The 280775-nt window shown below is 49.6% G+C and overlaps 7 protein-coding genes, 1 non-coding gene and 1 pseudogene across 27 annotated transcripts in view; 5 read left to right on the forward strand and 4 right to left on the reverse strand.

Moving 5' to 3' along the window:
• Positions 1–21016: 21016 nt before the first annotated feature.
• Positions 21017–37045, forward strand: ETV3 (ETS variant transcription factor 3). Of its 2 annotated transcripts, none has more exons than XM_037499701.2 (5): positions 21017–21293; positions 23207–23265; positions 23875–24112; positions 25354–25469; positions 32179–37045. In XM_037499701.2, the coding sequence occupies exons 2-5, from the start codon at positions 23220–23222 to the stop codon at positions 33315–33317; spliced, it is 1539 nt and encodes a 512-aa protein (XP_037355598.1). In that variant the 5' UTR covers positions 21017–21293; positions 23207–23219; the 3' UTR covers positions 33318–37045. The 2 variants fall into 2 exon arrangements, with proteins under 2 accessions (XP_037355598.1, XP_037355599.1); XM_037499702.2 differs by having other exon boundaries at positions 21145–21293; positions 23210–23265.
• Positions 37046–56230: 19185 nt separating this feature from the next.
• On the forward strand, positions 56231–61300 carry ETV3L (ETS variant transcription factor 3 like). Its single transcript, XM_037500567.1, has 5 exons — positions 56231–56291; positions 56378–56615; positions 56865–57054; positions 57373–57490; positions 60828–61300. Exons 1-5 carry the CDS (start codon positions 56231–56233, stop codon positions 61298–61300), a joined length of 1080 nt encoding a protein of 359 aa, XP_037356464.1.
• Positions 61301–98193: 36893 nt separating this feature from the next.
• On the forward strand, positions 98194–98303 carry LOC119237410 (U6 spliceosomal RNA). Its single transcript, XR_005123335.1, has one exon. It is a non-coding gene; the product is annotated as a U6 spliceosomal RNA (small nuclear RNA).
• Positions 98304–100519: 2216 nt separating this feature from the next.
• On the forward strand, positions 100520–201825 carry ARHGEF11 (Rho guanine nucleotide exchange factor 11). Of its 9 annotated transcripts, none has more exons than XM_054691434.1 (41): positions 100520–100651; positions 156031–156119; positions 157033–157131; positions 160880–160929; positions 161717–161774; positions 162805–162977; positions 163724–163795; positions 169101–169220; positions 170937–170982; positions 171499–171575; positions 172611–172748; positions 175484–175558; positions 175734–175835; positions 176900–176998; positions 178076–178118; positions 178986–179082; positions 179239–179361; positions 181718–181741; positions 182791–182935; positions 183202–183301; positions 184048–184077; positions 187151–187277; positions 190142–190321; positions 190414–190461; positions 190672–190859; positions 191171–191317; positions 191582–191661; positions 191762–191887; positions 192433–192550; positions 193412–193590; positions 194139–194214; positions 194542–194709; positions 195422–195512; positions 196201–196320; positions 196684–196745; positions 197376–197591; positions 197895–198242; positions 199163–199258; positions 199963–200213; positions 200457–200646; positions 200758–201825. In XM_054691434.1, exons 1-41 carry the CDS (start codon positions 100602–100604, stop codon positions 200814–200816), a joined length of 4680 nt encoding a protein of 1559 aa, XP_054547409.1. In that variant the 5' UTR covers positions 100520–100601; the 3' UTR covers positions 200817–201825. The 9 variants fall into 9 exon arrangements, with proteins under 9 accessions (XP_054547409.1, XP_054547410.1, XP_054547415.1 ...); XM_054691435.1 differs by having other exon boundaries at positions 183205–183301; XM_054691436.1 differs by lacking the exon at positions 100520–100651 and adding an exon at positions 101447–102691.
• LOC119237312 (U6 spliceosomal RNA) lies at positions 132600–132698 on the reverse strand (annotated as a pseudogene).
• On the reverse strand, positions 201779–216129 carry LRRC71 (leucine rich repeat containing 71). Of its 9 annotated transcripts, none has more exons than XM_054691444.1 (16): positions 216042–216129; positions 210457–210606; positions 210001–210126; positions 209847–209922; positions 209589–209666; positions 207883–207951; positions 207501–207660; positions 207336–207419; positions 207167–207256; positions 206493–206642; positions 206235–206328; positions 205729–205817; positions 204569–204610; positions 204381–204492; positions 203863–203984; positions 201779–203621 (listed from the first exon to the last, which is right to left on the reverse strand). In XM_054691444.1, exons 1-16 carry the CDS (start codon positions 216046–216048, stop codon positions 203502–203504), a joined length of 1569 nt encoding a protein of 522 aa, XP_054547419.1. In that variant the 5' UTR covers positions 216049–216129; the 3' UTR covers positions 201779–203501. The 9 variants fall into 9 exon arrangements, 8 of the variants coding, with proteins under 8 accessions (XP_054547419.1, XP_037355740.1, XP_037355743.1 ...); XM_037499843.2 differs by having other exon boundaries at positions 204569–204607; positions 215889–216129; XM_037499846.2 differs by having other exon boundaries at positions 201779–202389; positions 215889–216129.
• Positions 216130–216903: 774 nt separating this feature from the next.
• On the reverse strand, positions 216904–237199 carry PEAR1 (platelet endothelial aggregation receptor 1). 2 transcript variants are annotated; one of them, XM_037498779.2, is made up of 24 exons: positions 237126–237199; positions 229854–229968; positions 228130–228239; positions 227297–227401; positions 226836–226936; positions 225959–226051; positions 225469–225712; positions 224645–224762; positions 224322–224458; positions 224021–224233; positions 223570–223744; positions 223331–223451; positions 222493–222656; positions 222289–222391; positions 222012–222158; positions 221640–221765; positions 220304–220432; positions 220067–220195; positions 219671–219883; positions 219368–219456; positions 219119–219254; positions 218896–218970; positions 218560–218808; positions 216904–218139 (listed from the first exon to the last, which is right to left on the reverse strand). In XM_037498779.2, exons 3-24 carry the CDS (start codon positions 228228–228230, stop codon positions 217988–217990), a joined length of 3120 nt encoding a protein of 1039 aa, XP_037354676.1. In that variant the 5' UTR covers positions 228231–228239; positions 229854–229968; positions 237126–237199; the 3' UTR covers positions 216904–217987. The 2 variants fall into 2 exon arrangements, with proteins under 2 accessions (XP_037354676.1, XP_037354678.1); XM_037498781.2 differs by lacking the exon at positions 237126–237199 and having other exon boundaries at positions 229854–230429.
• An 11082-nt stretch (positions 237200–248281) lies between these two features.
• Positions 248282–265348, reverse strand: NTRK1 (neurotrophic receptor tyrosine kinase 1). Of its 2 annotated transcripts, XM_037500088.1 has the most exons (17): positions 265019–265298; positions 261964–262035; positions 261613–261684; positions 260124–260192; positions 259384–259529; positions 259016–259158; positions 256730–256862; positions 255146–255472; positions 254696–254713; positions 254473–254528; positions 254099–254201; positions 253465–253611; positions 253046–253176; positions 252677–252849; positions 250366–250606; positions 249871–250029; positions 248282–248667 (listed from the first exon to the last, which is right to left on the reverse strand). In XM_037500088.1, exons 1-17 carry the CDS (start codon positions 265228–265230, stop codon positions 248482–248484), a joined length of 2388 nt encoding a protein of 795 aa, XP_037355985.1. In that variant the 5' UTR covers positions 265231–265298; the 3' UTR covers positions 248282–248481. The 2 variants fall into 2 exon arrangements, with proteins under 2 accessions (XP_037355985.1, XP_037355986.1); XM_037500089.1 differs by lacking the exon at positions 254696–254713 and having other exon boundaries at positions 265019–265348.
• Positions 265349–267389: 2041 nt separating this feature from the next.
• Positions 267390–280775, forward strand: part of INSRR (insulin receptor related receptor) — a 15535-nt gene continuing 2149 nt past the window's right edge. Inside the window, exons 1-17 of the mRNA XM_037500087.1 lie at positions 267390–267474; positions 270752–271303; positions 272855–273158; positions 273250–273392; positions 273616–273760; positions 274631–274848; positions 275119–275245; positions 277261–277499; positions 277887–278054; positions 278146–278341; positions 278493–278534; positions 278611–278831; positions 279049–279185; positions 279269–279431; positions 279642–279747; positions 280393–280445; positions 280610–280775. The exon at positions 280610–280775 is cut by the window's right edge and continues 64 nt beyond it. Of these exons, the coding sequence (XP_037355984.1) occupies positions 267390–267474; positions 270752–271303; positions 272855–273158; positions 273250–273392; positions 273616–273760; positions 274631–274848; positions 275119–275245; positions 277261–277499; positions 277887–278054; positions 278146–278341; positions 278493–278534; positions 278611–278831; positions 279049–279185; positions 279269–279431; positions 279642–279747; positions 280393–280445; positions 280610–280775 (3065 nt within the window). The remainder of the gene's footprint in view (positions 267475–270751; positions 271304–272854; positions 273159–273249; positions 273393–273615; positions 273761–274630; positions 274849–275118; positions 275246–277260; positions 277500–277886; positions 278055–278145; positions 278342–278492; positions 278535–278610; positions 278832–279048; positions 279186–279268; positions 279432–279641; positions 279748–280392; positions 280446–280609) is intronic.

A 280775-nucleotide genomic window follows, 5' to 3' on the forward strand; every position in this document is an offset into this window, starting at 1 on the left:
ATGAGAGAGAGAGAAGTGCCTAGTCTGAGTGAAATGCAGCATGTTGGAGACTCTACAGGGATTGGGGAGACCATGCGGAGGCCAGGGAGGCCATGGCTGCCATGCTTAGTTGAGCTTCACCTCCTAAGTGGCATTTTCCAAAGCAAGTGATGATTCAGAAGACTAAGGTAACAGGAGCTCAGTAGGGCTTTTGCTTAAAAGGAAAAGGAGAATAAATATGTTGTAAAATACCAGCTTAAAGAATTGAAACTGATGGGCCTCCCTGGTGGCACAAGGTGTTACACACAGCACTATGAAGCTATCCGCAGCCTCTGCAGCACAAGTTTGAGTTCGATCCCCTGCCAGGGAGCTACCCACATAGTGCAGCAATGTCTCACCTGCTGCTCCCCTCAGCAGTATATTTCAGTCAGTCTGCCTGTTCTGCTCCCCACTCTGCCTCTGGTGAATCCTCTCACCCCCCACACTTCTGGCCTGTACCCCAGTTCTTGTATGCATAAATAAATCTTTACCAAAAAAAAAAAAAATTGAAGCTGTTGTTCTCACCAGAGTGGGGACTGTGAACATCTGAGATCGAGATCCATAGTAATTCCCAAATTCATCAGCCCTTGGCATCCCTCTCCCCTTTCCCAAAACTGATATTCCAGGGATCACACTGAGAACTGCTGATGTATTGAAGTGGGTCTGCTGTGTGGATACAGAGGGTGACAGGAGCTGAGCTATGCTGTGTGCCCCCTGCACCCTCACTTCATCCTGCTCTCCCCACCTGGGAGCACCTCTCCTGAAGCCCTCTCCTGGTGACAGGAGTACATCGCAGTGGGCCTATGTCAGTCTGCTCAGGATGCCACACCCGAGTGCCATGGATTGGGTGTCTGAAGCAGCAGGACTTTATTTCTCTGTTCAGGACACAGGCAAGCCCAACATCAAGGTGTGCTGACAGTTCCTGTGGAGAACTCCCGTTCTAGCTGCCAGGTGCCACCTCGCTGAGTCCTCACTGGCAGAGACAGAGGCCCTGTGACTCTTCTTAGAATGGCCCTATAATCCCTCCATGAGGACCTCACCCTCATGACCTCATTCAAATTACCTCCAAATGCCCCCTACAATCAATTTGGGGAGTTCCACATAAGAAATTTGGGGAGCAATTCACTCCATAACACCCTGTCTGCTCTCAACCAGACCTGATTCAAGGTGCGCTCACTCCTCCCACAAAGAGATCATGAGCTCCTACTGTGTGCAGCCACTGCTCCAGGGGCTTAAGAAACATTTTTTTCCACTATGGAAACTCTTTAATGGTGGTGTCTGTAACATGTGATGTCACAGGGAGAAGAGCAGGTGTGCACGGTGAGACAGAATGACCAGGACGTGTTGGGAGAGGTCTCCTCCTCCTCAGCCTCCTCCAACTCAGCCTCCTCCTCTGTGGTTAGGGTACTGCTACTTCCCAGAGGCCAATTCCTTCCTGCTCCAGCATCAGTGAGTTCCATGTCTCCATGCCCTCCCCCTTGCACCCATGCAAGAGGGCCTTGCAGGGAACATGGCCAGGAGCTGCTCCAAGCTGCACTTGACCAGCTCCTGGGTGGCGGTGCTAGTGCCCAGGCGGTGGTGGCAGTCTTCAGCTGTCCTCCTATTGTTGTGAATCCTCCCCACAAAATAGCTTCTCTTCTTGTGTGGGACGTCAGGCATCAGCTCCTCCACCTCCTTCCTGGGCATGGTCCCTGAACACAGCCACCAGGCGGGTAGCAGCCATGGCCCGGCTTGCAGGCAGCCATCACACACAGTCCTGGCCTCCAACCCCTGCTGGGTGAGCTCGTGCGCTGTGGACGAGCTGGCACTGCTGGCTGCGGTGGCTGGTCAGCGGGGCGAAAGGGGCACAAAGAAGTGCATGCGCAGGGAGGGCGCCACGTTGACCTCCAGCCTCACCAAGCTGGCCGGGGACGTGGGGGCAGGTGGCCAACACCCCGCGGCTCAGGTCCGCGTAAAAGGGTGTGGTCAGCGTGGTAGAGACGTAGGGTGTGGAAGTAGACGTCATGGAGGGCCTCATTGTCGGTGCAGTAGGTCTCTTCTGTGTTTCCACGAGGAGAAGGGGGCGTGGGAGGGCCACCCACCATATGTGACTGCTTGGGCGAGGGCACCATGCTGAAGGTGCTCACAAGGCGGTGACGGTGCTTCTCCCGGGCCCCTGACAAAAAGGTCCCATCCCGGACCCCTGCGCCCCCAGGGAGTGGGCCACCTTGGAAGCCCCACAGACAGTAGCTCCTCTCAGCCTCCTTCCTCCCCACGTCCAGCACAGAGTCCAGCGGCTCGGCACCCTCCGCGTAGCGCTGCTGAGGTTGCTCCCAGCACCTGACGAAGGTGTGCGGCCTTTGATGTGAGAGGAAGATGTGCGGCCTTTGCGGCCGAGCGCAGGAATCCACGTGCGCGGCTCCAAGTCCTCAAGAAGAGCGCGGGGCACCTACTGGTCACTGGTGCCCTCCATGTGACACACGCTGATCCGCTCCCACTGCAGCTCGCTCTCCCGGTGGTAAGGCAGGGTCAGCCCATGCTCTTCGGCCCATGCTCTTCGCTCTTCCAGTACTTGGCGCGGACCTGGTTGCCGCACTGCGGGGCCTGCAGGAGCACGAAGTGGCAGCAGCTGCAAAGCAGCGCTCAGAGCGCCTTAGGATACATTCTTTTTTTCTTTTTTTAAAGATTTGTTTATTTATTTATACAAGCACTGGGTACAGTCAGAGAAGCGCGGGAGGGTGAGAGAATTCACCAGCGCCAGAGCGGGGAGCAGAACAGGCAGAAGGACCGAAGTACACTGCTGAGGGGAGCAGCGGGTGAGACAGGAGAGGTCTGCGCGCCATGTGGGTATCTCCCTGGGGGCGGGGAATCGAACCTGCACTGCAGAGGCTGCGGACAGCTTCACAGCGCTGTGCTCAATCCGCTGTGCCATCAAGGAGGAGGTCCAGGATACATTCTTAAGAGACTTTCACAAAAATCCCTCTCTCGTCATTCCATTTATCGGAGATAATACAGCACTCCACTACTCAATAATCACAATAAATAGGGAACTTTAAAGTACATTAGCAGGTGATCAAGGTTCTGGGGAGAGAGCTCAACCCCAGGCCCTGGGGGTGATTTCAATTGGACATCAGGTGGCCAGAGCAGGCTTCAGCAAGGAGACTTTGGAGAAAAGACTGGAAGGAGGTGAGGGGGTGACGGAGTAGACACCTGGGGAGTCGCTTTCCTGGCAGAGGGGAAAGCTGGGCAATGGCCATCAGGCAGGATATTTCTGGGGTGTCCCAGGAGCAGGCGCCAGTGTGGCTGAGCAGGTGTGAGCACAGGCCAGAGGGAAGGTGGTTCTGGGGTCAGGGATGTGACGGGAGCCTGTCAGGTCCATCGTGACCTAGAATCACGGCGCCAGAGACAGAAGGGGCCTCAGAGCCTGGTGATAACCCAGCACTTGCTGGACAGATGCGCCCATCAATTGTGGATAGAGTAGGAGGCACAGGAATAGAACCTGGCTCCTGGACAGTCTTTCTCAGTCCAGCTCTTACCAGAGCGGCCCTTTCCGGGGCCCTGTGCGGGGCTGCAGCCTCCACCCTCCGCAGACACCGCCCACGTGGCAGCGGCGCGCTGGAGCCCGACCGCAGGTGGCCGCCGCGGCAGCACGTTCCGCCGGGGGGCGCCAGCGTCGCGCGCAGCTTCTCCCTCGTCCCTGGAAACTCCCGTTCCGGGCTGAGTAAAACCCGCCCCCATCCCACCCTTACCGCAGCCCTTTCAGCGGTTCCTTCCACCTGCACTCGCCCCTTTGTCTTTTTCTCTCTTCCCTCCGCCCTGGGCTGTGGGGTGGGAGAACCCAACTCCTAGAAGAGCTCTGAAAAGGAGACCCCCACCTGGGTTGCAGGGGGTGGGGGGCGGAGAGGAAGGATGCTGAGGGCCAGGTGCTGTGGGTGTGGAATGTGCACAGTCACAGTGTTGTCTACTGGGCTCCCTGGGGCCATCTCTTGCTCTTTCCCTGTTGTGTTTGCTGCTGAGGGGTCTCCAGGGGCTCATTTGGAGCCGGGGAACAGGGCCCGAGGGTGCAGAGTGCAGATCACTGGAGGGGGAGGCAGTGACTGGAAGACCTTTACAGCCAGATCTGTGGAGAGGAGGCTGTTAGCCCACAGGCCCCTTCACAGGGCTTCTCACATCCAACAATGACATCCCAGAGAGGGAAACTGAGGCATGAGAGCAAAAGACTTCTAAGTACCCGCCTCTCCTGCCCCTAATCCTGGATGTCCCAGGATGGAATTCAAAAAGAAAATGCCCACACTCATTTGCAAACATTGGGGTTCCCGGAGGGCTGGGGAGACTGGTGCTGACACAGACCCCTTATCAACCCTGGGGACATACAACACCCTCCAGCACACACACCAGCTGGGAGAGGAGACAGTCCAGGGTGCCCCCACCCCTCCTGGCAGGCTGAGGGACTGGAACTCAGGACTGGTGAGGTTGGGGTGGACACACCTCTCTCACCCACTGCCCCCAGGACCCACCTTTCTCCCCACGGCCCCTCCCCTGGACCTTGCTCTCTAGCATCTGAGGCCTGAACCCCCAAACCCGAGAGAGAGGTCAAGAGAGTCCCCAGCTGACCAGGAAAACAGGCTCCTCCCTGAACTTTGGTCTTGCTAAGTAGTTGGCCTGAGGCCAAGAATAAGGTTTCCCTTCTCAGGGCTGACTTCCTGCTGGCTGCAGGTGGAGGAATCCCAATGCTAAGCTGCCCCTGCCCCCAGAGACTCACAGTCCACCAGGCAGGGCATGGAGCTCTTTGCCCTCCTGAAAACAGGGGGTGAAAGGTCAGAGGATGCCTGAGGACATGGCTGGGGGAAGAGGCACAAATATAAGACTAGAGCAGACCAGGGAGGAGGGTCTGGGGTGTGAGAGAGGGACTGGGGAGATACCAGAAGATGAGGCAAGGGCCAGAGCCCCATAGGGAGACAGAGGAGCCCTCCTTCACCCCTTTACCTCCTGGGCATCCATCAGGTTTTATCACTTTCAGCCAGCTCAGTGGAGAGGGGGTTAGAGGCAAGAGGAGGGAGAAGACAGGGGGAAATTAGAGGGAAAGGGCTGGGGGAAGGGAAGTGAATGGGGAGAGACCACTCAGGTCAACTGGGGAGAGAAGGCCAGGCCCTGACAAAAAGGACTCTTGATTGTTCTGTCAAGACCAGGTTGGTCACTGTCTGCTCAGCAAGAAGGGATCTCAGTGGGCTGAGATGGGGGCCTGACAAGGCACTGTCCCCCACACACTGGGAGCCAGTGGTCCTCCTCCTCACAGCCTGCTGGGGAGGGAAGCTGGAGGATGGTGGGAGTGAGGGGTGTCCACATGGTAGAAAGCAAAGCCCCCACAGGGAGAGAGGAAGGCAGCTGAGCATGGAACAGCACTGGGTGCTAGAACAGTTATTCTTGTCCTGTTTCCCTAGAGATCTTGTTTGGGGCTCCCTCACAACAGCTGTGATGTATTCTTCTCCTCCAGCTCTCCCCAGAAATGGATTAGGGGACCATGCCCGGAATCCCAGCCAAGGACAAGAAGCCCATCTCCCTGCAGTAAGCAGCACCTCCGTCCCATCCCACATTCTCTCTCCCTCCTTTGCAACTCACAGCCCTTCCTAACCAAAGCCAAGTCTCCTCCTCCAGGAAGCTCTCCTAGACTGACCTGGCAACCCATTTGCTCCAGGGCTCCTCAATCTTATCCTCACTGCAATGACCAGACAGTCTTTTCTTTTCTGGGCACTGATAGATGGCTGTGTAAGTGTGCGAGGATTGTGGTTTCCTGGGTGTGTCTCAGATCTCTCCCGCTGGGCGCAAACCCAGGGCAGGGATCTTGACGTCAGGGAGGGGGTGGGGGAACTGCCAGCCCATTTTTCACAGCACGAAATTCTAATTAACCGCCCCCCCACCCCGGTCTCCATCACAACCTGCCCAAACTCCCACCTGTGCATCTCCCCTGCCCCACTTCTCAGACACCAACCAGCAGCTGCCCACCCTCCTGTTCTCTGCTGTACTCCCACCTTCACAGCTCGGCCAGACCCCAGTCACAGAGCCGTCTTTCCCCTGACCCCCAGACACTGGCTTATGCCAAGTCCAGTCTTTCTAGGCTCTGACCCCCATCACCTGGTGTCCTTCCACATCAACAGCCTCTGCTCGGTGTCAGAGGCACTTCACAGAGGAGAGTAAGATGGGCCTGGTCCACAAGGGAGTTGCAGACAGTCAGCACGGAGCTTCGAGCTTTGGAGCAGAGACAGGAATCTCACTCAGGCAGGAGGAAGGCCTCTGGACCGTCTCTGTTTCCCTTCCCAGAGGGATGAAATTCTAGCTCACCAGTGACTGCTGGGTGACCTTGGGCAAGTTTTTCAAACTCTGAGCTTCATTTCCTCAACAACATTAGAGTGATAAAAAATCTTGCCAGATTTGGGAGGATTATCCAGAATAATAGCTAACATATATCATCACTCTTTAGGTACCAAGCCCTGGCCTAGGTATGTAATATATATTGTGTTATTTTATCCTTGCAGCTTCCCCACAAACACACAAGGTAGGTGACATTATCCTCTCAATTTTCAGATGAAGAAATTGAGGCTGGGGAGGCTGAGTACATTGTCCAGGCTAACCCAACTAACCAGGACGGAGCCAGGATTCTGCACAAGACAGTGTTCCATAATCCAGCCCACTCGCCATTTGCTTTATCTTCAAAATAATTGTAACTTTTTTTTTGAGCTCTACCCTGAGTCAGGCTCAATGTTGATTGTTTCACTTGCATTTAATCCTTAGAACAACCTTGAATAGCAGATATTATCATATTGTGAGAAAACTAAGTCTCAAAATGTTAAGAAAGGCCCGAGGTCACAGAGCAAGTTCCCTGAGAAGCCAGCCTTAAAGCTGCTCTCTGTCAGACAGCAGTTTTCTCTTCTGCCCGGCACCCCTGTGGCTCTGAGTTACCAGGCCACCTCCCTCTACACCACCCCTGAATTGCTCCCTCTCATGTTGGGTCCCAGTCCACTATTCAGGCCCCACTCAAAAGCCACCCTCTCAGGAAGCCCTCAAGCTCTTCAGTGGAGCCCACCCTGGGCTCAGAGCACATGGTAGCCTTGATTTTGGCCCTTGTCATATTTAATTGACAATGCAGTTATATATTATTTGGCATTGTCTTCTAATTATTTAATGCTTAGAAATCTTCTACCCCCATTAGGTGCAAAAATTCCTTGAGGGCAAGAAACTTGACTTTCCTTGCACTTCCTCTGTCTCCTCCCCTCATTACTTAGCAAAGTGCTAGGCACACAGCAAGGGCTCCTTAAATAAACAAGGACTTCAAGGGCATTGAAGAGCCAGGAATTCCTAGATTGTTAGTCACCTCTGTATCTAATTATATGGATACCTAACTCCACCATGGGCTAGCTGGCTAGAAGTGGCATAATCCTCACCTGGAGACACCTTCCCCCAGGGTTTCTGGGATCTGGGGTCATTTGAAGACAGATCAGCCACAGGGCAACTTTACCTTCCCTTCCATACTGCAGTGCCATTTTCTTGTCCCTCCCTCCCTGTCCTCCGTGAATGAGAAAACCGAGAGGGGTCCTTTTGGGGCAGTAGGGCATAGATAGCACTTAGGTCCAGTGTGCCTGACCCTCCTATGTCCCTGTGGTGGCCACGCAATCAGGCCTGGTTTCACAGATGGACATTCCCTATGGTGGCGGGAGCGCAGGGCCCCACACTCAGATGGACCCTAAGCCTGCTGTCACCCTCTTGGAATTCTTCATTTTTTAGCAAAAGATCCATGTTTTCATTTTGCACTGGGCCCCACAAAGAAGTCCTGCAAGAAGTCCTGCAAGCGATCCCTTCCAAGAGCCAGAGCCCATACAATAAAAGTGAAAATGGTCCAGGGTCCAATGGCCTGGACTCCTTCCCGGCTCCGCACTCACTCTCCGCACTCGGGAGTGACAAGGATTCACGGGGCGAGCTGCCAAACCTGTCAGCTGGCTCCAGCTCTGACTCACAGCCCCACAGTTTCCTCATCTATAAAGTACAGGTTCCCCTTCGTGTTTCCAGAAAGGTCACATGAGGAAACGCACGTAAAGCGCTCCCACAATGCCCAGGACCTAGCAAGCACTCAACAAACAGCAGCTATTATGATGCTGGGGGGTTCCTGCTAAGCAAGAGAGGGAGACCTGAGTAGGGAGGTATAGATGGAACTGGGGGAGCTGCAGGTTTGGCCTTGGTACAGGACATCTCATACTAGGGTTCAGAGATCAGAGAAAGCACTCCTGAGAATCCAGGCCTCCCTCCATTACAAATTGCCCTTCCTTTCCCCCACTTTGCTAATCATGCCCCTCCCTCCTCCGCAGCCTCTGCTGCTGCTCTATCTCCAGCAACTTTCTTATCACGTCTAGAACACGAGCATAGCTCCTTGGGCTTCTGAAACTGCACAACACATTTGTGCCCATACATTTGCACTCACCCCTCCTTCCCGAGTCATGCCTACCACCTCCCCCAAGAGGCCTCCTCTGGCTGGGGGCCTCTGTCTCTCCCTCTTGCCTTGATTTCAGGAACAACATGGCCTTGCAGTTGCTCAGAACTTGCTTAGTCATGGCTCCCTGCCTGCCCACCCACCTGGAGGAAACAGATGTGAGATCCCCTCCTAGAGGTAGAGACCTGTGGACAGACACCTGATCCCTTTGAAATTCTCCCCTCTGCTTCAGAATTCCTCTTTCTGAGCTCGTGAGTGCTGCATCAAGACAAGCCCTCCCCCGACCCTGCCCCACTCTGTGTTTAGTTTCTTTTTTTTTTTTCTTTCTTTTTTTATAGAGGCATGTTTTATTTGTTTGTTTGTTTTGCTTATACATGCACTGGGTATAGTCAGAAGCGCGGGAGGGTGAGAGAATTCACCAGAGCCAGAGCGGGGAGCAGAGCAGGCAGAAGGACCGAAGTACACTGCTGAGGGGAGCAGCGGGCGGCAGGAGAGGTCTGCGCGCCATGTGGGACCCTCCTCCGGTGGCCGGGGAGCAGCCGGGGATCGAACCAGCGCCGCAGAGGCCGCGGGCAGCTTCGCAACCCAGCGTTCAACCGCCGCGCCACCGGGGCGGCCCTCTGTGTTTAGTTTCTAACTTGTCAGACAGTGGGACACACCTCCCTTCCACCTTTTCCAACTCATGGAAGGTAACACTGGGGAGGAAGACTGAGCCTGAGAATGAGGAATCCAGAGAACTGCATGGTGATCATTATTTAAATGTGCCTCTGTCCTCAGCAAGGAGATACCAACACCTGGAAATAGAGCCCAGGAGATTATTTGAATTCCAGCTCCAAAACTGACAGGTTGGGAGCACTGAGCAAGGAACTTTCCCTTGACTCCTGTTCCTGATTTGACGTTCCAAGTGTTGGTTCCATGTCCCAGGCTGTGTCCGTGGCTGGCCCCTCCAGATCTCGAGCTGAGCTTTTATTGTCCACTTAGAAGTGACAGAAAATAGAGCTGCCAAGCAAGCTGTCAAGTTCTGAAACTGTTTTTGCAATGCTCTCCCCAGTTCTCTCATGCTAATCAAGGACCCCTTAGATGGCAAGGAAGGAGAGGCGGAAACTCAGGAGCCCTAAATCCTTAAAGAAGGGAATGCAAGTAATCTTGGTGTTAAAAGTTATGGTCAAGGGGGTCTCCCTGGTGGCACAAGGGGTTAAGTGTCGGCACTATGAAGCTATCCACAGCCACTGCAGCGTGAGTTCAATCCCCAGCCAGGGAGCTACCCACACACCCTAGCAGACTTCTCCCGTCTGGCCCCCTGCTCCCCACAACAGTATTTCAGTCAATCCACCTGTTCTGCTCCCCACTCTGTCTCTAGTAAATCCTCTCATCCCTCCCCCCTGCACCTCTGGCCTACACCCCAGCTCTTGTATGCATAAATAAATAAATCTTTTTAAAAAAAGAATTTATGGTCAAGGTTTTTGTCTTAATTTATGTCAGGGTGTATAAGTCAGTGGTGAGGATAAATCTGGACATGACATCATAGAAAACTGGTTACAAGAGAGATAAAACGGAACTAACTAAGCAGGAAGAGTGAAACTGAACAGTTACTTTGGCAGTCTAAAAGCACCGTAGTTATACCTCACTTAACTGGAAGTCAGGCCCTGACAGCCTCAGTTCTGTGGAATGCAGCACCAAATCCAGAAGTGAAAAGGCCTGTTAGCACTTAAAATAGCTGACACAAATCTCTTGAAGCGAAACCAAATCCTTAGGCACCCACATAGAGCCATACTGAGCTACACTGGACAAATTATTGAGAGGTGGACCTCTGATCCTGGCCCATGGCCCTTGGAGGACAAGATGGCGGGGGTGGGGGTGGCTTTTGGAGAGGGGGAGGAGTATTGAGGGCAGGGAAGCGGCCAAAAACCTAACAGCAAAAGATAAGGAGTTCAGAAGCAGATGGGGCCTTGTGGCGTATGTGTCTTCACTTTAGACAAAGGATCATAATGTCTCACTGTCCTGCTGGTGTGTATCAAGGCTGTTTGCACACATTGTCTCATGGCATCCCTACAGCCACCCTGCAAAGTAGGCAGCCAAGGAGAAAGCAAACACTCAGAGAGGATTAGTGACACCCGGGTTTGCACAGATCAGCAAGTACAGGAGCTGGAGTGGCCCCAGACCTGAGGTGTCTACCGCAGGACCCTTTGCTCCACACTGGGACACCTCCTTTTTCATAATGATGACCATGAGTCAAGAGAAGTTTAGTGCACATCTAGTAAGCTCTGTTCAAGAATACAGGAAAGTAGGTGGTACATTTTTTTAACTGCTCGTTAAAAAACAATTAAAATAGACAAAGTCTGGCATTTAGGATAAAGTTCAGCTTTCCATTGCCAGCTACATCGTAAACAATAGTCACTCTCCTTTCTGCCTGACTGGCATACAGTGCCATCACATTGATATGCAACGTCATACAAGTGTCCCCAGCCTCCTGCCATCAGGTCTGCCTCTCCAATCCATTGGATATCTGCATTCTGTTCCCTCTTCTCTCTACTGAAGGCTCAAAGAAAACTCTGGATAGGACCCTGCCTCTAGATCCCTCCCCTCAAACTATCTTCCCCTCACATCTTTCTGACTAAGAGAAAGAGCAGTCATAGCTCTTTGCAGAATCAAGTCCTCAGGTCCGACCCCTGGAGCCCGTTCCCACCCCAGCACCACCTCCTTGGACTCCCGCAGCATGGAAGGCTTGCAGCTTCCATTTCTCCCACATGTCTGGTGTCTTCTGCCCTCGTTATGACCCTCCCTTGCTGAAATGACCTTTGCCAACCATTTACTTGATTAATTTCTGCATGTCTTTCGAGCCCCACGTTCATTAAACAAGACTCCTCTTCTTAGTGTCCTTGCAACACCCCATCTCTGCACCTCTGTGCTTGCACATGCCAGCTAGGATATTTGTGGTTTTCACAGCAGAACCCCCACAGCAGCTTAAACAGTAGGGACTTATTGTCTATTTACAAGAAATTTGAAAGTAGATGATCCAGAGTTGGCTCGGTGAAGTTAGGGTTGTAAGTTAGCATCCCATTCTCTGGACCCTGCATAAGAGGACTGCAGCAGCCCCAAACTCATATGCCAACATCCCAAATCAGGGATGCTGTATTAGCTTCCAGGGTGCTGTAATAACATACCACAGTCTGGGTGGCTTGGACAACAGGGTTTTATTTTCTCTAAATCCAAGTTTTTGACAGAAGTGGGGAGGTACCTTTCTACTGAGGCCTCTCTCCTCAGATAAGATGGCATCTCCTCCCTGTGTCGTCATGTAGTCTTCCCCTCTGTGTGTCTGTGTCCAGATTTCTTGGTCTTTATAAGAATATCAGGACTATTGGATTAGGGTCCACTCTAATGACCTCATGTTTATTCAATCACATCATTATTATTCATTATCTCCAATAGTCACATTCTGAGGACTGAGAATTAGGACTTGAACATATGAATTTGGTGGGGGGTGGGGGATACAATTGATCCCACAGCAAGAGATGAGGTGATAGGGGTTCATCTCTAGGAATCTCTCTGTTCTGGTGAAAAGTCTTTCCCAGAGTCCTTCCAGTACACTGGGCGAGCAGGGTTTGGTAATGTGCCTTTTCCCTACTTACAAGAGAGGCTAGGGATGCATTTCACTTTAACAATTGGAAAAGGGCTTTCTGCCAGCCAGAAAAAAGTGCCAGGAATGATGATTGGGTAAGTTAGCGAACTGCCTGTTAGACTGTGTTCCCACATGGTGCCACAGTTGTCTGCCTCTGTGTCTGCCTCTCCCATTAGATTCTCAGTACATTGAAACAGGTACCAATGCTTCAGCTATCTGTGTGCCCTTGGTGATTAAGGCAGTGCTGGCTTATAGTAGTTGCTCAGCCAACATCTACTGAAGGAATGAACGCATTGAGTTTAATGAACTGGATGAACCTGTTTATGTTCTATTTGATTACAACATTAAACTCTCTGTCCATATGTTTGCCTTGCACAGCCTGTGGTTCACACCTTTAAATAATTGTAGGGAGTACTGCTACTGGAACTGTTCTTACAGGCAGAGAAGACCAAAATTCCATGAGTATTTGTCTCATCAAAGTCTGGCCTGGTATAACTTCTGATGATGAATCCTGGAACGAATAGCGGATGGATGAACAAATAAAATACTAAAAACGCTTTGAAAATATATAAATTTCAGGAGTTACCATGCTTTCTAGAAAAATATCTTCTAGAACTGGACATTCACTCTGGTCTGTTGGTTCTTGCAAAGGCGGTATATTACCAGATGTTTAGTTCACCTGTTCCTCTTCTAGTTGAGTTTGAGGAAGGATGGCCCCGTTGAACTTGGCTAATAGATCCATCAAGCTCAGAGCAATTTCAGCTGAGAACTAAAGGTATACCATCAGACTGAGCATTTCAAATAGCATTTGACTCCTGTGGGGTCACAGGAAGTATGTCACAAGTCGCCACCAAACACTGCTGGATTCTAGCGTGTCACAAAACCCCACATGTCTGACCTTCCACGTTCTACAGAATAGGGAAGAACCAAGTGCTTAACGAGTGAGTGGTATTCGTTGTAGGGATAAGTGACTGATTTGGTGGTGGTTCCACAAAACCTGGCTACCCCCAATGGTAGTGAGACTCTTATGATTTCCACCGTAGTCCTACTTCCTTCTCCACAATGAGGTGAGAGTACTTGGGCAGTTAAGGTGTGAATCACATGGAGTTAAATGAGCAGGGGAAGCAAAAAAAAGTTAAAGTTGCCACAAGTAACTGGGTTCCCAGAGGCAGTGTATTTTGGCACCAGGAGACAAACTGTGTAAGCGAGAGCTGAGTCTCCTCTCGCCCTATTTCAGACTCAAGGGACCCACACCTCCTTCACACAGTTCAAGTAATGAGGTTCAATTAAAACGTTCAGGTTCAATTAGTGTTTCAGGACTCCAAGGGCAGTCTCAGGGCAAAATATTTTCCACAAGGAACTTAAGAGAAACTAGCCCTGTTCTGGACCAGATCGGCATGCAGGGGCAGGAGAGGGCTTGGTTTGCAACAGCGTCTGCATAATGCAGAAGCTGGACAAGATGGCACTTGTGCGTGTTTGTGCTTCTGCAGCGCCTGTTCTCTGTGCCCCAGTAGAAGGAGGTGTGGGTGCTTTCAATCCAAGGGTTGAGTTTTTCTTCTTTCCTTAGGTAAAGTATAAGCAACCCAGATTTTTGCTGCAAAATCAAGGTCTGTTATAATGATGTGGGGTTTTTTTTTTAATTGTAATAGTGAGCCTGATCTTAATGCATTATTGCGAGCACATTAGCCAAGTCCATTACAATAATCTATTGTTGAGAGAAATATATCCTGGCAATACATGTATCTAGAAGTCCCGCCTTCTGAACTTACGCCAAAATGTGATAGATTCCCAGTTGCTTGTGATGTCCAACTACTGTACGTGAACTCCCACTCTTCTCACCTGCTGCCAACGTAATGACTGGCTTTACTTTGATGTTCTCTGCTTTCCACTGTGGCTTTAAACAGAGTCTCAAGAACTAAGCACTCTGCCATTTGCACATACAGTTAGCACGAATCCATTACCTGCAACTCAGCTAACTGGCATCCCACAAATCAAAAGGACCATTGAGGAGACGTTGGAAGATCCTGCAATGACTTCTGAGCCATTTAAAATAACATAACCTTGGGGCTTGGGGTTAGTTTTGTTTTTGGTTTTGGTTTTGTCTTTTTGGTAACAACAGAAATTTACCCTCATGCAGTTCTGGAGTCCCGAAATGTGAAGCCCAGCTGCCAGCAGGGTTGGTTCTTTCTGGAGGCTCTGAGGAGATTTGCCCCTGCCTCTACCTGGCCTCTGGTGGTTGCTGATAATCCTGATATTCCTTGGTTTGTAGATGCCTCACTCCAGGCTCTGCCTCCACCATCACACGCTCCCCCTACCCCATTGGGTGTCAGCTCTGGGTCAAAGATCAGTCATTTATCTTCACTGTCTCCTTAGCCCATCTGCAATGCAGCATAATTAACTGTCAAGAGAATGGGCTCTAGTGCAGACCCTTCAGTTCAAACCCAGATCTTTTGTTTATTATGTGACCTTAGGCAAATCATTTCACTGCTCAAAGTTTCTTTATGTTTGCTTCTTTAATTTGGGTCTCATCCATGAGACTACAGACTTCATTAGATCAGGGGTTAAATCTTTTTTCAGTTTATTTATTATATATTCAATACTGGATTACCAGTTTATTATAAAAAGATATAACTCAGGATCATCCAGATAGAAGAAATTCACAGGGCAAGTTTGGGAGAGGGGTACAGAGTTTCCATGCCCTCTCCAGGCATACCATTCTCCCCAAATCTCCACCTGACACTAACCTAGAAGTTCCTCATGGTGTTTTAGTGTTTTCTGCAGGGTTGTTTTTGTTTATTTGTTTTTCTTTTTTGTTGTTGTTGTTGTTTTTAAGATTTTTGTTTTATTTATTCAAGAACCGGGGTACAGGCCAGATGCGCAGGAAGGTGAGAGGATTCACCAGAGACAGAGAGGGGAACAGAACAGGCAGACTGATGAAATACACTGGTGAGGGGAGCAGCGGGCGAGTCAGGAGAGATCTGCTGCACCATGTGGGTTGCTCCCTGGCTGGCGGGGAATGAACCAGCGCTGAAGAGGGTGCGGACAGCTTCGCAGCGCTGCACTCAACGTCCTGCACCACCAGGGAGGCCCTGTTTATTTGTTTTTTAATGCTTGCTTTAAGTACAGTCTCTATCAATAAATTGTGCAATACTACAGTCAAATAAATCAAGCTAGAATGAATGCAGGTCACAGCCCACCAAAAAAAAAAAATTGTAAGAAATCATCCAGTTAAAAACTGGCACACAGGTTTAACAACTGCTTAGCAGATGGGCCTCCCTGGTGGCGCAGGGGTTAAAGACACATGGCTATCAAGCTGTCACCTGCCACTGCAGCATGAGTTCCATCCCCAGCCAGGGAGCTAACCCACCTGGCTCAGCAGACCTCTTCTGTCTGCTCCCCTCAGCAGTGTATTTCAGTAGATCCGTCTGTTCTGCTCCCCACTCTCTCTGGTGAATCCTCTCACACACACACCCACACACACTTCTGGCCTACGCCCCCGTTCTTGTGTACATAAATAATTAAATTTTTTTAAAAACTGCTTAGCAGAAGAGACCTAGACTAAGAGTATGTGCTAAGGTCTGACTCTCAACTCAGCAGTGTACTATGGTCTTTGAAACAATCTGCCTATCCAAGGCCATCTTGAAATATAGAGGGAGAATCCAAATCAAGAAAGAGACAGTTTCACTCCACACTCTGCTCATTAGACCAGCACTGTGGAGGACTGGGTTTGGTTATGGAAGGCACATTTGAAGAGAAAAGCAACGAAGGATGTTTCTTCCAACAACTTCTTACAGAAGGCACAGTACCTGTTTTCGAATAGCTGATATTGTCACATGGAAGATATATAAAATTTAATCTGCAGAGCCCCAATGCCCAGAACCAGGAGTCATGGGCCAATGTGTCAGCAGAAAACATTTCGGCTCCATATAAGGAAGAACTTTCTACAATTTAGGCTGATCTAGATATTGAACTTAGGATAAAATCAGGAGGGGCAAGAAAAGGCTTTAGAGTATGGTGATTTCTACTCTTTGCCTGGTGAGAGGTACTTTAGTATTTTGTTTTATTATTGTTCTTCAACTGATAAGCATATTTTCATAAACTCTTTAGTAGATGTGATATATTTTACAATGAAAATAGCGAGGCTGACTAGATGTTAGGCAAAGCAGTGTCACGGTGAGAGCTCAAGGAGAGACCAGTGGAACTTGGATGATCTGTGACAATCATTCCATCGCTAAGATTTTACAAGTCCAAAAATAGATGGGGGGGGGGCCTCCCTGGTGGCACAGCGGTTGAGCACTGGGTTGCAAAACTGCCCGCAGCCTCTGCAGTGCCAGTTCGATCCCCAGCCACCAGGTGAGGGTCCCACATGGCACGCAGAACTCTCCTGCCGCCCACTGCTCCCCTCAGCAGTGTACTTCGGTCCTTCTGCCTGTTCTGCTCCCCGCTCTGGCTCTGGTGAATTCTCTCACCCTCCTGCGCTTCTGACTGTACCCAGTGCTTGTATAAATAAATAAATAAATCTTTAAAAAAGATGGGGGATGATTAAAGGAAAGCCTTTGTAAAATGTTCGCAAGCTGATTGCCTTTGAATTAATTGGATTCAAGGCTTCGCTTCATTGTTCACTACAGCCATTACTGGTATTTGTTACACTATGATCCCCACATCTCTGTTACAATGAGTATTACTTTTATTGGCCATTATATAATGAGAATTACATAGACCCAGTCTCTGCCCTCACAGGATGACAAATGATGCTGACAGTCATAGAGGGAATGCAGAGAGAGTCTGATCTGAATGTTGAATAGAGAAGACAGCAAAATTGTCTATGTGGCCAACAAGTCAAGTTTCAGGTGTTATGAAAGTGGGCCTTAGGAAACACATCCTAAATAGGTAAGACAGGGAGAAACTAGCCCTCTGGGTCAATTAACTCCAGCAGGCTTCCTGGAAGAAGTAAGCCCTCGGAAATAGGAAAATTCAAATCAAACATTTAGTTAGGGGAACCTTTCCCTAGACTGGGGGTGGGGGCGGTCAGTGGGCCAGAAAATAACTTCAGTTGCCATTTCCTCCTGTTAATCCTGTTCTCTCATTCCGTTTCTTCGTGATCTCCTGTTCGCTGTACTGATTTCAGATGGGGGAACCAAGACTGAAAAAAGGGAAATGAGAGGAAGGGGTATTTGTTGACTGTGATGGACGTGGAATTGGGGAGAGTCCTTGAGTCCCCAAGTCACTGTTAAATAAACAGCCAGGCTCTCTGCTCCTTCTGGCTGAGATGTGACTTTGGGCAAACTTACTTCTGCTTTGGACACACTTAACCTTTAATCTGGGGATCCCCACTCATGTTACTGACATTAACTCCTCTATCCTTACAACAACCTTGGGTAGGTGGGAAAAATAAACCAAAACACAAAATTTTATGATGGTACTTGACCCTAATGTGGTAAAATCCAAATAAGAGTAAGTCAAGGTTTATTCTCTTATGACAATTTATCTTCACTTAATTGAAAGGGAAACTGAGTCACAAAGAGTGGAAATAACTCAGTTTCATAGATACTTTTCAACTTTTGACTTCATCAATATAATGTTCTAATGTTAGTACTTTTCTGTCTGGAACTTCTTATCATGGTCGTTATAAAATGATGGGGAGGGCCTCCCTGGTGGGACAAGGGGTTGAGTGATAGCACTGTGGGGCTGCCCATAGACACTGCAGCGCAAGCGTGATCCTTGCCGGGGAACTGGCCCACATGGTGCAATGGACCTCTCCTGTCTTGCCCTCTGCTCCCCTCAGCAGTGTATTTCAGTAGATCTTCCTATTCTGCTCCCACTCTGTCTCTGGTGAGTCCTCTCTCACACACATACACCCACATCTGACCTGTGCCCAGTTCTTGTATGCATAAATAAATTTTTTTAAAGATTTATTTATTTATACAAGAACCAGGTACAGGCCAGATGCGCAGGAGGGTGAGAGGATTCACCAGAGACAGAGCAGGGAACAGAACAGGCAGATTGACAAAAGACACTGCTGAGGGGAGCAGCAGGCACAACAGGAGAGGTCTGCCTGCCATGTGGGACCCCTGCCAGCCAGCCAGGATCCAACCGCGCTGACAATGCTGACACTCTACTGCCTGCATCACCAGGGGAGAACCTGCATAAATAAATCTTGAGAGAGAGAGAGAGAGAGAGAGAGAGAGGGGGGGGGAATGAGGCACAGCGATTGAAATGGATTGCTTCAAGTTAGGCTTCATAATATGGTACCTAGATGAAAAACCCAAGAACCCTAATTCTCAAGGCAAAATTATTTTTCCATCAGATTTCTACCCAAGTTTCAAACCTTAAATCCACTCAAAGTTTGTGAACTTAGATGATAGCAGCTGTAAAGCTTGAGTTCTTAATACCAAGAATGGTGTAGGGGTTGAGTAGAAAGAAGGCTAATCACAATCCTTAACCCTTGAGGATTTCATGGTTTACTAACACCCCAAGCCACTGCTACAGTCCATCCTCATCAAAGACACCAATAGTGTCCTTTTCTGCAGATGAGGAGGCCAGAGCTCAGAGACATCAGCACCGTGTCAGAGTACCCAGCTACTCAGAACTGCAACTGAAACGTGGGTCTCCTAAATCCAAGTTCAGTGAGAACACATTTTGGGGAAAAGAAGCTACCTGCTTCTTACTGGAGATTTAGAGGAGGCCAAGGGAAGAGAGAAGAAGCCCATCTGGGCAGCGCATCAGCCCATATGTTAGCAGAGAAGGAAACTATCATCATTAGGCATTTCAAATGATGACACAGAATGGCTCTGGGCACTTTGGGATCTGCCGACGGGGCTCTAACCTCTGAGGGCCTGCAATCTAAGACAAACACACTAAGAAGAACAAATATGCACGTGACATACAAATGGCATCTACTCCACCAGATTATATCATATACATGGCCAGGTAAATCTGGGATGTGGAGAACCTGAGTACACAAATGAGAATGGGAGCAGTACAGAAGAGCAAACTGGGAAAGAAACACACACAAGCCAGGAAGGGGTTTTTTTTTAAAGAAAAAGAAGTTTTAAGAATTCTTTCTTTTCTGGTTTTTTTTTTTTTTTTCTTAATTCAATCAGCGGTGGATATCTGTTTTGTATTGAGAGTTTGATTTAGAACAGAAACTTATTCTAGGTATATAGGACCATTACAAAGGTTATATATCAATTTAGACATATTAGATATATAAGTGGGAAGGGGGCAGAGGCCAGTGACCATGGACAAAGAGGGTTTTGAGCAAGTGGAAATTCAAGAGCGATTATAACCTCCTAGAGTGTGTCGTAGTGTTTCCACCCCCTGTACTTTCAGAAAATTCATGCTCTCCATATGTCAGGAACAAGAAGCATTTCCCAGTTCTGAAAGCTCATCTGCAGCAGATGAAGAAGGTAGCAGCGTCTTGGTTAAGCACACAGTGGTTGGGGACCGAGGCAAGAAGTCCCTAGCCATCCCAATCTCCCCAGGTTCCACCACCACAGGAGAGTGGCTAGAGCCCAGTGTACAAACCTCATTTATCCAGACCCATTAGTTGTTAGGGAATTTCCAGATCACTTTATCAAACCCAAATTCACCTTCTGAGTTTCAGACCAGTGATTAGATTCTTAGAGTTTGGCTGGCATATACACGTTTCTTACTCTATCAATTTAGACTCAAGCCAGGTAGAGACTTGTTTATCTCTGTTAATTGTGTTTACTCAAGTCATCCTTTGTGACCCTAATTAGTCAAGGAAGCAGCACCAGAGAACTAGGAGGCTGGAGTGAATAAGAATATGCAGAAAGAGTTCCTATATTTCTGAATGCTTTCTGATTCTCTGTGGAACACAGGGTCCTTGGAGGTAAAGTGCTGGCTGGAAACATGGGGATCTGAGCCATGAGCCAAACGTTAGCAATTTCAGAGTCTCAGAAGAAGCTGTTCATTCCTGATCACCTTGGTTTCTGAGTTGACACAATTATTAAGATTTGCATGGGCAGTGTGAGAATTTGAGAATTTTTGTGATGACTTTCACAATAATTATTTTTGCCAACTTGTTCACCTGCTATATTTACAATGTGTCATTCTCTGGTATAACCACTCCACATATATTAACAAAATCCAAAACCAGTAGCCAACTTTTCTAATAACTAATGGTGATGTTTCCATGTTCTTTGTGGCACTTTGGATATACAGGTGTTATTGGAAGGTGGGAAGTCTTTTACTCCCTTATCTCAAATTGTTCAATTCGCCTTCAGCTCCATCTCTCTTGTTCACTTCGCTCTCACTCTATTCTAATTTACTAAACCTTTACTGAGTCCCTCCCTCCCCTTTTTCTGCCTCTAGAATTAAACTATTGATAAGTCTGAGCACGAGACACATGGGGCTGGGGATGGAGATAAAAGTCAACTGCTTGAGATCCTCTCCCAATAATGAGCCTTAAAGAGAACAAAAATGCTTTGGACAAGATACTTGTAACTGCTTCAACGGGAACAAAAGGCAGACGTGAAAGAAGATGTATGTGAATGGCAGGGAGAAGACTTGCAAGCTGCTGATCCAGACAAATAAAGACCACAAGCAGGGAGCCGCGCGCCTCCGCATTAGGCTGCAGAGCGCGCTTCGTGGGTTCTCGCAGAGGACCCGAGAGGTCCTTTCTTAGAGAGACCTCGAAGCCTGCGGATCCGCTTCCATGGGTCGCAGGCCCGTCTCGGAGGAAAGGGGGTTCCTCTCGGGGCGGGGGGGAGCTTTTCCCGGCGCCTGGGCCCTGCCTGCCGGTCTGCGCGGTCTCCTCACGCCACCGGGGAACTCCCGGGGCCGCGCCCCGGAGCGCCCCCCAGAAGCCCGCCGACCCCCGGCCCGCGACCGTGCGCCGCCGCCCGCCGCCAGCGACGTGACGTGCCCCGCAGCGTGACGCACACGGCGCGCAGGGCGGAGGCGCGGGCCGCGCGGCGGGAGGAGCGCGCGCCGGGGGCGGGGTGCGGGCGGAAGTCGGCGTCTGCGGAAAGGAGAAAGGAGAGGGAGACGCGGCTGGGCGCGGCGGCGAGGCTGGGAGCCCCGCAGGAGGGCGCCGCCTCCTCCCCCGCCCTCTGTGCCGAGGATGGAAGTGACGAAAGCAGCCGCGGAGGTCACTTCCTGCTGGGGTGGATGAGGAGGAGCCGGAGACGCCGCGGAGGAGACCGGACCGAAGACCGACCGTGCCGGGGAGAGGTGAGTCCCGACCTGGCCGCCGCCGCCGGACCCCTCCGGGCCGGCCCCCCGGGCCGCGGCGGGGATGGCATCCCTGGGCTCGGGGCCGACCCCCGGGCCACGCACCGCCGGCCGGCCTCACCCGGCGCGGGGGGCGGGGAAGGAGGGGGCTCGGAGTCGGAGGGGCGACGGGGACCTGGCGGCGTTCGAGCGGTGGCTCCGCGGAGCCCCGAGACCACGGATGTGGGAGGCCCAAGCGGGAGGCAAGTGGAAAGGAGGCCTTGGGTCTGCGGAAGCCGGACTGGGAGCTGAGCGGGGCTCCGCAGCGCCATACTCTGCACGCCTCGCTCCTCGGGGGATGTTCGAGGAAGGGCGAGCGCTCTGGTGGGGTTTGCGGAGTTGAGATGAGTGTCCCTACTTGGTAAAATGTCCTCGGAGTGAGTTTTGAAAGGCACGTAGAGGCGCCTCCAGGTACCAGGGAGGGGGAGCCTTACGGGGGAAATCGGGAGCCTGGGATGTCAGGAGACAGTTTTCTTGATCGTCATTGTTGCAGCGAGGTTTGGACCCCAGAGTCTTGGCGGTTGAAGGGCATTCGTGTGGCAGGATAAAGGCCCGACATCTCCAGGACAATCTAGGAGTTAGAGTCCAGAGCAGCTTCCTGCAGCGGCTGGGGAAATTAGTGTTTTTCCTCCCTCATTGTCACGGAGATGGGAGCAGTCTGGAGAGGAAGCTCCTGCCTCAGCTCTGGGGCCTTGTTATTGTGTATCTTGTGTATATGATTATGTGTCTGTGTTTGTTTTCTCCTTCCTTTGGGATATTTATCTCATCCTTATTCCCTGGTAGTTTTATAGACTAAAACTTGCTTCTTAATGTGTGTGGTGAGAAAAATACAAAGGATCCAAAGGAATCAGGTGAAATTTCCAAGATTAGGAATTTTCCCCACCCCACCCTAGAGCCTCTGAGGCATCTACATTCTCTCAAGACTCCTGCTAATGTGGGTGCTGAGGGCCTGTCACCCACCCTAGGGAGCTTGAAGGTAGATCTGACCTCTCCTGCCTGCATTTCCCTCTGGCGGTTTCTCCCTTCCCTCCTTTTTAACTAAAGGATTGACTGACACAAAGCTACTTGCTGCTAGGAACAGGAAATGTATTGAGGAATTTAAATCTGGATGGAATGAATTCAGATCGCAGCAAGAATCCCTGCACTTACTGGACAGAAGCCTCTCAGAAATGCCTGCTTTTCTTTCCCCCTTTCCTATTAAAAGGATAAAATATAAACTTTTTCCTCAGAAACTTTTGAGAGTATATATTTCTTGCATAGGATGACTGTACATATGATATGTGTTTACTTCCTGTATCCCAGGGTATTTTTCAAGAAGGAGGGAGCCGTTTCTAACTGGGAGGAGTTTTATTTCTCCCATCTCACATAATTCAGTAAAATAAATCAAAATCAGATGTTCATTTTTGAGTGGCAATGAGATGGATTTGGATTTTTTTTTTTTTTTTTTCACTCTTTAAACTGGTGCATCTGGGTGAACTCAGGCTTGTGTATCTTGGCATCCAGGCCTATCTAGTAATAGAAGACAAACTGTTTGACTTGTTTTGGCTGCCTTTTTGGACCTGTTTCACTGTACCCTTTTTTACATTTGAAGGACTGGTCAGGAGGAAGAAAGCAAATATTAAGATAGTGTTTACACTTTGTGGCTTAAAGTCAGGTGAGCGATAATTACGGCCTTTGAAGCTGATGACCTGAGGACCATCATTTGATGACTTGGGGATTAACAGTTTAGAGGTGACATGCTTGAAAGAAAGAGGGTTACATAAGGAGGTATAGATAGGGAAAAGGAAGTTTGGGGAAAGGCTGTGCCAGACACCTTGGGAGGATAATAAGTTAAATAGCACTTTAAAATAATTGATGTGGCTTGTGTCTCTCAGCAGGACGGTGAAAATGAAAGCAGGCTGTAGCATCGTGGAAAAGCCAGAGGGAGGTGGAGGTGAGCAGACATTAAATCAACTCTGATATACCTGGAATGTCCCTCGCTGGTTCCTTTTCTCTGCAGCTGGGCTCTGCCTACTCCACAGATGCCAGGCCACACCTGATACTTCTTAACGGGTAGATGGATACTGCTAGGATAGTTGAGGGCTTGTTTTCTGTGGATGTGTGTTTAACATGTCTGGTCACCGCTCCCTCATCCCAAGTGTTGTCTCTTTCCTGCTAGAGACACAGTTCCAGCTTTTCAGCCGTGTTTTCCTAAAACATTAGTCTATCTTTCCTGTTTTTTTCCTTTGGAACTTTCATGCCTTCATAGAAAGGAGACCTGAGATGTATAAAGGAGTAAGAGATTAGGATGTATAAAGGAGTAAGAGATTAGGAAATCTGGGTACTACTGCCCAACTCTCAGATTTAATGATTGTCAAAAGGAGAGGTAACTTCGCCATGCTTTCCTCTCCCTGCTCTGGTGAGCCCCAACCCTGACTGAAAGGGTGTTTGTGGCATGTTTGCATAGCACTAGAGATCCTGAGCACTGGAATGTGAAGTTGAGATACTGGTATGTATGTATCTAGCCCCTGACTATCTCAATCTTGCCCTTTTCACATTAAAGGGTATCAGTTTCCTGACTGGGCCTATAAAACAGAGTCCTCCCCCGGCTCCCGGCAGATCCAGCTGTGGCACTTCATCCTAGAGCTGCTGCAGAAGGAAGAGTTCCGCCATGTCATCGCCTGGCAGCAGGGAGAGTACGGGGAATTTGTCATCAAGGATCCAGATGAGGTGGCCCGCCTCTGGGGCCGCAGGAAGTGCAAACCACAGATGAATTATGACAAGTTAAGCCGGGCCCTCAGGTAAGGGAAAGAATTCCCAAATCCATGGTGTTAACAGATTAGCAGGAGACTAAGCAGTTTGGTGACTATTAGATAAAAAGGATATCAGGTGATAAGAGGCTACACTACCTAAGTGAATAATGTGTAACATTGATGTGGGAGTAGAAGAGCTGTTGAATCTGAGTAGCACAGGCACAGGAGGAGAAAAGGCATATCTTTGGTTATATGTAGGAGGGAATTCCAACGCGGTTGGCACTGGATCCTGACAGACAGCCGATTCTGCTCAGTAGTGGGCGGTAGTGTATGGTGAAACATGGATTGGAGCTCATTTATAATCCAGAGGATTAGTTTAGACTTCCCTGTTGGAAATCTTAGAATTTCTCTCTTTAGGCTCTCCTGGAAGAAACTAGGAAAAGTGAAGCAAGCACACAGGACAAGAGTTCACTGAATGGTACTCACCTAACTCTTTTGGGCTCAACTGTCAGTTCATAGGTTACTGCAACACATCTAAAGATTGATTGCTTTAAGTTTTCTCAGGTTCTCTTTTCCCCTTGTCAGTCTTTACATTTCATAACCCTTTATCCTTCAGAGGGCCAGAAGGCAGTTTATAACCTCTGTTACTGAATAGATACAAGGATAAAGGTTCTGGGTACATTGAAGTCCCCCTGCTTTTCTTCTTTCTTTGTGAAGGTAAAATCTGTGCCACAGTTTTGCTGAGTCTCTCAGCCCTCTTGAGAGTGAAGCAAACCAAGCTCGCTACTGTTTTCCAAATCAGGGTATACCATTGTTTGACCTGCCACCATAAAAACAGCTCTACATTCCTTTGTCTATGCCTTGAATTAAGGCCTCGACACTAATAACCTGACATGGTTACAAGTCTCCTCTCAGGAGACTTGTCTTTCCCCACCTGGTTAAGGCAGAAAAGAGAAACTGTGCAGTTAGTGGCATACAGTGAAACAGGAAGGAAATAGACTGTAGAACTGAAATTGTAGAAAGATGGAGAAGAGTGGCTGGGTCTGGGATAGGTGTTCATTATCTTAAAATGAGATTTTTTTAATAAAACTCTAGCCAAGGACCGGAAAATTGAATGGGAAAAGTACACGCTTAGGTTCCCAGCCCTAACCTGAGGGCAAGGCTGCAAAAGAATGATTGTGATGTTTGTAATACTTAGACCAAGAATTGTTCATCTTAGTGGTTACATAAGTGTATCAAAAACTGTCAGTATCTAGAAAGTAAATTGATAGGCATTTCTGTTTCTACAGATACTACTACAACAAGAGGATCCTTCATAAAACAAAAGGGAAAAGATTTACTTATAAATTTAACTTCAACAAGCTGGTGATGCCCAACTACCCATTCATCAACATTCGCTCAAGTGGTAAGATGCAAACTCAACTTGGGGAAGAATTTTGAAAAGGAAATTTGAAAAAGAATTTTAAAGACTCAAGTGTAAGACCTGGCATGTATAAGAGGGTTTTAGAAACCCTAATGTACCATGATCTTTTGTATTGCCTTGGTATTCTGGAAAGTTTTCCTGCTCGTCTCACACAGGGAGCAATAGGTTCTGCAGCATCAAGAGAGATTGTGTTTGGTTTGTTTGATTGGTTCTCTTTTCACAGATTATTGTGATCTCACTAGCCTCTTCAGGAGTCATGTTCCTTAGGTTTGTGTTGATTTTCAGTCTTTCAGGACTCTGTTTTTAACACCCTGCCCAGTGGCTCTGTCATAGACTGAGAACCTGTTTCTACAAACACTTCCGATTTTCTATGAAACTACCAAGCTGTCCCTTATCAAGTGAATATCATCAAAACCACAGCATCCTTGATCACAGAAGGGGAGGTTCATTTGTTAACAGTGAAAAGCAGTGTCTTTGATCTTCACTAACAACTTTGAGAACAAGGCTCTGGGGTTACTTGACCTTCTCTTAAGTGCAGCAGGGCTTCCCCTCTGGGTGCTCAGACTAACAGCTTTCCATCACAGCTCCTCACAGACATTCTATGTCTGTCTGAGGCAGAAGGCAGTCACTTACAAGGTTTAGTTTTTTGTTGTTTTGTTTTGGGGTTTGTTTTTCTTTCTTTGTGTGTGTGTGTGTGTGTGTGTGTATGTAAGATGCAAATCATCTCCCTCCCCAAGGAAATAGATTATATTGAACTAATTTCTGACCAGTCCCATCAATACACAATCTTTTGTAGCATTGTGTGTTAAGACAAAGAAATTTGTGATTCTGCAGCATTACAACTTCTCAGAGTAAAGTTGGAAGAACCTGAAAAATTAGAGCGGGGGTGTGGCTGAGAGAATGTAATGCTGAGATCCACTGCAGATGTGTAATTACTACACAACAAGTCAGGGCGGTTTTAGCCTACACTGCTATCGTTACTGTTCCATCTCTCCTTCTGAAGCCACTCCCTCCTATCCCTGGGGCATGCATTTAAAAAAAAAAAAAAGTGGTGTTGGAATGTATCTCTCTAATTACAGCCTGTTTTCTTTCCGTGTGCCTGAGGGAGAGAGGCATTAGGAAATCAAACCTGTTCTAGCCACTGGAATCCCATTTCCTCTATTTTTCACTCTTGCCCCCACCCTGTGCACCTAGAAAAATTGGGATTAGATGGGTACCCCCACAGTTTTGAAGAATGCGTTGGGGTTGCCTACCATTCCCCCACTCTTGTTCCCTTTTGACCTATTTGGTTTATTGAAACCCCAAACAACCAGCCACTTGGTAGTCAGGAATTGGGGCATCCATCAGCCCTAGAAATTGATATACTTTTCCAGGATGACAGAAATCTGGACCCTCACTTTGAAAACACTGGCCTGGAACAGTAGTGACCTAGCACAACATCTGCCTGAAGGCAGTTGAAACAACAGTGATCGTTAACTAAACTCCAGATCCTAATCAAGAAGTGATAGGAGAAGCAAAATAGCACTCACTTTTCTTTTAGGCATAATACTTAGTTGCTTATTATATCCTAGGTATCTTACACACAACTCAAAAAAGCTGGAGTCATTAATTCATAGAGAACACATTACCCAGATAGATTAGATGTTTCAGGTTTACTTTCTGGGTTATAAAGGACTGAAACTTATTGAATATCCACTTAATGGAGTTACTTTTGTTTAATGTTTTTGTGAATTGTCTCAGTTCTCCCAGTTCAATAAAGTGTATGTTTAAATATCCACATTTTATAAATAATAAAATTAAGGATAACAGCAAAGTCAAAGATTGGTCAGAGTGGATTGAATACAGTTATCTGTTGAGCAAGTTTCTCAAGAAGCAGTTCCTAAGAGACTGAGGTGCTGAAGTATAGGTCTTATTTCATACATTGTGCCTTTTTCCTCTGCATTGGTATTCATTCATTTGTTCAACAGATAATGTATTAAGCCCTGAAGACCAAAAAAGAAAAAAAGTGATGGGCGTGTTCTGTCTCTCTAGGAACTTAAATTTAGCAGGAGTGATAAGACATTTGAGGTTTATTACAATTCAGAATGCATTGTGGAACATAATAAACACTCTTAAGTAGTACTCTGTAGATTTAGATTCTGGAAGCCAGATAACTCATGTCTAAGATGGTGGGTTGATAGTTTAGCTATTTTGATGTGTGTGTCTTTAAAAATTGAGGTAATGCATGCTGGTTGTAATGTAGCCATAAAATACAAACGTTTATAAAGTAAAGCAAACATTCTCTTTTCCCTTCCCCACAAGCCTGAACAGTTCAGGGTAGATTATTTAAAATTTATGTAGTGTTGAAAGTACTAATACATGCAGAATCTCGTTTTTGTCATTAAAAGGACCCTATAAAATACATTGTTAAATGTATTTTAACATAGTGCTTGAATAAGAAACACTGGAAAGATAAGAATATACTAGTAAAAATGGTTACCTGTCAGGGTGGGGCCAAGAATAGGTTTGAAACCTCTCTATCCCTCCCGACACTGTTGCAATTTTTTTGTATTTATCCTTTGGAAAACTTCATATCGACAGAAAAATTAGAAAAAAGAGAACAGTGAACACCCGTATATTCTCTGTTTAGATTCAGTAATCATTAACGTTATTGTCATGTTTGCTTTATCTTTATATATATAATTGTAAATAAGATACAGACATGACGACATTTCACCCCGGTGCATGTCAGCCAGCATGTATGTCCCAGGTACAAGGACAGTCTCCATAACCACAGTAACATGACCACACCCAGGAAGTTTGACAGTACTCTAGTACAGTTATCTAACATATAGTCAATATTAACTGTTTCAGTTTTCATAACATGAATCCTGTCTTATCCATTTTACAAATAAGGAAATTGAGGCACAGAAAGGTGAATTATCCAGGGTCCCACAAATAAGAAGTGGAAGGCTGGGCCTCCCCTGCTGGCGCAGCGGTTGAGTGCTGGGCTGCGAGGCTGCCCACAGCCTCTGCAGCGCCGGTTCGTTCCCCGGCCACCGGCAAGAGCCCCACAAAAAAAAAAAAAAGTGGAAGGCCAACATATGAACATAGGAAAGGCCTTTTATTTCCATCTTACCAGAGGAGGGGGTCAAAGATTAACTGCTTACTTCACCAAACTATAAGGTGCCAAAACTAAGATTCAGACCCAAATCTTCTAGCCCTGGGTTTCTTGGTGACTCCATAAAGGTAGTCTTCTTCCCAAGCAGTATTATTCAGACTTATTTTAAGCAGAAACTTATTTTTTCAAACAAAATCTTTTTTTTTTTTTTTTTTTTTTAGATTTATTTATTTATTTATACAAGCACTGGGTACAGTCAGAAGCGCGGGAGGGTGAGAGAATTTACCAGAGCCAGAGCGGGGAGCAGAGCAGGCAGAAGGACCAAAGTACACTGCTGAGGGGAGCAGCAGGCGGCAGGAGAGGTCTGCGCGCCATGTGGGGCCCTCCTCCAGTGGCCAGGGAGCAGCCAGGGATCAAACCGGCGCTGCAGAGGCTGCGGGCAGCTTCGCAACCCAGCACTCAACCACTGCACCACCAGGGAGGCCCCTCAAACAAAATCTTGATATGCCATTTCAACATATTACATATAAATTGGGGCTGCTGCAGCTAATTAGAGTAGAGACTGCTGCCTGTTCACCAGTGCTCTTAGATTTGTCCTCCTTTGCTAGTCTAAATGCATTTGGAAAAATACTATCATATTTCCTTCTCATAGCTTTATAGTGTGTCTTTAGCATGTGTAAAGAATGAGATAACCTCCAGTTTAAAAAAGAAAAAAAAAAACTAAACAATTTAGGGGACTGGACCGTCTCTTCTCGCCCCACTCCACCTCCTTATACTTAGTCCTTGAGAACACATAGAAGTGGTTGTTTGCTTTTGAGCTTATATGCTCTTACTACAAAATCAAGATTCAAAAGAGGAAAACTTTAGCCTCTGTTAATAGGCCTGTAGAAGAAATAGTTTTGGCTTGGCACCCTCTTGACTGTACTCAAAATATATACAAAGTCATCCATCTGTTTTACCTAAATCAGTGGTTTTAAGGGGTAAGATGAGCAGGAGGAGAGCTAGGGAGGTGCTGCAGAACAGTTTTCTGTGGTCATCACTTCCAGGATTGCTGCTCTGGCACCACGTCACTCAGTCCTCTATGCCTGGAGAGCTGCAGTTCTGTCCACTCTGGACTTGATGTCTGAGAAAGTCTGGTGGGAGCGGTACCTACCCACACCAGATCTTTTGCACCTTTTGTGTTTCTTCTCCAAGATCTTCATACTTTCACTCACTAGGTTTTCTTGTTTTTTCCTTCTCCTTTCTCTCTTCTCAAGAGTATAAAGAGCCCTCTGACTTCATCAGTGATAGAAGCCACTCATACCTCCCAGAAGCCCAGAGCCTCTGAAGTCTCAGATGCAGACCTTTCTTATGTTCTATGTAACAGAGTATCTTTGGGGAGCTTTGAGAATTTGTGAACCCCTGAAGTTGACATGTTTAGTCCAGTGTTGGTTTCTGCTTAGAGCTTCAAATGTCAGCAAGTGAACTTGAGAGAGTGGTAGGTCCTGGGTTTTCTCCCAGCTTCCTCCATGCTTAAAAAGCATTGAAAGCATTGTTAGAAGATTATAGATGTAAAGAGATTGAAAAATATGTGTATAGAAAAATACTCTGAAGGGGCCTCCCTTCAGGTGCAAGGGATTAAGCACAGCACTATGAAGCTATCTGCAGCCTCTGCAGCACGAGTTCAATTCCTTGCCAGGGAGCTGAACACATGGCACAGCAGACCTCTCCTGTCTCGCCCGCTGCTCCCCCCAACAGTGTATTTCAGTACATCATTTGTTCTGCTTCCCACTGTCTCTGGTAAATCCTCTCACCCTCCCCACATCTCTGGCTTACACTCCAGCTCTTGCATGCTTAAATAAAGTAAATCTTTTAAAAAATAGAAAAGAAAAATACTCTGAAATAGTGATTATATTTTAGAAAATGACAAAAGCTATTACACATAAGAACTTGCCTTAATAGGGCCTCCCTGGTGGCACAGGGGTTAAAGTCTCAGCACTGTCAAACTATCACCAGCCACTGAAACATGAGTTCAATCCCCGGCTAGGGAGCTAATCCCACACTGCGCAGCAGACCTCTCCTGACTCACCCACGCGCCCCTCAGCAGTGTATTTCAGTTACTCTGCCTGTTCTGCTCCCCACTCTGTCTCTGGTGATCCTTTCACTCCCCCATACCTCTGGACTACACCCCAGCTCTTGTATGTATAATAAATAACTCTTTTTTTTTAAAAAAAAAAGGACTTGCCCTAACAAACATGGCTTTTTAAAAAAATCTTAAAATATGATCTTGGGCCTCCCCGGTGGCACAGCGGTTGAGCGCTGGGTTGCGAAGCTGCCCAAAACCTCTGCAGCGCCGGTTCATTCCCCGGCCGCCAATGAGGGTCCCACATGGCGCGTAGACCTCTCCTGCTGCCCGCTGCTTCTCTCAGTGGTGTACTTCGTCAATCTGCCTTTTGCTCTCCCCTCTGGCTCTGGTGAATTCTCTCACCCTCCCGTGCTTCTGACTGTACCCAGTGCTTATATAAATAAATAAATAAATCTTTAAAAAAAAATGTAGCCCTAAACTTGAAAAAAAAAAATACATGATCTTGTTCATTTCCATATATGTGAAGTACAGGGTCTTTGGGCTCTTAATGAAATTCATTACAAACATGTCATTTCCAGTTCTGTTTGCTTTGGGGGTTGCTTTGCTTTATAGATGTGGCCAAAATTATGAAAGAAAAGACTCTCTGCAAAGTTAAGAATTGAAATAGGCGATCTATCACAGAATTTAGAGTTGTAGAGGGAAAGACTCTTAGTGCCCCTTCACTCACTGAATTAATAATACTTACTGAACACTCACCAACTTTAAGCCCTGAACTAGAAACCTAGTTGTGAACAATTGGTACTCCCTGCCCTCTTGGAATTGATGTTTTAGAATTTTGATAAACAAGTAAACGGTATTTCAGATCGGAAGAAGTATTGTGGGGCCTCCCTGGTGGCGCACGGGGTTAAGACGCATCCTGTGAAGCCATCCACAGCCTCTGCAGCACAAGTTTGGTCCCCCGGCCAGCCAGGGAGCAACCCACATGGTGCAGCAGACCTTTCCTGACTCACCCACTGCTCCCCTCAGCAGTGTACTTGGTCAATCTGCCTGTTCTGTACCCCACTCTGTTTCTGGTGAATCTTCTCACCCCCCACATCACTGGCCTATACCCTAGCTCTTGTATGCATAAATAAAATAAATCTTTTTAAAAAAGAAGTATTGTGTTGGGCCTCCCCTGGTGGCGCAGTGGTTGAGCGCTGGGTTGGGAGGCTGCCTGCAGCCTCTGCAGCACCAGTTCGATCCCCAGCCACCGGCGAGGGTCCCACAAAAAAAAAAAAAAAAAAAAAAAAAAAAAAAAAAAAGAAGTATTGTGAAGACAAGGGGAGTGAGGGGCTAGAGAAAGACAGCACCTTCCTCAGGTAGAGGAAGCGGAACTGTAATTACAAAGACTCAGAGCTTTTGATTCCTCAACTATGGGAATGTTTGTTTCCTGTTGCTCCTAAATATCTTGTCCTCATTTACATAAAAGTGCTGCTAATGACTTGAGCAGACCTCTAAAGTGGCCTCTGTCTTTTTCTCCATCTCAGGTGTGGTTCCCCAGAGTGCGCCACCAGTGCCAACCGCCTCTTCCCGTTTCCATTTTCCACCTCTGGACACCCATTCTCCAACTGGTGATGTGCAGCCAGGCCGGTTCTCTGCTGCCTCCCTGACTGCTTCTGGCCAGGAGTCAAGTAATGGTGCTGACAGAAAAACGGAGCTTTCAGAGCTGGAGGAAGGCTCGGCCGCTGACTGGCGCCGCAATGTGGATCTCATGTCCTCCCGGAATGCTGTTGGTGGTGGAGGGATTGGCCATCAGAAGCGCAAACCTGACATAATGCTCCCTCTGTTCACTCGGCCAGGGATGTACCCTGACCCCCACAGTCCCTTTGCTGTCTCGCCAATCCCTGGCCGAGGAGGGGTCCTTAATGTCCCCATTTCACCAGCCCTCTCCCTGACTCCCACCATCTTCTCCTATAGCCCATCACCAGGCCTGAGCCCCTTCACCAGCAGCAGTTGCTTCTCTTTCAACCCTGAGGAAATGAAACACTACCTTCATTCTCAAGCCTGCTCTGTGTTCAACTACCATCTGAGTCCCCGGACATTTCCCCGGTATCCAGGGCTTATGGTCCCACCACTGCAGTGCCAAATGCACCCTGAGGAGTCGGCCCAGTTCTCTATCAAGTTGCAGCCCCCGCCAGTTGGACGGAAAAATCGAGAGAGGATAGAGAGCAGTGAGGAGTCTTCACCTGTCACTGTCCCCACCATGGCTCCTGGCCCCCCAAGAATTAAGGTGGAACCAGCCCCTGAAAAGGATCCCGAGAGTCTTGGGCAGTTGACACAAGAGAAGGAGGCACACTCCCAGGAAGAGGGCACTGTGCCGAGCAGGACCGTAGAAGAGGGAAAAGGCACCGTCTTTGCCCGCCCAGCTGCACCACCTGCCTGGTCCTCAGTGCCCACTAGCACCCCAAGTGAAGAACCTCTAGAGGTGACTGAAGACAATGAGGACAGACCTGGCAGAGAACCCAACGCACCTGAGAAGAAGGAAGATGCCCTGATGCCCCCCAAGCTTCGGTTGAAGCGGCGCTGGAATGACAACCCTGAAGCCCAAGAGCTGAGTAAGAATGGCAAGTTCCTCTGGAGCGGGCCCGGACCCCGGGGCCTGGCCACAGCAGCTGCGGATGCCTAGAACTGGAAGTGGATTGGGAGCTGTTTATACTATAATCAAATACATACATGTATTTATGTAGCAAGATTTCGGGCTGGGGGGTGGGGGGACGGGCATTATTAGACTGGTTTGATCATTCTAGGGGAATAGACTTGTATTTTTTATGTTTGGGGATGGGATGGGGTATCTTCAGTTGTACATTAGGTGGGATATGAACACACTTTTCCTGGTGAGTAGGACATGGAAAGGGTATTGAACTGCGAGGAGAAAGAGCCTCTGTTTCCTGAGGCTTATACTTTCTGACAAACTCCCAAAGGGCCAAAAGACTGTTTGGTCCCGTGATAGTTCAGGTTCCAGACTTCTTTCTTTTCTATTGTATTTATATATGGAAAGCCATTAATGAATTTATTTTGCTCTGAGAGATACACATGAAGGGGAAAAGACATGGTTGGGAGGTTGAACAGTGAAAGGCCATTAATAACTAAGTATTTTGTATGAAATGTTTATTATTATTTCAGGGGAGGAAAAAGATAATTTCAGTCTTACTGGGGGAGGGGGGAATGTCCAGATGTTGTTTTTTCCTTTGTTGTTTGGCATTTTTTCTTTTCCTTTAAAAAAAAAAGATGTTTTCAGGAAACATAAAGTGGACTGCCAGTCAGAGTGGGTCTGCCAGGGCGCGGGAGCTTCGCTTCACTGCGTGGTTGAGACAGGATTCCCTGCTCTGAATTTCTTGGACTTTTTACCTACTTCACTTATTCAGAAGCCATGAGGAGTTGTAAACTCTTGTTCAGGGAAGAAAGAAGAGGCAGGACAAAGTAACCCAATGCCTTTAAAAACAAAAAATGACCTTCATTCTTACCTTTCCATTGTGGGTTTGGGGAGCCAAACCAAAGTGTGACTGAGCAAGTTCACCGAGAGGCATGACAATATTGAAGATGTCTTTCCATTGTGTCTGGTTCTCTCTCGCCATTTTCTTAAGTCAAGCCTTAACAATGAACATACTGGTAACACGATACGGGTCTGTCAACATAAACCTGTAAAAGGGCACGGACAGCTTTTCAGATCATCCAGGAATGTGGAAACATGGTCAAATTTCACTTCGGCATCCATCGTTCCCTTTGAATGTTATGGGGATGGGTAGCAGAAAGGCAGGACTGTGGGAGTGAAGGGCAGATGATGCCTGGAAATACAGAAGGTAACTGGGGGTCCAAGCGGATGTTGGTTGAGACTGAAGAGAGAAGTGGGCAGAAGACACAGAAGACAGCCAGATGCCAAAGGCCTGGTGTGCCTGGAAGAGTTAGTGTGTGTCCTGTTGTGGTTTTGTCATTCTTGCCATTCCCATTTCCCTCGCTTCTTCAAATTCTCATAATTAGTTGACCCTCCTACTTGAGACTCCAGTTTACTGACAGTGAGGAATTGTCTCTTTGTGGGGAATTTCCTTCCACCAGTTTCAAAGGAAGGAGAAAGTGTTGATCTTAAATGAAGCAAGAGGGACCTGGACTAGGAGCAGAGAGAAAGAAGCCACAGCCAGCTCTGTGGGGGAGGAGGGTACAAGTATAACTGTAGTGTACAGAAATTACTGTGGCTCAGATCCACCTAGCAGCAGGGCAGCAGGGAGAAAAGAATTAACTTTATACCTGATCAGGGCAAGGAGTTGGGCACATGGATGTGCTCTGGGGATTGGAGAAAATTCTGGCTCTACCTTAGCCCAAATGAAATCTATATACTAAGAAGCATTTGAGGGTTGTGTCTAATGGTGGGGGTGGGCTGGTATTTCTTTTTTAAACTGGAGTACATGCATGAGAAAGGGTCTCAGGAAAGCTCAGAGCAGGTGAGTGAGTTACTACATGGTCTGGGGTGATGAGTTCGCCGTGCTGTTTTTTGGCAAGTGTGTTCCCCTTGTTTGATTCAGATCCCATGAGTGATTTGTCTTTCCCTGGGAAAGGGATTGGGAGAGTGGTCCCTCGCAACTCAGGCTTTGGTCCAGCTGCCTTTGGTTGGTTGTGTGTTTGTCACTTTCTCTGCACCTTGACTTACCTCTAATGAGAACGCAAGCCCAGGCAGGTGGTGGAGGGATCCCTGCTTGGCATTGCCCAATCTAACCAGGGAGGCTGGCTAGCCACCCTCTGTCCACTGGAGGTGGGCGCCAGTAGGTGTCGGTATGATCTCAGGAATAGAAACACGAGGCCTTTTAAGTAAAAGGGAGAAAAATCCATGATGCATACCTGTAAACTCCTAGAACCCAAGTGCCAGAATTCCTAGATGCTGCTTCTGTTTGAGCAAAAAGTCACTGCTTTTACACTTGAAAAAACACTCGAAAAAATGTTCAGCTCCATGAAAAATGTTTTTTCTCTTTAAGAGATTGGTGTTTAGTCATTTCCCTTGATTGCCATCCCACCAGTAAATTTTCACTGCTCACTGGGCTTGAGGGGAGGATCCTTACACAGAGCCGAACTTGGACTTAACTCAGGAAGTGAATCTGGAGCTATAGAGGTCTTTGATATTTCCTGGAGTGCAGGGGTTGAAGGTAATTTCTTCACCCCATCCCAATGCTGGAGTTATATAAATTGTGATGCAGGGATTTGTGGGTCAGAGCCAGGCCTTCTCTTCCATGAGCATCTGATCATTGTCCAGCAGGTTGAAGGGGTTTGGGGGCAAAACCGGCCCTTTTTCTCCCCCAGTTTTCCAAATTTTGCTGTGCCAAATGTTTAAAACTTTGCAAATACTAATCTTGAAATTTCTTTAATCAAGAACTTGTTCGTGCAGTTTGTTTTTTAGACTTTAAAAAGTAGTTGAGACCTCTTGGGGGCATCCAGCCTTGCTGAGCTCACTCTTTTTTTTAATAATGCCTAGGAGTGGAATAAAAACATTTCACCAAATCCCTTCAGCCCCTGTTTTCAAGCTGCACTGCATTAGCCCAACTTGTCAACTAATACAGAGAATTACTGCTCCCTGGTCCTACTTGGGCCAAGACACTCTTTGAAGCATTAAAAAATAAAGTATCACTTCTTATCAAGCGGGTAAGGTCAGTTGGCTGTTTGTCCCTTGTTTTTTATTTATTCCATAATTATGTTTGTGCTTTTTGTTTGGTAAGCAGTAACACCATACATTTTAAATTTGTTTAAAAGAAAAAGAACTTTGATCCAAACTTTTTAAGAACTGTTCCATTTCTAGTAGTTGTGGGGTGGGGGCAGGGAAGAGAAGTTATCAGTTAATTTGTTTTGAAATATTTAGGCATTTGAGTTATGAATTGTGATGCAGGGATCTGTGAGTGAGACATTCACATGTGAAAGATGACTTCGCTAGTTATCCGCTTAAGCAGAATAAAGTGTGTATATGTACATAAAATGTAAGTAATCTGAACTCCATTGTGCAGTGCCTTTTAGATGTTCCGCTTTCTATAAAGTCTTCAAATTTTTGCATATATATTATATATATATGATGTAATGTTATAGAAATATATGTATAATATACATATTTTTTCCAGGGGTATCTGATAGCTCTGTATTTTGTTATGGAAGTTGAAAGAAAAAAGTATTTTACCTCAGAAATTAAAGTTAAATAAAAAAATACTTTTAAGTAACATTCACTAAGTGTTGGTTCTGTGGTTGACACGCTGAGCCAGAGTGGTTATGCCAGAGAACTTGCCAAACCCTACTACTCGCACCAATCCCACTCTTTACCCATGTTGCAAGGTATCAACTGAAGAGGTGGGGGGCATCTCTCTTAACACTTGGGAAGCTTGTTGGTGTCCTTGGGTCAGTGACTACTTCTAGGTAAAGGACAACTGGAACCAGGGACACAAGTGGGGAAATGTCTGCCTCAGTTGTTTTGGGATTCTTGAGAGTACATGGCAAAGGCAGACACAGTAGGCCAGCACTTAGAATTTCATTTTATATGAAATGTCCAGAGTGCAAATCCACAGAGAACAGATAAGTGGAGGTTGTGGAATGTGAGTGCTAATGGTCTTGTGGTGGGTGGGGGGCGGGGTCAATGAAAATGTCCTTTGATTGGTGGTAGTTGTACAATAAATACAATAAAAACCACTGAATCACAATCACTAATGTGAACATCTCAAAAGGTGGTTTTGTGGGTGTTTTGTTTTTAAGTATTGGTGAGCCAGTACTAAGGAAACCTCGTATTTCCAAGAAAAGGGCAAGAGCCCAGTGACGGTAGGACACATCTGTGGAGATGTTGAGTATCAGGGACTGCACCCGAAGGAAAATGGTGCCAGGTGGAGTCATCTCATTTTACCCTTGGGAGATAGACCAAGTGACCTAAAGTTCCCAACATTTGCAGAATCATAGCCAGGTGTTAAATTTGACTTTGTATTTAGTCATGAGTTCCAAAAGGCTGAAACTGAGAAGCTGGGGCAAACTAGGATGGAGTATGAAGGGTCTTGAGAATGCCTGAATGGTTTACCTTTTGTTCGGCTAGCAGTGACCACCCCCAATATGTTATAAGAGAATCTGGGCTAGGCTACTGAGGAGCATGAAGGCCATAGCCCTGAAAAACTAGCCTGTGCAGTTAATTGCTCAAGATGAGCATTAATTCTTTTAGGTAGGAACAAGTAAAAGTGACAGAGGCTAAGTGGTTGCTCCCTGAAACTACCTAAGTCAAGCTGGGGATGAGCTGAGACACAGACCTTCCCACCAGAGAGCCTCCTGCTTTTTTCCCTTCCTCAGTGCTGCTTCTGAAAGAAAAGGAGACAGCTAGAAAGGATACAGTTTTGAGAGCAGACCCGAAGGTGCCTGGCTCTGTCATCCTGTTAACCATTTAATGCATAAGATTAGATGGCAATAATTCACATTCTGAACAAAGAGGAATGGTGGGGGTGGGGTGGGAGTAAGGAAAGTGATGGGCCCCCAGGGTGAAAAGGGGGGCAGGGAAAGAGGGACAGAGGATGAAGAGAAAGGGTCACAGCTCTTCAAGGGAGTGAATGGGGCATAAAGCACTCAGTGGCTCCGCACTATCTCCCTGTTACAGTCCTTAGTTTAGCTTAGGAGGCCCTTCATAATCTGGTCCTTATTTACCCTTCTAACTTCATCCTTTTTTCCCCTTTTTTTCCTTAACCACACACGGGAGCCTGCATACTCTTCCACCTCCACAAAGCCTAAACTGCAGCCAGAACAGTTAGTGCAGAGATGTCACCAGGTGCCAGGCATAGTTACAGGCTATGGCCAATCCCTAAATTCTCATGAGACCTTCTGAGGTCAGTGCCCATTTTATTGAGGAGAACACTGAGTCACAGAGATGTTAACTTGTATGACTAGGGCTCAGGCCCCAATACCTGTGTTCTTAGCCTCTTTGCCAGCTCACTCAGTCATGCTGGACCCCAGGTCTGGTGGGCCTCACAGCCCAGAACATCCTTTACCTGGTCACTTATACCATATGCTTCAGAATTCAACTCAGATGTCTTTGCCTCCAGGGGCCTTTCCTGGGCTCTGCTTTGTGCTCTGTTGCAGCCCACCTTTCCCTCTGAACAACCCTTCCACAGGTCGCACTGCTCTGCTGGCCTGGCTCCTCAGGATGTCCTGAAGCCAAGGGCTGGCACTGAGTTCGATTCATCTTTCCCCAGGCCCTAGCACATTGCCTGGAGCTTGAGGATGCTTGATAAGTGTTTGTTGGATAAACGAATAAGAAGTCTAAAAAGGAGCTCGACTGGCCAGCAGATACAAGTTTGGAATGAGGACAGTCAAAGGGCTAGGACAGGGCCTCCCTGGTGGCTTAGGTGTGGAGTCTCAGTGCTATCACCTCAACAGCCTACCCAGGGAGCTAACGCACACTGTGCAGGAGACCTCTCCTGCCTCGCCCACTGCTCCCCTCAGCAGTGTATTTCAGTAGATCTTTCTTTTTTTTTTTTTTTAATAGAAGCATGTTTATTTATTTGTTTGTTTGTTTTTGTTTTTGTTTTTTGTTTATACATGCACTGGGTACAGTCAGAAGCGCGGGAGGGTGAGAGAATTCACCAGAGCCAGAGCGGGGAGCAGAGCAGGCAGAAGGACCGAAGTACACTGCTGAGGGGAGCAACGGGCGGCAGGAGAGGTCTGCGCGTCATGTGGGCCCTCCTCTGGTGGCCGGGGAGCAGCCAGGGATCGAACCGGCGCCACAGAGGTCGCCGGCAGCTTCGCAACCCAGCGCTCAACCGCTGAGCCACCGGGGAGGCCCACAGTAGATCTTTCTTAAAGATTGTATTTTTGCATAGAAGAGCTGGGCTGCCGGCCAGAGGTGCGGGGGCTGAGAGGATTCACCAGAGACAGAGTGGGGAACAAAACAGGCAGAATGACTGAAATATACTGCTGAGGGGAGTAGAGGGGGAGACAGGAGAGGTCTGCTGCGCCAGGTGGGTAGCTCCCTGGCTGGTATCTAACTCGTGGTGTAGTGGCTGCAGATAGCTTCCTAGTGCTGAAATTTAACCCCTTGCACCACCAGGGAGGTCCCAAAAATAAAATCTTTATTAAAAAAAAAAAAAAAGGGACAGGGCAGGGCAGCACTCCAGTGGACACAGGCCCAGAGAAGGGCTGCTGCTGAGGGGGTGGGGCCTGCGGCCCCTCTTCCAACACTGCCTCTCCCCTTCTCCAGGACACCATCCCAAAATGAGCTCTCCGGTGGCATGTTCAGATTCCTGCCCTTCTCTCTGCAACTGGACATCCTCCCTCCTGCCTTCAAACCTGCCTCCTCTCAGGGGACACATGGGACATATTTGCTTGGTAATTTTCTACTCCGAGGAGCCAGACACATTAGTTCTAGCTTTACTCACCCATCCCTGGTTGGTCCTACCAGAAACAAACAAACAAAAAAAAGGTGGGAATAAGGCAGCTGAAAACCCCCAAGAAGGCCTGCTGTCCCTGACATCCCCATCATGGTGCCCATTCTCTATGGAACTTTGCACCTTCACATCACTCTTCTATGGGTCCCTCTCAAGTGGAGACTCTCTCCCCTATTTAACAGATGAGAAAAGCAAGGATCAGAGGGGATAACCAGCCTAGTGGTTCAAGCGACTGCTTTTCCCACTCATCCATTGCCTCGGATCTCTGAGGCAAGGGTGAAGGCACTTCTTTCCCCCACCCCCTAAGAAACAGACACAGAACTGGGGGCAGTGGTGGTGATCCAACCTTAGTATTTCTCTGGGTGTTAGACCTTGTGTCCCAGTCTGGAGTGTGCACAGGGGGCTAGCCCCTGCAGCAGGCCGGGGGAGGGGGCACTTACCTCTGGTCCAACAGACTCTTGGAGTAGGGGACTGACCAAGGCTGGATGAATATCAAAAATAAAAGCCTTCCGGGACACAAATGAGCCCAGTCCTAACTCACAGAGCAGTTGGCAGTTTGAAGCAGGAGAAACCCATGGTCTCCAACCCCTTGTCTCCAGAATCTGGGGGTCTGGTCTAACCAGACAGTGGAGAGGGTACAGCCCATGCAATGGGCTGATTCAGAAATGAGAGCCTGGGGCCAAGAAGCAGCGGTAGTCCTCTCCCCAGGCACTGCTCCTGTCTCAGTGGTCAGCGCTGGCTCCACGCTAACTCTAACCTGAAGACTGGTCTAGATCAAAGTCTTCAACCTTGGTCCAGGTTAAGGGCCATGGGGAAGCAGTCTCTGGCCTCTCCTCCGGAGTCCTGCAGGGACCTCACCAGGGGGGGGAGGTAAGGAGGGAAAAGAGGAAGCAACCCTCTCTCCAGGTCAGTCTTGAGACCACGGTGCTGATTACAGAGTGTCATTAAGACTTCCTTCTGTTTTCTCCCCAGATTCTTCAAAAAGCAACATAAGCAGGCACGAGAGTGGGGAACCAGCCATAATCTGGGTTTTTGATATTTAAGGGTTTCTTTGTATGGCTTTTGCCCTCTTGGCAACTAACTGGAAGAAAGAAAAGGGGAAATTGTGGTATGTGGCAGTGGTCTAGCTTCAGAAAATCTGTCTTCGAAATGTCACAGGTAAAGGAAGTTATTTTTATTCTCCTGTTCCTGGCCCTGCTGGGAAAAAAAAGTTTATCTGGTTTATCTGCACATATTGAAATTTTGGTCTTCTGCGGAATGGACAAGCCCTCCTACCTCCATGTTGAAAATAACATTTATACCCTCTTGTCACTTAACTTGCCTTGAGCCACAAAATTACTTACTTGATCCACAAAATTGCCCTCTGTGGAAGGGGCCGTTATTATCCTCATTCTGAGGATGAAGTGAAGTGAATCATCCAAGGTCAACATAATTGGAAGAACCAGGACTCACCCAGAGAGTCTCACTTCGGGCCATTGGGACAGTCACTCACAAAACACACACACACACACACACACACACACACACACGGCTGTGCCAAGACACTGGGGAGGTCCCTGCTGTCTGGGGACTCATAGTTACAGTGGAGGAAACAAGAAACATGATGAACTGAAATATAAGGCCCACAGCGAGGTGACAAGTCACTCATTTATGTGTCTGACATTTCCTGAGTGCCTGTTGCAGTGCCTGGCTCTGTTCTGGCATTTCAGTCACAGTCCGTGTCAGCCAGTGTGGGTAGGGGTGGGGGCCCTGCTCCAGTGCCTTCCCCACAAAGACACACCCTTTCCTTTACCCCCACCCAGGACGCTGTAACTTTCCTGGGCGCCACAGATGGCTCAGTCCTGTGTTTGGGCAGGCAGGAATCTAGGTGTTCCCACGATACTGGGGGATTCCCACTCTCCCTCAGCCCTTGCTGAAAAATAACAGCATCCCAAGACCCCCTTCTAAACAAGTCTGTTTCCTGATGCACAAGTACCCTGACAGAGGAGGCACCCACACTGCCCGCTTTGGGCCAGCAGAAACCAGGCTTCTTCCCAACTCCTTGGGTGTCCAGCTCAGCCAGCACCCAGATGGACACCCACAGATAGGGTAGTGTGGGTGTATGACCAGGAACAGTGAGACGGGTAGCGAGCCCTCTCCCTTCCAGCGGTTGAGGAAACCTACTTCTTGTCCTTAGAGAGCTTCAATCTGACGGGGGAACTGCATCCCCACCTGCCCCAGGCACACTTGTGGGCAGCTGGCCCTCCAGGCTGTAGCCCCTATAAGGGGGAAGGGAGACAGAGGTGGGAAAAGATGGGAAAAGAGGGGGAGACATCACCTTAGAAGGACTGTTGAGAAGGAAATCAAGGCAAAGGAAGGAGAGAGGAGGTGGAGAGGGAGGGCTATGGAGGGGTGGCACTCAGGCTGGGGGCTGGGAGGGGCAGGGACTGATACTTTGAGGGGAACCAGTGTGCAGAGGCGAAAGGCAGATTTAGGATGAATTCCCTGGATTGGGGTGGGGGGGAGGGTGAAGAAATTGAGAGGGGCAGTAGGAGTGGGCAAGGGAGTGGGACTCAGGAGGGAGCAGCCCACCCCACCCCCCCAACCTCCTGCCCATAGTATTGATCTGCTAGATTACTCAATTTCACCCGTATTGATCAGGTAATTGCTTTATCTCGGGTCTCATTTGAGCTCTGCATTCTCCTGGCTTCCCCTTCTCTCTCCCTCTTGTTTTTTTCCCCATCAGCCTGACACAGAGCTCCTTAACACAGAATACACACACACACACACACACACACACACACACACACACGTCCACCTACCCCCGGGTTGGTGTTTGGAGTCGGGGCAGGAGTGAGTGGAGGGCAGGAAGACCTGTCTCACCTGGAAACCCCTGAGTTCCCTGCCAGGAAATCTTTCCCAGCTCCGGACAGTAAAAAGGTCTGCCCATCCCAGACATTTTTCTCAGGGGTCCATGAGAGCCAGGGGAAATAGAATTCTGCCTCTTCTTACCCTCCCATCCAGCCCTTCCAAAGCTCAAGACCTGGAGTCCCCCAACTCCTCAGCCAAGCTTCCAGATCTTCCTTCAGAGTCGGCCCCCATCTCTCTTGCTGCTCTTTCAGGGCCTGAAGCTGTGTGTCCTCCCATGCCCCCTCTGTACCCTGCTTGTGCCCCCTTTCTCACAACCTTGCCTTCCTTGCTGTTCTCAGAGAGCCCTGGCCCCCTTCCTGTCCTGGCTTAAGTAGCTCACCCACCTCCCTCTGAGGAAGGGGATCTAGCTCTCCTCAGGGAGTCTACAGACTGGGGGACCCCCAGGAAATCTCTGGTCTGAGGGAGAAAATAAGTCCCCTGGGGAACCCCTAATTTGAGAAGTAAAGCTCCTGGCTTCCTGAAGCCCCTATTCTTAGGGAGGAGGCCAACCCTATCTGAAGACCAGACAAGACCCACACAGAATAGACAAGGCCAGGCCCAGAGGGAGAAAAGACTGTAGCATCCTGACAAGATTCAGTTCCTCGCCATCTTCCAGAGCTCAAGCCTGGAGGGGACAGCAGACACTGAAATTGTTATTTGCAAACAGAACCACGCCCCAACCTGGATGTGGGGTCTGTGGGACCAAGGGACATGCACACCTGAGGCCATGCCCCTCCTTCCTTCCAGTGCACACATAGGCCCCTGGGCCCTTGAGCTCCCGTCCAAATGACCAAGTGGCCTCCAGGCTACACGGCCCCTGCCAGGCAGGGTGCAGCCGCTGAACAGGCATGGGAGTATCTCTGCGCCTGCGCACAGATAGTATTGGGCGGGTCTGCGAGCAGGTGCTTAGCCCTGGAGTTCTGCATTCCAAACTACTGGAAACTCAGTTGGTGAGACAGATAAAAGCCTGTGTGACCTCCAAAGGCAGCTTAAACCTTCGTGTTTATCAGCATAACCCCCTCAAACACCCGGAAGGTGTCAAAGGCCAGCATCAGGGCGCGTGGAACGCCCTGCATGAAGACAAAGCAGTGGGTGGGCTATGGCCAGGCAGAAAGCCAGCAACACAGCCTCTGGTCTGACCTTCAGAGATTTCTGTAGGACAAGGTTTGCTGGTTGGTGCTCGCCTATGAGGAGCATCCTTCACCGGGCACAGAAGAGGAAGGGAGCAAAGGATGTGGTTCAGAGGACCAGTTAAAGGGACCCCATCCCCTGCAGGGCAGTGAGGGAGCTAGCAGTAAATTAGAGCAGGAACGAAGCTATGAATTTAATCAAAAAAGTTTCCTGGGAGATGATGTGTCCACACTGCAAGGGGACTGGGAAGTTCTTGGTGCATAGGATGGATCGGGCTCAGACCCTCTCTGCAGAGCTTAGAGATCTACAACATTATAAACCAGCTCTCTCCCTCCTGCAGCACCCCCACCCCAGCTTCCACTCCATCCATGCCCACCACTCACAGCCAGGGAGGCCCCTCTGAACCCTCCAAGGACAGGAGCCCACCAAGCCGAGAGGGGCAGACTCAAAGCAGGGCACACTCTCAGAGCGGCATGCACTCCTCCCTACCCAGCTAGGAGCCAGAGGGCGCGGCAGGGTTGTGCGAGGGCCCAATCTGGGCACATCCTACCAGCCAAAAGCAGACAAGCCTCACCTCTCCCTGCCATATCTCCACTGGAGCCCAGCACAACTCAGCTCTAGAATTTTCCAGAGCAGAGGACAATCTGTTCTTTCCCTCCTATCTTAGCTTCTGTGCCCTGGGGGAAGTTCCTCCTTTAGTCTAACCGGCATTCCTCCTACAGTTCCCAATCTTTTATTTCCCCCTGTAGTTCCTCTTTCATTCAAATGCCTCCACCTTCCCAGCTCCTCCCTGAACTCTCCATCTACCCTTCCCTCATTGTCCTTCCCGGACACCTACACTGCCATCACATTGGCCTCCTGGTGTCTGAGTCTGGAAGAAACATGGGCAACTGTCCTGGGACCGCCAATTTCAGACTGAAAGTCCCGTATCTAGGAAAACCTCTCATTCCAGGGACAGTGGAGCAGGCACCCACCTGGCAGGTAGGATATGTCCTGCGGTGTTGCTCTAGAGACCAGGCTGAGGTAGGGCTGTGATGCAAATGCAGCAGTATTTTCCCACAAGTTCAGAGACACATATTTGCAGACACCCATAAAGAGTTTCCAAAACAAAGCACAGCCCACACACCCAGAGCCAGACACCCATAGAAACATGGGCACACACTCAGACTCACGCACCCTCAGATTCAAACGCATGCAAACCCAGGCTGACATACCCACGTTCTGTGGTGGGTATGCATGAATAGAGAAAGGCACACACAGCACACCAGCAAAACACGCAGGAAACACGAAGCCCCAGACACACACCAACTGATAGACACACAGACACATTCAGACACCCACACGGAACCACACATGAGACTCAGGAGCACAAAGACTCCTTCACCTGTGCCCACAGGCTGAGCAGATGCACACATTCCAGAGCATTTCCCTGTTCTGCCTTGGGAGTGCCCACAGCGATCGGGAGGTGGGCCCAGCTCCTCCTCACCCCCCAGGGAAAGTGAGTCCAGGCCTCAGGTCTGACTACAGGCCCTGGACCTCACAACTAGATACCATGAGCCCCCAGCCTGGGATGACTCTTCCTGACTTGGGGGTCCCTAAACCAGTCCTAGTGCCAGGACTGGGGACAAGTCTGCGAACAGCCTCTCTGCGGCAGGGGTCAGGCGTGGGAAGCCCTCGCTCCCTCTCTTGGGGTTGGCCGGCGGGGGTGGAGAAGTGTGAGTGAAATGGGTTTATTATTGGGAGTCTGTTGCCTCGATTGGTATCGATCCCCGCATGTCACCTTCCATTGCCACTAATGGGACATGAAGAGTCTCCACAGACACCACAGCCACCAGCTCCACAGGCGCACACAGCCTCCCCTCCCCCAGGCCCAGAGGCTGTGTTCCTGGGCTGCCCGCCCTGCGCCCCCTCCACCCCCAGCCTCTCCTCTTCCCTGGGACTCCTCCTCCCCCTTCTCTCCCTCTGTCTCCACCTGCTTTGTCTCAAGTCTGACTTCTTCCTCTTCCAAAAGCTTACCCTGCAGCTCCTTCCCTTCCCTTTCCCCTTTATGGCAACTTGGGGACTTTACCCATCTATTCTTTCCTCTCCTCCCTCCCCTTCCCTTTTCCCCCACCCTCTGAATCCAGTGTCAGCCACCTCCACTCCCTTCTGTCCCTCTGATGGGGCCACATCGGGCCCCACTCCATCTCGGGAAGCTGATGGGGGATTGGAAAGAATGAGCGGGTAGGATTGACCCCTTTTTCCAAGAGCTGGAAAGGAGTGAGTGTCCGGGGACGTTCACCATTCTTCACAATTAGACTGGCCGGACAGACCCTCCTGGGATTAGCCGAGTCTTCCCGCCTTCACTTGGCTGGCTAGCTCGACCACCCAGGCCAGGTCCATGGAGGACGGAGGGAGAGGAGCTTTCTCATCTCCTCATCCTTTTGCTGGGAGAAAGACTGACACCGCCTCTTCATCTCCACCCACAGGCTGTGCAGCTCCCAGAGAAGCCCTCCCAGGTTCTGATCCCGTCCCTGGCCCAGTCCTGCCCATTTCACGTCAGCTGGTTGCAGAGGCACATGTGAGGCTGTGGGGACCCATTCAGGGTGGTGTGGTCTTGATGCAAAGTAGGTCAAGACAGTGTCGACAGACTCAGAATTTAGCTTCTCCTACTGCTTACTCAAGTATGAAAAAAAAGTCACTAACTAGAACAGGAAAACTCTACTTGAGGCTCCAGTGGTGCATTCTTTGGCTTGCCACTGTGAGAGCGCCAGGGGGGCTGTGCGCAGTCTGTACCTGGAACCTCGGGGGCAGCAGCGGGGACAGTGGGGGCAGGGCTCTTCCCAACCCTCCCAGAACCCCAGGCCTGGGCCGGAAGCTCCAGCCTCAAAAGCTGCCTTCTGTTCCTACCCTGCCCCACTAGCCCCAGACCCCATTATCACATCAGAGTATCAGGGGATTTAGGAGGCTGGCTCAGAACAGGCACCATTAATGGAGATGAACCCAGAAATTTTTAAGGTAACTTTAAATATGTTTTAAGGTAACTTTAAATATGTTGAGGCTGCCTGTTGAGAGTTGGGTAGGCCAGCTGTGGCATGCCAGTTGATGACGAACGTTTTGTTTATTCACTCAGCAATCATTGGTAGAGCAGCTCCAGAGTCCAGGCACTGTGCCAGGCACCAGGATACACACAGGTCTGCATAAGAAAAAGGGAACGGGGCCTCGCTGGTGGTGCAAGGGGTTAAGCACAGCACCATGAAGCTATCCGCAGCCTCTGCAGCACGAGTTCGATCCCCAGCCAGGGAGATACCCACATGGCACAACAGACCTCTCCTGTCTCGCCCTCTGCTCCCCTCAGCAGTGTATTTCAGTCAATCTGCCTGTTCTGTTTCCCACTCTCTCTCTGGTGAATCCTCTCATCCTTCCCACACACACACACACACACACCTCTGACCTGTACCCCAGTTCTTGTATGCATAAATAAATAAATCTTTAAAAAAAAAAAAGAAAAAGAAAAAGGAAATCCATTTGGCTGGATTTAATCAGGGACCCCTCGCCCACGAGCACTAGGCCATTTGCCTGTGTCATAGAGGAGAACAGGAAGCCCTTGATGTCACCCAGAGGCCAACATCTGTGCCAAATTCATGGCTTCCTAATCCCAGGCCCAACCTTCTCTAGCAGGGCCAGCGACCCAAGTGTGCAGAATGAGTGTGGGGGTGGGGGTTGTCGCTATTGTGATCAGGTTTACAGAAATCTGAGAGGAAGTGGGTAGGGACAATATGTGGAGCTACAGAAAAGAAAAGGTGAAAACCCTAATCGTCTCAGAGGCAGCTACTCCAGTTCTCACAAGGACTGGAAGTCAGCCACAGGAGGGACTTTCCTGGGAGCTGGGATGATGGCAGGAAGTGGGAAAGCAGAAGAGCTTTGGGCCTCTTCTCACGAAGCCTTTCTAATGTTGCCCTCCCAAGAGAGCTCCTGGAGGCAGGAGGTGTCTGAGGCCCCCCTGGAGTCCAGGTCCTCACCTGGATCCTGCCTTTCCACTTCAACCTGCACCTTGAATGAAACCTTCATGCAGGGGGAGAGGAGCAGTTCTTTCTCCCTGGAGTCCTCCCTGGCTTTGCATCCTCCTGCTCCGAGCTCAGAGGGCCCTGAATCCTTACATGAAGGAGATGGGTGGGGTAAAGGTATACAAGGGGCAGACCCAGCTCTCCAGGTGAGAAAATAACCTGGGAGAAACACCAGGGAGGCTGTGTCCTGGCGCTGACCTCAGACTTCCTCACCATGTCCCTCTGTCCTCTATGGAGATCCAATTTGCTTCACCTTTGCTAATATTCCCTCTCTCTCCCTGCATGCACTCCTGGGAGCAGGGTCCTGGGCCTTCCCTCCCTCTGTAGGCCCTTTCTCTCTGTCCTCAGTGGGCCTGGAGCTCTGTGCTCCCTGCCTCCCCCACAAGGATCCTCTCCCCGTGGCCCAGGGTCCTGTCTCTTTCATCAATCAGCCTCTCTCCCTCACCTTTCCATCATGTTAGCTTCGGTTGATTTAACCAGAAAACAACCCCCAGAATTTAATTCCATGGACCTCCATTCCCATCTATATCAGCTCAGGGACGGTAGAGGCTGTGTAATGAGGGGGCGGTGAGGGGTGGGGAACTTGGCCTCCCACAGTCAGGGAAAAAAAGAGAAAATCATATTGATTCCACAATGACAGCCATCAATCTTTTCCTCCCGACAAGGGACCAGGGAGATAGGACTCAGGCCCAGCCAGCTCCAGGGCACTTGACTCCCAGGACTTTAAAGAGGAGGCTCTGCTCTTGGACAGCTGCCCTCTTCCAGTTTCTCCTGCGGAGCCGCTCCTGAGGCCGGTCACCTAAATCCTCACCCCCCTCCCTAGTGTATTCTGGATCCTACTCCCTTTATCTTGTTCCTACTATTTCCTTTGTGGGGTTTCTGATGCCAATGCAGTTACTCTCCTCTGTCTGGCTTATATCTTAGTTGGAAGTTCTTCTTGCTGTCTAACTTCTGGTTGTATGGATAAAGAAAAGGAAAAATCATTTTCTAGAACTCTACTTAGACAGAGACATAGTACGTGCTTGAAAATCCTTAAAGAAAGGTGCTTGGGGAAACTATTAGTGTCATTTTAATACTTGAGACCAAGAGGGAAGGTTATAAAATGGGAGTGATTCAGCACCAGTACGGAAGCGGGCGGGGAGGCTGGAACTGAGGGACAAAGAGGGAGTGAGGTGGTGTTCAGAGTCAGAGGTTGCAACTAGGGGTCCCTCTCCAGAACTGGCCTCCAGAAAGACTGACTTACAGAGGGAAGGTAGACGGCCAGAAGGACTTCCCAGCAGTGTCCCTTTTTCTAGAACTGAAGAAAAGGCAGCCCTCTCACCTGTTTTTCTGTTGGTCAAATGCCTTAGGAGCCATCTGCCCCAGAGATAGGCGCTGGATGCAAAGTACCCAGGGAGAGATGCTCCCCCCACCTTCACCCTCACCCCCTCAGGGGGGGGCACACAGAGGGGGTGCAGGGCCGTGGTGCCACTGGCCCCCAAACAGTTAATGCTATTGTCTGAAAACCACATCGGCTCCCCTGGGAGCTTGGAGATCCTGCTCTCATTTTAAGTAACCCTAACTCAGCGTGTGATGAGCGAGGGGTCGCTGGGAGAGGAGCTCGCCAGAGGGAGCCGCTGGACAGAGCTGGAGCCCAACCGCCTGCTGCATGGAGGTAAGGGGCTCTGGTGGCAGGTCTGCCGCTGGAGCTGGCCCCTACCCCAACCCAGCTGTGGAGCCAGCAGTGGGGCAACTGGGAAGAGGAAAGTCAGGATATCTAGCACCGGGGGGAGATGGAGCTCAAGGGCCATGCTGAGAGGTGGCAGGCTCTTCTGTCTAGCTGTGGGCAGTCAGGGCAGAGGGAGGTGGAAACTCAGAGACACCAAAGGGCAGAATGGAAGCAAACTCTTCTCCCCAGGTCGGGTATTTCTGGGGTCAGAGTGGGCTTAGAGAGCAGGCAGGGTTCCTGGGTTAATGGGGTGGGGGCCGGCTCAGGGGGCTGAATGAATAAGATCTCCACCACCCCCTGCCCTGGGGTCTGCACACACAGGGGTCTGCATCTCAGCCAGACCACCGCTGCCACCTGAGTGGCTGAGGGCGGAGGGTAGTGGGTGAGCACTGACCCTGAGGCATGGGCTCTGAGCCTGGGAGCGGGAAAGGGCAGGGACGGGCAGAGGGCCCCCAGGGACGGGAGAGTGCGCTTGCTGCCATCTGAGCAGGTTGGGGTGAATTGAATGGAAACTTGTGATGGAGTGAAGGGGTTCTGCCCTTCTCACTCCTGAAATTCTTCCCAAAGAACCAGGTCCAGAAGTCTGAAGTCTGAGACCTTCAGTGTCCATGTGCCAGTGGGGTAGATGTAGGCTATATCGAGCTGGAGAGGCCGAGAGGGGCTCCTGGGGCAGGGAGATGTCCTGTTCCTCTCCCAGCCTCCTCCCCAATGAAGACAGGAGGAGGTTCATGCTCTAAGTCCCTTTCTAGCCCTGTTGGTGGGGGCGGGTGGCAATAGGGAAAGGGGCTGGAGCAGTGGATGGAGCCCCAGGATGGGATTGAGGGCTTAGCGGAAGTGGAAGTTAGGGTTCATGTTAAGATTAGGGTTGAGGGTAAGGCTGGATGTGGACACGAGGATTGAGTCAGAAGGCGTCAGAGGCCCTCTGTGGGTGAGAGTCCCGAGGATCCTGCCTGCGGGCCCCCGGCATTCCCAGTCTGGTTACTCAGCTGCTGCAGCCTGCCAGCTCACCCCAGCTCAGCATTCAGCCAGGAGCTTTCACTTCCTCTGGCCATTAAGTGCCTCAGCCACCTCAGCGCCTGCTGGAGGGGATTTCTAGTCCCTGGGTGCCGGACCAAGGGGAGGATGGGGGTGTCCAGGCAAGGGGATCCCCTGGGGCACAGCTGATGGGAATGAGATGAAAGGAGCCCATGCTGAGGTTATCAGTCAGGGAAGGAGCAAGGGAAGCCGGAGGGCCCTGGTTAGGAAGCCGGAGAGACTGAGGGGCAAGGAAACCAACCAACCAGGGTAAGGGTGGCGGGGAGGCCTGGGTTCAGTTTCCAGTTCTGCAGCATGGGTGAGGAATTCAGGAAGATGAGACAGAAACCGAGTAAGAAAATAGAAGGTGACAATGAGAGACAGTGAGAGAGACAGCAACCGAGGGCTTCTTGGGAAGGGAGGCAGGGACCTCGCTTGGAGAAGGGAAAGGGGCTTAGGGGAGGCCAGATAGACACCTGTGATTTATAGATATGAGATACAAAGACAGAAATGGAAACTGAGAATTGAAAGGATGGACAATGCAGAGAAAAGAAAGTGAATAGTGGGGGGAAATAAGATTAAGATGAGGGTTGGGCCAGGCAGTAGAAAGAAAGAAAGAAGAATTAGGCTGGGAGGGAAGAGGAGAGAAACTGTAATAAAGGACGAATAAGTTGGAGATTAAAAGATCAAACTTAGTGAAACAGAGACCAGGAAAGGCCAGGCAGAGCGAGGGTCTCCTGACCCCCCCAGGTCCTACCTCCTGGTCCCTGGGTCTCTGAGGAGTATGTGACTTCCCAGTGACTTTCTGACAGGTCTGGGGGTAGAGCAGGGGAGTGTCTGGATTTGGATTTCTACTCCACTGAGCTGCACAAGCCTTTTAAATCCCAAGGCCCCCCAGGGACCCCGTGGGGGGGATGGGAGGGTTGGGATGTGGGAGTGTATTCAAAGGGCGGGGACTAGGGGGGTTGGGCAGAGAACTGAGACCTAGCAATGGGTGCGTTGGGGCAGTAAGTGGGGGGCTGGGCTGGGACTGGGGAGGCGGAAGAAAGGTGTGACTCAGGGGAGGGTGGAGAGGGGAGTGCCTGTCCCGGTAGATGGGCCAGGGCCTGAGGGGCTGAGGCTGTTGGAGGAAAGTGGTGTACAGCCAATAGAGTCCCCACCACGGAAGCATTAAGAAGGGGTACTCTGCCCCAGACATGGGCTCTTTGGCAGGAGGGATGACATGCCTTCAGGGTCTCAGTGAGGAAAGGACATTTACCCTTGTCCCCCCACCCCCAAAAATCCCCCAGAGGTGATTGGCTTTGCCCTTCCCTGGCCATAGCCGGCTTGCTCTCCTACTTAAGCAGCTTTAGCTAATAGCGTTAGGGGAGGTCGCAGGACTCACCGCTCTCCACTTGTGGCTGAAATCAAGGCAAGTGACCAGAGGCTTCCTAATCAGATCTGCCTGTGTGGTGGAGGGGCGGGGGCTGCACAGCGCTAATAGACGTGAACTAGCACCCTCCTTCCAGCCCCACCCCGCCGCAACCTTCTGTGTCTCCACTGTCGTCCCGGACTGGTTTCTCAATTCCAACCTTTCAGTCCCTCCGGCCACCTCTAGACCTCACTTGTGTCCACGCTGCTGATTTCTCTGATTCACTCCTTCTTGCTGAGCCCTGCCCTGTCTCTTTCGCTTGCTTTTGTTTCTATAAACAGTCCCAGTTTCCCCACTGAGCCACCGCCAAGCAGTCTTGCTGTCTGCAGTCCACCAGATTATTGGGTCGTTCCGCTCAGAAGGCCAGTCACATAGCACCTTCCCTTCTTCTCTACTTTGCGTAACTGTAATGGTTGGTTTTAAACTCCCCCACTTTATATGTATGTGATTCTGGAAGTGTCCCTATCATCTGTTCTCTGGCTTCCTGGGTCCTCCGCTGATAATTTTTCTGGCAAAAGCTCACACCGTGGATTAGACTGGAGCCCCTACTTCAGAACCTGGGGCCTCCCGCCAGCCTCGTCTCTTGGCTCCAGAGTTTCATCCTCAACTTTCCTACCCTGATTGACTGATTACAGCTCAGAGCCTGCAGTCAGACAGACCTGTTCCCAGCCGGCTTCGCCACTTGACTGGGATCTTATGCAAGTCTTTTAATCTTTTGAGCCTCAATTTCCTGGGTTTGCAAAATGGAGATGGTAACCACCTCAAATGGTTATTATGAAGACTCAGTGAAGTAACATGGAAAAAAATAAGCTGAATCCATTGTTGGTAGACGATGGGGACCCATTTCTTATTAAATAAACTCTGAAGAAAGGCAGAATCTGCTTTGGACATTGCTTTGGCTCCAAGTCCAAGCTTCAGGCTTACTCCTTATTGGTTCTCTCGATTGCTCTTATTAAATAATGACCTAAACCCTACATGTGTTATAAGGAACACTTATACTGGCCAAGGTGATTCATCATACTATTGGTAATCAGAATGACAGTGAGGATGACAATGATAATCGCTTGCTGCTATATCCCTTTAAGAAGGAAAAAGTATATAAGAGAGTCGCTCTGATCATTCAAGATTGGGTTATGATCCTTTTTGATTTATGGTTCTCAATACTCGTTCTCTTGGGTCACTGCACAGATCCTGGTTTGGGGGCTGTGCGGAGCTGTTAGCGCTGCCACAAGACTTTATAATACAAAAGGGGGGAAAGGGTTGGGGCTGGGGTTTGAAGGGACACAGGGAAACTACTACTCCCCCACCCCCACATCCCGGGCCCCAGCCCGGGGAGCATCACCACCAACGTGTAGGTTTAAATGCAACTCAGAGACTTAGGGCTAAACAGCAAGAGCAGTTCTTGAACATGAAGGTAGAATTAGAATCCAAGCCTCTCGGAGTGTTCCCCAGGGTCAGATTGGGGCTCACACAGAAAAGGAAGGCCTTGAGGGGAAATGATTAGCCTTTCAGGCAGCAAGGATTTCCACTTCCAGATCCGGTGGGGAGCTCCTCAGGAACCGAGGACCCACAAGAGATGCTCACAAATATAGGAGACACCAGGGAGAGACTGCAGCATCCGGGTTAACCTGGCCGACTCATGCCACTTCGGCTTTTTATTAGGGTTTTTTCCCCTTGGATGCCAGGGGAAACAATGTGGGTAGGTTACTAGGTGGCCCTTGAATTTAGGGTTTGCATTTTTAGTGCTGTATAACCTTAGACAAGTTACTCAACCCCTCTGAGCTGCATCTGGTCTGATGCTTGAATGAAGTTTCGGAGATGTCAGTTGCTCAGCATAGTACAGAGCACCCTGTGTGCTGGGGGGCAGGGGCGCAACCAGACCCTAAATCTACCATCCAGGTCTCAAGTCTTCCAGTCTGGCAAAAAAACCCACAAAACACCTTCAGTCCACACAGGCCCCGGCACCCATCACAGTAATTCTGCCTTCTTTCTCCAAAAGGAATAGTGTCTCACAGCAGCACCCTGTTTTCCCGCACACCTCCCTCAGGTGAGATGGAAGAGATCCCCCTGGGTGTGGAGGTTACACGAAGGAGAAACTTCCAATGACCAGGGTAGGAAAAGAGGGTGGGGGAAGAGGGGGGCACCTTCTTCAGAAAAAGACCCCAGAAAGTCAGTGATCAGTTAGAGACAGAGGGACAGGAGGCGAACCGACTCCCAGAGGCAGGGTGGTCAGGGCCCTCTCTGCCACGCCTCCCTTCATTTCCAGAGATGCTCTCTGCCCGGGTCAGACAGGTTCCCCCAGGAGCACTTGCCCCAGTGGGTTGTTGGTTTGTCAGTTAATCTTCCTGGAAAGGGAGAGCAAGAGACCCCATGACCTCTTGGGATGGGGTGGAGAGTAGCGGGGTTCACAACCTGCGGTGTCTGGGATTCCTTGACTTTTTAACACCCACAGTTCTTTCTGCTGTATCCCTGGGTTCTGGCCACTCCAAGTCCAGTCCAAGGACCAGCAGAGCGGCAGCATCAAGGAACTTGCTAGAAGTTCAGAATCTCTGCTTCCACTGGAGCAACAGAACCAGAATCTGCACTTTAAAGAGTATGTCAGAGCTGAGACACACTGCCATATGTGGCTTTCCAGAAGTCCTAAGGCTGCACCAGCTGTGAGGGGCACTCGGAGCAAGAGTCACCAGCTAAACTCCATGTGTCACATGACTTTCGCTCTCTCAGCCCCCAGTCAAACCCTCACCTGCTCTTCAAGCCCCACAGCCTATTAGGTTCCACTGAGACTAGAGGACCCCAACTTTATCAGAGATGGAAACCAGAACCCACCCAGCTCATGTGAGCTGGCCCCCTGTTTATTAGTGGTCCTGATATTTGGGGAACTCCCTGGCACCCACCACCCCCAGGAGCAGGCCCTGCAGCCTGAGTCGCCATGGCAGCCCCTCCATCCCTACCCAGTCCTTCTGCCTATAGCTTCATCCTCCATGAGCGATGGTGGAAACAAGTCTCTTACATCACCCTCTACCCCATCTAGAAGACTGTGGGACCTATTCAGCTTCTCTCTTCCCTTTGCCTGTGTCAGGCAAATTTCTCTCAATGGAGTGCATTCCCCAATCTCTTCCCCTTCTCCTCTCCCCTCCCCTGCTGAACTGAGAACCAGCAAGATTTCCCTCCAGGCCTGTCAGCAACAGAGCAAGTCTTTGCAGAGCCTGTGTGAGCACCCGGCCAGGGTGGGCTCCAGGGTCAGCAGTGAGCAAGAGCCCAGGGCTCCTGACCCCCCACAGCGACGCTCTGAGGGACAGACAAGCAAGCAAGGAGTAATGACAAGTTCGTTTGCTTTCACCGAATCTGTCCACAGTCATGTCTGGGGCCCTGCTGACCCACTCTGGGCACTCTGTTAGGCACTCTGGGCTCCTGGGTGAAAAATGCAGAATCTCTGCTCTTCTCAAGTGTAAAATTGTCCTGTGCCCTAAAGAGGTGTGGGTGTGAGCACCTGCCAATTCCTCCTTGTCATGGTTTAGAAAAAGCCGATGATTAATTACATTTTCTCTTGTTTTCTCTTGGGAAAAACACCAATCCCATTAAGCCCTGAGAAGGGAGCTCATTCTCTGTCTAAATCCCCCAGCAGGGGCAGGATAGAGGACCCCGTCACATTTGTCCCCATCTCTAGAAGTGGCTCGTCCCCAGCCCCAGTCCTGACTCAGCCCTTGGCCAGCAGCGGTCGGTCCCCGGAGGAAGCTGGGCCCTGCCTTGGGAGCAGGGGGGGACTTCCTGCCTCAGACCTCATTCCCGTTCCGCAGTCTCCCTTTTCTCCCTTCATGCCTTCCCTTTTCTTTGTTCCTTGCTTCTTTGCCTCCCTCTTCCCTCTCTTTTTCACCTCCCTCTCCCCTGCCTTTTTTCCCTTCCTCCTAAGTGGTGGCCATTTCTCCCAGAGGCCTAGACACAGCCCTGGCTCCCCCAGAGTGGAACATGCACTGCGGCTGCTTGTCCGAGGGCATCCCTCCCATCGCCAGCAGCTCCTGGATCTCAGGTGAGCCCCTGCAGGCCTCCTGCCCACGCACCTGCTAAGCAGTGCCAGCAAAGCAGTGCCACACTCACACTCCCTCTCCAACCCAGGCTTGGCCTTCCCTGACTGGGCCTACAAAGCCGAGTCCTCGCCCGGCTCCCGGCAGATCCAGCTGTGGCACTTCATCCTAGAGCTGCTGCAGAAGGAGGAGTTCCGCCATGTCATCGCCTGGCAGCAGGGAGAGTACGGGGAATTTGTCATCAAGGATCCAGATGAGGTGGCCCGCCTCTGGGGCCGCAGGAAGTGCAAACCACAGATGAATTATGACAAGCTGAGCCGGGCCCTCAGGTGAGAGGAGGCAGCCAAGGTGGCCAGAGAGGGCAGAGTTCAAAGGCAAGGGCTGTGGTTTCTGATGCCCGATCCAATTCCCGCCCCTCCACGCCTTGGGAAATGCTCCCACATGTGGTAAGAAGCCTAGTGGTTCCACAGAAATGGCTCGGGTTCGTCTGGCTGGCCTGCGAGGCAGGTGTGGGTGGGACTCTCACTCCGTTCCCTGCCCATGGGGCCAACTCTCTGTTCTCAACCTGGGGTCTCCAGATATTACTACAACAAGAGGATTCTGCACAAGACCAAAGGCAAAAGGTTCACTTACAAGTTCAACTTCAGCAAGCTCATCGTCGTCAACTATCCTCTGTGGGAGGTGCGGGCACCGCCCTCCCCCCACTTGCTGCTCGGCACCCCTGCCCTGTTCCGGCCAGCCCTGGTACCTGTGGGAGCACAGAGTGAGGTAGGCAAAAAGGCAGCCCCGCCCCTCCATCTCCAGGAGCATCAGCCTCCAATGTTCTTGTCCCCCTGCATCCTAGCCCCCCCCTCCACCGCCGGTGTCCCTGGGGCAGGAAGGAGGTGTTGATCCGAATAACCCCTGAGTGTTTAATGATCCCACTCTGAGAAGAGACCTCCTTCTGTGCTAGGTACCATCCTTCCATGATCTAACCACCATTCCGAGCACATTTCGTTGTTTAACCACTGGTTACTGAAAGCTGTATGCAGTACACAGCACACGCCGGGGAGCCTGTCCCCCACACCTGCTTCTCCTTGCCCACAGCTCCTGCACAGCATGCTGTTCACCCACCAGGCCCTGGTGGAGCAGTGGTCGGCACAGCGGCCCCAAGGACCCCCTGAGATCTCTGGAGAGAAGAAAGGGAGCAGCAGCAGTGTCCACCGTGCGTGCTTGGGATGAGGGAGGGCCCGGGGAGTCTCAAACAGAGGAGGGAGAACCCTCCTGGCTGAGCACAGGGGTGAGGGTGCCTCAGACAAGGGACAATACGAGTCATTCATTCGCTCAACAAACATTTATTGGGCACCAGCTATTTATTAGGTGTGGGGGCTCCAAGATGAAAAATGGCCCTCAAGATGTTCAGAAACTAGTGGGGAACAGAGCTGGGAAGACAGTCAGTGAACACTACTAAGATTTGGGGAGACGCCAGTCCTCAGGGGAGCGCCTGCTGGAGAAGGTTGTCCTGAGCAGGAGAGCAGTGGAGGAAGTTGCCCAGGCTGAGGGAGCAGTGTTAGTAAAACACGACCTGGAGAACTGCCAGCCGCTCCCCACAGTCAGAGCAAGGAAGGGTGAGAGATGAGGTTGGCAAGACAAACAGGTGTTTGCCTCAGAAGCCATGCTAAGGGGTTGGACTGTACTGAACCGAACGGGCAGGAGGGCCCAGGCAGGAGAGGCATGCTCAGACTTATTTTACAAAGTTGCCTTGGTGTGTATAGAGAATGTGGGTTGGAGGAGGTATAAGACCAGTGTTGGGAGATTTTCTAAGATAATCCAGGCAGAAGAAGATGGGACCATAATCAAGGCTAGGGCCATGGAAGAGGAGGCTCAACTGAAGACAGACAGGGGAGATAAAGTCTACTCACTCTCTCACTCACCCACTCACTCATTTCTTCTTTCAACAGCTGTGTGATCACCTCCTATTTCATATCCAGGCACTGTCCTAGAGCTGGGGGTGCCAGTGTGAGCAAGACTCCTTCATGGAGCTGGTGGGCAAGGGAAGGGATGCAGACATTCAGTTAATAATCCTATAAATAGGTCCTCCCTGGTGGCCTAGGGGTTAAGTCTCAGTGATAATCACCACTGCAGCACGAGTTCAATCCCCGCCAGGGAGCTGACCCACATGGCACTGCAGACCTCTCCTGTCCCACCTGCTGCTCCCCTCAGCAGTGTATTTCAGTTGATCCACCTGTTCTGCTCCCCACTCTGTCTATGGTGAATGAATACTCTCACCCCCGCACCTCTGGCCTAAACCCCAGTTCTTATATGCATAAATAAATAAAAATAAATCTTTAAAAAAAATCCTACAAATAAATATGTGGCAATAGCTGCGCTAACTGCTGAGCAGCTCAGGGTGCAGAAAGCAGCCTGGGAGACTTCCTTGACAGTGACATTTGAGCTGAGACCCAAAATATGAAGAGAGGTCAGCTGGGTTCAAAGATAAGGAGGAGAGCATGGCAAGCAGAGAGAACTGCATGTACAAAGGCCCTGAGACAGGCAAGTGCAACAGGAGGAAAGCCAATGTGGCAATACATGGCTTACGGACTGAGAAGGTGCACAGCCCAGTTGTTATAGGACTAAAAGCTGGGAAAGGACAAAATCAGATTTTCTGTGAAAAAGATCACAGAAATACTTGACAAACCCAGGTTCTGATGCAGACACCCAAGGCTATCCTCCAGGCAACTTCATGGAATAAGGGACCCTAAGCCATAGGCTAGACCCCATGCAGCCTGCGGCTCCCGTCCCCCCACTCAGTGAATGAAAAGTGCCTGACTCTGGGCCCAAGAATTGCAGGGAGGGCAACCAAGCCTAGGAGTAGGAGACCAGGGCCTGCTGGGACTCGCGGCCACCAGACTGGCAACCTGGAGCTAAACAGCACCTGAACAAGCCCTCCTGTTCTTCCACCACCACTCACCCGACAGCTCTGGGAATGCCTTGGGCTCAGAGCTGCTCCTTTTGGGAAGCTATGAGAAAAAGTGTTTCTGGGGGAGCCCCAGCTTCAAGTGCTCTTTGGCCCCTCCCTTCAGGAGCACATGCACTCCCCCAAGTCCCTCCCGGGGCTTTGCTTGGGCTCCACAGGCCATCAAGGAGGTTTAGGTCACCGGAAGGCCTGTCCCACTTCTGGCTGGAATTCCAGAGACTGTGCCAACCTCACCTCCACTGTCACTCAGGGCATTTGGTGCCAAGAGAGGAAGCTGCTTCTGGGCGAAAGGGTGGCCTGGCCTGAGAGCCAGAGGCAGGAAGAGCAGGCCAGGGCTGCGAGGGTGGGAGAGGGGCAGGAGGACTCTTGGCCATCTCCTCCATATGCCCAGCCAGCTGCAGTCTCCAGGAGTGACACAGCCCTGACCACAGGACCCCCGGGGACACAACCTTCCTTGGGAGGGAGGGGGCGGCAACAGTCTTCTTCATAGCATGCAAGGACCAAGGGAAAGGCTGTGACCCAAGAGAGGGTATACTCTTCAGGGTTCTCCATGCTTTTCCATGGAGAAATCATTTTTACTACTTTCCCTTCAGGGGGAATATTTCTGAAGATGTGGCTTTAGAAATTTTGCTCCTATCCAATAAATCAGGTGTATTAAGTCATAATTTGTTTTGCCAGTTTCATTAGCTATCATTCCCCCTATGTGACCCCATTTGGATGCTTGTTCTTTTCATTAAGTGATGTGGGCTTGCTAAGAAAAATGTGCACTTGGAGTTAGGCTTTTTGAAATATGGAAAGTGGCATAAAGTTCTGTATAATCACCCCCCCAGAGACCCCTGGCTGGGAGCCCTGATTGTAGTGTCCTGGTGGGGTGGGAGGAGGAGGCTGATTAGGCAGGACTGGAAGGAAGGCGGGCTTCCCGAAGAGTTTGGGTGAGAGACAGAAGGGAGGGGATGGACAGCTGGGGCTCACCCTCCATGGGGAAGGGGACAAGGGCTGGGGCCCACCCACATGCCCTGGGCCTCCCAGTTCTGCAGGTCCTGATTACCTGTGATGTCATATGGTCTCAGTAAGGAGAGGGGATTTTACAGAGGAAGAAACTAAGGCCTGAGACGCTAAATGACTAGCCCAAGGTCATACAAGCAGTTCTTTACCCAGCTGCAACTTGAGTTCTTTGCTGTAGGGACCAGGAGAGGAAAGAATATATTCATTGAGTTGCAGCAAAGAATATCTTTATTCAGTCAGCACATTTTTATTGAGCACTTACTATGCACCAGGCTGGACTGTATCGCAGGAGACTAAGACACACAACTCCTGCCATGGAGTTGGGGGCACAGACATTAGTAACACACATGAGCACCTGATTTTGAGTACAGATCCCAGAGGAAAGGCATCACCAAGGGCTCCCACCCAGGCTGGGAAGTACTGGGAGGCTCCCCCAGGAGGTGACATTTACTGGGGACCTGAATCCCAGCAGGGGAGAGAAAGCTTCCAGGAAGAGGAAGAAGAAATGGCAAGTGGAGGAAGAAGGGGGGCACCAGGGAACAGAGGCACTCTCTGATCCTCTTCCTCTTTCTCTCTCTAGGACTTGACACCACCCCAGCCCCATGCCGCTTTGATTGTCATTTGAGGAGCCCCCAAGACAAGTTGCCCAGCTTTGCCTCCTTCACCCCTCCCCTGCCACCTCCTCTTCCCTCTGACTGGACCCACCTCTCCAGGCCCTTCATGCCCCCGCTCCCCACAGAGGGTCATTTCTTAGGGCCCTCCAAGCCAGATCCCTTATTCCCAGGACCTGGGTGCTCCCCAGGGCCCTGGCATTTTCCAGGGCTTCCTCTGTTGGCTGGGCTGGGACAGGGGGCTGTCGAGAGGCTCCAGCTCCTGACCTTCAGGTCTGAGGGGCTGGAAGAAGAGCCAAACCCCACAATGGAGGCAAAGGAGTACCTGGGTCCTGGGAAAGGCTTCTCTCCAGAAACCCATGGACCCAAATCAGGGGAGGAGAGCCCTGTGTCCCCCAGTCTGGAGAACTTCAAAACAGTATGGCCTCTGGATCCTCCCTAACAGGGGAAGAAGATGTGAATGGTGGGAAGGGGTGGTCCCTCAAATGCCATCTCTCTGCTTGTCTATCTCCCTCTGGCTCCATACCTGCCCTCCCCCCCCCACCCCCCACTGGAAGCAAGTTTAAATTGCAGGAGGATTTGAAGGGAGATAGACCCTAGGGTTTGGGGGCATTGCAGAGAAGGCAAGGTGTGGGAATGGGGAAATCTGAGGCCTGTACCCATTGCCCCCAGTTGCTAATCAGATTAGGGAGACATTCTTAATCTCAACTGTTCTTGAGAGAGAAGAGAATAGGGCTTCCATCATTTGAAGAACCCCACACCTGCTCACATGAGGGGAACGAAGAGTCTAGAAGGGGAGGCAGGAGCTGTGTGGCCCCCTGAGTCTCAGGCAACTCCTTTCTCTCTGGACCCTGCGTCCCTCCTCCAGACTAAGGTCCCAGTTTCTCTCCTGCCTCTCCGTGTTCTTCCCGCCCATTTCTCTGAGTTTCGTGACCCTGGGAACTGGTGTCCTCTGCAGTCATTTCCTTCTCCATGTTCCCAAAACCCAAGCCAGTGGGCAGGAGGGATAATCCCTGAGCTTGTCCCACCCTACATGGACCATGAATAAAATGCACTTGGCAAACAGGTTTCTGTCAGCTGACTGCCTTCTGCTTGGTCCTGCTGCCCTCCCATTTGGCCTGAAGCCAAACACCACCCAAGATTCCCCCAGGAAAATTCGAGAGGGGGATGGGCGGGTGGCCAGGGGTCTGAGGCAGAAGTGGAAATCAAGCCAGCCCACCTTTCCCACTGCTCTGGCCTCCCAGAGAAAACCGGAAGACACTGTGGCCAAGTGGGAAAACAGCCTTGAGGAAAGAACCAGCAGGGTCTTGACAGAAAGACCGGCATATCCCTCCCTGACCTCTAAGCAGAATTCTCAGGGGCTGGGGGTGAATAAGGGCATTGGCAGGGCCCCCTCTTTCTTTGTCCCCAGGACCTAAGAATGACAAAGCTGACTTGAAGCACTGGGTGGCTGGGGGAGTGGGATGACTTGAGAGAAAGAGGGTCTTTGCCCAACTTAGGAAATGCCAACAGAGAAGGCTCCAGACACCAGAGTGACTGAACCACACTGCTCTGCTCTCCCTGGGCCATGAGTTTCAGGCCTACACTTTGTCTCCACTGCCTTTCTAGGACATAGAGGAAGAACTAAGGAGGCACAGAGGGTCCCTTTGTCTGTCCCTCAGCCCTGTCCTGCAGCAATCCAGAGGAAGTGTGCATCTCTTCTCTGGCTCCTGCCTCCCGCCTCCCGGTGCTTTTGCTTCCTGCTGCCTCTCAGTCCTTCTTTATGGAAGTGAGAAAGGAATAGGGACGAACAGACCCAGAGCAGAGCAGGCTCAGGGCCTCACCCCGCAGGAAGACTGAAATGAGCAAGGAACCCAGTCCCTGGGTTTCCAGACTCAGAACAGGCCAAGAGAAAGTGTCTATGAGTGTTCTTCATTTCAATCTCCCCACATCACCTGAGACACCAAATAGGGGCCTCCCAGAGTCTCTCCCAGGAGATCCCAGGGGCTGCGGTGAAAATTGCTTCTCACTAACTTCCAAAGCTGCAGACCCACCCCAGGCCCTGCAGGAAGGACACAGCCCAGCCGGGGACTTTCCCATCGCCCTGCCCATTTTGGGAAGACAAAGAGCCAGTGTTGTTGGCTCCAGCACAAGGAACTGGCCCATTGTCATGGGGCATGCGCCCAGTTCAGAGGAGGCCATAGGCCTCCATGATGGGGCCTCCCAGTGCCCCCTGCCTAACCCCTTCTCCTCTTCAGTGGTCTTGCTGTGATCCCCACGTTTCAGACAATGAACTAAGCGTTGTGGTCACTGTTATGAGACTTCCCAAGACCGAAGACTCAGCTCCAGAGAACATAAAACTGTGTTTAGACAGCAGATTCAGAGAGACAGAGTCCCTCTGCCTTGACACCACTGGCATTTGGGGCTGCATGGTTCTTTGTTAGTTTTTTTTTTTTTTTTTTTTTTAAGATTTATTTATTTATACAAGAACCAGGGTACAGGCCAGATGCTCGGGAGGGTGAGAGGATTCACCAGAGACAAAGTGGGAAGCAGAACAGGCAGACTGACAAAATACACTGCTGAGGGGAGTAGCGGGGGAGACAACAGAGGTCTGCTGTGCCATGTGGGTTTCTCCCTGGCTGGCCAGGATCGAACCTGCACTGCAGAAGCTGCGGACAGCCACATAGTGTGGCGCTCAACCGCCTGCGCCAACAGGGAGGCCCTATTTTTGTTTTGTTTTTCTAAGATTTATTTATTTGGGCCTTCCCTGGTGGCGCAGCGGTTGAGCGCTGGGCTGAGAAGCTGCCCACAGCCTCTGCAGCGCCAGTTCAATCCCCGGCCGCCAGCAAGGGTCCCACATGGCACGACGACCTCTCCTGCCCTGCCCGCTGCTCCTCTCAGCAGTGTATTTCATCATTCTGCCCGTTCTGTTCCCCGCTCTGGCTCTGGTGAATTCTCTCACCTTCCCTCACTTCTGACTGTACCCAGTGCTTGTATAAATAAAGAAGATTTATTTATTTATGCATACAAGAACTGAGGTACAGGCCAAGGTTTTGGGGGAGTGAGAGGATTCACCAGAGACAGAGTGGGGAGCAGAACAGACAGACTGACTGAAAACACTGCTGAGGGGAGCAGCGGGGGAGACAGGAGAGGTCTGCTGTGCCATGTGGGTATCTCCCTGGTGGCCAGTGATTGAACTCGTGCTGCGGAGACTGCAGAGGCTGCGGATAGCTTGACAGTGCTGTGCTTAACCCCCTGCACCACCAGGGAGGCCCCATGGTTCTTTGTTATGGGGTCCTGTGCTGTGCTCTCAGAGGTTTAGTGCATCCCTGGCCCCAACACCAGCAGCACTGTCCCCATACATGCAGTGATATTGTGAAATATCCCCGCGGGGGTGGGGGTGTTAAGGAAAAAAATTGTCCCGGGTTGAGAACCACTGAAGTGGAGAATGACTTCAGCAAGTCCAGATGTTCTGGCGAAGTGACCCAGGCACCAACAATGCAACCACTGGTTTCCACGTCTCAGGAGCGCCCTCTGGTGGCCAGAGCCAAAGGCAGCGCTCCAACACTCCGGGCTGGGTGGGTGGAGCCACCGGGCAGCTCCCGCGGGAGGGATGGTGGGCTTTGGAGTCTTCCTCGCTTGGAGGAAGCGAGTTGCAGGATAAAAGCATTTTATGAGAGTGCTCGTGTTTCAACCCCCTCTGCAAAAACACGGCCGTTCACCAAAGGAGCAACAGGTCTAAATGACAACAGACTGCAGTGGTGGGTTCCTCCGTCAGCCCCAGACATCACACCCTCCCGCTGCTTGTGACTGTCACCTCCACCTGGAGAGAACAAGGAGCAGATGCCAACCTATTCCAGGAGCAGAGGGAACCCGCATAAGGCAGCAAAGTCAGTTCACTAGCAGCTCCCGCTGCGCCCTCAGCTCCATCTCACCAAAGACAGGAGTAGATGCACGCTGGGTTCAAACGGGTTTAGGCTTCGTGATTTTTAGACTCTGCAGGAGCCAGAGGGACCTTTGATTTAACAACGTCACGTTCAACCCCTTCGTTTTACAGGCCCAGAGAGAAAAAAAGGTTTGTTCAAAATACACAATGTGCAGAAGAGTCAACTTAAGAACATGAATTTTCTCATGTTCTTCCATCTCACATAATCACTTGGCTTGAGAGTTTAAGAGGCCCTTAAAATTCCTTAAAATTAAAGTATATTATATTTTGAAAGGGAAAGTTTAAAAGTTATTCTTGTGTGGGTTTTTTTTTTAAAGATTTATTTTATTTATGCATACAAGAACTGGGGTTTAGGCCAGGTTGAGGGGGGCAGGGTGAGAAGATTCACCAGAGATAAAGTGGGGAGCAGAACAGGCAGATTGACTGAAATACACTGCTGAGAGGATCAGCAGGTGAGTCAGGAGAGGTCTGCTGAGCCGTGTGGGTATCTCCTTGGCCAGGGATCAAACTGGTGCTGCGGACAACTTCATAGGTTACGTCTTAACCCCTTGTGCCACCAGGGAGGCCCCTATTCTTGTGTGGTTTTTAATATAGGGATAGCAGAAAGTATGTTCCCATGGTGTGCACTCTGGCGTTTGGTGCATATTGCCGGCGGCTGTCCTCTGACTGATGTGCACTCGTGTGGCATCCCCATGGAGCTGGCGCTCGGGGGCAATGCAGCACACACTACAACGTGAGAAACATTTTGAAGAGGCTTCGGAAATTTAAAAACAAAATAGTTAAGTGTTTGCCACACTCCTCATTGCACTGAGGAGAGTTCCTGCCTTCTCCCCTTTCTTGCCCAATGAGGACCCTAACCGAGGGGAGAGAAGAGTCAAGTACATGTTTTAGACACACACACACAACTCACAAACATTCCTTAAATGACAAGCATGTGGCAGACACCATGCTGCCAGTTTAGAGAGACAAGATACCTGCCCTTAGACACTGTCCACTATAACGTGTCATGAACAGGACAGAAATCAGGGCCTTGGGTACAAAGGAGGAGAGTGTGAAAAGGGTTGGCTGGAGTCACTGGGACTTAGGGATCCTGAGGGGCTGAGACCAGAGTGCAGAAAGGCAAGCTCTCGTCACACCTAATTCAAACATAAATTTTGTTTGGTAGTAACCTACTTTATAATACCTAAAAGTAAATCTCAAGAAGTCACACATAATCCACAATCAGAGAAAGCCAGGCAATATATGTCGATGGCTTATAAAGTCACTAAAACACATATAAAATTCTGTGATCACTTCCTTCTTCCAATGTTATGCAAACAGTCACCCTGTGTTTGTAGTTAACACTGATCATCTTAGCCATGGCAGAGAATTCTGTCATGCTGATATGGCTTCTAACTGTTACCCTTTTGTTGTCTTTCAGGTTGTTTCTTATTATTTGCTTCATGGTTTCAAAACCTCTGCCCATAGTTGCAATCTCTCACTTTCCTTGAATTAACTCACTGAGATAAATTCTCAGGAGTGAAATACCTGGGTCAAAATTTATGACATTTTAATGACTTTAGATGCATATTGCCCAACCGTCCTCCAAAGGGATTATATTTTTAAGGTCACATTAACACACCACTTCCTACGAGCCAGGCTCACAGTGCTTCCCATACATGGACTCATCCAATACCCACAGTGGCCTTGGAGGAAGCCATTGTTATCCCATGATCTAGAGGAACACGCGGAGGCACAGCAAGGGAGACAGCCTACTCCAGGCCATGTTCCTGGCAGTGGTAGAAGCAGAGAGCAAGCCGAGCTCCATAGTCATGCCTCACTCTGGTCTGTGATGCCCACTGCAAAGAGAAGCCTCCCTGAGCACTCAGGAGAGTGCTTTCCCACCTTCCCCTGCGCTTGTTCGAAGGAGCAAGCTGTTGCTTCTCGTTACTGGCTCCTGCGCTGCAGCTTTAGTAAATGGTGGGGGAAATAGAACATGTTTGTGTTCTTTGCTATTTGTAATGTGGACTCTTTTGCTTTATAGTTGGGAACAAGGACTACCTTATTAATAAAATATTTAAAAGATAGTTTAAATTTGTTCTATGGCCAGCTAAAGATGGAGGAGGAAATAGGGACAGGTGAGGAAAGAGGAAACAAAAGCAAGAGCTCTTCTGAAGGATTTGAGGAAAGGGGGAAAGAAAAAGGCCCAGCTGCCAGGTTAAGCGTTTAGTGTTAGAAAAGTAAGTTACTTTTCTAGGACCTCTCCTCTCCGGTCACTTGGGTTGAGAACTGGTCTTTCCCTCAATACTGTTTGTAATTGTTCCATGGCTTTGTCCTTAGCCTTTCAGAGGTTCGGACCAGCCAGGGCAGCCCATCAGGGAAAAACTGAAGGGAGCAGTGGTAATTACCTGGACAGTTTAGCCAAAGGAAAGCAAGTGGCGCTTGAGATTTGGTCTTTGGACAAAGACCAAAGGTTTTGGATTCAAATGGAAAGAAAGCCAAATGGCACAGTTACCATGGACCACTGCCAGGAACTCAAAAATGAAACTAGAGATATTATCAGTCCAACCCATCAATTTTTCAGTTAAGGGTTCAAAGGTCCCTGAAAATAAGTAGTCCCAAGTCACTAAGAACAGCAAAACCTGAGTATCAGCACCATTGACATTTCCCACCTCCAGACAGCTGTGGGCTAATGGAGGAAATCCCACAGCTGTGGGGCCCTGCAGCCAGGTGCTACCATAAAGCCACCCTCTCCAACCTCAGAAGGCTTCCGAAGTCTGAGGTCAACTCTCAGCATCTATTCGAAATCTTTCTTAACCATATCGCACACCCTCCCTCCACACTCTCCTCTGCTTCTCAGAGAGGCTAATCTCATCCCTTTCCAATCTATATTCCATACCACCCGATGCTCTGTTTAAAATGCCAATCTGATCATGTGATTTGAAACCCTTCAGTGGATCCTCCAAAAGAAAAAATGTTCTCCAGGCCCCCAGTGATGGTAATTCATTCGTACTATAATGTCGTTTAAATAGATACAGACAGAAATATATATTATGACACATAGAACTATAAAAGCCATGGCAATTTCCCAATTAAGTAGAAGCAAGCCAATGTATTTTTAAACAAAAACATTAATTTATTGCGACAGATGATGTTTGCCGAAACTAATTGCTGCACAAGATGCGCGTGTGGAGCTGATCCTGCAGCACAGGTCTCCAGCGCCTGGCAGGCTCGAGATGACTCACTTCTCCTATCACTTTTCTCTGTTAGGACTTCTGCTAACCCTTTGTTCACTGCCTGCTGGGAGGACATGTGGCCTCCTCCAGGCACAAATGCATCATTTACATATTAAGTCCTCCTCTGTTCTCTTCTCAGTTGCTGAGATAATTAAGCTGCACTACTTGGTGCCAACTCATCACAAACACAAAGGCAAATGCAGACACAAATCATTTCACAATATAGATTATAAAGTGCCCCGCAGGTGATCCAGAACATCATTAGCTCATTTGTTTTTTACATTATGAAAAGTAAGCCACAAAAATTAACCTTCCCACAGAAATTCCAAGGACTTCTGGCTGAGACCTAAAGAACCAAGTTCAAGTTGCATATGGCATAGGATCCATATAGCTCACTGCTGTGCCCCTCACAAGCACTGAGGGGTCCTTGGACAGCCATTTCCCACCACCACTTGAGAACCTTGTGGCCCCAAAGTATTTGTGCCTCTGGGTTGGGTGCTGCCCATCCCACTGACTGGAACACCTGTCTTGCCCTCTTCTAAGTTAACTCATCCCCATCCTTTGGGATTTGAGTCACTAGCTCATCCTCACCCCCCGGCAGTGTCCCATAGGGCCATGCCAGTGTCCACAGTGCTTCCCCATGCCAGGCCAGCCCACAGCAGAATGAACAACAGCTGAGCTAAAATGCAAGCTCCATGCTGTGGTGGAGGGAAGCCTCACGGTCACTGGGCTGAAGGGCTTGCTTGAATGACCGCTGTAACCTTGGACAGTCACTTCATCAGCTCAAGTCATAGCTGTGCCATCTATGAAACAGGTGCAAAATTACAGGGAAATTCTGTGTTGCATAGTTGCAAAAGCAAAATGCTAGAAGCAACTTGGATGTCCCCCTGCAGTGTGCCAGCTCAACAAATCAGGCCATGTCCACGCAGTGGGGTGCTAGGATGCTAGGCTCAGATAAGATAGCAGGGGCTTTGGCTGCTGATGTGGAAATGCCTCTAAGATCTCTAAGAGGAAAATGTAGGGTCTGAACAGTACAAAATGGTGCTACCTTTTACCTGAAATGTGGGGCTACATATTCCTATTTTCTTGATTAAAATGACTGAAATGATAAACAAAAATAATAACAGAGGTTACGTACTGGGGAGAGGGAAATGGGTGGATAAAAGACAAAAGTAAAAATAGACTTTTCAATTATCAGACTGTAACAGGGTGGTCCCGAGGAAAGGGGGAGGTTCCCTGCCCCACCCAAGGGAGGTTCCCTGCCCCACCCAAGGGAGGGTGGAGCTGAGCAGGAAGAGGAGAAGCTGCAGAAGAGACTGAGGAAGGAAGCAGGATGGAGCCAGGAGACCTGGAGGAGGCGCATGGAGCCTAGAGACACGTGAAGAAACTGCGCTTGTCTTTTGGTTGTGGACTGGGGTGAGACCCATGGGGAGGTGACAATGGCAGCTTTTATCTTGATGTTGATTTTGCTCTTTTCCTTCCGGGCTTGTCTGGTTGTTTGTGACCCTTTTCTGTGGGTCCCCACTGGAAGATGCTTTAGATTTGTGGCAGGCTTTGGGGCCTTGCTCTGGGCCATTCCCATATGGATGGACTTTTACCCACGAGGGGACGGGTAACTCTGGATGCTTCATTTAGAAACTAGACTCTTTGCCTTACCTGTATTGTTTACTAGTTTTATTAAAGTTCCTTCCCATTAAAGTCTCATATGTTTTGTGTTGATGCGGCGGATGGCAGAACCCATTTAGAATAGGCAGGTTTGCGGGGCTTGGGCTGCCCCTCTCCCTGTCCTATAACAAGACTATCACTATCACTTATATAAAAACAATATATTTAAAAATAAATGATAGTTCCCACCATAACTATATCACTGGATCAGGTAAATAAAAATTGTAAGAGTACGTCTGTTGTAGTAAGATATCCGCCTATCCTGTTCCCCACTCTGTCTCTGGTGAATCCTCTCACCCCCTGCCCCTCTTACCTGCACCCCAGCTCTTGTATGCATAAAAAGAAAAGCATTAACGGCACTTTTTATGGTGAAGCCACTATCCTATAGTACTACCAATAATTATAATGACAAGTATGCCTCTATCTTCCCTTTCTCTACCCTTACACCCCCTATCCCCTACAGGGCCTCTAGGGGAAACATTTTACTAAAGAGAGTGACTGAACAAAGGGAAATGACAACTAGACTGGCACATGATGTTGTGCCTGCTCATATAGGAGGGTCCCGCATCGAAACCCTTCCCCAGAAATGTTTCCTATGGCACCTCTTCAACAGAGCCTGCCTCCTCTTACCCTCCGTTTCCATGCCCACCCTTATCAGGCACCCCCACACAGTCGGGGTTCCTCTGCAGATAGTCTCAAACATCATCATCAATTCCACATGTCATTTTCTCATCAGCGTAGTACACACACTATCTCATGACCTTCCCTCACTCACTCTGACATTGTCCCACAAACTCAAGGCTGAAAAACCCAATAGCAGTCCCCCAGCAGGCACCCCCCCACAGACACAGAATGTAGACTACTGAGAACATGTAACCACCCCAGTCATCAAAATGAGCCACCTCTGATAGCCTTCTGGTTTCTTGTGCTACAGCCCCTCCAGAACTGGAGGGAAAGCGTGCCAAGGTTTGCTTCTGGAGAACAGCCAGGAGTCATACAATAAACCCCTTGCTATGTGCACAGCAAGAGTCTCCTATGGTAAAACACTAAGCATTTGGGGCCTCCCCTGGTGGGCGCAGCGGTTGAGCACTAGGTTGCGAAGCTGCCCACAGCCTCTGCTGTGCCGGTTCAATCCCCGGCCACAGGCAAGGGTCCCACATGGCGTGACAGGCCTCTCCTGCCTCGCTCGCTGCTCCCCTCAGCGTTGTATTTCGTCAGTCTGCCTGTCCTGTTACCCGCTCTGGCTCTGGTGAATTCTCTCACCCTCCCGAACTTCGGACTGTACCCAGTGCTTGTATAAATAAATAAATAAATCTTTAAAAAAAACAAACAAACACTAAGCATTGAACCCTACTCAGTTCAAGGTAGCATTAAAAAGACCCTAATGAAACAATGAAACACAAGGACTCTGGTCATATATCTACTCATTCAACAAATATTATTGACCGCCTACTAAGTGCCAGGCACTGGGCTAGAGATGGCACACTGGTAAATCAGTTTTCCAGAAATAAAAGGATAAAAGCATTTGCCGATTATTATGGTGTAAACACTCCCAACATCATTCACATCAGCCTAGATGACATCACTAAATTTGGAAGTGGGATGAGATAGGCACAACTGGTTCTCATGAGCCAGGATGGCTCCAGCACACATTGGACAATGAAAAAATACATGCAGGCCCTCATACTCATATGCTTATAGAGTAACAGTAACTAGCATTTGCTTACTATGTGCCGGATAAGATTCTAAGAATTGTATAGTTATAGACCATTTAATTATCACAAAAAATCCCATTAGGTATTGTCATCTGATAATCAGAAACTAAATACATAATCTCAAAGCATAATAAGTGCTAAGAAGCAAACAAGAAGAACTTTAACAGATAAGTAACAGTGGGGGGTGGGGCAGGAGAGACAGTAGTACTTGAGGAATGTTTAACAGTTAGCTGTGGGTCGGGGTGGGGCACACTATTTGTAGAGTATGCCAATTTTCTTTTTTAAAAAATATTTATTTTTATTTACTTATACATAAAAGAGTTAGGCATGTAAGCCAGAGGTGTGGAATAAGTGAGAGGATTTACCAGAGACAGAGTGGGGAGCAGAACAGGCGGTTCTATTGAAATACACTGCTGACGGGAGAAGTAGGCAAGACAGGAGAGGTTTGCTGCACCATGTGGGTCAGCTCCCTGGCCGGGGATTGAACTCTTGCTGCAGTGGCTGGTGATAACTTCATAGTGCTGAGCCTTAACCCCTTACACCACCAGGGAGGCCCGAGTATGCCAATATTCATGGTGTAAATTCTCCACCATGACTGATTTCAAAGTACCAATGTGACTTCAGTCAGTTTGTGAAATCCCTGAAAAATTAACAAATGGTTCTTGTGAGCCATCTCCAACTTCCACTTGGACATGGGAAGAAGGAGGGTAGACCATATGTAAAAGGAATAATCACAGGTCTTTTAGCGAGATGGCATTTAAACAGGAGAATGAACTATGATAAGGAGGTAACCTCATAAGGAATCAGAGTAGACCCAGGAGGAGTGACATGAGATGAAATTGGAGAGAAAAGCTAGGGTCCCACAGAATGCCCCAGAGACATCTAGGCTAAGTCTCAATTTCACCACTTAACTGTGTGATTACAAGAAAGTTCTTTAAAGTCACCAAGCTGCAATTTTCTCATCTCTGAAATGGGTATCATCTCTGGAACCACCTTCTCACAGAATTGCTGTAATGGTTTCACAAGGTCTGTATAGAGTGCGTTCAATAATATCTGCCCAGTAAATGGAGGGATTAGTATTGATCCAAAATGTAGCGCCCACTCACATAAGAAAAAAAGTATTGGGTGAAGAGATGTGTAAGAGCCCTAGAGAATGTGCTCAAGTTCACTATGCTCTAGAATTTCAAACAGAAAGGCCTCAGGGGTCATGGAGATAATACACAATAGAGCATGGTAGATATTATGGCAAGCAGATAGCATGCTATGTTCCAAACCAGTAGTCATTACAAGAGCATAGCCATTTGTAATGAAAACCCCATGTTTCAATTATTCGAGCAAAGTTGGACAGCCATTTTTATGTGAAATTCCCCATTTATAAATGTTCACACTAATTTCAATTTAAGACTCCACATGGACCAAAAGAAATCAGCCTAGGGCCTCCCCGGTGGCGCAGTGGTTGAGCGCTGGGCTGCGAAGCTGCCCGCAGCCTCTGCGGTGCCTGTTCGATCCCCGGCTGCTCCCCGGCCACCGGAGGAGGGTCCCACATGGCACGCAGACCTCTCCTGCCGCCCGCTGCTCCCCTCAGCAGTGTACTTCGGTCCTTCTGCCTGCTCTGCTCCCTGCTCTGGCTCTGGTGAATTCTCTCACCCTCCCGCGCTTCTGACTGTACCCAGTGCTTGTATAAATAAATAAATAAATCTTTTAAAAAAAAAAAAAAAAGAGTTTTTAAAAAAATAAAAAAGAAATTAAAAAAAAAAAGAAATCAGCCTAGGAAAAAAAATCACTTATTTGTGACCTCTCCTCTAGAACTTTCCATGAGTTCTTTCACTAACATATGAGGAATCAGAACCTGGAGGGATAACTTTGGCTCATTTGGGCACATACAAGTAAAGTTAGGCTGTAAGAGTGACCCCTCAGGGCAAGGCCCATTCCGGGGTAGTGGCCAAGACAGAAATCATTCCATATGTCTTTTTTGTTTTGTTTTGTTTTTTTGTTTTAAGATTGATTGATTGATTGATTGATTGATTGATTTATACAAGCACTGGGTACAGTCAGAAGCACAGGAGGGTGAGAGAATTCACCAGAGCCAGAGCAGGGAGCAGAGCAGGCAGAAGGACCGAAGTACACTGCTGAGGGGAGCAGCGGGCGGCAAAGGAGGTCTGCGTGCCATGTGGGACCCTCCTCCGGTGGCCGGGGAGCAGCCAGGGATCGAACCAGCGCTGCAGAGGCTGCGAGCAGCCTCGCAACCCAGTGCTTAACTGCTGCGCCACTGGGGAGGCCCTCATTCCAAATGTCTTATAACTCTTAGATGCTTGTAAGCCCAGAAATTACATATTTGAGTTTAAACCTACCATCTTTGGGATCCTCCTGGTGGTCTGGGGGTTTAGTCTTTGCGCGATCCCAGCTGGGGACCTGACCCACATACTGCGCAGCAGACCTCTCCTGCCTTGCCTACACCCTAGTTCTTCTACAAAAAAAAAAAGACTAAAATTGTTTAATAAAAAATAAAGCGCTACCATCTTCGTTTTTCATTCTTCCCCTTTGCCTTTTTTTGGATTTAATTTTTTTTAATTATTTCACTTTTCAACCTTTGCTAGTTTGGAAATTATACACCCTTTTTCTGTCCTTACAATAGTTGACTGAAAACTTACAAGTGGCATCCTTAACTTGCCAGTGCAATAGTCTATTGCTAAATACCTTTACTACTCCCTCCCAGACAACATAAGAACCCCAAGTATTTTAACTACACCATCATCACTACCACCCAACCTCATTCATGTAAATGACTGAAGAGATGACCCTAAGAGTAGCTTTGGAAACAGCATGCTGAACAGGGCAGAGTCTTAGCCTGCCTGGGAACCTGAACGAATAAGCAGAGTTGGGCTACATGCTCCCTGTTCACCCTCCCTATTGGTTAAGCCACTGAAATACTGGAATTTGTTAGTTACCACACTTAGAATTATCCTAATACAATATGTTCAGTGGTTGGCAGGTATTTCATTCATCACATGGAAGGCATTACACTATTTTCTACTTTCTGTCATTGGTATTGAAAAATCAGCCATCAGTATGAATGTTGTTCCTTCAAACGTAATTTGTCTTTTTTTTTTTTACCTTGAACCACTTTTTAGAATTTTCCTCTAACTATTTCAATATGTGTATCCATCATATCAAAAGATTAATAGGGGCCTCCCTGGTGGCGCAAGGGGTTAAGACACAACCCATGAAGCTATCCGCAGCCACTGCAGCATGAGTTTGATCCCCGGCCAGGAAGCAACTCACATGGCGCAGCAGACCTCTCCTGTCTCACCCGCTGCTTCCCTCAGCAGTGTACTTCTGTCAATCTGCCTGTTCTGTTCCCTACTCTGTCTCTGGTGAGTCCTCTCACCACCCACACCTCTGGCCTATACCCCAGTTCTTGTATACATAAATAAATCTTTTTAAAAAAAGATTAATAGTAATTCCTTATATCACTCTGTATTATCCCAATGTTGAAATTTCCAATGTTTTACACACGTCATATGCCTTTTAAAGTCTTAGCTATTTATTTATTCAAATCAGTATCCAAAAGGCCTGCATTTTTTGATATCCTTCATCAGGATTTTATAGCTTTCCTCACATAAATTTTGTATATATTTTGCTAGGTTTATACCTATTTCATTCTAAGTATTCATATCTGGTATATAGGAAAGCAATTGACTTTTGTATATTAACCTTGTGTCCTGAAATTTTATTATGATTCTTTATTATATCTTATTGGTTTCAGAAATTTTTGTTGATACTTTTAGATTTTCCAAATGATCATTTCATCTATAAACAAAGTTACTTTTATTTCCTCCTTCTCAAACTGTATGCCTTTTATTTTCTTTTCCCATCTTACCGCATTAACTGTATTTCCATAACATGTTTAAAAGAAAGAGTGACACGGCCTCCCCTGGTGGTGCAGCGGTTGAGCACTGGGCTGTGAAGCTGCCCGCAGCCTCTGCAGTGCCGGTTTGATCCCCGGCTGCTGGCGAGGGTCCCACATGGCACGCAGACCTCTCCTGCCGCCTGCTGCTCCCCTTAGCAGTGTATTTTGTCAGTCTGCCTGTTCTGTTCCCCGCTCTGGCTCTGGTAACTCTCTCACCTTCCTGCACTTCTGAGTATAACCAATGCTTGTATAAATAAATAAATAAATCTTTTTAAAAATAAAAAAATAATAAATAAAAGAAATAGTGACAGAGGACATCAGACTTGTTCCTAATTTAGTGGGAAAACTTTGGGTTTCTCGGGCCTCCCTGGTGGTGCAGGGGGTTGGGACGCAACCTGTGAAGCTATCAGCAGCCACTGCATATGAGTTCAATCCCCCACCAGCCAGGGAGCAACTCACGTGGTGCAGCAGACCTCTCCTGTCTCGCCTGCTGCGCCCCTCAGCAGTGTACTTCAGTAAATCCGCCTGTTCTGTTCCCCTCTCTGTCTCTAGTGAATCCTCTCAACCCCCACACCTCTGGCCTGTACCCCAGTTCTTGTATGCATAAATAAATAAATCTTAAAAAAAAAAAAGAAAACTTTGGGTTTCTCCCCATCAGCATGATGTGTCCGGAGCCGCCTGGAGCATGCGCCATGTTGCACTTGTGCTCGATGAATTAGGTTTTTCGCCTTCGGAGAGACCCCTGCGTTCTCCTGAAAATCACGGGAGACTGAGAGGCATGATGGGAGGAGCTACAGGGATATAAGGAAGGAACCGCAGGAGGCGGGGGGAGGAATCACGAGGAATCACAAGGGACTGCGAGGAGACAGTAAGGAGATACGGCAAGGGTTACTGCGAGAGGAGCAGAGAGAAGGCCGGGGAAGTAAGAAAGTCAGGAAAAAGAAAAACATGTAAAAGTAGGAAAAGGATAAAGGAAAAATAAAGAAGCAAACGCTAGCGTCAAGTTGTCAAGCCCCTCATTTCAATCCTCAGCCCTTCTCTTCCCGTGCCTCCGAATCCCGCGGGTCGGGACAATGATGTTAGCTGTAGACTTTCTGTACATGTTGTTTATCAAGTTGATGATATTACCCTCTATTTCTAGTGTGCTGATAGATGTTTTTTTTAAATCATGAATTGGTTTTGAAATTTGTTAAATGTTTCTTCTGCACATCAATATTATTTTTCTTCTTTAGCATGTTGATGTGATGGATTTCATTGATTGATTTTCAAATGTTGAACCAGACTTGATATAAATCCCACTTAGTTGTATAGTGTATATTTCTTTGTATTTGTTAAAATATTTATTTGTTTGTTTGTTTGTTTATACAAGCACTGGGTACAGTCAGAAGCTCGGGAGGGTGAGAGAATTCACCAGAGCCAGAGCGGGGAGCAGAGCAGGCAGAAGAACCGAAGTACACTGCTGAGGGGAGCAGCGGGCGGCAGGAGAGGTCTGTGCGCCATGTGGGACCCTCTCCCTATGGCCGGGAATCAAACCGCTGCTGCAGAGGCTGCTGGCAGCTTCACAACCCAGTGCTCAACCGCTGCGCCACAGGGGAGGCCCCTATAGTGTATATTTCTTTTTATATGTTGTTGGATTTGATTTGCTGATATTTTGTTGGGGATTTTTGCATCTATGTTTATGAAAGACATAGTTTTCTTGCAATATGCTTCTCTGGTTTGGGCATTAAGATATTGACTTCAAAGAATGAGTTAGGAAATAGTTCCTCTGCTTCTAACTTTTGGAAAAGAATGTAGAGAATTATTATGATTTTTTTTCTTAAATGCTTGAACAAATTCACCAGTAACCAGTTTGTGCCTGGTACTTACTGTTGGGAAGATTACTAATTATTGGTTCAAGCTTATAAAAAGATATGGGCCTATTCAGATTATCTGTTTCATCTTGTGCGAATTTTGTCAGACTATGCCTTTCAAGGAATTTGTACATTTCATCTAGGTTATCAGACTTTTGGGCAAGAGTTGTTCATGTTATTTTTTATATCTTTTTCAAGAGCATGAGTTCTGTAGTAATGTCCCATCTTTCATGTTTCTTAGTTAGCCTGGCTAACTGATAAGCCTGGCTTATTAATTTTATCAATAATTTCTAGGAATGAGATTTTTTTGTTGTTGATTTTCTCTGTTCATTTCCTATTTCAATTTTATTGATTTCTGCTCTAATATTTATTATTTCTTTTCTTCTACTCACTTGGTTTTTTTTTTTTAAGATTTATTTATTTATGCATACAAGAGCTGGGGTACAGCCCAGAGATGCGGGGGGGGTGAGAGGATTCATCAGAGACAGAGTGGGGAACAGAACAGGCAGACTGATTGAAACACACTGCTGAGGGGAGCAGCAGGTGAGACAGGAGAGGTCTGCTTTGCCATGTGGGGTCTGCTTTGCCAAACTCGTGCTGCAGAGGCTGCAGATTGCTTCATAATGCAGTGCCTAACCTCTTGTGCCACCAGGGAGGCCCCCTCTTCTACTCTGGATTTAATTTTCTCTGCTTTTTGTAGCTTCCTAAGGTGGAAACTTGATTTTTGATTTTAGGTTTCTCTTCTTTTCTTTTCTTTTTTAAAGGCCATTTTATTTTATTTTAAAAATAAATTTATTTATATATTTATTTATTTATACAAGCACTGGGTACAGTCAGAAGCGTGGGAGAGTGAGAGAATTCACCAGAGCCAGACCAGGGAGCAGCACAGGCAGACTGATGAAATACACTGCTGAGGGGAGCAGCGGGCGCAGCAGGAGAGGTCTGCGTGCCATGTGGGACCCTCGCTGGTGGCCGGAGATGGACCCAGCGCTGCAGAGGCTGCAGGCAGCTTCTCAGTCCAGCGCTTAACTGCGGCACCACCAGAGGAGGCCCCAGGTTGCTCTTCTTTTCTAATAAATGTATTCAATGCTTTAAATTTCCTGTAAGTACTGCTTTCACTGCATCCCACAAATACTGACAAATTGTATTTTAATTTAGTTCAAAATATTTCAAAATGTGTCCCATTAAATCTCTAGGTATTCTGGGATTTTTCAATTATATCTCCTTTATTGATTTCTAGTTTAATTCCATCAAAGTCTAAAAGCAGACATTGTATGATTTCTTTTCTTTTTTTTATTTTTTAAACTTTTAAAAAATTTATTTATTTATGCATACAAGAACTGGGCTACAGGCCAGAGGTGCAGGGGGGTGCCTCTTCCCAGAGGCAGAGTGGGGAACAAAACAGGCAGATTGACTGAAATACACTGCTGAGGGGAGCAGCGGGAGAGTCAGGAGAGGTCTCTTGCACCATGTGGGTCGCTCCCTGGTGGGGGATTGAACTCGTGCTGCAGTGGCTGTGGATAGCTTTGTAGACTGCATCTTAACCCCTTGTGCCACCAGGGAGGCCTTGATTTCTTTTCTTTTAAACTTATTATTAAGCTGTGTTTGATGGTCCAGAATGTGCTCTATCTTGGTGAAGTTCCATGTGAGTTTGAATGAATGTGTGATCTGCTGTTGTTGAATAAAGTAGTCTACAGATGTCCTTTATATTCAGTTGATTGAGTTCAATGTGTCCTTACTGATTTTCTGCCTGCTGAATTTGTCTTTTTCTGAAAGAGGAGTGTAAAGTATAGCAATAATGAATTCATCTGTACCTCCTTGCAACCTTGTCAGCTTTGCCTTACATGTTTTGATGTTGTTGTTGGATGATACACATTAAAGATTGCTATGTCTTCTTAGAATATTGACCCCTTTATCATTATGTAATGCCTTTCTGTATCCCTGACATCTTTCCTTGTTCTGAAGTTAGCTCTGTGTATATTAATATATCTACTCCCATTTTCTTTAGATTATTGTTAGCATGGTGTATCTTTCTCCATCAATTTACTTTAATTTACATATGTCTTTATATTTATATGTCTTTATATACATATGTTTAGTAGAAAATACATAGTTGGGTCTTGTTTTTTGATCCATTTTGAAAATCTGTCATTTAATAGGTGTTTAAAGTCATTGACATTTAAAGTAATTACTGATATAGTGTGATTATTATCTACCATATTTATAACTGCTTTCTATTGGTTGCTCTTATTCTTTGTTCCTTTTTTTTTTTAATTAATGAAGTACTATTGGGCCTCCCTGGTGGAGCAGAGGTTAAAGACACAGCTCGGGCCTTCCTGGTGGCACAGGCAGTTGAGCACAGCACAACGCTGTGAAGCTGCCTGCAGTCTCTGCACTGCCAGTTCGATCCCCGCCGGCAGTGGAGCAACCCACATGGCAGGGCAGACCTCTCCTGTCTTGCCTGCTGCTCCCCTCAGCAGTGTGTTTCAGTCATTCTGCCTGTTCTGTTCCCTGCTCTGTCTCTGGTCAATCCTCTCACTCTCCCGCACATCTGGCATGTACCCCTGTTCTTGTATAGATAAAATAAATCTTTAAAAAAAAAAAAAAAGACAGCGCTATCAAGCTATCACCAGCCACTGCAGCATCAGTTCAATTCCCGGCAGGCCAGAGAGCAACCCACATGGCACAGCAGACCTCTCCTGTCTCGCCCGCTGCTCCCCTCAGCAGTGTATTTCAGTCAGTCTGCCTGTTCTGTTCCCCACTGTGTCTCCTCTTGCCACCCCCCCCACAACTCTGGCCTGTACCCCAGTTCTTGTATGCATAAATAAATAAATCTTTTTTAAAAAAGATATTTTCTTTATCTTTAATTTTCTATTAATTATCTTTACTGCTCTTAGGTAGCATCTCTTTTTGTGTGTGGCATTTTTCCTCCTTGGTGTTCTCTGAGATTCCTGGACCTGTGGTTTAGTATCTGACATTAATTTAGAGAAATTCCCAATCATTATTAATTCAAATATGGCTTCATTCCCTTTCTCTCTTCTCCTTTTACTATTCCTATTGCATGTATATTATATCTTTTATAGCTGTCTTACAGTTTGGGGACATTCTGTTTTTTTTTTTTTTTCAGTCTTTTTCTCTTTGCTTTTCAGTTTTGGAAGTTTTTTATTATCTATCCTCAAAGTCAGAGGTTCTTTCCTCAATCATGTTCAGTCTTTTAGTGAGACCACAGGCATTCTTCATATATTTTGCAAATTTTTTTTGTGTTCTGGCATATATATTTTATTTTATCTTATAATTTCCATCTCATTGGTTCTATTGTTATCTATTCTTGCCTACTGCCTATTGTCTACTTTTTTTCTATTATACCCCTTAGTATATTAATCCTAATTGTTATTTTTTTTTAATTACTGGTCTGATCGTTCCAATATTTTGCCATATCTGGCTCTGTTGCTTGTTTAATCTTCTCAAATTATGTGTGTGTGTGTGTGTGTGTGTGTGTGTGTGTTTTAGTATGACTTGCAAATTTTTGTAGACTTAATGTATTGGAATATTGGGTAAAAGAAACTGAGGTAATGAACCTTTAGCAGTGTAGTGGCAAGGTGTGGTAGAAGAGGTATTGTTCTACAGATTTTGGTCTTTAGTGAGCCTGTGCCCTGGACTGTGAGCATCACCATTGCTTCTGCTTTTCCATTGCCTAAAGTGGGACAAAAGAACTAGAGGGACTGGAGCTGGGTGTTTCCCTCCCTCAGAAAGATTAGGCTCTGATAAAACCCTGGCAGGTCACACCCTAGTAAAATCATCTTTCCTGAGGATAGGCTTTTTAAGAAGAACAGATATTTCAAAATGATTACTTTTTTCCTCCTCCAGGTGTAAACAAGGGGGTTTTCTTCTAATATTCACTATGAGGACCTGGAAGAGTTCCTAGAGGTAAAAATCACCAAAACACTTGGTCTTTCCATGACTAGGTCCCCCACATTTTAATTTTTTTTAAGATTTATTTATTTATGCATATAATAACTGGGATACAGGCCAGATGCAGGGGAGGGTGAGAGGATTCACCAGAAACAGCGGGAAACAGAACAGGCAGACTGACTGAAATACACTGCTGAGAGGAGTAGTGGGCAAGTCAGGAGAGGTCTGCTGCACCATGAGGGTAGAGCCCTGGCCAGGGACCAAACTCGTGCTGCAGTGGCTTCAGATAGCTTCATAGTGCTGCATCTTAACCCCTTGTACCACCAAGAAGGCCCCTCCCCAATCTTTTAAAATTCTTTTTATCCTAACTGAGTCTCAAGCAATTCATCAATTACAAGTCAGGTTTTCCTACCCCAGCACTGGTTCCCATGGAAATTTTTGTACCAGGGTTTCTGGTCTGATAGGATGTGATTTTCTGTGTCTGCTTGTGTATCCCTCCAGTTTGGGGGGACAGCAGTTCAGTTTGCCCTGTGCCTTAATTCTTTGGCAGATTTTACATTTTGTTCAAATTTTACTTGTTAAGATGGGCTGGTGATTTCCAAGCCCCTTTCATGTCAGACTGGAACCAGAAGTAACTTTTCTTTATTATTATTTTCATAAAACAAGAGTGAGAGGAGTGTGATGGGGAATACTTGAGGCAAATGGTGAAGTTTATAATAGTGCTATGGAGATGAAGGGAGTTTATGCTTCTGGGAAATACACAGGATCCCAGGAAATCGAATTGATATAAGAGACCATAAATTTGAATCGTGTTAAATTCTGTTATTGAGTCACTCTCCAGCAGTCCTCAGCATCACAATGGGAGGCCAGCAAAGGAGTACAGATGTACTTCTCTTTGGTCAAAGTTTACAAGAGAGCAATATATTGGGGAGAATTGATAAGTGAGTTACTGATTTTAAATTTAGGCCTATAATAGAATGCAGAAGTAGGAGGAATGGTAGGACAGTTGTAGCCAGGGATATTGGACTTAAAGTGAAGGGTTAGGTGATAACAAAGTCTGTGATATGGCCCTAAGAGTTAGTGGATGATGTAAAACAAAAGTAAAAGGAATTGGACAGAAGAAGATCAGAGATCAAAAATAACTTGAATGTTGGACAGTCTGTGATTTTGATACTGAACCTTTCTAAGGTATTGATGGAATCCACAAAATATAGGAAGACTGTGAGCCAGATGTCTGAATCTTCAACGTGAGCAAGTCCTTATAGGTCAATTTCCTACATAACAAATATGAGTAGATGGTCATGTAGCTGCTGGTAAGAGTATTGATGGGAGGGAAGAGTTATGATCATCTCTTCAGACTTCCATTTTCTCTTCTGGAAAAAAGAAGGGGAGAGAAATTACATCATCTTGAAGCAATTCCATGCTCTAAAAGTGTACAAGCCCCTATCCAAATGACAACTTGAGGTCACCAAGACCTCTGTTTGCTGCCCATACTCTACTAGCACCCCCACATGTCGATGTCCAGCTTTTCTGTACTGCTCCATCATATCCATGTGTTTCTCTGGCTCACAGACTGAGCTCTAGCCTAAACTCCATGGAGTCTGACCAATGTAGCCCTTAATATCTGTGCTAATTTGGTCTGTCTACTTAGCAAATAAATCTCTCTCTTTATTAACTGTCCACCTTTTTATCCAAACTCTCAATATGCCTCATTCACTCAGATCTACACAGGTACCTGGTACATTACTACTTCTTTTCTGTTTCCCACTGCTACCAGTACTGTGAAGCCTTGTAACTAACACCCATAAGGAAAAAATTTTAAGCCGCCAAAGGCCTAGCCCTCTCCTATATAGGACTACCCAAGGATTGTACCAGGGTGGTCCCCAGAGGAGGTACCAGGTCCCATGCCCCACCCAAGAAAGGGTCAAGCTGAGCAGGGAGGGGAAGAAGCAGAAGAAAGAAGAAAGGAGAGAAGGGTGGAGAGCAAGAAGACCTGGAGGGGGCACATGGAGCAGAGAGACATGGGAACAAGGCACACTTGTATCTCGGTCCTGGACTGGTTGAAACAGACATGGGTGAGAGACCCATGAGGAGGTTAACAATGGCAGCTTTTGTCTTGATTTTGTTCTTTTTGTCCCAGACGTGCTGAGTCCTTCTGCCCCTTTCCTAGGGGACCCCACTAAATGGTGCCTTAGGCTTGTGTCAGGCTTTAGGACCTGACTGGCCTGCTTTGGGCCAACCCTGTTTAGCTGGGTATTTACCCCCAGGGGATGGGTAACTTCGGTTGTTGGATTTTATAACTCTACTCTTTGTCTTTCCTTTGTTGCACACTAATTATATTAAAGTTCCTTTCCATTAAAGGTCTTATGCATTAGAATATGTTTTGTCTTGATGTGGAGGATGGCAGAACCTATTTAGAGAGGGCAGGTTTGGGGGTTCTCAGGTGCCCCTCTCCTTGACCTGTAACAGGACTACCTCCAGATTAATTAGCGTTCCACCTTACATCCAATGCCCAGTTTACTCTAGCCTACTCCATTTACTTTTTCTTCCTCCATCTACATTGATTGTTGAACTGAATTTTTGCCCATCCCACACTTCATTTTAAGATCTGCCAATTTCAGTCTCACCCTTCAGCTTACCCCTCACAACATACCCCTCTAGTCTCTCACTTCTATCCTGAATGCTAAACCACTTTACAGAAAAGACAAGTTCTCTGCCTCTCTTGGAGTACTTGTAAGCTTGGTGGGGAATCTCCACAGCCTGACTTGTGTTCTTGCCAGCTATGAGTCTTAGTGATGTATCAGAACAGAATGGTAGCCAATGTTGGGCTCTCCCTGCAGCTGCCCCACACCTCAGAAACCACCAAGCAGGGAACCCAGCCTGCCAGCAAAGAGCTGCAGGTTACAGCTCCTTCCAAGTTCCCTCTTAAAAGGCAGGTGGGAGGGCCTCCCTGGTGGCGCAAGAGGTTAAGACGCAAACTATGAAGCTATTCGCAGCCACTGCAGCATGAGTTCAATCCCCAGCCAGGGAGCTACCCACATAATGCAGCAGACCTCTCCTGACTCACCCACTGCTCCCCTTAGTAGTGTATTTCAGTCAATCTGCTTGTTCTGTTTCCCGCTCTGTCTCTGGTGAATCCTCTCACCCCCCACACCTCTGGCCTGTACCCCAGTTCTTGTATGCAAAAATAAATAAATCTTTAAAAAAGGAAAAGGGGGGGTTTCCCTGGTGGCGCAGGTGATTGAGCAGCACACTATGAGCCTGTTCGCAGCCTCTGCAGCACGGGTTCGATACTGGCCTGCAGGTGAGAATCCCACATGCTGCATCAGACCTCTCCTGTTTCGCCCGCTGCTCCCCTCAGCAGTGTACTTCGTCAGTCTACCTGTTTTGTTCCCTGCTCTGTTTCTGGTGAATCCTCTCACCCACCCGAGCATCTGGCCTGTACCCCAGTCCTCGTATAAATAAACAAATCTTTAAAAAAAAAAAAAAAAGGGCAGGTGGGAAAGTTCACTTTAAGTGTGCAAGTTCTTGTGCAGGACTCCCCAGAAGCCTCCAGTGAAACTCACTCAAGTATAAGAAGTGGTTATCAGAATATCTAGGTCCTTATCCATCCCATTGATATATTGCTGCTAGATTTAAATATGGTGTTAGGGCCTTCCTGGTGGCACAAGGGGTTAAGAACAGCACTATGAAGCTATCCGGCAGCCACTGCAGCACAAGTTAATCCCCAGCCCCAAAGAGAACCCACGTATGGCTCAGCAACCTCTCCTGTCTCTTCCGCTGCGTCCCTCAGCAGTGTATTTCAGTCAGTCCACCTCTTCTGCTCCCCACTCTGTCTCTGCTGAATCCTCTCACCCCCTTCCCTGCACCTCTGGCCTACACCCCAGCTCTTTTATTTATAAATAAATAAATAAATAAATAAATAAATAAATAAATAAATAAATAAGGTGTTTACCCTTTCCCGTCTAATACCAGGCAAAACCCAGGATCCCCAAATGTTAAGGGGACAAGCGCATATTGCCCATTCTAAAGGTCTGTGCCCAGCTGCACATAAAAGCAAAGTAATCAAACTCTATTGTGCTCAAAGATTATTAATTGGTGAGAAGTTCAAAGGAAATAGGGATAGAGAGAAGAGGGGTAGTATTAGTAGAAGACCTAGGAGTATTCAAAGACCCCAACTTAAGAAGAGCACACTCTAGGGGCCACCCTGGTGGTGCAAGGGGTTAAGACACGACCTTTAAAGCTATCCATAACCTCTGCAGCACAAGTTCGATCCCCCAGCTGCCAGCCAGGGAGCAACCCACATGGCACAGCAGACGTCTCCTGACTCGCCCGCTGCTCCTCTCAGCAGTGTATTTCAGTCAGTTTGCCTGTTCTGTTCCCCACTCTGTTTCTGGTGAATCCTCTCATCCCCCACACCTCTAGCTTGTACCCCAGTTCTTGTATGCATAAATCCATAAATCTTTAAAAAAAAAAAAAAAAAAGAAGAGCACACTCTAAAAGGGCCATCTGCATGCACAAAGGCAAAGACTCTTGGTGTAAAAGATGTTTTAATAGAATTAGTGTGGAGGAGAGGGGGAAGGAGAGGGGAGGGGGAGTGTATGGGGAGGAGGGGAGGGGCGGGCAGGAATGGGAGGAGAAAGGATATTCCTAATAAAACTCCAATAATGGCCCATTCCTTCATGAGCAAATGTCCAGCTAAATAGACTCAACCTGAAGTGAGGCAGCTGAGGCCTGAAAGCTCACAAGTCTAAATTACCCTCTGGGGGCCTCCCCGGTGGTGCAGCGGTTGAGCGCTGGGTTGCGAAGCTGCCCGCAGCCTTTGCAGTGCCGGTTCGATCCCCGGCTGCTCCCCGGCCACCAGAGGAGGGTCCCACATGGCGCTCTAGACCTCTCCTGCCGCCCGCTGCTCCCCTCAGCAGTGTACTTCGGTCCTTCTGCCTGCTCTGCTCCCTGCTCTGGCTCTGGTGAATTCTCTTACCCTCCCGCGCTTCTGACTACCCAGTGCTTGTATAAATAAATAAATAAATCTTAAAAAATATAAATAAATAAATAAATAAATAAATTACCCTCTGGTGGGGAACCACAAGAAAGGAGTTAGGCAAGTCCCAGAGAGCTGAGACAGAAGGAAAGACCCAAAATTCAAAATACACCAAACAATTCACCATGAGGTCAAGGTAACAGCTGCCAACTTCTGTACCAAGGACCAGGAGCAGCCTCCCACATGGCTGTCATCCACGTGTCTCTTCCAAGTCTTTTCTCCAGGTATCTCTACATATCTCTCTGCAGGGTAAATAGTTTTCAGGCTTTTCTGCCCTCCCACCATTAGGATTGCCCTGCCTGATGGGGTACCTGTGTTGGGGGAAAGGATGTCCTGAGCTAATCCCATACAGGCTTTGTGGACTCCACCCCCACTCCAGACCAAAGCCATCAGGACATTGGGAAAGACAAATCCCGTCACCACCAAAGGGAAGGTGGCTGGGACCTGAGGGTGGAGTTAAGCAGCCAGGGTTGGTATAAAAAACCAAACACGTGGGCCCTAGGGTCTCTCGCTCTCTCACTTGCCTCCTGGCTTCATGGCTCCTGGCTCGTGGCCAGCTCTCAGAGTGCCATTTGGGATTCCTGATCCGCGGATTGGGTAAGACGCATTTAAAACTTTGTCTCCCACTTTTCTCCCTGAGTTGTACATTTCCTCATTTGCCCTTCCCTTGTAAATAAACCTTTTATTAACCTTTCCTGTGTGAAAGATGTGTGCCTGCAGTAGAGTATTGATAAGTCCTTTCAAGCACGCCGGTGAGGACCCACAGTCAGGGAACCGGTTTTCTATAGGGGCTGCCCTGTAACACCTGCAGTTGTTACATTATTGCAAACTGTCTCCTTCACTTCTGTGGGCCGTTGGAGGGGTATTGAAATAGTCACCAAGAGAGCAGAGAGCAGAAGAGAACGAAATCCAAAGCAGAGAAGCAGAGACCACCAGAGAACGCTGGAGAGCCCAGAAAGAGTGAAGACTTGTTGGGGGCTAGGAGGCCTGCTAGCCTCCCAGCACCCCGGCACCCCTGCCTGCTGTGTATCCAGTAAAATCCCAATAAAAGCCTGCAAAAGACACCTAGGGCTCTAGGACTTCTTCTTACCCCGCCTGCTCAGGTCATAGAGATCCTGCACTGTGCCCATTCCTGCCCCTACACTCTCCTTCTGTCAGTATGAGGGTGCACAGCATGCATGTGTTCAGTTATAGGCCAAACATGGCCACTTAATCCCATTCCAAGTTCCTAGTGGCTCCATAAGGAAGTCAGGTTCATGGCATGCTAGATTACTAACCCTCAGCTCCTGAGATCTCACTGGCATGGAGATGGAGGTGTAATTCATTCAAGAGGTCATTCACAGGCTCTCAGAATTTGCTCCTTATTGTTCTAACATCAGAGGCGAGAAGGACTTCAAAATATGAACTCCTAATCAAACTCTGAAATCAAAACCAATCCCTTGTGGGCAGGCATTCAGCCAAACAGACGAGAGTCCAAAGTGGAGAGGCCAGTGCCTAAAAGCGGAATCACAGAAGAATAAATCCAAGGCAACCTCCCAGCAGGAAACACAAGCAAGAAGTTGCACAGCGCCTATTGGGCTGGGAGAGGAGAGAATGTACTACCCAAGCTGAATCCACCTGGACTTCAAGATGGCAGCTCTCATCGTCTCTCGAGAGAGGGGTCTTGCTGCCTGCCACAGCTAAAGCCAGTAAAAGAGCTGCAGGTGGGACCCAACTGAGGGTCTCACAAGGGACCTGAGCAGAAGCTGGAGGGCCTCCCCCACCCCTCAGGGGCAACCAAGCCCAACTAGGAGAAGAAATTGTTTAAAGTCTACCTGGAGGCTCTGCTTAGCCCCAGGTTCCAGCTTCACATTCCAGAAGACAGGGAGTGGAGCAAGGAGACATAGCTCTCACAATTCTCTTACACTTCTCCACTGGACAGACTCACTGGTTCCCTGCTCTCCATCTTAAACTTTAAAAATAATATTTAAAGTATATTAGATGTTATTATTATTTAATTAATGCAGGTTATGGCAAAAAAAAAAACACCTTGAAAAGTATATAGAAGAAAATATAAATCACCTGTATGATAATGTGATTTATAATAACAAATATATATATATTTAATCTTCATCCCTGTTTCTGGCAAAGGGCTCCTAAAATCTCTGGAATCTCTTAAGTGAGGAGAGTGAAGGAGGGTTTTTTTGTTATGTCAATGATGACTTTTGGACCACACCTGAAGACTAGGACTGGTTTTCTGTAGGAGAACCCAAGAGATTAGAGATTAGAATTTTAAATCGCACCCTCCCAATTTCCACCCACCCTCCTGGGAGGGGAGAGGTGCTGGAGGCTCAGTCCACTTACCACTGGCCTGTGAGTTAATCAATCATGCTTATGTAATGAAGCCACCATTAAAATAAAAAAATTGGGTTTGGAGATTTTCTGGGTTGATGAACATGTGGCAATTTGGGGAGAGCACACTGTGGGGAGAAGGCATAGCGCTCCATGTTCATTCCCAAAGACCTTGCCCTGTGAGACCTTGCCTTGTTATTGAGATTTACATCTCAATATAGCTGGGGGTGGGAAGATATGTGCACTTTAAAGCTCTTCATTCATACTGCCCAATTGTTCCCAAAAAATAAAAATTTAATTTTTATTTAATTTATTCATTTAGTTTTATTCCATGAACCTTCTTGCCCACACCAGATAATTGTTTTCTAAACTAGTACTTTCTCAATCTAATATTTATAGGTAAAATCAGGCTCTTCCATCAGGCTGTTATCTAGTAAGTAAAGTGTTTTCCTGTGTTTTGTGAGTCTCTCTAGCAGATTAATCAAACCCAAGAAATGAATAGTGGGGACCTCTGATCTATAGCCAGTCAGTCAGAAGCACAGGTGATAACCTGTGCTTGCAATCCACATCTGAAGTGGAGGGCAGTCTTTGGGACAGAGTCCTTAACCTGTGGGATCTGATGTTATCTCTGGGTAGATAGTATCAGAAGTTAGTTGAATTGCTGGACACCCAAATGGTGTCTGAAAATTGCTTGTTATGGGAATCCCCCTTACCATCAAAATGGTGAAAGAAAAATAATCTGTCATTCCATCACCCGGAAATAGTGTTATTTACATTTTGGATTGTTGCCTAAGAGAGGTGTGAGTATGTGTGTGTGTAGAAATATTTTAGTGTTTCTTGTTTTCTCTTAGAAAATTGAAATACCTCATAATATTCCAGGATCTAGTGGTTCTATAATTTAATTGTTTCATATTTTCAGGTATTTTCCTGTTTTTTCATTAGTATAAACAATATTCCTACAGTGAACATCTTTGAGGATTTAGTAAATCAAAAGATATATGTCCAATAAGTTGAAAATTATTCAGTCATAGAAAAGAAGAAAATTGTGACATTTGCAAGAAAATGAATGAATCCTGGGCTTCCCTGGTGGCACAAGGGGTTAAGCACCGCACTATCAGGCAATCCGTAGCCTCTGTAGCATGATTTAGATCCCCAGCCGGCCAGAGCAAAAACCACATGGCGCAGCAGACCTCTCCTGTCTCCTGTCTCGTCTACTGCTCCCCTCGGCAGTGTATTTCAGTCAGTCTGCCTGTTCTGTTCCCCACTCTGTCTATGGTGATCCTCTCACACCCCCCCCCCATCTCTGGCCTCTACCCCAGCTCTTGTATGCATAAATAAATAATTTTTTTTAATAGAGGCATGTTTATTTATTTATTTAGTTTTGTTTGTTTGTTTATACAAGCACTGGGTACAGTCAGAAGCGCGGGAGGGTGAGAGAATTCACCAGAGCCAGAGCGGGGAGCAGAGCAGGCAGAGGGACCGAAGTACACTGCTGAGGGGAGCAGCGGGTGGCAGGAGAGGTCTGCGTGGCCGGGGAGCAGCCGGGGATCAAACCGGCGCCGCAGAGGCCGCGGGCAGCTTCGCAACCCAGCGCTCAACCGCTGCGCCACCGGGGAGGCCCAATAAATAAATCTTTAAAAAAAAAATGAATGAGGGCTTCCCCTGGTGGCACAGGTGGTTGAGTGCAGCGCTGTGAAGCTATCTGCAGCCCCTGCAGCGCTGGTTGGATTCTGGCCCGCGGGCAAGGGTCCCACATGGTGCAGCAGACCTCTCCTGCCACGCGGGCTGCTCCCCTCAGCAGTGTATTTAGTCAGTTTGCCTGTTCTGTTTCCCGCTCTGTCTCTGGTGAATCCTCTCACCCTCCCGCGAATCTGGCCTGTACCCGGGTTCTTGAATAAATAAATAAATAAATAAATAAATAAATAAATAAATAAATAAATAAATAAATCTTTAAAAAAAAAAAAGAATGAATCCTAAGAACATTATGATAAGTAAAATAAGCCAGACAAAGAAAGACAAATACTTTATGATCTCATTTATATATGGAATTGCAAAAACGCAGAACTCATACAAACAGAGTAGAATGTTGGATGCTGGGGGTCGTGGTACAAGGGTACCAGCTTTCATTTATAAGATGATAAGTTCAAGGGCCTCCCCAGTGGCGCAGCGGTTGGCAAAGCTGCCTGCAGCCTCTGCAGCGCCAGTTCAATCCCCAGCTGACAGCGAGGATCCCACATGGCCCACAGACTTCTCCTGCCGCTGCTCCCTCAGCAGTATTTCATCAGTCTGCCTGTTCTGCTCCCTGCTCTGTCTCTGGTGAATCCTCTCACCCTCCCACGCTTCTGGCTATACCCAATGCTTGTATAAATAAATCTTAAAAAAAAAAAATGATAAGTTCCAGGGATCTAGCATGCAGCATGGTGACTGCAGTTAACAATAGTTTACTGTAGGGCCTCCCCGGTGGCGCAGCGGTTGAGCGCTGGGTTGCGAAGCTGCCCGCAGCCTCTGCAGCGCCGGTTCGATTCCCGGCTGCTCCCCGGCCACCAGAGGAGGGTCCCACATGGTGCGCAGACCTCTCCTGCCACCCGCTGCTCCCCTCAGCAGTGTACTTCGGTCCTTCTGCCTGCTCTGCTCCCTGCTCTGGCTCTGGTGAATTCTCTCACCCTCCCGCGCTTCTGACTGTACCCAGTGCATGTATAAACGAAACAAACGAACAAATAAATAAATAAATAAAAAAACATGCCTCTATAAAAAAAAAAAAGTAAAAAAAAAAAAAGTAAAAAAAAAAAAAAAAAACAATAGTTTACTGTATATTTGAAAGGTACACATAAGAGTATATATGAGGGGCCTCCCTGGTGGGGCAAGGGTTAAGACACAACCTATGAAGCAATCCGTAGCCACTGCAGCACAAGCTCAATTCCCAGCCAGCCAGTTAGTTATTCAGGTGTCTGAAGAATGTAAGCCTTGTGCTACTAGATGAGTGTGGCTAGTGTGGGCTACAGGTAGGTGGGAAATCATGAGAAAAGAGGCTGGTTAAGGGGAACAGGTGCAGTGGAATAAGGTTATGGGACCTGGCTAATGAGCTTGCTTGCAGTAGTTGGACCAATAAGCACACAAAAAAATGTACAGCCTCTCTAACAAGGAGTGAAAATTAAAATAAGATGATGTCTACCTATAAATATTAGATTAGGAAAGTATTAGGAAAGAATTATCTGGTGTGGGCAAGAAGGCTCATGGAATAAAACTAAATGAGAAAATGAAGTAAAAATTAATTCTTATTTTTTGGGAACAATTTGGCAGTATGAATGAAGAGCCTTAAAGTGCACATATCTTCCTGCCCCCAGCTTTATTGAGATATAATTTGCATACAACACTGTGTAAATATAAGGTATGTAATGTGATGATTCGATATATGTATTTCAAAATATTTACCACAGTAAGGTTAATTAACACATTCTTTATTTCATGTAATTACCACTTTGTTGTTTTTATGGTGAGAACATAAAAGCTCTACTCATATATACTCTTTTTTTTTTAAAAAGATTTATTTATTTATGCACACAAGAGCTGGGGTACAGGCCAGAGGTGTGGGGCGGAGGGGGGGCGGTGAGAGGATTCACCAGAGACAAGAGTGGGGAACAGAACAGGAGATTGACCAAAGTACACTGCTAAGGGGAGCAGTGGGCAAGTCAGGAGAGGTCTGCTGCGCCATGTGGGCTGCAGACATAGATAAATTAATTTTCTTATGGTCACATAGCTTGAATTCTGAATCCTGGAGGATCCAAAACTGAAACTCAGTCATCACAGATGATTGAGTTGTAATAAAAGTTTCCTGTGCCTTCTATCTGCCCGACTGTGACAGCCAAGATTAAATGGAGAAATACAGGAGAAAAACAGAATTTTTGCAATTCAAAAATAACCTTGTAAAGAGCAAAAACCACGCTTTGCTCCAAAACAAACAAACAAAAAAAAAACAACAACAAAATTCAAACTTGAGAGAGCTGGCTTAAGAGCCAATACCATGCTGAAAAACCTCCCTCTTGAAATAGTAATACAACAGGCCTTCCTTCAAAATTTAACTTCACCAATGGGAAAATTTTTCAAATTTTAAGTCTAGAGTTGGGGTTAAATTTGAAAACTCAAGCCAAAATGGGATGATGAGGATTGAATTCAATTATTTCAACTGAATTCAACTAAAAAATAGATTAAATACGTGCAATAACAATTCCCCCAGGCATTGGATACCAGGCAAGAAAAACAGTGGTTCCTGGGACATAAGAAACAAGTGGAGAAAGTCCTACAGCTGTTCCAGCTTACTTTCTGGACAAAGTGTCCAGACCAACGCATAGGGAGGGGAGCCCAGGTAGAGTGCAGAGATATTCCAGAGCTGGGAAGACAAAGCTGGGCTCTGGAGGGTCAGGAGGGTGGAGGGCACAGAATAGAGTATCAAAAAAGAAGCAATCTGCACGAAAAAGGAGACACCAGAGCCCTGCACAAGGTCTCCCATGAGTATCCAACCAGATTTAGATCACTCTGTGTGAGGTAACTATCCTAGATGGAGCAAAGAACTACCTGGAAGGAGTAAAAAGAACAATTCTTAAAACTCACGCAGGCCCAGGAAGGGTGCCTGCTCCCACCTACCAGAGAGAATGATCTCAGAACTCACAGGCTATCAGATGGAGCTCACACAAGGCCAAAGCCTCAGTAGTGGGGGGTGTAGGGACCCACTCTAGACTAAATATTGTCCTGGTTCTACCTAACAACGTTTAAATGCAAAACCTGAAAGGGTCAAACCATTTCCAAGAAACTTAACTGTGTTGTGTAGCAAAATACGAAAACATACATAGGAATACAAAAATATGCGACACCCAATAAGGTATAACTCTAAATGTCTGGCATCCAACAAGAGACTGCTGAGAATGCAGAGTATCAGTAGTTCTCTTTCTCCTCAGGAAGGCATCCAAAAAGAAGCAGATCACTGTGAAGAGCCATAAGAATGTCAAAACCAAAGTCCGAGACAGAGGCATCCCACCTGACCAGCAGTATCTGATTTTTGCTGGCAAACAGCTGCAGAATGCCTATACTCTCTCAAAATATACGCAGAGTCCACCCTGCACTTGGTGCTGAGCCTGGGGTGATGTCATCAAACTCCTTCTGCCAACTTGCCCAAAAATACAACTGCGACAACATGATCTGCTACAAGTGTATGCTTGCCTGCACCCCGAACTGTCAACTGACGCAAGAAATGTGACAACACCAACAATCTGCACCCCAAGAGGGTCAAATAACACACCACAACCGGCTCTTCCTCTGCCCTGGGGTGGGTGGGGGGTGGAGAGGTGGGGGTGGGAAGGGAGAATCAGGAAGTTATGGCCCATAAGGAAAAATACCAAATCATGTAAACTGACCCAGAAATAAACATATGATAGAATTAATACACAAAAAGATTATAACTGTGTTCTACAAATTCAAGAAGCTAGAAGAAAGACTGAGTATACTAAGTGTAGATATAGAAGAGATTTTTTTCCTTTTTTTTAAAAAATATTTTATTTATTTATTTATTTATTTATTTATTTATTTATTTATTTATTTATATAAGCACTGGGTACAGTCAGAAGCACGGGAGGGTGAGAGGATTCACCAGAGACAGAGTGGGGAACAGAACAGGCAGACTGACGAAATACACTGCTGAGAGGAGCAGCAGGCATGGCAGGAGAGGTCTGCGTGCCATGTGGGACCCTAGCCAGTGGCCGGGGATCGAACTGGCGCTGCAGAGGCTGCGAGCAGCTTTGCAGCCCAGCGCTCAATCACTGCGCCACCAGGGGAGGCCCATGAAGAGATTTTTTTAAGAACCAAACTGAACCCTTGGAATGAAAACTTTGAGATGAAAAACTCTGAGATGAAAAATCTCAAAGAGTACAGGATATGATTAACAGCAAACTATGCATAACAGAAGAAGGAATTTCTGGGTTTAATATTAAGAGCAAACAGAAGACTGAAAAAAATAGTATCAAAGAGCTTGAGACTCTTAAAGTGGCTAATATACACGAAGTGGTCTCCAGAGGAGAGGGAAGCAAGGGGAATGAACAAAATATCAGAAAAAATTATTAACTAAGAGATTTCCCAATTAAGGAAAACTATAACCCAGATCCAAGAAATTCAATGAACTTCAAACACAAAAAACTAGAGAACTGTATGAAGCACATCATTATTCAACTGCTTAATACAAGTGATAAGGCAGAGATAGTAAAAGAAGGAAAAGACACAGCACACATCACACCATAAAAAATGTAAGTTAGAAGACAATGGAACAACATTTTTAAAATGATTTTTTGATTTTTTTAATCAAGCACAATGTATTACATCTGTATTGATTGAGATAATCATGTGGTTTTTCATATAATGCACTCTCAATATTGAACCAGCCTTGAATTTCTAGGCTAGACTATACTTAGGTATGATGTTATATGTTGTTTGATTTGATTGGCTAAAATTTTGTTAAGAACTGTACATCTCTGTTGCTGTGTTGATGAAAGACATTAGCCTGTAGCTTTATTTAATTACAATGTCTTTGGTTTTAAGTAATGCTGGCTCTATAGAATGAGTTAGGAAGAATTCTTTCCTCTTCAATTTTCTAGAAGAGTTTATGGAATTGGCATTATTTCTTCTTTAAGTGTTTCTTAGAATATCCCAATGAAGCTACTATTAGAACCTGGAATTTTCTTATATAGTTTATATATAAAGTTTTAAACTACAAATTTCATTTTTCAAATAGATACAAGGCTATCTGGATTATCTATATTTTCTTGTGTGAGCGTTCATAGATTCATTCTTGCAAAGAATTTGTCTTAACTCTGGTAATTTTTTTCATGAGTGCCTAAGGGTCAAACCTTACCAGTTTATGCATTTTAAACACAGGTTATTTATTGTATGGCAATAAAAATATTTTTAAAAATTTTAAAGGCCTTTTTTTAGTTTTTAAAGCAAGCTTCAGACCAGTTATTATTATTATCATTATTATCATCTTCCTCTTTGCATCTCACCAATTTTTTTGTATCTCACGTTTGATCTTGATAACTTTTTCTTATTGGAAGGGAAATAATAACACACATGTACATCCAACTTCTCAAAATATTAGTCTTCTATCTAAAACTGTTTTTCTTTCACACATTTTTCTTTACAATTCATCTTGGCACCTTCCCTGTTATTCAGTTTGTCTCAGCTACTAGGGTGTGGATGGGAGAGAGCTGGTTTCTAAGGTAACCAGACAGGAAGGTACCAAGCTCAGGAGGCGGGAGTGCACACCTGAGAGGTGACCCTGAGGACAATGGGGTGAGACCTAAGGTGAGCAGCCTCTTCTCCACTAAATTTCTTGAAGTCCTCTAAAGTAATGAAGAGGGGCCTCCCTGGTGGCACAAGGGGTTAAGCACCGCACCATGAGGCAATCTGTAGCTTCTGCAGCACAAGTTGTATGGCAACTCCATCCTTGCCCAGCCAGGGAGCAGCCCACATGGCTCAGCAGACCTCTCCTGTCTCTCCCACTGCTCTCCTCAGCAGTGTATTTCAATCGGTCTGCCTGTTCTGTTCCTCACTCTGTCTCTGGTGAATCCTTTCACCCCCCCGCATCTCTGGCCTGTACCCCAGCTCTTGTATACATAAATGAATAAATCTTTAAAAAAAATAAAGTGATGAAGGGTTACATTCCTGGGGGTAATGTATTTGAAAGGGGAGACAAAGAACTGAGAGCATTAAGGTATAATTTGCTGGTCACTGACTGCACTAGCAATGGAAAGAACTATGGAAGGCTTAGCTGTTTAACTGCTGACCTCTACTTCAGCTCCACCCTCCCCAGTTTCTTTGCAATAAGCCCTTCACTTCTTCTATCTTTCAGAGAGGGTTCTGCCTCTGCATTGTTTTTTGGTTTTATCTTTCCCACCAGTGCCAGCAGTGCCTAGTACATGGTGTGGCTGACAGTTAAGCATGGATTCTGGGGCCAGACTGAGTTCCCTGCTGTGTGACCCTAAGTCAGTTGTTTTACCTCTCTGGACTGCTGTTTCCCATCTGAAAAGCAGGATAATAATATCCTCAAAGGATGGCTGGGAGGAAGGATGGTTAATACTTGCAGCTTGTTTAGAACAGACTTTACACAGAAAGCACTATATATTTTGGGTGTTATTATCACTTCATATGAACATTTTATTGGGAAATCAACAGATTGAATGAACAGAATATTCTGAGTGACAGTGAAAGGATGTCTGTTACACAGTTTAAATATTGGTTATTCTGGCTACCCAGAAACATTCTAGAGAAGACTAAAACAGCTAAAAAAAAAAAAAAAAAACCACAAAATTTTCTCAGTCTAAGGACTAAACAATACGTTAATTAAGCAAGCCTTTTCACATTAGCTTTCCAACTGATAAAGGTTAAAGAAGGATAAATAGATCTCCATAACAGTGTCACTATTCCTCTAATGGTGATTTTATTTTCTTAGGCCTGTCCACTAACAACAGCAGGAGAATGATGACAACCTAGCAGCTGTGCCTGGGTGGGTATGTCTGTCCATTAATGAGAAGTTGCTTCCGTAGAACTCATGCTGGGAACCATTCAAGGTTCTGCACCATGGCTCTCCCTTGGCTACCCAATTAAATATTAAGTTTCTAGAATCCTTCTCAGCAAATAAAACCTAACCATACCTGTTTTTTAACCCTTGCTTCTCATTCCTAAAAATAAGAGGGCGGGGGCCTCCCTGGTGGAAGGGGGGTTAAATCCCAGCACTATCAAGCTATCGCCAGCCACTGCAGCACAAGTTCAAGCCCTGGCCAGGGAGGTGACCCACATGGCGCAGCAGACCTCTCCTGACTCACCCACTGCTCCCCTCAGCAGTGTATTTCAGTCAGTCTGCCTGTTCTGCTCCCCACTCTGTCTCTGGTGAATCCTTTCACTCCCCCCCCACACCTCTGCCGGGTACCCCAGCTCTTGTATACATAAATAAATCTTAAAAAAAAAATGTACTAGAAATAGTTTTGAACTATAGCAAAAATATTTATTTAAAGGTTACTCATATTTAATATATAGTTTGACTACCACTCACACTGGTTCTCTATTTAAGAAGTCATCTGTTATACACAGTATGCAAGATGTTTCCAGGAACAGGTCAGACTCATAGTGGATGTAATCACTGGACAGGAATAAGCCTGTTAACTGCTACAAACTTTACAATTCTGAGTAAAAGCAGAGGGAAGGGCCATGAAAATCTCTGTTCTGCGGAGATTCATTGGTTATCTCCTGGGAAAAGTCTAAAATGAGATAGTGGACTTAGAGGAGAGACACATTTTTATTTTACAATGTTCTATGATGAGAAATGGCTGGCAAGAGTATGCCTTCTAGCACTTGTTTTCAACAACAAAAGTCCACTTAATCCCTTCAAGGTGAAGATGTCTATTAATAAATGGGGAAGAAATTGTTTTTCTAAAGAAACTCATGTTTATGGAAAAAGCATTTTGAAACTTCATGATGGGAAGTATTTTCAATATTGTGATTTATATTTATTATCAAAACCAATATTCTTCACCTATAGAAACTTTTGTCTGCATACTTGAAAAACAAGGAAACAGAATTTTAAAATGTTTTAAAAACCTAAATGAAGCTTCTTAGTGGGTTTGAACCCATTTGTTAATACATGAAATGCAAATTTTTCAATCATTCAAGAAGGATGACTGACTTAAGATATAAATTTACTTAAAATATAAATTTCAATTAAAAGCCTTTGCAGTGCTCGCTTCGGCAGCACATATACTAAAAAAATTGGAACGATACAGAGAAGATTAGCATGGCCCCTGTGCAAGGATGACACGCAAATTCGTAAAGCGTTCCATATTTTTAGCTAAGCTTTGGAAACAACCCAAATGCCCAAAAATAGATGACTGGATCAAGAAGATGTGGTACATATATACCATGGAATATTACTCAGCATTCAAAAAAGATAAATCCATGCAATTTGCAGCAACATGGATGGCGCTGGAAGGGATCATGCTCAGCGAAATAAGCCAAAAAGAAAAAGAAAAATACCGGATGGTCTCACTCATAGCAGGAATCTAGAAAACTTAAATAATGGACCAGGAAAATGAATAACTATAAGAAAGTGAAAATCAAAATCAACAAAAAACTATGAACCAGAGACACTCTATGGGGGGTGGGGGGTGGGAAGGGGAGGGATTGGGGCCAAAATAAGGGATTGCAATTGTATGGGGAATATAAAAATAAAATTTATTAAAAAAAAAAAAGCCTTTGCATCCTGGTGAATGGATTGGAAAACGAGTATCATAATTTAATAAATGCAAACAAAGATGCACTTCTTCCGTTCAAAATCTCACTCTTTGGGAGACAAATGTATGGTGATTGATAGGATCATATTCTTTTTTTTTTTTTTTTAAAGATTTATTTATTTATTTATACAGATTGATTGATTGATTAATTGATACAAGCACTGGGTACAGTCAGAAGCGCGGGAGGGTGAGAGAATTCACCAGAGCCAGAGTGGGGAGCAGAGCAGGCAGAAGGACTGAAGTACACTGCTGAGGGGAGCAGCGGGCGGCAGGAGAGGTCTGCGCGCCATGTGGGACCCTCCTCCGGTGTCCGGGGAGCAGCCGGGGATCGAGCTGGCGCTGCAGAGGCTGCGGGAAGCTTCGCAACCCAACGCTCAACCGCTGCGCCACCGGGGAGGCCCGATAGGATCATATTCTTAATGGTGAACTTACTTAATGCAGTTTATACATAAGTTGATTTTCAGTGTCGTACACCTGAAACTTATAGTGTTATAACGCAATTTACTGCAATTAAAAATAAAAAACCAGTAAAAGAACCAAACCTACCTCTTTGACAAGTATCTTTCCAGTTATGACATTAACTTTCCCGAAAAAGTAATGTTTATTAAATATGCTCATATTAATTTCAATCTTTTTTCTTTTTTAAAAAGATTTATTTATGCATACAAGAGCTGGGGCACAGGCCAGAGATGGGGGGGCAGGGGAAGGTGAGAAGATTCACCAGAGACAGAGTGGGGAACAGAACAGGTAGACTGTCCGAAACACACTGCTGAGGGGAGCAGTGGACTAGTCAGGAGAGGGCTGCCTCGCCATGTGGATTGCTTCCTAGCTGGCTGGGGATGGAACTCCTGGCTGCAGAAGTGGCGGATTGCTTCACTGCGCGGTGCTTAACCCTGCGCCCCCCAGGAAGGCCTCTCAATCTTTTAATATTTCTACTCTAAGGCATGTTTTATAAGGTATGTAATATTGATAAAATACATGCAAATAATCTTTAAAAAAAGACTACACATGTTAACAAAGCTGAAAATGTTTGCCGACCACTGCTCTATCCCCACAGAGAAATGTCCACTTTTGGGAGATTCACCTTTGCAGGGAGTAAGGGAAAAGAATAGTCGGTAGCAATTTGGACAGTGGTGCTTCAGATACAGGACAGCACTCTCATCTTTGGGAGTTCCGGACTAGGGAGTGAAGGCAGCAGGTCTTTGAATTTGCCAACCTGTACTTGGTAAAACTGAGGGGAAGGTCCCGGTTCATTGAAAGTCCTCAACCGTTGATTAGTTTTTTTCCTCTTGCCATTTGCAAAACCACCACTATTAACACTAAAGTCACTCGGCAGTTCCGGCTGGGTAAGGGGAAAGATACACAAATACAGCCCCTAAGAACAATGGAGATGCTGTGGAAGGAAAAGAATGTATGCAAACAGAGCAATGCCTGCAGGCTATTTTACAATTGCATTTACCTAGGGAAGAAAATCAAGCTAGACTCTCCAGTCCTAATGAAAAAGTTTCCTTTTTATCTGAATTATTTTTAATCATAACGCTTAGGACCTTCAGTCATGTTACTTGGAAAGATTTAGACACTGTGATTACAAGAGAGGGAGTTATGAAAATAGAATTGTCCTTGAAAGGCTTTTCCGTCGAGTTCAAAAACTCTTTACACAACTTGGTATATGCCCAAACCAAGCAGAGGGGGAAAAGCGAAGGGTCTCCTTCCACCACTGTCGGAGGGTGCGTGTGTGTGGGGGGGGAGGGGGGGCACAGAAAAGGGAGGAAACAGTTCCAAGTGCTCCTGATTCCCTGGAAGGAGGCCGCAACAAATTTTTGAAAATAAGATGAGAAGCGAGGCGGAGGAGAGATGAGCAGTGGCGGTGGGAGAGCAGGGGCGACGCTGGTGGCAGCCAGGAGGTAAAGGCTCGGGTAGGGGTGGGGGTGGGGTAGGGTGGGGTGGGGGGCGCGGGGCACCGCGGCAGCGGGGATGGGGAGAGCGCGGTCGTGTCCGGAGCCGAGGCAGTAGTCAGGGGCAGGCACCCGAGGGAAGCGGGGAGAGGGCGGCGGGGGCCGCGCGCGGGGCCTCGCGGAGTCGGGGCCGGGGTCGCCGGCGGGCAGGGCCGGAAAAAGCCGGGGATCTGGCCGAGCCCGGGGCCAGCTAGGCCGCGCCGAGGGGCAGGGCCGCGCCGCTGTGGCAGCAGAGGGCCCGGCCGAGGGGCGGCGGCGAGGGGTCGCGGCGGGACAGGCTGCGCCGGGAGGCCCGAGACCCGGCGCAGGCCGGCGGGAGGCGCGACCGCTGGAGCCCGAGGACGCGAGCGCGGCCGGCTCCCGGCGCCCGGCCCCCCCCCCCGCCCCCCGCCCCCCGCGGCCGCGGCGTGAGGGGAAAGGCCGGCGGGCAGCGCTCGAGGAGGAGGAGCCTGCGGCCCCGCCCCCCCAGCGAGGGCCGGAGAAAGGCTCGCGGGGAAGGCGGAGGCGGGCGGCGCGGGGAGGGGGCGGCCGCCGGGCCTGCGCCCGAGCGAGCGGCGAGCCGAGGGGGAAGGGGCCCGGAAGGAGGCGAGCGCGGCCTCGACGCCGGGAGCCGGACGCCCGCCGGAGCCGGCCTGCCGCCGCCGCGTTCCCTGCCTGCGCCCGAGCGCGGAGTCCCGCGGCCGCGGAGGCCGAGCGCGGCGGTCGGGCGTGCGGCGAGCGGCGAGCGGGGCCGGGCACCGGAGGCCGCCTGCGGTCCTGCGCGCGGCCGGGGCTTGTGGCTGCGAGACCAGGCGAGGGGCGGCTAGGAGGAGAGGCCGGGAGAAGCCCGGCGAGCGATCTTCCAGCGGCTGGTGGGGCGGAAAAGCCCACCCCCGACTCAAATCCACAATAATATTCCAAACTATTCATAATAAGGAGCAGTTTTTTTTTGGCTGGGCGAGAGGGAGAAAAGGGGAGACGGGAGGAAGCGAAATCTCCGTTTCATGGAGGCTGAGGCAAGAGAAATTTTCGGAGCCTGGATGTGGAGGAGCAAAACAGAACTAACTCAGGAAATTGTCTTTCTGAAAAAGGCCGAACCTGGGCTGGGTCTGAGAATCAGGCTGGGGTAGCTGGAGAAACCTGCAAGTTTAAAGGAAAAAGAAAAGGAGAAAATATTTTCAGAGATTTTCTCTGGTTTGTGGTTATTGCTACCATTTTAAAGAAAAGGCATAACATTTCAGGTGTTTTTTGAATTTTTTTTTTTTTTTGGTGCGATTGGCTCATTTCAGAATTTCAAAACCTTTCATGTAAGAGCTTTTTTAAAAAGGAAATTCATAATTTTGATTTCCAGGGTTGCACTGGACTTGGAAGGAGTGCCGTTGTGTACATACTATTGTATGGTTTTATTTATTTTTCACTGTGCAAATAAGCTGGAAGATTTTTTTCCAAGTGCCAATTCGGATTTATCCTTCTTTTTTTATTCTTCCCTCAAATATATTTGTTGTCGTTTTAAGCATTGGAAACCAGAGAATTTTTCCCCCATTGGAGCTCGAGGCTCTCTTGCCAACAGCTGGGAAAACTGGATTAAAGGATGGGTTTTATCTGTATTTTGCAGTTAAGACTGATATTTTGAAGTCACATTCTTCCTGTGATTCATTTGTGTTAGCCCATAGCGCTAACCTTGAAGAGATTTGTGGTTGGGTTTTTGGTTTTGAAGAAGGTCCTAGTTTTTCCTTTTTCTTTCTTTTCTTTTCTTTTTTTTTAAGGGGGGAGGGGAAGAGGGGGCTAAGAAAGGAGGAGACCATGTTAACTGGTGGAAGTAGAACGGAGCTTCAGTTACCAGGGTCCTGAGAGCCCTCGGCAAAAGGACTGTGTCTTCAGGGAGGCCCTCCTCTCACCTTAAAAATTGCAAGCAATTCATTCCTGATCAAGACATCAAAACTACTGGATTCTGGAGCCGTGGAGACGCTGAGAAACCATGAGTGTAAGGTTACCCCAGAGTATAGACAGGTAGGTTGGCTAATAAAATGGTTTTTCAACACTTAGGGAAGGACTGGGAGGGAGGGTGTTGTGTTTTGATAAAAGGTTGCAAGAGAAGGGTCTGGGTGGGCTGTGGGAATTGGGGTAGGAGCTTTGGTCTCCAGGGACTGTCTGAGCTTGTGTGTTTATAGACACCCCACACCCCCTTCCAACACATCTCCTGATTCACTGTTTTTTTAATGTAAGCTACAGTGAAGCCAGCAGCGGCGGAGAAATAGGGGGAAATGGTTCCAGCCACCTTTGACTTTTGCCAGCCTGGAGGCTGAATTTGAGTCCCTAACTTGCCAGCCCAGGGGGTGGGAGGCGGCTATAGGCCTGGTCATGTGAGCCCCCCTAAAAGGGATTGGGACTGGCTTTAGGTGTTGGAGCTGCTGGGGGAAGGGCCCTAGCCGAGGCTTGGACCTCCACAGGCTGGTGGTTATGGAATGGTGGGACTTGTTAAAGGGGGGATTCCCATTTCTCCAGTAAGGAGCATGTTCTTGGCCTGAATGATGGGGTCAAAACACCCTTTGTACCCATTCAGGTCTGGGTTTTTACCAGTGGCTGACATGGCCCCCAAATACAGAGGTCACTTTAGAACGTCTTCCTCTTCCAGCTTAAGGCTTAACATGAGACCGGCCAGTGGGCCTGATGCTCTAGATTTAATCTTCCAAGCTGTTCTTAATACGCTTGACTCTGCAGAATGGGCCTTCCCTCTCCCAAGCTGGAAGGAGTTGTTTTGGGTTCTTGGCCTCATGGGCAGAGGCACTGGCCCTTAGAGTCCTATCACAGTATGCTCCCCCCATCCTCCAGTCTGCAAACCTCCCCATCTCTGGTAACACTACCACTTACAACTTTGTACGCTGTCTTTACCTTCTCTTCCCCTTCCTCACCCCTTTCCATGAAAATCTTGAGAGAGGGTTTTGGAGGTGCCTCACCCATCCGAACTGGATAAATGGGTGGTTAGAGGACTCACCAAGCAGATGAAAGGATTGGACCTGGAAAAAATATTGGAGAGCTAGGGAAGAATATTTGCAAGGGAGTGATTACTTTCTCCACATCCAGGTAACCTTTGATTATCCATGCTAATAATTTCTTCTTGGCTGTGGAATGTGGCTTAAAATGCATATAATCTCTCGCAAATGCTAATCTGTGTATTGCTTCACAGTCCTATTTAGATTAGTTCAGTACTCCCCAGATGGGGACCTGACTTGGTAGTGGACAGGAGAAGGCAGACGTAAAGGACAAAAAAGTATGTGTGGCTGGTTCGAATCTCTCTCCCTTCTCCGTTGGCCTCTCTGTAGAAAGGGGCAACTGAGGCATGTAAAAGCAAACAGTGGAAATGGTTACCTGGCTGCCCTTCTCTTTCTGTCCCTTTGGAGTTTGGAATTAGTGCACTTGCCTTTTTAAGAATTGGATGGTGAATTATGTCAGTGAATTCAAGGATGTAAAAAGATGGAAACCCTGCTGTTAGGGGATGCAAGCAGGAGGGGGGAGTGAGGGTTCCTGGGCTGAAGTTTTTCTCTCCTTAGGTCTCCCCCAACATTTGTATAGCATGGTATGATTTCCTAAGTGCTTTCATAGAACATACCTCATTTGAGCCTTACTATACAGTTTGTGAGGTGGACAAGTCAGTGGTTATTATTCCCATTTCACAGAAGGGGTAATTGAGGCTCAGAGAAGCTTCCTGCCTTGCCCAGTGTGATTTTACTCACTACTATCAGTCAGATTCTGTCTACTGATTCTGAATCCTGTTGTCACCCCACCCTGTCTGATTTGGCTGTCCTGTAGTTCATGGGAGCACCACTGTATTCTCTTTGCGGTAGGACAAAATGCATTTTTCTTTGTTAACAGTCTTGGGGCCAGCACCTGTAGTTTCTGTCGCCAGAGCACCATTTTCTCCTGTGAGATAATACAACTTGCAGGATGAGAGCATTCCTCCCCTTTACCCCCATGCCAATTCTCATCCCTGTTGGAATCAAATTGGGGGCTGAGGTCCCATTCTGGGGCACTCGATTTGCATTGGCTCTTGCCACTTGGTTCAAGACCCTATGAACTGTAAATAATTCACAATCTTACACCATATTGGAGGGTTAGAGTGTAAAAAAAAGTTGCAGATTATGGAGTCAAGGATTCTCTTTAGTTATCAAATTGCTCTGTAGAGAGCCTAGTATAGGTGCTATTAGTGTGTTTCAGAAAATTCAAGAATGCAGTTCTTGCTCTCAAAGAGCTTGCAGTCCAACTGAGGAACTAGGTAAGGTACATGGCTCCTGAGGACCACATAAAAGCAGCACTAGACTGAACTCCATCAAGACAGGAACTATGTTTGATTTCTTCTGGTATATCCTACAGGTCTAGTGTAGAGCTTTGCAAGTAAAGTGCTTCAGTAAATACTTAATGAATGAATTGTGGAATAAATTAGCATGTCAGCAAGTATAAATTCTTTCATTTCAGATGGTTTCAACCTTCATATGTTAATTTCAATTGTAGTGCAGGTAAGGTCAGTTAGAGAAGGCTTCCAAGATGATGTGTAACACCCTCTCAGGAAGTAAGTCGGTGGTCCATAGAAACATGAAGCATTTGTGACATGTCTATTTTTTAGTGTTAATTGTTGCTGAAAGATGGACTAAGTATAGCTATTTTGTGTCTGTTTCAGCTTTTGTCCCTGAATAACATATTGTCATTAATATATATTGTTTTCAAGGGTTTCTAAAAATGTTTGCTATTGCAAGCAGATATAATGACTCTGAATTATATTTACAAGGAATGGTACAAAGCTTGCTAAGTCTTTTTTTTTAAAAGATTTATTTATTTATGCATACTAGAGCTGGGGTGTAGGCCAGAGGTGTGGGGGGATGAGAGGAGTCACCAGAGACAGAATGGGGAGCAGAACAGGCAGATTGACTGAAATATACTGCTGAGGGGTGCAGCAGGAGAGGTCTGCTGTGCCCCCTGGGTCAGTTCCCTGGCCGGGGATCGAACTTGTGATGCAGTGGCTGCCAATAGCTTCATAAGTGCAAGACTTAACCCCTTGTGCCACCAGGGATGCCCATGACCTTGCTAAGTTTTTATATCCACTTGCTTAGTTCTTCATGCACATGTTTTTGAGATGGCCAGATGGGTTAAGGGTGTGTGTCCATAAAACAGCTTTTTTCTGTGCATTTAGTTATCTCATATGAGGACCAAGCCAGGCGAAGTACTAGATTTAATCCAAGAGTTCTTGGTTTGAGCCCTGACTTCCCCCTAACTATGTGACCTTGGGCAAGTCACATGCTTCCTCTGTTTTCCTCATATGTAAAGCACTAACTCATTTATGTTAAGTGCTCTCCAGTTCTCAAACATTTTCACCTAGCATGTCATTTGAAGATCAAAGCATTTATTGCATTGCTCTCACAGGGCTGTTGAAAGAAGCAAATCAAATACGATAATATATTTCAGATTGCTTTCTATATTGTAAAACTCTATATTAATTTAGGTGATAAATTCATGGATTTCATTTAGCTTCACGTACTACTTTGTTATCGAAGTAGCCCAAAACAAATTAAGGGTGACTGAAAGATCTTTCCATTGATTTTGAAGAATTTAACCAGAGTGAATAGGCTTTTTTGTTGTAGTAGTGCTTGTGGTCAAAAAGAAGGAATATTTTTGCAGTGGTCAGGGTTGGGAGACAATTTAGAAGAAGCCTATGAGAAGAGGAAGGTCATTGAATCTCTGAGGAATTTTGATGAATGAGCGTGGCTTCAACTATTTGAATGGGGATGGAAAGTGTTTTATGATCTCTGGCCATTCCCTATTTTAGAAATAGGACTTCCTAATTCAAAATAAATGCAAACCCAGCAACTGTTCTTACCAGAGATCTGAGATCAAGTGTCACCATTCCCCAGTCTAGCTTCTTTTCTTAAGAAGAGGCAAAATTTCCTGTGAGGTGTATAGAGGAGCTGGAGAGAGGAAGTTGAGAGACTGGGTTTATCTGTAAAGGGAATAGGGTACATTGCTTTCCCATCTCTTCACTCTTCCCACCTGGACTTCAGTAGCCCAAAACAAATTAAGGGTGACTGAAAGATCTTTCCATTGATTTTGAAGAATTTAACCAGAGTGAGCTTTTTTTAACTGGTTAAAGTACTGTCAGGGTTCCTGTCCTCCCATTCAGGAGAGTAGACAAAAAAATATGAAAACTTAATGACAGTAAGAGTTCATCAGAAATAAATGACACATAGCTAATTCACAGATTATCATAAAGATAGGAGTTCCGGAAACTTATATGCTCCATGGACTAGAGTGTGTTTAGAAAACAACTTTGAGATTCTGGGATAGTGGTGCATGTAAAAGGGCTTTGGTAACTGTGACATTCATAAAACCTGGGGAGCTACTGTAATTTACAGTGACTGAATCTACTTCATTTCTTCTTAGTGACATTGCTTTTAAAAATCCATTGATTTGTTATTTTTTAAGCTTAGTTCCTAGGTTTATCACGTGACTTGGAAACTCCTTTCCTCACAGGCTGTGTGTATTCTTCCTGTTCTCAATCACCTATTGGGAAAAGACCCAAAACATTTACCTGTGGGTGGCATCCAAGGTCACTCCTTCACCCCATGGGGATAAACAAGCACTAAAGAAGTACAGAATCAGATCACAAAAGAAGAGAGTAATCTATCTTATTAAAAGTCATGTTAGATCTTTCATGGAAGGAGGTTAGTGTTCTTCGGGAAGAACACCGGGGTCTGAGTTAAGAGATGAGTCGGTTACGCTAGCCAACTGCAGAGATTTGATTTTTTGTTTTGTTCTTTGACCCACTGAAAACTTAATGCCTTGTGTCCTTTCTTTCAGTGAGCCAGGACTTTTTTCCAGGAATATTTATCTGACCTTCCTGAAAACCAGTGAAAATGAAAGTTTGAAGAGACTAGGGAACACAGCTGTGTGATGAAATGGGAGGGGGGAGGGGAGAACAATGATGGGGAAACTTGGGGAGGAGCTGAGAAGTCCGTGGCCCCTCGTAGACTAGTAGGACTTGGAAGGTGTTTTATCTGGAAGAACACCCAGATTTGTACTACTAAAACAACTGGACGGACCTGAGGGAAAACTCACCAAAGTTGTGAGCCTTAAGGGATCGCTTTGCCCTTTCCTCTTGACTCCAAATAGTATGTGGATGTCTCTTGAACTAGTTATGGCAGGTTGAAAGCCTCCCATTTTCAGTGATAGTTTCCAGAAGGTAGTTCCATGAGTTCAACCATTAAAAATTTGTTTGAATTCCCAGCTTTCCTTTGCTACAATTTAACTTTGTTTTATTCTCTTTTAATTCAGATTTCATTATAGACCCTAATGTCACTAGTAATCTTCTAATATTTTTATTGACATCTTAAAGATTTTCCTCCTCATTCCAAGGAACAACAAACTAAGACATGAATGTGTGAGAAAAGGGACTTTGAAAAGTCTGAAGTGATTTTCTTGATTTCCTATCCTTTTGTCTTTCTTCACTGTTTGAAGCTGTAATAAAATGGTCAGAAGGGTCACCAGTCATGGCCTGGCTTCACATCACAGAGGGAACCTTCCAAGCAGTGGCTCTGATTCATGGCACTTGCAGTCCGTTGGTTGGACAGCAGATATTTATCAAGTAACTCCATGCTCTGCTAGTTCTTGGTGTTCTGATAGATAATATGCAAGAATGTGGAGCTCACATTCTTGTTGGGAAATGTTATTAATGAAACAACACAAAACAATAAAAATATAGTATGTAATTGCTGAATCTTGATGTTTACCAAAAAGGTACATTTAGGGAAGAGTAAAAAGTTGGTGCTAATGAGAATTGTCAGAAGCAGTTAGAAACTATTTAGGTGGAAGAAAGAAGAGACCAGGAGAATAGGTATTCTCAGACCAGGAGAACAATGTCAGCAAAGGTTCTGGGGTAAAACCAAGCAGGGTGTGATCTTGGAATAGTAAGTTTGTTGGTCTTTGTTTATAGACAGGAGAAAAGTTAGGTTGACAAGATGAGTGGAGGGGGGAGAGGGGACAGATAAAGGTATTCAGACTTGAGGTGGTAGGAAGAAGGGAAGTTTGTGTGTTATATGGTGATTGAAATAGTGTTTAAAGAGAGAATTCTGATATTAACATGTAGATTTCTGGAGAGCTTGGGGCCACAGGGGGAAGCTGGGAGTTTTTACAGCAAGAGCAATTAGTTAAATGAAACTGGAGGAGAACTATAAGCCTGAGGACTCGGGGATCCTCCTGGTAGAGGTCTTGGACTTCATCCTTAGGGCTGGGGAGGACCAACACTTGTTTCCTTATCTTTTTGATCATTGCCTTTCTGACCAGTGTGAGGTGATGCATATTATTATTTTGATTTGCATCTCCCTGTGAATTAGAGATGTTGAGCATCTTTTCATGTACCCGTTGACCAACTGTATACAAATATTGAATCATGTTGTATACCTGGAACCAGTGTAATGCTCTATGTCAGCTACACACAGAAAAGGGAAATCAGGTGTGTAGGATGGCACCCTAAGGTGGGTCCTGCTTTGCTCAAAACCCCCCACACCACCTTGGAATAGACAGCAAAGGTTCTGTTGTAAGAACAGGAGAACTAATTTAATTCAGAGCACATGTCCTAAGATAATGTAACAATGAAGAGCAAGATTTGAAAGCCATATAGAAGATAAATCAGCAAGGTATGTTATGGCTGAATCGAATTTGATTCTCAAGTTTTTGAGAACTGCATATTACTTTGCTAGAGTGAGTAAGACCATCATTGAGTTATTTTGTCTCTTGTTCATGCCCAGCAGTTCACTGAATGCTGCATATTGAATGATACTTATCTCACTAAGACCCTTAGATTAGGCCATTTCTATCAAATTGTTGGAGTTCTTCAATACAGCCTTTGAAAAGGGAGGGGAGGTGAATCAGTTCTGGGAGATCCTTTAGGAAACTGGATCATGATTTGAGATTAGCATGTATGTGCGGGATCCTGGTCAATTAATCATACCTCACTCCCACATAGCAGACCACACTCCAGGGCTAGAGGGATACCTGTGCAGAAACCGTCTTAGTAGCATAATTATAGCGTGTAGGACTTTGAGCACATCTTTGTGCGAGCCCCACTCAGTTGGGTGATCAGGATTTTTGTTAAAGCATTTTGTGAATTTTACAGTGCCAAACATATGGGGAGTGTTGATAAGACATTTATTTGGTTTGGCCAATACCCTAGACTGGCCTGAAAACTCTGGCTGCCATTGGAAGGCCTGTGTTTGAGTGCTCAGGCCTATGTTGATTCTAAACTCAAGACTGACAGGTGTGACTGGGGACATTGAACAAACCCAGGACAGTACTTAAAAATCAGGTGTGTGAGTAGAATTCCATTAAATATAAGTAAACCATCTCTTCTTTATCTGTTCCTCCGCAGTGGATACTTAGGTTGTTTCCATATCTTGGCTATTATGAATAATGCTTCACTGACCACGGTAGGGGTACATATATCTCTTTGAGATACCAATTTCACTTTCTTCACATAAATATGCAGAAATGAAATGGCTGGATCACATGGTAGTTCTGTTTTTGATTTTGGGGGAAATTGCTGTACTATTTTTCATAGTGACTGCACCAATTTCTATTTCCACCAACAGTGTCCAAGGGTTCCTTTTTTTTTTTTTTTTAAGATTTATTTATTTATACATATAAGAGCTGGGATGCAGGGGGTGAGAAGATTCACCAGAGACAGAGTGGGGAACAGAACAGGCAAACTAACTAAAATACACTGCTGAGAGGAGCAGCAGGCAAGAGAGGAGAGGTCTGCTTCTCCATGTGGGTTGCTCCCTGGCCGGCCAGGGATCTAACTCGTGCTTCAGAGGCTGCGGACTGCTTCATAGTGCGGTGTTTAACCCCTTGCGCCTTCCAAGGTTTCCTTTTTCTCTGCATCCTTGCTAACACTTGTTATTGCTTGTCTTGATAATATCCTTTCTGACCAGCGTGTGGTGATATATCATTGTGGTTTTGATTTGCATTTCCCTGAAAATTAGAGATGTTGAGCATCTTTTCATGCACCCTTTGGCCAACTGTATACAAATATTGAATCATTATATTGTATACGTGGAGCCGGTATAACATTATATGTCAATTATATGTCAATAAAAAGGGAAATCAGGTGTGTAGGATCTCATCTTAAGGTAGATCCCTCTTTGCTCAGAATCCCCTCAAACCTTGGAAAAGACAACAAAGATTCTGTTGTAAAAACAGGAGAATTAATTTAATTTAATTCAGAGTGCAGATGTCTAAGCAGTGCTGTCAGAGTATGAACTGCTAATGTCAGTATCACCTGGGGAGTTGTTAAAAATGTAAAAAATCCAGCCCAACTCCCAACTCGGGATTTATGACTTTTTCCTTCAATTCAGTCCACATCTCACTAGTTGTCGGTGTTATATGACCCGTATATGCTGTAGAACTTGTGTGCTGTACCCTGCTTCAGGTAGACCAATCAGCCTCTTTCCTGGGCCACATCATTCTTTCCACATGCTCTTTTTATGTATTGTTCTACCCACCCCCCTCTCCCAATTCCTCCCCTTTCCCCAGATTTATTTCCTTCAAGGAAACCTTTTCTGGTTAATACCATCACTCTGTGGGGCCTTCTTGGTGGCGCAGGGGTTAAAGTCTCAATGCTATCAAGCTATCACCAGCCACTGTGGCATGAGTTCAATCCCCGGCCAGGGAGCTAATCCCACATGGCACAGCAGACCTCTCCTGGCTCACCTGCTGCTCCCCTCAGCAGTGTATCTCAGTAGATCTGCCTGTTCAGCTCCCCACTCTGTCTCTGATGAATCCTCTTACCCCCCACCTCTGGCCTGCACCCCAGTTCTTCTATCCAAAAATAAATAGATAAAATCTTTTTTTAAAAAAAAACATCAAATGGGCCTCCCCTGGTGGCGCAGCGGTTAAGCGCCGAGCTGCGAGGCTGCCCGCAGCCTCTGCAGTACCAGTTCGTTCCCCGGCCACTGGCGAGGGTCCCACAAAAAACAAAACAAAACAAAAACCAAAAAAACCATCAAACTACATTTTTTGTTACTGAACATTCCTTTGGCACATACATATAGCAGTTGGATTCTTGTCTTTTGTTTGCATAAAACACTTTATGTAAAAATTTTAGCAGGTTACCAAGCACCTGATAGACTAATAAATGCTAGTTCTTCTATTTTTTGCATGTTTTCTGTTAGTTTTTGTATCATATCCTGTTTTTCAGGGTTCAGCAGTAATGTCTCTTCATTTTTCTGCAGTGTTTTCTAGGACCCAGTTTAGTTGTCCTTACGCAAGTTGTATCCTACCTGTTGTCTCCTGGCATGAAACTGTAGTTCATTCTTGACATTTCCAATTCTCTCCACGCCCAACCAAAGGATTTCAAGAAAGTAACTCTAAACATTGCTGCCAAGAACTGAAGCCAGAAACACCCCCCCACCCACCCCCCTTGTTCTTTTTGGGTGCTAGGTCTTGGGCATTTGCTGTTTCTTCTGGGTACAGAGCAGCCTTGTTAGGGTTGCTTGCCTTCAGCCACTCAGAGTTCTGATGGCCTGATTTCCGAGCTGCCTTTCCCTGCAGGGGTCTGCCGGGCACAGGGCCCGCCCTTCTATTGTCCTCCCTGCCCCGGGCTGGCCCCATTCATTTCCCAGAGCAGGGCCCTCAGAAGCTTCCCTCCAAGAGACTGCTGCTGCAGAGAAAGGCCACTGTTGTTCTGGGGGGAGGTGGCTGGAGAGAGTGTAGTAAATAGCTTTGTGAATGGGACCTTGTATGAGGCCAGAACCACAGACACTTTTCTCCTCAGAGCTCTGGGGATGGGGGCAAAAAACCACTAGGGTTTTAGTGACTTTACAGGAACAGGGCTCAGTTTTAGGAATATTCAAATAAGAAGTTTGGTCCAATTAACAAATCTTCACTGACTGGCAACCCTTACTGTACTGGGGAGCCTATGTGAATAAGTTGCATATCCTGCCCTCAAGAGGCTTATGATTTTGTAGGGGGAGGCAGAAGTAAGCAGGAATTGTAGTATGGCATCCTGAGCTCTCTCCCATGATAGCAGTCAAAACAGGGGAAGGGTTCCTAGTGGAAGGGACCTTTAAATTGAGGCCCCAAGTGAGGCTCAGGGTTGAGACAGAACGTCCAGCTAGAGGGGATGGCGCATACGGAAAACTGAAGGCCAGAAAGGGTGTGGTGCTGTAGGAAAGTGGCTGTGATCTATGGCAAGACCACAGAGCAATTAGTTAAATGAAACTTGAGGAGAACTAGGAACCTGAAGACCTAAGGATCCTCCTGGTAGAGGTTTTGGACTTCATCCTAAGGGCTGGGGAGGACCATTGCAAGACTTGAGTAGGCGAGAGTCAGATATGCTTTTAGAAGAAACAGAATCATCTGGCTGCAGTGTGGTCATTGCAGTTGGAAGAAAGAAAGAGTCGAGAGAGGAAAGCTGAACTGGGAAAACACAGGCAATCTGGGCGGTGGTGGGGGGGGGCTCTACTAGAGAAATGACATTGGAGATGGTGAAAAATCAAAGATGAAGTCATTGGTTATGTGGGGGAGAGGACACTTAGGAGAGTGCGGCAGAGACAGCACCCTTGTTAACTTGGACTGCTGTGTGGTACTCAAAGGGAGCTCTTGAGCATGATTTCAGGGAAAGGAGGGGAGAGATCGACATGTCTTTCGGACAGGTCAGTTTTGAAGTGCTTGTGGAGCACCCAGGAAGATGTGTAGCAGCAGCTAGCTGGGGCAGGTCAGAAGGGTGCTCTGGGACACAGAATCGCTTTGCAGGTCATTCACATCTGGACATTATGGTGGAAGCATGAAGCTGCAGGAACCAGGTATAGCATGAGAAGAGGCTTGGACAGGCCCCTGAAGGGCACTCCATTCAGAGGAGAGGGGAGGAAAGGCCTCCACAGAGGAGGTGGTAGGGGTGGTGGAGAAGCAGAGGGAGCCTTGCAATCTTGGAAAGGAAGAGAGGAATGGTCAGCAGTGTCAGATGGTTCTGAGAGAAGAGGGATGGAGAGGAGCGAGAGATGTCTACATTTAGTGATGGGGATTTTCATGGCCTCCGGCCAGTTTGCAGTGGGTTGAAGAGAAGAGTTGTGAGGTTTGGTCAGAAAGAGGAGAAAGAATATAGCTCCTGGTTGCTATCAGTAGGAATTTGAGTTTAATTTTTCAAGTAGGGACTAGGTTGCCTAAAGTGGGAGCTTCTCAATCTTTACATATATCAGAATCAGCTTGTTAAAATACAAATACAAACCAGCCTTTTTTTTTTTTTTAAGATTTATTTATTTATTTATACAAACACTGGGTACAGCCAGAAGCGCGGGAGGGTGAGAGAATTCACCAGAGCCAGAGTGGGGAACAGAACAGGCAGACTGACGAAGTACACTGTTGAGGGGAGCAGCGGGCGGCAGGAGAGGTCTGTGTGCCCTGTGGGACCCTCGCCGGCAGCCAGGGATTGAACTGGCGCTGCAGAGGCTGAGGGCAGCTTCGCAGCCCAGTGCTCAACCACTGCGCCACCAGGGGAGGCCCCAAATCAGCTTGTTAAAATACAAATTTTGGGGCCCACACCCAAATTTCTGACTCCATAATTTGGATTGGGCCCTGAGAATTTACATTTTTTTTAAAGATTTATTTATTTATGCATACAAGAGCTAGGGCACAGGCCAGAGTTGCAGGGGGTAAGAGGATTCACCAGAGCCAGAGGGGAGAGCAGAGCAGGCAGACTGATGAAGTACACTGCTGAGGGGAACAGCTTGAGGCAGGAGAGGTCTACGTGCCATGTGGGACCCTCGCCCAGCGGCCGGGGATCGAACCGGTGCTGCAGAGGCTGCGGGCAGCTTTGCAATCCAGTGCTCAACCGCTGCGCCACCGGTGAGGCCCCAGAATTTACATTTTTAACAACATCCTACGTGATGCTTTCGTAGTAGTCTGTTCTTGGAGAACTGCTGCCTTACAACCCCTGCTCATGCTGAAATTAGCTCTTGTGTCCCAAGCGCTTTGTAATAGTGGCTCCACTCTGTTAGGAATTTCTTCAGTAGGTTATGAACACTTTAGGGCCAAGGGTTGACCACTCTGTGACCTTGACACTTAACCTAGTACTTGCCGTGCAGTGGACATTCCATAAATAATAGTTAAAATAAGTGGGAAGTTCACTAAGGCAAAATTTGCAGATTCCGGTCTATGAAGCCTTGTTTGGCTCTTTCCTGTCTCCCACTGGCATAGGTGCACATAAATCCTGTCTGCAGGAAAGCTTTAAAAATGGTGGGTTTTTAGGCGCTTTTGTAATTTCACAGTAAACTAAAGCTCCACCCCCACCCCCACCCCACAAATTATGTAGAGGAACAAAACAAAGGGTCAGATAAAACCAAACCAGTAACAACCCTAGAAATCTGTAGAATTGAGGCCACCAGAGGGGGAAGGGAGGAGGGAAAGCAAAGTGGGGAAGGCATTATGGTCGGGAATGGCTTGGCAACTCCTATGCCAAAGGGTTTCTAACCCCAGGATCAGACCTTAATATCATTTAATTAAGCACTCAGAAATCCAGATGTTCTTAGCTGGGTGTAGTGTAGGGAGGCTAATAGTTCTGTTTCTGCTTTAGCTCATGCTTTTTACTACTCATGAACTTGAGGCCTGGCAGGTTAAGAAAGCATTGAGAAGGCATGGGAAAGCGACTACTCCCTTGTTAAGACCATTTGTTGGTCTGGGATATGGGACTTTCTCGTTCATTCAGCACATTTATTAAGTACATATTAATGTTAGGCAGTGCTCCTGGTCTTTTCTAGGATACACTACAAACTATGTTCTACTCAAGAAAGACAGGCAAGTAAATATATAACTACTCTTTCTCTTCCTCCTCCCTGAATTTAGTGAAAACCTGGGTTCATAACTCCTATGGGAAAGGTCAAAGGGGATATGTGACAGGATTAAAGGAGAGGTGAGAGTCAAGAGGTGACATCAGTTGGGCCAGGCCATGATTGATGGGGAGAAAAGGATGGAAGTTTTTTGTTTGTTTGTTTTATTAAAGAATTATTCCTTTATTGTATGATTTTTATTTTATTTGTTTTTGCATAGAAGAACTGGGGTATAGGCCAGAGTTGTGGGGGGGTGAGAGGATTCTCCAGAGACAGAGTGCGGAGTAGAACAGGCTGATTTACTGAAATACCCTGCTGAGGGGAGCAGCAGGAGAGACAGGAGAGGTCTGCTGCACCATGTGGGTTAGCTCCCTGGCCAGGGATTGAACCAAGGCCATTGTGGTGGGCCTTCTTGGTGATAGCCCTAAGACTTAACCCATAGGCCACCAGGGAGGCCCCCAAGGATGGAAGTTTTAAGACCAAGCTCAGTGTGGTGATGATGGTGCTCCTTTGTATTTCTGCAGTCCCTCTGAGGTCTGTAAAGTTGCCTATTATCTTATTGAAGAAGTTCAGGCAAGTGTTTGCATTTCCTATAAGGGAGTAACTTACCTGAGGTCTGTAAACTGGTAAGTAATGGAATTGGGATTAAAAACAAAACCTTTGCTTCCTGGACCCTGGCCTAGTGTTATCTGGTCCTGTGCCCTGGCAGGACATAGTGATAGAAATGTAAGAGAGCCACACAGCAGGCTTGCTTAAAAGGACTGGAAGTTGCCTTCAGGGAAGAGACCGGTAAATTAGGAATCAAGTCTTTTGAGTTAAGATAAAAATCACCTTGTGGTCCCCTTAGGACCTGAGGTTTGCATTCACTGTCTAAGAAGATAACTCCTTACCCTCTTTTTGCCTCCTGGTTGGTTAATGGTGGGGAAGGAGTAGCACCCGGGACCTAGTAAGTACGATGAGGTGGGGAAAAAATAAAATCTCAGAAGCAGCATAGTCTTCCACTAAGCAGTGTGGTGTCTGGAAGCTATTCGGGGAACCTTTGTGACATTACGGTACAGTATATAGTGGGTGGATGTGCAGTAAGTGAATAGTACGATTCTTAACATTAACTACCTTTTTGAGATACTTCACATACCATAAAATCCACTACTGGAAAGTTTTCATTTTGTGGTTTTTAGTATATTCACAGACTTGTGCAACCATCCCCACTATCTAATACCAGAAAATTTCATCACCTCCAAAAGAAACTTCATACTCAGTCACTCCCCACAACCCTAGGCAGCCATTATCTACTTCCTGTCTCTGTGATTTGCCTATTCTGGACATTTGTATAAATGGAATCCTGCAATATATGGCTTTCTTTGAATTAGCAGGATAATTTCAAGATTTATCAGTGTTATAGCAGGTATCAGTACTTCGCTACTTTTTATGGTCAAATAATAGTCTGTTGTATGGATATACCACCTACAGTGTACACAGTTATCGGTTGCGCCTTCGGGTTGTTTCCACCTTTTGGTTATTTTGAAAAGTGCTGCTGTGAACAATCAAGTTAAAATTCCTGTGTGAACGTATATTTTTATTTTTCTTGGCTACCTATCTGTTTTTAAATGTTTTCTTTTCCTAAATCTCTCACCATGTATGTCCTGTTGGTTTTGTATGAAAGCTGCTTTTCTTGTGGCTCTGTCATCTGTAAACACTTCCATAGTACCTGCCCTGGGCTCTATGCCCTTTTTTTGCGGGGGCGGGGGGGGTACACATTTTGAAAGGACAGGATGACTAGGAAAAAGAGAAAGAAAAAGGGCAGGAGAGCTGGACTCCATGCTCCTTAGGAGTCAGTTGGTCCCTCAAATAATTGACTAAAATCTCCAGTTGGGATTTTCCAATAACTTCAGTCAACTTTAGTGTTCAAATGTTGGTTAGTTGTCTCTTTTTTTTTTTTTTTTTTTTTTTGGTGGGACCCTTGCCGGTGGCTGGTGGCCAGGGAATGAACCGGCTCTGCAGAGGCTGTGGGCAGCCTCGCAGCCCAGCGCTCACCTGCTGCGCCACCAGGGGAGGCACGGTTAGTTGTCTCTTGATGAAAGATTCTTGCAATTTTTCACACTTACTAACCCCTAATCTATCCATTGGCACTTTAGGAAAACCCCAGCCCCACACCCCTTTGTTCTCACATGATATTCTAGCCCGCTGAAAGACACCACCATTTTGTCCAGTACTTTACTGTCTTTTGGAAAGTGTTTTAAAAGCCAGCCTGAAATAGTTGTTACAGTTATAGTCTCCCCTTGGAGGTGAGAAAACTGAGTCTCACAGGAATCAGGGCTTGAAATCGCATTCCTAGTGACCCCAGGTGTGCAGCTCTGCAGCCACCTCTACCTCTGTAGCTTGAGTTAGTTGTCTGGCTTGGCCCCTCTAACGCAGTCACCCGTGGCTCCCAGGCCCCGCAGCACTGGCCTCAGAAATGGTTTTCCACCTTCCACTCTTCATTAAGGAAGGTGAACTCAGATGAAATCTCTTCTGCTTTCTCTGTAACAGTCATCTTGGTGATCTGGGACTCGCTTTTGTTTTCTTCCTCTTTGCTCCTGCCTCAGCTGCTGCGGGTTGTTTACACTGGAGATTGAGTTGCTTGGGAGCCCTGCAGGCTTGGTTGGCTACTTTGAAAAAGTGCTCTCCCAATAGGGGAAAGAGAGAGAAGAGAGACTGACTCTGAATGTGTATGCGAAATAACTGACTAGCATAGGAAACACAGAATAAGCAGAAGGTAGAGAAAAGAATCTCTGAAAGTGGTAACTGTGAGGTTCTCTTTTTTTCCATTGAGAAGAGTATGGGCAGATGAGAAACTGATGGCTCTGTCTGCATCTGACTGTGCTGGTGATCCAGCCGCTGACCCCAAATTGATACTTGTGTCACCAGGGTCTCTTCACTGAATCTGCTTCATTTCCTGTCTTGGTGATCAGATATTTGGTGAGTTTTATTAGGGTGCTGTTGCAAGAACCAAGACACAAACAAGCAAAAGATAGGAATTTGCTTAATGTAATAATCCTTGCTGTGGCAAACATTTATACAGTGCTTTTAGTCTTCAGAGCACTTTCCATATATTGTACTTGATGCTCATCATATTCTATAAGGGAGTGTCTAAGACTGATGAAGAGGATAGCTCTTGAGCTGAGTAGCTTCCCTTTCCTCCTCCTCTGCCTCTTGGTTTCCAGGTTTCCCTTAAGATATACCGTTTTGACAGTTCTTTCCAGCTTTTGGAATTAACCCCCTTCTGATGCAGCTTCACCCTTCTGCTTCTGGTCCTATGAGTGGGCCGCCTTCTCTCCCTGTTGGTAATTAATGGGAGCCCGCTCCTCTGTGTGGCTGCCCAGTCTGTCATCATCAATCTCGTGGCGAGCCTTTCATACTATAGCTATAAGATGAGAAAATAAATTGGCTGGGACAGAAAGAGCACTGACTCAGAAGCCAGGAACCCACAGCCCAAGAAGGCCCCGGGGAGTGTTGGGGAGGAGGGTAGGCAGAGGTAACTAACTGGCAGCACATTTCCACTAGAATACTACTGGAATTTGGACTATTACCCTCTTTACAGGTGTATATCCCATATTCTTGTGGTACCATCCTTTCCTTCAGCATCTACTTCTGCCTTGCACTGGGTGCTCTTTCCTCCCTCTTCTGGAGGTCTTGGGGAAGACCTAACAGCTTGGTGAGGAGTCACCTGCAGACGACCTAAGAATCCTTCAGCAGCATAATGCTTTCCTGGAAGGGTGGAGTGAAGGTGCCATAAGCCCATACCAAAACACTTACTGTCCACACTCTCATCTTTCAGATTTTACCTTCAAGTCTTTTTTTTTTTTTTTAAGATTTATTTATTTATACAAGCACTGGGTACAGTCAGAAGCGCGGGAGGGTGAGAGAATTCACCAGAGCTGAGTGGGGGGCTAGAACAGGCAGAAGGACTGAAGTACACTGCTGAGGGGAGCAGTGGGCGGCAGGAGAGGTCTGCATGCCATGTGGGATCCTTGCCGGCGGCTGGGGATCGAACCGGCGCTGTAGAGGCTGCGGGCAGCTTTGCAGCCCAGCGCTTAACCACTGCGCCACCAGGGGAGGCCCACCTTCAAGTCTTATTTGGCAATTAATTGACTTCAACAGGGAATGTTTATTGATCTGAGGTTGATATGCCAGCACTGTCTAGAAATTGTGGAGATTTAATATTTATAGCATATACTTCACCTGTTTAAAAATGTATGAAAGGAATAGTCATTCAAGATGCCAGAGCAGTGACATACTGACATGCCTTTGAAAAGATTTCCTCTGGTATTGATAAACTTGGGATTTAAGAGAAAAACAGAAAAAAACCGAGTAAGCCATTATAATAATCTAAGCAAGAGATGGTGGACATAATTACTGCATTAAAAATCCATGTTTTTACTATAGTAGAGATACAGACTTAAGTTTGATACTAGTGTAGATTTCTGGGGGGGGGGGGTGTTCTCTTCTCCCGTACTTTTATCTTTAATATATCTTTATTGGTCAAAGCTGAAGAAGGAGTTATTATAAATGTACCCTACAGTTAAGAGATAAATACATTAAAATGCAAATTACATAGCAGGCTGGCACTTCCCATCCTGTAGAGGAGATTTTTGAGGCTTAGTAAACTGGCTGATTTAATTACTACCTTTATGATTTCACTATATACAGCCATTCATTTGTACCATAATAATCTCTTGTGTTTGTGCATTATTTTGCAATTTTATAGTTTGAGTGTTTCCACTTACAGTTATTATTTTTTAATAACAGCTATATTTAGATATAAATCACATGTCATCAGATTTACCCCTAAGTTTGTATAAACATCACCACTATCCAATTCTAGAAATTTTCATCACTTCAAAAAGAAACAGAGTATCTATTAGCCGTCACTCCCCATTGCTAATTGCTCACAGCTCCAAGTAACCACTAATCTGCTTTCTATCACTGTGGATTTGTCTATGCTGGACATTTCATGTAAATGGAATCATATAGTATTTGTCTTTCTGAATCTGGTTTATTTAACTTAGCATATTTTCAGATTTCATCTGTGCTGCAGCATGTATCAGAATTTTACTCCATTATTCCCTCCTTAACTATTCCATTGTGTGTTTATACCACCTTTTGTTTATTCATCTGCTAGTGGATAATTGGGTTGTTTGCACATTTGGTGATTTATGAATAATGCTGTTGTTAATATCGGAGTACAATCATATGGTAGCTCTGGGTTTAACATTTTGAGGAACTACCAAACTTTTTCCAAAACAACTGCACGATTTAACATTCCAACAGTAATCTCTGAAGTCTTCTATTTCTCCACATCCTCTCCAACACTTGTTATTATCTCTCTTTTTTTGATACCAGCCTAGTGGGTGTGAAGTAGTAACTTCTTATTCTGATTTGCATTTCCTAAACTACTAATGATGTTGAGCATTTTTTGTGTGTGTTTATGGGTTATTGTTCCAGCTTTAAACCAACCTTGCATTTCTGGCATAAATCTCATTTTGTCATGGTATATAATCCTTTAGACCTGTTGCTGGATTTGATTTGGTAGAATTTGATGAGAATTTTTGTTCATGTAGTCTTATTTAATCTTTTCAATGAGATTAGGCTTCTCATGAAGAAACAGGTATAAGTCACACAGCTTGCCTTTGACTGCATAATGTCACACACTGGAGTAGGAATGCAAGACTTCTGAATTTAGTCTCATTTTTCCCCTCAGCTTCTCTTTCCCCCTTTTTTAGATACCTGACAGTTTATGTCATTTATTTGTACTGCTTTCCTTTGTTGAAACCTTATCATTACTGCTTGGATTAAAATTTCCCAGAAGATGCGATGTTCTTATCACATGGCTGTGCAGTTAGGGCTTAATATTGTATGCATTTTGGACAATAATGAAATTTATATCCTTAATAGTTATTAATATGATTTTAAATGTGTCCTCTCACTCTTTCTTTTTTTTTTTGAAATCAGGTTTGTACAGAGCAAGAGCATACTATTTTTTCTTTTTACCTTAGTGCTCAGTATTTGCTGTGCACAAATAAATACGTAATAAGACTTTAGGAAGGATGTTGGAAGGATGTTGGGATGTTGGAAGGATGTATCTTTATATCAATCACCTGGAAAAAAATCTAAGGACAGTATACTCTGCTGGCAAGTGTTTATCTGGCCTGAAATCCCAATGTCCTCTTGAGCAGCTCTCTTTTACTAAACTGTGAATGTCATCACACCTGGCTCCTGCCCTTCTTCTACATAGCATCTGGTTCATCAGAGACTATAATTGCTGAAATTTACTGACAGGAATATTAGCATTACATCTTTTGCATTTTCTACTACTTTTCATTTCACATTAAGGAAAGCATTTAGAAACCCAGAAAGGCTATTTGGGGCTGCTCAGGAGAGTGAAAGGGGAAACATGGCAAGATATTTACCTCTAAGTATGTAACATTGGCAGATATGGATGAATACTTTTGAATTCTCGTTGTCTGCATATAACTCAGTTGCTTCATTCATGTGAGCATTGTGGTTCAACCTTCCCATCTACAAACTCCTTAGCTCTTGCTCTAGTGTAAGATGGAGAGTTGGATAGATAGAAAATTCATTTTAATGTTAGTCAAAGTCCAGCATCCCTTAGAATATGTCTTCTGTAAAAATAAAACCACATATTAAATTATAAGGGCAAATGAAAATGCTTTTTGGATTATCTGTGTTTGCTGATTATTTGTGCTGCCTCCCTGCTAATACGGGTATTTAGGACTTGCCTGTGCATGAATTGATTAAATAATCATTTGTATTGCAAACAAAATGCAAGCGTGTATGTATATATTGTGATTTTCCTGTTTTAAATCCAAAGGCCATTGCCTCATTTTAGGATATAGCAGCACTAGCACTATGATTTGGATAATAAACAGAATGTCTTGGGACCAATTTGTATTACCGGTAGAAAGGGTCTGTGCCTGTATCTTTGTAATTGAGAAGGTCATTGTTTAGTTGTTTAGTTTCTAGTATGGGCTCAGGATGCTTTGTTTCCTTAATGCCATTTTCCCTATCAGTAGCTTTGCTAAGGTATATTTGATGTACAGCAGTGCATATGTTTAAAGTATATATCATCTGGGCCTCCTTGATGGCGCAAGTGGTTAAGCGCCACACTATGAAGCAATCCGCAGCCTCTGCAGCATGAGTTCAATCCCTGGCTGGCCAGAGAGAAACCCACATGGCGCAGCAGACCTCTCCTGTTTCGCCCGCTGCTCCCCTCAGCAGTGTATTTCAGTCAGTCTGCCTGTTCTGTTCCCCACTCTGTCTCTGGTGAATCCTCTCACCCCCACATCTCTAGCCTGTACCCCAGCTCTTATATGCATAAATAAATAAATAAATAAATAAATAAAAAGTATATCATCTGATGCATTTTGACATATGTGGACATCTGACACTATCACTCTATTCAAGGTAAGATGCATCCCCCCAAAGTTTTCCTTGTTTCTTTCTCTTCTCATCTTCCCACCTCCAAGGAACTATCATTGGAGATTTTCTTTCTATTACTGTAGATTAGTTTGCATCTTATATAATTCTGTAAAAGTGAAATCATACCCTGTGCTCTCTCTCCTTGATTTTTTCCCACTCAACACAATTATTTGAGGCTAGTCAGTATTGAGGTTAATGAAGTTAATCAGTGAAGTGAGGAAACAATATAGTGTTGTATCTGTGCATATTCCTTTTTATTACTGAGTAGTATTCCATTTTATGGATAATTTGTGTATTCATTCCCCTGTTGATGGATATTTGGCTACTACATACAAATAAAGCTGCTGTGAACATTCATGTGTTACAAGTCTTTGTGTGAACTTATGTTTTCATTTCCTTGTCTAAATCCTAGGAGAGGACTGGTTGGATCTTATGGTAGATATATGTTTATGTAATAATGTCATAAGAAATTGCCAAATTATTTTCCATTGTGTTCCCACAAGCAGTGTATGAAAGTCCAGTTGGTCTACTGGGACTTAGTAATATTGTGGTTTTATTTTGCACATCCCTGATAACCAGTGAAGTTGAATGGTTTCTTACGATGTCATACATATGCCATTGATGCAGGGTTTCTTCAAGTCTTTTGTCTTCAAGTCATTTTTTAATTGCCAGTTATTGAGTTTGAGGGTTCTTGTGTATTCTGGATACAATTTCTTTGTCAGATCTGTTTTTTTGTAACTTTTTCCCCCAGTCTGTGAATTGCTTTTTATTTTTGTAAGAATGTCTTTTTTAACTTGTTTTAATTTTTTTTTAAATTTAAAATGATGTTTATTTGTCCCTCTCTTCGTGGCTACCTTCTCCGTGGGACTGTGTTCTTGTTTTTTTTTTTTTGTTTTGTTTTTGTTTAAAGGTTAACAAAAGGTTTATTTAACTTGTTTTAACTTTGCATACAGTAAAATATAATGTTTTTGAAGAGCGAAAGTCCTTAATTTTTTTTTAAAGATTTAAAAAAAAATTTTTTTACATCATTGTTCATTTTTAAACAATATTTGCTTCCCCCACCCCTCAGGTGCAGTCCCCATAGAGTTTCCTTCCCCAAGGCACCCATGCACCATCCCCTCAGTCCCCTGTAATCCTCTCTCCCACCCTCTGATCCCTCTCCCTCCTCCCCTGCAGGATGTCTCTGGTTTATAATTGTCTGTTTTTGCTTTGTTGTGTTTTGTAGTGTTATTATTATTTTTTTTATACTGATATCTTATTTGGTTCCCCTATATTCCTGCTATAAGTGAAACCATCTGATATTTTTCTTTTTCCTTCTGGCTTATTTCACTGAGCATAATTCCTTCTAGCTCCATCCACATTGCTGCGAATGCCATGAGTTTATCTTTTTTGATTGCTGAATAATATTCCATTGTGTATATATACCACGTCTTCCTGATCCAGTCAAATGTTTTTGGGCATTTGGGTTGTTTCCAGGTTTTACCTATTGTAAATAGTGCTGCAATAAACATAGGGGTACAGGTGTTCTTTTGAATCAGTGTTTTTGTGTCCTTTGGGTAGATCCCTAGGAGTGGAATTTCTGGGTCATATGGTAGCTCCATTTTTAGTAGACTGAGCAACCTCCAGACAGCTTTCCATACTGGTTGAACCAGTTCGCACTCCCACCAGCAATGTAGGAGAGTTCCTTTTTCACTACCTTCTCGCCAGCATTTGTTGTTGCTAGTGAAAGTCCTTAATTTTTATGAAATCCAAAATATTAGTGTTTTTCTTTTGTACTGTGCACTTTGCATTTTATAAATAAATCTTTACCAAATTCAAACTCTGTAAGATTTTCACCTGTATGTTTTCTCTTAAAAGTTTTATGATTCTAGCTCTTACATTTATGATTTAATTTTAGCTACTTTTTCTATAGAATGTGAGGTAAGGGTAGAGGTTATTTACTCATTTTGGCATATGGATGTCCAGTTGCTTTTACACTGTAGAAAAGAGTTTTTTTTTTTTTTTTTTTTTTTTTTAGTGAATTGCATTGGCACCTTTGCAGAAAATCATTTTATTTGTATAGTCCCGACTCCATTGATCTTTGTCAGTGGTAATGCAGTGGTTTGGCTATTATGATTTTATAGTAACGTTAAAGTTAGATAATAGAAGTATTCCAATGTTCTTTTGTTTTCAGAATTGTTTTGGTTATTCTAGGTCCCTTTTCCATATAGATTTTAAAATCAACTTGCCAAATTTCTACAAAAGTCCCTTCTGGGGTTATGATTGAGATTGTGTTGAATCCATAGATCAGTTTGGAGAGAATTGGAATCTTAACAATATTCAGTCTTCTGATTTCTCCATTTAGGTCTTTAATTTCTTCTTTCTTTTTTCTTTTTTTAAAGAATTGTTTATGCATACAAGAACAGGTCAGAGGTTGGTGGGTCTGGCAGTGAGAGGAAGATTTACCAGTGACAGAGTGGGGAACAGAACAGGCAGATTGACTGAAATACACTGGTGAGGGGAGCAGCAGGCGAGACAGGAGAGATCTGCTGCACCATGTGGGTTAGCTCCCTGGCCAGGGATGGAACTCTTGGCACAGTGACTGTGGACAGCTTCACAGTGCTGAAACTTAACACCTTGTACCACCAAAGAGGTCCAGGTCTTTAATTTCTCTCAGCATTATTTTGGAGTTTTTAGTATACAGGCCTTATACATCTAAATAGTTATTATTTTTGTGCTGTATTAAATAGTAGCTTTTAAATACAAACTTTCAGTTGTTTTTTGTTGGTAACTGTATAGACACAATTCATTCCTGTATATTGACTGTATCTGGCAGCCTTGCTAGACTCACTTAGTAGTTCTTAAAGCTTGTTTGTCAATTCCCTAGGATTTTTGAACCAGTTTGTCTTATTCTAAATGATAGTGTTTGCAAGTAATGACAGTTTTACCTCTCCATTTCCAATTTGTATGTTTTTTGAATTTTATAGAAAATAGAGATATAGAACTTTCTGCTAGTCCTGTGGAGCCGATGTAATAAGCTCATATTTACTTTATACTATTGAGAGTCCGAAAGCAATACCTCTTTACCTGTGACTTATTCTCCTTCCTACTTTCTTTATTTAAAAAATATTCTTAGGTAGTATGGCTGCAGCTTTTGCTTCCAACCTTAAATCTCAATCACCTAAGTAAGGCCAGGAACAATGAAGCAGGATATTTGACTTTTTGTTACTTTTAGTTCTAAATTGTACCACTGTGCTCATAACATCTCTGTGAGTTGGGAGCTTTACCCCCATTTCTGTAACCTTGTTTTTTAAAGGGCACTTCTGCATTTATCCTCTTTCCTCATGGCAACATTGAAGTCTTTTTTTTTTTTTTTTTAAGATTTATTTATGCATGCAAGGACTGGGATGTAAGCCAGAAGTGCAGGGGGTGGGAGGTGAGAGGATTCACCAGAGAGAGTGGAGAGCAAAACAGGCAGATCCACTGAAACACACTGCTGAGGGGAGCAGCAGGTGAGGCAGGAGAGGTCTCCTGTACCATGTGGGTTGCACCCTGTTAGATCTTACTCATGCTGCAGTGGCTAGCAATAGCTTGATAGCGCTGGCTTTAACCCCTGCACCACCAGGGAGACCCCAATCTTGAAGTCTTTACATTTTCTCCTGCCATATACATTTCAAGAGAGAAGCATTCTTTTTGACTTTGTAGCTGCAGTATATGTCTCAGAATCTGGTGAGTGGAAGGTGCTAAATAGATATTAATGAGTGTGTAATAGTGTTGTTTCTCTGTAGCTTAGTTAGTTGTCATGTTCTGGATTTCTCTTAATTACATAGGACCATTCCCATTTTACAGATGTTGATGTTTTCCAGACCACTGGAGAGTAAATGAAAATAGGGTTTTCTTTGGTAGAGAATATAATATGTTACTAATTTGTAAAATGGTATAATTTAGAAAATACATAGACCAGTGCTCTTCATTTTATTTTATTATTTTTTTAAAGGTTAATAAAAGGTTTATTTACAAGGGAAGGGGAAATGAGGAAATGTACAACTCAGGGAGAAAAGAGTTGCTCTTCATTTTAGAGGTGAAGGCTCTTGCTACCATAGAGAAACACAGCTTAAAAATAGTAATTTGAGGAGTAGCTTCCTTTTATTGCTTGCTTACCATGTGCCAGACCTGCAATAGAGGCTATGGATGCAGGACTTCATTCTGTCCTCACAGGCACTGAGGTGTTGGTCTTATTTGTGAGTGGCGGCTCTAAGAACCTAGTCAGAAGTTCTTCCTTTGTTTCGTTAGTGACTGAAACATAAGTGATATCATACTCCTGTTTGTTCTAGGACCTGGGAAGTCACAGACCTCATTTTCCATCACACTGTTGTGAAAAGAGTCTTCCCTTCCTGAACTGAGAATTCTTAGAGGTCGGGGTCCGATAATGCAAAGTCACATACAAATGGTAGGAATTCAGTAACCCTTCTTAACTGAGTGGCCTGAGTGTATCCTGTTCACCAGGGGAAGATGCCCATTGGGCAACATGCCAAGAATCTGGTGGCTGACTTTCCACACTAGTGCTGCTTTCTCCTTCAGTGGCATGAAGCACTGACCTGCACATACCTGTGCTGCACATGCGGTAGCCCTCTGTGATCTTTTGACCACCAGCAGCCTGGCCACGTGTATTACTGCATACCCAGAGTGCAAGTATGGCCATGGGCCTTCAGCCTGCAGAATGAGTAAGACAGTCCCTGCCTTAAGTAGCTACAGACCATACAATAGAAAACCGCAGTACATGGTGAATGTGGTGGCAGCGTCATGCTCTGTTAGGCCACGACAGAGATCATTGGCCCAGTGGAGGGTGGGGAGAAAGGGCTGGGGAACTGCTTGTTTGGTAACAAAACTAGTGTATTGCTTCTTATACCCTACGCTTTTCTAAGCTCTTTGTGCATAATAGTTCTTAAATCCTCATTAAGTCCTGCAAGTTAGGTATTTTTAGGATCCCCATTTTAGAGCTGAGGATAATGAGATGTGGAAGGTTACAGAGCTAGGAAGTCATGGAACTAGGATTTGGGCCATCCTCTTTACCACTATGAAGTGCCATGCCTGAGTGGAGCAAGGAAATTGAGAAATAAAAGCATTTGTATCATATAATGGGATTTTTGTGTGTAACTAGCTGTGTGATTAGCAAGAGTCAAGTTGATTCCCTGAGTGTCTACCGTGGGTGAGAGAATTCAGGAGGAGGAAAAGCAGAGTAGATGGAGGTTATCTGGGTGCTGAATTTGAGAACCCACAGGTTCAGGTATCCCCACAGACAGTGACTATAGGAGTCAGGAATTTGAGACTAAGGGCTGAAAAGAGGACGTATGAGTCACCAGGGTCCTAGGAGTTGGTTACGATGCACCAACATAGACACTCCCACCAGAAGGGCAGTAGAACAGCAGGCCCAGGGGAGAGAGGGATGGACTTTTGTTGTTGTTGTTTTAAGATTTATTTATTTATGCATACAAGAGCTAGGGTACAGGCCAGAGGTGCGGGGGGTGGGGTGAGAGGATTCACCAGAGACAGAGTGGGGAACAGAATAGGCAGACTGACTGAAATACACTGCTGAGGGGAGCAGCGGGCAAGACAGGAGAGGTCTGTTTCACCATGTGGGTTGCTCCCTGGCCAGCTGGGGATCGAACTCCTGCTGCAGTGGCTGGGATTGCTCCATAGTGTGGTGCTTAACTCCTTGCGCCACCAGGGAGGCCCGGATTGATGTTTTTGGATACAGAGAGAGGAGTGCAGTTACATGAGATCTGGAAAAGAAAATCCTTCTGAACTTTTTAGTTAAGGGACTATTAACAGTTAAGGGTCTGTAATTGCACTGAAAACAATCTTATCAGCATCCTGGAGACAAAAGCTGGATTGCAGTGAGCTAAAAAGTACATGGGAAGTGAAAACGAAGGGAGAAGAGATTGGCTGGTAAAGCTAGAGGGGCTTGTTGGTAATAGCAAGAGGAGCTTAATTCTTGCTGAGTCAAGGAAATGCTTGTTTTCCTCAGGTTAAGAGATTTGAAGTAGATTTGTGGGCACAGGGGGGAGAGCCAATAGAACTGGAAGGATCGTGAAGATTTAGGAGAGAAGGGGTTACTAGAGAAGCAGAGAGGAGTGGGGCCAGGAGCGTGAAGGGAATTTGACCTTAAAAGTAGAGGAGCTAAGACATAAATGTAGACTGAAGAACTTGAAGGTAAAAATAGGGAATTGAGGATTTGAATGATTCCTAGAACTTAGTAATTCAGGGAGGTAGGAGGCAAAACAACCTAATGGTAGAGAAAGGATGGACTTTAAATACAAAACTGAAGGAGTCGTAAAGGTTTGGAGCAGTGCTGGAATATGGAAAAGAGAATTGACCAAGCTAATAAAGCCCTGATTGGAGACACTGACGGGCTGACAGTGGTTCAAGACCTTGAATCTGTATGCAAGCTTGCACAGCAGTGTGACTTTTCCTCACTGCGTTCAGCTAACTGGAAGCAGGAGCAAGGCCCACACTCAGGAGCTTTGCTGCAACGCCAGTTATCAGGACAGATTTGATGGGAGGAGTAGGGGAAGAAAAGAATCAGGATGGATACTTCAGTGGCCTACTGCAGAACCCAGATTAGAAGGAAGAGAAACCAAGAGGGTTGCTGACATCTGGAAGGAAGATAGGAGGGTCTGGTGAGTGTGTCTCCCTGGTGGCTCAGGAGTTAAGTCTCAGTGCTATCAAGCTATAGGCAGCCACTGGGACCTGAGTTCAATACCCAGCCAGGGAGCTGACCCACAAGGCATAGCAGACCTCTCCTGCCTCGCCCACTGCTCCCCTCAGCAGTATATTTCAGTAGATCTGCCTGTTCTGTTCCCCACTGTGTCTCTGGTGACTCCTCTCACCACCACCCCACACACACACACACCTCTGGCCTATACCCCAGATCTTGTATGAATAAATAAATTTATTTAAAAAAAAAAAAAGAAGGGTCTGGTGAGGTCACTTACAAGTGAAGGAGCAGATGACTTGGGACTGAATGTGGAGTGAGGGAAAATTGGAGTTTGTGTCTTCGAAGGTAAAAGTATTGTATGCAGTGTCAGGATCAAAAGTATACTTCTGGGAGTGAGCAGCACAGGTAAAAATCATGGCAGTTAAGGGAGAAAAATAAAACAAATTCAAGGAATGCCAAGTGTGTTATACAAGGGAGACCCGTAAACAGAGATTCACTGTCCAGAATGAGAGGTGCTATGATAAAGGGAGAATGGGGGTAAGCAGTTGTGCTGGGAATAGGGAGGGGGCGGTGCTTCACCAACCAGTTACTGTTTGGTCTGAGGCTTGCGGAATGAGCATGCCTTGCTCCACCAAGGGGGAGTATGGCAAAGCATGGCTGTGCCACTTCAGGATGGGAGAGGCAAAGTGCCCGTGCCTTTGAAATAAGCCCACCCCCTGGAGAAGGCTCTTGATGTGTTTGGGATGGGTGGGAGGTGTGGGGAGTTGGGAACAAACCCAAGTACAAGAGCTAGAAGGAAATGGAATCAGCCCTGTAATAAAACAGGTTTCTGTTCTGTTCTAGGGTAGAACAGCTCTAGCTAACAGGGATAGTCCATTACAGGTGGTCAGGACTAGATTGCAGAGCATAGGATGAGGTGTCCACATGCATAGTAGCCTGTCCCACATCACTGCCCCATCAACCCCAAGAACAACTTCCCTTATTTAAAGACCCTCTGTACCAGACAAGGAAGGAGAATCTGATTTGTCTTATTTTGCTTTTCTCTATGTGATACCTAGGAGTGCTGTGTTCGTATACAGTAAGCACCCAGTAAATATTATTGAATGAATGACTTAGAAATGATGGTGGTGGTGGTGAAGATAGTAACTAAAACTTACATAGCACTTACTGTATAGAAATGTTCTGAGTTTGTTTAACACTCAACAGCAGTGCTGTGGGATACATTTTCTTTCTTTTATATTTTCTGGTTATAAGTCCCATATCAGATAGGTGATTTATAAATATTTACTATCTTATATAAGCTTTTGAAGCATAAAGGTTTTTATTTTTTATGAAGTTCATTTTTTCTTTTGTGATATATACTTTTAGTATAACTTCTGAAAAACCGTAGCCTGACTCAAAGTCACAAAGGTTTACTCCCGTGGTTTCTCATAAGACTTATAGTTTTAGCTCTTACACTAAGGAAATAGTCCATTTTGTGTTCATTTTTGTGTTTGATGTGGGGTAGGGGTCCATCTTCATTTGTTTGCATGTGAATTTCTGGTTGTCCCAGCATGATGTATGGAAAAGATTGTTCTTTCCTCCATTGAATTGTCCTAGCATGGACAATTCACTCACTATCAAAAATCAGTCATAAATGTTAAGATTTATTTTTGGATTCTCTATTTTATTGAAATGTCCTTAATGACAGTCCCATACTGACTTGATTACTGTAGCTTTGTATATGTTGTATGTGTTGAAATCGGGAAGTGAATCCTCCTACTTAGTTGTTATTTTTTCCTTTTACTTTCTCCAAAGATTTATTTATTTATGCATACAAGAGCTGGGGTGTAGGCCAGAGGTGTAGGTGCAGGGTGGGGAGGGGGGTTGGTGAGAGGATTCACCAGAGAGAGACTGGGGAGCAGAATAGGCAGGCAGATATACTGAAATACATTGCTGAAGGGAGCAGCAGGCGAGTCAGGAGAGGTGTGCTGGGCCATGTGGGTCATCTCCCTGGTCGTCTGGGGAATGGAACTCATGCTGCAGTGGCTGCAGATAGCTTGATAGCACTGTTTTTAACCCTTGCACCACTAGGGAGGCCCCCTATTGTTCATTTTTCAAGATTGTTTTAATTCTTTGTTTTCATATGAATTTTAGGATGAGCTTTTCATTTCTGCCCAAAAACCTAGGATTTTGATCAAGGATGCATTGAATCTGTATATCAGTTTGCAGAGTGTCGCCATTTTAACAATCTTAAGTCTCCCAACCAATGAACACGATTGTTTCTCTATTAATTTCTTTCAGTGATGTTTTGTTATTTTCACTTGGGCTTCTTTTGTTAAATTTATTCTTAGGTAATCTTTTGATGTTATTAAATGGAATTTTTCCCCCACCTAGGTAATCTTTCTTATTTAATAAGCTGTAGCCTTAATAGCTACAAAGTCTTTTTTGTCATAAAATATAACATATTGATAGGTTGCAGGGAGATTAGATCATGAACATTTTGGGGGTCCATTCTCCCTACAACAGACAAAAGAGGAATGGAAGAAGGAAAAACTTGTAACTGAAGTAAAATTGGTTTACATAGTTGTTAGTATTTTGGAAGTATGGGAACTCCCCCTTCGGGTTTAGTCCCTGTAGCTCTCCCACCCCCAAAGCACCCATAATCCTCCACCATGATCCATGTGCTCCCCCCACCCTGTGCTCCCCATGCCCCCTCTGGATGCCTCAGTTCTATGATCAGGTTTCAAGGGTTGGTTTAAAAATTTGTCTTTGATCCTTTGGTTTCTCTGTATTCCACATACAAGTGACATCATCCAGTATTTATCTTTCTCTTTCTGGCCTATTTTGCTTAGCATAATCCCTTCCAGGTCCATCCATATTGCCACAAATGACATGAGTGAAAGGGGAGCACTTCACAAATATTCGTGTCATCCTTGTGCAGGGACCATACTAATGTTATGTCATTTCAATTTTAGTACATGTGCTACTGAAACAAACATTGGAATTGCTTTCTTAATTTTTTATTTTTATATTGCTACTGGTCTATAGAAATGAAATTTTTTGTGTCGATTTTGTATCCTACAAAAAAACTACTCTAATAGGTTTTTTGTGTGTGTGTGGATTCTTTAGGATTTTCTGTGTATAGCATGTCATTTGTGAAGAGAGGTAGTCTTATTCTTCCTTTTAAATATGGATGCTTTTTGTTTCTTTTTCTTGCAGAATTCCTTATCTGGAACTCTTAGTACATTGTTGAAAAGAAGTGGCAGAAACAAACATCCTTTTCTTATTCCTGATCTTAGGGGAAGACTGTCAGCCTTTCCCCATAGAGTGTGAAGTCAGCTGTGGTTTTTGTATGTTTGTTTTTGAGAGAAGGGTGAGATTGAATTTGATTGGTGGTCTGGGCAGCAAGTTCATGTTGAGAGAAGGCAAGAGAATTCAGGATGAGAGTCAGCAAATGAATATAGAGCTAGGAGGTGGTGACGTATATAATGTTTGTAACGGAATGAAATGACTCAGAGCTAAGATGACAGGTCCTAGAATTCTTGTGTGTTTTGAACTCTGCATCCAGGTAGACTGGCAAACCTCAGCCTGAGTTTCTCACTAGCTGGCTTAGATGAGCTAATGAATTCACTTTGATCAGGAAGCCCTTTGTGTATAGGTCAAGTCAGAGTTCAGATTCTGGATTAGAAGTTGGGAGAAATAAAAGAAGAGTGTTTATCCCTCTGGATACCCTTTAAAACCTCAGCATCACTCCTTGAGAAGCCCTCTTTTCTGATCATTGTATTTGTTACTGTTCTTTCTGTATACACTCAGCTTTTTGTGGATTTGCACTTCTTATTTGTACATTGTACAAACTTAAATCTGTTTTGCCTGTTTCTCCGAACTCCTCAAGATTGTGTGTTTCCCAAGGATAAGACTCATGCCTGCACCTTAGTATATGTCCCAAGTGTCCAAAGCACTTCTGTGTACCAGTAAATTCTTGTTAGCTGTTGATAAAGGTAAATGTGATCATTAATAAAAGCTTTTATGGGGCCTCTCTGGTGGCGCAGGCGGTTGAGCACCGTACTATGAAGCTGTCTGCAGCCTCTGCAGCAGGGGTTTGATCCCAGCCAGCCGGTGCTCCCCTCAGCAGTGTATTTCGCCGCTCGCCTGTTCTGTTCCTTCCTCTGTCTCTGGTGAATCCTCTCACCCTCCCACGCCTCTGGCCTGTACTCCGGTTCTTGTATAAATAAATAAATCTTTTTTAAAAAAAGCTTTTATGAAACATAATTGGGAAACATAAGAAGTGGCAATCCATTTTATACATGAGAAACAGACTATTAGTAGGGATGAAGGAGATCACTGGAACGTCATGATTTTAAAGTTTAATAAAGAAACACTTGGATTTTTTAAGATGTGCAGGAGTGTTAATTCTAAACTGCCTCTCAATTTTAAGTTCATTCTTAATTATCCACTGGTGATATGCCAGATAATCTGACTTTTCACTTCCTGTGGACTTATCTCTACTAACCCCACACCAGAGTGCAGCCTTGTGACTCAGTAGCTGGGAGGAAAAGCCTTTGAAAGCAAAGCCCTGCCTTGCCTTTTGTTCTTTTCCACACCTTGTGAAAAATGCAGCAGTACTTAGGAGAGAAGCACTGAGAAGTCAAATAGAAGTGAGATAGACGAGCTCAACCCATTTTTCCAGCTTCTCCAGTGTTGTTATTTTCAGGATGGCTGACACCCCTTCATTGATTGCAAACACATTCCAAGATCTTGGTGTAATAGAAAGCTAACTGGCCTGGCATAAGACTTCTCACCCTGCCATTAGGGGACCCTGAAATTTTTCATTCAAAGATCATATTACTCAGCTTGGTCTGCTATCACAGATACCATAGACTGGGTGACTTGAACAACAGAAATTTATTTTCTCATAGTTCTGGAGGCAGAAAGTCTGAGATCACAGTGCCAACATTGTTGGGTTCTGATGAATTGAGGCCTTCCCTCCTTGCTTACATATGGTTGCTTTCTCAATGTGCACTCAGGCCCTTTCTGAGGCCTGTGCACCTGGAGAGAGAAAGAGCAAGCCAGTTCTCTGGTGTCTTTTCTTATAAGGGCACTAATGCCACTAAAAGTGCCTCACCCTCATGACCTCATCCAATACTTCTATCGCCCAAAGGCCCATTTCCAAATATCATTACAGTGGTGGATAGGGCTTCAAGGCAAGATGGGGAGTGGGGGTTAAAGAGGGGAGACATAACACAAACATTCATATGTAACAAAGACACTGATCCTGTTTCCCTGCCTGTGTGATGAGGGCATTGAACTTGTATTTCTTACATATATGATTTTGTGAGAAGTCCATTTGCCTTATTTTCTCTATTGAGTTATATGAAATGCTCCCCGCTGCATTCTCTCAGGCAGTTGAGAGAATAAGTTAAGGTTTAAATAGAGAGTTAGATTTATTTTTTCATTTTATAAATGTTTTTGAGTATCTTCTATTTGTCAGAAACTGTTGTAAGCACTGAGGCTAGCACAGTAAATAAAAGAGACAAAAATCCTTGCCTTGTTGGAGCTTACATTCTAGAAAAATAAGAAATAAAATTATAATGTATTAGGCAATAATTGCAAAAGAGATAAAATGGGGTCACCTCAGGAATGCAGAATTGCAATTTTAGATAAGGTTGTATTAGAATCAAGATGGGGGAGAGTGTGTGTTTAATTCTGCATGCTAGATTGGAAACCGAAGTTCTGCTAGGGAAAGTTCCTTAACCCAGAAATCCTACGGCAAGCCTGGTTCTGCCCACTTCTCTCTCCACTAACCCATGTCCCCATCACTCTGTTTTGTGCCAGTCACTAATTAATGATTTCACAGCCCTCTTGTAGCTCTCAGCCCAAGGACTGTAATAAGTTCCATTTAACACCCCTACTGCCAGGATAGAATCGGGCTGGCTTAGAATCTGTACCAACTCCTGAGATCATTTGATGTTTAAATAAGTCTGTAACTCCCTTCTATCACCTTTTAAATACTTTTCTCTTTTTGCCCTGGGTTTTTTCTTTCTCCACAGCTTGCTCTGGAGTTTTCTGTCCCAGATCTTTTTGGTTTTATCATTCTCTTGCCCTTACTCTCTCCTTTCATTTTTTAACTTCTCTGCTTCCTAATCTCCCCACTTCTATCTTTACTACACCCTGTCTTTTCTTTGTTCATCCCATGTCTGTTTATATTCCCTCTCTAACTCTTCCCTTCTCCCTTGTGTTCCTTTCCATCCTGGCATTCCCCTATACCCCGTAATGTCATGGAGAATAGGCTAACCAAGGTGAATGCCTCTCCATTTCCCATGGAATAAGTCACGTTGTCTCACCCGACCTAACTGCCTGAGCATGCAGAACCCTGTAGGGAGAGATTCTGACACCAGCTGGTTGGATTGTGACTCTCAGTCCGTCTGGCCCTGCAGGAACCCCTCCTCCCTAGGCCAAGTAGATCTTGGCCAGCTGCATTGGGCCCTTCATCCTCTGGCTCAGACCCTTGGCACACTTACACTCAGTGGCTTATGGGAATGGTCTCACATATCAGTCAAATCATTAAATGTTCAGTGTGATCCAGGGAAGGGCATGCCATCAGGTGGTGGAGCCTTTCACCGGACACTGCCATCTTCTCACAGTCTGACCTGAGCCCTATCCAAGTGGCAGACACTCAGACCACCTGACTTGCTCTGGCACTACCCAGAACCAGAGCATTAAGTCCCATCCCAGAGCAACCTTTGCACCAGAGTACAGTCAGGAAAAAGTGACAGAGAAACTCTATTCTACTCATTTCGACTCCATGATTACAGTGTCTTTGATGGAATGCTTGCTAGACCCCATTCTGCCTGCAAGTCACAGTCAGCCTTAGGGTTGGAAGCAATCTTAGCAGTGATCAAATTAATCTGACCCTGGTTCTTAACCCACCTGGCATGTGACTCCATCTTGAGTATCTGCAGTTTCTCTTTGGCTGCCTGGTCCCTTAGATTTGTGACTTGTGCTGTCAGCTGCTTTGCTGAACAAGTAGCTTGAATAGTTCTTTGCACATAGAATCCTGTATTTTGTAGTGGATGCTGTATGTGTTTGTGTGTATACCTGTGCAAAAAAAAAAAAAAAAGGTTTTACCTCGCTGACCAAGAGAGGAAAGAATGCAAAGTTTACAGCTTAGCTGGGGAAAACAGATGTGCAAGTATATTGATTTCACAATACTTAGAAAAAGAGTGTCAGGGGAAGTGCCATTTAATACACAAATCAGGTCTTTGTAGAATGAACTCTTGGGAAGTGTTCATTTTTTTGGCCATGCTGATATGTCAAATTTAGCTTGAAGTAAATGGCCTGAATGATTGTTCATCTGTTTTTCACTGGTTTTATCGTAAGAAACTAACCATTTATACAGAGTGAATTTATGAGGACTGAGGTAATGCCTGCCTGGGGTAGGGAGAGGTTGCTCAGGAAATCTACTTGAGATTAACGTGTTTGAAGTCAGGTTTTGATAGGTAACGTTCAAATCAGTACCAGCTTGATTTGGGACTTTCCTCAGTCTGCTTTGCCAGCCATCATTCTGGGAGCTCTGGAATGGCCTGAGAAACTGCCCTGACAACCTTCAGTTCTAGTCTCTGAGCCATCACTGTTCAAAAGTCCTTTAGGATGTTGAAGTCCACTCTCTATTTGGGGTAACACCATCTCTATCCTTTGCACTATCCAACACTAACTTCACCTCCAGGTGATCCCAGGGAACTCAGGCCCACTGTAGGCCTTCAACATCATGGGGGTAAGGGTAAGGACAGCCCTGAGATCACCGGGGAGCAGTAAGGGACACCATTGTTTTGTAATGGTGTGTCTGGGCAGTCATCAAAGCTAAACTGAGCAAATACACCACCTAAACAATGGACAGTGATACTGGAGGGAAGAGGGAAGCCCAGCACAAAGTGTGCTGTGCTAGAGCTTCAGTTAGGGGAACTCCAGTCTCCTATCTCTGGACATAAGAGCAGCATATTCAGAACAGAAGGCAAGGCTTGGCATTCCCTCCTGCCAGCCAAGATTAGGAGAAATGTGGAAGGACCACTCCAGCATCTTGGGAATAAGAACTAGAAGCCTGAATTTCTTTTTAAAGATTGATTTTTCTTTATTTATGCATAGAAGAACTGGGGTATAGGCCAGAGGTATGGGGGTGAGAGGATTCACCAGAGACAGAGTGGAAAGCAGAACAGGCAGATCTACTGAAACACACCGCTGAGGGGATAGCAGGCAAGAAAGAAGAGGTCTGATGTGCCCTATGGATAGCTCCCTGGCTGGGGAGTGAACTCATGCCTCAGTCAGCTCCGAAACTTCAACCCCTGCATAACCAGGGAGGCCCCAGAAACCTAGATTTTTTAAGCCTCATAGATGTCATCTTTTCCCCATCCCATCTCCAGCCAAGATGCTCCCCTTCTGGAGAGATCATGGCTGCTGCTTACTGTCCTGCACAATCCCTTTCATTTTCACATTGGGATATCACGGAGACATCACCTCCTTTATGTCATTGGGAGGTAGAGGATGCATTGAGGAGCGGGGCCTCAGGGATGTGTCTCTTTTGTGAAAGTTGTTTTTTTTTTTTCCTTCTGTGTTCACTTACCATTCAGCATTAGTTATATCCACTAATGAGATGGCTTCTTTCTTCCCTAACCCCACCCTTCTTCAGTTTCCTGAAAATGGAGTGGGGCTGGAAGAAAGAAAGGGTGGAAATTCCCACTGCATCTCTCCCCACTGGGTCATGGTTGAGATGGAGTCTGGGCAAGGGGGGTGGAAGGGTAGAGATGGAGTCAGCCCTGGAGGGAAAGGCCCAGAGACTGCTGAGCCCATGGTATGGGTCTAATTACTCCCCTGCCTTGAGCCTGCCTGTAATTGTGGTTTCTGGGAGCCAGCACGTCCTGGAAATCTGCTGGAACAGCAGAGATTTGGGGTTTCGCCTGGGATAGAGTTGAATTTTCCACTTGGAACAGTTTGCCCAGCACCCATTTTTGGTTGGGGAATAGGGTGAATCCCTAAAGCTAAAAAGAGGCAATTAGGATAGTGTTAGGATTACAAGGACTCCCTTTGGAGCTGAATGAGAGGAAGCACACCCTGAAATTCTAGACATTAATGAAAACTTCAAAGAGGCAACAGATAGCAGAGTCTGATGAAGAGCTGTGTGCTGAAACTCTGCCCTGGACCTTGAGCAAGGGACTTAATGTATCCAGACCTATGTTTCCCCATCTGTCATTTATTTGAACTTCTGTCTTTTTTTATTGGTAACTTCCTAAATGATAGATGGGGAAATGCTAGACTGATATAAGGGAGCAACTTAAGCCCCCTTTTCCACATGGTGGTGATAATAGTAATAACTAATACATTTGTGAGTATTTATTGTGTGCCCTGTACTAAATGCTTCAGGGGACCATTTAATCTCATAGCAATTCAGAGAAACAGTTACTAACTGCTCAATACATGAGGAAACCTGAGGTGGTGAGGCTAAGTATCTTGCCTGTGGTCACAGAACCAAAATCAGCAGGTCTGATTCCAAAGCTTGTGCATTGGATCAGCAGACAGTAAATGCTAATCTACCTTGTGTTTTTTGTTTGTGCCAGGGAACACCGAGCCAGACCAGCTTAGCGAGGACTGCCTATTTGACTTGGAGTCAGGGAATCCAAGTTCTAGTCCTGGCACAAACCCTCTAATCCTGGCACCTGAAGCAAGTCCTTTATCTTCTCTGAACACATCTTTAAAATAGATGTGTTCAGAATTGTTCCAAAGCTAAAACAAGACACTGCCTAGCACAGCTCCCTAGCAGATGCTTAATAATTTTTAGCAGAACCAAGCAGCCAGTCCCTGTCATCTTGGGTTTATGATCTGAGATTTCAGAACAATGACATAGGTTAAGGACAGATCTATGGCAAAACAAACTGGGTGATTAGGAGTCTGTAGCCCAGGAGCAAAGTAGTAGTGGACAGAGGACTCTGAGGCTAAGCTGAGCTCCATTTTACTCACTGGATGCTTGAAATTGAGCAGTTACTCAGCGTTTTTATAGCCCAGTGTAAAATGCAATTAATGATACTAACTCATAGGCTTGTGAGGCATTAAATAAAATAAATAAGAATGGTTAATACTTACTAAGTTCTGAGTACCAGAACCATGCTTGAACATTTTAGTCTACTTGTTTTAAATAATTCATTCCTAACAACAGTTCCAGAAGATGGGTACTTTTATTATCCCCATTTTAAGGATCAGAAAGGTGAGGCCCTAGAAGTGAAATAACTTGTGTGAGGTCGTACAGCCAGGTCACACAACAGGGCCACCATTTACACCTGGGAGCAAGGTGTCACACTCCTAATCATAGTGTCTTGTCTGATGGGTAAGTGGTCAAAACATGCTAGTTCCTGTCCCTGCCATCATTTCATCTATCAGTCCATCTGTCAGTCACAAGAAGTCACTAAGAGCGTATGCTTAACCTCTGCCAGTTATGGGCTCTGTCAACAGAGTGTGGAGGATTTCTGCTTTTAAGTTGATCTCTCTTGAGGGGAGACATGGATGACATAATTTGAAACCAGTCAAGTGCTAAGTGCTACTGTATGAATGCAAAATGCAGCAAAAATTAGTTTAGTTCCCAACAACGTTGCTGGAGAAAGTGGACAAGTTAGGAAGGCTTCCTGGAGAAGGTGATACTTGAAGTGTTGACTGAAAGGTGGCATGAACCCCGTGGAGTGCTAGAGTTTGAGAGGACTTAGAATTTCAGGGTTGGTTAGTCGTCATTCAGCAAGTTCTCACTGAGTATAGACTGTGTACTAGGACCCAGGGAGAATAAAATCATACGAAGTACTCATTTGCCATTATTTCTCCCCTGGTCAATCCAGGTTTGCTGCCTCAAGATTATTTATGACTTGCAGACTGGCAGTTTCCAAGTTGAAAACCTATTATTGCCCTGCTCAAGGTGGTCTCTTGCTGACATAATAAAACCTCATTATAATGTGATTTGTGCCTGGACAGAATCATAGTATGCTTTCCAGGTCCCTGGGAAGGAACTGCAGGGACCATCTGGGCATCCATCCCTGTCCCTCACTCCCCACACATATACACACTGGCACTCTGTATGCTTGTGAGAAAGTAAGGCCTATAGCTAAATGATAATACAGAACTTCCGTTCCACCGGGACACATTATTTAAATGACTCTATGCTGCCTGATAGTAAACTGAGTCAAATTAAGTGCCTTAAAATATAACTACATAGAATAAATTCTTTACTCTTTTTACCTACAGAGGTGGTTATAAGTCCATCTCTCAGCACCAATAAGGTTCATCTCCTTAAAATCCCTTACACTGTTGTACTGCCCCTTCAATTGAAAGATTTAATTCAGTAGGAGAGAGAATGAGAGACATATCCTTCCTACTGTTGCTTCCAGCTCTTGCTGGAAGGGGCAGGAAGTTCTAAAAACCCGCCTCACAACACAATGTCTTCACCTCTCCCAGGGGAAAAGGCCTAGCTGATCTCTCACCCTCTTTATGCCCATCTGCTAGCTCTGCAGGCTGGAGAGGGTGGGAAAAGCAGGGCCATGGGGCATCCTGCCTCCCATCAGGCAGTGTCTCACTTTGTTGCTTGGAGTAACCAGGTTTATGTTTAATAACAGTTCTTGTCTAGTATTCACAGTCCTGTCCATCAACATAAGCTATGAAGTCAGGGTCTGAGAGGTCCAATGTGGATCACTTGGTGAAACTGCTATGACAGCTAAGGAGTCTGGCTTCTAGGAAAGTTAACTTAGATTTTCTCCACTTCTAGCCAGTTATGTCTGAAGTATCCTTTGTTGATATCAGTTTACCCAGTTGGGGCCTGTGTCAGGTGGTTGGAGATGCTGGTGTGAAGAAACACAAAACAGAAAACTTGAATTCCTGTCCCCTCCCCCCCTTTTCAGGCATTTTATTAGAGAAAACAGAATAATACTGTGTCCCCTTTTAAAGTAGCCTAGAGGCAAGTTTATGTGATTATAGCGCAAATCAGATGCTTAAGGGCTAGAAGGATGCCAAGTATAGGAGTGGTCATTAGAGTTAATTGAGGGAAGAGCTTCCAGAAGAGTGCAGTATCTCAGCAATGTTTAGAAGGAATATGTAGGGAGCTCTTGCTAGTTGAAGGAGAACCTGCCTCGAGGCCTTTCTTCTTTTTCTCCACTTCCTGCAGCTCTTCCAAGTCGCACTAGGAATGTGAGGGTAGGGCTACTCAGCCTGTGATATGCTGGGCCCTGACCCCCATTGTAGTTGGCAGCTTAGATACTGTGACTACAGCTGCATCTTCCCACAGCTGCTTCCCTGAGGTAGGATAGGGATTGCAAAGAAGAGCAACTCAGGTTACTCTGTCAGCTACTCATTTTATGGTTTAACCTCAGCAGTTTTAAAATTAACCCTCCTCTACCCCCCTCCCCCTTTCTTATCAATTTTGGTGCGAACTCAGGAGAAGGAAACTAATTTAAAACCTATCCAAATGGTGTAAATTAGAAAGGTGAATCTTCAGAGCCAAATCACAAATTTTTAAAAGCAAAACGAAGACTTCTTAGATTGGCCATTCTAGTTGTTTGTTTTATGATTTGTCTTTTGTTTGTGACAATAATCAAAAATTGACTCAAATACAATTCTATTTTTACAAAATATGACAAGATAGGCCTTGCTTTAAAAACAAAAACAAAAAACCCAGTCTTTTGAAAGTTTGTATTTAAAGTGTTATCACTTCAAGAGGATTTACTTCAGAACACATTTATTTATCTTTTCAGGAAAACTGTAGGTAAAACAAGATATACCTGTGGAGTGATGTGGGGTTTACAAATAGACTACAAGGCTTCATCTTCCCATTTTATCAGCATGTAGCAGAGATGGCTGAGGTGTCAGGTGCCTGTCCATTGTCCACTGGGGGGGGGAGGGGTGCGTGGGTGGGGAAGGAAGAAGCCTCATTCCACAGACCATCCCTCTCTCCCTCCTCCCCCTCCTGCCCTCTCGACCTCCCTCAAGACCTCTCTAGTCCTCAGCTCCTGTGGCCATCACCAGTGCAGCTCAGAAGTACTTCCAGATCCTTGTTTGTGAGCATGTCTGCTATGTTCCTTCTAGCTAAATGAATTTAGTTCTCTCTGAGTCCACTCTGATATGTCAGAGGAAAATTGTGAAGGACATAGACTCGTGCAATGTTAGGAAAAGAAAGGATGAGAGCTAACCTGGACCAGGCCACACGTGGTGGGGATGTTAGCACTACCATGCTAAGAGGCACAGATGGACTTTGGTGTCAGCAGATTGAGTTCATATCTAAACAATAGTTCATGACTAAGCAATAGTCAGCGGCAGATTGACTACTTAAGAGGAGCTCTTTGAGGTGGTTACATCTATATTAGATATCCCAAAATGCATTTATTTTGTGTTGCAATGCTTTGGTGTAGCTTACTAATTACAATGACTTAGGGTCTTCTACCAAGAATCGCTGTGTGAGCATTGCTGAGCATTGCTGAGCATTGTGTGAGCATTGCTGAGCATTGCTGTGTGCCAGGCATTGTGCTAGTTACTTTACGTATATTACATCACTTCCTACCACCTGGCAGGATAGGTAGCTAGTGTTCTAATTTTATAGATGAGGAAACCAAGGTTCACAGAAAATAAACCATTTTCTCTAAGTCACACACACATCCAGAGGCAGAGCCAGGACGCAGGTCTTTCCGTCTAACTGCACATGCCACCTTGCTGTTCCTCAGTGTCACGTTGAGTTCCTGGGGATAGTCCAGGTGCTCTCTGAGAACTCTGTGACAAATTAGATAAATCAGATGTGAGTCTAGACCTGTGGGATAGAGCCTGGAGATGGGTTCTGAATGAGGAGAAGGGCACAGGGCCAGAGTGGTATGGACTTGTTCTCTGCTGAGCACTAAGGGTGGTTGCCTCTAAGACCAGGGTTCCCTCCTCCCTCACTGGGGTCCAGTGCTTTCTTGACTCAGTGCTTCAGTTGCTCACATTCTAGCGTGTAAGACAGAAAGGTTGGCACCTAGAGGGAAGTGCTTTGGCAGACATACATGCCAGGTGCTGTGGAAGACATTGGTTGGGTGACTGGCAGGCTTCTGGTTTGCTCGAACTGTCTGAGGCTGGAGGGCCTGCCCTGGCAAGAGGGATGGGGGTGGCATAGCAGCAACCGAAGCAGGCCAAACTCATACATCCTGATAGAGATAGAACAAAAGCTACATGTGTAATTAAATATTTTCTAGAGCCTCATTAAAAATTGCAAAAAGAAAGATGTGAGATTAATTTTAATGAGATATTTGATTCAGATATTCAAAATACATTATTTCAACATCTAGTCAGTATAAAGCTTGTTGATCTTTTATTTTTGGTACTAAGTCTTTGAAATCTTGTGTGTGTTTTATACTAACAATCAGTTCAAACCAACCACGCGTGGGTGCTCAGTGTACATGGGACTTCTGCCTCCTCTTTCAGGCAGTGCTAGGCGGGAAGGCCCTTTTGAGGCCAGCCTCTTGCACCACGCACAATCTCTCCCTCTCATTGTCCACCCCACCCCCTCCCTTACTCTTTCCCTCTCTCTGTCTGTGTCTCTCCCTCCCTCATTCCCTCTCCTCCTCCCTCTTTCCACCTGCCTCTTTCGCCAGTCCTGTCTGTTTCAACCTGGCAGCTACCACCCCAGTTCAAGTGGGCATCATCTCAGTTCAGATGCGTGTCATCTCGGCCACTCCTCTTCCAGTCCATCATTGTCTCTACAGTCAGGCCTGTCTTTTTAAAGTCTAAAGTTGACTCTCTCACTCCTCTGGAAAGCCTCCAGTAGCACCCCTCAGTAAAGAAGAAAATCCATAACCTGCCCCCGTTTTTTCCTTTAGTCTAACATTAACATGTTTTTACTATTAGCCTTTTCAGCACCGTCCTCATTTAATTCTCATAGCAGCTCTGTGAGATGAGTAGACAGGTGAATTGCCCGCATTTTTGAGGTAGAGAAATAGACTGAGAGCATTTTAGAGAGTTCCCTAAGATCCACCAGCTAGGATGAACCAGGACAGGAGTCATGTGTGTTCATCGTTAACTCTCCTCTGACCCTTCCCTCTGTCCTCTCTTGTGTTGCACTGACAGCCTCACAGAGCTGCCATGTCTGCAGCTCCTCTGTCCTCTGCTGAAGGAGTCAGGGAGTGTCCTTCCACAGCAGAGTTCCCATTGGAGTTCCCATCTTCTTCCCAGACTCTGGATAAAGTCCCCTCCTCACTGACTCCTCCTTTGGCTATCGGCTCCACTTAGCCACTTTCGTGTTTACCAAGACACAGTTATATGATTTTTCTTGTTTCACTGTTTTTGTGTACAAACTTGATTTTTAGACATCTGGGAGGTTGAATTTAAGAACTCAGAGTTCTTACAGCCAGGTTGCTGTCACTGCTGCTGAGAGTCCACACAGAATTTAACACTGTCCTACTTCATTAATTGTTAAAACCATGAAATTGTTAATTTAACCCTAACAAAAGCTTTATGGAGGTTACTCAGTTATTTCTCTTAATAGTGTGTGCTTGTGGTGTTCTGATGTCTGTAAAGTTCTTTTGTAGTCATGTATCTCCTGATATCAGCTGCTTATGCAAACACAATTTATCTTTTTAATTTATCTAATTTATCTTTTTAAAAAATCACTAGAGAATGAAGCTTATCATTAGTTATTAAACAGACATTACACAGTCAAAAAAAAAAAAAGACACTCAAATTATTAGTTACTGTTGAGCTAAGCACTACAAAGGGAAATTTCAGAGGAAAAGCTTAATGGAGTGTCAGAAGAGACTTCACTGAGGAAGGGACATTTAAACTGAACCATGAAGAATAATGATTGGAAGAGAAGGTCCCTGGGGTTGAGATCGTGAGCAAGGGGAGAGTGATGAGATGAGGCCTTGGAGTAAGCAGAAGGGCCACACAGAGGGCCTGCTAGGCTGTGTCAGGATTTGGAACTTTATACAAGAACAGAGGAAACCACTAAAGAGTAGTTTCTACTCTTTTCATTGTCAGTCACTCCTTCATTGTCTGCCCCGTTTCTTTCCCTCTGACATGTTGAAGTTAGGTCACCTGATGCAGACCTGGAAGCAAACAAAATTTATCTTTTTAATTTATCTTTTTAAAAAATCACTAGAGAGGCCTCCCCTGGTGGTGCAGGCAGTTGAGCTATCTGCAGCCTCTGCAGCGCTGGTTCGATCCCAGCCGGCCAGCGAGGGTCCCACATGGCGCGGCAGACCTCTCCTGTCGCCCCCGCTGCTCCCCTCAGCAGTGTATTTCATCAGTCTGCCTGTTCTGTTCCCCGCTCTGTCTCTGGTGAATCCTCTCACCGTCCCGCGCATTTGGCCTGTACCCCGGTTCTTGTATAAATAAATAAAATCTTAAAAAAGAAATCACTAGCGAAAGGATAGGTCTGTAGTAGTTAAATCTGGAGTAGACGTGAGCCAGGTGTTCTGGGTGAGAGATGACGGTGTCTTACCCCAGTGTGGTGGCAGAGAGGGACAGAAGTTAGGTGGGTTCCAGAAATATGAGTAATATCAGTGGGAACTGGCAGTTCATTATTGGGGTGGGCAGAGTGAATGTCAGAGTGAGCGCTCAGATTACTGTCACGAGTAACTGCACTGCTCTTTTCCTAGGAAAAAGCTTGCTCAGGAGCAGGACTGGGCTGAGGCGATAGAGTACAGTTTCAGTATTTTAGCTCTGAGGTGTCGGTGAAGGTCAGATGGCCCACCCCAGTAGCCCTTTGAGAAAAGAGGTATTATCCACATTTGTTACTGAGAAACAGACTTGGAGAGGCCTGGCAATGCACCTAAGACCACAGCCAGGACAAGTTTGAGTTGAGCTTGACCCCTAAGTTCACTACAGCACTGTGCCTGCCAAGCCACACCCACGGGCTGTGTGCTGAGTACTCCACGCTGAGCCAGCCGGCCAGCCTCTCCACATGGCCACTCTTGTTAGGGGGAAAGGATGTCCTGAGCAAACTCCATACAGGCTTTGTGGACTCCACCCCCACTCCATCAAGACACTGGGAACTACAAATCCTATCATCACCAAAGGGAAGGTTGCGAGGATCCAAGGGTGGAGTTAAGCAACTGTTCTCTGAATATTTAACTGTGTGTGTGTGTGTGTGTGTGTGTGTGTGTGTGTGTGTTGTCGTCTCTCTCTTGGCCACGTGGCGCAGTCGGCTTTTCTCTAGCTCGGTGGGTCATTGGGATTCCTGGTCAGCGGAATGGGTAGTAGGACGCATTTACGAACTTATCTCCCCCTTTTTCTCCCTAGGTTATTCATTTCCCATTTCCCCTTCCCTTGTAAATAAACCATTTATCAACCTTTTGTGTGTGTCTGCAGTTTAGCATTAATAAGTCCCCTTTAAGCATGCAGGTGAGGCCCACAGTCAGGCAACCCGTTTCATATTGGGGTTGCTCTGTAACACTATCACCTCCCTCTTCCACACACCTGACTGCCAGGTTGCCTCTGACAGTCAGACAAGTTCTGAAATCTCTGCTCTCAGAGACCCTGCAAGCAGAAGAGCGCTTTCCTGCCCCGGCCCCACCCACAGTCAGAACTCACCAGGAGTCACCCCACTTCTCTTTTCATTATCAACCATCCTTGCCCTGTTTCTTCCCCTCTGACAGGTTGAAGTTAGGTCACCAGATGCAGACCTGGAAGGGACTTCAGCAAACACAATCAAGTCATCTGCATAGGATTTTACATTTTCAAAGAACTGAGCAAATTTACCTCTCTGATGCTCACATGAGCTCTGAAGGAAAGAAAGAATGTGTATGTTCCATCAGCATACATTTTTGGAGCTGTTGCGCACCATGCAGCTGGCACTGCTAGAACTCATGGTGATGCAAGGATTAAAGATGCCATCCTCCTTCCCAAGGAGCTTAAAGTCTATTAGGGAAAACCGTTGAAAGACTTAGAAGTTAAGGATCTTGTTTTGAGGGCTTCTCAGAGTTAGGATCTTTCAAAAAGAAATCATTTGGACTGGTTATTAAAATAAAAATAGATTCCACCTGCAGACCTGCTATATTAATAGATCCCTGGGGCTGGATCCTCAAGTGGTTCATACGCTGCTCATAGCTAGTAGATGATCTGAGTGAGATGTGAGCCTTTTCTGGCCATGCTGCCGGAGACGTTTCCACTCCACTTGTCTGCCCGCTCGTTTTACAGATGAGAGAACTGACCCATGTGGAAGTCAAGTGGGTGACCACCCTCTAAAGTGTTAACTGCACTCTGCTTCTGATTGAAACTGCCAGTTTTACTTGCCCTTCTTTTTCTACATGCCTTCAATTATATAAGCTCCTAGTCTTCAGAGGCTTTTTGCTCACAGCCTTTAGGAATGTGCGAGCCAACCTCAGGCCACAGGGAGAGTTCTACCTGGAGGCAGAATCCTTGGAAAGTGAGGGTGCCAGGAGTGTGCTTAAAACCCCACCCTGATAGATAAGGGGAGCAGACCAGTAAGACCAGGAAAGGGTTCAGTGAATGTGGACTTTATCTAGAACTAAGGTCCTGGCAGAGTAGTGCTCTCCTGGTTTACTGCTCCTGGCTTTGGGGAGGGGCTCAGGAATATTACTTTGTCCTAGAACCAAGGTCACTTCTAGGTCAGCCTTCGTATAGTGTGTTTTTCTCCCACCCCTCCCCCACCCTATTTCTATTATGTGTGTATTTTATCTTTATATATGACACATACGTATTATCTCCTATTGTGTCATATACGTATATATGGGTACATGTGGGAGGTGTGCATATATGCATATGTGTGTATGTGTTTATAAAAAAAATAAGAGAAGGTCCAGTAAATATCAGTTCTACATACATATTGCCACAGGTCATAACTTTTGGCAGCACAGCCCTTGAAATTAGACCAACTTTATGTATATCTTCATTGTACCTGCTGAACTGCTCTGTTCACTCATCTGAAAAGGGGGGCGTGATGTCTACCTTGCTGCACTTAACGTGACGTTTTAGTGTAAGTCAGATATTTAGCACAATGCCTGATAGGAGCAGGGATAATCTAGCCCCTTTCCTACTTTACATGAGGGGAGGGAGGAGTTGGCTCAGGGGGCAGCCACGAGAACAGGAACCTCTTGCCAGGGAGCCACCACCCCCCAGCTTCAGCTGATTACCAATTGAGAGTATAAACCCAATGGTGCCATAACTGCCACCATTTCTAGGGAAATCAATATTATTTTTAATGTAAAATGGTCTGATTTTCTAATTTTAACACCTGATTTAAAATATATATACACATCAAAGGCTAAGAAAAGGTTTATGTGGGCTGGTCCAAGCTTTTGGGTTTGCTCTCTGGAGGGGCAGCAGGCACTTCCTTGCTTTTATCAGGCACCTCTCAGCTAGGAGGAAGGGTATGCTTTCAGAGTGTGTTTGCACAGCGCCTGCTCCTTGTGTAGTGCTGCTTGCGCCTGCAGGGAAGTGCAGCTGTGACCCTTGCCCTCTAGCAGAGGCCATGCTAACACAGCCCATGAGAGGGAGCAGTGTAGGAATGGGGACACTTGTGTCCATACGCTAGCCCCATTGTAAACTGATAGGGCCTTACTTGGAGGAAGTAGTAAATGAAAGAGCAAGATGTAAAAGGTGTAGAATACTGCCTTTTGTGTAAGCAAGAAAGGAAAGAATATCTATATATATTTGCTTAGTTTTATAAGATGAAATACAGGAAACCAAAATGAATAAAAATGGCTACTTGGGGAGAGGTTAGAGGGAAAGGATAGGGATGCCCCTGAGTGTACATCTACCACTTCATTTTGAGTTTTCAACCATGTACATGTTAATATTAAAAAAAAAAAAAAAAAGAGGGCCTCCCCGGTGGCGCAACGGTTGAGTGCTGGGTTGTGAAGCTGCCCACAGCCTCTGCTGCGCCGGTTCGATCCCCGGCTGCTTCCCCAGCCACCAGAGGAGGGTCCCACATGGCGCACAGACCTCTCCTGCCGCCCACTGCTCTCCTCTGCTCCCCCCTCTGGCTCTGGTGAATTCTCTCACCTGCGTTTCTGACTGTACCCAGTGCTTGTATAAATTAATAAATAAATCTTAAAAAAAAAGATTAAATAAGTCTCAAAAACCACACCTTAAATTAAATTAGTAAAAGAAACCCAGAATGCATTTCAAATTAATAACATGAAGAAGAAGCAAAGGTAAATTTCATACTCAACACTGACTGCCTTTGGTAGGATATAATCTAAGGACAAAAAGACAGTCAAGGAGACCTTGAATTTTTACTTAGTAAGTTTATTGTTGCCAGTGCTGTTGGTGTAGCAACTTGAGCAACTTACATGTGTGTTATAAAGGAAAGGAAATGAGGAAACAGTTTGCTATTATTGGGAACAGAGTTCTCACTATGGGAAAATGAAAGATAAAATACGGAATTGGTGAAGATTAAGAGGAACCCTATAGTGATGGAGCCAAACGAGGTTTCAGTATGAACTCACAATTTCTCAATAAATATTCCCTAGCTGTCTCCATTGACAGGGTCAAGAAACAGTGACAGCTCAGTAGCAATGAATGCCTGTCACCCAGCTCTTATTTCTAAATACATTTCCTTCTGGAATGAGCCAGTGCTCCTTCCAGAAGTGTTTGACTCCAGGTCTTGGCTAGGGAAAGAACAGGTGAGTCTGGAGTTACTTTCTGGGCCAGAAAACATGGGTGCACTCAAAATGACATAGGAGTAGTTTGTAGAGGCTTCCACCAACCAAATTGGGACAATTTTAATATTGTTTTTAAAAGGTAATGATAATATCTTGGGGGGGGGCAGAAATTCATGAGTTCATAGCATGGCTCTAGAAAAGGGAAGAAAATACTTTCTCTACAGAATGCTGATAGATGTGGAGGGAATGATAGAATTAGTTAGCATATAGTTATTTTGCAGCCTCTGGCACAGTAATTGGTACAAGCAAGGTTCCTCAGTGGATGGGCTGAGAGGATGTTGGAGAACAGGTTATTCATGCAGTCTCATAATACACTACCACAGAACTCTCAGTTGAAATGGGAAAATATACCTTTACCATTGAAGTCTGAGGAGCATCAACCTTACCTGAGTAATCAAGCCTTAGCATCACCAGAAATGGTCAAGCTCTATGATATCACTTACATAATACAGGGTCAGTGGGTTTTGAGTCTAAGCAAAGCTTAGTTTTCTTACCTTTGACTTACCAGTTTGACTTAGCACTTGACTTGCCAGTTTCCATATCAGTATATGTGGAGGATTAGTGAGAAGCTGGGCCAGCACATCTGTCTCACTGGTGCCATTTAGAGAGCCATAAATTTGAGGGGAAATTCTCCATTTTCTGGGCCTTCTCCAAACCCATCAGTTTAGATTGAGTGGAATCTGGTCTCTGGTGCCAGATTTTAATGGGGGCATCATCAGGAAGAGGGGGTGCCCACTGTTAAATGAGGCCATATACCTCCTTCCCTGCTTTCCCTCTCCCTGGTCTCTCAGATTTTAATCTTCCCACAGTCATCCTTCCAACCTTTGCTTAGACTCAATCCCACTGACCCTGTCAGTTGTTCCTTCTGCTACGTCTGCCACCTCAGGCATTTCTTCTGCCTCCATTTCAGTGGTAGTTTTTCCTCCTTTAAGCTTTCAATTATTTAATTACTTATTCAATTCAACTACTCTAACTTACTCAATTACCTGCCCTAGCAAATCTCTTTTTTTAAGTTATTTATTCAAGAACCAGGGTACAGGCCAGATGTGCAGGAGGGTGAGAGGATTCACCAGAGACAGAGCGGGGAACAGAAAAGGCAGACTGACGAAATACACTGCTGAGGGGCGCAGCGGGCGCGACAGGAGAGGTCTGCTGCGCCATGTGGGACCCTCACCGGCTGGCCAGGATCGAAGCAGCGCTGCAGAGGCTGCAGGCAGCTTCGCAACCCAGCACTCAACCGCTGCGCCACTGGGGAGGCCCCCAAATTATTTTTTTTAAGGAACATTTGATGGTTGCTAAAATGATCCTTGTCGGGCTTCGCTGGTGGCGCATCAGGTTGAGCAAAGCACTGTGAAGCTGTCCTCAGCCTCTGCAGCGCAGGTTTGATCCTGGCCAGCTGGGGAGCTACCCACATGGCTCAGCAGACCTCTCCTGTCTCGCCCGCTGCTCCCCTCAGCAGTGTATTTCAGTAGATCTGCCTGTTCCCTGCTCTGTCTCTGGTGAATCCTCTCACCCTCCCACATGTCTGACCTGTACCCCGGTTCTTATATGCATGAATAAATAAATCTTTTAAAAAAATAAAATGATCCTTGTCCATTTATTTTTGTTGTTGTTTAAAGATTTGTTTATTTATGCATACAAGAACTGGGGTGTAGGCCAGAGATGTGTGTGGGGGTGAGAGGATTCACTAGAGACACAGTGGAGAGTAGAACAGATGGATTGAATGAAATACACTGCTGAGGGGAGCAATGGAGAGGTCTGCTGCGCCATGTGGGTCAGCTCCCTGGCCTGGGATCGAACTCATGCTGCAGTGGCTGCCAATAGCTTCATTGTGCTGAGATACAACCCCTTGTGCCCCTGGGGAGGCCCCATCCTTGTTCATTTCTTATGGACCTTGGCTCCCACATGCCTTCAGTGATATGAAACAGCTCACCACCCACCTCACATACAAACTAAAGTAGGTGAAGAGTTGCCAGACCATTCCTTCCTTCTAGGCTTTAATATGGGTGCAGGAAGTCAGTTTGCTGCCAGGGTCAAGCAGAAGGAAGCAAGGAGGAGCCCTGATCTGTCCCAGAAGAATAGTAGGCTTTCTGAGGAGGAGGAAGAGTTCAAATCACCTTGGGGAGCCAAGGGTGGGGTGTGTATGCAGATAAGCAGCAGAGTTAAAGACCTTTAAAGGTCCATTCTTGAGAATCCCAGTCTGACTGGGGGCAGGGCAGAGCTGTTGCCACTCAGTGTTCATACTAGAGATCTGAAGCTTGCCTGTGATTGCCTTACTTGCTTTTGTGTCCCTACTGCATGGCATAGTGTCTGCAGCAGCACTGTCCCAAAAAGCTTTCTGTAGTGATGGAGATGGTCTATTTTGCTCTGTCCAGTGTGGTAGCCTCTGGATATAGGTAAAAAAAATTTTTACAAAATTTTTTTATTTATGCATACAAGAACTGGGGTGGGTATAGGCCAGAGGTGTGGGGAGTGAGAGGATTCACCAGAGGCAGAGTTGGGAGCAGAATAGGCGGAATGACTGAAATACACAGCTGAGGGGAGCAGCAGGCAAGAGGAATAGAGCTCAGGCCATAGAGATGATAGTGCTAAGACTTAGCTCCCTAGGCCACAAGGGAGGCCTTACTTATTTAAAATTTAAGGGGTTAAGACGCAGCACTGTGAAGCTTTCCGTAGCCACTGCAGCACAAGTTCAATGCCTGGCCACAGAGGTGACCCACATGGTGCAGCAGGCCTCTCCTGACTTGCCCGCTGTTCCCCTCAGCAGTGTATTTCAGTCAGTCTGCCTGTTCTGTTCCCCACTCTGTCTCTTGTGAATCCTCTCACCCTCCACACCTCTGGCCTGTACTCCAGTTCTTGTATGCATAAATAAATAAATCTTTAAAAAAAATAAAAGTTAAATAACTACCTGTAAGCTAGTGACTATTGTATTGGATAGTACAGACCCAGATTCTGGAACATTCATTAAATAATCAACTAAGCTGAATCATTGTCCTGGGTGAGGGGGTGGGGTGGGCAGAGAATGATATATAATAGGGTCATTTGAAGAGTCAGAAGGTGTAGGTATTAGGAGGAAAGGATGTCCTGAGCAAACTCCATATAGGCTCTATGAACTCTACCCCCACTCCATCAAGACACTGGGAACTATAAATCCCATGATTACCAAAGGGAAGGTTGCGAGGACCTGAGGGTGGAGTTAAGCAGCCATGTTCTCTGTTTGAGTATTTAACTGGCCATGTGGCCAAGGATTCACTCTCTAGGCCTGATGGCATGTGGTTTTTCACCAGCTCATTCGGTCATTGGGATTCCAGGTCAGCGGAATGGGTAGGACACATTTACGAACTTATCTCCCTCTTTTTCTCCCTGAGTTATTCCTTTCCCCTTCCCTTGTAAATAAACCTTTTATTAACCTTTTGTGTGTGTCTGCAGTTTAGCATTAATAAGTCCCCTTTAAGCGCACGGGTGAGGACCCACAGTCAGGCAACCCGTTTTATATCAGGGTTGCTCTGTGACATAGGTAGCTCCTAGAAGCTTCCCTTGCCTGACTTAAAGTTATGGTCATGGGGAGTAGAGCAGGAAGAGCATTGAGGAAAAAGGAACAGTGCGTGCAGACAGGAGCCAGAAAGCATAGCAAGTAAAAGAACAGTAAAGAGGGACCAAGGGATCAAGAACAGGAAGGAGGACGAACTGTCAGCAGACACAGGGATGTAGACCTGCAGGGCTGCCCTGCTGCAAGGACCTTCTACCACCCCACAGCCCTGTGAACTAGCAGCTCTCTGGTGCTTTCCTGGGGTGGATACTGGGAATGTGGAAGGTGCTACCCAGCCTCAGGCAGCCCCTCCTAGGTGCTAATGACCTAGCAGAAAGAGCAGCTACCTGAGGGTAGGGAAGCTCTAAAAGGTTTTAAGCAGCCAAATGTCATGGGTCAATTTGCATTTTAGTGAGATTGCTGTTGCGCTGTGGCAGCATTTTGCCTCCAGGCCCTTCTTAGCTTGATTATTGTTTTCTTTTGAATGTACTGTCTCCAGTGTCTTGTCTGGTTTATGTCTTGTTTTGTTTTTCTTTCTCTCTCTTCCTCCTATCCTGCATCGCTCTCTCCTGGGTCCCACGCTTTCTTCTTTGATGTCCTTCTCTCTCTGATCCAAAGATCAGCCAGTAAAAAGCAGTCTCACCTATCCAGGTAAGAGGAATGGCAGAGTGAGGGGGGAGAAGACTCCTCTTTTAAATTGAAAAGTTCTTTATTAGTATTGACACTTTTTGTTTGAATAATAGCTTCACAGGATTTAGAATTTAAAGGGCATGAAGAATATAAAGAAAAGATTCCAGCTCCATTCTCTGCCCCAGCAACCAGTTTCCTTCCTCAGAGGCAAGAAGTGGTATATTTCTTTTGTCCCCTCCCAGAGATATTTTAGGTATTTTTTGCACACGTAAACACATCTATAAACAATGTCCTCTCTTTTACTTACTTTTTACTGTCTACAAAACTATGCATCTTGCTTTTTTCATTCAACAACATTCCTTGGAGACCACTCCTTTTCATATGTAAAGAACCTCCTCATCCTGACATACAGCTGAATACTGGATCTTTCTATTTCTATGCTGTAATTTATTTAACCAGTCACCCCTTGTGAGCATTTAGATTCCTTCCAGGGGGTTGCCACTACAGAAGTGCTCCCATGAACCACCTTTGCTGCGATATGTCATTTCTGTGATATGAGTAGGGAGATCCCTTTCAGTGGGGCAGCTGCTACAGATCAGGAACTGGCAGCTCCTAGACTTTTCTAAAAGATGAGCATGGCAATGATTTGAGTTCCTGTTCCTGCAGGGGTCCCATTAGAGAGAAGATAGCCATAAATCTGGTTTAGTGATCTGTGGTACCTTGGGTTTTAGGGTCTGAAATAGTTCTTCAGCAAGCTGGTTGCAGGAAGGGGCTGAATGAGGGCTGGAAAATTACCCTCAAACAGACCAGTGCTGTTCTGTGACACCCACAAGATAAATGCATTTTCAGAGGCTCGGCCATTATCCTCCTTTCTAGAAAAATGTGCGTGTTGCCAGTTACCTAACAGGCTAGTACCAGATGCCCAGTTACTCTCCTGGAGACACTGTTTTGGAGAGGGACAAGGAGATGAAGCTACAGTGGGGGAGATTGTCACTGCTACAGCCACTGCAGTCCTTGCTGTGTTCATGCAGGTCACTGCGCTTTGACCCACCTCGCCCGTGCCCTCCAGTCTCCCCTTCCTTCACAAATCATTGCCTAAAACTAACTTGTTATTTGTTTTTTTCCTGTCTTTTTCTTACATTCATTTTCTTTGCTGCTCCATTCTGTTCCATCAGCCCCATTGCCGCCTGGTAAGACCCAACAAGCATGGGCATTTGTGCGCATTCTGTCTTCTTGTCTGTCTGCTGACTCTGGGAAGGGTTTTTTCCTCCATGCCTTGCTGGCATTAAAGAGATCATGCTTGCCCTGCTACCCTAGGGTTCCAGATAGATGATGTTGCCAGTGGTGTAGACATGGCTGATTTCCCACCACATTGAGCAGGATACAGAGAGTTGGTCTCATTACCCAAGACTTAGGGCCTCTTTTCACAGAGCTTCCTTCCACCACAGGGTTGGTCCCTCCCTGCCCAATTAATTTGTTATACTTTTTTTCTTACTCCTCTCCAGGTTAAGTAACCTGTCTTTGGGAGATTCGGCGCCTGAACGCAAGTCTCCTTCCCACCACCGCCAGCCCTCTGACACCTCTGAGACAGCAGGTAACCTTCTTGGGCATTAACGCATGGACAAAGAGGCATGCAGATAGATATGTTTACCCGGATGAAAAAGAATTTAGCCTTTCACTCAGTGTATAATGTGTACGCGTTTTATGTAAATTGCCTCTTCGATCCTTAGAGCAACTATAGAAAGTAGACTTACTATCTTTATTTTACAGATGAGGAAGCTGAGGCACAGAAGGTTTAAAAACCTGCCCAAGTACACAAGCTTTAGGGGAAAAAGTCAGAATCTGGAATCAGTTGGGTTTTAGCTGTAGAACTCATGCTTTATCCCTCACAGGAAGCGTCCTGCAGGCATGATATCTGTACACACCCACAGGGTAGCAACATCTGGAAGCTGTAGCCTTTCTTTTTTGTTTTTTACATTCTGTGTAAAGCGACTTCTGTCGTCATCTCTTCCTTGATTTGGCAAGGGGCAAGCCATGAGTTACCCCACATGAATTATCCAGCTCTACAAAAAGAGTCAGCCAACATTGGTTGTCCCACCTGCTACTCTCGTTGGACTTAATTTGACAGAAAACTTCCAGCCTCATGGGGGCTCAATATGGGGTTGTGTCCCTATAATTAGTCTTTGGAAGAGTGGCCCTAACATGGCCCTGTCCCTTCTCTGGCCAGTCTTACCCAGAAAACCTAAAGCAGCAGACATGTACAAGAGAGACAAACACCTCAGTGCCTTTGGAAGTGGTAATTTCTTAAATGACATACAAAGTAAGTTGCAGGTTTTTATCCATCACTGTGGGAGGCATGTCACTGCAATGGTGTGTTGGGCAGAATAAGTCTGGAAGACCTTTCTGGAAGAAGAAATGCACTGGGCTCCCCTGGGTTGGTCTTGGCCTTTATGCACTACCTATCCAGTGACAGTACCTACCTGCTCCCTTCTCTCACCTCTCATCAGGTCTTGTTCAACGCTGTGTCATCATCCAGAAGGACCAACATGGCTTCGGCTTTACAGTCAGTGGGGACCGCATCATCCTGGTGCAGTCTGTGCGGCCTGGTGAGTGTCACATGCCTCATGCCTCTGGACAGAGTAGCCATGTGTATGACAGTGCCCCATGACCTCTCTGGGGGCCAAGGGCAGGGTGAAGGGCAGGAATGTATTGCTCTGGAACTTGTTCCCCAGGAGCATTTGGGAAGGCCCCACAATGCTAAGCCAGTAGGGAGCACTTTGAGGGCTCACACTTCACACTTGCCTTCCCTGTTGGGAAGTGGAAAATCAGCAGAATAGCCCTCATGTCATCCAGCAAATGCCTGAGTGTCCTCCAGAGGAACCCCTCCTATTGCTTTAGAAGAGGCTGTGTAGGAATGAGGGCTCCGCTGACTTAATCTTACCTTCACGATAATTACCTTCCCCAGTGCACAGGTGGTCACTGTCCTGCAGCAGTTCACAATTGGAGATAGGCACACTGGTCCAGATGGTGCCCTGCATTTGCAGATACAGTTTACATTAAGTAATAAATTACCAAAAGATAAATGATGGGTGTTGGTACATGAGAGGCGATAGGTCTGCAAATCTGTGTTTGGGTAGTTTGTGGTTTGAGACATAGTCATTTCCCTTCTGATCAGTTTGGGAATCTTCTTTAGGAGAAAAGGGATTTCAGGAGTAGTTTGAAAGATAGAAATGAAAGTCATTTTGGCAGGATAGAAACTTGGTGGGAAGGTAGTAAAGAACTTGAGGGCATGGGGAGTAAAAGAATCAGGTGAACGGTTGTGTATGAGAGCACATTGACTATTTCAAAGCACTGTCATATGCAGGTGGTGGGATCCTTAAGTGCCTTTGCTGGAGAAGGAAGGTGAGGTGGGGCAGAGCAGGACGCAGGTATCTCTGAGAGTAGCAGGCACCAATCTAGCAAGTGGAATTGGGCCTGGTAATGTGGACCATCATAGTGGTGGCCAGAAGAACAGTGCAAGGAGAAGGCTGGGAACAGGCCAGCCTTGCGCACTGAGCGCAGTGCAGAATGGGAAGGAGGATTTACTTGAAGTAGTCTTGGAGAAAGTTTTGAGATATGTTTATGGGAAAGTTGAGAAGAGAATTTCTTTTTTTTTTTTTTTTTCCTTCCTACTGTGCATATCGCCACAGAGACTCCACATATTTTAGGTTTAATTTCATTTTGAGGTCTTTTTTCTTCTTTTTTTCAGGATTTATTTATTTTTATACAAGAACTAAGGTATAGGCCAGAGATGCAGGGGGTGAGAGGATTCACCAGAGACAGAGCAGGGAACAGAACAGGCAGGCAGACCAAAATACACTGCTGAGGGGAGCAGCAGCAGGCGAGATAGGAGAGGTCTGCCTCCACCATGTGGGTATCTCTCTGGCCGACCGGGAATCGAACCGGCACTGCAGAGGCTGTGGACAGCTTCACAGCGCTGCAGTCAACCCGCTGCTCCACGGGGAGACCCCGAGAAGAGATAACCAAGATGAGGTGTGTGGCTCATACAAGAATACCATTATAACAGCTTCTGTTTGAGAGTTACTTTATTTGTTGGAGGTTTGTTGTTCATATACTAGGGTAGCGCTCTGAGAAGATACTTTTATTCCTTGCTTCCTTTAATCTCTCAAAGTTCCTGGATTGGCATGAAACAGCTAGTGGGCCTGCCAGTAACTTGCGCTTGGCCTCATCGTCTGTTGGTTACAGAGAGTGTTGGCACCCCAGTGCTCCTGCACTGCTCCTCTTCTGAAACTGCTAGTGTGGGAAATGTGTATATGTGTTTGTACTTGGGGGAGGAGAGAAGATAGGACTTCGTTTGGGTTGGAACTGAAATCGAAAGTGTAACAAAGCAGTTGTAATTGTCTGTTCCAGATGTTGGGGTTCTCTAGTCACTGTTTTTGTCGGGTAGCCTCTGCTCTACATCCTAAGCCCTAGGATAATTGAAGTCCCCATTCCTGGACCCAACCCCCGGAGGACTGAGTCAGTATCTGGCTAGGGGACCAAGATAGATGCTTTTTAACAAACTCCTTCAGTGATTTTCATGCTAATTAAATTCTGAGAACTTACGCTCCCATTTCATTGCTCAGAAGAATAATTTTCTTTTCTTTTCTTTTTTTTTTTTTTTTTAAAGATTTATTTATTTATTTATACAAGCACTGGGTACAGTCAGAAGCACGGGAGGGTTGAGAGAATGCACCAGAGCCAGAATGGGGAGCAGAACAGGCAGACTGACGAAGAAATACACTGCTGATGGGGAGCAGCAGGCACAGCAGGAGAGGTCTGACGCGCCATGTGGGACCCTCACCGGCAGCCGGGGATCGAACTGGCGCTGCAGAGGCTGCAGGCAGCTTCGCAGCCCAGCGCTCAACCGCTGCACCACCAGGGGAGACCCGAATTTAATTTTCTTTTTCACCACTTAGTTACTAGGAGTCAGCATGTATGTTTCATATATTCCAGCGAGACAGGTCTCTATCTCCGCCTTTAGTTTTTTTTTTTTCTTTTTTTTTTTTTTTTTTTTTTTTTTTTTTTTTTTTTTCACTTTTTTTTTTTTTAAAGATTTATTTATTTATGCAAGCACTGGGGTACAGGCCAGGGGCACGGGAGCATGAGAGAATTCACCAGAGACAGACCAGGGAGCAGAACAGGCAGAAGGACCAAAGTACACTGCTGAGGGGAGCAGCAGGCGCAACAGGATAGGTCTGCTTCGCCATGTGGGAATCTCCCTAACCGGGTATCGAACCAGCGCTGCAGAGGCTGCGGACAGCTTCACAGTGCTGCGCTCAACCCGCTGCGCCACTGGGGAGGCCCTCCGCCTTTAGTTTCTAGATGATAGGGTTCCAAGCATTTGCAAGTACTCCTCCCTTAATAACACACTTTAGATGAGGGTTGTCTTGAGTCTCCCAGTATTGGAAAGTCAAATAGTCATCACTGTCGTTTCTCTTTTTAGACTAGAAAATTCTAGATGTGCTTTGTGGGTGTTTTGTTGTGATCAGATTAATGTAACATGCAGATTTAATGATCCTTTTCAGGCAAATATTCTAAAAGCTTAATTGTTATGCTTCTCATTTACTTGTTTCGGCTTTAATGTTTCTCATGCTCCCTGGGTGTCAGTTGAACTAGGCCTCTTAAGTCATTTAAAACTACACAGTGGTCAAAGCCACTGCAGCCCCCAGAGTGGGAGTGAAAGGGAGATGCTGTGCACATTCTAAGCTCCTCTCGTCAGTCACAACCAGAAGCTCCTATTCTGGTCCCTTTTAAGGGGAGAAACTGTAAATAGATTTAAGAAGTCTTTTAGCAGATACAAGGCAGTTATCATTGTCATCTTTAATGATATAAATCCCCAGAATATCTTCATGAACTTCTCAGGGCTTTATGAACCCTGATTTGAAAACTCTTAGTTGCATCATTTTCTTCATATTCCTCTTAATAATTATTACTTGCTTTAACAATTTATTACAGTATACTTAGTCTTCCTACTGCATTATAAGAGATAATTTATTTGACCTTGGGACACATCCAGATACTTTCAAGTGAAGCAGAAACGCACTTTTCCAGGAGCTGGGCCCTGCCTCTCTTGGCCTAGCCTAGCAGTCAGAAACCTGGCATCTGAGCCGGGTAGAGAAAAGAGCAAGAGATGTAGTCTTACATAGTCCACTCTAACTCAAAAATAATTGTGCCACTGGAGCAGAATAGGATGTACACCCAGTACTTGAGAAAAAATTGTGGAGGGAAGCTGGCCTGCCAGGGACTTTGGTGCAGACTCAGTGACCCCTGCGAAGGTTGTTGGGCTCTGCTCACCAGGCCTTCTCCCTGCAGGAGGTGCAGCCATGAAAGCTGGTGTGAAAGAGGGCGACCGGATCATCAAGGTGAGTGAGCTCCCCTAACCCACAGAGCAGGGTGTGCAGGGCCACTTATGGCCTTGGCTGTCCCATGCTCCATTTTAGATCAGCTGTCAGTCAGCCACTGTATTAGGGGCTGCTACCATGAGAGTGAGCACAAAAGTGTCATGTGACACAGAGAGTGGCAACTGAGATAGCTGGGCTCCATATTCTAGACCCTTTCTGACTCTAAAGTAGCCAAAAAGTTTCTAGAACAGGTTTTATTAATCCCATTTCACAAATGACATAAACAAGATTCAGTGGGGGAGTGGATGTGACTGGTGAAGGGCCCAAAACCATCAGATTCTCAGCTTAATGTTCTGTCTTCTGTTCATACCAGCCTCGGGTCCTCCCAGGTCTAGATTGCTGTGATCTGTCTGTCCTGTCCTTTCAGCGCTTCTTTCTACAATATGGAGTCCCAGAAACATTAGAAATCCTAGATGAGGAGGCTCCTTAGTCCTCTAGTGAGGAGGAAACAACAGGTCGGTCAACATGTATATAAGGCTAATGGTTGAAAGGTAGATACCAAAAATAAATGAGGCATGCACAAATGAAACTGCAGATCTCATCCCTAGAACTTTAGGCCTGATGGGGAGAAGAACACGTGGCAGGTAAGAATAGGCATGAATTCATAATGTAGACTTAAGTAAAGAAGTGACCAGAGGTGGCTCAAGAGCATTGGAAGTGGCTTCCTAAAGGGGGTGGCATTTTGAACTTGCAGATGAATGCCTTGGATTTCCATCACCATTACTCAGTACAATTTGTCCCCTAACAGGTGAACGGCACCATGGTGACCAACAGTTCACACCTGGAGGTGGTGAAGCTTATCAAATGTGAGTTGAAGAGAGCTGACAAGAAGGAAAGTAGGGGCCTCCCTGGTGGCCTAGGGGTTAAGTCTCAGCATTATCACCTCACTCAGCAGTCGTCTCCTGTCTCGCCCACTGCTCCCCTCAACAGTGTATTTCAGTCAGTCTTGCCTGTTCTGCTCCCCACTCTGTCTCTGGTGAATCCTCTCACCACTCACACCTCTGGCCTACACCCCAGTTCTTCTGCACAAAAATTAATTAATTTTTTTTAAAGGGAATTAGGGGAGCAGATGGGCTGGGAGGGAGTGGGAAGACACAAAGGCCTGTTGGCCTAGGTAGCTTCCTTTATAGCTGTTAGAGGCAGCTGAAGAAGTCGTGGCTATCATGCTGATAGGACGGACCTGTGTAGGCTGCCTCAGCGCCCTCTTGTCATTCCAGGTGGAGACTCTCTCAGTCTCTCATCTCATCTTTATTTTTACATCCATCTTTTAAGACCACATCCTACTGCCATTTAGACCATATCCTGCTAAGACCAGGTCTTACCCAAATACCATTTGCTCCCCTCTCCCATTCATGAACATTCTTATTTGTTTCCTGGGAAGGGGGTAGAAATGGGGGCAAAAACATTCTGCTTGCAGAAAGACAATTGAATCTGCCAGGTAATTAAATAGAAGAACAAATGCTGAGGAAAGAATTAAAGGGTGTGTGACGTTTGGAGAAGGTGAAAGTCTAGACAGTGTGCTGGCTGGGGCTTTACATGAACTACTTAATTTAGAAGAGAAAACAAGGGCTTTGTGGGGCAGCCCTTCAGGAGTGTTCCCACATGTTCATGGGTGGGGTTTTGGTTACAGTCTCTGGATGAGGAAAGAGAAGGGAGGGATGTTTAAATTGATGCAGGGTAGGAGAACAAAAATTAGAGAATGGGTGGGACATTAAAAGGGAGGAGAACTTTATCTACAGAATTATAAACGTAATGAGAGGAGAAGGGACAGGAATCCCCTCTTGTAGCTGGAATGTCACTGTCCAGAACAAACCCACTCCTTCTGTATAACTCCAGCTGGTGCCTATGTTGCATTGACGCTCCTGGGCTCTTCACCCTCGTCCATCGGTGTCTCCGGGCTTCAGCAGGACCCAGCAGGAGCTGCCCGAATCACCCCTGCGATCCCACCACCACCACCTCCTCCACCACTGCCACCACCACAGCATATCACAGGACCCAAACCTCTGCAGGTAATGGTCCCGTGGGTACCTCGCCTCAGTCTTCTATCCTTTTTAGGGGCTCCCCATTGGGCAAGAAAGCAGGTTACATTAAACAGTGTGCAGGTAAGCAGAGACAGGCCACAGAAGTAGATGAAGACCATCAAAAGAGTTAAACAAAACAAGGATACAAGAAAGGGGTTGTTCCCTGCTTCAGTGTCCTTCTCCCTGTAAATGCATGTGCACTTTTATCCAACAGCAATAGGCTTGTGTTTCCTAAATGTGGGGTCTCTGAAGAGGCCCCTCCCCATCAGGGAAACAGTGCACACCTGCAGGCAATGACAGCACCAGTCACTGTCACAAGGGTAGAGTAAGTCACGCGGGGAAACAGCTGCTTGGAGGAACAACATGTGGCGCCTGGTGTGCAGATTCTGGAGGGACAGAAACAAGCAAGAAGAGAAGGAGGACTAGGTAGGCCTGTGGGAGGACAGGAAGCAGATAGGAAGAGGGGACAGGATCCTCCAGTTGGAAAGAAAACTAAACCAACATGTCCAAAGAGACTTCAGGGAACCAATTTGATACCATAGGTGATTACAGCCAAGGCTTCTAGGAAGTTCAGGAGTAAGAACAAAAGAAGGTACTTGGTATTATACAAGACATGCTTATGACCCATACTTATGACTCTTAGCTTTCCTTGCCCAGGAATGGGTGGGTAGAAGAGAATTCAGCCATTAAGCTGGTCCCCACCTCATACTACTATCTTAATTTTCTATTCTTAGGATCCAGAAGTTCAAAAACATGCCACCCAGATCCTTAGGAATATGCTGAGGCAGGAGGAACAGGAGTTACAGGTACGTCACTGCTGAGGGTAGGTGTGCCACGGCCTTACTGAAATAGTTCTTCATCACAGCAATCTACAAGGGGCACAACTTAACTTACAGGCCACATGCTGTCACAGTAAAACTTTGCAAAATGAAATTTCAGGGCAGCCAAAGAACTGCCAGAGTTCACTAGAATTTGTTAAAGCAGAATTTGATCAATAGGCTAAATAGGGCAGTAGAGTTCACAAAAGATAGATTAGGATAGTGACTTCGTAGACAGAATACAAACAAGTAATGAGACAGGTGGAATGAAATGAAGGAACATTAGAACTGAGGAAAATTAGAGTCCGCTGGAATTGATCTTGAAGGTTTCCAAGGAAAGGTAAGAAAGGAGGGTGGGGAAGGTAGGTGAGTGCTGGGCTAGGCTGACACAAGTGGGGCAGTGTTGGTGGAGGATGAAGAAATGACGGGCATTCCCACGCCTGGGAATGATGGGCAAAGGGAACAGTAAGGTTAATTTGACTGGAGTGATGTCACCAGATTCCTATAATAACTGTGGTTTATAGAGAGTTCCTCAATTCAGCAAATATCTCTATTTAAAGCATAGTTTCCTGTGGTCTGCAGAGATGAAAATGATTAGCCAGTTCTTACTCTCAACATGTTTAAAATCTAGTAGAGAAAATTCAAATTACAGTAGAGAAAGTAGAAGAACACAGAGCTTGCAATGAGAGAATAATAGACAGCAGTTAGTGATGGGAAAAGGTAAGGGAAACAGAGAGGATAGTGTTTCAGCTGGGCCTTGAAGAGCCAGGGTCTCATAAACAAAAGAAGTGGTGGAGAGAATGCTAGCGATTGGACAGCCATAGGTCAAAGATACAGAGTTATGAAAATACACTCATTTATTTAACAAACTTTGAGTTTCTGCAGCATGCTGGGTACTGTACTGTGTATATATGTTGCAGGAGAGGGAGGGGTCTGCTCGAGATAAAAACTGGAATGCTTGCAAAGATAAATGAGAGGTGAATCTTTGCTTGAAGGAGTTTGAAATCCAGTAGGATTTTTCAGTAGGATTATCAGTGGATGATTGAAGATATAGTTACATTAGAATGTAATAGGCACTGATACTGAGGTATTGGCAATTGTCATAGAATAATCAAGGTACTGTGGTACTGGTGTAAGGATAGATCTATAGATCAGTAAAATAGAACTCAGAGTCTCAGAATTAACCCATATATCTGCGATCTGTTATTTATTTATTTATTTTTAAAGATTATTTATTTATTTATTTATTTATACAAGCATTGGGTACAGTCAGAAGCGCAGGAGGGTGAGAGAATTCACCATAGCCAGAGCGGGGAGCAGAGCAGGCAGAAGGACCAAAGCACGCTGCTGTTGGGAGCAGCAGGCGGCAGGAGAGGTCTGCATACCATGTGGGACCCTCCTCCAGTGTCCGGGGAGCAGCCCGGGGATTGAACCGGCGCCGCAGAGGCTGCGGGCAGCTTCGCAACTCAGCGCTCAACCACTGCGCCACAGGGGAGGGCCTGTGATCAGTTAATTTTTGACAAAGTTACCAAGACAACTCAATGGAGAAAGAATAGTCTTTTCAACAATTTGATGCTGGGACTACTGGATATCCACATGCAAAAAAATGAATTTGGACCCTTACCTCACAAAGTAAACCAAATTTAACTCAAAATGGATCAAAGTCTTAAATGTGGAAGCTAAAACTATTCTTTTAAAACTACAAACCTCTTAGAAGAAAGCATGGATGTAACGTGCCCTTGGAATAGGCAGTGTTTCTTAGATATGACACCAAAACAACCAAAAGATAAATTGAACTTCATGAAAATTAAAAACTTTTATATGTCAAAGGGCACTGTTAAAAAGAAAAAAAGACAACCAGTTTACTGAATGGGAAGAAATACTTGCAACTCATATCTGATGAAGCCTTAGAATATATAAAGAATATATAAAGGATATATAGAATATATAAAGGATCTTAACATTCAATAAGACAAAGACAAATAACTCATTTTAAAAATTGGCAAAGGATTTGAGTTAGTCCCATAAAGAAGACATACAGATGGGAAAAGGTGCTCAACGCCCTTAGTTGGTAGGGAGATCATATAAAACTATAGTGAGATACCACCTATATCCATTAGGATGGCTAGAGTCAAAATAACAGAAAATAAATGCGGGTGAAATGTAGAGATTGGAGAAATGCTTCTTTATATTTTGTTTACATATATGCTATCCTAATCTATTTCCATTGTTAATGGTGAAAATGTAAAATAGAATAGCCACTGTGAAAATCAGTTTAAATGGTTCTTCAAAATAGTTAACATAAACACAGAAGTAAGATTCGTTAATTCCGCTCCTAAGTATATACCTAAGAGAATTGAAAACACATGTTCACACAAAAACCTGCGGCTGAATTTTAGTAACAGCATTATTCATAATAGCTAGAAAGAGGAAATAGCGCAAGTGTCAATCACCTGATGAATAAACTAATGTAGTATGTCCAAGCAATGGAATATTAAAGGAATGAAGTACTGATCCATTCTGTAACTTGAAAGAACGTTAAAAACATTGCACTAAGTGAAAAAAGCCAACAGCCACATGATGTATGATTCTGTTTACATGGAGGTCCAAAATAGGTAAATCCATGGGGACACAAAATAAATTAGTGGTTGCCAGGGGATGGAAGGAAGAAAAAATTGGGAGTAAATCCTTTCTTATTGGCATGATGGAAATGTTCTGGAATTAGATAGTGGGGATTGTTGTACAATTCTGTGAATATGCTAAAAACCACTGAATTGTATACTTTAAAGTAATGAAGCTTATGTTATGTGAATTATTGTCAGAAATAATTTTTTAAATATGAAAAACAATAGTGGGGGAATGGGAAATTTTTTAGAAATATTTTTGGTGCCATAGAAGCCCAAAAGGAGGGATAACTAATTATGAATGATTAAAGGATTCTTGAGATGACGCTTAAATTGAGTTTTGCCTGTCTTACTCTGAAAAGTTCTTTTGCCTTGAATAGTGTGATAAGCTTGGAGTTGATTCTGAAAACATGGAAGTGGGTCAAAGGATTTTGAGTAGGGGTGTGATGATTATCTTCAAATCAGGACTTTATAGAGAAGTGTGTTGAATAGATTGACAAGTAAAGAAACCATTTAGGAGGCTATTTCAGTAAGGTAAGAAATGGTAACAGACTGAACAAGAACAGTAGGAGTAGAACCAGAACAACAGCCCTGGGAGACACACTTCACAGGTCACTCCAGGAAAACTTATCAACTTGAAGGGGGAGGTAAGGGAGGAGAAAGAATAAAAGCTGGCCCCAAGTTTAGGAGCCTCAGTGGCTGGTGATGTGATTGATGGAGTGAAAGGCAGATGGAGCAGGGTTTACAGAAAGACTTGCAGGTTAGCCTTGGAAATACTGAGTATACAGTAGTCATGAGACATTCAGATAAAAAGACCAACAACCAGCTTTATGGAGACAACAGGGCTCAACCTCAGGAGAAGAGGAAGTCGAAATAAATGGGGGCATCCACAGTGCAGAGGATGGTAGTTGAGGCTGGAAACTAGTTATCACCCAGGGCATTGTGCAGGGGGAAGGAGCGAGCCAAGTGGGATCTGGGAACTTAGGTACACCAACCTCTGTTGTCACATCACTTCCTGTTAAATATTTGTAGTTTGTCCTTCTCCCCTATTGGACTAAGTTCCTTAAAACCAGGGCTCATGCCTCTTATCTCTACCTTTGTATCTTCCTCCTCAGCTGGCATGGTGCCTGGCATAGACCCTCTCTCTGTCAATGTTCACAGAGTTGTGGACGTGCTTAGATTGAAGAGAAGAGGCAGGGAGAGAGCCATAGTTGGGGAGGGGTTTGAGGAGACCCTGGGGAGCAAAGAGATGGGAAGTCAAAAGAGGGCATCCTGAGGAGGACTTTGAAGAGGCCTGAAGAGATGAACACTCAGCAGCAGGGACCAGGGGTTTGGCTGAGGGAGCGGCTATTTGAGGTAATGGGAGGAACTACGTTGTGTACGCCAAGGAGTGACCATAAGACAAAGACGTCTGGACTCCTGTTTTGAAAGGAAGGAGAAAAGAATGGGACAGTGGCTTGTAGAATAATCAAAGTTGATGGGAAGGGTTTTGTTGTGGTGGTTTTTGTTTTAAGACAGGAAACTTGAAGGTTTTTGTAGGGTGAGGAGAAGGCGCCATTAGAAAGAGGAAACTTTCAGAGTCTATGAACAGTGCCCCAGGCAGTTGGAGGCTTTAGCCCTGTACAGGATTTAGACAGTTTCTCTTCTGAAGCAGGGAGAGAGAATGGCTGTGATTCCCTCTGTAAAGAGGGAAAGTTCTTACTTGGTGATATCATCTGCCAGGCAAAGTAAAGGGATGGTGGAGGGTGGAGGGGCTTGGGTTTGATAGGTTTGGAAGATATGAAATGATAAGTATGAGGAGTTGGTAACAAAAGGTTGTCAAGTAGCACTGTGGTGGGATGGGGGTTGGGGGGTGGCAGTGAGGGGGTCAGAGGAGCTTACAAAATATATGTAGCAATGTCTTTATTTAACTAGCCAGCTCTATGGAACATTTCTTTTTGTAGTAAAACAGTAATAGCTGCCATTTATACGGTCATGTAATTATGCCCCAGACAGCCTGCTATCACTTCTCGTACATAATCTCATTCAGGTCTTACAGCCATCCCAGGAAGCAGGTACTGTCATCTCCATCTTATCGATGAGGACCTATGAAAGCTTGCCCAGGTCTACACAGCTAGTAAGTGGAGATACCAGAACTCAAAGGGAGATCTCCTGAACTGCAAAGCCCAAGCCCTAAATGTGTGTGCTGTGCTCTGCTGCACGTCAGTGTGGCCCCCCCACCGGAGGTGGGAGGAGGAGGTGCTGGCCCTGGTCAGGCTCTTCCTCTCATCCCGGGTGGTTGTCACATGTGTAAGTTTTCTCTTTGGTGCTTTTTTTGTGCTGGTCTGGATGGTCACTTAAATATCTGACACTTGAGTAGAAGTCAGGGAAGACCTACAAGGTGTTTAGGATGTGGGACTTAAGCCAGCTCTTGAAGAGTGGGTCAGACTAGGACAGACCTTCGTGTGCATCTTCCTCCAGTTGCCTCATGTGTTCTGCTTCTCCCTATTTACACCTTTCTCTGCTGCTAAACGATGGTGAAATGACATGCATCCAACTAGAAGGCAGAGCTCTCTTCTCTCTCCTCCTTGTTTTGGGGTAACTGCTGTTCTCCCCACTGGTAAAGTTGTCTGCTCTTTACTAACCAGCCCTTCTGCCTTCTTCCTCCCCTGCGCCTTCCACACCCCCAGCGTATCTGTGAGGTGTATAACCGGAAACCCGCTAGCGAGCTGGAAGAACAGATGGAAGGTGCCCGACGGCGAGTCTCCCAATTACAGCTGAAGATCCAGCAGGAGACTGGTGGCTTAGTGGTGAGTGATAGCAGGTGCAGCTCCAGAAAGGGCACTCAGGTGACTGGGGGAGAACTAGGGAAGAAACCAGGCCAAGACTCCAGAAGGCAGGCAGGACCTGGGGCTGAGCTAGTAAGTTTGTATTTTACAAAAAACAAAGTCAGCAAGTCTTTACTCAGCACCAGAGGGACTATAAAAAGAAAAGTCCTAATTCCTGCCCTCCAGAAGCTTACAGTTGTAGTGGAAAGAACTAAATTAGACTAGCAGCTTTAGTCCTCTGCCTCTCTGTCCCCTCCTGAGTAGTTTCCTCATAGCTGATGTACATTCCTGCACAGCTTTTACTCAGCCTTCATCTCGTAGCTTATTCTACCACTTCTCCCTCAGGCATTGTGTCTTTTTTTTTTTTTTTTTAGAGATTTAGTTGGCTTTATTAAATAGTTCCTGAATTGCATCCCACCCCACCTAGATACTGCCTTGGTCCTTTTTAGGGTCAGTAGTAATTAAAGGGTTCCTGACAAGGGAGAGGCACCCACAGCAGCAACTAACCACACTTTGTGGGAAGTCACAGAGAAGAGACAATTACTTGTCTCCTTGTCTGTTCTAGTCAGGGACTTTGCTGTTTGTGTCTGCCTTATCTTCATCAGGCCTTAATTCTTTGGGTAAATAAGAAGTAGCTACAGAAACTTAAAGGTCTCCGAGAATAATATTTGCCAAAATCAATAGAAATCAACTGAGGATTATCTACTTTCTTTTTTAGAATATCCAAATGTCCTGGGATATTCTAATCAGAGGCTAATCAGAGTTAAGCTATTTTACTTTCTGAAGGACTCTTCAGGGTCATGTGGGTGACAGGAACCCCGGTTGTGGACTTGGACCATCTGGAGTCATCCCAGCCCTGGTGCTCACCAGCATTAAGACTCCTGGGCAAGTCACCTGATCCCTGGGAGCCTGGGAGGCATCATTTCTAAAACGGAGCTCACAGCACTTCTGTCCCACGGGTGACTGAGGGAGTGAAAGCACACCTCCACAGGCCGGGCACGGTGCTGCACAGCCCCGCTGCACAGCCACGGGGTCTGCGTCTTCATCGTCTGCAAGGTGTGAGTCTTGGACTCAGGGTCTGAGCATCAATTCTGGCTTAAAGTTTCCTGGCTGTGTAGCTTGGGCAAGTTACCTAAGATCTCTGGACTTGTGTCCTCGTGTGTGACATAGGAGTACTATACCTGCCTCAGAGTTGTTGAAAGAGTCAACGAGTATAGAAAAGAGTGCTTCATAAACAGTGAGGCTCTGGCAACATGGCTCCTGCCACATTGGCTGGGTGTCAGCCCTAGACCAGCACCTTCAGTCCACCTCAGAGGTCTTTAGATGTGACCTTTTATGTCTTCCCTCAGCCACTTGCTGGAGCTTTTCTACTTTCTGATAGGAGGTCCTTTTTGTGTGTAGCCCAATTAAGGCAACAGATACTCTGCATCCAGAGTGATAAATCAAGTGAGGTTTTTGAATTTTATTAAAGGTAGAAATCTTTTTCTACCATTAGGGAACACTGTCTTCATCTGTATGGCTGTACAGATGCATCAAGAGCTCTTCCAGTTGGGCATTTTTAAGGCAGTGAAGCAGAAGAGGCTGTTAATTGTAAGCAGATACTATCTGCTGAGACTGAAGAAGGGTTGACTGAAGGAAGGAAACAGTAGGGGAGAGATTCCCAGGACTTGCCCACCTACCACATCTTTCTTTTTGTAGGACGTGCTTCCACTCTGTGGTGACACCAGCCAGAGAGCATCAGAAGGTGAGCCTCCCATGTCCCTTCCTGGCAAATCTCTAGTCCAGGGTTCTTACCAATTGTGCCCTCCCTACGAACAGAAGATGCACAGTACCTGCCCTCTGGGAAGTGGACTCATGAGAGAAAGCCCTGCCACTACCCAGGGAAACTGGCTACGGCTTACTCTGTAGAAATGAGTTGCCCTGAATAGCCAAGTAGGGGGATGTTGGATGATGTCGAGGGACAGCCTGCCTACAGCACCAGCTCTCAGGAGCGCTACCACATGGAGAGAAATTGGAGAGGCTGAGATGAGCTGAGGGGAAAGCCTCATGATGAGGTAGACCTGTAGCGTTATATCAGGAGGTGACATGATCTGGGCACAACTAGAGGTTGGTGTAGTGCATTGGACTAGGGGGTCATGACAAGAGAGAGCTGAAGGGAAACTGGGAGACAAAGGAAGGGAGATACTACAGGTACCCAGAATCAAGGTTCCTCTTTGCCCCAGGTCTCAGCTCCTTACCATATAAGCTATTTCCTTCTCAGGCCGACTCTCCCTGGATTCACAAGAGGGGGACAGCGGCTTGGACTCTGGGACAGAACGCTTCCCTTCCCTCAGCGAGGTGAGTGCTAACAAGCATGAGCCTCTTTTTAACTCCACATCTAGGGGCCTGGTTGCAGTTCTAAGGATTTAGTCACTGTGCTCTGGGTTTCAAAATGGTTCAGATGTTTCTTTCGTGTGGGATCATCAAATCTGGTTTCTGTGGTATCATAGTCAATTCTGTTATATAAAGAGCAGAGTGGAGAGAGAGGTCATGTCATGAACTCCAGCAAGTCTTGAGCAAAAAGGAACAGCGTCACAACCCATCTGAAAGGCATGTCTGCAGTGAGCATCATCTTAGAGTAATGCAGCAAACCCAGCTCAGTCAGAAGTGGCGGCCTCTTTCTTTGCAGATCTTTTTGTTCTTGAGCAACTCCTCTTTTCTGGAGTGGTCAAAAGAATTTCAGGTTTTGGCCTCAAAGGTTACCCTTCCACATGCAAGTTTGCATTTGTAAACTGCAAATATAAGTCTGTGATATAAAAATAAGATTCCACAGAAGAAATAATGATATTAGCAAAATATTTACTTAGCCAGGTTGATTAAGATGAGTTAATTAGTTGAAAACCTGTTTAAAATCTAATCTTAAATAATAGTTGAAAAATATATGTTTGTGGGAAGATGATGACTGGGAAGGACATCCCATCTATGGGAACGACACCACGAAGTGGGTGGAGGGGTTCGGTAAATAATCTATAGTTGACATTATCCTGAGGGCTTGCCATCTGGAGGCAGCATGCAACTTGGCAATGTGGACTGTGGGTTAAGACGGCCTGGGTGAAATCCAAGGACTACATTGCTAGCTGTTCTACCTTCGACTGGTCTTATAATCTCTCCAAATTGTAGTTTCATTGTATGAAAGTGGAAGGAATAATGGTTCCTACCTCAGGGGGCTACTGTGAGAGTCAGTGCACTAATATGCAGTCAGGGCCTTATAATGCTTGGCACAGAGAAAGCCAGTTTATGTATTAGCTGCTGAGTGTGCTCACCACCAAACAAGCCTAGCCCTGAGAATCTTCTGAACGGGTTTTCTTCTCACAAACTCCTCTGTTGCTCTAGTCATTAATGAATCGGAACTCAGTACTGTCAGACCCCGGGCTAGACAGTCCACGGACCTCCCCAGTGATCATGGCCAGGGTTGCCCAGCACCACAGGCAGCAGGGCTCTGATGCACCCGTCCCACCCACTGGCAACCAGGTGAGTGAGCCAGAGCCACCTACAGTTTCCTTTCCCTTGTTTCAGAACTGAGTTACCACTGTACAGCCTTGAATAATCTTAGGTGTTTTGAGATAGACATCTAGAGAACAAGTAGTAAAGAAAAGGAAATAGATGTTTCAGAATTACTTCAGAACACTAATTTTCAATTTTCTCTTCCTTTAGCAGAATCCTTTCCTTAAACAAAATCTTATTATTCACGGGCCTCCCCGGTGGTGCAGCGGTTGAGTGCTGGGTTGCAAAGCTGCCCGCAGCCTCTGCAGCGCTGGTTCGATCCCCGGCCACTGGGCGAGGGTCCCACATGGCGCGCAGACCTCTCCTGCCGCCCGCTGCTCCCCTCAGCAGTGTACTTCATCAGTCTGCCTGCTCTGCTCTCCCTTCTGGCTCTGGTGAATTCTCTCACCCTCCCGCGCTTCTGACTGTACCCAGTGCTTGTATAAATAAATAAATCTTTAAAAAAAAAAAAAATCTTATTATTCACATCCCAATAGAGAAAGCAGATAAATACTCAGCTTCCCTGAGAACTTTCCTGGTTAGCCTCCCCAGCCCCAGAGCCCTAAGGCTCTGCAGAATCTCATTTGAAAGCCATTTGCTGGCAAGGGTAGAACTAGGTCCAGGGGAGATCTAACGAAGACTGGTTTTGGTGGGGTTTTTTTGTTTGTTTGTTTTTTTTTTTTTTTTTTGGAAGATTTATTTATTTATGATTACAAGAACTCAGGTACAGGCCCAAGGTGTGGGAGGTGAGACGATTCACCAGAGACAGAGCAGGGAACAGAATAGGCAGATAGACCCAAGTAAACTGCTGAGAGGAGCAGCGGGCGAATCAGGAGGGGTCTGCTGCGCCAGATGGGTAGCTCCCTGGCCAGGGATCGAACTCGCACTGAAGAGACTGTGGATAGCTTCACAGCGATGTGCTCAACCCCTTGCGCCACCAGGGCACCCCACAAGAGCCTCAACCTCTTGCACCACCAGGGAGCCCTACAAGAAGACTGGTTTTGGCAGAAAGATTGCAAAGAATCTGGCCTGACAATGGAGTGAGCTGACTTGAGAACCAGGGAATTGCCTGTCAGTGTTTAGGTAGAAACTGGGCCCCTACCTGCCAGAGATATTGGGAAGAATCTTCCACTTTTGTGAAACAGTGTTTCTTAAAATGCATCTGCTACCTCAGTAATGATTTTTTTTCCATATCTTTAAACCAGTTATATAAATAAATGTTACTTAATAATTTTATTTAAGCTAACTCAGTTTTTAAAACTTAGATTTATTTTAAAGGAAGTCTGTCATTACCTTAAATTAAAACCAGCATCACACACTGTCTGGTGCTCTGGTTTTACCCATAGGATAGGATTTTGTTACTTTTAGATCCTGGAAAAGAAAATGGATCTAACAAGTCTTAAAATGCCTGGTGTACCAGCTGCTGTGCTAGATCTTTAGGAAAAAAATATCATTTAATTCTCACAATCAGGAAAGGAAGGAAGTAGACAATAGAATCTTCATTTCGGCAGTGAGAAAACTAAGGCTGAGAAAGCTTAAGGGAGTGTTGTTCAAGGACACCATTGTGGGTGGCAGTGTCAGACTAGACCCTAATTTCCCTGAACCCCCAAGCAGGCTACTCTTTGCCTCATGCCCACCCACCCCCTCCATCTCACACCGGGCGCTTCAGCACCAAGTTCAGGTACATCTAATATTCTTAAGGGAGGTTTTCCTTTAGGTGGTCAATAGGAGCAGGTGTGGAGTTATTAGTCTTGGGGCCCTCTTTGTCCTCCTCTGAATTTGTTCATCTTCTGAAAAAGTTTATTTAAAGTGCTACTTTTAAGTGGTGACAGCTAACATAGTACACTTCTTTTCTTTCTTTTTTTTTAATAGAGGCATGTTTTTTTTTTTTATTTATTTATTTGTTTGTTTGTTTTTTGTTTATACATGCACTGGGTACAGTCAGAAGCGCGGGAGGGTGAGAGAATTCACCAGAGCCAGAGCGGGGAGCAGAGCAGGCAGAAGGACCGAAGTACACTGCTGAGGGGAGCAGCGGGCGGCAGGAGAGGTCTGCGCGCCATGTGGGATCCTCCTCCGGTGGCCGGGGAGCAGCCGGGGATCGAACCGGCGCCGCAGAGGCTGCGTGCAGCTTCGCAACCCAGCACTCAACCGCTGCGCCACCGGGGAGGCCCAGTACACTTCTTTTCTTAATAATTGTGTTCGTGAACACAGAAACCTGTGCTATCTATGAAACTGTCAACAGCAGGGGCATAGAATAATGGAAACTTTCTCTCCCTTTCCCTTAAATCATTTTGTACTTTTTGGCACACAGAAACCCTGAGCAGCACTGTGGTAGGCACCAGACTTGGTGGGGGGGGCGCCAGGGTAGAAGGCTGTTTAGGAAAATACCCAGACCCCAAGCTGACAGTCCAGTAGGAATGAGAGGTTCTTGTTTTTTTCAGGTTATACTTCCTCCCAAGATCTTTCACAAACAGGAAGAGACACTTTCTCTCACTTCCCATCCTCTTATGCCCTGTGACCAGGGTGCTCTGCCCCACCCAGAAGCAGTTGACTTCCTGCAAGGGGAAATAATTGTTTCTATTCTCTGAGATGAGGGGTGGGAGTGAGATGTCAGCCTCAGCCAGGCCTGTGTAGCCTTCCCTGCTGCTGCTCAACAACTTCGCTACATAGTTCAGAGCCCCGTCTACTTACTCTCATCTCTACAATTTGGCTCTCTCCCCCAGAGTGCAGATCAAAGCTCAAAACCTTTAATTATTGGCCCAGAGGAAGATTATGACCCAGGGTATTTCAACAACGAGGTAACTTTTCCTGCTTTCTTCCCATTGTTATTCTACCATTTTGGTCACTTTTGACTAGAACAATCTGACCAGCACCAGCTGTGAGGGAGCATGGGCGGGCACCAGACTGGAGCAGGCTATGATGCAGCACCCTGCTTCTGTGCCTCGCAGCTGTCCTTGTCCTTCTGCCTTCCAGAGCGACATCATATTCCAGGATCTTGAGAAACTTAAGTCACGGCCAGCTCACTTGGGGGTTTTTCTCCGTTACATCTTCTCTCAGGCAGATCCCAGTCCACTGGTAAGTCACAGTACCAGCTTTGATTGGTTGCCTGCTTGTATTAGGAAGGAGGATCTCTGGCCTCTGGGCCTGCTCTGTAGATGTTTTAAATCAGATCTTGGGCACAGTCGGGTGTCTCACAAACAGAGACAAAATAGAAGAGAAGCCGCAACCTAAACAGAAGGGACTTTTACTGCTAACTCCATCCATGGCATAAGGAGTGGCAGAAAGAGCTAGACCAGGAAACCACCATCCTGGATCAGCTTAGAGAAGATGGCCTTTGTAGAGTTTCATGAATGAAGGTAAATACAGACCGACTAGAGAATTGAAAGGATGGCCCTTGCAAATATACTGTGTTACTACAAGAAAGTTTAAAAGAGATACAGAGGATAGTATTGAGATTACGAAAGGAGAGCAGAGCCCCTGGAGCAGCACTTGGAGCCAGCAGCCCCACATTCTGCTCAGCTGCTTAGAGATGAAGGTGAAGGGTTACAGCGTCTTCTTCTGGACAAGCTTTGGCCAAGGCAGCAGCAGTAGCATTTCTTTCTGAGGGTACTACTCTTAGAAGCCAGAATCAATATCCATTTATTCATCAGGAATTCATTGAACATCTGTGTGTAAATCCCAAGTGTTGGCACCTCAGAAGTTTTCCTGAGTGAAGGTGGACATTTCCCAAAGGGAAATAAAGCACTAACTCTTAGAAAACCTTGTATAATTAAGTAAATACAAGACACAGAAAAGCAAGGTGGAGAGGTGCAGAACAGAGGCGTGATTGTGTGGGAAGTGGGTGTGTATGTGGAGGCAGAGAGGTGGAGATTCTTTACCGCAGGTCTCTGAAACACTCTTATCCAGGGTTTCTTAACCTCAAAGCCTCTCGCATATTGAGCCGTAGGCTTCTTTTTTGTGGAACTATTGTGTGCATTGTGGGATGTTTACTGCATCACTCCACCCAGTAGATGCCAGTAGCTTCTCTCCCCATGTAGCCATCAGAAACATCTCCAGACTCTGCTGATTGCAGAGACGGGAGAGTTAAATTACTGCTGGTTGAAAACCACTACTTTAACCCATTTTATCTCTTCTCTCAGCTTTTTTACTTATGTGCAGAAGTTTATCAGCAGACAAACCCCAAGGATTCCCGAAACTTGGGAAAAGGCATCTGGAATATTTTCCTAGAGAAAAATGCGGTAAGGCAGTCATGGATTGATTTAAAATTTTATACTCTTTGGACCACTCAGAGGCAGAGGGAACTTTCAGCCAAACGTTTCAGGCAGAGTAGATACAGGTTATTAACGAGAAGTATAGGCTGAGAATTTAGCATCTCTGGATTCTGTTTTAGCTCTGCTCCCTAAAAACCCATCTACCTGTATCTCCTTTGTTCTACCTGTAACAAGGTAGACTACACATTGCCTCTCTAAAATGTTTGGAGGAAGATTGCATCAGCGATGAATTACTCTTTCCAGTATCAATACTCTGGTCCCCCACCACTCCCTGCTTTTGCCCCCCTTCCTGGGACAGAGAAATAAGCCAGAACATTGCACAATGGAGATCAGTGAGCCAGGAGAAGAGCCCAGGTTTCCAAGGCTCAGATTGACTTGCTATCACTGCTCCAAATCAAGATCCAGCAGGAGGAACCCCAGACTATGTGTAGATGGCACTCTGCGTGGGGACACAGTCCCAGAGCTTGTGATAGGGCTCCCACCTAGGAGGGCAGTGTCCATCCTAGACTTCCTACTGTAGTCTATTAAATGATTCCCAGGATGATTGTTCATCTAGCAGTAAGCTAATAAAACTAATGAGATTGGGAAATCAACTTTTTCCTCAAGATACCTATTTGCCTCATTAAGGGGTCTTGAGTAAGGAGGTTAGAGATGCCAGTCATACCCTGTTGGTTGGTACAGAACCCTCACTACCCAGGTGTCGGGAACTCAGGAAGCAGAAGCCAGATGCTGTGTTAATTGGAAGACTTGGTAACATCAGTTAACTTTTCCCTTGGGAGTGAAAGGGAGTGAGAAGGCCTTCAAATAGCCTAACAAAGGTTCCACCTTGTTGCTAAATTGGCACCACGCCACTTTTTGGAACATTCATTGCTCATAAACCTATCCTAAAACTCAGATCTACAGGCTGGAGAGAGGTGAGAGGCGGATGGGGTAGGGAGAAGGAAGATGGCCGTGTTCCAGAGCCCTCCTTGCCCTGCATATGCCTCCTTTGTTAACCCAAGGTGTGAACCTCACCACTTCTGCCCCCTCTCTTCTGTTTTGTAGCCTCTGAGGGTGAAGGTGCCAGAGATGTTACAGGCTGAATTAGGTAAGTTGGCTCCTTGGTCTCTTCCTGGGCCCTCAGAAAGCTCCAGGGACAGAGAGGGCATAATCCTTGTGTTTGACTAGCTTTCCTCTATCTAAGAAAAAATAGGGACAGTCTTCCAGAAGTCCTCCCGGTAGCTGATGGATAGGCACAGGGGTGACAGACCCTGCCTTGGAGCTCGCTCTGCTGATGCAGCTTGGCCCAAAGAAAGAACACTCTAAGGAGACGTGGGCTCATTTTTGCCAGCTCTCCCCTGACCTCTCAGGGCCTCAGTTTGCTCATCTAGTCAAAGAAGTTGGGCTCAATTAGGGTCATCCTAGCCTGGTCAATCCTCAGAATCCCTTGGAGAGCTCTTCAGAAATACAGAAACCAGGGCCTCATCCATCCCGCCTCATCCATGTCCTAGGATATCTGGAGTGTTTGGTGTTTTATTTTTGCTTTAGTTTTTAGAGTTCCTTAACTAAACTTGGTAACAGCTGGTCCAGAGGGAGGACCCAGTGTCCTGGGAGACTGCTTGGCCTTCTCATTCTCAAGGCCTGAGTAGAAAGGAGAATGAGCCCTAGAATGTGCACTTTGAAGTCACAGGGCAGCCAGCACCTGGACACTCATGAGAGGGGCTTTATAATTTCTCTAGTTAATAGAGTGTAGAACACCCTTGCCTTGGGACTTGGGTGTCATGACTCCAGCCCTGAATTCAGGAATAACCTGGTAGGTCCAGGCCTCTGCCTCCTTAAAGCTAACAGGAGGCCAGAAAGTCAGCCTCCCTTCCTGGGGCCAGAGGAAGCTAATAGGCTTCAAGATGCTTACAGAAGCAGCCTCATCTTCCCTGACATGCCAGTTCACTTCTGTCTTCCCTCGGCTTCCACACAGACGCGCGCCTGCGGAGTGGTGAGGATGCTCGTGCCCTTCTCTGTGATGCCCAGGGGGCAGCCATGCCAGAAATCCAGGAGCAGATCCTTGACTACAGGTTGCCTTGCCTTCTATGCCCTCTCCTCTCTGCCCCTTCACCCTTTTCCTCTCCCCTGTGATATGGTCTTTTGTTCTGTGCACACTTCCCTCACTCTGGGAGCCTGTCTCTGAGTGTCTGTGTGCATTTGTTTCTTCCTCTGTGTTTCTGACTCAGAACCAAGCGCACCCTGGGGCTGGGCAGCCTATATGGTGAGAACGACCTGCTGGACCTGGACGGGGACCCTGCCCGAGAGCGCCTCGTGACTGAGAAGCAGCTGGCTGCCCTAGGGGATATTTTGTGAGTCAGCAGTCCCTCTCCCACCCACTAAACTTGATGAGCAGACTAACATGTTGCGTGTGTCTGTTTCCAGACCACTCCCCCTCTTCCACTTCTTGCCTGAGTCTTCCTCCCCTGAAAGACAGGAGCACCCCACCTCCTGCTGCATTCCCCAGGCCCAGGTTTGCCGCTGTTGCAGGGAGTTGTTGGGCCTGGAGCACCTGACAGTGGTTATGACACCACAGGCTTGGGAGCGTGGTGAGCTTTCGGCTTCTCCTTTCCAGTCCTCCTCCTGACCTTTGTGCCTCTGTAGTCATATCTGACATGCGTGTGAGAGCCACGCTGAGTCTCCAGTGGATATAGTTCCTTCAGGAGGCAAATAGGACTGGCTTATGGGAAACTGAGCCGTCTGTTACTGATCACATCAAAAGACTAACCTAACTGAGGTTGAAGAACCTCTGGCACAACCGCTGGTGTTGCCCCTTTCCACTTCTGTTTTCTGAAGTGTTGCAGGCGCCCGTGATGATGTTGTGAGGATGCTTCCAGTCTTGGAGGACCATTTGCCCCAGTACTCCTTCTCTACTAAGTAGTAGTATGACCTTGGTCACACTGTTTCATCTTCTTGGTCTCATCTATAAAGTGACAAAAGTTGGGCTAGATGATTTCCATAGTCTCAGCTAATGCCGATATTTCAGTTCAGCAATTGTGGAATTCCGACTGTGTGCTAAGCACTACTCTAGCTCCGGAGTACATAGTAAACAGAACAACAGTTACAGAACTTATATTATAGTGGGAAGAGAAAGCTATGCAGAAAAATACGTACATTGTAGAGTGTGTTAGAAATACAAGTTCTGGGGGGAAGTAGAGCAGGGGGAGAGGGCAGGAGTGCCAGAGCCAGTTGCAGTTTTAGAGCCGTCAGGGTGAATGAACCTCGTCCAGAAAGTGACATTTGAAGAATGTACAGACAAGTTGTCCTTGAAGACATCTAGGGAAGAGCATCCCAGGCAGAGGGAACAGCCAGGGCAACATGGACATATGTTTGAGGGACCATGGCAGCCCAGAGCAGAGGGGGAGCAGGTGTGCCAGGCTGGAGCGGAACAGGCGGGGCAGCCACCTGCTACTGTTGTAGGATTTGGCTTTCACGCTCAGTGTGAGGGGAGCCATCGAGGTGATGGGAGACTCGGTGGTGGAGAGCAAGAGAAGGTCCCAACAGGGAGGCCAGTCACAGGAATCCAAGCCCCAGGGACTCAGACCAGTATAGATGCGATGGCGGTTGTGCAGAGAGGTCAGTGCTGAGTAGGTCTTGACAGTAGACCCAATCAGAGAATTTCCTACAAATTGAGTGTGGATATGAGAGAGACAAGTCAAGACTTCATCTTTTTTGCTTAAGCTACTCAAAGGATGAGAGGGCCACCAGTTGAGATGGGGAGGCTACTGGTGGAGTTGTTCTGAGGGAGAAATCAAGACCTCTGTTTCAAGCACATTCAATTTGAGATCTTTTAGATCTCAGTCTGGAGACTTGAGCAGGCAGCTGCATACCTGAATCTGGCATTTGGTAAGATGGGACCAGACAAGGTTCCACAGGAAGGGCATGCTATTTGGAAGCAACCTTCTGACCTTTAGCCAAACCCAACTCTTCCTGGGCCTTAGTTTCCCTTGTGGGCAGATGGTGGTAATCACCTAACCGCTGCAGGGCTGGAGGCAGAGCTGAGCCTGTTCAGAGATCATGGGCACCGCCAAATTAAATGGAATTATAATTGACAGCTTAAGGTGCCCCTGCTTACAGTGGTTTCTATTTAAAGCAGTGGAGTTTCAGTCTCAATAATAGCAACACAATACCTACTATGGATTATTTTGAGGATTAGATGGGTTAGCACATAAATAGTGTAGTGCCTGGCCCATAGATACAGTCCCAGGTCAGTTACTCTTAACCATTTACCTTCTCTAAATGGGTTTCTTTGAGCTGGTCTCAAGTATCACCTCTGTTCTCTCCCCTCATTCTTGCCTCAGCGTTAGCCCAGTCCTCCTGGCTTTGCTCTAGATGGACACAGGAGCACAGAAACCTCTTCCTCCATAGTAACGTCACGGGTTGAACCAGATACCAAGACGCTGTGTGTGCCACATTCCCCTTCATGTTAGCAAGAAGGACGTCATTATCATCATCACTCTGTGCTGAGCTCCTTAGGAGAATGAGAGCTCTCACCTCCTGAGTTCAGAGCTGAGACCAAGAGTCTGAGTCTGCCCTTCTCTCATCCTCCTCCCTGCTTCCCCACCCTCCCATTCTCCAAGGAAGAACTGGCCCTCCTCCCAGTCTCAGCACAGGCAAACAGGCCTCTGTCTTTTTGGTCTGAGTCATCTGTTCTTTCTTTTGTTCCAGATCCAAATACGAGGAAGACAGGAGGTGAGTGGGTTCGAGGTGGGAAAGAGTGGGGTTGAGCTCCCGTGCTTTCCATCCCTGCAAGTCACAGGGAGTCCCTAGCATCATAGGCTCTCGTAAGCCACAGTCTGTCCAAGTTTAGTTCGCTGGTGAAACTAGCACAGTCAGGTCCTGAGGTCCAGACCCCTGACTCTCAGGGATTACTGCCTGGGATGAGGACTGCTTCTCAGTGTGAAGCCTCCATACTGCCATCCCTCCTAACATCTCTGCCCGTGGTCTCCTCTTCTTCGTCAGAACTAGCCCTGTGCCTCCCTTCCCTCAAACTACCTTTAAGAGTGACGGTGATAGGATCGGCCTTGTTAGATCTCCTGCAGTGGGGATCCCAGCACTGTTTCCTGTATTGGCACATATGTTCTCAGAATGTTAAAATAAGTGTGTGCTCCCTGAGCATACACATACTTAATAAGGAAGAGAAGATAGCATTGGAAGCTTAAAAGCAGAAGCATTTGCTGCATTGAATCCACAAAGTGAATAATATGTCTACTGAATTGAGAGCCAAATATATTTTTAAACACAGAGGTCTGGACAGTGTCATTTGTGGCATTTGGAAGCTGCCTGACAGTGCTCTTCCATACCTGTCTGTACAAGGGGTGGGGTGGTAGAGGCAGTACACCTCAGCAAAGGCCAGTGGTGTATGTCCTCTCCCCTTTGTCTTTGCCTCCCCTTACACACGCATAAATGCCAGAGGATCCTGGCCCATCCTCCAGCTCTGCCCATGACTAGTGTGCCTACATTTTAGAGAACGGACATCCTTCCATCCTGTCATTAGGAAGAGTTCTGCTGAACTCCTGAGAATAATGTTTCTTCTGAGAATAATGCCAGCCATTTAGCCAACTTCTGCCTACAGTCAGTCCCTTTTGTGTTCCAGGCCTCCCTCTGAATTCTGACCCCAAAGTTCTCCCTTCACCATCCCACTGGGTGCTGAGGACCTTGTTAGAAGTGGGATTTTGTTCCTTCCACCTGCTGGAACATACATGGCCCAGCTTTCACCAGCCCCTGTTCCTCTCTCACAGCGCCCCCATGGACTTTGCCGTCAGCACCTACATGAGCCATGTTGGGATCCGTCTTCGAGAGACACGACCCTCCAACACAGCCGAAAAGGCCCCATCTGCTCCTGACAAGGACAAGTGGCTGCCCTTCTTTCCAAAGACCAAGAAGGTGACAGAACTCCCCTAGCAAGTGCCTTCAGGTCTCTGTCCTCAGCAGCTTGGGGAAGCCAGTTCTCAGGTTCTTTCTGTCACCTATAGAAGTGGAGTCCATGAAGAGTCCCCTTCCCCCAGGTCAGGAGATGTGCTGCTCAGGACACAGACAGGATGTTACACTCCAGATACTAGCCTGTGGCGAGCTTGGGGGCAGTGGCAGAGGGAGTGGTGACCAGACCTGGTACCGGGACCTTCTCCAAACCACAGTGCTTCTTGTCTCAGCAGAGCAGCAATTCCAAGAAAGAAAAGGATGCCTTGGAGGACAAGAAGCGAAATCCCATCCTCAAATACATTGGGAAGCCCAAAAGCTCTTCCCAGACCAGTGAGTATTGGGGAAGCAACCACCTTCAGCAGTGATCTAACCTGCACTTTCCAGGACATTACAGGAGCACAGCCCCACACTCAGGCCACAGCTTCCTCTCAGTGCACTGCGCTGTCCCCTTGCCACACTTCATACAGGCTCTTTGAGCTGCAGGTAACTGCTTCAGGGCCAGGGAGGCCATGCAGTCCTGGATCTGAGTTTATGAACTCAGTCAACTGTAGCTATCAGCTGGCCACGCAGGACAGTATTTCGTCCTTGGCAGAGATTGCTCTGTTGACCCTCAATACCCCTTCAGCCTTGTCCATGGGTTCTCTGTACTCCTGAGGTCTTGTGTGTTAGGAGCAAATCCGGGCCCTTAATGGGGAGTTTGAGTCACTACTAAGCAGAACTAGGTGAGTAGGTGGCAGGTTTTAGACTCAAAGCTTCCCCTAATACCATATGTAACCCAAAAGTCAGTTTATCCAATCATTTATTTCTCCCAGCTGTGTCTGAAATGGCTGCTGGCCCTCCCAGTCGGTATCTGAAGACCCCACTATTAGTGGGAATCTGTGAAGGGCCATGGGGTGAGCCTGCTGCTTTTTCTGAAGTTGCTGCTTTGGGGGAGGTAGGAGGGAACACTTCGAGATCAGCCTGATTTTTACCAGTACCTTTTCATTTTCCAGCTTAATGTAATTTTTGTTTTGACTCTTGAAACATTTAATTTGACTTTTCATGGTTTACTTTTGTTTTTGTTTGTTTTCTTTTAGCATTTCATAATCCCTTGTCCCCTGTGGAAGGTAAAAGGACCATTTTCTTTGGGTTTTCCTTTGCATTAGCGTTGAGTTTCTGTTTCCTAAATCCTCTCTTCCCTCCTTCCCTTTCCCTTCTTCATCTTCTCCTTACCTGTCCCTCTCTCCTTCCCTTTTCCTCACTCCGTTTCTCTTTTTTATGTTCTTCCTTGTTGCTAAAACTGCTCTGTGACATACATCACTGCCCAGGGGGCTCCCTCCCTCTGCTGAGGACCACACTTAACCAGCCCAGCCCAGAGTGCGCAGGGGCCCCTCCTAGTGCCTCCACAGAGGCCTTCTCCTCAACCCTCGGCAAGCATCTATAGCTGAGGCCTTTCTCTTTTATTCTGTTACCTCTCCACAGTGGACACTAAAAGCCTAGGCTTCTGTATGAATGAGGGAACTCTCACACACTAAATGTGCAACAGACATTCCTCAGGTATTTTGGGGTTATTTTTAATTAAAATAATAAAAATTCTCATTTTTTGAAGATCACAGGGTTTGGATTTTTTTTTATTATTATTTTTAGTAAATAATGGTCTCTAACAGTTTTTCCTTGAGTTTTTTGTTTTTTTTTTAAGATTTATTTGTTTATTTATATGAGCTCTGGGTACAGTCAGAAGTGCAGGAGGGTGAGAGGACTCACCAGAGCCAGAGCAGGGAACATAACAGGCAGACCGATGAAACACACTGCTGAGGGGAGCAGTGGGCGCGGCAGGAAAGGTCCGTGCCATGTGGGACCCTTGCCGGCAGCCAGGGGTCGAACCGGCGCCGCAGAGGCTGCAGGCAGCCTCGCAGCCCAGTGCTCAACCGCCACGCCACCAGGGGAGGCCCGAGATATTTTTATTTATCATCCACTTTGCTTAAGCACTTCAGTGTAGCACCTCCACTGAAGTGTCTGTTTCTCGACACTATAAAGCTATAGCATGTAGACAGACCCCAAAATGTGTTTAAAGTATCTAATACCTTCTAGAATACACACACAGCTGATCCTTGAACAACACAGAGGTTGGGGCATCAACCCCTGGCAAAAAGTTTTTCATCATAAAGGTCTTCATCCTCATCCTCTTCATGTTGAGTAGGCTAAGGAGGAACAGATAGAAGGGGTGTTGCAAAACCCAGTGGAAGCAGACCTGCTCAGTGCAAACTCTTTTTTGAGGGCAGCTGTACATAAAAAACACATTAACACAAAGAAGCTTAAAACCTAGATTTAGACAGTTCATTTCATATCAAAGGTATCCATATGTGTACAAGAAAATGAGTAATATCTTTTAGGTTCTGCAGTAAATTAGTAGAGATAGCAGTGGATGTAATCAGGAAATTATTTTGTTCCTAGAATTCATTTTATGTAGAAGTAGCAGTTAAAAACAATGATCCTCAAAGCTATTTTAAAAGTTACTAGATTCCTAGACTCATTATGCTATTTTAAACAATAAAAATAAACAATTATTGGGGGGAAAAGTTTATAAAAACAATGGAAAAATAAAACTGGCCCTGAAATCTAGGCCCTTAGTTAACACATATTTCCTCCCAGCCGCCCTGCCCAGGGAAAGCGCGCCAAGCACTGGGATTGGGGAGGCTGAGTGGCCCTGCCCACACTGTGCTTTGTGTCTGTGAGAGAGGGCACAGGAACGCCTCGGGTGGAGCTGCTGATCCCAGGGCAGGATACTGGTATCCACCATCTCTTTGAGTCAGATCTTACCAGTGTAAGGTCAGGCTTAGGTCTGATGTTCTAAAGTTTCTAGGACATCAGACAAATCTGAATCCATAGCTAAAGATCAAACACCTGCCAAAGTTAAAAAGTCAATATTAGAAAATAATGCCATTTATGGTCACCAACTACTGCCCCTGTTGCTAATGCAAATATCATCTGTTTGTAAAATACAGTTTACATTTGTATTTAATTTCATTGTTAGGCAGACCTGGCCCTAATTTCCAAATTGGGAATGTGGATAATAGCCCCTGCTCTACACATACACACACCCCCACACACATCCCACCCTCCTCTTGTGCAGCTTTAGAAAAATACCACCCTATCTAACTACCTACAACTTGTAAACTTGAAGAAACTAGCTAAATTAGTTTTTAACTTTTCCCTTGGGCTTGGGAATTTTCTTATGAAACTGGAGTTTAGATATATAGGGAGATTGTAAATTTGTGTATGTGGAGTCGGGATACCTGAGACTTGGTTAGTATGACTAGGGAGGCTCTAGCCTGCACTATTTATATTGCTTCTCATTCCCACTTCTTCTGTTAGTCTCGGAAAGTATAGCATTTCTAACCCAACTTCTACCCTAAGATCACCAGGCCTGGAACTGAGATAACTGACTTTGAAGATGAAGGCCCCTTAGTCCTGGGCCTGAGTCCACTTCTCCAGGGTTTTCCCTGTCCTCGTATCTGCCTTTGTATTCTCTCATCTGCCCTCTTTTTCTCTGAGCAAGAACAGCTCTCCTTTGTCAAGGCTTTGAAGAAGGGCTGGAATCTGAATACCAGAGAAGGGCAGCTCTCCTCTCTGTTCCTCCTTAGATCCCTTTCACTGGTAATAACGCATATAATTCTCTAATTATGGATACCAGAGAAGGGACAAGGGGGGTCAGAAAGAACAGGAAGGAGAGTCAAGGAAAAATAGAATTGATGAACTCTAAAAGTAATATAAATTTGAAAAATGATTGATATAATTTGGCAAGGTGGGCATATTACATGTCAGATAGATTTGTGATCCTTCTGGCTACTTTTTTAACCTGTGTGTTGCTCTTGGGAAACACCTAGTCACGATTTTCAAGCACAAGAGTCATTGTAATAGAGTGTGAGAGCCAAAAGAAATATGCATAGAAAATTTACTTCTATACCTTCCCATTTTGTTTTGATAAAAGGTTGACCCAGAAAGGTAGTGCCACTGCCTCAGCCACATGGGGTGGCAGTAGAAGAGCCTGGACTAAACCGTGTTCCCTGAGTCTCTGCCCATGCTGTTCTCCTCGTGTTTGCTCATTGCTCTGTCTTGGGGGCTGGAGGGGAATGTGAGCCCTGAGAAGTCAGTCCTAAGCAGAAAGCAGAACATCCTTCATTATATGTTTGTTTCCAGTCAAACCTGGCAACGTGAGGAACATCATCCAACACTTTGAGAACAACCAGCAGTATGACACCCCGGAACCTGGAACACAGCGACTCTCAACAGGAAGCTTCCCTGAGGACCTGCTAGAGAGTGACAGGTAGCAGGGACTGGGTGGGGCACGCAGCTCCCTTGTAGGAGAGCCCTGCAGGGTTTCATTCCAGCTGTTTCATCCCTTTCTAAGGAGACTCCAACGCACCTGCTGTAGAACTCCCCCTCCTCTGGACTCTTCCCATGGTGGTATCTTCATAAGAAGATTTTACTGTTTGTTGGTGAGGCCAGTGGAGGAGAGAGCAGCTCAGGAACCTCAGACCCAAAGTTTCCATTGGGTCCTCCTCCCCCACTATTCAGCAGCCCCCATCCCAAGAATGAGCTAGATTATACCATAAACAGTTCATCAGGAAACCCTAGGTGACAAGGCTAGAGGAAAGTACAGAGGGGAGCAAAGGGGAGTCCTGGGAAATGATGAGGCCAGGCAAACAACCATCTCTGCTAGTGAAGAAGAGAGCTGGAAATGAGATTTTTCTGGTGCTTTAAAGACAAGACATAACTGGCTACCCAATGCCCATCTCAGCCAAGAGATGCAAAAGTCATTGATTCAAGACCAAATGTTCTTCCCTTTGCAAGAAGAAAACAGGGACTTGAGGCTGTGGCATCTCTCCTGTTCTCTTTGGTCAGGTTCCAATGAGGACCCTTCTCTGGCAATAATGTTACTCTTGGACTTATTCTTGACTGTGACTTGACAGCAGTCATGTCATGTCTAAAATTCTACAGCCAACATTTAATGTGAAAAATTACCTGTAGTTGAAAATATTTTGCAAATTCTTTAAGTCACCCTTGAGGTAGTAACATGGTCTTGAGTATACAGAAAAAAATTTTATGTATACTCCAGTCTGAGAGCCACTAAGCCAAACTAACGCACAAAAGCAAGTCAGTATTAAGCAGTCCTCATCGTCCAGCCATTTCTCTGAAGGAAGTCATCATCACCCTCCAACTCAGACATCCCTGCTTTTATGCATGTACTTCTTTGTCTTTATAGTAAGCTTAATACATGTTACAAGATCTTGTCACAGTGAGAAATACAAAGATTATGTGTAAGAAGATAAAGGCTAGGATAGTACTGAGAGGTTGGGGTCTAATAACCGCTGAGTAAATGAAATACATTGATGATTGCTGGCATAGGCGTGGTCTTACAGATGTATCAGATCTAAGATTGTGAGATGCAATAACAACATTTTGAGGACATACTTGAGACTATTTGCAATCTTGAATTCTTGAACTTTCTACATAAATTTACCTTAAGTTATTTACTAGGATCCTACATCTACTCTCAGCAGAAGTCACTGGATTTAATGATTGTAAACTCACTGGTAATCTTAGAAGAAATAGTATTATCAGTATATGAGCCAGAAGTTGTCAAAGATGCTTACTTAAGCCCCCAGTTCTAGAAGGCAGTACTCTAGGAATTTGGGTCTCACTTACTGGTGGAAGCATCATTCATTTCTGGGAAATTAATGAAAGTGCTTAGCTTTGCAGCCCTAGGAACCTCACCGGATGAGGTTTCTCATGATGCTAAGTGACCCATTGCAAGCACTGGTAAAAGTTTTCCATTAGTCTGCATTGGAATTGTTCCAACAGACTTCATACATGAGTTCAGTAGGGGTTCAGCTGGCAGTGTGGTTTTTAACCCTGTGGACAAAGCCTTGGGCGCAGCAGGGGTAGAGGAGCACTCCATTTGATTCCTCTGGCGGTTCAGAGATTTGATGAGTGGAGACCAAGGCACTTGGCTCATTTAACGCAGCAACCTGCTGTGCTATTAAGAGCTCTCCAGACTCCTCAGCCTCTGTGGTCTTAAAGCAGAGCAGGATGTAGATTAGTAATAATAATGTCAGTGAAGAAGCCTCCCGCAAGCTGGAGAAAGACACCATCGTTGGGTAGCTAGAGGTCAGAGAGGCCAACTGTCTGGGGGCTGATGCGCTGCAGGACTTGAAAAGAGCACACCCAGTTGCCGCATCTCATCAAGCCCAAGTGGTCCAGCATAGCAGACCAGGGAGCAGGTCCTCCCTGTATGTAAATAGGCCCCTTAAGCTTCCTGCAGTTGGTCTGCTCTCAGGAGGGGTATGTGAGAGTTTAGTAAGGATGCTATCAAGAGAAGAATGGAAGAAATCCACATCACAGCAGGAGAGGTGGGAACCTAACAGCAGACAGGAATTTCGTTTTTTTAAAGAGGTATTATTGTTGCATGCAAGAACTGGGGTACAGGCCAGAGGTGTGGGAGGTGAGAAGGTTCACCAGAGGCAGTGGGGAACAGAACAGGCAGACCGACTGAAATACACTGCTGAGGGGAGCAGCGGGTGAAACAGGAGAGGTCTGCTGCACCATGTGGATCAGCTCCCTGGCAGGGGATGGAACTCGTTCTGTAGTGGCTGCAGATAGCTTCATAGTGCTGCGACTTAACCCCTTGTGCCACCAGGGAGGCCCCAGAGAGAATTTTCTGACAGGTGGCATGGGGCATTCTAAAATGAGTATATGAAGATAGTGCCTGCACATCCCTCTTACATCCTGTAAAGGGAGAGAGCTGCCTCCAGCAGAATCCAAGGTGGGAGGAGACCTGTTCCAAATTGGACACAGTGACCTGAGGACAGGGAGGGTGGGACCTCTAGTCCCTCCTGAGGGACTTTGGTGTCCACAACTTTCTGACTCGGGCTTGGTTCTTTAGCATCTGGCCACAAAAGTGATTCTTTTAGTCCCAGATCTCCTTTACTGGTCAGTCACAAGGAAGATGAAAGACTGTCCATCAAGCCAGGCTGAGAGGGTGGCAGAGCAGCAAACGTGAGGAGCATCTGCTAACCCATTGTCTAGGCCTTTGCTTGTGCCCTTGGGGGTGGAAAAGATGCAGCATTGAGGTGCCCTTGGAATGGGCAGCAGATCCCAAGTGTCTTGCCTTCTCCCCACCCCCTCAAGTTCTCGCTCAGAGATTCGCCTGGGCCGCTCTGAGAGTCTGAAGGGCCGGGAGGAGATGAAGCGGTCACGGAAGGCAGAGAATGTACCCCGCTCTCGCAGTGATGTCGACATGGATGCTGCTGCTGAGGCTGCCCGCCTGCACCAGTCAGCCTCATCCTCCGCCTCCAGCCTCTCTACCAGGTGGGCAGGCTTCAGGGGCTCTTGGCCCAACAATGTCTCAGGGCAGGGGCAGGGGCAGGGGCCAAACAGTGCTGAGGTGACTCTCTCCACAGGTCTCTAGAGAACCCAACTCCTCCCTTCACCCCTAAAATGAGCCGCAGGTGAGTGCTAGGTGCAATAGTGCCTGTGTTTAGTAAAGTTGCTCCTCCAATCTAACAGCTTCTCCACCCGTCTGTGGCTGTTTGGGTATGCATCTCCTTATGGCCTGCTGGTTCCCCAGGGGCTCAGTCCAAGCAGGGTGGGCCAGAGGGAGAGGGATGTGCCCTGGTGTGGGTTCTTTGAGTGAAGCTGAACTGCCCGTTTTCCCTCAGGAGCATTGAGTCCCCCAGCTTGGGTTTCTGCACAGACGCCCTCCTTCCCCACCTCCTAGAGGATGACCTGGGCCAGCTGTCTGACCTGGAGCCAGAGACAGATGCCCAGAACTGGCAGCATACAGTGGGCAAGGATGTGGTGGCCGGGCTAAGCCAGAGGGAGATTGACCGACAGGAGGTCATCAATGGTGAGAAGTGCCCCCCAAGCCTCCTCCCCCCATTTCTGCTCAGAGTCATGGGAATTGGTTCTGAGCTCTTAAGATGTAAGACGTGGACAAGACAAGACCTGTCCATGTTGTTGTTCCTATAAGGGCCCCCTCAGTTCTGGCCTTTGGGGTGACGGAAAAGTTGCTGCACAGTCTGAACCAGTCCTTAGTTCTCCCAAAAGTAAAGTAGTTTGGGAATCAGGATAGTGACCCTAGATACATGTTGACATTTTTTTCTACCCATCTCTTTTCTACCCATCCCCTTTTCTACCCATCTCTCCTCCCCTTCTCAGAGTTGTTTGTGACAGAGGCCTCCCATCTGCGCACACTCCGGGTCCTAGACCTCATTTTCTACCAGAGAATGAAGAAGGAGAACCTGATGCCCCGAGAGGAGCTGGCCCGACTCTTCCCCAACCTGCCTGAGCTCATCGAGATCCACAGTGAGGAGCCACCCACACCCTTCCTGCCCCACTCTCCACTCCTCCCATCCTTCTCCGCCAGCCTGTTTCTGTGCCAGCTTTGCCCATGTGCAGGATCCTCCTTTTTGGTCAGACAACTGATATTCACCCTGAAACCAGCTTCCCAGTTCCTCCCAAGCAGCTTCCAAGCTCTTCTCCATGGCATTGCCAAAGACCCCTTTTGGGGTCACAAAATGCTTGGTGGTGAAGCTCAGCCCCAGGTGTCTCTGTCTCTTCTTGCTCCAGATTCCTGGTGTGAAGCTATGAGGAAGCTCCGGGAGGAGGGCCCCATCATTAAAGATGTTGGTGACCTCATGCTGGCTCGGGTAAGCTTGCAGGAAGGAGGTTCCCTTAGGCCAGGCAGAGGAGGGGGGGCCATCGTTAGTGTGGATGTGACTCCTGGGCCTTGTCCATTCTGCCCTTCAGTTTGATGGCCCCGCCCGGGAGGAACTGCAGCAGATGGCAGCTCAGTTCTGCTCCTATCAGTCCATAGCCCTGGAGCTGATCAAAACCAAGCAGCGCAAGGAAAGCCGATTCCAGCTCTTCATGCAGGTGTGTCCTTGCTGCCCTTTGACCTGCCCTTGTCACCACTAAAAGTTAACCAAGTGATCATGTCTCAATAAAGTTGGTGGTCCAGGAAGTAATCATATTCACCAGGAACCTCCCAAGCTTCCCTCCTGGCCTCCTGCTTCACGCACTCTGGCCTCTTCTACCAAAGAGGATAACCAGCAACTCCCTGCACCCATTTGTACCCTCCCTACACCACATGTCAGAAACATGGGCACATACCCCCTCTCAAGACAGACCACTGTTCACTAGAAAAGGCTGGTTTGCAGTCAGAAGGCCCAGTTCATCTACTGTGTGTACTTAGATGGATCTCAGTTTCCTTATCTATAAAGTAGGCATTATACCTGCTCTATGCAGCTTGCTTGACCATATTCCCATATTCCTTCCTTGGGTTGTTGTCTCCCTGCCCCCACCAACCCTTCATGGAACATTTAAGGAAGAAGCCACCACCACCATTTGGCATGTCCACACCCATTTTGATCCTGAGGCCCTGCAGGCTGCCTGTAATCACATGTTGACATCCCTTGCAGGAGGCCGAGAGCCACCCTCAGTGCCGGCGGCTGCAGCTTCGAGACCTCATCATCTCTGAGATGCAGCGGCTCACCAAATACCCACTGCTGCTGGAGAGCATCATCAAGCACACAGCAGGTAGGGTTTGGAGAGGTGCTCGTACTGGGGACATGGGGATGCTGCAGTCCTCATTTCACACCCTGGTTCTACCACTGACTTACTGGGTGACCTTAGCCAGCCTCTTAACCTTTCTGGTCTTTAGGGTTTTCCTCCTTGTCTTATTATGGTCAGTCTCACAGAAATGAGCTTTGGAAAACAGAATATGCATGGCCACAGGAGGGGGTGAGTTCCTCTGTCTAACCTGTGGGGTCTTTGCACAAGTCAGAGGAAAGCATGTGTAGACACAGATTCAAATGCGAGGGAACTTGGCTTCTCTCACCACCGTGAACCCCACAGGGGTCACAGTTTATGGCTGGAGATCAGCCCCTGTTCAGCCACATTGCCAATGTCCAGCCCTGCTGCCAGACATCCTGAGCAATGCACAGCAGACAGAACTGCGTGTGAGAACTTTCAAGGCTAGGGACCAGGCTTAATAAGGGGGCTAGCCAGGTTGTCACTTTCCCTGGTCTCCTGAGCATCTTTTACCACCCTCGAATTTGGGATATTGGAGTCAGAGTATAATAGTGTTAGAACCCTAAAACTGATTTGAACAGGCATTGCAAGAGGCATACTTGTTGCCATCACCCACAGTCCCTTTCCCTGTCCCCCATTTGTAGAGCTGGTTGCAGTCTAGGCAAGAATCCCCAAGAGCTATCAATGTCCAGGGTAGTGGTCTAAAACCCAGGGACACTCAGTGAAAGTTAACCTCACACCTGAGGTCCTCAAGTAAGGCAAGGGCGGCCACCTCCGGGTCTGAGGCAGGTCAGCCACCATGGATATAAGTAGCCAGATCATATTGGACTCTGAACCCCACACTACCTCCTCCACCCTGTTTGGTAGGTGCCACCTCTGAGCATGAGAAGCTGTGCCGGGCCCGGGATCAGTGCCGGGAAATTCTCAAGTATGTGAATGAAGCAGTGAAACAGACAGAGAACCGGCACCGGCTGGAAGGCTACCAGAAACGCCTGGATACCACCTCCCTGGAGAGGGCCAGTAACCCCCTGGCGGCAGAGTTCAAGGTAGAGGCTCCTACATGGTCAGCACCCCCACACACATCTCAGGCACCCATAGGAGCAAGTCCTGGTTAGAGCCGGGAGAGTTCTAGAGCTGGGACACGTGGGCCACTCTGTAATAGGGGGACTTGATGGTGCCCCAGGATATACGCACCCTATTACCATGTCATCTCATCCCTCTATAGGTAAGGACAGACATTAGAACTCAGCCAGGGAGAGAGAGAGTGGGAGTTAGAGTGTGAGGTAGAAGTGAAGATCACTTGGAAGGGACTAAAGCTCACAGGATGGGCAGGTAAGACAGAGATACCTTGGGGAGGTAAATAACAGTCGGGGTGGAGGGTAGTCCAGGGATGAGACACCCTATCCAGGACCACTGGTAGAGTCCCCAGCATGGCATGTGCCTTTGTATTGCCTTTTTGTCTGTGACCCCAAAAGAAGTAAAGGCAAGGACTGTTTCTTCACCACTGAACTGATTCCCCACACCTTAGCACACTGTCTGGCACATAGTAGTTCTCGGGTATTTGTTGAATGAACAAATGATATCTCTTTAACAGAGCCTGGATCTTACAACAAGAAAGATGATCCACGAGGGACCCCTGACCTGGAGGATCAGCAAGGATAAGACTTTGGGTGTGTGCCAGGGGTTAGCTGGGGGGCTGTGTGGTAGACAGGATGGCCCCGGGTGCTTCCCTGTCTATGCCAGGGGATAGCTGGGGGCGCTCTGTGGTAGACAGGATGGCCCCAGGTGCTTCCCTCTCTATGGCGTAAGCCCTGGAACCCATGCTCTAAGGCAGAGGAATGTAGCCAGGAAGCAATGTGATACTCAACTGGAAATAGGAGCTCTACTCCTTGGGCACAGAGTGGGGACTCCCAGGGCTTCCTAGACCCTGTCATTCTCCATGTGTCGATGAGGGATGAGTGGGCAGCAGGGACCACTCATAACCACCACACCTACAGACCTCCACGTGCTGCTGCTGGAGGATCTCCTAGTGCTGCTGCAGAAACAGGATGAGAAGCTGCTGCTGAAGTGCCACAGCAAGACCACCGTGGGCTCCTCGGACAGCAAACAGACCTTCAGCCCAGTGCTCAAGCTCAATGCTGTGCTCATCCGCTCTGTGGCCACAGGTACCATAAGGAGAGGGCCTCAGGGCCACCATCACTATTAGAATGTCCAGCAAGCACTGGGTGATGCGGGGCTCACCTCAGGCCTTATAGAACTCACTGGCCACTTGTGTTCCTCTCTGCCTCTCCTGACCCTCCTAAGTGGGAGGTTGTAGGCCAAAGGGAGGGTGAAAAACTGGAGCAGAGGGAGGTGATCAGCCTCCAGGATGTGCTGGTTGGGATGGGATGTGGGAACATAGGCCAGGCCTATCTAGGCAGGAGTGGGAAGAAGGGGCAGGGAGAGGAGCAGGACAAGGGGCAGGGCTAGGTTGAAGAGCAAAGGCCCACAGTACAGAGCAGACCGACTCTGGGGGAAAAGTGGAATGTACACAGGGCTCTGGAGAAGCCAGGCAACCACTCTGTGACTCGCTCCCTTCATCTTCAAACGGGGGTGACTACCTGTCTTATCTCTTTGATCCCTTGGGGCATCAGAAGGGATAATGAGTATGGGAGTTTTAGAAACTCTAAGCACCATGTACACATCAACCCCTTAAGTCATTACATCACTCAGGGTTCCTCCTCCCCTTGGTAGAAAGGTCCCAACTAGATTTGATGATCCAGGTCTGTCTCATCCTCTCTTCATCCTTGTTGTGGGTCGGGCTTCATCCTGGCCCTGACTACAGTCATGCCTCTGCCGCTCCAGCACACACCTTTCTACCTTCCTCTGCTCACACAGATAAGCGAGCCTTCTTCATCATCTGTACCTCCGAGCTGGGTCCACCCCAAATCTATGAGCTGGTCGCATTGACGTCATCAGACAAGAACACGTGAGGATTGAGGGGTCACCTGTAACTGCCAATCCATTGCGCCCAGGGTGGTGTATGTGTGAGGACAGTGGTCAGGGAGGCCCAAATTAGGCCCCAGAGCAGTCACTGGACCAGACCCTGGGAAGGACAGAAGTAGGGAAGCTGTCGAGCTACCATCCCTGACTCTAACCAGGGCTATGAAATAAGAATGAGCTCCAGCAGTCTCACTAGCACAGTTACTGCTGCTTCGCTGTCTCTGGCCCACCCTCTTTGCCTTGGGTTCTTGTCTTTCCCCATCAGGCATTTAAAACATGTATGTTCTAAGATGCATGCCTTCAGAACCCACTCCTACCAAGTCCTCTACCCACCCCGCAGCCAGCCAGAGATGGCATGGCATGGTGGGAGGGAACAGGTTGAGTCCATTTTTTTACCTCAGGATTTTCAGCTACATAATGTGGACAATGCCTCCCTTTTAGAGTTTTTCTGAGAGAGAGAAACATTTATACAGAGCATAAGGGAGAGCTGTGTTCACTAATTGATAACTTCAAATAACTTCAAGGAGTGTCAGTCGGGGCTGTGATGGGCGGTGGGGCCCTGCCAGGCAGTGGTGATTGGACAGGGCATGTGGGTCAGTGGGTCAGTGGAGGAGAAGCTGTGTGCCTTGATCTTGTTCTCACCACCAGTCCCCTCTGTTTCTGCCGAGCAACAGATGGATGGAGCTCTTAGAAGAGGCCGTGCGGCATGCCACCAGACATCCTGGACCTACCCCGACGCCCATCCAGCACCCAGCCCAGGGCCCACCTACCCACCAGAGCCCCCGACCCAGCAGGTGCTCAGCCCTTCAGACTCCTCATTTCCCCATCCCCCCAGACCACTTGCTTTCTGCAAGCACCTCACCCCTGGAGATGGACAGCCTCAGGAGAGAAACATTAGCAGGGAATGGGGGGCATCCCCCACATCGCTGCCTCTGTCCTTGTCTGCTTCCTCCCTCGCAATTGACTGTAATGGAGGCTGTGCTGAAGTGGGGGAGGGGGCGTGACCAGCACCTACCTACTCTCCAGCTGCCAGCCAGCAGGTGATGCACCCAGCACTGGCCTCTTGGACCCTCTCCTTTATCACCCATTCTAGCTCGGCCAAGGGCCAGAATTGCCGGCAGGTGGCCTTCTCTCACCTGGTGGGTTTTTCCCCTCAGGGTAGAGTTGGATGACTCAGAAGTATTCCACAGTGAACCTGAACCCGAGGAGCTACCTGCCCGTGAGTCCCTTGAACTGTCCAGTTTCCATTGGCATAGGTAGGGAGGTGGTCAGACATGGGTGTGGGGTGATAGGACACACCCATTAGGGCCTGAGGAATGGGGTTTGATAAAGATAGAGAAGGAAAAAATGAAGAAGGGGGAGTCTTCTCGGTGAGTGTAGACTGACTCACTTGAACAGGTTCCACCCTGGTTCTTGGAGGGTCGGGAGGAGCAGTGCAGGAAGAGAGGAACAATCTAGCAGAGTCTGCAGCCCCTCCTCCCTTCAGCCCAAGTTGGTCATGGAGCATGAGCTGCACACAGACATGGGACAAGAGCCACTGGGTAGGCAAGGGAGAGCACAGGGGGTTAAGACAGTTGTTGGGATGGGATTGTGGGGTGGGAGGGTCCCAAACAGAATTCTCACTGAGTTTTTATGTGAAATAAGTTAGGGTCTCAGGTTTAGAAAGAAAATCCTCAGGCAGGGGGCTTTGTTTTATTTACTGATGTGTACCAGGAGTCGGGGGCAGCGCCTCGCCATAGTTGGTGCTCAGCACGCATTTGGGGGTTGGATCCTGTTCCTAGCCCTTTGAATCCAAAACTGTACCTGTCCCTCTTTCCCTGGCCGTACACTGTCCTCTCTTCCAAAACAGGCACTGGGCCACAGGAGAGGGCCACAGCGATGCACCCAGCACTGCTAGAGGACCCTGGGCAGGAGAGCAGTATAGGAGAAGAGCTGCATGCCCTGCCTCACCCTCCTGTGTCCCTGGATGCAGAGAACAGGGGAAGCAGGACGAGAAACCCCATCCTCTTGCCCCTCCCAGACCCGCTGTTCATGGAAGGCCTCGCTGATGCAGCCCTAGAAGACGGTGAGTGCCTCAGGGCCTGCCTCCAGCATCTAGTCCCAAGAGCATGGCCAGTGTGACTACAGACACCTCCATCCCCACGCTGCTCCAGTGTGCTCCCTGACTGTACTTCGGGGAGAGTGGCCACAGGGACAACTGTCACTCCCTACCCCCTTCCTGCACCTCTAGCCAGCTGGCCAGGGCTCTCCAGCTCCACCCTGTGACTGAATTGACCAAGTTGGGGGAGAGGCAGCAGCCAGCTCCTGCAACCCACGCTCACGTGCTGTGCAGCCCCCAACCAGACACCATTGTCCTGTCTCCCCATAGTGGAGAGCCTTCGGCACCTGATCCTCTGGAGCCTGCTGCCAGGTCAGCCCATGGAAGCACAGGCTGCCAGGGAGCCCGAGGATGACCTGACACCTACAGCTTCTGTCATCAGCATCACCTCTCACCCCTGGGACCCTGGCTCCCCAGGGCAAGCTCCCACTGTAGGTGACGGTGACAGCACCCAGCTCCCAGGAGCAGAGCAGGAGGATGTAGCTGGCTGTTCTCTGGAACACCTGCCCCCAAGGACAAGAAATTCGGGTATTTGGGAGTCTCCTGAGCTAGACAGGAAACCAGATGAAGAGGCTTCAAGCACAGAGGCAACAGGAAGTTACAAGGTTGTGAGAAAAGGTAAAATGAATTGGGGTGTTCCCTGGGGAGACAGACACCCAGCTTTGCCAGGGTAAAGGGTCTCCCAAAGAATTGCTTCCTTCCTGACATTTGTCCTGAAAACCATGTGTGCAGTGGATCCCAGGAGGACCCCAGGAGACAGTGGATAGCATACACAGGCTCAGTGGCACAGCTGAGGTTCGCACTCTGACACTTGACATTGGTGTGACCTTAAGCAAAATTCTGAATCGTCCTGCACTTCATTCTACACTGTGAGGCTATGACCTACTTCCTGGAACAAATGGACCATCAATAAAAGTTTCTGCTAGTGGTCACTGGTCTTGAGGTCCTAAGGGAGAGATGTGGCTTTTCCCAGGAGCCTGTTCCCCAAAGACAAGGACAGCTGCCAAGGCCAGTTTCTCCAGATAGCAAGGAGAGGAGCTGGCGGTGTGGGGGATGGAGCTGGGACTAGAGGTTGATCACAGATGGGGAATAAAGGAGAAGACCAGGAATACATGAGTAAGGGGGTGACCAGATGGATGTCCGGGGAGCAGCTCTACGACCAGAAGGGCCAAGACTCCTAGAATGCGGGCTCTGGCCAAAGCAGTCAGCCCAGGGGAAGGGGCGCCCGTGCAGGGAGGAGACCGCTGAAGACAGGAGGTCGAGTTGAGTGAGGCTGGAAAGTGGCCTTCCGCCCGTTGTCCCGAGGGGTCCTGCCTCCCTTTCAGCGGGCCTGCTTGTCTCCGGTTTCTGGGACCTGACCTTCCTTCTGTCTTTCGGGGAATTGGCGGACAAGGTCTCTGCAGCCCCCCGCACAGTCGTGTGTGCACTGTGCTCACTTTGTTCTTCCCTTTTTCTCCTCCCCACCCCTTCTCCTCTCTTTCATCCTCCCCCCTTCCCTTTCTGCCTTGCTTTCCCTGGTGGTGGTGGTGTCGGTGCAGCTGAAGTGGCAGGCAGCGAGGCTGTCCCTGTACTACCAGAGAGTGTCCAGTCAGGGCCTGAGCCACCTGAAGTGGAAGGCGGAGCAAAGGCCACGGGTAATTGCACTTCTCCTTGGAGCCAGAGCAGCCAGGGCTGCAGTGTACGCCAGTGGGGTTCAGACTCGTTCCTGCAGTCACATATACCCGCCCCCCCCATGCACCCTCCCTCAGCTGTGTGCAAGCAGGTGAGGACAGGGCCACAAGCAGGGGACCGAGCCCATGCCACCCACTGTGGGGAACTTCATAGCCCTTTAGTGCAGCAGGTTAGGCAGCCTGTGCTCAGCCCTGAGATGGGACAGGAAGCCTGGCTACCACTTCACCCACCCCAGCCACGTCTCCAATGTCATCGTGGAAATTGGCTTACATAGCCTGTCAGGTCCCCCACCCAGGGCCCTTGGGATTGCCCTGTACTTACTGCCCTGTCAGGGGCTCTCTACTGTCTCTGACACCCCTCCTTTACCCCGACTCCCCTACCCCGCCAGGAACTAAGGTTATTTCCCCAAATGAAACAATGCACCCTGGCCACTCTCCCTCAACTTCCACCACCAAACATCTTCCCTGGTGTGGGCCAAGCTGAGCAAAACTGCCATCTAGGAAGGCGTTCTGGAGGAGGAGGGCTTTAGGAGACCATTGAACAGAGTGGGGCCCAGATGCACTGGGATGTCTGCAGCCCTGTCAGTCAGCATGGGAATAGCAACAGAGCAGAAGTGGCTTAGATGCCTCCATTTGCTTCCTAATCCTCTTTCTCTCCCATGGGGCAGGGAACTGTTTTTATGTCAGCATGCCAGCAGGACCCCTGGATTCAAGCACTGACCCCTCAGGGGCACCCATAAGCCCCTCCCAGCCCATCAGCCTGCCTGCGTGGCAGACAGAACCTCAGTGCCAGCAGCAGCAGGGCAGCCATGAGGATCAAAGGCGTCCCACCCGCTCTCCCCCGAGTCTGGCCCTCAGGGACGTGGGCCTGATCTTCAGCACCATTGAGCAGCTCACTGTCAAACTCAACAGGCTCAAGGTAAGGAAACAGTGCTTGGACCTTGGAGGGTTTGAGTTCATCCCCCAAAACAGTCATCCCCATGAGTGAGTTGTGTATCTCCAAGGGACCCCCAGATCCTGGCCTGGGACTCTTCCCTCATCCTACCCAGTGTCCCTCCAGCACAGCCCTGTGCCCAGGGCCCAGCTGGAGGAAGATTGTGGCCCCTTTCTCAGGGGCCTAGGAACAGGACTTAGAGCAGATACACCTCTGCAATCCTTTCAGGACATGGAGCTGGCCCACAGAGAGCTGCTGTGCTCCATTGGGGGAGAGTCATCTGGTGGCACCACACCTGTGGATAGTTTTCACACAGAGGCCACCAGATGGACGGACAGCTTCCTGTCACCTCCAGCCAAGGAGCCCCTGGTTGCTGACTCCAGGGACAGCCACGAACTAGGGCCTTGCCCTGAGGATGGTAAGTGAAGCCGGCTCCTTTGTCCCCCAACTGGGGAGGGCTCCAACTGGCAAGGAGGGATGGGGGGGTCCCAAAATGGGCCTCACTGTCACCCCTCCACACACTCCACAGGCACTGACACCCTCCTGGAAGACAGCACACCTGATGCGACCACGTCCCCAGGACTGTAACTGTTGAATCCACCAATCCTCTGTTTCCCTACTCCTCTCGGGACTGGCCTGAGGCAAGGGCACGGGTGAGGAGCCCCGACATCCTCTCCCTGGTAGAGGCAGTTGAAGAGACTGGGATCCAGCCGAGACCCTCCGCATGTTGCTTGGTCTGCCCAGATCGGAGCTTTCAGTGTCTTTCCCTCCCCTCAGCCCACCCCTGCAAGGCCCTGCGTCTCCTAAGCATGCTGATTGCGTCTGAGCCCTCGTCCCACATAGGTGTGTCCACCTGTATGTGTGGGTGCCCTCAGACATGCAAGGGGAAAAAGGCTTCAAGTAAATGCACTTTTCTCTCTCCCCCCACAGGACCCCAAGGCTGAGGTGGGGTGCCTCCACCTCTCCTGTCACTTTGGTTTCCTATAAATATGTATGTATTGTATGTGCATCTTTGCTGTTGTAAATAACTGACCTTTTTTTCTGTTCCTGGGGTGCTGGAGACGGTTACAGAAGGGATCACTGTGGAAAAGGTTTGCTTTTATCTCCTAGTTAACAGCCCAGCTCCCCTGTGGGTAGGAAGGTCTCCTGGCTTCCCACTGACCTAGCCCCAGAGCCTGCTTGGTGCCGTGCTAATCCCTCCCTTTTTGCTCCCTACTTCCAGGAATTCCCATCTTCAAGGGAATTTCTCTCACCCACCCCTACAACCATGTCTACCCTCCCCACCCTCTGTATGAAAAAAACAGTATATCAGGTACGGAGCTGAAAACTGGGCCCCAGGAGGTGGGGGAGGGGGTTGAATGCTGGAGTCCCTGAATTAACCCAGGACCATCCCCAGGGGCCACCACAACATTGGCCCCGACTACCATGTCCACTCCTCTCCCCACTGACGACTAGAATATACACACTGTGCTAGGTGTATATATACATATATATATATAAATATATATATAATATATAAAATATAGATATGGAAATGACTGTTTTGCTGTTAAAATAATGTATACTCTTATTTTCTTCCTTTCATGGTTAAGATTTTTTTTTTTTAAGAAAAGTTAAATATTCTTTAATTGTGGTGGTGTGTGTGTGATTCTTGGAACTGCTGTGATAGAAGACAGGCTGGCTAGAACTGGCGGGAGGGAACAGAAGGAAGCCCCCACAGCCCAGCATCAGGCCCCCAGGACCTAGTCGTCTTGTCTTTCTCCCACAGCTCCAGGTGGAGCCCACTGGGTTGCACGTAAGCAAACTAAGTTAAACAACCCCACGGCCAAAATACAAAAGGACGCCAAACGCACTCACACACATCTGTCTATAGATGCACCAGACTCCAGAGACCTCATGAGCTGCCTCCATTGAGCTTCAGAACTTTAAAGGCAAAAACAGGGGAGGCTCATCCGCCAGACCTGGCCCGCTCCTCACTGTCCTCAGCCCGCACGTCCTTCGTCAGGTTGATACCTGCTGCAAGCCATAGGCAGGCACAGCCTTAACAGTCCACTCCTTAAGTGTGCGTAATGCTGGGTGCTGACTCCCCGAGCCTCCAGTGTCATCTGGCTTCAGAATTAACACACAGGTTTTTGGTGATAAAGGATCATATCAGACAGGCCTGTAGGGGTTCATGGGAGCTTTAGAAGGATTCAGGTGGGGTCACTGGTCACCGCCAAGCATCTGTCACATGCTCATGACTGGGAGTGCAAAGAGTGAGTCTCTTTCTCTGCAGTGTTTCTGCTGCCAGCAGAGGAAATGCTGAGCAGCAGCCATGCAGAGGCCAAGAGGGGCCCGTGAGGGAACTGAGCCTCTCAGAGGAGTTCTGGGCATAGATAGCGGGTCTCTGTTGAGCCAACAGATTTCAGGGACACGAATCAGGTCTCACCTGCCCAGAGATGAGGAAAGCTTCCCCTGGAAGCTCCCTGCAGAGTGGGTGGCAGCTTTGCTGAAGCCAGACCTGTGCTCGCTGGCCACTGTCAGTTAAGTTAATGGAGGTCTGGCTCATGGGCAAAGGGGTGGGGCCCCCAGCTCTCCCAATCCTCTGGCCCCACACTGAGTGCCCCTGGTTTCAGGCAGTGTCAGTGGCGTTCATGTTCAGTGCTTGGCCTTTGCTACCTACATGCTGAATCAGCGCACACTCCAGAGTAACCTGCCAACTGCATTTTCTTAAGCTGAGCCCTTGCCTCTCCTCCAAACCAATCAACAGGGCCAGACAGAAATGGGGCAGGGGGAGGGGGAAGGAAGGGAGGATGGTTCTGGAATGGGGAAGCCCAAGTTCAATCCCTCCACCAGGCCCACCCTGACTCCCTCTCCCACTTGGCTTGTACATAGCAGTTACTCACCCCAAGTCTCCCTTTTGCCTCTGAGACGCAAGGCTGGGTGCAAACCCTGGCCTAGCTAGTGTCCCCTAGGGAGCACAGGGAGAGTGCTTCTAGCCTGAGCGAGCAAGAACCAGACCTTAGGATGCAGGGGAGCAGTATCCCTGGCTGGCCAACACCAGAGGGACCCAGGTCACCCCCAACAGAACCTCATCCAGTCGTTTTGGGAGATGTATCATGAGCAGACTCAGAATCCAAATGGTCCGAGTCATTCTGAAAGAAAGTTTTCAGACAACCTCAAGGGAAAAGATACAGCCTTTGTTAAGGATCTGAGATCTCCCCCAGGGAGGTTGGCCCTCATGGGCAGGACAGACTTCTGTGGCCCAAAGTCTCTGAGAAGAGGTGGGAGGAGCTAGGTGGAGAAAGTCGTAACTTCCTCTTCCCTGGGCTTGGCCTTACTGATGGGGTCCCTGGGCAGCATCAGCTCCTGGATCTTGGTGTACACGGGACACTGCAGGGAGAAGCTATTTTTCTGAAGGAGGGGAAGGAAGGCTGACAGTTGGCAAAAGGAAGATTAGTCCTTTGGCAGAGAAAAGTGTCCTGGGACAGCTGGATTAGGGGCCAGGAGACGGAGGACAGGTGAAATATAACTGCTGGTCTTGCGACAAGAAGGGTAGAGGTGGCGGGACACAAAGAACTAGGGAAACTGTAGACCTGCCTTGGCAGTGGGGAGAACTCTGCCTGCAGCCCTTGCAAGAAAGCGAGGAACTCACCTCCAGGGACAGACACAGCAGCCCCACGGGGCCCTTGGACGGGCTCTTGACCTTGGCGAACTGTGCCTGGTACTGTACCGCTGTGAGGAAACCTTCCAGCCCCACCTCTGTGATGTGGTTTCCTGGTAGAAGGTGCAGAGGTGGCCTCTAAACCTCCGCCAGTCACCCTTCACTGTCCTAACACAACAAGGAACCCCTTGCTTCCCACGGCTCCCCTGTCCCCGCTCAGAGGCCTGGCCCTGCCCTGCACCCCAATTCTCCTTGACTTCTCTGACTTCCTTCAGCCCACCTGTTCTCACACCCCCATTTATCTAATACCTTCGTTACTCCAATTGCCCTGTGCAAGCTCTGACACCCCCCCCCCACGCCCCTCACCCCAAAGCCTGTTATAGGAGGGCCTACGACACTGATGCCCAAGCACAGGAGCATCAGGTACTGTGCTTTAGAAGCAGGGGGCCTCCTCGAGACAGCATGGGGCCCAGGTTGCCCTGTGGCAGGAAGGGGGCTGGCAGACATACGGAGGAGGTTGAGATGCAGAAGGACCTTGTTCCCAGGCATGAACACTTTCCCATCTCGGTGCTCCACAGGCTCCAGGAGAGGGTTGACCATCTCGGTAGCTTCAGCAACCACCTACTAAAGCAAAATACTAAATGCAGCAGAGGAGAGGGGAGCTGGCCAAGGGGCCACGCTTGTGTGTTCAACATACATGTTTTGAGGGCTGGCTCTTGTCCAGACTTCTTTGCAGCTGCTGGGGATACAAAGATAAATAAACCCAAACCCAAAGAAGCAACTTTGTGGGGGGAAGCCAGAAAGGGAGCTGGTAACGTGGCCTGGGGTGACAGCAGGAAGGGAGCTGCCAGGGCTGTGGTGGCACAAAGGAGGGACTTCTAGCCCTGCATTGTCGGGAGCCAGGACAGTCTCTTGGGGGAGGTGGCCTGTAAGTGGAAGTTGGATGGTATGTGGCTGTTACCCCATGAAGTTGGGTGAGAAGGTGTCCAGGCAAAAAAAAAAAAAAAAACAGAAGGTGCCAAGGCTTTGGGGGCATGAAACAGTATGTTGCGTTGTATTGTACTAGATGCTTCCCAACAGCGAGAGCAGTGAGGGCAACTGGTTGGCGGAAGATGAGGCTGAAGGCAGCTGTGTTCTAGCATCCTGGTGAGAAGCAGCAGCCTGGATCAAGCCCGGGCAGGGACAAGTCACCAAGAAGGAAAGGCAGCCCCCAATCCCTTTCTCCACCCTTTTGTAAGATCTTATCTGGGGTGCCAGAGAAGACTCCCAAAAGGGGAGGGGGGGCACTCCCTGTCTAGAGCAGGGATGCTCCTGAGGGCCGAGACAGAACAGAAGGCAGTAGGCCCTCAGGCAGCTGAGGCCAACAGCAAAGCCAGAGGGCTGGAGAGGCTGGGAGCAAGAGCCCGGAGAGGTTTCACACAAGACACAAGTTGGTCCAACTTGAAAGGGAAAAGGGAGGTTCCAGGGGGAAAGGAGAAGGAGGGGTGCTCAGGGCAAGGGTGGGGCCATAACCAGACTGTGACCACACCCTGCCTTCCTGGGGCCCTGCCCTGGGCAAAGGGGAATGTGCTTTGTTCCCAGTGTGGCTGGGCAAACAAGTAAGGGGGTGGTGAGGAAACCTGATGGAAGTAGGCTGAGTGAGACAGTGAGTCAAGCGAGGGGGCCTCCACCAGCCTGAAAGGGAAGGGCGTGCACTGGGCTCTCACCCCCCAGTAAGCCCATGTTGGGAAATCCCGGGTGGGAGTTAGGTGTGGTTCTGCAGGAGTGGAGGACTAAGTGTGAACTGAAGTGGCTGCAGTGACCACTGCCACAGTGCTTTGCAGGAGGCTGGAGGATCCCCCACTTCTCTCGTCCTACCTCCGACTCCGTGAGGATGCTGCGCTTCTCTCTGGTCCCGGTCTTGGGCCCTTTGCCCTTACTTGGTTTCTGCTCGGGGATGGTGACCTCTGCCGCAGGAAGAGGAGGCAGAACACACGGTGCAGGCCTGACACCTCCTCCCCTCCCCAGCTTGCCAGAGAGAAGTGGCCTAGGGGTTCTAGGCCGCTCCTCACCGATAGAGACAGCTCCTGAGTCCCTTTCTCCAGCAGGAGGCGCAGGCAGGGAAGGAGACCCCTCCAACTCAAAGACAGAGCTGCAGGGGTCCCAGCAAAGTGAGGGTCCAGCCCAGGGAAACAAGGAGTGGAGTTTAAGGGATGAGGGTGGGAGCTGGGTGGGGCTTTCCACATCATCTCTGGAGAGAAGGAAACAAGCCCCAGAGGGGCCACAAGAAGAGCAGCTCCTGCAGAAAGCACACCTCCATTCCCTTGCATTCTCCCTGCTTCCCGCCGGAAGGAGCGCGTGCACTCTCCCTCGCTGGCACTTACTCCCCCTGCTTGTCTTTGAGGAGTCTTCTTTCTTAGGGGCTCCCTGTGTGGGTGACTGCCCAGACCCTGACTTCTCCTCTCTCTTCATCACATCCTATGAGAGAGATGAAGAGCCTCCTGGAGGCTGTGGAGCAGGTGTGGGAGGAGCCGGGTAAGGACCTGAGCCCGAGGTGGGCCTTCCCTCCAACCCCATGGGTGCACCACAGACGCACCCTCTCCTGTTCTCACCAGAGGCTCTCCTGCCCACAGCGCACCTACCCCAGCCTTCTCCTTTTTCTTGCCCAGGCCCTTAGGAGTCTTCACTGACTGTGTCTTGTCTGTCTTTTCCACTGCTGTGACAGTGCTAATCCCCATCAGTTGAATTTTGTCACGGTCTGTTTTGGAGTCTCCGTGTCGAGAGGAGGAAGGCTGTGCTCACAAAAGGGGAAGGGGGATGGAGAACCCCTTTCTCAGTGAGGGGTGAGGGGAAGGCTGGAGAGAAATGACAGACACCCCTGGGGATGAGATGGGGGTGGCGCCTGAGGATGAGCTGGGGGCGGAGGCCCTACTCTCCCATGGAAGTGAACTAAGTGCCGGGCCGTTTCAACTGCACTGCATGAATTAACTTCTTCCTCTCAACAATCCTATGAGGCCGGTACAATTATCCCCACTTCACAGGCGAGGAAACCGAGATCTGAGAATTTAAGGAACACGTCTGAGGTCACAAGCTGGTATGTGGATAAGCCGGATTTCAAGTCTAAATCTTGTCGTTTGTCTTAACCAACTCTACCGCCAGGCGTGGTTCTGCAGTGACAGCCCGGGCCTCTGCGAGATCTGTGCACTAGTCAAAGAGAAAGACCACCGCGAGGGAGAGAGGGCAGCTTAGGACACCTCCAGCGTGGGGTCAGGGAGCCGACCTGGGGGTAGCCTAGGGGTTCCAGGCCGCTCCTCACCGATCGCGACCGCTCCTGCGTCCCTTTCTCCAGCAGGAGGCGCCTGCGCTCCACTACCTCGGTGTGCGTCAGCTCGAAGGGGCGCAGGACCTGGGGCGACGTGGCACCTCGGATCAGAGGCTTCGGGCGCCGGTCCACTTAGCGGCCCCCGCCCAGCGCGCACACCCACCTCAGCCAGCTTCAAGGCGCCCGTGTCGCGGATGCGGTTGTGGGCCAGGGACAGCCAGAGCAGGGAGCGGTTCAACCGGAGACCCTGGGGAGCAGCGGGCAGCCCTTGAGCTGGGACGGGCCCCTCCGCTCCGCCCCAACTCTGGCGGGTCTCGCAAGCACGCACGTCTGCTATGTAGCCGGCGCCCTCGTCCCCGATGTGATTGAAGCCCAGGTTGAGCGAGACAAGGGTCCGGTTGCAGCTCCGCAGCGTGGACAGAGCCTGGCCTAGGAGCTGTGCGCCGTGGTCATCGATGTCGTTGTTTCGCAGGGACAAGTGCACGATCCTGGACAAAGAGCCGGAGATCCAGGGACACTGGAAACAGGGGTCTCGGGCGATGGCCACAGTGTCAGAGAATGTGGCAGCATGAGGCGGGCCATATGATTTGAGGGTGGAGGGGTGGGAGTTGGGGGTCCTTGGGGAGATTCTAGAGAGACAAGGGCGGGTTAGGGGCTAGGGGGACCTTGAGGACCCGCCAGAGAAACAGGGTAAGGGAAGGGAACCTCACGTGCTGTCCTGTGCCATGAGCTTGTGGTATGACTGCTCCGGCAGAGGGTTCCCCTCCAGAGATACCTTCCTGGGGGAGGGAAGATCTGAGAACCAGGAAGCACCGCTGATGCCAGGGAGAAAAGGGGACTGAGAGGTAGTGGGAGGCTCTGGGGAGCAGCCTGGAAACAGTCAAAGGATGGTCCCCCATGTAGGAAATTTTATACAACAGTTCCCCAAACCCAAACTGCTGAAGTGTGGCCATGTGAAAGGGTCACTCCTCAGTGACCTGTGGTAAGGTGACCTCTAAGATGAACCCCACTTTGTGCTATCTATGCCTTGTGTAATCCGCTCCCCCTTGAGTGTGGTAGACCTAGTGACTCACTTCTAATGAATTAAGCAAAGTGATGGGATGTCACTTCCACATTTAGGCTACAAAAAGACTGGGCTTCTGTGCCGGGTGCCCGCTGGTGCTCTCTGGGAATGCCAGCAGTGTTAGTGAGGGCATTCAGACTGCTTGCCCAGGCTCGGGAGGCACTGTCTCGCCACCTGCTCCCAGCCCCCCATCAATACCACATAAGAGAGTCTGGAAGCAACAGCTCCAGCCCTAATAGGACTGCAGTTCCCCAACAGCTGGAGAAAACCCACTACCTGACACCTGGGTTTATCTCCCAGCAACTGAGACAACAAATGCTCGCAGTTTTAAGCCACATTTTGAGATACCTGTTACATGGCAATAGGTAACACACGCATATGGCGCCTCCACAAGGCTGTGGCTTCTCTACCAGTGCTAAGAGAATGGAGGTCCTTTTCCAAGTCATAACAAAAATTGAACTAGCAAGGGCCTCCCTGGTGGTTCAAGGGGTTAAGATGCAACCTATGAAGCTGTCCAAAGCCTCTGCAGCACGAGTTCGATCCCCGGCCAGGGAGCTACCCACATGGCGCAGCAGGAGACGGCGCAGCAGACCTCTCCTGTCTCACCCGCTGCTCCCCTCAGCAGTGTACTTCAGTCCATCTGCTTGTTCTGTTCCCCACTCTGTCTCTGGTGACTCCTCTCACCCCCACACCTCTGGCCTGTACCCCAGCTCTCGTATGCATAAATAAATAAATCTTAAAAAAAAAAACTGAACTAGCAATATCTCTATTTAGACGTTTTCTCCCATTATGTTGGCTCATCTTTCCGCTAAAGCATTCATTTTTGATCAGCTCCATTATGTTACCTTGACATATTTTTACGTATTCAGACAAATTCTAAAGTTATTTTCTGCCTGCTAAAGTGTTTCTAGTTCTCATGATGGCATATGTTCCTCTGTGTTTTATAGAGTGCTGTGAGCCTCCAGTTGAAGCATTCACAGTCTCCCTCTCAGAACCTTCCAGGTCCTGTGTGTTCTGTGAAGCAGAAGTCAAGGGCTCTGGAAGGGCTGCCGAATCAACTTCGCTCTTTATACTGTAAAACACACCTGCAGCTGCACTACTTGACACCTTGCCCTGTTCCCTCTGAATCAAGAACGCCCTTTCCCAACTCCCTGCCTGGCAGCCTCGTCATCCTCCTTCAAGGTTCAACTCAGCACCACCTCCTCCAGGCAGCCACCCACGCCTCCCTGCTTCACACAGTGAGGTGGGGGAGCACTCTTCCAGGGTCCTTTGGTTCCAAAACTGCTCCCCTCTGCCACCCACCCAACAGACTTCCCAGGCACTGTCTCCCGGTGCCTTGTCCCCTCTGCTGACCTGAGCGTGGACGAACAGAGAGGCAGCAGGGCAATGAAGGTGGCCAGGGTCTTATCCGTCAGCCCCACCTTCCACAGGCTGGAATTGGTAAGGACAGAAACAGCTGAAGCTCCTCCCTCACCAGCCATCCTGACATCCCAGCCGCACCCTCCCTCAGCCCCCCACCTCCCCTGCAGGACCCCCTCCAGTTCTTCCTCCCACTCCAACGGAGCCTTGCCCCGCAGTTGACCTCCAGCCCTCCCACTCCCCTTCCCTCACTAGATGGCCTGCAGCTGGCTGAGGGCGGGCAGGCATTTCGAGAAGATGCCCAGGATCCGCTGCTCCAGTTTCCAGCCTGCGCGAGAGGAGGAAGGGCCTCAGGTCCCAGGAGCGGGGCGGCGCGCGGACAGCTGGGCCGCGGAGGGGGGCGCACCGCGAATGTAGATTTCCTTCACCGACTTGTCGTCCACGTCCTGCTCCACCTGGATGGTGGGCCGGAAGAACACGTATTTGCTCTCCAGGCTGTTGATGCTGCAGGACGCCGACAAGCGCTGGTCCTCTGCAAGGCAGGGTTTAAGGGGCGGGGTGAGGGGGCCAGACCACCGCTCCGGGACCCACGCGGGCCGGCCCAGCGGGTGCACGGAGGCCGGGACGGGTCCCCCCCGCAGCCCTGTCCCCAGCGCCCTCCCCCCGGGGTGGGCCTGGAGTACTGCTCCGCGGGTGCGGGCGCTATTCTCGGGCCAGACCCGGCTCTGCTAGGGTTTGGAAAGGAAGACGGGGCCTCTCCCCGGCCCCGCCACCGCGAGCCCCGGCCAGTAGCGCTCCGCGCCCCGGGATCCTGGGCCGGACGGGCGGCCTGGCAGGCACCCGGGGCTCCGCTGTCACGCACCTGGGGTGGGCTTTTCCGACAGCGAGGCGGAGGGGAAGAAGCTCGGGTGCGGGCGGGGCCGGGGGACCACTCTGGGGAAGTCCGTGTAGCCAGAGCGCGCGCAGAGCTCGGCGAAGTCGGCCTCCAGGGCGCCGGTGCACTGGTACTCCTCTGCGGAGGCGGGAGCGTGAGCGCCCCCCACCCCCGCCCCGCGCCGCCCCGCGCCGCCCCCGGGGTCCGGCCCGCGCCGCGCGCCCCGCGCCGCCTTCCACGCCCTCGGGGCGGCGCGGGGGGGTCTCCAGGCAAGCCACGCGCCCGCGTCAGCCGCTGAGAGCTTTGCAGGCATTCTTGCCATGTAAGTTGCGTGCTAAAGACCGACTTTGCAAACACTTGAGAGGAAATCGTGAGAAATCAAGAACTCGGGGAAAGGGGGTGGAAGGGCACGGAAGGCCGACAACGGGGCGCTCCACCTGCCTCCACCTGCCTCTCCGCGCCCTGGGGATCTCCGCCTCCCACAAGGCGTCGCCAGCCAAGCCTCTTCTTCCTTTTCCTGCTGGCACTGCCAGGCCTGTTGTGTGCAAAAGGAGCCCAGGGGTCCCTCTCTGCCCCCACCCCCACCCAGCACACGTACACTGGGCTCCAGCAGAGGGCAGGCGTCTATGTAGCTAGCAAACAGCTGCACAGCCACTAGTGCGGTCGTTGCTACAGTGCTTTAGAAATATTAAAGGGGGAGGAGCAATAATTAAAAGGGTATAAGGTTGGTGGGGGGAATTTAAAAACTAGGAAAAAATAAATTTTAAAAATGTAAAAGCAAATCTATATATACATATGTGTGTATGTATTGATATGTGTTATATGAATACGGATGTGCATCAGCACATCCCAGGCAGAGGCCTCTGCAAACCTGAGCTGTCTGAGTCCCCAGGGACACCTGCTCCTTCCAGTTTCCCACTGGCCTGCCAAAAAGAAGCAGTTCCTGGAGATGAGTTGTCCCTGCTATGTGGGAGAACCAGTGGAGGGGGTACCATTTCCCCGTCCCCCACCCCATTTACATGCAGAGGTCTTGTTAGCTACTGCGAACTAACTAGGGGAGGAGCTCAGGGGCTTGGTGAAGCAATATAACACAGAAGGCAGGCGGGCTTAAGGGGAGCCTCTTTCTTCTCTGGCATGGATTTACATCCAGGGACTGGTGGGGACGTGGAGGAGATGCATGGAGGAGAGACATGTAGACACTTGGAAGAGATGTGGGTGAGAGACAAATGGGGAGGCTGACAATGACAGTCATTGTCTTGATGTGGTATCTCCTTCTGTCCCGGCTTTCTAGGCCCTACCTTATCCTTCTCTTGCTGTTCATCACCAGAAGGTACTTAGACTTGTGGCCAGCTTTCGGGCTGACCCTGTTTGGCTGGGCATTTAGCCATGAGGAAATGTATAATTTTGCATGTTGTACTGGGAAACTTTTATTAGATATATCTTATCTTAGGGCCTCCCTGGGGGCGCAAGGGGTTAAGTCTCAGTACTCTGAAGTTATGGCAGCTACTGTACCACGAGTTTGCTCCCCAGGCAGGGGGCTACCCACATGGCACAGCAGATCTCTCCTGATTCACCCGCTGCTCCCCTCAGCAACGTATTTCAGTCAACCTGCCTGTTCTGTTCCCCACTGTGTCTGGTGAATCCTCTTACCCCTATACCTCTGGCCTGCATAAATAAATAAATATCTTTTCTTCTCCTTTCCTCTTCTCCTCTATACACACTAATTATGTTAAGAATACATATTTGTATTCTTAATATTTAATTATGTTAAGAATAATATAGTTTTAATTTTGTGCACATTGATGGCCTTTAGAGCATGCAAGATTGGGGGTTGTGCACTAACACCCACAGCAAGAGAGTCGAGGCCCTGGGGACCAGGTGTGTGGGGGCTGTGCCCACAGAAAACTGCAGGCAAGCAGCAGGGAGCCTGCCCAGTGGGTGTGGAGGGGCTGAGGGGCCAAGGGGATGGTGCTCCGCAGGCATGGGGACAAGACAGATATTGGAGGTCTCTTGAGCCCAGCCTTCAGGGGAACATAGGCACAAGACACATTAGCTGAATGGACAGGGTGGATGAGAGGTGGTGCAGGGAGGCAGGGTAAGACCATCTCTCCTGCACACTGCCTGCTTTCCTGGGCTGTCCCTCTTCTGGGAGATGCCTCAACCCTTCCTTGCTTCACTCACACCAGCTTTCTCTATAACAGAGATTCTCCTTCTTTAACATCCATCTGTAAAAAATGACCAAGAAAACCTGTTAAAACTGTTTTTGAGGGGGCCTCCCTGGTGGCCTAGGGGTGAAGTCTCAGTGATAATTACCACTGCAGCACGAGTTCGATCCCCGCCAGGGAGCTGGCCCACATGGCGCAGCAGACCTCTCCTGTCTTGCCCGCTGCTCCCCTCAGCAGTGTATTTCAGTAGATCCACCTGTTCTGTCCCCACTCTGTCTCTGGTGAATCCTCTCAGCACCCCCTACACCTCTGGCCTGCACCCTCCGTTCTATGCAAAAATCCATCCCCAGAGATTCTGGTTCCATAGCTGAGTGGAGTCCATGAATTTGCATTTCTACAAACTCCTGGTGATGCCAAAGCTGCTGGTCCAAGGACATCACTCTGAGAAGCACTGCCTAATAGAACACAAGGACAGAAATGTTCTGCAGCACGGAGTTACATAGTGAACAGTGAGGCTCTACAACGGGCTTGCTCCTGCTGGCCTCCCTTCCCACATTCCTTCCCCACACGCACAACTGGCCTTGCCACTAGAGAAATAGAAGCCATCAGATGGGGTTTCCTATAAATCTAGAACCCTCCCTACATCTTCCTTCACTCTCTACCTCATTTGAGCCCCTATTCTGTCCCTGCCATGCTACACATGGCACCCGCCAAAGCTTCTGTGCCCTCCGTGGTGCCTGCCCAGGATCTCGGCAGGGGTCTCCCATTCTCCTACCTCCCTGCCCCTGGCTGACCAGGATCCCCTGCTGGCTCCTCCTGGCTCCTCTGTGACCTATAAGTCTGGTGGGTTCTGACCCTTCTCCTCTTTCTAGAACTTAGGAACCCCTTCCTCCCTCCCTCCCGAAGGGAACTCTCTTCATTTCCAAGGGTTAAATAACCACATCAACAGCTCCCAACACTCACGTCTCTCTTCCCAACCTCTACACAGCACTCCAAATCTGCGTGTCTCTCTGCCCAGCTGGCATCCCCGTCCTGGCGGTCCTCTCTTACATGGTCTTCCTTTGGGCTTTCCAGTCGCCATGAATGGCACCTCCATCCAGCCAGCACCCAGTCCAGAAATCTGGGAATCATTCTTGCTATGTCCTTCACTCCCCCCCCCATGCAATATTTTGCCAATTCTTACTTCTACCTCCAAAGCATCTCTGCAAGGAGCCTAATACATCTACCCCAACAATCCTATCCCAACTACCATCGTCCCTCACCTGGGCTGTTGAAATAGCCTTGTAATCTCCTGGTCTACAGCCTTCCACTCCCTTTTATAGACAGCAGCCAGAGTAGTGTGTGTGGTATGTGTGCTTAATATAACTAGATTCATATCTGTAGTAGATTCTATACTGTTTTTTTTAAGATTCTTTTATTTATTTATACAAGCACTGGGTACAATCAGAAGCACGGGAGGGTGAGAGAATTCACCAGAACCAGAGCAGGGAACAGAACAGGCAGACTGACAAAATACACTGCTGAGGGGAGCAGTGGGCATGGCAGGAGAGGTCTGTTGTGCCATGTGGGACCCTCGCTGGTGGCCAGGGATTGAACCAGCCCTGCAGAGGCTGCGTGTAGCTTCGCAGCCCAGTGCTCAACCGCTATGCCACCAGGGGAGGCCCTGTTGTTTTCTTAAAAAAGAGATTTATGCATAGAAGAACTGAGGTATAGGCCAGAGGTGGAGAGGAGGGAGTGAAAGGATTCACCAGAGACAGAGTGGGCAGCAGAGCAGGTGGAGCTACTGAGAGACACTGCTGAGGGGAGCAGCAGGTGAGACAGGAGAGGTCGGCTGCGCCATATGGGTCAGTTCCCTGGCCAGGGACTAAACTTAAGCCGCAGCAGTGACAGTGACAGCGCTGAGATTTAACCCCTAGGTCACCAGAGACACTATTCTATACTGTCTTATCTCTCCTTCTGGAAAATACTCTCTTCAACTCTCATAGTTCTCTCCCCCTAGCCACCAGCACTGACAAGGAGATGGTACCTGACAATCAGAGCCTTTCCCAAGTTTTTTTGACTGTGAGTCCAAGGAGAGCAAGTTTTTGTCTCTCTCTGATGGCAAAGCTGGTGAAGTTGATTGGTTTTTTTTTAAAGATTTATTTATTTATGCATACAAGAACCGGAGTATAGGCCAGAGGTGTGGGAGGTGAGAGGATTCACCAGAGACAGAGTGGGGAGCAGAACAGGCAGATGTACTGAAATACACTGCTGAGGGGAGCAGTGGGTGAGTCAGGAGAGGTCTGCTGTGCCAGATGGGTAGCTCCCTGGCCAGCTGGGGGATCAAACTTGTGCTACAGAGGCTGCAGACAGCTTCACAGTGCTGCGCTTAACCCCTTGTGCCACCAGGGAGGCCCAAAGCTGGTGAATTTGAATCAAGAAGTCTTTCAATAAATTCCCCTGTGGGGATAATTAGTTGGGATTCTATCACTTGCAATAAAAGAACTACACTCCAACTTATACTCTTCCTAGAGAAGATAAATTCCATGCAGGCAGGAATGTGTCCATCTCATTCTCTCTGTGTTTGCACTTGGCCATAGACCAGGCATCCAAAAATTAACTGTTGAATAAATGAATGAATAGCTATAAAACTCAACTCAAAGACACCTCCTTGGAGGCCCCTGTGACCTCCCATCACATCCTGGGCCTTCTCTCATAAATCTTACTGCATCGCGTTGTATTTATCGCAACGTTTGGGGTTCCCGAAGATCAACTTCAATTCAAACATCTGCCAAACTGAGATTCGGGAGCTGCGCTGGCAGTAAAACTGTGAATCCATATCCTAAGTAGGAGCAGGCAGCCTCCCACATTGTAGATGCCCAATGTTCGCTGGTTGAATAAACAAATGAGTCTGCAGTTTACAAACTACTTTGTCACTCTCAACACCATGCTCCTCCCTGCAGTGGGCAAGGCAGGACTCCATCTCCATGCTAGAGAAGAACCACGGCCAAGGCCTCACACCAGATCGTGTCACCCCGATAACACTCATCCCACATGCCAGGCGTGGCTTACATTCACACGCGAACTTCAGCAGGCGGGCGCCTTCCAAACAGCAGCTCCTCAGCGCCAGCACTTCTACTCTCACTCCCTGGCTCCTCCGGCTCCCCCTGGGTCTTCTGCACGTGCCGTGCCTGGCACCACGCTGCAGCCAACCCGAACCCAAGCATGAGTGGCGCGACCTCGAGGCCTGATCCCCTAACCCCGCCCAGAGCGTACCAGGATTTTTGGGCTCCTCCTCGCCCACCGGGGGCAGGATGGTCACCGGCTTCTCCTTGGCCCCGCGATCCCCCTTCTTGCTCATTGTGCCAGAGGACTTCTGCGCCCCGAGACGCGGGACCCTGAGTGAAGGTCCCGGCGCGCTCGCCTCACCCGACATGGTGGTGCGGTCCGCTGCCACTCTCAGGGGCCCTCACGCGGCGAGGAGACAGCACGAGACTCTGTGGGCCGAGTCAGGGGGTCTCTATTCCGCGTCTACCCGCCCGACCCTCCCGCAGTGGCGTCGCCTCCGCGTCCCTCTCCAAGACAACCGCCCGCGGCGGGCGGGCGGGAGAGGCAACCGCAGAGCGCACGCGGGGCCGACAGAGGGCGCCGCAGAGCGAGAGCCGGGGCCACCGCGGTGGGCGGCGCCGCCCGCGCAGGAGAGGGGCGGGGCTAGGGTGGAGGCTCGCGAGGGGACGCCCCGGGAGGGGCGGGCCACTACAAGGGGCGTGGCTGCGGCTGGGGGCGGGGCTAGGCCGGCGGGCTGCGGTCCCCAGGTGCCGGAAACCGAGCCCTGGTACCCCGGCCTATTGGAGGTCGCGGCAGCCGGGGACTCCGGGAGGGGAGAGTCCGGGTCAGGCAGCCCACCCTCCTGGGGCCGCCCTCCTGTCCTGAAAGGCGAGGGCTCCGGATGGAAAATCCCAGAGACTCGCCTTCGCGTGGCGCCAGGTTTCTGTTCTCGACCCCATCTCTTTAGCCTCCTGCAGGTCTGGGGACTCAGCTAATCCGCTAGTGAGTTCATGGAGAGAGTGAAGCTTCCTATAGGTTTTGGGCTTAAAATCCTCAGGTAATTAGACCCTGACGGCCCCGCCTCCCCCCCCCCATTGAGTATCCTCTCCTGTCCGCTCTGCCAGCAGCCTCTGTTCCCCATACCAAGTGAATACAGTACCCTGCCTGCTCCTGCTCCCAGCAGTTCCCCGCTTTTGAGACTGTGTGCTGCTGTAGAAACAGCATCCTGGGGGTGCAATCTATGAGTTCTCAGAGCACACCAATGGCCCATCCATCCAAGCACTTAGCCGTCACTGGTACTTTTAATTCACTCAGCTGTTAAACCTTTTGGCAACATTTATTGAGTGTCTTCTGTGTGACAAAGGTACAAACAGGATTCCTGCCTTCAGGGAACTTAAAGTCTAGTGGGAAAGGCAGAGGTTAATCAAATAATCATATAAAGAAACACATTACAGAGGTGCCGGCACCCTGTCCCCCTTCTGCAGGTATCTGGCGAATGAATACAACTGTAATTCATTCTGGGGTGGGAGGGAACATGTGAAGGTCCAGCAGGAGTTAGCAGTGTATGGGGGTGAAGAGCACTCCAGATACGCAAAGTCCCTGGGTAGAAAGAAGTGCTAATGCGAGGACCTAGAGATCAGCGTCACCGGGGAGTTGTGACAGGGAACACAATTCAAGACAAAACTGAAGAAACAGACAGGCCAAGTCAGCAGAGCCTGTAAGGCACTGAAAGTTTTTACTTTAGCCCAAGAACAGCAGGGCTCGGGCAGGGGCAATCCAACAGCTTGTATGTTGAGCAGCTGGTTGGAGGGGGTACCAAGTGAATACAGGGGTGACAGGACACTATTGCTAGAATTAACTGGATTTGGGCTGCCTGTTGACTAACTGGTGAATGCCTGGTACCTGGTACCCCTCTGTAACCAACCAACCAGCCATATAGACACACACACAGACACATAGAGACACACAGAGACACACAGACACACACACACAGAGCCCAGCCTGGGAATGCACAGAAAAGGTACCCAATATACATTTCTACATCAATCTGAAATCAGAGTTATCCAGCAACATTCAACCCACCAGTTTATATACACAGAGCCCAGAGCCCTCAGGGAGCAGTGGGTTGGGGTGGGTTGGCGGTCGCAGTCTCCCAGATGGGACACGGGAGCCAGTCTCCCTTCTCTCCACGTGCTTCCTCTATGAAATGAGTTTATATGCATGGCCTGCTGGTCCTCTCCCTGCTCCTGGCAGGGCACAGCAGGGCTTGCCCCCAGCCTTGAGCAGCAAAGCACAGGTGTGCTGGCATCTGCACAGCATCTTGCTCCTCAGCGGTCCTGGCGCCGGAGTGGGGGTGATGGCGGATGCCGCACTGGAGGCAAGTCATAGTGTCCAGGGATGTGACTGTTCTTGGGTGAGTCGTAGTGGCCAGGGGGTAGGCCTGGAGGCAGCGGGGGCTGGGAGCTCACAGAGTCTCGGTCTGGAGAGGGAGGGGAGAGGATGAGGAGAGGTGACCCCTCCCCTTCCCGCCACACTCTTCCCTTTTCCATCCTCTTAGATGGGTGGTGCCAAGCTTATGCAGAGATAGGCCGGTTCTGCAGCTCCTCAGCTGCCAGTAGGGCTGCCACCTCTACCTGCTCACCTCACAAGATATGAGGCCACTTTGTCACCTGCCTCATTCCCCATTTTTCTGGGTACCAACCAACTCCAAAACTTAGGTGCTGTATGACAATGTCAAATCTTCAGCAATGTTACTTTCCAAACATCAGGCCCAATCTGAGCCCACGTCTGACCCCAAAGACCTTGCTCTTGCCACATCATGCCACCTCTGTCCCTTTTCTCTCTGTCTCCCTCTCCTAGTCCTCTCTAACCCCTGCCCCAGGGGAGAGGGAGGGCTCACCATGGGCAAGAGGGCTGGGCTGCTCATAGGTGCCACTGTCTCTCTGTGGCTGGGGATGCCGCTGCCTCTGGCTGTCCCGGAACTGAGGCGCCTGCCTGGGAAGAGATCCTGAGGGAGGGCCTTTCATCTCCACATAGCTGCTCTCCCGGGGATTTCCTAGCAGGCTGGGCAGGTCCCGAATGGTGGCGTAGGGGTTCTCACTGCTCAGGGAAGCCATACTGGCCCCCAGCCCCTCTTCAGAGATGGGCCCTGAGGACAAATGAAAGTCAGTCTCGGTGGAGCTACTGGCTTCTAAGCTCCAGCTCAGCCCTTCCTTGGGTGCCCCTGTGCCCAGACCTTTACTGTAGAATGGACCTGGGCCATTGCTGTTGCTGTAGCTACAGCTGTAGCTTCGATCCAGGCGGCCGCTACCTGCGGAGGGGGCAGCAACACAGTCAGTCCCCTGGTTCCCTCCTCAGGCTCCCACCTCTGCCAGCACCCAGGCCCAAACCCCATTCTGCAGGCACACTCAGATGGGGCAGGATTTAGGACTGCACATCTCCCCTCACAGAGGCCTTACCCCTGTCCAGAGGCCCTGGAGGGGGATCCCGGCGGTGTTTCCAGTCAGCAGGCAGGGTGGCGTGATTGTCATGCCCATGGGCTCCACCTGGCCGCTCAATGGCTTGGAGGCTGGCGAAGAGCTGACTGCCGGGAAGCTGGTAGAGGAAGGGTGGAATAAGGAGAGAGCTAGCAAGGATGGAGCTTCCCAGGTTTCTAGAGAACTAGCTCTGCACCCATCCCCCATAGCATACCCCACCACATTACTGACCTTGTTAGGGGGTGGGGGGTTAGGTGAGCACTGTGACAGGGTGTGATAGCTGGGGTTGGAGTAGTAGTGGCTGTAGCTCGGAGGGACATCTGTATGAACAGACACAGGTGCAGAGTGACCTGCCTGGTCAGAGACAGTCCCGGACCCAAGAATATTGGTCTGTGTCAGGACACAGGTTTTCAGCCTCTGGGACCTCCCTTCCCCCTCCAATGCCCCACGTCCCATCTTCCAGGTCCAGTGAGGGACTCAGGTGCTCCCCATGCCTGTGAGCCAATTTGTGTCCTCCACTGCGATGTGGCTCACCTGGCATGACGTATTCAGAGCCATCCAGTCGCCCACTGCTGTAGGCCACTGCCAGGTGCTGGTGCTCCTTGCCTTTTTGCCAATGGCGATATCCAATGAACAGTGCCACTAGGGCTACCACCAAGGACCCCAGCACTGCAATGCCAATCACTGCCCCCAGGGAGTTATAGGCTACTGGAGAGGTCGGCATCATGGTGAAAGGCTCCTGGCTTCCTAGTGGGGTGGAGTGATCTCTCAGGACAGCATCTTGGCTCTGCTGGAGAGTTTGGGGTGCACGCACGGGAGAGACTCCAGTGGGGAGGCAGAGTGGCATAGGGGGGCCCAGATGCCAGCAAAGACCTGAACAGGTACTTGTGTCCTGGCTCCCTGGGCTCACTATTCAATGGAGGAACTCACCAATCCTGCAGGGTGCACCACTGTGCCCTGGGGGACACACACAGGCCCCAGTCTCTGGGTGGCACCTCTCTCCAGGACCACACTGGCACAGCTGAGAGCAGTTGGCACCAAACATCCCCAGGGCACAGCCTGGAAGAGAACCAAAGGCAGGCAGGGATCAGAACCACCAGGAAACCACAGTTACCACCTTGGACTGACTTGAGGGGAAGGGGCATAGAGTTCCCCTTCTGTTGGTACCTTCCAAACAGAGGTGTCCGGTCCAGCCTGGAGGGCAGAAACAGCTTCCATCTTGGGGGTGGCAGGTTCCACCATGATGACACTGGCAGGGCTGGGCGCAGTTGGCTCCCCAGTGTCCTGGAGGGCATGCTGCAGGAGAGAAGGTGTCTGTCTGGCAGGGCAAGGTCAGCCACTCCTAGATGAACCCCTAACCCCAGCATCACTGAAATCTCCCTCCTGACTTTGATGTTACAGGGGCACCAAGGCTAGGAACCTTCCCTACGCACTAGTGACTCCCCAAATGCTGAGCTCCAGCCCCATATCTCCCTGCATGCCAAACACCTGTGCCCAGTACCTACTCAATACCTGCACCTCACTATGCAGTGGCCACCAAAAGTCACATGGCCAGCCCTGGACAACCAGAGGCTTCCAATCAACTCTGCACTGGTCAGATCTGGACTTTCTTTTTTAGTTTAAAAAAAAACTGAGCAGAACACATTAAAGATAGGGAAATGAAAACGCTGTTAGTATGAAAGACTGGCTGCCAGCTCCCTGGGAGATGGGGTAGAGGGAGGTGATCTGGTGAAGATTTCCCATAGAATTTGGTAACATCTAGTTACCAGATTCATTTAGATTATTTGGTAGTGTCAGATACACAAATGTTGTGTCTTAAATTGTATGGGCATTTACTTCTCTCTTATGCTAAAAATAATCTTTTCCATGATGTTTTTCATATATTTATGTGGGAAAGAAGGCGCATATAAATAAAAACAAGTTGGAAAATGAAATAGAAAAAAAAGCTAGTCCAAACCCCCACCACCCATGACAAGGGCTGCTCTTTCCAGGCCTCCCATGAGAAGGGGGGGCGCTGCTCTCCCAGACCTTTCAGCACTGCATCCTGAGCCCCTACACCAGTACCTGGCATGAACATGATCCAAAGGAGCACTTGCAGGGCCTCCCTGGTGGCGCAGGGGTTAAAGACAGCACTATCAAGCTATCCGCAGCCTCTGCAGCACGAGTTCCATCCCCAGCAAGGGAGCTACCCACATGGTGCAACAGACCTCTCCTGTCTCGCCTGCTGCTCCCCTCAGCAGTGTATTTCATTCAGTTCAGCCGCCTGTTCTGCTCCACTGTCTCTAGCGAATCCTCTCACCACCACCACAACCCAAACCTCTGGTATACACCCCAGTTCTTATATGCATAAATAAAAAAATCTTTAAAAAAAAAAAGCACTTGCTTATATTGTTGATATAAGAAACTGAGTCAAAATGGGTCCAGAGGCATTTTCTAACCAGGAGCATAAGCGCCAGGAGCAGCCTCGGCACACACGCACTCACACACAGGCGTCACCACGTACGCTGGGAGCAGTCGGGGCCGGTCCAGCCAGCCAGGCAGTAGCAGGTCCCATCCGAGGGGTGGCAGGAGGAGTGGTTGGCACATTTGCAGGGCACACAGCGTTTGCCATAGCGGCCCGGCTGACAGGCTGGGGGAAAGGGGCTCCTGTGACTGGGCTCATGCCTCCTAGGCCCCGCCCACAAGTCCTGGGGAAATCCATGGGGACGGGGCCACCCTCAATCAGCCCTTGAACCCACCATCTCCTTGCTCCTCCTGCTTCAACTGTGCGAAGGTTGGAGCCAGCAGAAGAGAATAGGGACTTGTGGCCTCTGACACTGCCCTGTACCTACTGCTGGCAGGCCGGGGTGGGAAGGAGGGGAGGAGGGAAACTCACGCCTCTGGCAGGAGGGTCCTCGAAATCCAGGGGCACACACACAGTTGCCATTCTCAGGAATGCAGGTGCCCCCATTCTTGCATGTGCAGGTGTTACTACAGTTGGCTCCCCAGAAGCCCTCAGGGCAGGGCAGGTGGCAGCGGGGACCTGTGGGAGAGAAGGGTTAGTGAGTCCAGACTAGACCCACCCCTTCCTCTGAGAGTTCGGGACACATTTCCTGTGGGATGCATCCCCCAACTCCACAGTAGGGCTGGGATATGAATACCCAGATGCTCACCCATCCAGCCAGCCTGGCACTGGCAGTGTCCATGAACAGGGTCACAGCCATCAGAGTGGTCACAGTCGCAACGACTGGCACAGCCTTCACCAAACTGTCCCTTCTTGGAGAGGAAGGGGAGGGGAGAGCAGGCCAGTCACCCTGGGGTGGAATGGGGTAAAATGACCTCCCCACCCCCAGGAAAGCAGGCTGTTGAGCACTCACCGGGCAAGGAAGCTGGCAGTGGGTCCCATGCCACCCAGGGGTGCAGGTACAAGCTCCAGTTTGGGGGCTGCAGGCTGCCTCATTGGCACACTGGCAACTGGCATTGCAACCAAAGCCCCAGGTTCCAGGTGGGCAGGGCACAGAGCAGTTACCACGTTGCCAACCTAGAAAGAGGAGCCTTGCAGTAGGCATGGGGACTCAACTCCCCTCCTGAGCAAGCACACTGGGCATTGGCTGTATCAGGTTCTGGGGGTAGGAGTGGGTGTGATCGTGGCTGGTACAAGAAACAGCATATCTTCAGAAGATATGCCAACCTCTTGTGGGTCTTGGCTGCCTCTTCTGCAAAATGAAGCGTCAGTAGTAAAAGCCAAATGCTTATAGAGTCCCCAACAGGGTCACGTGTAAGACAATAGGGAAGAGTGGAGACCGGAGACTGGGTATTTTTTAATACAGTAGCAGGTTTGCTCAGCAAAATACATCTGTATCTGAATCCAGCCTAACGGCTCCCAACTTGCCACTCTGGGCAAATCCTGGAGGCCTTCCCTGGATGCTGGCTACCCTTGTGTGGTTCTCTACGACTAAGGGTGAGGGATATTTACCAAAGAGGTGCCTCTGGCCTGGGCCTTTAAGGACAATAGGATTTTTGTGGTTGAAGAAAAGCGAAGAGATATTGCAGGAAGGAAGTCGCCTGGCTACTTTCCCAAAGTCCATCTGCTGTCCTGTGACCCGGTCCCGGTACCCACAGTCGCTCCCGCCCTTGGCCCGCCTACCACTGAACCCGCCTTTCCTTCCTACGCGCCGCCCACAAGCCCGCCCAAGCAGAGATCCCACCCCTTACCTTCCTTGCAGACGCAGGAGCCGTCTATGGGCGAGCAGGCCAGGGCGTTTTCGCAGGAGCAGCGTGCCGAGCAGTTGACTCCGTAAGTGTCAGGTGGGCAGAGGCTAGCGCAGTGCGGGCCCTGAAAGCGGCGGGCGTGCTAATGCGCGGGGGGCCGAGCTCTCCTGCCAGGCCGCCCACCCTCGCTGCCACTCGCACCCCGCTCGCCCCCCAGCTTTCCTCGCCGCCGCGCGCCTCACCGTGTAGCCGGGCGCACACCGGCAGAGGCCGCTGTCCGCCTGGCAGACGCCGCCGTGCAGGCAGAGGCAGTGCTCCTGGCAGCCCGGTCCATGCGTGTCCTGAGGGCAGCTCTCATTGCAGTGCAGCCCGGCCCAGCCCGGCAGGCACGAGCACTCCCCGCTCATCGGGTGGCAGCTGCGGGTGGAGGCGGGCATGAGGGTGGTCTGAACCCCCGTCCGCGGAACGGCCACCCCAGCCTTCCACGTGGTGGGAACTGGGCGTCACCGAGTCAGGGGGCCATAATGTAGGCGGATGCTTTTCTGAGAGCGACCCCTCCCCTTCCCTGAAGCCTCTCCCTTTGCCCTCTGGGACTCCCGTCCCGCCCTTGGCCCTTGGGTATGCCAGGGCGCGACTCAGGAGGCCTTTCCCATTGACCCCCAGGCGCTTGACCAGCCCCCCTCCCCCGCCCACCTGAGACTGTGCTCCGGGTCGCAGGTGCAGGGCGCCTGGCAGCTGAGGCCGTAGAGACCGTCGGGGCAGAGACGCTCGGTGCAGCGGTCGCCGGTGAAGCCATGTTCGCACAGACACGCCCCGTTGGCCGCAAAGCAGCGGGCACCAGGGGCGCAGTCACACGTCTCAGCACAGTCCTGCCCGAAGTGGCCCACGGGGCACTCTTCACGGCACCTGGGCACCCGCTGAGTGAGCCAGACTTCCCCGTCTCCTCCCGCCGCTGCCCCAGCCCCCACCCCTCCCGCCCTCACCAGCTCCTCACCGGTCCCCAGTGAAGCCCGGTGCGCAGAGGCACTGCCCTGTGAATCGGTCGCAGAAACCGCCGTTGTGACAGCGACATTCCAGGGAGCAGTTGGGGCCATGGAAGCCCTCAGGGCAGGGCAAGGAGCAGATGGTGCCCTGAGCGGGTGGGGAGAGGTCTGGAGAGGGCTCCAAGCACCCAGCACCCTTGGATACGCTCCTACTCAGAGCCCTCAAACCCTTCCAGGATCAGTCCACCCCCTCACACATCCCCAGAGCCCTGTTGAGAACCAGTCAGAATTCTCACCAGACTCCCACCCCACACCCAAAACCCACCCTTCATACCATCCATCCAGGTGGGCAGCTGCAGGTGCCCTGGCGAGCCTGGAAAACACCCCCATTGTGGCAAGGATGGGCGTGGAGGCAGAAGCCATCAGAATCTGGGTGACAGGGCACCTCACAGCTGCTGGGCAGAGAGGCGGGCGAGTGTGAATAAGAAGCACCTGCCGTCCCCTTTGCCGCCAAGGCCAAGTGCACACAGGTGCACCCCAGGAGGAAGGCTGACGGCAAGGCTAGTGAGTCCCGGCCCCCTCCCCTACTGGGGACTCGAGTCAGAAAGCAAGGCTTTCCAGGACTCAAAAATGGCAGGGACACCCAGCACATGTCCACATGCCCTCTGCTCTGCCTCCACCTTTGCTCCCCTTGTTCCCTCTAGGGAACCCCCCCTGCCTGCAGACTTTTTCTCCTCCAGCTGGCTTACCCTGGAGTTCTTCCCTGAAACTGGATCCCGGATGGACACCTATGTGCCCCTTCTCCCTCCTGTCACAACCAGTTCCCTTTGCATTCTATCTTTGGGCAGCGTCCTGGGCACTTGTCTCAGCCCCACAGTACAACACATTTCACACACATGCAAGCTCATGTCATCTTCACAGAGGCCCTTCCAGACAGATAATGCTGTTCCCATTATACAGACAGGAATCATGGTCTTGGGGAGTCAACGGTTCACTCAAGGGCTCTCACCAGTGAGTGACAGAGCTGGGACTAAGCTCTTGGCCTCTCAATTCCATCCCCCCACCTTTGAGACCCCGTCTGAGCCCCTTATACCACCCCCAATGCCTGTGTGGTTCTGTCCGTGACCCCACTAGTATGCTATTGCCCTCATTCCATACCTGGGCCCAGTTCTGTCCGGAGGGCAGAAGCAGGCTCCAGTCTGGGGATCACAGGGTGCCCCTTGGCACTGACAACTGAACTGACAGGCAGGGCCATAGTGGCCAGGGGGGCAGGGTTGAAGGCAATTCGGGGGCTGCAGGCCTGCAGGGCAGGAACAAGCCCCACTCTTGGGGTCACAGGAACTGCTGTTGCCACAGCTGCAGGGTCTGTCACACTGTGGCCCCCACACTCCCGGGGCACATGCTGTGGGATAAGGAGGGTAGAAAGGGTCACCAGGGTCTCACCCCTCCCCAGTCTCTCATTAGTGCCTACCTCCCAGATCCCCCGACCCCTTAAGCCCAGCCCTGGCCCACCCTGTACCACATCTCTGGGACAGGAGATGGCTTCAGCAAAGGTCCTAGGTACCTGGGCCCTGGTAAGGAGGGTGTGCCCGAGGGGCCCACACCCCTGAAGCAGGAGAGGACGCCTCTGCGGCCACCTGCCACTCACCGCTGGAGCAGTCATCCCCTCGCCAGTCTGGCTCACACTGACACTGGTTGGGCGCCACACAGCGGCCGTGGACACACTCCTGGGCACAGAGCGCTGAGGCAGAGGCGAGGGGTAAGGAGATGTCCACCCCCACGCCTGCCCACTTTTTATCCGCTGAAGCTGGCCCTGCTCTTCCTCCCACACCAGGGAGGGGAGATGCGAAGCGTCAGTTCTGCTACTGACATGCAGAAAGACAGGGCAGCAGCTCAGGTGAGAACTTGACAAGACCTCGGGATTCCCAACCCCCAACCCCCTTCTGTGAAATCAACGTTTTGGGGACATGGGGAGAGGACTCCTCAGACATGGGAGCCGTGTCCAGAAAGGGCGTAGGAGTCCCCAGTTAGTCAGGCTGAGCAGGGGCCTTTGTGCCAGCTAGTAACAGGCCAGGGCTGACAGAGGGGGAGAGGAGCACAGCAGGCTCCAGTCTGGGGGTGCTTAGGGTGCTGGGGGAGTGGGGACAGGAAGCCAGAACAGCAGCAAGTCAGAGAAAGATAGAAACGGGGAGATAAGGACAGGAGGAGACTGCAGGGGATTCAAACACCAAGCCCAAGACAGAGTGTCAGAGATCAAGGCGCCTCCACCCCGGGGGGTGGGACAGACAGACACAGAGACACGCACAGCTGAGGGACATGGAGAGAGGACTGGGGAAATGTGAGGATGAAGGGCAGGGGAGGGCAATGCTCATAGGGACCTAGGGACAAGGCAGGGGAGCGGGGCGGGCAAGAGAACCCACAGAGCAGAGGAGTATGGGGGGAGCAGGGAGGAACTAGGAGTGGGGCTAGGCCCTTCCCATTCCACAGTCCCCACATCCCATTCCCTGGCCCAACACAGGACTCACGGACGCACGCCCCGTTGCTCTCATAGAAGCCCCGGCAGCACTGCAGGCGCCTCCGGTGGTCTGTCTTCACCACCTGGCGGTACACCGTCCGGTAGACGACCCTGGAGGAGCCCAGAGCTGGCCTCAGCCCTCCCCACCCAGCCTCTGCTACCTCACTGCACTGGGGAGGCCTGGGGGCACTGCCAACACTCTGGGGGACGCATAAAAGACCATCCACTCCCTCCTTGTCCCACACCGTCATACACGTCCCCATGACACACACCACACACACATCCCCATGACACACCCCACACACACATCCTCATGACACACCCCACACACACTGTCCCTGCCGCCAACACAGCCTTCCTACGCCCTGAGGCCAGGTGCTCCTCTAATCTCTAAGGATACTGGGGCGGGGGCTGGTCAGAGGCTGGGGAGACAGCCACTGGGGCTGCGGTGGAAGGGGGCACAGCACTCACGTGGGCTGATGGCAGGTGTGCGGGCTCTCCCAGGGCCGGCTGCAGGGCTCTGAGGGGAGTAGACTGAAGGGGCGGGACTGGGACTCCTTGGTGGTCGTTGTGAAGCTACAAGACAGGGTGCAGAATCGGGGCCCAAGGCAGCTGGAGGCCTGAGTAGCCCATGGCATGATGGAGCAGCAGGAAGCAGGGGCCTCAGGGAATTGTTACCCCAACATTTGGGCTTGTTCCCCCAAGGCTAGGATTGGTGAGGGTCCTGCTGCCTCAAGTCTGGAGGGATCCTCCCAGAATTAGGCTATTCCTGTGACACCCCATCAGAGCCTCCTCCTCACCCTGTTGGATCTTCAATTCTTCTTCCCTCTTCCTCTTGCAACTGGGAGATGAACTAGAACTGTCTTCTGGACCCAGCTAATGGAGAGGAGCTGAAGCATGTGTGGCCAAATCCTGCCCCGAGCCCCAGGGTTCCCCAGCCTGTCCCCTTTGCTCTCCTGCACTGGCCTGTCTTCTTCACAGTGAATAGCTCCCACCCTGCACTCTGTCCCGCGGCCAACCTTCCTCGTGGGGTGGGGGGGGGGACAAAGGACAAGGATAGAAAACGAACAAGGCAAGAGCCGGATGGAGATGGAGACAAGGTCAGAGATAAGGATGCAGTCAGAGGCAGCTCTTGGTGGGGAATCTGGAGAGCAGAGCAGAGCTGCGGGGAGGGGAATACGGGGGGGGGGGGGGAGGGAGGAGTGAAGGAAGGCAAAGGAAGGAACCAGGCAGAGAAGCCCAAGTGGGGAGAATGGGGAGCTGGAAACCTGGAGTCCTCAAATTGGAGCAGAGGCCCTTCTTACCTTTCCCAGAAGCTGCAGGTGTTGGGGTCACTGGGGTTCAGGGTTCCAGCCAGCACCAGGCCCAGGGCCAGGAGGAGGAGGGAGCACAGAGGCGCTGCCATCGCTGAGACCTGTGATGGCGCCAGGCGACCGGTGAGCGCACAGTGCTACGGAGCACTGGGCAGGCTGTGGGCTGAGGGGAGGCTGCTGCCCCTGCTGCTGTCCGCTAGCCACAAGCTTCCCGCTCCCGACACCCCAGCCCCCCTCACTCTGAGTCCTGACCTGGTGGTGCCGGCCGCACCATTGAGACTTCCTCCTTGCGTGTCCTCCGCCACCATGTCCACCCTGAGTGTTCATCTTTCCAGGTCTAGCCCAAATGCCACCCCTCCTCTCTGCTCTGTTCCCCAGCCCCAAAGGCAAACCCACCTGTCCCTTCGGGGTCCTCAGCACCATTCACCCCAACACCACTGTTCCAATGCCTGTCCCCCCGACCCTGACCTCTGGAGACAGGGACCTGTGCCTTTTCTCTCTGAACCCCCAGCCCCTACCCAGGGCACTTGGATTTTTATACCAAGGCGTGACATTAGCACCACAGCGGGACGTTAGGAGCAAAGATGGTCTGGGCTCGGCTGCAAGAACTTTTCCAAAAGTCAAACGCAGTTGACTAATGAAATCTGTTCTCTGGGGTGGTGAGCTCCCCATCACTGGGCGTGAGCAGGCAGAGGTCAAAACCACTCTGGCGTCAGAGGCTTCCTGCTCAGGGGGTGGCAGTCGGCTGGGTCCCAGCGGCCTCGAAGGCTTCCCCTTCCAAGGTTTCTGCAGCTTGTCCAGGCTCCGTAGAGCCCCCAGCTCACATCTCCCAGCCCCACCGTCAGCCATGTCACAGGCATAGCCTGAAACCAGGCACACGAAGAGACTTCTACACCGCACACCAGGACCAACCCCCCACCAGAGCCAGCAACCCCAGGTGCTGTCACCAGAGCGGTCCCCAGCGTGGCCTCAGATTTAAGGAGGAGACGCCCCCTCCCTCTGGCCAGTCCATCTGGAAATGGGCTCCTCCCCATCGCCTGCACCGCCTGGCTCTGGCTCACCCAGTGGGTGGGAAGAGGGTGGGGACCTCAGATGAGTCTGTTGGGGTTCCTGAGCTCAGGAGAGAGGAGCTGGACTCCTTGCTTGCCGCCCCCGCACCAGTTCCAGCTTCCATGTAAAGTCCTCCTACAACTTGCCCTGGCTCTCTGCTCTGTGCCGCTCCAAGGCACCCACATCTGCTTATAATTTTTCCAAGAAGAGAGAAAGGTCGTGGTTGCTGGCCCCTTACCCCCCTGAGTATCTCTGGAATGCCTGCTGCCTGGCCCACCCCGCGCCCCCCACCCACACACTCCCAGGGTCCCCACTGCTACTGCTCCAATCAGGGCTGGCTCTCTCCCTTGCTTTCTCCCTCAACGTATTGAGTGAGAGGTTTGCTCCCCAACTTAACCCCCTCTCCCCCACAGTCCACCCCACTAGTAACCCTAGTGTAGGCAAATCTCCTCTCTCTCCTCTCTTCAGCAGGGCCTACCCACCTCCTCTCCCCAGGCTCCCTCCCTTTCATTGCAAACCTCTCCCAGGCCCCTCCAATCCAGAGCAGCCATGTCACCCCTTCCCTCTGGCTACTTCCCCACTACACAGCACCCTCTCCCCTCCCCAGCATATCTCAACCTCCAGCTTTCTTTGTGGTTCCCTTCCCCAGCCCCCAAGTCACTCACCAGGCCTCTATGGCATCCTGGGACTGAGAAGTGCTGGGGAATCCTGATCTTGCTAGACCCAGGGCCCTGGCCTTAGGAGTCAAAGTGTGTTCTGGGGGGATCCCAGGGTCTGGAGCTTGAAAACAGGAAATGGAATCACAGTTAAATGGTGAGTTGGGGAAGGCAGGAGTGTGTGTCGGGGAGGAGGGCTCCCACCACCCAGGCTCTGAAGGTGAGGTGAGGGGCAGGGCCAGAACTTACCTCCCTGGCTGAGCACTCTGGCCCATTCTGAAGAGGAGCCAGGCCACCCCCAGAGGTAACCTTCAGATGGTCCCCAAAGTCTGTGCCAGCGCATCACTGCCACAGCAACCCCCATTCATGCCCATCCTTCTCCCAAACGGAGTTGGCTTCTTCCTTCCATTGTCCCCAAACAATCCCCTGCACTCCTGTTCTGCTCTGGCCACATTCCTAAGACCAGCGCCCACCTCCAGGGCAAGCCCTAACGGTCTCAGCTGACCTCTCACCACTCCTCCCTCGAGTGTGCCTGGCAGCCAGGCCATGAGCAGGGCACTGAGCCCACAAACATCGCCCCCTCCTCACCCCCAGTCTTCTCTGGGCTCCCCACCGCCCCAACCCCAGGCCCCCAAGGGGCCCTGGCTTAGAGCCTTGGATTAGAGTTCAGTCTGTCTGGACCCAGGATCATCACCCTTGTCCCTGGGTGGGCCTCATCTCCAGCCACACAAGGACCCCCAGGCTTCCCCTGGCCTGGATCTGTCCCCAGAGCCCACCGGCACAGTGAGGCAGACAAAACTCGCAGCAGGAAGGGCTTGAGCGGAGGCACCTTGAGGAGGGGCCATGTATCAGTAGCTTGGCTGCAAAGCCCAGAGAAAGTCTCTCCCGTTTACATCAGCCCCAGCCCTGGAAACAAGAATCCTCCACTCCTATCAGCCAGCCCTGGAGGAAAAGGTTCATGGGGCATGGAGAGGCCGCAGGTGGGTGGGGAGGAGGCAACTCAAAGCCCAGGGATTGATCTAAGAGCCAGGGGTTAGCTGGCTGCAGGGGTGGGGAAAGTGTTCCCAAAGAGCCCCAGTCAGGACTGGAGTAGGAGGACAGGAGTCAGAGGTGGGGCTGGAACCAGGGTGGGGTCCAGGAGTAGTGGGTGGTCTCAGGGAGGGGCCAGATGGGTTGGACACTCCAGTGGGGAGGGTGTGGCCCAACCAGCCTTAGCCCCTAAAGCGGGAACAGGGGCCAAACCAGAGCCCGAACCCCAGCCTGTCCCCACCCCTTGCTTGTTCATCAGAACCTTTGTCCCACAAGAGTTAGGAAACTGAGGCCCTGGCCCATCCTTCCCCAGCCCCTCCTGTCCCACCAGCACTGGGCCTCAGAGGCTTTAAATCAGGCAGCTACTGGCACCCCATCCTGCCCAGGGACCCACAGTTTACTCACTAAGGGGGACCCCCATCTCCCCCACTGCAGGTTCACTTCTTCCCATACAGATGGACCCTCCCCTTCTTCCCTACTCAGCCCCCTTTAGATTTGGAGGGATCCAGACACTTCCCTCTCAAGAACAGCAACATGACACCTGTCCCAGCATTGGGACAGTCCATGCACTGAGCAGATTACTCGCATCATCTCATTTACAGCTTAATCAACCCATGATTGAGGTAGGTATTATTATTCTTTTTACAGAGGAAATTGGCACAGAGAGGGTAAGTCACCTGCCCAAGACCTTACAGCCTGCAGTATCAGAGCTGAGCTCTAAACCCAAGCTGCCCACGGAGGCCTCCCCATGGTTCCCCAGCCCAGGCAGAATCCCACGGGTCTCTTTTTAATAGCCTGTTATGGGGAAGAGGGGAGCCTGGCAGGGGGCCTGACAGGAGAAGGGGATGGGGGTGGAGGCTGCCACAAGAATGATCAGAGGCGTGGGAACTGGGATCTGTTTACAGTCAAGAAAGAGCTGACACTTCTCTCTCCTCCACCTCGAGATGCAAAGCAGCTGGGCTCCTGGCCAACCCTCGTCCCCAGCCCCCCAGTCAGTCCCCCAGACCTCCAGCCAGTCCCGAGCCCCACACATGCCTGTAGGCCCCCAGCAGCCCTGCTTTTTCAGCCTCCAGACCCACACACGCCCACCCAGCTCTTCTCCATGCTCAGCCTGATCGGAGCCCCCTGCACCCTCACTGTGCCCAGCCCCTCCTGAAAGGATGGAAAGGAGTTTGGGGGTGGGGTCGGAGTAGACAGAAGATGCCCATTTCTCTAGGAGGCAGAGGAGTGGGGCTGACCGGAAGTGAGACAGCAGAGGGACTTCCCCGTGTCCCTTCCAGCTCTGGGAGATGGCAATGCCAAGGGTTCTCTGAGCTCTGCGGCCCCCTCACCCCATCCAAACCCCTGTGGCCCCAGCTCTCAGTTTGCTCAGCTATGAAATGGGCTTCAGCTCTGAAATAGCGGCTTCCTTGCAGGGGTTAGTGGTGAATGAGTGAGAGACTAAGATGAGGTGTTTAGAGCAGTGCATGATGTGCCCAATTAACAGCGCCATCTCCAGGAGGGTCTTCTATCCCTTGCCCACGCCCGCCAGGCCCCGGCCCCGCTCCCCTCGGCCTATCACACCCTTGGAGGATCATTTCCAAGAAAAGCTGAATCTTGTTTTTATTTTCTGAAGAACCCCCAAGATGATCCGGGAATGGGAATGGGGCCTTGGATGCTGATGGAAAGGAAGTGGGGGTAGGAGGGGGCTGGGTTCTCCAGGGAACCTGATCCCCCAGAACCATGGGCTGCCGGCCAGGTGCATCTTCAAGCCAAAGGCAGCTGAAGAGGCAGGATGCCTGAACTCTGCCTCCCCCCGCCCTCAGCCTGAGTGCCAGCCCCAGCGCCTCCCCTGGCTCCTCTCCTCTCTGTCTGTCTCTCTCTCGCCCCCTTCTCATGCTGGAGTCCAAAGGCTCCAGTAGAGGGTGTCACTTACTAACTGTGACCTCAGACTTGTCACTGAGCCTGCTGGGCCTCCATTCCCTCGCGTGTAAAACGGGAGAATGACCCCACACACTTCCCAGGCTCCGCTGAGGCTTAGAATGGCAGGTCCCGCCGACCACCCTGGAACACAGCCTCAGGTTCGGCCACTCAGGGGAAGCGTGATGACGGAGAAGCAGAGCCCCCAGGCTCCCTCCTTTACTTCTGCCTTTTGTCTTGATCTTCATCAGAAACTCTCTGCTTTCTGCCTTTTTCTCTTCTTACTCCATCAGTTTCTTGGCTTCCGTCTCCCCTCCTGTAGCACGGTGGCCATGTACAGTTGTGCGCTATGTTCACTGCACTGGGGCATCTGCTTTGGGCGGGGGGGGGGGGAGGCTGAACTCATCACTCACCACGTCGTATGTCTTAGCTTAGTGCCAAGGTTGCCTTGCCCTGTGTCTCCCCTGTCTGCCTGCAGCTCTCCCGGCCTCTGTTTCTCTGGGCCCTTTCCTAACCTACTTTTGTCACAGAGATGGGATCACTTACTTCTCCCCACTCAGCAGTGAGGTTCCACTTCAAGGACTCTCAGAGCACCCCCACCCCCTACCCCGGGAAACGCCCTGACTTTGAGCTGCTGTGCTCCACACACGCGCCACACAGCACACACGTGTACTCGCTCGCACACACAAGCACCTCGCTCCTCCTACAGCCAGCAAGCCAAGGCTTTGGCACGCCAGGCATGTCTGCCGGATGGAGGGACAGGAAGCCTGCGTGTGAGCCAGAGGCTGGGTGGGAAGGGGGCAGGGGTGAGGGGCAGGCCTTGTGTTCTCCATGGTTCAGGAAACAGAAGCTGGAGGGTCCTCAGCAGACCTGTTTACTCATCAGGAAACAGGGAAACTTCAGGGATTCTGATTCACCAAACATCGACTGCCTGCCTCCAAAAGGCTGGCGCCCCTGCCAGTCCCAACGCCAGCCTCCCCTGCAGGTGCTGCTGACCCCACTCCACAGGCCAGACCCTGGAGCTGTGCAGGCAAAATGACTTGCCCCAATGCGAGCAGGATTAGACTCTGCTTCAAAGAACAAAGCAGTGGGGGGGGGGGAGGAGGGCGGGAACCCCTAGGGTAACAGGCCAGGAGGCAGCTCCTGTCCACCCTGCTCATCGCCACCCCCAAATACCCTCAGAAAATGTACCTCTGTCCTGGTCATCACCCTCTCCAGAGCCCTCTGTGGCTCCCACACCACAGAACTGGTGCCCAGGGGCCAGAGCCTCTGGTGGCCAGCCCCACATGCTCTGCCCCTGTGCTCCCAGGGGCAGGACAGTCCACTGCCCCCACATGCCTCCCACCACACAGCCACCTCTATCCAGGCTGCCCCTGGCATGCCAGGTCCTACACATTCTTCCTGGCACCTCTTCCAGGAAGCCCTCAGTGGCTCCCAACCTCAGTGGGTGTCTGCCAGCCCACACATCCTCCTGTAGGTCCTTCCTTAGCACAGTTACCTCCCACAATTCTGGCCCTGAAGCCAGCTCAAACTGGATATGGATAAGTGCCCGAAGGCCCAGTGCTTCCCCAAACCCTATCCAAAGTCCTGGCACTGTGTCCTGCCTCGGGGCACAAGTGGGACTAACCCAGGCCACTCGGACCAGCCCTGGGGTACCACCGGACTGATGGGGCAATCAGGTCATAGATACCCATCTCAGGATTGCTGTTTTTAGGGTCTGGTTTCCCCACCAGGATGAGGCCCCTCTAATCTCCTCCCTATCAGATGCCCCATCAGTGGGCAGGTGCTTTAGGTTTTCCCCCAAGACCACCCTCTGGTCAGTATGTTTTCATTAAGCTCTGCCTGTCCCACTGACCAGAGCTCTCTGGGTAGGGGCACATCTCTGCTCCCTCACCACCGGGTCCCCAGCACTGGCCAGCACCTAGCAGGCAGTACCCAAATGTCTGTGGGGACTAGATAAACCCTGAAATCCTTCCCAACTCCAGCAAACCTTGACTTTACTTTGGGGTACTCTACTCTGGGGGACATTGGGGGTTGTGGTTTCTACCCCTCTCTGTTTCCACTAGAGGGAGGCTGGGCCCTCCTTCCAGGCTCTTGACACAGCATTGGCCAGACTCTGGAAGGTGGAAGGGATTCTGAAAGAATGCAGCATTACAAAGCTAGCGGCTCCATCCTGCCCTTCTGACCTCCGGCAGGAATTCCTACAGGATGAGTGTACTGTAGTGCCAGGCCCGCTGTCGCTGTCACCTGGGCGCAGGGTTGCCCAGATCAGAGCCCTTATCCTGCACCTCTGGCCCAGGAGAAGTCCCACTGTCTGCTCCACACACCTCCTCTGAGACAGAGGGACAGAGCCCCAGACCCACTATGTGAGTGTGTGGTGGGAGGCAGAGGCAGGAGAGGATCCCCAGGAGGCCAGGTGCCCCAGCGCCCACCCACATGCTGTTTCTCAGGAGCCCACTATTTGGCCACATGTGGGTGCTGTATTACTAATTACCACCCCTTGCTAAATATACACTGTGGGCCAGAGCCTTTCTTTTAATGCTCTCCACAATCCTATAAAGAAGGTACAAATAACTGTGTCTCCCATTTTGTAGATGAAGATATACCCCAGAGAGGTTAAGTAATTTGCCCAAGGTCACACAGTCAACCAACTGAAGCCTGTGCTGCCCTTCATCTTTCTGCCCCTTTCTCTGTCTCTACCTCTTTTATTTTCGTTCTCTGGTCTCTGCTCTATTTTTCCAAAGCTACCTTTCTTTCCCCTCTGGGCGTTGTTTCAGGAGTCTCTCTGCCTTTGCTGTGGTTTGTGTCTTTTGTCTCTGTTTCATATTTATGTCTCTATACCTCAGACTTTGTCTTTCTCTCCCTCCTCCTCCTGCTGGCTTCCCCCCATAGGTGACATGCCAGGAGTGAGCCAACACCCTCCCTAGAGCTTGGATTGGCCTCAGCCACCCATGGGTCCCGGAAGCCTCCTGGTCGGGGCTACCAAGGCTGTGCAGAAGAGGCCAGGAGACTTTGGTGGAGGCCCTGGCCAGCCTCAGACACCTCACAACACCCAGGGGCTTTTATCTCTATCTCAGCTTCTGATTGGTGGAAGGGGCTGCCTGGAAAGTGGGGGTTTCCTCTTCTGGGAAAGTCTGATAGAGAATGGGAGGTGGGGAGAGTGGAGAAACAGATGCCAACCATTGGCTTCACCAACCAGAGACACAAGGAAAAGAGAGGCCAGACTGGCCGGCTGACCCAGCTCCTGGACGGCAGAAAGGGTAGCCCCAACTGTCGAGGTGAGGGCAGGGGCAGGAGCAGACTTTGGGAGACCTCCAGGGAGAGGCAGCAGCAGGACACGGCTGCCCCCACACCCTGGCTCGTATGTGCACACACACAGGCGCTCGATCGTGGATGGGATTGAGGTGGGGTTCAGAGAACAGCTCACCTCCACCCCTGGCCCAGTTTAGGCCAGGATTGAGAACTGACCCCTTACCCAACCCTGCCTGGAGCTGAGGTCTGGCTGAGCCTGGGAACCGCGAGCCAGCACAAGCTGTTCCCATCCCCGGGGACTGGGGTCACAGCTCAGCCCCAGGAGAGGTCACTCATAAAAGTCCAGAACAGGAGAGCGGAGAGTCCACCACTGGTGGCTGGAGACAGGCGGGGATGAGGCATGGCCTTGCTGGGGCCTGCGCCTGGCCACCCCACACACCCAGCCTTGCTGTTAGCACTATCTCAAACTGCCGGCCCAACCCACGGAGCTTTCTGGGGATCCAGACCAACGTCCAGTCCTGGTAACCAGCAAAGCTTTGAGCGCCAGGGGCCTGCAGACTGCGTCCCTAACCTGTACCCTCCTCTAGCGTCTCTCTGGGGACAGGCGGGTGCAACAATAAACACTGACCAGGCATGTCCTAAGCTCATCCAAGCCTCACAGTACAGTTTACCATTCCCCTTTCAGAAATGAGAAACTGAGGCACAGAGGTGAAGTATGTTAACCAAAGTCCCACAGCTGCCCCGGGGCTGAGTGCAGCCCTGACTCCCGTGTGGATGCTCTTAAAGCTGGACGTCCCTTCAGCCAAGCGTGGGCCCGGGACCCAGTCCGTCCAGCCTGGGGGAGCGGGCAGCGGTGGAGGGCGCCCCTGGACTCCCGCGGCCTGAAGGCGCCTCATTTGCATATTATTTACTCGCAGTGGCTTTATGGCTGGCACACCCACTCCCCTTTGGCCCCTTTCCACTGCCAGCCCCCCATGTCCCTGTCTTTTTCCCCCCATTTCCCGCCCAGGGTGTCGAACTCCAGTACATAGGGGACCAGGGGATCCCCGCGTCCTGTCTGGGGGCACGGGGGCTTCTGGGGCCGGGAAGCGCGTCACTCACCTGTCTCGGAGCCCGTCTCTCCGCCGCCTCGGGTGGGGACCGCGGGGTGGGCCCGAGGGCAGGGCGGGGGCCCTGCGCGCGCCCCAGACGGTCTGAGGGAGCAGCGCGAAGGCCGACGCCTCCGATCGCTGGGCGGAGAGGGGCGCGGAGCGGGGCGGGGGGCAGGAAGGGGGTGGGGACTCGGGCTCGCGCCAAGGCAGGAAGTTTTGACAAGGAAACCGGGAGCCGGGGGAGGGAGCTCCGAGCGCCGGGAGGGGGCTGTGCAGGGGGGGGCCGCGGGGGCCGCGGAGGGCGGGAGCGCCGCGGCGGGAGGCGCGAGGAAGAGCGGGGTCCGGGGCCGAGACCCTCCTCGGCTCTCCACCAGCTGTGTAAACTTGGGGTGCTTCACCTCTCGTGCCTTGGTGTTCCCATCTGCAAAGTGGGTTGCAGAAGGGAATCAAGGGGCTCGTCTAGGTCGGTGACCTTCCCGGGGATTTCTGACATTAAAGTCCCCGCATCCCAGTGTGGGAGAGGCGGGCCGGGAAAAGGCTCCCTCTTCTCCTGTCACCCCAAAGCCCGCTGAGGGTGTGATCCAAGGAAGTAGTGTCGGGCGGGAGTCGCTGCCTCTGCCCGCCCCTTGGGCCCTGCACGGGCTCTTCGGTCTGCAGCAGCCCGCGCGGGGCGCCACCTCGCGGCCATTGTCCGCCTCCGCACCGCCCGCGCGCAGACCTAGGAGAACGTTCCACCCAGGGGTCATCAAGCGGCCCCAAACCAGCTTAGGCACCCTGCCCTAATCACTCTGTCCGAGAGAGACCAGTTTTTTTTTTTTACAACAACTAACATTTTACTTCATCGCATTAGCCCTTTAGCTGTATTGTTTCCTTTTTTAAAAAAAGATTTATTTATTCATGCATGCAAGAACAGGGGTACAGGCCAAATGTGAGGGAGGGTGAGAGGATTCGCCAGAGACAGAGTGGGAAGCAGACAGGTAGGCCGGGATCAAACCTGTGCTGCAGATGCTGCAGGCAGCCTCACAGCGCTGCACTCAACTGCCTGCGCCATCAGGGGAGGCCCTGTACTGCTTCATTTAATCTCTAACGAGAATGGTTCCATTTACGTGATGAGACAGAAGTCCTGTGTGGCTATATTACCAAATGGCAGAAGTAGGATTTGAACTGAGATCTGTGGCCCGCCTGCAAGGGCTTTCTCTGCAACCAACCTCGAGTGACAGAAAAGCTACACTAGTTCAGAAAGAGCAAAGCAGGAACATCCCTCCTTGAAGACTTATTAAAATCATCTTTATAAGGTTTAATTGGCATGCAATAAAAATATATCCACTTGAAGTGTACATTTCCATGAATGTGTTTAAGATTTTTATTATGGTAGAATATATGTAAGAAAATTTACCATTTAACCATGGTTAAGTGTACAATTCAGAGTGATGCTAAGTTCCACAACTTTTTTATCTTCCCAAATTGAACTCTGCACCCATTAAGTTATAATTCTTTTTTTTTTTTTTAAGATTTATTCATCTATTTATAGAAGCACTGGGTACAGTCAGAAGTGCGGGAGGGTGAGAGAATTCACCAGAGCCAGAGCGGGGAACAGAACAGGCAGACTGACGAAATACACTGCTGAGGGGAGCAGCGGGCGGCAGGAGAGGTCTTAGCGCCATGTGGGACCCTCGCCCCGTGGCTGGGGATCGAACCAGAGCTGCAGAGGCTGAGAGCAGCTTCGCAACCCAGCGCTCAACGGCTGCGCCACTGGGGAGGCCCAAGTTATAATTCTTCATTCCCCCTCCCTCAGCCCTCACTAACCTCTATTCTACTTTGCCTCCAATATCTGGCTGTTCAAAGGACTTCCTGTAAGTGGACTCAGACAATATTTGTCATCTTGTGTTTGGCTTATTCTTAGTTCCATGAGTTTTGACAAACATGTTTATCTGGGCCTCCCTGGTGGTGCAAGGGGTTAAGTTGCAGTATTATGAAGCTGTCCCCAGCCTCTGCAGCACCAGTTCGATCCCCCGCTGGCCAGGGAGCCAACCCATATGGCTCAGCAGACCTCTCTTATCTTGCTTGCTGCTCCCCTCAGCAGTGTATTTCAATCAGTCTACCTGTTCTGCTCCCCACTCTGTCTCTGGTGAATCCTCTCACACACACACACAGCCCGCACCTCTGCCCTGTACCCCAGTTCTTGTATGCATAAATAAATAAATCTTTTTTAAAAAAACTGAAAAAAGCGGGCCTCCCCAGTGGCACAGTGGGTTGAGTGCAGTGCTATGAAGCTGTCTGCAGCCTCTGCAGCCCTGCAGCATGGGTTCGAGTCCCAACCCCCTAGGGAGATACCCACATGGCGCGGCAGACCTCTCCTGTCTCGCCTGCTGTTCCCTTCAGCAGTGTTTTCAGTCCATCGGACTGTTCTGCTCCCCACTCTGTCTCTGGTGAATTCTCTCACCCTCCCGCATCTCTGGCCTGTACACCAGTTCTTGTATAAATAAATCTTTATAAAAAAAAACTAAAAAAAGAAAAAAAAGTGTAAACACCACCCCAATTATCTATGTGACCACCACCCCAATCAAAATAATAAAAATACCATTTCCCTCTCCCCCAAAACCTCCCTTTGAGGATGATGCCGCATTCTCAACCCTGTCTCCAACCCGGACCTCAGTCCTATGAAATCTCTGTTATGTTTTCTGCTACTGTATGTTTGCTTATTCCAGAATTTCACATAAACAGACCCATACAGCATATACTTATTTGTGTCTGATGTCTTTCTCTTATTAAAGGCTCCTCTCTAATATATTGCTCTTTGTCAGAGTGGTACCACACTGTGTGGATATACCACAATATGTCTAATCTCTAGACCAGCTGGAGGGCATTGAGTTTTCCCCAGTTTTAGGCTACTGTGAATAAAGTCATCAGGGACATTTGTGTACAAGTCCTGTGTGGACATATGTTCATTTATCATGGTGGGTACTTGGGAATGGGTATGATGTTATGAATTCTTTATGTTCTATCACACATCACTTAAGGACATTTAGGTCAATACAGATCGCATGTACGACAGTCGTCCCCACGGACTCCACCACACAGACCCGGGGTCGAGCAGGTTGGCCCATCCACAGGTTTGTGTGATTATACTCCATGATGTTTCCATAACCACAAAATGGCCTGATGAGGCATTGCTCAGAATTTACCCCTCTCTTGAAGAAATATGATTGCATTCTGCTTTCAGGTCCTTTGTCAAAAATCACGTGTTAAGATATTTCCATGCAAGACTTCTCTCCAAGAGACAAGCAGGTGTTATTTAGCTTGGTACTTTGAGAGCTGGAGGGTGTAGGTGAAGGGTGGGGCGGTGAGAGCTGCGGCTGACCCGGGTAAGGGAAGGGAAGAAAGCAAGGCTGGAGCTTGTTTTCCCTGACGTCAGTGCCAAGAGTTTCCAGCAGGGGGCAGCAGAAACCATTGCGCAACTCTAGGGTCCCGAGGCCCAAGACCATAGAGTTGCAGCTAGTCACAGGGTCCTTGATAATCCTCAGAGACAGCACCTTCACCGGGTAAATGGGGAGGCTGAGGACCTGAGAGGAAGCACATGCCCTCCTCCTCCCTTCACCTGGCTCACTTGTTCTCATCCTTCCACATTCAGTTCATCTACCTTTTCTCTGGAAGCCTATCAGCCTCTGCTTCTCCCTCCCCATCCCTTTCCTGCCTCTGAAAGCTTAACTTGCCTCCCTCTCCACAGACTACCTTCTTCAAGCACTGGAACCAGGTGGAAATCATCTTCATGATGCCATGGCCTGGCACAAGATAGGAGCCCTTGAAAACACTGGCTGCCACCCTATACCACACTTGTCCAGCGTCTGGCCCCCCAACTCCACCTCCTGAGTCTGTTGCCCCCCAGGAAGGTGCAGGGAGCCCAAGGTCCTCATTCATGCTTTTATTCAAATGTGGGTTCATGTTTATCTGGTGCCCAAAAGAAATGACCCTGTTGATGAGGCTGATGACAGTTTTTACCTTTCATTGAACACATCCTACTGGCTACCTGGCATTCTTCCAAGCCCTTTATATTTAATAACTTATTTAGGCAAGAAATAGAAGTTCCAACTCAAAAAGCTCTGGACTAGTTGAGGAGGTATAGTGCCAGGATGGGCACTGAGCAGGATTTCTAGGATCCGAGGCGAGCAGACCAGACCAGGTAAAGGAGGAGTCCTAGAGCCCTCAGTGGGTTTCTCAGGCTTTGATTGCGCTATTACATATAGAGCAGCAACTAGGTACACAGCAGGCAGGATTCCGGGGGGCCAGGAGGCTGGTAGGTCTTCACTCTGGGCTTCTCTGGGTTCTTTTCTCCCCTTCTCTCTCCTGCCTCTGCTTCTCTCCCTGACTGTCTCAATACTCCTCCCCTGGCCCACAGAAGTAAACAACAAAACAATGTAACCACTGCAGGCCCCCATCAGGCAGGGCAATCCTAATGGTCTGAGGGCAGAAAAGCCTGAAAACCATTTACCCTATAGGAGGGTTCATCCATTCATTCACCAATAAAGATTGACAGACATGTGGGTTATAGCTACGAACAAAATAGAAATCGCTCCCTGAATACAAAAGGGAAAAATGAAGCTTGCATTCTAGTAGTGGTGCTGGTGGAGGGAGGATAAATAAAATCAGTAAAATTAGGTGATAATACAGTGGTATCATTAAAACATAGAGAAAACAAGTCAGGGAAGGGGACTAGGCAGTGTGGGGGCACCATTCTTAGACAGGTGGTCAGGGAGCGCCCACTGAAGGGGGCCCTCCAGGTGAAGACCCACAGGTGGTGAAGGAGGGGGCACACAGGGGATGCTCTGGGGAAGCTCATTCCAGGCAGAGGAAGAGGGAGTACAAAGGTTCTGGGGTCACAGCCTGTGTCCTATTAAAAGACCTGTTCAAAGGAGACTAGGACCACGTGGTTCCAGCAGCGTGGTGGGAGGTGCTGAGGACGGAAGCTTCATGAGGGTCAAATCCTGCAGGACCTTGTAGGCTGTGGAAAGGCAGCAGGTTGTGCTCTTGGTGAGCTGGGATCAGAGGAGGGATATGATCCAATTCAGGTTTGCACAGAACAGCTGTCATGTTGAGCATAGGCTGAGGGGCTTGTGGGGCAGCAGGGAGACCAGAGGAGGTGTCTGCATCCTCCAGGTGAGGATGGTACTGGTTTGCACCCACACTGGGGCCCAGGGGCTCACACAGTAGCAAGTGCTAACACAGGGAAGCTAGGGGGCAGAGCGGGGTGCCTCTGCCCTCTAGGATAGGAAGCGCTTGCTGACCTGAAGGAGCTGGAGAGGGCGCCCTGGTACTGGTACGGCTTGCTGGGTAAAGAGCTGAGGTGAGCAGGAGGCAGGCTGCTCATTGTCCCCGGCCCAGGCCACTCACCTCCCCAGGCTGGATGTCAGTGCACACCCGCATTAAACCTCCCTGCTCCTCTCACAGCCCGCCACACAAGCTGAGGGAGCAGCCTCTGCCCCACACAGCCTACACCCCAGTGGGAGCAGAGATGTCCCCTCAGGAAAGCTGGGACAGTCTTCTTGCTGCGCTCTCTGCCCCTCCAGCCCCATCTGTCATCAGCACCTAGCAGTGACACTGATGACCTGAGGATGGCCCACGCCAAGGGGGCACGCCCAGCCAGCTCCCCGCCCCTCACCCGCCTGGGTCTTAGTGCATGTGGGGGGCTGACAGGTCTCTGCCCCTGGGTGGTCCCTGGCCTGAATCAGCCCACAGGCCCCCCGCCCCTTCTCCCCTTCCCAGCCCGCCTGTGGCCTGCCCGCCAGTCTGCCTGGCACTCAAGCTCCCTCCCGCAACCCCTCCACTCTACTGTAATCACAGCTCAGCCCAGACCCCCCCTCCTGTGAATAATTGGGGCTGATTTAGGGGCTATCAGGGGAGAGAGGGGGGGCTAATGGAGTTTGTAGGGGGCCGCCCTGGTGATGAAGGGAAGGTTGAGAGGCAATTAGCAGGGATGACAGCCTCGGGAATCACCTAATGCTCCCGCCTGCCCGCAATAAGGGCTAGTGAGGGGGTGGGGGAGTGGCTGACCCACCCTCACATGCAGGGGTGAACTTGGACTTGGGGAGGGATCCTGGCCCTCCCGCAGCAGGACACTGGAAGATAGCAGAAGAGACTGCCAGCAAAACAAGGGCAAGGGGCAGGGGTGGGAGGCTTTATGGGGAGGAAGGAAAAGAGGGAGGCTGACAGGGTAAGTCCTCCGGGTCCCTCAGAGCCCCCCACTCCCCCAACACACATACACACACAGAGTACCCCAGCTGAATCCTATCCCTCGCTGGGGACCAGCTCCTGATTAATACCAACATTAGCCCTGAACACTCTCCCTCCTCCTGGTCATTAATTACCTCCTCTCCCAGCCCAGTGGAGGGGAAGCCAACTCCTCCAGGCAGAAGGAGCCCAGTCTGAGCCCTGGCCAGAGAACCAGAGAAGTCACACCTCACCCCCCCCCACCCCCCCCCCCGCCAAAGGAAAAAAGAGAGAAAGAAAGGAATCCAGAGCAAGGAAGCGGGGTGGGGGGGGAGATTGTGTCCTTCATCCTGCATCCCTGAACCCCCCCCCCACCCCATCTCCCTCTCTGAGGCTCTCACCCCTTGGACTATGCCCTCTCCACATTACTAGAGTCAGTCAGGAAGGAAGAAACCTCAGTCAGGAGCTCCCCATAGAGATGGGCAGCCAGGTCTCTGAGTCCCTCCCCACTGACGCCTTCTGCTTCTGGGCCCCGAACAGGGCCCTGCAGGGAGCAAGTCACCCTGACCTTCGCTCAGGGCCGTCCTGCCACACAGAGCCAGACCCGTTGGGCACCACCCGCCCCACACAGAATGACGCCTGAACATCCCCTTCAAATGCACACGGGTGAAACATGCGTAAATGACTACAATTTGAAAGAGCAACAACCAAAAAAAGGTGCGTGGATGACTGTGGAGAAGGGCAGGTGAAGTGTCACAACAGCCACACTTTAGTGGAGGAGGCTTTGCCTCCGTGACCAGAGGTTGGGGTTGGCTGCATGAATATGAACCTAAGAAGGTGGGACCCCACCTTCTGCACACACACACACACACACACACACCCCACCCCACCCCCCAATCTTGAATCTCTGTAGCTCAGTTGCGCTCTCCTCCGAGCAGTCCACTCAGGATATGGGGTGGCGGCTCTGAGATTTCCCCAACCCCTTCTACCACCCCCGTGAGCCCTGTTATAAGACCAAGCGAGCCTGGAGGCCCAACAATCGATACCCCTCAAAGATGAAGCACTAATAACTTTATCCCCCCTTGTCCTCCAACTCCCAACCACATTAGCTCTGACCACAGGCCCCAGGCAACTGGGACCTGCAGTGGGCGGGCCTGAGGCTGAGTAACCCCTTCTCATCCAGGTGGGAAGCATGAGGGTAGAGTGCAAGAGGGACTTCCCAACCCTCAGGCAGGGGAAGCCACAGGATGAGGGATAGAAAGCCTTGAAGCATGTTTGCCGGAGGGGTACCTTCAGGGACCTGATTCACAGGTTGTGAAGATTTGTGACCTCAGAAACACTCTTCAGGGATGCCAAGGCCCTCACCTTACCCCTGAGGGCTGCTCAGAGGAGGTGATCTCCAAGGTCTCTTCCCATTGCAAAAAATCAGAGCCAGGAGATTGGAAATGAAGGTGGACAGTGGAGGGGGGATCTGGTCCTACTCTCCTTGTAGCACCCACATCAGTCTGTCCTGCCTCACCCCCCAAAGACCAGGATCACAACCTAGATACTCAGGGTATTCAGCCTAGGTAGAGCAAAGAGGGGAAGTGTAATAGAAACAGCAAACATATTCCTGGCCCCCACCAGAGGCCGCATCTTGTTGGAAGATCTTTACACATGAGACTTGTTTAAACCTAACACCCCTGTGAGCTAAGTGCTCTCATTCCCCCCTTTGTGGATGACAACACTAAGGCACAGAAAGGTTGAGGGATTGGCCCAACATCACAGAGCTGGTAAGTGGCAGACCAGGCACTCTGGCTTCAGAGTCTAGAAGCGTAACCACCGGGACATCCAGCCCTGGAAGAAGAAGGAGCTAGATGCAGTGCGAGGTGGGCTGGGAAGCCTCTTGGCCGCAGGGCTGCAGGGCTGCATTAGGGCCAGGGCTTCCAGAAAACAGGTCGTTCCGTGGACCTTGGGCTCTGTCCTGCCTCTTGGCTCCCTGCCCTTCTCTCAATGCCAGGCGTGCATGCCCCTGTTCCTCTACACTGCTTTGGGCTGCTCTGTCTCCAGGTCCCTCTTTGCCTCGCTGTGGGCTCCTCCTGCAGCTGGGAGATGGGGGAGCCATCTCTGTCTCTACTGGCTCCAGATCTCTCTGCTCTCCATTGCCCCAGAGCCAAGCTGCTCAAACTTTCCATCTTAGTGCTGGAGTCGGCAGGGCTGAGGAGGGGGCGGGGGCAGAGTCTGGGAGGGCCATGCTCAGCACAGCCTCACTCTCCCTTGGGGATGGGCTGCTGGTGACTCAGCCTGGCAGGAGACAGAAAGGCCAAATTCCTAGGTCCTGGCTCCTCCAGGGGCTGTCATGCCCTCCCTCACTGGGCAGCCTGTCCAAGGCCACTTTAAGGATTTGGTAAGCCGGGCTCCCCCCACCTGGTATGTAGAGAGTACAGGGCCTCAGGAGTCTGGAATCCTCTCTAGGGTCTCTCTTCAGCTTAGGGTCTGAGGTGGGAGGGGTGGGGAGAATAGGACAATTTCTACCCAGGCGGCCCCAGTGTTCCCCGCACTGTTCCTGGAAACCTGAACAGAGCTCTGAGCTCCTGTCGGGAATCCAGCCCCAGAGGGAGCAGGGCAGGAAGGAGCCAGAGGCTGGCTGGGGTCGGAGCCGCCTTGGACCCTTGGGTTCCTCCGAGAGCCTATATCCCCATGCTCTGGGCTCACGGGAAGCCCCCCTGGCTGCTGTAACACCAGTCCCTCTCCAGAGCCTGTGCCGAGGAGCTGGCAGAGGCTTCTGCAGTCCTTTCCCCAATACCAGGTGTTCTTACCAGGTGGAGAGAAGGGCCTACGCCAGTTCTGGGGGACCTAGATGGCTGAGCCCCACAGGCTCAGTTTGCTGTCTCTGTCCCAGCTCCCCAATGGGTCTTCAGCTCCCCATGCTGCTGAAGGTGCCACCTCTGCTGGTGCTCAGCCCCTGGTGTGTGTGGGGCAGCAATGGACTGGGCACAGCCAGGAGCTAATTAACGGGGAGGGGGCATCACTCCTCACAGTGGAATCTAACAGCTGAGTGCTGGGGGCTGTACTTGTGCACGTTTGCACCTGTGTGCCTGGACCATGCAGGGAGAGCTCATCTGCATGTCCATCAGTGAAGTGGAGAGTGGAGGCTCTTAAGCTGTGACACCAACAACAAAAGTGTGAGCCCCCTCCTCACCACTAAGGTAAAGGCCGCAGATTGCCTGAAGGGGCCAGAGTGCTCAGCCTCAGCTCCTGTCCCCAGATCGATGAAAGCTATCTGGTTCCCTTTCCCATGCTCGCCCGGAATTTTCCCTTCCCTGTCCAAACCTCGTTCCCAGAACCCCTCACATCACCTGCTCAGCTTTTCCAGCAATACTTCCACTGTGGTTTTAAGAGCCTCTGATGCTCCGATGCTCTTGACCTTGGAAATGCTCCATGTGCTCTGGCAGGTCCCTGCCGCTACCTGGCCTCCCTCCTGCCTCCTTGATGACAGCCCTAACGTGCCCAGTGTGGGCCACATCTCAGGCCCCATGCCTCTAGCCAGTCTCTGACACTGGAGGTGCCCACTCCCCTTAGTCCTGAAGACAGACTCAGAGGAGAGGAGGCGGAGGTGCAGGTGAGATAGAAAACCCCTCAGGACGCCATGCTGTTCTCCAGGACATTGTCTAATTTGCCTGATTGCCCCACCTGTGTCTAATTCTGCACTCCTCTGCCCTGCCTCTTCACCTGTGTCCATCTGACCTCTCTGCTTGCCTCTGTCTCCTCTGTCCCTCTCCCCCTGCAGGTCTGTAGGGCAGGCACCTCTACATTGTCTCTCTGCATCTGACCCTGGGCTCGCCTGCTGGATCTTATCCCCAAGCCCTGTCTCCCTGCCACCCCCAACACACTCTGATGATCTGCCTGCTTTACGCCCTCCCTTACATGGGTGCTGCAGCTCAGGCCCACCCATTCTGGGGCAGGAAAGGAGGGCCTATGAATTTGGCCCTCAGGGACCAAACACCCCACCCCACACACACACACATCAATCAGCCTGCAGCCCTGGGTCAGACCTCCATTAGCACTAACCAGCCTGGACAAGAGGCAGACACCACCGGGCAAGGCCTAAGGGTGATAAGCCCAGATTGAATCACTGTGGCGGGGGGAGCCGGACACCCAGGGACATGAGACAGCCACAAGATTAGCCCTGAGGAGCCATGGAGTGTGCGCTATTGCAGGAGGTGGGTAGGTGATTGGAAGTGATGGGGCTGGTGGCGGGAGGACTGCTCCTCCCTAGCCTGGGAGGAAGGTGGGGGCAGGGCTCAGGTCCCCTGATAGGATGGGGACAGAGGACCTTCCCCAGCTTCTGCTGATAGAAGCCTCTAGCCACTCAGTGAGGCCAGTAGTGTTCTAAGGGACAAAGGGGAAGGGAGACCCTACCTCTTCCCTCAGGCTCTTTCCTCTCCCTAGGAAAGAGCCACCTTGCCTGGTCCCAGAGTGCAGATCTCAAAGCATGTAAAGCCAAGGTGACAGAGGTGGCGGAGCAGGGGCTCTCATTCCCCCACCCTGTTCCTTCTCCTACCCTCCCTGTCCCTGGCCCTGCTACCTCTCACTCTCATCCATTTTTCCACTGTGTGCTTGCTGTTCTGGGCTCACCTGTACAAAGAAGACTCACCCCACCAATGCTGTCATCCTGTTCCCCAACACCTAACCTCCTCCCTCCCCCTGCAGCAGCACCAGCCTTCCTGAGCATGAACTAGAGAGGTAGGCCATTAGCGCCCGAAGGCCTGGGAAGCTGGGCCAGGGGCTGCCCAGCACCAGGTGAACATGCTGGCCACAGGACTGGAATTGAGCCACAGGTGGAGGTGACAGCTGCATGGAGTGGGGGAAGGTGGCTGAGGGTAGCCAGGGATGGGCAGGATGCCAGAGAGCCCCCCAACCTGAGTCCCAACACCTCCCTCCCAGAACGACGTCATCCCAAAAACCGGCAAGGGACACAGCCAAGGGATAATAAATATAATTACTATGACGGAACTGCCTGGAGAAGCAGGCACGTCCTCCACTCCCAGCTTCCACCTGTCCCCTCCTGCATGCTGAGGGAGTTAGATGCTTTGAGATTACCCCAGGGCTGCTGGGAGCTATAGGGTTCCTCAGGGTGGGCTCCAGGATTCTGGCCACCCAGCTGTAGCCCCTGGTGGGCCTTAGCCCAGGATGTCCAGGTAGACGGGAGGCGCCTGGGCCAGGGCTTGCAGCCGGGCATGCACATCCTTGATGCTGTGGCGCTGCTGAGGTTCCCGCTGCCAGCAACCCCGCATAATGGTGTAGACCTCCGGGGGACAGGCCCGCGGCCGCTCCAGCTCCCGTCCCTGTGTGATGCACTCGATCGCCTGGGCCGTGGAGGAAGAGAAAGGAGAGCACAGTGGGCTGCGAGCAGGCGGACGGCCAGCCCCAGCACTGCCCCCCCAGCAGTCACACTTGTCTGGACTTCTAGGGGAGGAATAATCTAAAAGGATGCAGTGAGCCCCGAGATTTCTTTCGTCTCTGACACTGAGCAGGCTAGACTCTGGGAAGCTGGGGCTGGGAGTAGGGCTGAAATCAGGCCCTCAGAAGACAGGCCAGGTGGGTTGAGAAAGGGGCGTGGCCAAGCACTTGCTAAATCCATCAGCTTAGTTTGGAAGGCGGGAGGGAGGAGGGGAAGGGTCCTCCACCTCTCAGTCCAGAGGCAGAAAGAACACAGAGCAGGGCTGCGGGTTAAGGCTTGGCTAAAGGGCTGATGTGTATTTTCAGGTAGAGGGCAACCCCACTTCCTTTCCTCTTCTGGGGGTAGGTACCACTCTTTGGGAACCTAACTCCTCTGAAAGGAACTGCAGCAGGAACAAGAGGGTTAGACTCCAGGAAGGCCTGCAGAACAGCTGAGGGATCCGAAGAAGGAGAGATGGTGGTAGGGAGATGGTTGAAGCAGAGCTGGAGCGCGTCCCCCTTTCTTCCCCTCTCCCCCTTAGAGGACTTGGGTTATGGGCGGCACTAATTCCATTCCTTCTCTTCAGTGCTTGAGAAAATTAAAATCTATAACCCTCTCCCCCACCCCACCAGCCTCCAGGGAACAGACTGCATTAGGAGGAGAAATGGAAACTGACAGCTGCGAGCCAAGGAGGGGGTGCGGGGAGCTGCTCTGGGAGACAGAACACCTGGGGCTCCGGCTCTGCTGTGTCCAGCCAGGAGGGCAGGGGGAGGGGCAGGGCTGTCCTTCCCACAGTCTAACCTCCAGCCTTCCTGCTGCAGTGCCAGGCCTTCTTGACCTGTGCTCTTCCCCTGCCTCTCCATTCCACCCCGATAATGCCTACTAGGTCTATAAAATGCAGCTCGGGACAGGGGCCTGGGCTCCATTACAAAGTGCTTTGAGGTTCGCCCAGGGCCTGGGCTTCGGGCAGTAGATGGAAGCAGCAATAGGAGAGGGGAGCAATGCAAGCAAAGAACAGGGCTGCGGTGCAGGGAGCGCAGAATTGGCAGGATGCTGGGTGGGCGCCTGAGCTGGTGGTGGAATGAGGCAGGAGGAGGGCCGAGTTCCCTGGCCCACGCGAGAGGCCGACCTCGGTGTTGGAGAGCTGGTACCAGGGCTGCTTGCCGTAGGTGAAGATCTCCCAGAGCACCACGCCGAAGCTCCACACGTCGCTCTCGGTGGTGAACTTGCGGTAGAGGATGCTCTCGGGCGGCATCCAGCGGATGGGCAGCATCGTGCGGCCTCCCACCTGCAGGCGGCGGGGGCGCCGCGTCACCTCCAGGGGGCGCCCGCCCAGACAGCCCCTCCCGGAGCCGCCCCCTCCCCGCCCAGCCCCATCATTAATAATAAATAAACGTGGCTCTCCTCGCCAGGGCTAAGAGGGAAAAACCGATGGTGCCGTTTCTGTCCCGGACAGAGGAGACAGACCCTCCTGCACTAAGGGGGGAGTTAAAACCTGAGCCGGAGCCGCAGACCCACATTGCCGAGGAGAGGCGGGAGGGGTGCGCTGGGGGGTCCCCGGATGCCGGGCGTTTACAGTTTGGATGAGCGGGGGCGGGGGCGGGGGGCGGGGAGCAGCCCTTACGCGGTAGTAGTCGGTGCTGTAGATGTCCCTGCTCATGCCGAAATCCCCGATCTTCACCACCAGCCCCTGCCCCACCAGACAGTTGCGCGTGGCCAGGTCCCGATGCACGAAGTGCAGACTGGCCAGGTACACCATCCCGGCGGCCACCTGGCTGGCCACAGCCAGCAACTGTCCCAAGCCCAGGGGTCCTGGGGCCACATCCTCCCCGACAGCCAGCAACTTGGCATCAGGCCCGTGGGACCTGGAAAGAGTGAAAGGAGGGAAACCCCAAGAAGACTGAGGAAGAGGAGTCAGAGAGCCAGGGTAGAAGGGCGGAGGGAGGATGGGGGAAGGAAGGAACAGTGTGGTGGGAACTGGGATTGAGGGACTCGTCCCCCCAATCTCCAGATGTCCCCATCTCCAGGGCTTCCACCAGGACCCACACTTTCCATAGACAGCCCCCCTGAACTCCAACACCAGCATGCAGCTGCCCATTGGCCCCCACATTTCTTACCCATGGACCCCTTCGACTCAGCCCTTTCGCCAAGCTGAGCTCAGCATCACCCCTAAGCACCCCCTCCCGCAGACATCCCTCCCCGCACCCACGCTCTGAGTCCGAAATGTCGGAGACCTTGATTCCTATCTCACCTTTGCCTCAATATCCACACCTTGATTCTAGAGGTTTCCCGATGCCATCCCCCTCCCCACAGCCGTCACTCCATTTAAGCCCCTGATCACTCATTTCCATTCACCAGAGTCCTCTGAACCTCTGCCTGAGCCACTGGCTTGTCAGTACTGCCCTTTCCTACTGGCCAACTCTCTCCTCATCCACTCAAAAATGGATACTTTTGGAAGAAAAACTTTTTTCCAAGTATATGCTAAATATCTCAATGTGCCAGAGTTAAAGGGGAGAGTAGGGTACAGATGTGGGTCACAGCAGGGCAGTCCAGGTCGGGAGGGAAGGAGCAGGGGAAGCTCTCCTGGAGGAAGAGACGTCTAAATGGAGACTGAAGCCCTGAGGAAGAGGTAAGCCATTTGACAGCAGCAGGGACAGGGGCAGGTGACGTAAGGGAGACCCAGGCAGAGGGACCATGAGTACAGAGGTGCAGGGGGAGAAGCAACCCTAGGGGAAGTCTTCCAGACTCACAGTTTCCTTCTTTGATTCCTCCTGTGCTCACCCCTCATCAAGCATTTAGAGCTGCTCTGCCACAGCCTGAGCCCAGATGGCCTGCGCCCCGCTCCCCAGCACCAAGCCCACCCTGTGTCTGGTGAGCAAGGGGCTCCTCTAGCCAATCTAACCCACCCTCAGCATCAGGTATGGCCCCTTCCTGCTGCACCCCCTGCAGGGTTCCTCCCCAGAGGATGAGCTCAGAGCCCAGGCCCCTCTCAGCTGAATTCCCAGCCTAACTGCAGGAACAACCCACCACTCCCATAGTGATGTGGGGCCAAATCATTACCATCAACTAGACAACCACCAGCTACTTTCTCACCCAGAGCCACAGGTCCTATTGCCTCTTCCTGGTGGGGAAACTGAGGTCAGAGAGGAAAGCGACTTGGCAAAGAAGGCTCATCTAGTAAGTCACAGCTAATTCCAAACTCCAGCCCTGTCCTGCCTCACTGCTCCATCCTTGCAGGGGGTGGAGCTCCCAGGAGGAGGACGCACAAGGGATCATGTGACCATCAGAGCCCGGGTGAGAAAAGGGCTCCGCCTCGGTCACCACCGCCCCCCCCACCCGGAGCTTTTAACTACCACCCTTGGGTGAGTCACTTAACCTCTCCAGGTCTCTGTGAAATGGGCACATTTCATGAAGTTACTAAAATTATCAGGACAAATAAGTAATATCAGAGTTGCTCTGTCCCAAACCGAAAATATGATTTTCTTTAATTAACTTTCATCACGTATAAATGACCATGATGTTTTAAAACAATACAGCTCTATATGCTGAAGCACAGCTGGCCTCTAAGGATGAGCTGTGAAGTCTGCAACGTGGAGTCAGAAGGTACCTGGTAAGCGCTGGTTGGGGTTCTCCAGACTGCCTTCTTCCGCACACCACACGCAACTGCACACACTCTGCGGACGGAGCCCACCATCCTCAAGTTTGAGCCCGACTCCTGCTAGTGTGACCTCCCTGACTATAGTCACTCTGTCCTTCGCCCAGACCATCCCCATACTCACACATCTGGCTCCTCCGAGCCCCTGGGAACAGGAATGGTGCCTTCCTGCTCCTTGGTGTCCCCCCAGCCCCCTGAGTTCAACAGACAAACAGGGTTGTGCCTGAAAGGAAGGGACGACGGGGCTCAGGCCAGGGAGCAGCATGGGGCGGCACTGTACCGGAGGAAGCGGTTGAGGTCGCCATGCCTCATGTACTCGAAGACCATGAGCAGAGGGCGGCCCTCGGTGCAGACACCAAAGAAGCGCACGACGTGCTGGTGCTGCAGCACGGTCAGCAGCTGGGCCTCGCGCTGGAAGTCCTGCCGTGCGCTCTCCGACACCTCCTTCAGCGCCTGGATAGTGGGAGGGGACAGGACCGAATGTGGCCAGCCCAACCGTCCACACCCCTCCATGCAGTGGCCTGCCCGACCCCATGTTGGAGCCATGAAGCTCCTGGACCCATTCCCCCATCTGACCACCCTGTCCTGGGTTGATGAGATCCTGGGAAGTAGAGTCCAGACCCGCAGGGCCTCGTGGCCGGGGTCTCACCTTGACGGCCACCAGCATCTTGTCCTGCTCAGGCAGCAGGTTGTGGCACTCGGCAAGGAAGACCTTCCCAAAGGCGCCCTCGCCCAGCTCCCACTTGAGCACGATGTCTTGGCGCTTGATGTGATGGACACCTGGAGAGGACTTGCAGGCTCAGACAGGCCCGTCGTGGAAGGGTGGGGTAGGGCAAGAACAGGGCTGCCTGGTAGGGCTGTGTGCTGTCCACAGGTGCTGGCCGGGGGAGTGAATGGGGGCTGAAATGGAGCTCCTTCACCGAGCTCCACGCCATGGAGTGGGAAGGGGAGGGCTGGCATGGGAAGGACGGCTCAGCCTGGGCAGAGGCAAAGGCACAGGGGCTTCTATGCACACACATGCACGCGTGCACAGATCCACCCTCCCCCAGACCCTGCAGGGCCCCTCACAGGCATCGCTGAAGTACTGTGGGTTCTCAATGATGTGGCCTTGGAGTCCAGAGCCTTTGCCCTCAGTGGGGGACAAGGAGCTGCCACCCAGTGTCATGAAATGCAGGGACATGGCCAGTCCATCTTCCGGAGCTAGCACAGCAGGGCCTGGGGAGCAAAGAGCCACACGGAGGGTCATGGCCCAGGCATACTCTGGCCCTTGCCAGGCTGCAGATGCCAGGTGACCCCACTGGTAATGTGCAGGGGAGGAATGGAGACACAAGAGTAGGGCAGGGGGAAGGGGAGGCACTGCGGCCTTTCTCTGTCTGGCTTCTCTCCAACCCCAGGCCCCCAGGGCCACCAAAGAACTCCCCCATTGCACCCCCCCCCCCAGCTTAGACCTCCCAGACCCACTTAGTGTTTGACTACAGTCCAGCCACCAATTAGCAGCTGCCGCCTCTGGAACTACCCCTGCACCAGCCTGCCACGCTCACACTCACACGTCCCACAGCCAGGGGGCTAGGAAACCCCAAACGCATACTCCAGTAGCCCCATGTATGCACAGACCCCACCCAGAGCACACAGCCAGAAGAGTCAGTAGGACATAAGCCAGTAGGGCAGTCTGACAGAAAGCCTCTCTGTGGCCCCCACTCACGGTTGATCCCAAACTTGTTCCTCCGTCCGCATTTGTTGAGCACAAGGAACAGCATAGAAAGGAAGAGGCAGGCAAAGACAGCCAGGCCCACAGCCACTGAGACCTGGGGGTGGGAGTGGTTAGAGCTCTGCTTTCTCAGCGCTCCCCGAGAGCTCCCCGAGAGCAAACTTTCTGCATCCTGCAGAGGAAACCCAGAGCCAAGCCCCCAAGTCCTGGCACCTCCCCACTGGCCTGGACCATGGCTGGGAGGATGGCCGGCAGACTCAGGCCAGTCTGTGGTGATTGCCGTGCTCTGACCAGGGTGACATGCAGATGGGGCTGAGGCTGGCCATGGAAACCCCAAGCCTGCATGGGCTTCTGCTTCCCAAGCTCACCCCAAAAGGTGTTTCATCCTTCTTCTCCACTGGGTCTCCGGTCGTGCTGTTAGTGTCTGCGGAGACACAGGGCAGGAAGGGTAGGCCTTGGCACACAAAGTCTCCCCAGCAACTCCCCACCCTGTTCCCTGTTCACCCCTCGGGGGACAGGCCAAGTATACCCTCTGCCCCAGCATCGTTCCAGGGACCAGACAGAATCTGCCCTCCAGCCTGGGGTACTCACCCACTGGTGAGAAGGAGACTGCAGCAGGAGGGAGGAGAGAAAGCAGTCAGATGGGGAGGAGAGCAGGGAGTCCCCTTCCCCTCCGGGACTCATCCCTTCATGGGATGGGGTGGAATGGGGAGGTTGGGGCTGCTGGAACTCAAGGGAGAAATGCACATGGCCCTTTTCCAGCAGGGCATGGATGCCCCAGTGGCCTGGCTCTCTCCAGCCAGCTCAAGTGAATGGAAGAGCTCGGGGGCTAGGACTCCAGGGGCTTGGGAGAGGTGGGGGCAGGAGGCCAGCACAGAGCTGGACACCAGAACTCCAGGTTCCTTTTTGTCCAAGGCATTCCAACTTCTGGGGCGGGGGGGCAGGATCACAGCAGTAGTGAACCAGGCCTCCCTGGACACCTGGCTCTGTCCCCAGGTGAAGTCCAGGGAGTGGAGGCAGGGTTCAGGGTGGCCCTCGTACCGGGAATGGGGTCCTCTGGGTTGAACTCAAAAGGGTTGTCCATGAAGGCAACCATGATGGATGCCGAGGCCTGGCCAGAGGGATTGGCGGCCAGCAGCGTGTAGTTGCCGTTGTTGACGTGGGTAGGCTGGTTGAGGCGCAGGCAGCCGTGCCGCACAGTCTCATTGGCCAAGGGCTCCAGGAACTCAGTGAAGATGAAGCCGGTCTCGTTGAGCACAGAGCCATTGAAGAGCCAGCGCAGGGAGGGCGCAGGTTGCCCGTCCACCGAGAAGGGGATGCACCAGTGGTGCAGCTCCACTGCGTCGTGCAGCTGCACACTGGCTGGGACTGTGGGCCAGAGACAACGGAGAGGAGTAAGGAGACAGCTGGCGGGCCCCCTGCTCCCACCTGACAAGTAGTGGGGGTAGAGCCAGATGGGGGTTTAAGATAAACTGGACAGCAGGCCCAAAATAATTCACGAGGAGAGACATACATCAGGCAGCAAGTTATAAAGTGTAGAGGCATAAGGAATGTCCAGGGTGGATCTGAAGTAAATCTGTAACAATCCAGAGAAGTAGGGTACCAGCTTGTGAAAATGAAACATGAAGTCTATTGGATAAGGGAACTAGAAAAATAAAGTGGGATTCAACTTAAGAGAATGAGGAAGGGGGCCTAAGCATCAAATAGGCAAAAAATATACAGCCAAAAACTGGTTAGATGAATTTGAAATAGATCTAACCTGAAAAAAAGAAACAAAAGCTCCTCAACAATTGAAATATACACATATGTAAACATACACAGTCAATACCGAAGGCCCAGCCAGCACACACTAGACCATGCAGCATACTTGTATCAGCCACAGCCTCCCTATTAACACCCACCAGTCTCACAAATACAATGGAGAGCGAAAGAAACTACACAAAATAACACCTGCAGCGTGATTCCATCGATATAATGTGCAAGAACAGGTGAGACCAGAGGAGAAATATCGATCCGGACAGATACACATGGAAGATTATTTTTAAAATCAAAGGAATGATTGTCACAAAAGTCAGGAAGGGGGAAGAGAAGAACAGGCTTCCCGATGGGGAGAGGAGGAGGCACTTTCCTGAAGGACTGGTAAGAACAAGTATTGTTCAAAGTGTCTATGTTGTCTGCGGATATCTATGTATGTCCTATTTCACAGCAAAAGGGAAATGACGTAAAGCAGGAGATATGATATAATTTGTTGGCAGGTCTAGAGAAACTGGATGGCGAGCCTACAGAGGAACTCAGGTAGGGAGCTTCTTGTAAAACCAAGAGGACAACAGTGCTGGGGGAGCGAAACGAAGTGGACTGAGCAGAGGACAGAAGAGCAGCTGGTGCCCAGGGCCTCAGGTAGAACACTTGGACAAGGGCCAAAAAGAAATCCATCTCCTTGGGGCCTCGAGAAGCCCCCAGGACTCCCCCCAAAGGATCAGGTTTTCATGGGAATCTGGAAACAGCTGGGAGGGAGCAGCTGTGGAGACCGGGGCCCACTCCTTTCCTCCAGAGCTCCCTACCCCCTCCCCACCCTCTCTTTGGGGAAGGGAGGGGGTGGCTGCGGGGTCAGCCACTGGGACTCACAGGAGACGTTGACCTGGACAGAGACTTCAGCCCGGCCCACATCGTTCTCAGCCCAGCATGTCACATTCTTCCTATTGAGGTCACTGGTGACGTTGGCCAGGGTCAGCCCCAAGGACGGCAGGTCCCCAGATTGCTGCAGTCAGGAGAGAAGTGAAAATCAGGAAGAGCTTCCACTGCCTTGGGGCTGGAGGCAGGGACTAGGTAGGGCTGATGATGTCTTTGGAGAGTCCCTCTGACTCCAGGTAGAAAAAAAAGTTCCTCTGACTCCCAGGAGGGCGGGGAGAGGAAGGTAAGTAAAGAGCGCAGAAGAGGATAGAGCAGAGAACGGCTCCTTTCAAGCTTGTTTGGGGACTGGCTCCTCAACCACCTACTTCATGATCCAGAAAATCTAGAACATAACCAATAACCCCAAAATAGGCACAAAATACCCCAAAACAAAACCAGCTCTCTAAGCAGCTAAATAGGGGTCGTGAATCCCAAGTACCAAATTCACACACAACTCATGGAGAACCAAGTCCTCATCCCTCCTCTTTCTTTCACATGCCATTCTAACAAACTTAGTCTCAACCCAAGAAAGACAGGAACAAAGAGATGAGCCGATAACAGAGCAGCAGTTAGATGCAACATCTGGCCTCCGGTGACAGCTGAAGACAGGGAGCAGTTTCCGAGACAAAGTGACTGATTCTGAATCATCACTGAAAGACTGAATCAGGTTCAGATTCTCTTCCTAAGAAGTTATGTAACCATAAGACAATCATATTCTTGCTGAACCATAGTTTTCTTGTTTTGTAAGCAGAAGAGGTAAATAAACTGATTTTTTGACATTTGAGAAAGCTATTTGCATGAAAATAATTGAAGTTGTGGGCAAATCTCATTTATCTGGAGATTTTGCAAACATGGTATCCCTTGAATAAAGGCCAGAGGAGACGTTTTCTGGGCTTCTATTGGAATGTGTGACTTCAAGGATTCCAGAAGAACTCTTCCTTCTCTCATACAAACTCTGCGAAGCCCTGCCTTGCTCTGAGCTTCTCTGGTCTGTCCCATTTCCTCCAGATCACCGGGGTGTGGATCCCTTTCAGCTGCTCTGCCCCCTTCCCTCTCCTGGGACAACCAGTCTCCCCTCCCCACTAGGGTTTGACATTTCTATAAAGTTTCTAGAAGACACAAATGGTAGCAAACATGTACACCCACTGATGTACATTTCCCAAAACACATCTCTCCATAGAGGCCATGGCCAACATCTTGCTTCTGTCTCATTCCCTTTCCATTCCTCACTCTAAGTGACTTTGGTCTCTGGGAAGGCAGAAGCCACTCAGTGGTCCCTCTACTGTGCCTGAACCCCCTGCTCAGGGTTCCAGTGGTTTCTCCTTCAATATTGTTCCAGGGACTGACAGCAATTTGGGGGTTGACTCCCCACTCGTAAGTGCGGGCCTCCAAACTGAACACCACATTCCCTGGTCCCACTGGCCGGTCTCCTCACAGCAGTCAGAGCTGTGTGTTGATCCATGTGGGGAGCGTTTGGGGTAGGCACAACTCACTCTCAGCCCCTGCTGACCTGGTCAACAAGCCCTCCTGATTCAGCTCTGGCTACTCCTGGCTGCCAGTGCCAGCCTGAGGACAAAGGGCAAGGCCTGGGAAGGTGCCCAAAGACATGACTGGAAAACAGTGATAGAGGCCAGAGAATACCCAGAGGCAGGCAGAGCATCAGAGGGCCGTCATGTCCAGTTCCTCAGCTGACAGATAAGAAAACCAAAGTGTAGGCAGAATGAGATTTTTTCCAAAAGTCACTCCAAGAATGAATTAGCGAGGGAGCTGGAAACAGACAGGTGCCTCCTTAATAATATGCTCATCCCACACCCAAGAGGATGTTGCTTCCAAAATCTTCGAAAAAGACCAGAAGGTGCCCAAGAATGCCCCCAAGTTACCAGATATTGTGCCCCCTCTCTGGCCTTCAGTTTCCATATCTAGAAAAGGGTTAGGAGGGATGGTCTGTTGAGTTCCTCTGGGCTCCAATATGTGAGGGCATGGGACCCCTGGTCTTCCAGCTAGCATCCCATTCCCAGAGGACTCCCAACTCAGGAAGATGGGGCAGAGCCTGGGGCCCTCGAGGGCGGGCTGGTGTGCTTTGTGCTACTCCACGGTGTGAACCTGGGTCTCATTATCTCTATCCACCCCTCACCTATTCATTGTCCCTCTTTTCCTCTTTTTGAGTCCTGTGCCAGGCCTGGACTCTGTGGGGCCAGGGTGCAGTTTGCTGGGGAGCAGGGGTGGGGGAGGGCTGCTCACAGTCACAGTGGCTGACTCCTCCAGGTCTGCCAGGATCCAGCCGGCCTGCTGCAGGCCCCGCCCCTCCACCTGGCACTGCAGCCACACGTCGTCCCCCATGTCTACAGAGGCATTGGACATCCGGACCTTCAACACAGGCACGCCTGGTCACCCAGGGTGCCGGAGGGGTGTTAGAGCAGAAGTGGCCTCAAAACCCTGCGCAGTGCAGTGTGCCTCCCACCCACCTCGGGGACCCTGAACCTGGTCCTCGACCCTTCAGTTTCTCCCAGCTCCTGCCAGTGTTCCCCAGACCCCTTCAATGCTTGCTCCCCAGGCCCCTCCCCCAGCATGTAGCACCCTTCCCAGTCACTCACACCTCTAACACCTACCGCAGCTGGTGTTGGCCATGAGGGCCAGGGGCCCCTGCCCAGGACACTGCAGCTTCTGTTCTCGAACTCCACCCAGACCCTCCTCCTCCCAGCGCTGCAGCCAGCGCAGGGCACAGGAACAGAGCAGAGGGTTCCCCGACAGGACCCTGGTAGGTGTGGGGGACACCAACACATTTAGGGAAGGGGCAGGTGTTGGGTGAAGAGTGACAAAGAAAGAGGTAGTATAGTAAGAGGGAGACAGTCAGCAGGGTAGAATGTCTGGAGGCGGAGGGGTGTGGGCATAGGAGACAGAGGCCTCCCCAGGGGACAAGCCAAGTGAGGGCTCTGGGAGTGGTAAAAGCATGTGAAGGGCACTGCTTCCTGGTCCAAGGGCTTCAGGTGCCACCAGGTGTACACTGCTTTCCACCTCGCCCATGGGCATGTGTATTGGGAATGTGGGGGGCCCACCCCTGGGCACAGGCAGGGGGCCTGTAGGTCTCCTCAGCACAGACCCAAAGAATCTCTCTCCACCCCAAACCCATGCACCCCCAGGTCAACAGGCAATTGCCCTCCACAGGCAATCCCTCAGCCGCTGTTTTTATGGGGGTTTACAGGTATGTACAGGGTCCCCAGTCTCAGCTCATAGCCAAACAGGCAGTCCCCAGAGACATCCCCCCAACACACACACACACCCACACACCCACACACACACACACGTGTGTGTGCGTGTGCGCCCTCTAGGTCACGAAGCCCCCACTCACAGTTCCTGTAAGGAGAGGCCCTGGACGGTTTTCCAGGACAGAGACTCCAGGGCATTGAAGGAGAGATTCCTACGGGAGTTGAGACAGACAGACCCCCTGAGACCGACCTCACTCTGACCCAGGCCAGGAGGGAGGAGCCCCAGGAAGGTGACAGCTGGCTTCCCCTCCCCACCCTGCCAACCAGAACCAGCAGGGTTAGGCTCTTTGAGTCCCACTCTTCTCCCTGGGACAACAAGGGTTAACCCCACTTAACCCCCTCCCCAGACCCCAGGGAAGGGTCTCAGGGAACAGCCGCTGCCCCCTCCCCCACCCTTGGCCCCAGCTGGCAAAGTGCTGAGGCCCCAGCTGGGGGAAGGGGCTCCATCTGCGCTCCCCTCCCACAGAGGGCCAGGGTGGAGGAGGGCAGGCTCCCACACTTCCTTGCCCCTGCCTGCCTACTCCCTCAGGTCCCTCCTCACTCCTCCTTCCTCCCCTCCTAGGCACTAAGGAATGTGGACTGGAAGGGACCCCAGGTCGTGGAGATGAGAAATGAGCACAATCAGAGTCAGCAACCAGGACACAGGGAGCGGTTCAAAGCCCTAGTGCTCTGGACCTTGCACCAGGCTGCCACTCCTGCACCCTCTGCTTCTGAGGGGCCTGCCCTGACCTCTCTCCTTGCCGAGTTGTCCTACAGTTTGTGGGGGCTGGGTAAGAGAGGCACCACCCACACACAGTTCAGAAAGGTTACCCACTTCGTCACCAGACAGAGCTAGGTGTGGGCTCTGTCTGCCACGTACAGCTGTGTGACCTCAGCCCAGAACTTAACCTCTCTGATTCTCGGAACGTTTATCCATGAAAGATGGGGAGGACACTCTCCCTCACTGGGGCAACTGTGGAGACTCACTGACATCAGTATTGACAGCTGTCCCTGAGAACACATTTTCACTGAAGCCCCCATACAGTCAGTGATGAAATATCACTTTATTTTTTGCTATTGCTAAATCGCTGGACACAACTCCAAGGGTGGGAGCATGGCAGCCCCATCACTCTCCCACCTCTCCACCTGCCGCGGTGGGAAGGAAGAGCTGAGCTCCTGACTTCAGAAGGCCAGAGCCAGGGAGGGGCTGGAAGATGGCAACCCCACCAGAACCTGGACCCCTGCTTCTACCTGCCCTCCCTTTAGACTGGAAGTATCTGAACCCCAGGAAGAAAAATGGGGCAGGCACCGGGAAGAGTCCCTCCCTTTAGACTGGAAGTATCTGAACCCCAGGAAGAAAAATGGGGCAGGCACCGGGAAGAGTCTCACGGAAGTGAGAGCGCAAGGCCCTTCCAGCTGGTCCGTGGGCACAGCCCTTGAAGGAGACGACGGGGAAGCCCCAGGAGAATGGGTGAGGCGACTTCCCTGACCAGCCTGGGGCCTTCTTCAGAAAACAGCTCCCCAGGGACCAAGCCCATTAGCCACCCATGTCTGGGTGTCCTCCCACCCCCCTGCCCTGCCCCGGCCACTCACAAGCGACTGAGCCGAGGAGTGAAATGGAAGGCATCTGGCGCCACGAAACGGAGACCGCTCTTCACGATGGTGCTGCGGAGGGGTGCAGCAGGCTCAGCCCTAGGGCCTTGGCTGCTTGGCTCTCCTAGCCCATGTCAGCCCCCAGCTCGCTCCCGGCCCACCCACTGTGCTGAGCCCTGGATTCCCTCCCCATGCCCCTGACAGCTTCCTCAGCTGCCTGGACCCCTAAACCGACATCCACCAGTTCTTAGTCTTCAGCCCTCAAGTCCTACACCCTTGAGCCCTCCCTGACCTCTGGTGTCCCCAGGTCCTGTGCTAAGCCCCACACCCACACAATCCCTGGCCCCTCACAGGTTTCTCAGCTCCCCCAGGCCCTTCAGGTCACTCTGATCCAGACGCTGCAAATGCTCGTTCTCGATGTGGCTGTGGGAAGAGGGTATGGGAGTCACACTCGAGTTCCTACACCCGCCCACCCCTCTCCCTCACAAGCACATGTGCATGCGTGTACACCCCATCACACAGACACATTTCTGCATACATGCATAGGTGTGCGCGCACAGAACACATCTCACACAGCCACATATGCACATGCACACATGCGTCCTTACACCATCACACCTGCACACTCTCACATCTCTCACACACAGATACACAGGCACGGAAGCCCACACACAGAGGCGTGGGCACATGCACAGATGCATCCTCACACAATCCATGCACACACATGCACGCATGTGCATGCCACACCCTCACACACAAACACATCTGTCTCTCATGCGCACATAGAAACACACACAAGTTCATCCTCACCTCAGTGCTCTGTGCCTGCACATGCTTGGCAATGGGGCTCATGCTGAACACTGGTTCCACAGAGCCCAGCTCTCGTGGCCATGCCCCACCCAGCACACAGGGAGCCCCATGGTCATGCAAACACGTGCGCCCAAACATGCCTGCGCAGGGGCCATTATCCCCGGTCACCCAAACTGTCACACACACAGACCCCGCCCTTCCCCCACACTCACGCAGCATCCCTGCGCCCCCATACACCATTCAGTTGAGCAAGGAGCAGCACAGAGGCTGTCAGCCAAGGACCCCTCGAAGCCCTCCCTGTCTCAGGAGGGAGCCAGGAAGGAGAGAGGGGCATTAAGAGGAGGAAGTGGGAGGGGGATAGAGACACAGACTGAGTGACTGACACAGTGAGAGCCGGGAAGGCTCACTCAACCAGAGGTGGGCAGTGGGGCAGAAAAACAAAGGATAGAGAGTGAACCAGAGCCGCCCAAGAAGGAGAAACTGATAGGAGACTGGCAGAGAGAGAGAGGCAGGCAAGGAGTAAAACAGATAAGGAAAGGGGAGGGGAGAGAGAGAGAGAGGACAGAGAATCAGAGAAAGCAAAATCAGGAGAGGAGACAGAAGTAAAGATTGGGGATGGCTGACCTCTGGGGCCCTGCCCAGTTTCTTGATCTGGCATGCTGAGCCTTCCAGAGAACTCCGCTGCCCTGCAGGGAAATGTCAGTGTGTGTGTGTGTGTGTGTGTGCGTGTGTGTGTGTGTGTGTGTGTGTGACTGTCTCTCTCTCTCTCTCTCTCACACACACACACACACACACACACAAACTCTCCTCCTCCCCTCTACTTCCATAAGCCATGGGAACCAGGACCAGCCTGAGTGCCCCCTCTTTACCACCTCCCCCTTTACCAGCTTTGACCCCGGCAGCCAGCCAGGTACTAGACAGTCCCGTGAAGCCTAGGGAGTAATCTCCGGTGACTCTGAGGGAGAGTAGGCCCCTCTCCTGCCCACCCAGCCCCAGCCCTGCCCAGTTGAGAGCTGTAGAGACCCTGGGAGGGTGAGAATGGCTGGGTGTGTGCAAGCTGTCAGGCAACTATTCAAAGCTGCCTCATTCGTTTGGATTCATAATCAATCTGTCTGTTCGAGTCCATTATCTCCTCGTTAGCTCTGCGGGTGAGGGAGGAGGAGGAGATGTGCAGTCAGAGGCAGGGGGTCAGGCTGCCGTCCCGCCCAAAGGGACATCTCAGCTCACCACCCTTCTTAGCTCTTAGTACCCTGGCCAGCTCTCGGTACCCTAGCCAGCCTGTCCAGACCCCCAAGTTCAACCCACTCTGGGACTTGGACAGGAACCGGGAAATGACAGCACTGACAGGGTATCCGCAGGTGCCTGGGCCCTGGTTTGAAGACCCAGGAGGAGTGGATGCACTGGGGGTGGCAGCCTGGCTTTCATGCCCCTCCCATCACGCTGAGACCTAGGCCCAGACACGGCTGTCTCCCCTCCTCCTGGTCTCCCTCGGGCCCACAGAGAGAGATTGAGTACTTTCCCGTTAATTACCGTTCGGCGAGATACCCAACGAACTCGGTGCCAATTATTGCAGGCTGCTCAAGTAACTTCCAGACAGTGATGGCTCCTGCCTCAGATACCTTCCAACCCGTCACTGCATAAGGCCAGGGTTCCTTGTCCACCCTCTAAGCCCCAGAGGACCAGAGGAGGATTTTCTAGTAGTTCCTTCCCTTTTCTATAAGTCCTGCTAGCCCTATCTTTCACACAGAATATTCAAGTGTTTTCTTGTATCACCTGTGATATTTGAGCACCTCTAGGCCAGTTATTACAGAATCTTCCCAGAGGTTTCACCAGCTGCTAAAAAGTACTTAAGTGTTTTGTAACAATTACTGCAGGATGTCAGACACTGCAGAATGCTGGCGATTCCTCCCAGCCTTGGGCCGCCAAGGGAGGAGAATTGCACACAAGGGCCTGACTCCCTGCCCTAAGTCGGGAGACAAGGGTGGAAAGGGAGGTGTGGGTAGAAAGAGAGAAACCAGGAGAGGGTCTCTTTTCCTACATCCAAATCAAGAGGCGGTGGGGGGTAAGGGGTGGTGGAAATGGGAGAAGGGAGCGGAACCACCGAGCTGACTCCTTGTCACCTCCCACCAAAGTCAGCTCCCAATTCCAGGTGCAGAACTGGTGTTGCCTGGCCTTTAGGAAGGGGCTGAGGCGGTTTCCCCTGGAAAAAGGACGTGTCGGTAAGGACGCCAAACTGAGAAGGTCTCCAAAGCTAACCAACCCCCTCCATGAGGCAGGGTGTAGGCTCCCAGCCAAGCTCCAGAAAGCGGTTTCTAGAAGACTGGGCGCCCTCATACCTAATCCACGGAGAATCCCCCTTGGTCTGCACAAGCTAGCGCTCCAATTGTCCCGAACCCTAGGCAACTTCCAGGCAGTAAGTGCGGAGGCTGCCTGGGTGAGGCGGCCGCAGAGGGAAGCCCGCACAGTCGAGGGCTGCGCGGTACCAGCCTCCCGCCGCGCCGCCCCTTCAGACCCAGCGAGGCGACGGCGAGTCCGCGCCCTCGGGGCACGGCTAAGCCCGCCGGTCCCCGCGCCCCTTCGCCAGCTGGACACTCACAGCTCGGTCAGGTTCTCGGCGCCCGGCAGGTGGGAGAGGCGATCCATGGCCCCAGTCCGGGTGCAGCGCAGCCCAGAAGGGCCGTAGGGGCAGCAAGCCTCGGGGCAGGGTGCGGCCCCCGCAGATGCCAGCATCAGCCAGGCCAGCAGGCCGCCCGGCCCCGTGGCTGGGCCGTGCCAGCCGACCTGGCCGCGCCGTCCGCCTCGCAGCATCGCGGCGGCGCCCGCCTAGCCCCGGCCGGGCCGCCGTCCGTGCGCTCGAGGCAGCGGCTGGGGCCTCCCGCGACATGTGCGCCGGGCGGCGTTAAAGACCCAGTCGCCAGGAAAGGGCGGAGCCTGCGGCCCCCGCCCGGCCCCGCCCCGCCCCGCCGGCTCCAGCCCCTCCCCTCCTCTCCTCACCCCAACTGTCCGCACCCCTCTCGGCCCCCGCACCCGTCTTTCCCCCGCGCTTTGTCCCCCCAGCTCCGGGAGATACGGGGCGGCCGCTCCAGAACGCTCCAGAGGCGTTCCAGGGGCCCGGGACGTTGATAGGTGATTGCTGCCAACTTGAGGCGGCTGCATCTGGGGGAGGGCGGAGGACGGAGCTGGACAAGGCTCGCAGTCCAGGTCACCCGTCAGCCCCCAGGTTCAGACCTCCCTCCTCCCGGCGCGCGCCTGACGGAGTGTGCAGCGTCGCTTGCGGTGAACTGAGTGAAACCGTCTCTAAGCCCTGGGATGTGAAGGGAGAGGGCCGGAAAGAAGCAAACGGGACCTGGGGAAGGAAAGCAGAAACGGCAGAGAAAGGGAAGGTGTCGCCCCAAAACAGTGGGAGAAGGAAGCCCAGGAGCCGAGTTGCAGCCGACTTCCAGCAGAGGCCACAGGGTGGCGCTAGAAGCTCGGGCTCATAGGTGTGCGTTCCCGCGGGCCCCGGCGGGCAGGGGTGCTCTCTGCGGCCCCTGCGGCGCTGCGCCCAGACGCCCAGTGTCGGCCCCCGACCAGGCCAGCTAGAGCTGGCCCCCAGGCCGGGCAGGGCCAAGCCGAGCTAGGCTGGCATCGATCGCCCTCTGACAAGAGCATCGATTTCCCCGCTGAGAAATTAATAGATCTTCTCTTAGCTCCTCGGACGCGGGAGCCGCCCGCGGGTGGAGCTGGGGACCCGTCGATCCTAGGAGGCCCTTAGGAGGCTGCGCACCCAGAGAGCCTCGATATCCCTTGCACCCAAGGCGCCAGAAGACAGATCCTCGTCCCGCCCACGTCTCAAGCCTTGGTAGCTGCAGGAGTCCGCCCGGCCGGCCGCACAGCGGGGGAAAAAAGAGGGGAGTCTTTTGGAGGGGAGGCGCAGGCAAAGGAAGCCCTCACGAAGCGCACTAGCCGGGGCCCAGCACAGATTATCCCCCAATTCCCGGAGACAGGACGGACAGACTGACTGGGCAGCCTGAATTCAGGGAACAGAGGCGGAGCCCCAAGGAGTGCCTGCTCTGCCACAAGGATTTTGGTCGGAACCATTGTTCTTGAATGGGACTGAAACTTAGATGATGTGGCCGCCCTCTGGGAGGCTGACCGGGCTCCGAGACAATGTTCTCGTTTCTATACAGTTTTAACAAGATGCCTCCACGGCTCCTGGCTTCTGGAAGTTACTGGACAGCAGAATCCTCAACCACCTTTCCCGGCGGCTCACTGCCACTGGGCCTTGCAGCCCCACTTGAAAGAAGTCCACATCGGGCTGGGAGGACCCTCCTATCACAGCGGGGTTGGGGCGGTTCAGCTCTGGCCTACCATCCCCCTGTGGTTTGGCCTTATTTCCCCCAACAGACCTGGCCCCCCTCAGTTGTCAGGCTAAATATTTTGATTTGGCGGGAGGGGCGGAAAGAACCCAGCGATCCCAGCTAACCAATCCACTTGTCTGGGGGCAGGGAGGGTGAGAGTTGGATGCAGCCTTGCTTGCACTCCGGAGAGATGTTGCGGCCATTGCAGCCAGCTGGCGCTTGGGAGCCCAGTGTGCCCTGAGAGTCCCAGGGGCTGGGAGGGTCCCCCCTGCTCTCCTTTCCGTCCCCTGCCCCACTTCTGCTCCGCCCTTGGAGCTGACTGGCTTAGGACTCCACCTGTGTGACTTTCTCCCTCTGAGGTGACTCAGAGTCTCTCCCAGTCAGCATCTTTGTCCCTATCTCAGTCTCTGGATTGACACTGAGTCTCTCTCCAGCTGCCTGCACCTCTTTGTGTCTCTGTGGCTCTCTCCTTGTTTCCCTTTCCAGCCACCTCTATGTGGGATTCCTTGTTGCTCTGCTCCACCTCTTCCCTTCCCCTCTGAAGTGCACCCTGAGGGCCTGTCAGACCCTTCTCCCTGGAGTCATCTGGAAGAGAGCTGGGACTGGGCGCGAGGCAGGGCTGGGACAATGACAGTGCCCCGTCTGTGGCCATGGGTGGCATGCCTGCTTGTGATCCTCCTCTCCTTGGGATTTGGCCTGGACACACTAAAGGGTGAGTTCCCACACTGTCTCCTTGAGCCCCATCTCTCCCCATCTCCACCCCAGCCAGTAGGGGTGGAGCTCCCAGCCCAACACATCCACTTTACTGACTGCACAGTTAAGACTGGGGTTAGAGCTCAGCACTTCTCACCAGGAAGAACAGTTAATTCTCCACATCGGGGTGTTTTCTCTCAGTTCCCTGGGAGATGAGAGGGAACATTCCACTTGGTGAAACCAACATCCCATAAAGACTGAATGAAAAGCAACATGGGGGTGAGGGTGGGGTGGGGGTGGGGGCCATCTTAGAGGTTGTTTCTAGGGCCACTGACTAGGAAGGGGCTGGGATGGGGCGGCAGCTGAGAACTAGGCACTGTTCAGTACCTGCACTCTGGGAGCTGGCCTCAGAGAATTGCAAGGTGAAGTGAGCTGGGGTCCTGAGCACCTGCCCCAGGTCTCCCAGTCCTTAGGCCCACTCTTCAGGGAGGTGGACTGCTTATGGTTAGTACCCCAAGTTAGACACTTCCAGTGCTAGGGTTTGGAGGGGCCAGGCAGACTAAGTGGCCCTCATGGAGGTGTTGGGAGCTTAGTGGGGAAAGCGAGAAAAAGCTGAAGACTGAAAAGATGCCCCTGTCCCCAATCCTACCATCCCCTCCCAGACTAAGGGAGCTCAGGTATCCATGGCTCTGGGTCTTCCTGAGGAGTCTCATGACACCCTCAGATTAGGGGCTCCCACAGATATAGCAGAGTCTCCCCTTGCTACAGAGACTGAGGGGATGCAAATTCCTGAAGGGTGTAGTCACAAAGGCACTACCTGCTGGGCACAGCCACTCCCCCTCCCCCTCTCCCTCCCTTCCTCCCTCCCTCCTTCACTTCCACTCCAATGCAGATGCCAGCAGAGAGCACGGTTGTCAGGATGGAGCAAGTCAGGGTGTGGAGGGGGGGGCACTTGGTGCTGCTGTTTGGTCAGGGGACCCAGATGTCTGTTCCCAGAGCAGCTCTGCGTCCAGCCCTGGCCTGAGGGAGGCAGGCAGGGGTTAATCTGTGAAGGTCGCAGGTTTGTTTTTCCAAATGACTCCCATCAGGGGAGCCCTAGAGAGGCAGGGGCATGATGGGAAGTGGTATGTGGGCGCCTGAGAGAACCCCCATCTGCCTCATAGAGCCTGATTGGCCTTTGCCTGGAGTGCCTAGAAGTGTTTTCTCGTTCTCTCTCCCTCTCTTGTGTGTTCGTGCATGTGCATGTAGCTGAGGGCGCGTGCGCGTGCGCGCGCGCACGCGCACGCACACACACACACACACACACACACACACACACAGAGTTGGTGGGCAGAGCCAGGCGTAGGACTATCAGTAACAACGGAGAAGGTGTGAAGTAAGCCCCAGGGAGCAGTGTTGCCTGCCCACCTCCCTCCAACCTTCTGGGGGTGGCCTGGGTCTATGTGGTGTCATGGGGACTAGTGGGAAGGAAAGAAGTAGAAGCTAGGTAGGTTAGCAGAACTGGGATGTCAAGTTGAAGAATTCAGTCTTGAATCTTCCCCAATGGGGAACCAGGGAAGGTACCCTTGGGAGCAAGTGAGTTTAGTGACCAGACCACCTAGGGGAGTGGTCCTAGATACTCTGGAAGAAGAAGGGAGTGGGGCCGGGGCACAGGATCTAAAGAAGCCAGATCCCCGAGGGAGGAGTGGACTTGGGATCCAGATGTCCAAGGCCCTGAGTTCCCAGTGGCTCCAGCCCTGCACTCATCACCCTGGGGGACAAGACCCTGCTCTCAGGAGGCCACTTCTTGGAGGTGGGCACAGACATAGACAGCAGTACTGGGACAGTGCCCAGGTGTTGTGAGGTGAGTGTGGGTAAGTGCTGCTGGACCTGAGTGGGCAGTGATTAACTCAGGGCCAGACAGCTGGGAAGGGGTGGAGCTTGATCTGAGGCTTGCAGAACAAGAGCTGAGGTGTTTTCAGGTCAAGGTACCTTTGTGAGGCTGGAGATATTAATGGGAACCAGTTTATCAGCACTCTGGAATGTCAGACTGAGGAATTTAACTTTTAGTTTTTGATCATGGGGAGCCATGAAATGTCCCTTTGAGAGTAAATAAGTGTAGGGACCAGGCATCTGACCCCTTAGGACTGGAGAAGAAAGTCAGGCTGTCTCCCAGTCACAGAATTCATTCATTCATTCATTCATTCATTCATTCATTCACATTCATTTAAGATTTATTGAGTGACAATTTTTTGCTAGGGACCATACCAGTACCAGAATGCAACAACGAATTTTACAAACATCCCTACCCTCTGGGGCTTAGCTTCAACAAAATACATATAATAAGTAAATTACATATTAGTTAAGAGTTATCTAATATGTTAATTCTTAGAAAAACTAAGTACACGTCTGGAGGCAAGCGCTTAGGACCCAGAGAAAAACTAAGTACACGGGAGTGGGGAAGGGAGAAGGGGGACAGGAAGGGGTGCAATTTTCAATAGGATGATCAGAGAAGGCCTTCATGAGAGAGTGACATTTGAGCTGTGAGTTTAAGGAGGTGAGGGGGTCACAAAGAGGGAAAAGTGTGCTAGCCAGAGGGAACAGAAGGTGCAAAGATCTCAAAGCAAGATCCCAAAGCAGAAGCTTGACTGACTCGTTTGAGGAACAGCAGAGGTCCGTGTGGCTGGAAAGAGAGAGAAAGGGGATGAAGCCATAGCAACTTCGGGGAACTTAGAGGCTGTGTGACAAGGATTTTAGCTTTTACATCAGTGAGATGATGGCCAGTGGCAGTTTTGAGGAGTGGAGGAACATGATCCAACTTGTGTTTTGAGAAGATTGCTCCGGCTATAGAGAAGTGAATAGCCCATAGCAGAGACCAGGGCAGAAGTGGAAGAGCATCAGGAAAAGCCATTGCCATAAAGCCAGGGAAAGATATGGGGAAAGCAGTGAAGGTACTGACAAGAGGTTAGATTCTGGATATATTTGTGAATATAGAACCCAAGGAAGGTCAAGAGGGGGAGGTCAAGAGGGAACGAGAGAAAGAAAGGAGTCAAGAATGACTATGTTTGGGGCCTGATTGTAAGAATGAAGCTCTCAACAGAGAAAGGGAAGTGGCTTTGGGAGGGGAGGCTGGGAGCTCACTCTTGCCCCATTTCGCCCCTCTGGTAGAGATGCAGGTGAGCCCAAGGGTGGAGATCCCCCGACACCTGCAGCAGAGCCAGCTGCCATGTAGTATCCTACAGCCAGTGTGGCTCAGGGGGGCAGGAGGAGGTGCTTGGCCCCAGCTGTGCTGACGGCGGCCTGCCACTTGTGCCCAGTGTGCCCGAGCCTGGACATCCGCTCAGAGGTCACCGAGCTGCGGCAGCTGGAGAACTGCAGCGTGGTGGAGGGCCACCTGCAGATCCTGCTCATGTTCACGGCCACCGGGGAGGACTTCCGTGGCCTCAGCTTCCCACGCCTCATCCAGGTCACTGACTACTTGCTGCTCTTCCGAGTCTATGGCCTGGAGAGCCTGCGCGACCTCTTTCCCAACCTAGCAGTCATCCGCGGCACCCGCCTCTTCCTGGGCTACGCGCTGGTCATCTTCGAGATGCCCCACCTGCGGGACGTGGGGCTGCCAGCGCTAGGGGCTGTGCTCCGGGGGGCCGTGCGTGTGGAGAAGAACCAGGAGCTCTGCCACCTCTCCACCATTGACTGGGGCCTGCTGCAGCCTTCGCCTGGTGCCAACCACATTGTGGGCAACAAGCTGGGTGAGGAGTGTGCCGATGTGTGCCCCGGCGTGCTGGGCGCCACGGGGGAGCCCTGTGCCAGGACCACCTTCAGCGGGCACACCGACTACAGGTGCTGGACCTCCAGCCACTGCCAGAGAGGTAGGCACTGGCAGGGAACATAACTCAGGGGGTAGAGGGAGGTCAGTCAGACAGTACTAGGTGGCCACGGATGGTGTGGGTGAGTACTTGCCACCGGGGCTTATTTTAATCCTCATGCATCCCCTGAGGACTGCTGTTCCTCCTGTTTTACCGAAGAGAAAAACGAGGCTCAGGAAAGTGAAGTGAGGTAGCGCAGGCAGTCAGGGGGCTGGCACAGACAGCACAGGTTGTCATGAAGAAGGAAGAGGACGTGTATAAGGGAGACATGGGGACAAAGGGTAGGGATGAGGTGACAGAGGCAGCAGCGCAAGTGGCAGTGCGGGGCGGTGACTGAGTTCAGCGTTAGACGGCCTGGGTTCCATCTCAGCTTTGCTACTGACTGACTTACTCCTCCTCTCTCCTCCTCCCCCTTCCTTACTTACCGCCTGTGTCCATTTCGCCTCCCTCCGCCTCGGTCGTCTCATCTGTAAAATGACCACCGTGCTCTTATAAGGAGCGAGCTCTCTTAACACTAGAGCAGCGCCTGGCCTGGCAGCACGCACGTTCCTGATAAAAGGGGCCGAGCACAGAGACACGCTGCGAGGCTCGCTGGAGCACTATAATGAGGAGGTGGAGAGCTGGGCGGGAGTAGAAAGGAGGGGGGGACAGAGGAAGGGCAGGGTGAGAGGATAAATATGTAAGGTGGGATTTTCTTTAGGAAGCAAGATGTGACTAAAGGAAATGGAAGGGAGAGGGAAAGGGAGAGTGGGAAAAGGCGGGCTGGTTGGAGGAAGAAATGAAAAGTTATGGGAGGCAGAAGGAAGACCTTGCGGAGGCTGGGGGCAGATCTAGGGTTCCCCCAACCTGAGGCTCTTCTGCCCAGCTCCTGGAGGTTAGCTTCCCTCACCCGAGGGCCTAACATCAGGCCAGAAGAGTAACTAGATCCCTGCTGTATCCGCAGGGCCCCACCTCCCTGATGCCTCTCTGTTGGCTGTAAACACAGCTGCTGCAAGGCCTCTCCCGTGTACAGTGTCAACACACCCTGGCTGACCCCCGCCACACGCATCGCTCCCACAGACACCCAGCTGCCACTGTGCGGAGTTCCCAGGCCATTGGGTCCCCAGCCACAAACCTGGCCATGGCTGCTTGGGGTTGCCTCCCACCTAGGGCAGAGAACTGAACAGGGAGGAGGGTAGGCAGGAGCAGGGGTAAAACCATCAGTGGTGCCTCCTCATTCCACACATTCCTAGGCCCAGTTTAACCTGGTGGGGAGACATTTGCTGGTTCACTCGACACTGTCAGCATGATCTGCCCCCGGGCCCACCTAGTACCAGGCCTAGGCAGGACAGCAGCAGCCACGATAGACACAGTCGCTGCTCTGTCCAGAGTCTGACACCCTGACTAGGCACTGTGGAGCACAGAGAGGGACCAAGGTCATTGCCCTGAAGAGGTCACCCTCTGAGAGAAGCAGCCAGTACCCAGTGTCATCTCAACTGGAGGGATACCCCAGGAGGAGGGGAAGGGCAGACCCAAGGAGCATGAGTAACGCCTGACACAACACTCTGTCCACAGTGTGTCCCTGTCCCCCTGGGCTGGCCTGCACAGCTGGAGGTGAGTGCTGCCACATAGAATGTCTGGGGGGCTGTAGCCGGCCAGAAGACCCCCGGACCTGCGTCGCGTGCCGCCACCTCTACTTCCAGGGCGCCTGCCTCCCAGTCTGCCCCCCAGGCACCTACCAGCATGAGTCCTGGCGCTGTGTCACAGCCGAACACTGTGCCACCCTGCGATCTGTGCCTGGCCGTGCCTCCACCTTCGGCATCCACCAGGGCAGTTGTCTGGCCCAGTGCCCTCCAGGCTTCACCCGTAATGGCAGCAGGTGAGTGTAGGATGGGCAGGAGGCCTCCTGGGAGCAGTGAGGACCGCACTGATCATGGGCTTATGCTACAACCTCCTTTTGCCCCTGCTAGCATATTCTGCCACAAGTGCGAGGGGCTATGCCCCAAAGAGTGCAAGGTGGGCACCAAGACCATCGACTCCGTCCAGGCTGCGCAGGACCTGGTGGGCTGCACCCATGTGGAGGGGAGCCTCATCCTCAACCTTCGCCAGGGCTGTTAGTACCTTCCCCAGGGCCACGCCCTCCTCCCCGACCATGCCTCGCCTCCCGGCCACGCCTCTTACAATGAACCAGCTAAAGTTCCGTTTTCCAACTCTTTTGGTCCCACCTCCAAGGGCGCCCCTTTTCTGGGTTCCCAGTAAATTCTCACACATACACACACCCCGTGGGACCCATCACTTTCGCTGCCCCTGCTCCAACCCTGTCTTCCAATCCCCAGACAACCTGGAGCCAGAGCTGCTGCACAGCCTGGGCCTGGTAGAGACGATCACTGGCTTCCTGAAAATCAAGCACTCCTTTGCCCTTGTGTCCCTGGAATTTTTCAAGAATCTCAAACTAATCCGGGGGGATGCCATGGTGGATGGGTAAGGGGTCAGAAACAGGTCTCTGACCAGCTCCCTCTAGCACATCCACTCCCCAAAATTCCCCAGTGGTGAAGAGCACTGGGCTCTGGAATCAGCTCTATTACTTTCTAGCTGTGTGACTCTGGGTAGATTACTGGGTATTCTGTCCTCATTTTTTCTCATCTGTAAAATGGGGTTAATTAACACTAATTTCTTAGGGTTCTTATAAATATTACTTAAATTGTTATGTATAAAGCACTTAAAACAGTGCCTGGAACACAATATATGCTATATAAATTATAGTTTCAACAACTCTACCTGGGTTGGCTATCCTTGTTATCATCTGCCTCTCCCAATGACACATCAAAATTGCCTGGGTTTGAAACCCATTCTTACCATCTACCCATAACGTAGCCAGGATTTTCCTAAATAAAAATAATGTTTTAAATTACCATCTAGCCAAGTCATTTCTCATTTCTCCTAGCACATTGCTATGTACCCCTGGGGTTCCCACACTCCAGCTGGAGAGGCATACATAGCCCCAGGTTGAGTACTACTCCTCCCTGTGTCCCCCAAGCCAGCAGAGCCTGGCACATAGCAGGTGCTCAGGGAATGTGAGATGAGGGAAGACGGGAAGCAAAAAGCTGTTCACCCCATTTCACTGATGAGGAAAACAGAGCATGAGTGACTTGCAAGACCTCAAGTTCCTGGTAGTGAGACAGTGTGGGTGTGGAGGGATACCCCATGTGTGCTTGGTGTAAGTGGGCTACTGAATGTTCCTTCTCCCTGGTGCCCCCACGCAAGCCCCTCCAGGGGGAACCCATAAGGCCCTCCCTTCCCTACCTCTTGTCCCCACTCCAATGCAGAGCAAGGTCCCCTGGCCTCCCCCAGGAACTACACTCTGTATGTGTTGGACAACCAGAACCTGCAGCAATTAGGGTCCTGGGTAGCCGCTGGGCTCACCATTCCAGTGGGCAAGATCTACTTCGCCTTCAACCCACGCCTCTGCTTGGAGCACATCTACCGCCTGGAGGAGGTGACCGGCACGCGGGGTCGGCAAAACAAAGCCGAGATCAACCCCCGCACCAACGGAGGAGACCACGCAGCCTGTGAGGCCCCAGCCCCCATCCCAGAGCAAGCAGCACATTCACCATGAGCCACAGGACCCCAAGGAACACCCAGATGCACACACACGCAGACAGCCACACTAAAACAGCAGAATCTTGCACCCGGCGCGGGGTGGGGGGGCGGGTGCTAAGTTTTCTGCAGAGACCGCTTTGGGGATAGGGCCAGAGGTCGGGGGAGGGGCTTGGAAGTAGGCGGCTCCTGTGGGTGGTGAGGACCGTAGAGATCAGGTGTCTGCCCCGCACCCCACCTAGGTCAGGCTCGAACCCTGCGCTTCGTGTCCAACGTGACGGAGGCCAACAGCATCTTGCTGCGCTGGGAACGCTACGAGCCGCTTGCTGCTCGCGACTTACTCAGCTTCATCGTGTACTACAAGGAGTCGTGAGTGGCGGGGCGTGGCCGCGAGGGATGGGGTCAGAGCCCGACCAGCCCTTTATTCACCCCTCCAGGCAGCTGAAGGCATAGCGCTAGGGCCAGGCCCAAGTTGCCCCCTTTGTAGGGCCTAAGTCTGGCCTCTCCCCTCATCTTCATCTCTCGGTGCCTCAGTTTCACCTCATGAAGTGAAATGGAGAGGACAGGCGGGCCTTCTGAGAGTCCAGGAGAGGCGCCCTGTTAGGAAGACTTGGGTAATTAAACTTCAATTCACTATGCTAATGTTCTATACTGACCACATGTTCCTGCTCCAGCAGCGGTTTGGGGAGTACCCACTAATTTGGTCAGTTTTATGCAAAGCTTTGCCAGCATTTAATTAAAGCCTGAGGGAGGGAAAGAGCAGGGACAGCCAAGGACCAGCCACTCTTTTCTTTGGCATGTACTGACCATAACAGCAGGGATTGTGGTTAGACCACAGGAAGGACTTCTCCAAAAACATGGCTAGGAATGAAAAATAGAAATCCTTAGAAGGGATTAGGAGGGAGAGATGGATTTGGGATAGCAGGCTGGGGTGGCAGGAATAAGGAGTACAGCCCATGGGGTAGATAGAAGGCCCTACTTGCAAGCATTTCCTATGAATTAAAATTGGCAGGTGTTAGCTGCCTACTAGCCTCCCAGGGGCCTGACCTGGGAGGAAGGGAGGGGAGGGAGTCAATGATGGAGGCCTGCTCGAGGGGTCACAGGCCTCCTTGGTAGGTCTCTAGTGTGGGGGAGCTAGAGAGTTTGTGGCATGCAGATCCCTGCCCTCCCCTCTAGAATCTCCTTTACTTAGTCCTGGGCAGGGCCCGTGACTGCATTTCTAACAAACTACCCAAGTATGCTGAATATGCTGGTCCATGCCCTGCAATATTAACCGCACTCCTGGTTCTGCAGCTCACCATGTGCCTGCTATACACAGTGCTTCTGGGATAAAGGGAGAGAACTATGAGATCCTTCCAGAAGCCCCCCTAACATCACTGTCTTGCTGTGCAGTTGTGACTGTGTTCTGAAACTGTGCTCTCTGAGAGACATGTACTGTGGATATTAGCTCAATTCCAGTTCTGGAGCAGACCCTGGCCCACGCCGTGGCTGTGGCATGCCTACAAAGCATCTGTACCATGGCACCCACTCTGCATACCCATAGTTCCTCTTGGACTATCTACTTTTAGTCCCAACAAGGGAAAAAATTTCCAGTTGGGCCTCAAGTTCCCCCTATGCTATCCCTTTTGACCACCCCTCAAATTCTGCCCCTGGCTCAGCATGAATTACATCCCTTTGCCCGCCTCCAAAGAAACAAGTATCCCAAACATCAATGTGATGTGGCATATCCTCTGCTTGATCTATCTTGAGAGAGCTATCTCCTCCAGGCAGATAGTTTTTACCCCTGAAGCCAGTGTTGGCCCCAGGCCCTATTCCTGCTCTGGCCTCTAGGCAGCCAGGTAATTGTCTCTGGTATCAATTCATCCCCTTGTGGAAGTGGGTCTTGGCCATTAGGGATCATGGACATGTTTGAGAAGCTGATGAAAGCTAGGATCTCCCTCCCTAGAAAAACACTCATACACATTGCTTCTAGTTTAGAGGCTCATCGACCTCTAAAATCCATTCATGAGCCAGGGTTAAGATAGTCTGTCTTTAGGAAGACAGTGGTCTCCTAGGTCTGGTTCCAGGTAATCTTGCCTCTGGAGAATGGGATAATCTCATCTCATCACTTGCCTTTCCTGGGAGAGGAAACTCCCACACCCAAATTCTAGTTTCATTTATACACTGCAAGAGTTTTTGAACACACATTGAGACTGGAACTCAATGTTACCTGCTAAAGGATAAGGAGATATTTCATCACAGGGTCCAAGTAGTAACTGGACTCATAGCTTTGCTCTCATGCATACTGGAAGAATGTCCATGATGATCTCAGAGTGATGGGGTGGGGTGCTAGAACAAGGGAGTGGGGCTGAGCCCCCCTTCAGCTCCAGGGATGGGGTCTTCAGCCCATTCCAGAATGCAACAGAGTACATCGGTCCAGATGCCTGTGGGACCCAGAGTTGGAACCTGCTAGATGTGGAACTGCCCCTAAGTCGCACCCAGGAGCCAGGAGTGACCCTAGCACCCCTCAAGCCCTGGACACAGTATGCAGTGTTCGTGCGGGCCATCACACTGACCACTGCTGAGGACAGCCCCCACCAAGGAGCTCAGAGCCCAATTATCTACCTCCGAACCCTGCCTGCAGGTAAGTTGAATGAAGCCTTTGGAGGGAATGGGAGCTAGATGCCTAGATTCTAGTGAGAATAGGAATGCTGGGTCACTGAACACTGGGCCCATTGAGGCTGGAAGTTCAGATGCTTGGGTCCTATTAAGAATAGGGGGCGTTCTTCTAGATCTTAGGGATGCTAGAGGTGGAAGAGTGCAGATGGAGTAACTGAGCCAACTCTGGGGCCTTTGGGGGATCAGGCATGGACAAAATGCTGAGGTCTAGGAAGGGGAGGTTGAGGGTCACCTATTTCTCAGGTGAGATAGGTTAGAACCCACCCCAGAGAGAGGGGTCCATTATGAGGCAGAAATTGAAAGGGGGTGGGAAGTCTGCAGCCCCTCAGTTATACCCTACTTATACCCCCAGCGCCCACCGTACCCCAGGACGTCATCTCCACATCCAACTCCTCCTCCCACCTGCTGGTGCGCTGGAAGCCACCGACCCAGCGCAACGGAAACATCACCTACTATATGGTGCTGTGGCAGCGTCTGGCAGAGGATGGCGACCTTTACCTCAATGACTACTGCCACCGCGGTGCGCACGGAGGAGGTGCGGGCGGGAGGGGTCAGGGCTCAGAGACGCCCGCATCGCCGACCTAACGCTTCCTTCCCCGCCGCGGGGCCAGGCCTGCGGCTGCCCACCAGCAACAACGATCCCCGCTTCTACCGCGAAGACGGGGAGCTCGAGGCCCAGATGGAGCCCGGCTGCTGTCCTTGCCAGCACCCACCTCCTGGGCAGGCGCGGACACCGCTGGAGGCGCAAGAGGCCTCGTTTCAGAAGAAGTTTGAAAACTTCCTGCACAACGCCATCACCATCCCCAAGTGCGGCCGGCTTTGGCGGGCCCGGGGCCGGGGTCTCGGGGGCCGGGGTCTCGGGGGAGGGGGTTTGTGGGCGGGGCCTGCGTTGGGGACAGTTTCGGTGGCGCAGCAGTGGAGGGCAAGCGCCTGACCGGGGCTTCCCTGGCCTCTCCAGATCCCCTTGGAAGGTGACATCCATCAACAAGAGCCCTCAAAGGTGAGCGGGGGCGGGCCAGGGTGAGGGGCGTGGTCTAGGGGCGGGGCCTTGAACTCCGGGTCCTGTCCCCCGCCAGGGATTCCGGGCGGCATCGCCGGGCAGCCGAAGCCATCCGGCTTGAAGGGAACAGCTCGGATTTCGAGATCCAGGAGGACAAAGTGCCCCGGGAGCGAGCGGTGCTGAGTGGCCTGCGCCACTTCACAGAATACCGCATCGACATCCATGCCTGCAACCACGCAGCGCACACCGTGGGCTGCAGCGCCGCCACGTTCGTCTTTGCGCGCACCATGCCCCATAGTAGGTGACACTTCCCACCCCACCAACCCCAAAGATCAGTAATGCTCCAACTAGTAAATCGGACCTCCCATTAACCCCAGAGCTCCGCTTTGCTCATCCCTCCCTGTCACTATAATCCCAGAGCTCCCTCAAACCTCCTAGTTTCACCCCTTCGGCTTTGAACATAAAGGTGAGAAGAAATACTTGCAATCTGGCTGGTCGATGCCCTCTCCCACAGGAGAGGCCGATGGGATTCCCGGGAAGGTGGCCTGGGAGGCGGCCAGCAAGAGCAGCATCCTCCTTCGCTGGCTTGAGCCTCCTGACCCCAATGGTCTCATCCTCAAGTACGAAATCAAGTACCGCCGCTCGGGAGAGGTAGGTACCCAGGGGACCCACTAATCTAACTCCAATTTGTGCCTACATCCTCTTCCCAATCAGCCATTCTGTGTTGTCCGCAGGAGGCCACAGTGCTGTGTGTGTCCCGCCTGCGATATGCCAAGTTTGGGGGAGTCCACCTGGCCCTGCTGCCCCCTGGAAACTACTCTGCCAGAGTTCGGGCAACCTCACTGGCTGGCAACGGCTCCTGGACAGACAGTGTCGCTTTCTACATCCCTGGCCCAGGTATACATGGCCTGTGTCCCAGACCTGTATACCCAAACAGCACACCTGGGCCCCAGCCACATCTCCCATTGTGGAAATCACAGGCCTCTCACCCCAACCTCTCCCCAACCTCAACTCCCACTACAGAAAGAGAGGAGTCCTCCACCCTCGCGTTTCTCTGTCTTTGACCCTATGCTCCGCTGTCCTCTGATCCTGTCCTTTGGTCACCAGAGGAAGAAGACTCCGGGGGGCTGCACGTCCTTCTCACTGTCACCCCTGTGGGGCTCATGCTGCTCATCATTCTTGTGGCTCTCGGTTTCCTCTATGGCAAGAAGAGGTGATGACAAGTCCCCCCAGTTCCCAACCCCCTCCTCTCCCTGCATCCTCAGCCTAAGGTCAGTAGAGTTGAAGGATGGTCAGTGAGAACTCGGCACTTCCTTAGAAGAAAGAACTCCCTTAGAAGCAGCAACTGCCCCCCTGGGGGTGGCACTGAGGAGAGGGGCTTTCAGCTATGGTGTCCAACTCATTCTGGTTTTCCTGGGACTTTCCTGATTTTATCAGTGAAAGTCACATCTGAGAAGCCCCTGTCCAGCCACACCAGGACTGCCGATCACTGCTCTCAGCCTGAGGACTAATGAAGCCAGGCGAGAGGCAGGAGACATCAGGAAATGCCCTGGGATGTTGCTGCAGATTCCCCTGGGGGTCTGAATCAAGAAGGAAGTAAGGCTTTGATGAGCTGGGTTCTGAGGACTAGTTGAGGGAGCAACTCTACTCCTGCTTTTCCTAATCCCAGCCTGTCAGATCCCAGATCCCAAGACTAGGACCAAGCCCAACTTGCAAAGTACTTAGAGTCCGCTCTGATTAGGGCTGGGATTTGGTCATAACTTTCCTCCTCCTTGCAATGTTCCTCTTCCTTCTCCTCTGAGATTGTACCATCCTTCCTAAAGACCCTTCCAGCCTGACCCCTTACCTTCTATTGCAGAAATGGCACCCTCTATGCCTCTGTGAATCCAGAGTACTTCAGCGCCTCTGATAGTAGGTTGAGGGGTGGGAGTTGGATAAGAGGTGTGGGGAAGGGACACGGGAGGGAGGAGAGGCAGACTTCCTAGAGACTTTGAAGAAGACAGCCCTGGGAGACAGGTGGGTGGAGGCATGGCAGAGAGCAGTAGCCTTGCTTCGTGCACCCCACCTCCTCTCAGTGTACATCCCTGACGAGTGGGAGGTGCCTCGGGAGCAGATCTCCATCATCCGGGAACTGGGCCAGGGCTCCTTTGGGATGGTATACGAGGGGCTGGCGCAAGGACTGGAGGCTGGAGAGAAGTCCACGCCTGTGGCCCTAAAGACGGTGAATGAGCTGGCGAGCCT

This window comes from Talpa occidentalis, unplaced genomic scaffold, assembly GCF_014898055.3.
Source record: "Talpa occidentalis isolate TD23 unplaced genomic scaffold, MPIMG_talOcc4v2.1 talOcc4.9, whole genome shotgun sequence".
NCBI lineage: Eukaryota > Metazoa > Chordata > Mammalia > Eulipotyphla > Talpidae > Talpa > Talpa occidentalis.

Excerpts from the sequence above, each read along its gene's own strand:
- ETV3 (XM_037499701.2), top strand. The coding sequence starts at position 23,220 with ATGAAAGCAGGCTGTAGCATCGTGGAAAAGCCAGAGGGAGGTGGAG. Across the intron at positions 23,266-23,874 it reads AAAGCCAGAGGGAGGTGGAG|GGTATCAGTTTCCTGACTGG; the intron begins GTGAGCAGACAT and ends TTCACATTAAAG. Across the intron at positions 25,470-32,178 it reads CATCAACATTCGCTCAAGTG|GTGTGGTTCCCCAGAGTGCG; the intron begins GTAAGATGCAAA and ends TCTCCATCTCAG.
- ETV3L (XM_037500567.1), top strand. The coding sequence starts at position 56,231 with ATGCACTGCGGCTGCTTGTCCGAGGGCATCCCTCCCATCGCCAGCAGC. Across the intron at positions 57,055-57,372 it reads CTGTGGGAGCACAGAGTGAG|CTCCTGCACAGCATGCTGTT; the intron begins GTAGGCAAAAAG and ends CCTTGCCCACAG. Across the intron at positions 57,491-60,827 it reads GAGCAGCAGCAGTGTCCACC|GACTTGACACCACCCCAGCC; the intron begins GTGCGTGCTTGG and ends TTCTCTCTCTAG.
- ARHGEF11 (XM_054691434.1), top strand. The coding sequence starts at position 100,602 with ATGAGCAGTGGCGGTGGGAGAGCAGGGGCGACGCTGGTGGCAGCCAGG. Across the intron at positions 184,078-187,150 it reads TCCCTTGTCCCCTGTGGAAG|TCAAACCTGGCAACGTGAGG; the intron begins GTAAAAGGACCA and ends GTTTGTTTCCAG. Across the intron at positions 200,214-200,456 it reads TCAAACTCAACAGGCTCAAG|GACATGGAGCTGGCCCACAG; the intron begins GTAAGGAAACAG and ends CAATCCTTTCAG.
- LRRC71 (XM_037499842.2), bottom strand. The coding sequence starts at position 216,048 with ATGTCGGGTGAGGCGAGCGCGCCGGGACCTTCACTCAGGGTCCCGCGT. Across the intron at positions 207,257-207,335 it reads GCGCCTTGAAGCTGGCTGAG|GTCCTGCGCCCCTTCGAGCT; the intron begins GTGGGTGTGCGC and ends ACGTCGCCCCAG. Across the intron at positions 203,622-203,862 it reads TGCTGTGTCTGTCCCTGGAG|AAAAATAGCTTCTCCCTGCA; the intron begins GTGAGTTCCTCG and ends CCCCTCCTTCAG.
- PEAR1 (XM_037498779.2), bottom strand. The coding sequence starts at position 228,230 with ATGGCAGCGCCTCTGTGCTCCCTCCTCCTCCTGGCCCTGGGCCTGGTG. Across the intron at positions 219,884-220,066 it reads TGGTGCACCCTGCAGGATTG|GAAGCCAGGAGCCTTTCACC; the intron begins GTGAGTTCCTCC and ends CCACCCCACTAG. Across the intron at positions 218,809-218,895 it reads AGGTCCATTCTACAGTAAAG|GGCCCATCTCTGAAGAGGGG; the intron begins GTCTGGGCACAG and ends ATTTGTCCTCAG.
- NTRK1 (XM_037500088.1), bottom strand. The coding sequence starts at position 265,230 with ATGCTGCGAGGCGGACGGCGCGGCCAGGTCGGCTGGCACGGCCCAGCC. Across the intron at positions 255,473-256,729 it reads TGTCCAGGTCAACGTCTCCT|TCCCAGCCAGTGTGCAGCTG; the intron begins GTGAGTCCCAGT and ends TCTGGCCCACAG. Across the intron at positions 253,612-254,098 it reads GAACAAGTTTGGGATCAACC|GCCCTGCTGTGCTAGCTCCG; the intron begins GTGAGTGGGGGC and ends TTTGCTCCCCAG.